The sequence below is a fragment of the Cnephaeus nilssonii genome, assembly GCF_951640355.1.
Source record: "Cnephaeus nilssonii genome assembly, chromosome: 11".
Lineage (NCBI taxonomy): Eukaryota > Metazoa > Chordata > Mammalia > Chiroptera > Vespertilionidae > Cnephaeus > Cnephaeus nilssonii.
The window spans coordinates 36,461,768-36,697,301 of record NC_137082.1 but is presented as its reverse complement, the minus strand read 5'-3'; the positions used below and the strand labels follow the sequence as shown (position 1 = coordinate 36,697,301).

The window sequence follows — 235,534 nt, the reverse complement described above, 5'->3', positions numbered from 1 at the left end:
AAGCAGTTAGTAGACTTTTATAAAAATTTTTTATTGTATGTCATCTTCCTAATTTTTTTCAAACATTTCCCTCTCTCTGTTCCCTTGTTTTTTTTTCCCCCCAGTATTGACCAAAGAACAAGTGGTGAATTTATACTCTTAACTGCCAGGCATTTGGGAGACTTCAGGGGTGAGGAGCCAAGACCCAGGAGTATGGGGGACAGACATTTTGGAAGAAACAATAACACATACACAAGGCAGATCCTCTGCCCAGGGAAACAGATTGTTTTTTGTGTGTTTTTTCCCCCACCTCTTTGCCTTTCTCTACTGCTTCCAAGACGGTTTTGAAGCTGGACAGCTGAGACAGAGAGCCTAGTCCACCAGCTCCCAAAGTCCGGGACATCTAATTTTTATTCTACAGCCCTTCCCTCTCTACCCCTGCACGGTCTCTTCCTGCATTCTCTGTTACGTGGTTTTCACTTCTTCACCCTTGGTGGATAACCTACAGGACTATTTTAGTTTTACACTATCGCCATATGGACTAGGCTGCCTGATGGCGGGCGACCTTGACAGACATCTGGGTGGGAGGTCCAGGGGAGGGTGGGGCGGTTGGCTCTGAGGATAAAACCTTCAGATAGCTGTAAGGAGGCGCCACGAGGAAGTGGCGACAACGGAGTTCCACTCAGCGTTGAGTTTTCTAAAAGATTGACAGTAATTGTACCAACTGCCTTTGCTCTAGCAACTTGCGCGGTCCCGCGAGATATAGACGCTAAACCAGAGGGAGGAGTCAAAGGCGCCTCTCGGAAAGGGGGATGGGACTATCTATGGCGCAATCATTGCGCGAGATTGGGCCATGGTCGCCATTCTTAGATCTCGCGATATTTCGGCCTATGCAGTCTGGAAAGAGTGCAGCTTCTCGCGAGAGCCCGTGCCGAGTGCTCTTGGAGGCCCCGTGTGTTTGTGTGTATATGCGTGTTAGTGAATGTGAGTACGGGGAAGCAGCGGCCGCCATTTCAGAGAGTCTGCGGACGCCGTCGCAGGGTTGAATCCTGAGCTGCCGAAGTCTCCGTCCTGCACTCCCGCGCGGGCTTCTCTAATCCCATTGTTTCTTTTAGATTCGCTCGGGCCTATCCGCCCTCGGAGCCCGAAATTCGGGCTGGGCGTACCGCGGCCCGGGCCTAGAGACTTAACTGTAGCAACAGCGGCGGCGACGGCAGCTGCGGCAGCGCTCCTCTTTCCGGATACGAGCACCACAGGGGCCCAGAAGCCCGCGCAGGTAAGGCGATGTGGTTGGCCAGAGTATTGTCAGGGACTTTTTTGAGGTATGGTTCTTTTCTGAGTTGAGGACACTCCTTTTAGGCGATCTTTAGCGACGGGGGGAGGGCAGGTTTTCGAGAAATGGGCCCCATTTTGACGACCGCGCCCGTCTTTTCCGGTCGGATATGTTTCAGGGTTTTTGGGGGGCACGAACCCCAGAGAGGTCTCGGGCAGATGGTGACCAGTCCCTTGGAGGCCTGGGCCGGCCGCGACCTCCAACATGGCGCCAGCCGAACGCAGCCATGGCTCCCAACCCCTCCCAACCGAGGCAGTTCCCCCTGCTTCTAAAATGGCAGCGCGGGTTTTGCGCGGAAAGAGGCCTTCTCGCTTGAGATTCCCGGGTTCTGTTTTTGGAGTCCATTGCAGACTTTTTAAAGGCGAACATTTACTCGATTTTCATGTGTTCTGTCTTAAGAGGCATTTCAGATTTAATTGCCAAGCCTGGTAAAGTACTTTAATCATGCCTGGGCTTTTGAAAAGGTTGTTCTGAAGCGTTGTAATATTCGAGTAAGAAATTGAGCAGAATTGAAGAATATTTATTCATAGAATTACCTTATTGTTTTCATAGGCGTTTAGAGAAAATGGCAGACGATATTGATATTGAAGCAATGCTTGAGGCTCCTTACAAGAAGGTGAGAAAAAACATGTTGGTGAGGTTTATATATTTCTTAATTTAGCATTATTCACGAAACTACTGCTGAAATGTAAACTAACCTCCCCGGAGCCCTCTTGATTTATCTTATCAGAGATGCATTACGTATAACTTACAAAAGTAAATATATGCTATTGATGTAATAATATTGTGCAGTAGTTTCACTTCAGCGTGATGAATAAATGCCCATCTATCTCTCTTTGTAGACTTGCCTAACGATATCTCACCTCTACTCCCATGAATTCACCTTTGATTCCAGTGTGAACTGTCAATCATAAGGTAGTAATTGAGTGACTTATCGCTGTACCGTGGTCCCCTAGGTAAAATGACTCAACTAAGAATTACCAGCTCCAGTTTGGTATAGCAAAAAAGGTGAATGTAGTGGTTTGGGAAAATAGCAGGGGTCCAAGAATCACAAAGTATAACCAGTCTGTGGCAAGCAAATCTTTAAGTCTTACAAGAAGAAATGGGTGAGATTTAAAATTTTTTCTATATATACATATAAAAGACTGGTGATATTAAAAATTAAAACAGGCAACTGATGATCTGCTGCTCAATTAAATTTACTAAAATTCTTGGATCCCTGAATAGAAAAAAAAAAAAATTAAAGCAAAAGAGGCAGTATCACAACTTAAGAGTCACTTGATGACTGTTTTACTGTTCATCATATTGTTTTATTTTTAATTAGTCCCTGCCATATTTCACACTAAAAACTACAAAGGAAGTATTTTGGCTAATAATAATAGTCTTTGACCCATTTCAGTATCACAGTAAAAATAAAGTGTCTTTTCATTCTTTCACCAGTTGGTGGTGAAAATAGCAGTGTGCATGCATTATCACTGGTGTCACAAACTGTAAGCTTTGTAAGTTAGCAGTTATACTCCATTAACTCATGTAATCAAACTTTAAAATAAACATTGCGCTAAACCTTTTTAAAATAATACATTTGTTTTGGATTGTGTAGCACGACCATGTGGATGAATTCTTTATCGCTTTAAATAGTGTACATAGTTTGTAATGCTTAAGACTCTTGAAGAGTTTTATATTTTAATGTTAAGATTCTTGTGTCTTAGTTTAACATGGATGAAATTCCATGTAAACAGGTATGGAAGTAGGAAATGTTTAGGTTGGACTGGTGGATTATTAATTGACTTTCTTGGGTTCTTGAGAGTCAACATTACTAAAGCAGTGTGAATCCCTGTTTGCTTCAGGGCGAGATGTGTGACAGAGGTGGCATCAAGCTCTTACAGTCCCAACCCTCCAACGGAAATGGGCGAAGATCTCAGGAATGGCATCGGTCACAGGAAATCGATAGTGGCTGGCTGCTAGCATGGCCACTTGGGGCTTAGGCAGAAATAGAGCCATGGTACTGACCAAAGGGACCATAGAACATGGAATAAAACTCAAAACAGGACTTCATTCATGTCTTAAAGAAATTCTGTTTAACTACTTCAACACTGTAAATCTGGATAACTTAATATCTACATAAGAAAGTAAAATTTAACATGTTAATATGTATTTTTTATTTTTGTGTCTTGATGACTTAATTGTAAGCAACAAAGTGGTTAAACACATACCCATCTAAATTTTTTTATAGCCTTCCATGTTAAAATATGAATAAGTAATTAGTTTTAAAATTGTTTTGTATTTTCTTATTCCTATTCCCTTTACCCTTTGACAACTTGAAATGTTACCACTTCGTCCTCATGATGTTCTTCTATCAACCCTGCTTAGGATGAGAACAAGTTGAGCAGCGCTAATGGCCATGAAGAACGTAGCAAAAAGTAAGTTTTAAGAAGGGACCTGGGGTGGGGGAACTTTATGTGTTTGGGATCTTACTAAAGTTTTGTTCCTCTGGATGAAGCATCAAACTAAGATTCTCTTCAGAAGCTTTTCTTTTCCTCTTTTAGAAAAGTGGTTCTTTATCTTTTGGGATGAGAAACTATTTGAGGATATAAAACTATGGACTCTTTCCCTAGATTTTAGGATATGGTTTCAGGGACATTTGGACACCTTCCCCTCCAAGTACATCCATGACAGTTTGGATGAGAGTTTTATCTTTTGTCTTAATGTTTGTTGTTACCAATTATACTAAAATATCCACTGAAGATGGGTTAGGAAGAAGAAAAAGTAATAATCAGGCCAGGGAAAGGATTGTTTGTTCTAAATTATTGAAGGATTCAGAGCTATGAATTATTTAAGATCCTTGCTGATTAAAGGTCCTTTTTGTCCTAATGCTGTAGCATACTTAAGTACTTATATTCCTCTTACATAGCTGTTGTTGTAAACTTTCTAAACTCAATTGGACTTTATTAGTAAGATTGGGGAGTTTTTAAAAATCGAGTGATATAATTTATTTGAATTAATGAGTAACCCAAAATAGTAACTCAGTGCTACAGAATAAACAGTAGACAAAATTCTAAGTAACAGTATAAATTAAATCTACTTTATAAGGTTGGATACTATTCTTGGAGTTTCCTTTCAGTTCTAAGATTAGTGATGTTACAAGCATTAAGTTGTTTTGTTAACCTATATTTGTAATGTATTAAACTATTTTGTCATGTTCCTGAGCTTTTAATACATAATGAAAAATGATAGTAAATACTCACTCCTAGGTTATTTTTTGGCTCTTTTCCCCTAAGAGTTGAAAGTGCTTTTTATAATACACTATTTCAACTTCTTCACAACAACTTTGTTAGGTAGGTTGATATAATTTCATAAAAAGATTTAAAAAATTGTCAGATGGGATTATTCTGGCTTTGTTGCCCACATTTTTAAAAAATTATAATCTCCTCAAGGTAATGTAGTAGTAATGGTTTAAAAGTGATGTAAAATGTAGTGAATGTCCTACATTTTTTTCTTGTGGGAGTGTTAGTTCTTCACTAGCCACAATTGATTATGGGTTTAGTCTTGAATTGTTATATGTGAGACAATCAACCAATCATGGCATGATTTAATGTCATCTGGTTTTGGACCTTTAAACAGAGTAACTGTTTCCTAATTAGTGGTTCTAATTTGCAATTCTGTAATCCAAGAAAACTTAGGAAGGGGGTGATATTCATATAAAATGACTGAAATGATCCAATCTAGGTATCAGGCCTGGTGGGTGAGTAAAACAAAGTTAAGTATGGAAAGAAAGAGGATATACACTGTGGGGTACAGACCTTTGTTGTATCATTCTCAGATGTCACTCCTTGCTGCTAATACCATCTCCAGTTTTACTTGTTTTCATCCTGCATCTAAGCTCATTAAGGCCACCAGACTTTTACAAGGATTCAGTGACTGATGCTTAGTGGCCTTTTTATCTAATGTAAAAAGTCTTATGAGACTAAATAGAATGGACCGTTTTCTGTAATATACCATAGGGATTTCCCTTGTTTAAGGGTAAAACTTTTCAAAACACTCAAAATTTTCCAAACTACTATCTGATACCTTTTTAAGAGTACAGATTATTTCTCTGTCAGTCTTCTCAGCCTCAATTATGTATAGCTGCTTAAATAAATGGCTCTCTTATTCAGTCAAGAACTTTCACCCACTTTTTGAATGGAATTGTCTTTTCAAATTAATTTCAAAGTTATCTAAAAGAAATTTTTGTTTAGTGGTGGATATAATATAAAACAAGTAAATGTTCTGTGATTAATTTTTAGTGTAAGTTAAGTCAACCAAAGGAAGGTGCCACCTCGCATTTTTCATTCTAAAACTTCATTGTCTTAAAAGTAATTGAGTGTTGAAATAGTTTTTTAAAAATATTTTTATTGATTTCAGAGAGGAATGGAGAGGGAGAGGGAGACAGAAACATCAACGATGAGAGAGAATCATTGATCAGCCGCCTCCTGCACACCCCCTACTGGGGATTGAGCCCACAACCCAGACGTGTGCCCTGGACTGGAATCAACCCGGAACCCTTCAATCCACAGTCCGACACTCTATCCACTGAGCCAAACCAGCTAGGGCAGGGTAGTTTTAAGGTAGTAAGAAAATACACATTCTGAGAATTGAGAGACTAGTAAATGTTTTCTTTTAAAAAAATACTAATTCTAAAAAAAAAAAAACAACACGAAAAAACTAAAATTATTTCTGATTCTCAATGCATACACTCATTTGTATTCCAATAGTAAAAGGAACTAAGTTTAATATAACACAAATTGGTTCTAAATTGACCTACTTTGAAAAGAGCTATATACCCCTGAGTTTGGCAAGACATCAGGTACTGGAGCTTGCCTTCATGGGAATGTTAATTGTTAGTGTAACCAGTTTTGCAAAGTCTAAATCAGCATTCATTCAGTTAAGCTCTTTAGGAATTAGTAAAAAAAAAAAGGGGATAACAATAAAATGACACAGTTGAAATATATTGGCTACTGTGGTGTGGATTATCTATAAATTTTGGAATAAATGACTTTTCTATTTTTTTCTTATTTTCCAGAGTACTTTGCATTTAAAATTTAGATCTTCTTACATGGAAGAGGTCAAATCCAGTTATAGCAAAACACCTTTACAGCAGAGGCCATATAACCAAAAAGTCCAAAGGCCCAGCCCAGTGGACCATTTACTTCAATGATGTTCAGTACAAAATTCCACTGCCACTAAAGACTTTGGAAAGTCCCATTAAGTTGTAACAGGATTTGACTATTACTATTTTTATAACCCTTCTTTAGTAAACTTAATGTTCTTTGAAGCTGCAGTTCATTATAGAGAAGTATACTGCTTTCTTGCACCCTTAAATTTTTGTCTTGGTTTTTATGCAGAGAATTGTATATTCTGAATGTCTTAATCAGGTTGCTGTCTTTTTACCTGTCTGGGGTTGCCTTCAGATGTGGGTGGGGACTCATTAAAAGTTCTAGGAAGACCTTAAGTTGAAATTAGCTCTCTAGTATTTGAGTGTTTCCTTTGGTAAAATAAGTTTTGGGTCTAAAAAGAGGTAAATAGGTTTGCTGCCTCTACTATGGGCTATATATGAGCAGAGCAAAACTTTGTTTTATTTGTGGAAGATTGAGTTACTTTTTACTTTGTTCTCTAATTGATTATATTTAGGACTTATATAGCTATTGCACAGACTTATTAAAAGATAGCGTCAGGTTTTTCAGGCAACAAAGTTCGAATGTTATCTGTTGCCCTTCTGGGCATTGCTTTGATGACTTCTATATAAATAATGAGTGTAGCCTAATTTTCTGTCATGTGCTACCTAGCATATACATTTCTGACAGTCAGGTGGATTATCTTGAAATTTTAGACAAAAGTTTCTGCCTCCTTGGAAAGCTCTACATCTCCTTGTGATTGGAGTGTGGGTTTCAAGATTCCAGAAGGTGGGTGTCTTCATTTTCTATTTTCAATGCACTCTAAGATGACCTGCTTACAGGTTCTCAGATGACCTGCTTACAGGTTCTCTCTGAGGCAGACTTCAATGCTCTTGTGCTAATTTTGCTTTGATAACGACTAAAGAGTTACATTTCCAAATGATGTAGACTTGTCAAAATGTTCCATCTTTTAGCCACGACAAATTGACATTTTAGTGGAATAAGTTTATTTTGAAATGTCTTTCAATTTATACTAAAATATCTGAAGGCACCTCTAAAATTTGGGTGATGGCACACTGAAGAATACAGAACTCAACAGAAAGATATGACTGACTGGCTTTTTACCTTTCAGAGTTTATAATTTTATAAAGAGAGATATATATATAGAGAGAGAGATGATGTTTTTTGTTGCACCCCACAGGCTTGTATAAACTGGCATAAAAATGGCATACTCCATATTCCGGTATACTCATAACTTTCAAAAGAAAGTATCTGAAATGGTTACAATAAAGTCTAGGAGTGTCAAAATACATTTTACTGCAATAGTTTGACTGTCCTTTGTCATACCTATAATTTTGTTCATAAAAACCAAAATATTGATGTTTGCATGGCTGTTGAAAGCATTTAAAGTATAAGTTGGGTCAAAAATGGCTTAAGGAAAATTAATGTGCTTAATGAAATATATATATATTTTAATATATTTTATTGATTTTTTACAGAGAGGAAGGGAGAGGGAGAGAGAGTTGGAAACATCGATGAGAGAGAAACATCGATCAGCTGCCTCCTGCACACCTCCTACTAGGGATGTGCCCGCAACCAAGGTACATGCCCTTGACCGGAATCGAACCTGGGGACCCTTGAGTCCACAGGCCGATGCTCTATCCACTGAGCCAAACTGGTCAGGGCTGCTTAATGAAATATTTTATATGTGGTCCATCATTAATACTTAACTGTTAATATATTCTATTATAACTGTATTCTGTGGATTACAGTAATATGTGCTGGCCAGTTATAAGATGAACTTTTTATTTAAAAGTTCAAGTTTTGATCTCTATCTGTTGATAAGACCTTTTTCTTGTTAGAGCTGTAGCTGACTCTCAGGAATGGTCCCTGCTCTCTCAAATGATTCTTTGTCAACTGACTGCTGATTTTCAATAGTAGAAAGCAAAGGGTGGGTGTTTATCTTACCTAGGAATTATTTTTCCATAAGTATGATTATATATCATTGTATGATAGTAAAAAAGCAAAATATATTTACAAAAAGATTTTAAAATTCTGACCATAAAAGGCAGTATATTTTGGCAGATTCTTAAACCAGCAATATAATGGTGACTTTTTTTTTTCTTAGGAGGAAAAAAAGCAAGAGCAGAAGTCGTAGTCATGAACGAAAAAGAAGCAAAAGTAAGGAACGGAAGCGAAGCAGAGATAGAGAAAGGAAAAAGAGCAAAAGCCGTGAAAGGAAGCGAAGTAGAAGCAAAGAAAGGAGACGGAGCCGCTCAAGAAGTCGAGATCGCAGATTCAGAGGCCGCTACCGAAGTCCTTAGTATGTAACTATAATTATGATGGTTTTGGTTTGAGAGTCATTTGCTGGGTATCCAGATAGCAATTTAACCTGAGTGATTTGAACTGTGAAATTTTACTTTTCAATGTGTTTCATTAAATAAGGATATTGGCATAGAAGGACTAGTAAAGTGGAAAACTGTGGACAAATACATCTGTTCTAATCTAGGCATACAGATTATTATTTTGTTATTCTATATTAAAATATTTTAAAACTGTATGCCAGTCCAAACTAAAGCATTAGAATGCTTTAAGAAATATTTTTTGATATGTAATGCCAAATACTTGGTATGTGAACATTAACTGAACATAAATTTATTTAAAAGTTTAAAGCTCAGATGGATGTAAGTTACAATAGTCAAGTATATAATTCGTTAACAGTGATCTTATCTGTGTGGCTGTTTACAGCTGAAATGACAGACCCTTTGTGAATTTGGTGTATGCTCCTGGATAATGATGATTTTGGGGGCTCATCACATTGTTTGTATTTAAGGTTCTTTTTTTTTTTTTTTAATAAAGCACTAAATGTGCTTTGAAGATTAAATAGCTAAGAAAAGTTGGATGTGGCTATTTAAGGTGCAAAATTTCAATATAGTCATTAAAAACACCTCAACTGTAAATAACTGGTAAGAGTCTGTGTACATATAACTTTTAAGCAAGGATTGAATCTAACAGTCCTTAGTGCTTTCCCCTTAATAAACATACTATTATAAACTGGGGTATGTTAAAATTAACACCTCTAACTTTAAAAATTGAAATGTTGAAAGTAGAAATCAAAGACAAACAGCTAAATCAGAACCTTGGCTCTGCCACTTGGGCAAGTTAACACTAAGCTTTAGTTTTCCCAACTTTAAGAAAGAGATAATAATTGTCAGAAAAACTATTAATGAACATTGAAGAGAATGTAAATAAAGCACCCATCATACTGCTGTTCATGAAATGTTTTGGTGTTTGAAGCCATTAAAGTTAGTATCACTTTTTAGTTCTGATTCTGGTTCTTAAATCTTTAAAATAAAAATAATTGAACTCTTTGTTTTTTAAGTTCCTCCTAGCTGCTTATTTCATAAACTTTATAAAGTGCTTAAAGGGTCCATCATGTTTTTTAATTCTAAATGCTCTATTAGAAAATATTTTGCTTTTTGTCCAACTTCTCAGTCTCCTGCATTCTCTTTTTTTTTGTTTTTTTGTTTTTTTAACCAAAATGAACTAAATAGGAGGAAAAAGGATTACCTTAAATTCTGAGTACTATTTTCTCTGTTCAATGATAAATGCTCGAAGTCAGCCTGTGATATCCTGGTCTGACTTAAAATGATTTAGTTCTTACATTTGGCTTCAGGTGATTTTTAACTATGGAGGCAAAAATTGGGACTTTTATAATTAAGGGAAAAGAAAGTATTTATACATTCTTCTTTGAACTTTTAATTTATTCAGTAAATATATATTATCAGTATTAGCTTGAATTGCAAAGGTTTAATACAAAATAATTTATTTGGAATTGCTTGGGTGTTGTTAAGTGCATGTGTAGCTCATGAAAACGAATTCAAATGGTGGGTCACAGACCACTAGATATTCATTTTGCTACCTTTCTGGAAAAGAATAACAGGATGAGCACTAAGGGACATCTGATTGTCTCTTAAATTTAGTTTATTTTGGTCTTTCAAAATAAAAGGCCCCTAAACTGCTGGACCTTTTTAGAGTTATTTAGAATATAGAATAAATCTGTATTTTAGAATAGTTGCCTTTTTGATTTTTTTTTTAAACCCTTAATATGTCAAGTCCTCAAAAAAGATTTTTTTTTGAAGAATCAAACTTCCTTCACATCTTTACTATGGAATATTTTGCCACAGGGAAGTGAAGTATGTGCTAGATGTGTTTTTATGCAATCCCTGAGACTTGTTGTAAAATGGAATCTTGGAGTTTCATGATTATGTATAAGTAGTCGTCTTATTTTTTAAAGGAAGTCTCTTAAGAATACATGAATTATATGTATGTTCCTGAGGAAGGATGTGCAAAAATGCACGCCAAATTGTTAACTATAGTTATTTCTGGTGTGAGAGAAGTAAGGATTTCTATGTTTTTCTTAAACCTCAGGAATGTATTCATAAATGTGTCATCTTATAAGAGCATTTTCAGAATTTAAAAATTTTGAGGCTGTAACCTTTGGTCTTGGCACCTCTCAGTGGTCCAGGATGGATAGCTGTAAGAGCAGTTTGCTTGGGATAGAATTAAAAAGTCTATTTCCTCTTCATAATTGAGGTGGAAAAGAAGCAGCCTAAACAATGTTAAGCTTGCTGGAGAGCACATGAACGTGATCTTAGCAAGACCCTAAACCTGTAACTAGTGTAATTTTGTGTTTCCTTTTTAGCTCCGGACCAAAATTTAACAGTGCCATCCGAGGAAAGATTGGGTTGCCTCATAGCGTCAAATTAAGGTTTTTAAACATACTTCTGAATTGTTTAAATTGTTTTTCAAGGAACTAATGTGGTGTATTTGTTTGGGTAACTTCTGAAACTTTTTAACTTTGCAGCAGACGACGTTCCCGAAGCAAAAGTCCATTCAGAAAAGACAAGAGCCCCGTGAGGTAGCTGTTGTCACTATTTATTTCCTTTAGAACTTTTAGCTTTTATACACCTTTTGTAATTTATACTATTGCTAAAGTTAGTGACATGAAGTAAATTGGACCATATTAAATGTCCTTTTATAGTATTAGTACTATCAATGTATTTCTAAATTTTCAACAGCTTTCCTTCTAATTTCATATAAATAAATCTTAACCAAGTTGACTGTTTTTTAAGTAGTAGTCTTTGGTTCTTGAATGTTTCTATAGGTTATTTTCCTTTTAAATAAACATAAGGCTTACCTGTCCACTTTACCATTTTGTTCAAGCAATGTTTTATTATATCGGCAGCATTATATTGATAGCATTGTTCTTTACTGGTGTTCTGACTTCCCTTAAAGGGAACCTTTATTTATTTTTTTAATTTGATTTCAGAAAGGGAGAGATAGAAACATCAGTGATGAGAGAATCATTAATTGTCTGCCTCCTGCATACCCCATGCTGGGGATCATGTCTGCAACCTGTGCATGTTCCCTGACTGGAATTGAACCGGGACTTCCTGGTTCATAGGTCAATGCTCAACCACTGAGCCACGCCGACCAGGCTTAGAGGAAACTTTTTTTTTTTAATGTATTTTATTGATTTTTTACAGAGGGGGGGGAGAGTTATAAACATTGTTGAGAGAGAAACATCCATCAGCTGTCTTCTGCACATCCCCCACAGGGGATGTTCCTGCAACCAAGGTACATGCCCTTGACCGGAATCGAACCTGGGACCCTTGAGTCCGCAGGCCGACGCTCTATCCACTGAGCCAAACCAGTTAGGGCAGAGGAAACTTTTTAACTTTGAGTTTATCCTGTTACTTGGTATATTCCGATTATTCCAGATTTTGGTAAAAACCTCAATTTTAAAAGCTCTTGCAGATATTGACGTTTTTAACTCTTTAATATTTAACTTTCTAAAAATTCCCTTTTAGTCAGCTTTCTCTGGATCTAGTCCAGCTTTGTATCTCTGTTTTACAGTAATATTTTTTTAAATCACTTGTTGATTTCTCGATGGGATGTACCAGAATTTTGTATAGAATATTTCAAAAGTATTCCTGAGAATGTTCAAGACATGGATATGCTTGTATCATGAAGGATTTGCTTAGAACCTTAACCATATAGTGATATTTCATAATTGATAATGCTAATAGATACTTTTATTTTCCTTAAAATTTATAAAAGTAAATTTCCTTTATTGTGCTCTTATTATTTTCTCCCTTATTTGGGCACTTTAGTTTTTTTCGTTACATTTAGAAGTGTAAGGCTATTTGTATTAATGAATAAATTATAGACCACTACTATAATTTCATGCTTTTAAAAAATGTTTTTATTGATTTTAGAGAGAGGGCTAGAGAGATAGAAACATTGATGTGAACCTGACTGGTTTGGCTCAGTGGATAGAGCGTTGGCCTGGGGACTGAAGGGTACCAGGTTCGATTCTGATCAAGGGCATGTACCTTGGTTGCGGGCACATCCCCAATAGGGGGTGTGTGCAGGAGGCAACTGATCGATGTTTCTCTCTCATTGATGTTTCTAACTCTCTATCCCTCTCACTTCCTCTCTGTAAAAAATCAATAAAATATATTTTTAAAAAGAAAAAAATATTGATGAGGGAGAAACATTGATCAGCTGCCTCCTCCATGCCCCCTTACCGGAGATCAAGCCCACAAACCAAGCACGTGCCCTGACTGGGAATTGAACCCGTGACCTCTTAGTTCATGAGTCGATGCTCAGCCACTGAGTCACACGGGCCTGGTTGCTTTTGATTTTTTATTTGCTATAGTTACTGTGTCTGTATTCTGTATTTATTGAGAAACATTTCTTTGCATACTAATTTGCAATCTCAGTAAAGCCATTCTAATTCTAATACAACGACCTCACTATTCCATATATCCATCTCAATTTGTTAGATAAAATTCTTAGAATTAAACAGTTTTTGCCATTTCGGCTTCTACTTTCAAATTTATCTTTTGTGATTATCAAATTTAATTTCGCTTAATGATTTTATGGTTTTGTTGTGAGAAATCATCCTTTCTACTAACATACGACCAGTCCGATATGTGGCTGATTGGGGTTATATACTGTTACTGTTTGTTTCTAAACGTTCAGTGGTCTGTTGACCCTTTATTATCCTGGAGAAATTACCATTTTTAAGATTGGGAGGCCAGTGGACTTTTGTTCTAATACTGTGTAAAATATGAGGAGAAACATATAGTAAGCTGTTATCCTGTTGAATTGTGTCACATTGAATTACTTCATGGACATTTTATATAAATCAGGCTTGGGAATAGTGGCAAACTAGTTCCATTAAGTTTATTCTGTTTACGGAAAATGTACTTCAACAAGAATAAGTTATAAATTGCTGTATTTCTTACTCCTGTTAGGGAACCTATTGATAATCTAACTCCTGAGGAAAGAGATGCAAGGACGGTTTTCTGCATGCAGCTGGCAGCAAGAATTCGGCCAAGGGATCTGGAAGAGTTTTTTTCTACAGTAGGAAAGGTAATCTTGGCCTATTTAGGGTGGTCATATAAGTGGAAATTGCAAACATTTCAATAATTGTCAGTATGACAGATAAAATAGAAGACATCTAAACACCAAACCTTTTGATTTAGTAGAATTTAATTATAGAATTTGTTTTTTGTGACATTTCTATTTTAACCTCACATGGGAGTTAATAAATGTTGGAGATGATAAATGTTACCACATTTATCAAAAAATAGAAGATAGAAGTGGGACCACAAATGTACTTATCTTTAAAATTTTTTAATTGCTTACACCTTTGCTTTATCAATAATATGCCTCTTCTTTTGAAATTATTATTTATAATGGCTTATACTGGATGGTTCCACAAACAACCTTGTGTTTAAGTGTGTGTTTTCTTTTTAGGTTCGAGATGTGAGGATGATTTCTGATAGAAATTCAAGACGGTCCAAGGGAATTGCTTATGTGGAGTTTGTTGATGTTAGCTCAGTGCCTCTAGCAATAGGATTAACTGGCCAACGTGTTTTAGGAGTGCCAATCATAGTACAGGCGTCACAGGTAATTTTTTTTTCTTGCTTTAGATTTTGATCATTGATAGTAATGGAAGCCTGCTGTTGGCTTAGTGTTGTGCAGTAGTGTTTTGTGCCTTAAGGTGTAAATACTATTTCATGAAAAAGACTTGAGAACTTGATCTAGAATTTTATTGATTTGTAATAGTTTCTTCGTTGTTTATTAAGCATCCATGAACATGTTTTTCCCTTGCAATTTGTCAAATTGAACAATTTTGACCTTTTTTTTTTAGTACATTTATTAAAGTTGGGGACAATGAAACAAGTTAGGGGTTAGAATAGAAGAAGCAACAGGAGAGAGCCTAGGCAGAGCTGCTTTGGCTCACTAAATAGAGAAAAGGGGGCCTTAGAGACAGGTTTATGGCTTTAGACCAGGAGAGCTGTGGCTGCTCATTGCTCCCCTGGTTGCAAGAGTTTAGGACATGCACGCCTATGAGGTATGAAGAGGTGAGGAGGAAAAGACATGGCAAGCTCCCAGGAGGGAGCACGCTAATTTTGACACTTAAAACATTTTCTGTCTTGGCTGGTAAGCTCAGTGGTTAGTGTTAGCCAGTGAACCACAGAGAATTAAAAACAATTCTTGCTGAGAATAACACAAAAAAATTAAGATTTTCAGAAGATTTTACTTTGGCCCTGGCCGGCAAGCTCATTTGGTTAAAAGCATCATCCCGATAATGCCAAGGTTGCAGGTTTGATCAGGACACATACAACAATCAACCAATGTCCTAGCCAGTTTGCTGAGTGGATAGAGCATTGGCCCATGGACTGAAGGATCTTGGGTGTGATTCTGGTCAAGGTCACGTACCTTGTACCTCGGTTGCAGGTTCAATCCCCCAACGAGGTGCCGCATGCAGGAGGCAACCAATTGATATTTCTCACATCAATGCTTCTCTTTCTGTCCCCCTCCCTTCCACTCTCTTAAGGCAAAAACATAATAACCAAATGAATGCATAAATAAATGGAACAGTGAATTGTTTCTCTTTTACCCTTCCCTTATTCCCTCTCTCTAAAATCAATAAATTTTGAAAAAGTAGTTTTTGAATAGCCATCATTTCTAGTATTTCTTTAAAATAAGGTATTTCAGCCCTGACCAGGTTAGCTCAGTGGATAGAGTGTCGACCTGCGGATTTAAGGGTCCCAGGTTTGATTCCGGTCAGGGGCATGTACCTTGGTAGCTGGCACATACTCAGTAGGGAGTGTGCAGGAGGCAGCTGATCGATGTTTCTCTCTCATCGATGTTTCTAATGCTCTATCCCTCTCCCTTCCTCACTGTAAAAAAATCAATAAAATATATTTTAAAATAAAATGAAATAAAATAAGGTATTTCAAACTAATTTAAGAATATCTTGTAGCCCTAGCTGGTTTGGCTTAATGGATAGAGGCCTTTGGACTGAAGGGTCCCTGGTTCTATTGCTGTCAAGGGCACATGCCTGTGGTTGCAGTCTCGATCCCCAGGGTGGGATATGAAGGAGGCAGCCAATCAGTGATTCTCATCATTGATGTTTCTATCTCTCCCTCTCCCTCTCCCTCTCTGAAATCAGTAAAAATATTTATTAAAAAAAGAATATCTTCTAAAATAGTCCAAATTAATTTAAGAATATCTTTTAAGATAATCCAAACTGTAATATAATTCCTCTATGCTGGTTCTTTACAAAATTGGCAAAAAATGTTTTAGTTCATTTAGATGTGGAAAAATTGGGATGTATCAATATCTACACTAATAAAAGAGTAAGATGCAAATTGATGTGCCTTTGTGACTCCCACCAGCCAATCGGGAGCGAGTATGCAAATTAACCCAACAAAGATGGCGGGTTAATTTGCACACACAGGTGCTGAGAGGCTGTGGCGGGATGCTTGTGTCTCAGGTGTTCTACACTGCCCCAGATGCTCAGGGCCTCTGGGCAGTGTGGGAAGGCAGAAAGGCAACTCTGGCAGCCAGGGGAAGGAAGGCCCATTCTTGCACGAATCTTTGTGCGTCGGGCCTCTATATAATAGGAAAGTATGTATTAGGATTCATCATCAGTACCAAAATAGACATGTTGGTAGGCTTTCAAATCACTGATCTAATACGCCATAACTCCTAAATTATTTGGTTCCTTCATCAGACTCGTAAGTTATAAATAAACTTTATAACCAAATCAGACTTGAAATTCCAGTTTCACTGCTTAACAAGTTTATGCAATGATAATCAAATTACTTGCTTTATGACCTGTAAAAGGTGATAATGTCCTAGTTAATATTTTGGGAGTACTTAATGTTGGGTATTTTATCACTTGATTGTATGTAAACAATAGAAAAGTAATTGGTCTGTTCTCTTCCTATGATGGAGGAGTATAAACCTAATAGTTTATAGATTCACCTGACAACCAGGACTCAGAAGCATCAAATTAAATGAGGTTTGAATTTATTTAACTTTAACCTTCTTTTCTCCTGTACTACTCAAGGTACACCATTTTTCTATGATAGGTACTTGGAAAAAAATGATATTTGACTGAATGGTTTGATTTGATTTATAATGTGCATTTTTACTTAATCTAACTTGTAGGCAGAAAAAAACAGAGCTGCAGCAATGGCAAACAATCTACAAAAGGGAAGTGCTGGACCTATGAGGCTTTATGTGGGCTCGTTACACTTTAACATAACTGAAGATATGCTGCGGGGGATCTTCGAGCCTTTTGGAAGGGTAAGTTCCAATTTCTTGAACCAATAAATTTCAATAGGCTCTTGATCCAAATGTAACTAATAATTTTTGTATATCTACTTTGTTGTTATATTCTATAAAAATTAAGATGGGGAGGGTGATTCTGCAAGGTTTTTGTGATAATTTCAATTTATCTTCAGTATTGTGACAACTCTCAATATCTTTTTTCTCCTGAAAAAAGATACCATTTGAAGTTAGACATTCTATTAATATGTTGTTATTCATAATGCTACAGTAAAATGCATAGTATTAGAATCATTTAAAAAATCAACATCTTACATAATAAAAAGGTAATATTTAAATTACCATCACTCCGCTACGCCCACGATTGGGCCAGCGGGTGACACAGGGGGCGGGACTCGGGGTGGCTGGGGTGGTGATTGGGCCGGCAGGACGCTGAGCTCCAGTTGCGTTTTGGAGGTTTGGAGGGGGGGGGGCGCGGGCGGCGTGGCTCCCCGGGGAGGAGTCTGGCGGCAGGCCCCAGCCTTCCTGGGCTGGAGGCAAAGGACCACGCCCCCGCCCCGCCTCGCCCTAGGGGCCCAGGGAATTCGGAGCTGCCGACCAGCGGACAGACAGCTTACACGTGCATGATTAAATCGTGCACTGGGCTTCTAGTAAATGATAAAAATGTACTGTATGCATTTGGAGAAAGAGTCTTTTTTCCCCTTGGTTTGTTCTTTTGGATGCTTTTCTTACTGAAAATTTAGGGGTATGTAGAGAAGTTTCTCTACTAAATTAAAGTATAATTAGATTTTCTGTTTATGTCCAGTGGGTCCTCATTTTGGAAAAGATATTTTATTGCAGAATAAATATTAACAGTAGATTGTTCTTTGGTTTAAAAGATTCATCTTGTGCCCGTGAATAAAAATCTTGGTTCCTGCTGAACCTTATCCACTAGCAATGTTCATTGCTCTTGAATGTATAATTTTATTGCTTTCTTTCATTACCCCACTTTACCCCTTTGTTAAACTGTTTTAAGTCAATAGTGGTAAACATTAGGGTGTTGAGATTGTGAGTGCTTTGTGTATTGGAAATATACACAAGTCATAAATGCATGGGTTGATCAATCATAAAATGAATTTCCTGAATCCACTAGAACATGAGTAAATACGATATGCATGCTGTATCTTAATTTTTCATGCTTTGTTTGTGTGGACAGCTTTATTTTGGGGTATGATAAAATTCACAAACCGCACAATACACCCATTTAAAGTAAACAGTTAATTGCTTTTTATTCTATTTACAGAGTTGCACAATCATCACTAAATCCAGCGTTCTTTTTAAATAATTCCAACACTTTGGGCAATTTATCATGCCTGGTATTGAGAATTATTTTTTGATGGTTTCAGCATAATGGAAAGGAAACAAAAATTTTTCATTTCTAACATCTGACTGTATTTTACAAAGAACTTTTTATTTTTTGTTATTTGTTTTTGAGGCAAAAGATTAATATTCTTGAAATATTTTTTAGCTCGCCAGTACATGACTTCTTGCTTGGGAAGTTGCTAGCCTTTCAGAAGATTTTACGGGTGGGGTAATTCGGGTTGTGGTATGTTTTCATTTATTATTTAGGGGAGAGAGGGAGATTATTCAGTCATGTTTCAAGGAAAAACATTTTACCCCCCTACTTTTTACTTAGTAATAATTATGTTTTTTATTTCTAGATTGAAAGTATCCAGCTCATGATGGATAGTGAAACAGGTCGATCAAAGGGATATGGATTTATTACGGTAAACAATTATCATTACGTCTTAAATGTTTTTGGTTTAAGCAGCATAGTAAAACTTCATTAGGTTATTGATAGTGGAGAATTGGAGCATGGCTATTATTTTCAGGTGGTTTAAATTAGCATGATGTTATAGCCATTTTTTAGTAGCAGTATGTATCTACCAAATGTGAAAGTTTAACCAGTTTACTATTATCCTGTATTTGGTCAGTTTGCTTAGCCAACTATTCTTATAATTAAAGTCTTCGACTCCTTTAATTTTTTACTCTTGTTTGACACATTTTTGTCTGTTGAATGAGGTCTGTTGGGATTCCATTTTACTTAAAATCCTTTTTATATTTATGCATCTTATCACCATGATGAGGAATGCCTGGTGTTTCTGACTAACCATTACAGCCCAGTCCATGATTTTAAAAGAACCAGATATCCTTGGCTAAGGATTAAAAAATAAAAAATCAACCAATGAATGCATAAATAGGTGAAACAACAAATTATGTATCTCTGTGCCTCTTGTACCCCCAATCTTTTCTCCTTCACTCTAAAACAGATCAATAAAAACAAGTATTTAAAATACAGATAGGTCCCAGTTTTAATCAAGAAATTATAATTGTCTTATATTCAAATTTTCATAAACTTTAAACCTGTTGTAGGAGAGAATGTATTTTGTATGGTCATAGGGATTTTATTTCATCCCTATGGTGCTGGTGAAAGGAGAAAACTTGTTTATAAAACTCTTAAACCACCATTTTATTTTGTTTCTATAACATTAATGTGGTTATCTTCCTTCCCCCAATATAAATATTGGTGTGTTTTTTTTAAACGGGCGATTTTAAATGTAACATAATGATTATCTGTAAGTTTTCCCATCTCAGTAAAATATTATATTTTGAGCGAAAGAGAGGAAAGGGGGGTTGGTGAGACATCAATTTGTCGTTCCGCTCACTTATGCTTTTTTATGATTCATTGATTGCTTTTATATGTGCCTTGACCAGAAATTGAACCCAAAACCTTGACATATGAGAATGACGCTCTAACCAACTGAGTTACCTGGCCAGGGCCAGAAATTATTTTAAACAATAAACATTCTGATAAAAGATTGAACTAGGGAATTCATGGGAATATGTTCCTTTCTCCCTTTAAATAAAACCAGAGGGTATGAATTAGTTTTTCTGCATTTGCAACCTGGAATTAAGAATATTCATGATTTAATTGGCAAGAAAATTTGACCCAGCATTTTGTATTAAAAATAATATCAGGCCCTACCAGGCTCAATGGTTGGAGTGTCTGCCCATGGACTAAAGGGTACTGGGTTCGATTCTGGGGTGGGGGTGTTTGAGGCACCAATTGATGTGTCATGGAAGAAATGGGCTCAGGAAACAAGTTAGAGCAAAAGAGAGGTCCTTGGAGCATAGGGGAAAGAGGGAGTAATGAGGACGAGGGGTTTGGAAAGGTGCTGGCATGCTTTCAAAAGGGAGTCCCTATCTTGTCATTTTATTTTTTTTAAGCTTCCTTTCAGGAGCTTATCATTCTCTATTTTTTAATATATTTTTATCGATTTCAGAGAGCAAGGGAGAGGGGGAGAGAGAAACATTAATGATGAAAAAGAATCATTGATTGGCTGCCTCCAATCACGCCCCCCACTGGGGATCAAGCTTGCAACCCTGGCATTGCCCTGACCAGTAATCAAATCATGACCTCCTGGGTCAGAGGTTGATGCTCAACCATTGTGCCACACCAGCCTGACCCTATCTAGTCATTTTAAATCAGGTCAGTAATATAGTCTGATTATGTTCGTTATATTATAGCTTAAAATTACTTAATCATCTGCCCAGTTATAATTATTGAATATGGTCGTATGTAATTTCCTATATAATAAGACTAATATGCACATTGACCGAATTGCAGAACGACAAGTCTCTATTACGCACACTGACCACCAGGGGGCAGATGCTCAACGCAGGAGCTGCCTCCTGGTGGTCAGTGCACTCCCACAGAGGGAGCTCAGCTCATCCAGAAGCCCGGAGCCAAGGCTGGCAAGCGCAGTGGCAGTGGTGGGAGCCTCTCCTGCCTCCACGGCAGTCAGACATCCCCCGAGGGCTCCCGGACTGCAAGAGGGTGCAGGTTGGGCTAAGGGACCCCCTTGAGTGCACCAATTTCATGTACCAGGACTCTAGTAAACTAATAAGCATTTCCTTACCTATGTAAACTAATCTACTGGCCTTTTTTCCTCTCTCTCGATTAGTTTTCTGATTCAGAATGTGCCAAGAAGGCTTTGGAACAACTTAATGGATTTGAGCTAGCAGGAAGGCCAATGAAAGTTGGTCATGTTACTGAACGAACTGATGCTTCCAGCGCTAGCTCCTTTTTGGACAGCGATGAACTGGAAAGGACTGGAATTGATTTGGGAACAACTGGTCGTCTTCAATTAATGGCAAGACTTGCAGAAGGTAAATTTTTTTTTAGTGTTAATGATTTAATATGACTATGATAATGAGAAAGGTATCTAGACTAATAAATGGAAAGTGGTTTATTTTGGAATTGATGTTCTCCTTGGGCAGCACATGTATGTAATTTCATAGATTAAGTTCCTCACCTTAAAAGTTCTAATGGAATCTACTTTATGGTGGTGCATTTTTGAATACCACATTGCATGCTACAGGATTCCTTGTGCTATCTATAAAAATAACATTCTCAAACTTCAGAATAAATTTAGTTGTAGTTCTTACACTATATGCTGCTTATGTTTATTATTGGAGTGACTTTTGTAGTAAACACTCAGAAAACTGGATTTTTCTGCTCTTAACATATTAAGGACTTTAAGACCTATTCTTTTCCAGGTACAGGTTTGCAGATCCCACCAGCAGCACAGCAAGCTCTACAAATGAGTGGCTCCTTGGCATTTGGTGCTGTGGCAGGTAGGAATTGAATCTTTTCTAATTTGAAATCATTGTTTTTTCACCTAATTCGAAAATTTGCCAAATTTTTGCATTTAAAAGGACTTAACTGAGAATTCAATTCATCAAGTACTTATAGCCAATAAATTTCAAATGTCCCTATAAGAAAATGGAGATATAGGACAGAATTATTTACTAATCATAATAAGCTGTCAGGGTATTATATTGAATCTTTCACACCAATTTTAGTTTAAATTGCTGTACGCCATAGAGACTAAAACGTTTATATTGCTTTACAGAACAAAATGTTTCTTTGTAATATTTAAGTTCAGAAAACTACCAGAGGGCTTTACTGAAGTGATTGCAGTATCAAGAGTACTCAGTAAATTGCCCAGTAAAGTTCTTTCCTAAACAGTACACATTATTTTGAGATGTTGAGTTAGGGAATTAAGTTCTTGGAGAGGACAGGAAGGGAGGAGAGCATTGGCAGTTTATTACAATCCTCCTATATAATAAAAGGCTAATATGCAAATCGACTTAGCAGAAGGACCAGTTACTATGATGCGCACTGATCACCCACAGGGGTAGTGCTGCTCAGCCAGAAGCCGGGCTCAGCTGGTGAGTGCAGCAGCAGTGGCGGAACTTCTCCCGTCTCTGTGGCAGCTCTAAGGATGTCTGACTGCTGGCTTAGGCCCAGTCGGACATCCCCTGAGGGCTCCCGGACTGCGAGAGGTGCAGGCTGGGCTGTGGGACACCTCCCTCTTTCCCCTCTTCCCCTGCTTCCCCCGCATGAAACACATGGTCTTCCTCTCTTTTATGGCTTAATTTAATTATGTGGATTTGTCTTTATATACCTTGATATTAGTGCATATCTACAAGCTAGGATAACGTTTCATTTTGAAATGTTGACAACTTGTTTTTTTTTTGTACTTATCAAAACTATTTGTATTGTGAACCCTGCATGACAGGAAATACTTTATCCCAAGAAAGTAAGCAATTTATATTATAAATTGGTCCTTTTACCATATCTACAAAGTGAGGCAGCAATATATAAAAAATGAGATATGTACACCTGAAACTAATATAACATTGGATGTCAATTGTAATTGAAAAATAAAGAATTTTAAAAAGTAAAGAAATAATGATGATGGTACTGAATCTATATAAAAAAGTTCATGTGGTTGCTTCATTGATTGATTTTCTTGTAAATGCAAGTTTATTAGCTGATTAATAGAGTATAATTTTCTACTTTTATATTGCTCTTTGTTAGAAGGGGGCTTTTCTTTCATTTTCTTCTTTGTTGCTAATTCTCCCCCAAGGATATTTTTTCCCCCGTTGATTTTTAGAGAGAGTGGAAAGGAGGGAGGGAGCCAGAGAGAGAGCAGAGAGAGAAATATTGATGATTGATGTGAGAGAGAGACATCACTTGGTTGTCGCCCACCTCAGCTAGGACTAGGTAAGGTTGGAACTGCAACTCAGGTACTTTCCCTTGACCTGGAAAATAACAGGGGACATGCTCTAACCATTGAGCACACTTGCCAGGGCAGTGTTTTCTTTTTAAATGGATATCCAAAAGTTGTAAGAGTACCTTTAGAAACCTGTCTTTAGTTTTCTGTGCCTCCTGTCAAATTGAGTGATTTGTTTTGAAATCTGATAGTTATTCTGTAAAATGTCTGACAAAACCATGCCAAGTGTAACCTTATAAGATTTTTAAAAAAGATTAAAAATCACAACAATTACTCTTAATTTATTTTTACTTTTAAAATATATTTTTATTGATTTCAGAGAGGAAGGGAGAGGGAGAAACATCAGTGATGAGAATCACTGATTGGCTTCCTCTTGCACGCCCTTACTGGGGATCAAGCCCGAAACCCAGGCATGTGCCCTTGACCGGAATCAAAACTGGGACCCTTCAGTCCGCAGGCTGACACTCTATCCACTGAACCAAACCAGCTAGAGCTATTTTGACATTTTAAAAAAGCATTAGTCATATAATTTTCAGTGAACAAGTAGTTCTAGAAATCATTTGCTATAAATAATTCCTAGTCTGTGATTTGAAAATTATTTAATCTGAAGGCCATTCTTGTATTGCTTCCCATTGTTCAGGTCATTCTTTCAGTAATTTAGGAAATGTTTGATTGTTCAACATATTCTAGATATTCTCACTGAAGGCTAGTGACTTACTTAGATTTGTTCCCTACCTTTGGGGATTTGATGCAGTGACATGATTGATATCTTAACATTTTAGGTTTATTCTGGATGGTAAATCAAAATACATTGATTTAATCTTCTTCAAAAACAGTATCTTTACCTATTGAAGATTTTTCAGTCAGCTGCCTTCTTTCATCCCTTGCTGGGGGTTGAGCCCATAACCCAGGCATGGGCCCTGACTGGGAATCAATGGGCCACCTTTTGGTGCATGGGATCATGCTCAACCAACTGAGCCACTCTGGCCAGACTCCACATGCTTATATTCTGGAAATTTAATAGGTTCTAAAATAGAGTTCTTACCTTTATGAAACCCATGCTTTATTTTCTAACTTGTCATAACAAATGACATGAAAAATAATTGGAAATTTTTTTATGAAAAGAAAACATGATTTTAAATACTCATATCTTATTTGTTTCCAAGTGTCAGAGTTCTTGGTCAGACTTAAAAACACTAAGTTCTTGGCAACCTCCAAATTAGTTTTGGTGACTTCATATTCCTCTGGCCATAATCTTGGGATCAGAAAGTCATGTAAAAAAAAAGTTTTTATTTTTGAAATTTTTATAGGGATTTATTAACACTTAAAATAGTATGGATTTCTGATATCTATACATTTTTTCCCATTTTAGGAGAAAAAAAAAGACAAATTGTGTTTTAATTTAAAGTTTATTGACAGTGTTCCGTTCCTATGATCATACCTTCAAGTTCCTTCAGTATACACCAGTTATATTTCTTCAACACCTTGAGATGCCAATTTTGAGCACCTAGGACCCAGGTATACTTATATCCCAATATAACTTGGGCTGCGGATCCTGTTAGTTTTTGCCCATGTTTTATGATCATGTACTCAGCAAGGAACCCGAATGGCAAAGTGTTGCAGTTGAATCTCACGTTAATGAAAATTGGGTATTAAAGCTAAACAATTTCTATACTGTATATTTCTGAAACTTTTGAACTTAAAGATAGCTTTTTAACACTGGCATTTTCTTGACTGCTGCTGTTTTCACTTGCTAGCAGCTTTCTCTTGCCTTTTAGTGTAGAAGTATTAACAATTATATGGGAAATATATTGGTAAAAATTCCCGTTTTCTTTATTTTTAATGCTGACTAGATGCTTAGATTTTTCTGTATTGCATAAATTATGGTAAACCCAATTAGATTTCATTCCTGCCTTAATAAATTTCCAGACGAGGTTATAAAACCAGATTTTAAAAAAATTCATCTTCTTTGCTGGACTTGACTCTTTTTAATACTAAAAGCACTTTAAAAAAGTATAAAGTTAGAATGATGTATTTTCCACTGGTGTTGCTCTTACTACTTCAGTTGGTACATTAGTGAAAGTGTTTACAGCTGTTTGATACTACTATTGCAGAGATTACTATTTTTTTTTAAAGTTTAAAATGCTTATTCCCACTGTTAGAACAATAAATAGTTGACTATCCCAAGTACTTGGAATTGAATTCTCAAGATCAGGGTTTTCATGTATTTTCTGACCGGTGTGCTTCCCTTTCCCCATTTCCCATTATTCCCATGTGCAGACTAGTGTAGTGGAATGTATTTTAGATGTGGAAGAGTACTTAACTAGGAATAAGAAAAGGGAGGCCTAAGTTTCCTAGGACAGGAGGAAAGAAGGCCCCCAAAGCCTTGCCAATGAGGAATGGGGAAGGGGGTTTGGCTGCCAGGTTTTACTATAAGTTCATTTTCACAAACCCTGCTACAGTAGTCCTCTTTTATTAATGCTCTCCTGACATTTACCCTGTTAGTTGAGGCTCTTCATTGTTCCTGCACTGAGCTGTAGAATTCTCTTTTGTTATAGATTTGCAAACAAGACTTTCTCAACAGACTGAAGGTGAGTTGAGCTTTTTATTTGTCTTTGAAATAAATGTAAATATAGCAAGACAATTCTTTATATTTATCATTGTCTTTTATTTTGGATCCAGTTTTGTCAGAATGACAGTCATAAAGCTATTTTGCTAATATATGTGTTTTGGAAGGCCCAAACTATTAACAATTGCATGGATAAAAAATGAAAGTGTTTTGCTTTTTTAGCTTTAGCTTGCTTAGAAGTATTTTAAGCCTTTTATGCTTATTTTTGTGTAGTGATTGTTAGTTTTACATAGAAGTCAGAAAGTGATATTTTTCTTTTTTTTTAATATATTTTATTGATTTTTTACAGAGAGGAAGAGAGAGGGATAGAGAGTTAGAAACATCGATCAGCTGCCTCTTGCACACCCCCTACTGGGAATGTGCCTGCAACCAAGGTACATGCCCTTGACCGGAATCGAACCTGGGACCCTTGAGTCCGCAGGCCGACGCTCTATCCACTGAGCCAAACCGGTTTCGGCAGAAAGTGATATTTTTCATTTAGATAGACAGATCTTTCAGAACATAGTTTGTCAACTTAATATAAGATTAGGAAAAACTGGCTCTAACTCCAGTGATTTGTATATGCAGTACCAAGCAATGAGACTATTATCCAGAACAAAATTGCATGCAGATTTCAGAGATTGAAATGATTTATAAAGTGGGCTATTTTTTTTCTTATTTTTAATGTCCATGTTAATATCTGCCATTTGATAGAGCCATTTGATATTGAGCAAATTCAGTATCCATCTTTTTTAGGCTATAGTTAAAGTTGTTTAGGGAAATTATTCTATATGAGAAATATCTACCATGTTCTTTGGTAGGAATTAAATGTATAATTTTTCTAGTAAGTGGGGCAGCTATATTCAATCCTTTTATTTCTAGCAGATTTTAAAAAGGTGAACTAGTAGATTTTTCTATTAACTATATTTCTCTGCTGAATTTATTGTGTTCTGCATTCTTCTAGGTTGAGCTGGAATATTTCTATCATACATTTTCTAAATATTTTTCAGTATTCATAGTATATTGTCAAAATTAATTGGAGGAAGTGGAAAAATTAAGTTCTCAATTATTTTGTAATGACCTAATTTTTCTTCCCAAGCATACTTCCATTTATTTATGATGAGGGTACACAGGCTTTTTGTTTTTAAGATATATGTTCACCTATCTTTTTTTGTTCGGTTGGTTTTCAAATATTTTTATTGATTTCAGAGAGAAAGGGGGGGGGGAGATAGAAACATCAATAACGAGAGAAGAATCATTGATTGGCCACCTCCTGCCACGACCCTTAGTGGGATCGAGCCCACAACCTGGGCGTGTTCCCTGATTGGGAGTCAAACGGTGACCTCCTGGTTCATGGGTTGATACTTAGTAATTGAGTGATACCAGCTGGGCTGGCTTTATTTTTTTAACTGTAATATAAACATGGTTGCATCTTTAACTTTTTTTCCCCAATAGAGTTTGACATCTGTTAAGTCATTTTAATATGTAGCCTAATTCTATCAGAAAAAAAATTTATTTAATGATGTATTTCATGTGCAACCGTAATTTTTATTAAATGGAACATTTCTGATACTTCCTCAGGTGAATGTTTAATTATAATTTCTAATGCACTGTTTTATCCTTAGCTTTGTTGTTATGTATTGGAATGAAATTTGGTCAAATGTTTTGATTACGGTGAGTTGTGTAACAGCTACTGTTAATGTTTTATAAATCACATGTAGACAATGGAGCGGCTGTCTTGGCCAGTGCTCTCACTTCAAACTTAAAACCAATAGGGTTTTAAATGCTGAGCTTAAATATCCGTGTTCAGTATTTTTTTATTTTTTAATATAGTGAATATTTTAGTCTTATTTTTTAGTGCTAGTCTATTAATTCTTATGCTAAAGCAGACATAATCATTTTTAAAAGATTAATCTGGTTTTGTAATAGAATTTATAATTTGAGGATATTAAATCTTAGATGCTTGGGTAGTTTTATGCATCTTATTTTTAAGACTTAATCCTTTTATAATGTTTGTGTTTTTTAGAAATATATAACTATATATTCATTGGTAGAATCCTAAGAAATACAATAGGGTCGGTCATACAGTTATTTGGCATTTTACTTATTTATTCATGTTAGAGGTGCAGGGGTGGAGAGAAACATCCATTTGTTGTTCCACTTTTTTATGCATTCCTTGGTTGCTTCTTTGCCCTGAATGGTGATCAAACCCACAACCTTGGCATATTGGGACTGAGCTACCTTCCAAGGCCTTATTTTGGAATTTTAAAGATCATATTTCTTAGTGTTTTTATGGATTTTCAGAGAGAGAGAGATGAAGAGAGAGGGATAGAGATAGAAACATTGATGAGAGAGAAATATCTTCAATCAGCTGCCCACTACTGGGAATCGAGCTCCCAACCCAGGCATGTGCCCCTGCTGGTTATCTGAACCGGTGACGCTCTTGGTCCTAGGTTGACGCTCAACTGCTGATTGACCCTGGCTGGGCCAAAAGATATATTCTTATTACCCCCTGCTTCTCAGGGTATAAACTCAAGCAATTTTACAAAGTCTGTGTTCAGTTTAATCCTTTGTCTTTCTGGATTGATTTGTGTTATGTGTATCATTTAAGTTTTATTACACATAAAGTTTTAATTTCCCTTGTGAAAAATAAAACTCCCAACTTTCTCAAGATTGGCCACTTCAAATGTTGACGCAGTTTTCTGGCAACTAAAATGGAGTTCTGTTACATACTTTGATAGCCTTGTTAAGTAAGGTAAATTAGTTAAGTGGCTGGCTTGACTCTATACCCTATTTTCATACTTTGGGTTTAGTGGGTTTTTTGTTTTGTTTTGTTTTAATGCATTTTCCATGGAACTAATTGCCCTTTTTTTTTTTTTAGCTTCAGCTTTAGCTGCAGCTGCCTCTGTTCAACCTCTTGCAACACAGTGTTTTCAACTCTCTAACATGTTTAACCCTCAAACGTAAGTAATGGTCAAGTTCAAACACTTAGGATGTTTCCATATATTTCATAGTTCAAATAGTGCAACACTTTTTTTTTTTAATATTTATTGATCTTACAGAGAGGAAGGGAGAGAGATAGAGAGTTAGAAACATCGATCAGCTGCCTCCTGCACACCCCCATTGGGGATGTGCCTATAACCAAGGCACATGCCCTAGACCGGAATCGAACCCGGGACCCTTCAGCCTGCAGGCCGACGCTCCATCCACTGAGCCAAACCAGTTAGGGCAGTGCAACACTTTTTATCCTTGTAGCACAATTATTAAGCACATTGTTGGTTATTTTCTTTGGATGTGTTTGTAAGATTGGAATTGAAAGCTATGCAGATTTTATATTTCCCATTTATATCTAACTTTACTAAAGTTTGTGTCAGTATTTATTTTGATCACCAGCTTATACCAATTATGGGCTTTGAGATTTTAAGCTTATTTCAGTCTAATAGCAGAAAAGTATTTTTTTAAACTTTCTTTTGATTAGTGCATGCTGTTAATTAGAAATATTTTCTACTTCCTAGCCAGTGATTAGAATGCCATTTATTAATGAGTCCACATCTTGGTTTTTTGTTGTTGTTGTTTGGTAAATTTTTAAATCAGTCACTATTTTTGAGGAAATACGTTTCATACAACTTTAATAATTTATAACATGCTGTTGCATTAATAATAGTTCAGAGTTTACCATAGAGCCTTGGAGTCTTGTATTCTTCTGTTAGCTTTGTCTATGAAATGGTGATAAACTGTTGGTATAAGAATCATTTGAAAAATGTCAATAAACCATTTAAGTGACTTAAAAATCTCCAGTGCCCTATACCTGATTTTTTAAATTAAAAAAATGCATATTTTAAAATGTTTATACAGTGTCTAATAAAGCTTAATACTTTCTTACAGAGAAGAAGAAGTTGGATGGGATACAGAGATTAAGGATGATGTGATTGAAGAATGTAATAAACATGGAGGAGTTATTCATATTTATGTAGACAAAAATTCAGCTCAGGTATTTGCTCTTTTTATTTTATTTTAATATATTTTTATTGATTTCAGAGAGGGAGAGGGAGATATAGAAATCTCAATGATGAGAATCACTGATCGGCTGCCTCCTGCACGCCCCCTACTGGGGATCGAGCCCGCAACCCAGGCATGTGCCCTTGACCAGAATCGAACCCGGGACTCTTCAGTCTGCAGGCTGATGCTGTATCCACTGAGCCAACCCAGCTAGGGCTATTTGCTCTTTCTAATAAGCAAAAATGTTGCTCTCTTTGCCTTAAACTTTACAGATACTTGGGTCATATTATGATTAAACAATTACATAGTTATAGAGCACTGAGTCTATATAGGCCGCTTGAATTAACCTGTTCAAAAATGCGCACTGTTTAGGGTAATAATTCTTTTGGTTGTATTTTAGGGCAATGTGTATGTGAAGTGCCCATCAATTGCTGCAGCCATTGCTGCTGTAAATGCATTGCATGGCAGATGGTTTGCTGGTGAGTTTAATCTTTCTTTTTCTGAGTGATTATTAAGGCTCTAATTAATCTAAGTGAAGATATTAAACTACCAATATCTGTTTTTTTTCCCAACAGGTAAAATGATAACAGCAGCATATGTACCTCTTCCAACTTATCACAACCTCTTTCCTGATTCTATGACAGCAACACAACTACTGGTCCCAAGTAGACGATGAAGGAAGATATATAGTCTCTTATGTACATAGCTCTTTTTCTTTTGAGAATTCATCTTGAGTTATCTTTTATTTAGATAAAAATAAAGAGGCAAGGGTCTACTGTCATTTGTATACAATTCCTGTTACCGTGAAAAAATAAAAATGTTAACAGGAATGCAGTGTGCTCGTTCTCCCTATATAGCAAATCCCACTGTATACAAAACTGTTCTCTTGTTCTGCCTTTTAAATGTACATGTAGAAAATTACATTAAGGATCTATAGAAATAGCTCTAGGGGAACAAATGTGCTTAATGTATAAAGGCAAACAGGGATGTAATGTTTTTAATGTTTCATTTCAGAAGTCTAACTTTTTACACAACAGTTACATTTCACATTTTCACTAATGTTGATATTGGCTAATGGTTTAGCAAGACAGGTTTCTGAAATACACATTTAGTGTATGGAAATTCAAGACAGCTAAAGGGCTGTTTGATTAACATCTCATCTTGCACTCGGATCAATTGACAACAAAAGATTTCAAAATTACATTTCTGAATGGTATCTTTTCAATTAATGTATCTGTAAAAGTTTCTGTAAATATGTGTTCTAGTGTGTCTAAGATTCCAAACAAAATGATCCCTGCATTTCCTCAAGATGTTTAGTGAGTCTGGTAAGCAAAACAGTCTGAGCAAGAAATGGGAAATGCAGAAATAGGTTTTGTCTGGTTGCATATAATCTTTGCTCTTTTTAAGCTCTGTGAGCTCTGAAATATATTTTTGGGTTACTTCAGTGTGTTTGACAAGACAGCTTGATATTTCTATCAAACAAATGACTTTCATATTGCAACAATCTTTGTAAGAACCACTCAAATAAAATTCTCTTAAAAAGGCCACAAGAAATCTTCATTTTTGAAATGTTTTGAAGTCATAGAAACATGAAAATAGAATATTAGTTTCTTTGACTTTTCGTAGTTATTAGGTATTTGCCTCTGGAACAATTATTAGCAGTCTGGATAAATTCTGGCCCTCGAGTTGTCTCTGTACATTCCTGTATATTATTATCTCTTGGCATTATACTTACTTAGGGTAATGTATTAAAACTGATTTACAAAAAAGGAAACAAAACAAATTCATCCAGGCTTTAAACTTGGGCATTAAGTTTCCTTGTGTTTAGACATCCTTGTGAAAAAATGCTTTACTATTTAAAGTAAATACTGAACAAAAATGGAGTAAGTTTAAACTGATTTCCCAAATTGATTCAAGGCATTTACTTTATTATGGAATTTTGAGCTTTAACTTGGGTAGTGAGCCATCACCATTTATACTCTGAACTCTGCTTCAAGTTGTGTATAGGTTGCACCTTTGGATAGGTAATGTTGATCCTAATGGGAGATTATCATCTAATACTGATTTTCTTACCTCATTTCTGTTTCTGCTGCATTGATTTGTTAGTGTTGAGGCACAGGTTTTACACTACTTAGATATCAAGTTATCTAATCAATTTTAAGTATGGAGCCATCACAATTTTCTACCAACCCTTTTGGATGAGTTAGTCCAAAATTGCTTCAGTTATTCAACATGAAGTTTCAAGATTAAAGTTAAGTTTTAATTAAAATTAAGTTTTTTTTTAAACACTGGGCAGCAGTGTTTCTTGGGACTAACTTATATGGGTTTTTTTTTCCTCCAAATTAGTCATAATTTTTAAATTCAAGTCCTGGTTCTGTCAGGTTTCCTCATTCCAGCAAAGATGGCCATGGTTTAATAAAGGCAGGAAATTTAGTTCTACCACAGAACGAAATTTGGGTTGTAAGTGATGTTCAAAGCAAATGTCTTGAATAGTGTGATACATAGAAAGTAATGCAAATTGCTATTTTGAGTGAAATCCTTTAGGTAGACATCTCACCTACTCTGGAAAATCTGTAACTGCTATTTGTATTCTGGTAGTAACCCTGATTTTGGCTGAATCTGAGAGGATGTCCACAAAATATTTTAAGTCTAGTTTCTTGTAAACATTCCCATTTACTACGAACCTACTTATTAAGGCAATTACAGCTGAACAGCGGTTCTCCAACTTAATTCGTTCTGGAAGACTTAGAAAACCAAAGCATTTTTTCCCCATTAGAAATAAACAGAATTTATTCCAGACTCTCAAATGATGCCGTTTTAAACTTTTAACAAAAAAAATCTTTTTATTGGTTTTTAGAAGGGGTGGGAGACATCCATGTGAGAGAATGGAAACATCAATTGGCTGCCTTACATTGGACTGGTGATCAAACAAAACCTGGGTATATGCCCTGACAAATAGAACCTGCATACTCCATCTGAGCTACACCAGCCAGCGCATAACTTTTCTTATATACAGTACATGTCTATAATGCACTGATGAGACACTTTAAAAACAAAGACATAGCCGAAACCGGTTTGGCTCAGTGGATAGAGCGTCGGCCTGCGGACTCAAGGGTCCCAGGTTCGATTCCGGTCAAGGGCATGTACCTTGGTTGCGGGCACATCCCCAGTAGGGGGTGTGCAAGAGGCAGCTGATGGATGTTCCTCTCTCATCGATGTTTCTAACTCTATCCCTCTCTCTTCCTCTCTGTAAAAAATCAATAAAATATATTTTAAAAAAAAAAAGACATAAAATTTAAGTTTACAAAAAGGACATGTACAGTAAAAATAAAAATTTAATAAGCAACAAAAGGAAAATATTCACAGCACAATTCCCTGAGATGTTAACAGAAGTAAACAGACTCATACTCCTGTATTTTCTTTTTCACCTCAGATACATGACTGAATCATACAGACAGGTATCAGCATGAAAGGGTTGTTGGATTGAGAAGCAAATTGTTCAAGTGAGATGGGAGATGTTTGAGAACTGAGGTTTGACCAATATAATTTTGTGGGGGGATGAGGATCAGTCTATACAATTTACATCCTCATTGATGACTGGTAAGATAATCATCATCTGGGATTGATTTAGTTGAAAAGCTACAAAAGTGCCTGATAGTTTGATTTTGTGTCACCATGGATAACTGGTTCTTTTTGTCATCAAGCCAGCAGGTATATCTGGACAACTTTTGAATGAACAAAGTATTGAAAATAAAACACCCTTGCCTGGCTGGTGTTGCTAAACATGCTAAAAAAAACCCCACCCTTTTGCATTGTGACCTTGAGGAAATGAAATCTACCTGTATCTTGTTTTTTACCTTTAAAACACTGATAGAGGGGACATATGCAATGCTTTCAACAAAGATTTATGTAAAAAATTAAAACGGTGATAAATCAACAAAAGGTTGAGTAATAAGGGTTTATTAGAATCTATGAAAGGTTCCAGCCATGGAAAAATTTTTTAGCTTGTAGTTAATATGCAGGTCTAGTGAAAAAGACAAACCTCAGCCCACCTCATAAAATCTCTAAGCAAGCTGTATAATAGTCTGGAGTGAGAAGAAAAAAACAATGCCTCTAACACAGACTACTCAAAGTGTTTTTATTATAGTACATGGGCTGGGACTGATGGGATAGGGTAGATGTGGGCAACCACTGCCCTGATTAGCATCGGATGCCCATCCCGATAGCCATGAATGTGCCAAAGGTGCCGCCACTCTGCATCATGGTTTTCCCGATGCCGCCCATCAGCTCCCGACCCCGCATTCCAATCCTGAGAGGAGGAAACCAAGATGGGGCCAATTGGGAACAAAAATATTACATGTGGAGAAATATTAACTGCCCTTTTCCAACGTGTGCTGCTAACGATGAACCATGCACTCCAGAAGTCTAATAGGACATTAGCCCCTCCCACCCAGGATCAGTAATGACAAGTTGAAAAGGATCTATCAGAGACTGCCTTTAGTTTCTGAGAGGCTGCAAATGCAGTGTCAAGTACATGGAAACCATTTTTTTCTGCTGGTTTTACCTTTCAAGTATGTATATATGATCCAATAACAACAGCTGTCTTTTAGGCGGTTTCCTAGTGTTAAAAGTGATTGTGGAGTCATTTTACGGACTGTGTCAAGTATAAAAGAATTGTGATAACAGCATCTAGCACAGTGATTGACACAGAAAGTGCACAGTAAGTAGTAACTTTCAGTCTGAAAAAATGAGAATAGTCATACATGTGAAAATGACATTTACGGTGTAGAATTTATCTGCTTCATTCCTACATCCTGTTGCCTGTACAGTAAAACTGCTCAAGTTTCATGATGTGCAATTGGGAATAACGGCAACGACAGTAATAACCATTTACTGAGCACTTAATATATGCTAGATTCTGTGCTAAGTTTTCTCTGACTTGATCCTTACAACTCTATGAGGTAGATGTTACTGACTTCATTCTACACTTGAGGAAACCCAGGCTCAACTTGCCTACGGTTACGGAACTAGTAAGCGCTGGAGAGGAGGGATTCCAACCCGTCCTTCCAGACTGAAGGTGGTTAGGAAACTGGTCTCGCTCAGAGGTCAGCGAGATTGGAACGCGTTAGGCTCCATTCAGGCAGCAGGCCAAGTGGAGTGGGCGGGAAGGTCCGGTAGTCCCACCCCAGGTCACCACCGCGCCCCTCACCTGAGACAGGAAAACGTGCCGAAGAGCGCCCCGGCCGCCATGCCCACGGCGCAACCCATCACAAAGCCCATCTTCACACGGTCGAAGCAGCTTGGCTGAGACTGTCCATAGGGACCCACGGCCACCGGCATCTGTGGGGTTCGAGGATCAGGGAAATGCAGGCCTGACCGCCAGCCCGAGAGTCGGGCGGGGTCAGAGAAAAAGGGGTGGGGGAGCGGACCTAAGGGTTCGAGGAAGCTCGGGAAGGAAAACCAGCGTGTAACTCGATTCCATCACCCTCTTTGGGTTCTGACCCTCGAGCCCCCACCTCACCTCGCTCGCGGCCTCGGTCTTTCAGCTCTACGTCTCACACGGAACACAAGGCGGGGCGCGCTGGTGGCCCGGGGAATCGCTTCCGGAGCGCAGAACAGTACTTCCGGGAGTCCGTGGCTAAGTACTGCAGCCGCTGGGGGCGAGGGGCTGTGCCTCCGGGACCATGTTGCTGCGGACAGCTTGGAGGCGGGTGGCTGCGGCCCTGCCAGCAGCTCAGGGGCCGAGGCCCGAGGCGCCCACCCGGGGTCTGCGCCTGCGCGGTACGCTCTGGGTCCCGCTTGCTGCCCCCTCCCAGGAGGCGCGCCTTCTTTCTCCTCCGCGCGGCGACGCACCTGAATATTCCGCAGCCTCCCTCTTCCGCCCCTACCCAGACCCTCTGACCCTTTCCCTCGGCTTCATCCCTCCAATTTTCTCTAGCTGGCCTTCTTAGTGACTTCGCCGCGACCCACTCTGATCTTATCCCACTGGCCTGCCGAGCATGAGGCCCGGCCTTCATTCTTCTAACCAACCTTTAGAGATGCTAGCCGTCAGCAAGTGACCTTCAAAGGAGATCTTACCTACTATGTCTCCACATTCTTTCTAAATGGCTTTGCCATTTCAGAGCCTTCCCAACTCCCAACGATGCAACTTTAATGTTGTCCCAACATCCCTCTTCAAGAACCCTGCCTCTGTCCCTTATCTCCTTTTACAGTTTGCTCAAATCCTGATGTTTTCTTTCGTTTTTCATTAAGATTCAACCCCAGTATTCCTTAAACTTTACCTTCTGATGTCTTGGATACCCTGTGTCCATAGTCACTTGGCCACTCTGTTCCATATTTTTGGCAGTTGCAGACCATGCTCCCCAGTCTGCTGTTCCCTCAGATACAGCCACTGCTCCAGAGATGGAGTCAGGGCTGCGACCTCTGTATATGGATGTGCAAGCTACAACTCCTCTGGTAAGAATGGAGGGGCAGCTTTTCCCATGCTGTTTATAGGAATTATATTGTAGAAGTGACAATGTACAGAAGTGGTTGGATTCTTGTAGAGCTAAGAGCCATTGAAGAGTGTGTGCAGGAAAAAGCAGGGAGCTAGGAGTTAGGAGGCTTAACTTGTCCACTTGAAATGACTCAACTACTTACAAGCTATTGATCTTGGTCAAATCACTTCAGTGCGGCACTATAGTAGTAATTAAAATCATGGGCTCTGGAATTAGCAGCACTGCTATTTAGTAACTATGAATGTGGGCAAGTAGTAAATGGATTAAATTAAAAGACATAAAGCAGCCCTTAACAGTGTGGCACATGATGAGCACTTGAATATTAATACAAGATTTCACCAATATGTGGACTCTGTCATGTCCTGGCCCCTTGCAGATCACATTTCCTGGGAGGAATGTAAATATCTGCAGAAATGGCTGTTAGGAAATGACAGTGTTTATAGATTACCCAGGGAGATGGTAGAATAGCCTGATTTAAGATGCATTGGGAGTGGGAGTGTATTAAGTTGATATTGGGTTAGTACCTGAGGGACTGGAAGAATGTTTGAGGCCTAATCTGGGCATTGTCTGAAGGGTTGGGAGTTTGTTGAGGCAGGTCTGAGGAGATGGAGTGGGGCCTAAGTTAACTATGGGGCTCAGGAAGACTGATCTGTTCTTTTGTGCTCAGGACCCTCGGGTACTTGATGCCATGCTCCCTTACCTAGTCAACTTCTATGGGAACCCACACTCCCGGACACATGCTTATGGCTGGGAGAGTGAGGCAGCCATGGAACGTGCTCGCCAGGTTAGTACAGAGGAATCTAGGAGGTACTGATGTCATGGATTTAGTGGCCTGTGGGAGGCATTTCCTTGGTAGGTATGGGTGGAGGTAGAAATGGTTTGAGACTCTTTAAGAGATTCAGAGAGCAGGCCTTGGAGTCCCTCTAAAGACATTTGATTAGTTCCCACATTCCCTAACTAAATGACCTTTGGCAAGTTATTTAATTTCTCTAAGCCTTAGTTTCCTCACATTGCAAATGAGATTGTAATAGTTCCTACTCCCTAGGGTTATTGGGTGAATTAAATGAGACCATGCTAGTGACGTGTTTATTAATCCAATGCATATATATATATGTGACGAGTACAATAATGCTTTTTCTTTTAATACAAATTTTAAAAATTGATATTAGAGGAAGGGAAAGAAAGAGACGATTGGTTGCCTCCCACATGTGCCCCTACTGGGGATCAAACCCACCACCTTTTCGTGTACAGGACGATGCTCCTACCAACTGAGCCACACGGGCCAGGGCTGAAATAGTGCTTTTTTATTATTATTATTATTTTTTTTATTGATTTTAGAGAGAGGAAGGGAGAGGGAAAGAGGGATAGAAACATCAGTGACAGAGAAACATGGATTGGCTGCCTCTCGCATGCCCTCTACTGGGGATCAAGCCCACAACCAGTGCATGTGCCCTGAACTGGAATCAAACTGTGACCTCCTAGTTTATAGGTTGACCACTGAGCGACACCAGCCAGGCACTAGTACTTTCTTTTTTTTGTTAATCCTCACTTGAGTATATTTTTCCATTGATTTTTAGGGAGAGTGGAAGAAAGAGGAAAAGACAAAGCAAAACATCAATGTGAGAGAAACACATCGATTGGTTGCCTCCTGCATGCGCCCCAACCAGGGCCCCGGGTCTGGGAGGAACCTGCAATCAAGGTACATGCCCTTGACCGGAATCAAACCCAGGGTCCTTTGGTCTGTAGGCCAACGCTCTATCCACTAAGCCAAACTGGCCAGGGTGAACTAGTACTTTCTTAAAAATAGCATTATTGTCCTGGCAGGTGTGGCTCTGTTTGTTGAGCATCATCCCATGCACCAAAAGATCACCAGTTCAATTTCTGGTCAGGGTACCTACTCAGGTTTTGGGTTCGATTCCCCCCCCCCCCCCCCCAGTGTCTGTCTGTCTGTCTGTCTGTCTCTCTCTCTCTCTCTCTCTCTCTCTCTTTCTCTTTCTAAAATCAATAAAATCAGCCCTGGCTGGTTTGGCTCAGTGGATGGAGTATTGGCCTTCGGACTGAAGGGTCCCAGGTTTGATTCCAGTCAAGGGCACATGCCCGGATTGCAGACTCAATCCCCATTCCGGGGGCGTGCAGGAGGCAGCCAATCAATGATTATCTCTCATTATTGATGTTTCTATCTCCCTTCCTCTCTGAAATCAAAATAAAAATATATTTTTTAAATAAAAAATAAAATCATATTTTAAAAAATACATTATTATTATTATTATTATTATTATTATTATTATTATTTTGTTTTGGGCTGGGAAAGAGCCTGGGATCTGGGATGTAAGTGAATTTATCCTTGTCTGACCCTAGTAGGTACAGAGCTTGTTCCTGGGCAGTTGATAGAACACAGTGGAGCTCTTCTTGATCTAGAGCTCTGTCCTAGCTGTGTCCTGGGGTCAAGTACTTTCCTGGGGAACTGATGGTACTTATCTCTGTTTCTTGGCTTGCAGCAAGTAGCATCTCTCATTGGGGCCGATCCTCGTGAGATCATTTTCACTAGTGGAGCTACTGAATCCAATAACATAGCAATTAAGGTAAGAGGGCATATTGGGGCTTTCTTGACTTGGGATATGGTATCTTTCTATCATCTGGGCTCATACATGTATTTCCCAGCCACCCACTCCCACCCTATTGTGAAGAGAAGACACATATACTCTTTCTAATTTGTTGCTTCCTTCAATCCTTTGCCATCTAAAATCTTTGTTCCTATTGAACTGAGTTCCATAAGGTAGTTTGATAGGAAAGGATGTGGCTCTTGGACCACTTGATTTTTTTGGACAGCAGCTACTTCACAGAGTGGATAATGGTGACTTAACACTTTTCCCTGTCCTTTTGATCTAGTCACAGTGAAGTCCAGAATGCACTTATAATTGGGCATGTTTCTCAGTTTCATCTTTGTATTATGTTTTCACAGCTGCCTTCCTCTCAGCCTTCCTTTTCTTTCTGATCAGATCTGTTTGCAACAAGTACCTCCATTTCTTTAGATGTCCCCATTTTTTAAAAGTCCTGATTACTCTGGTACCCTCTGCAGGCATTCACTTGGTCACTCATTCTAGGATCAGCAACTCTATCCTTGGGACATACAGATATTTGGTACTTATAAAAGTAAAATTCCACTTTCAATAGTCATAGAACAGTTGGTATTTCATAGAACATACTCACCTCTGATTGAGCCTGGTTACCAGGATCACTTGTGTAAATACCCTGGTTCTGATAACTTGTGGGCTACTATTAAGTTCAACTCTGGCTTTACCCCCTCTCACCATTGTCTCTCAACTGTACGTCCAATATTTTATTTTATTTTAATTTTATTTTATGACCTGTCCTGAGTGTAAGAGGCCAGGGACAGGCTCCAGAATCATACTGCCTGATTCTGTTAGCAGGAAAACGTCCTTTCTTTGGACTATAGAGACCACAGAGCCAGATTCCTCCAAAGATGGGAATGGTTTCAAAACTTTGAAAATGTTTGCTTTGAAAGGTCCCACAGATCCCAAACCCAGAGGTTAAGGATCGCTAAGAATAGTTGTGACATTGTTCCCCTTAGTCTCCTGGATGGGTAGAGTAAATATCTACGTGCTATTAGAGCCTTCTACACTGTGGGTAAGTGAGATAGGTGACAGGGCAACTTTTAAATGTTTTCCTTTGATGTTTCTTATCCTTGAGAACATACAGTTATAATGTTGTTTTAAATTTGGCCTAATTAGTTTATATTCTTTTATAGTAGTGCTCTATGATAAGCTCTGGAGGAATGGAGTTGTACATTTTATTTCTTTAATTTTTAGAAAGTAATTCATATATTTGTAGTATGATTTTTAACTCTATAGAAAAGTTTAAAATAAAATATGGCTTCCTCCCCTATTCTGCTCCGAATTCTGTTACTAAACTAATTCTGTTTATTGTTTCCAAAAAAACACACACCACATATATATGAATATACTTTTAATATTTTCACAAATTGTAGCATGTCATTTCATTCTTTTGTAGCCATTAATAACATATCCTATGTTCTTCCATTTCAAACTCCATTTTTTTTTTCCCCAAACTTCATTATTTTTACTATAAATACATTCTTGTTTATGGAGTTGTGTTATCACAACTTAGTATTCATTTTACTATTCATTCACTTGGATGTGTTTAACCTTCCCATTTTTCTTGAGGATTGTAAATATAACTAAAGCATATTTTGTCTCCATAGCTTCTCTATTTTTTGAAATATTTTCCTAAGGTAAACTCCCAAAAGAGGAATCACAGTTAAAGAATGTGAATACAGCTTTTTTTTTTTTTTTTAATTGATTTTTTACAGAGAGGAAGGGAGAGGGATAGAGAGCTAGAAACATCGATGAGAGAGAATCATCGACCAGCTGCCTCCTGCACACCCCCTACCAGGGATGTGCCCGCAGCCAATGTACATGCCCTTGACCGGAATCGAACCTGGGACCTTTCAGTCCGCAGACCGACGCTCTATCCATTGAGCCAAACCGGTTTTGGCATGAATACAGCTTTTAAGACAACTTTCTACACAATTATCTGAAGACTTAGAGCATAAATACTGCCATTAGCAAGGAATAAGTGTATGAGTTTCACTTCTATACTGCCAGCTTTGGGTATCAGTATCCCTATATTTGCATGTTTTGCTATTTAAATAGAAATAAATGAGAGAGGCTTTTGCTTGTGGTGTAAGGATAGGCATGTTCCTTATTTTCCACCTGTGAATATATTTGGTCTTCATTCTCTGTTCCTGGTACAGAGCTTCAAAAATCCTTGGAGTTTTCTGAATGACAGGATTGTCATTCCTTATTCAAAACAAACTTCTTTGTACCATTTCTGAGTTTATGGTAATGGGGTAATTCATGTGGGCCCTTAGTTTCAAGGGACAGGCTGCCTACTCCAGAAAGATCAAGCATGTGATTAAAGGGTTGGAACTTCCAGCTCTCCTGTCCTCTGGAGAGGAGAGTGGGTCTGGAGATTGGATTCAGTTCAATGGCCAAAGATTTAATCAATCATGCCTATGTAATGAAACCCCCATAAAAACTCTGGACAGCGAGGCTTGCAGGAGCTTCCAGGTTAGTGGACTCATGGGTGTGTGGAGAAGGTGGTGGCATGCCTAGATTCCAGGAGGAAAGAGCATGGAAGTTCTGTGCCTCTCCCCACTCTAGACCTCGCCCTATGCATCTCTTCCATTTGGCTGTCCCTGAGATGTATTCTTTATAATAAAACCCTAGTCATAAGTACACCACTTTTAATGAGTTCCGTGAGTCACTCTAGTGAGTTATTGAACTTCAGAGGGCTGTGGAGGCCTTGGATTTGTGACCAGCTGGGCAGAGGTACGGGGGCGGTTGTGACATCCGGGACTTGCAGTTGGCGTTGGAAGTGGAAGCAGTCTTCTGGGACTGAGCCCCTTAACCCGCACTAACTCTGGGTAGTTAGTGTCAGAATTAAACGGATTTGTAGGACAACCAGTGGGTGTTAGAGAATTGATCTTGAAGCTTACCATCCTTGCCCACTTTCCCTTTACAAATGGAATGTAAGTCATTGCTGTCTTTTTTAGTATATTCTCCTTTCTCCCACCACCACCCATTTACAGGGGGTGGCCAGGTTTTATAGGTCACGGAAAAAGCACTTGATCACCTCCCAGACAGAACACAAATGTGTCTTGGACTCTTGCCGTTCACTGGAAGCTGAGGGCTTTCGGGTCACCTACCTCCCAGTGAAGAAGAGTGGGATCATTGACCTGAAGGTAGGAGTGGCACTTGGCAGGAGGGGAAAACTTGGAGGAGCATGGCTTCTGCCTGTGTATCTATATCTATCTCCAGCCTTAGCTCAGGCTTGAAGGACTAGATCTAACGATGAGGGTGGGGCTTAGAGAAATAGGCCTAGCAGAGAAACAAAGAGCATGTTCCCTTTGAGTGTGTACCATCTTCCTTTTCTCTAGAGGATGTATTTCTCAGCTTTGTTGCTGCTTCCTGGTTTGTGTGGGAGTCACTGGATGTGTGTGCAGGATGCCAGGGGCTGATACCATGGTGAAGCTCTGGCCTCCTCCTCCCCTACTCTAAAAAGGAGGTATAGTTTTTTAGAAGAGTATTTCCCTTTTTGTCTTATGTCCTTATGTGTCCATTTTGGGTAGTGAGTCCAAGCATTTTGTCCACCAGAGTTTGGATACTAGCATCCCTAGACAAATCCTAAAATATAGTATGTAGACAGAACCCTGTCATGTACATTTGGAATTAAGGAGGGAACACAAGATTACATGAAGGTAGGAGGTGGAGAAATCTCTATGATTGGTTTACAGGATAGTTAACAGGATTATGTGCTCCTTTGAGGTGTGGAAAAGAGGATTATTCTGGCATTTCAAAGGTGTATTAACCTAGATGCCCAAGAACAAAGGACAGGGCTTGCAAGATAAACCTTTCACTAAAGAAGTTAGAGGTCTAGGGCATGTGTACCCACCATACCTGCCCAGTTAAGATTTTTTTTTAGGAATTTTTTTTTTAAATCTTCACCTGAGGATATTTTTCCCCTTGCTTTTCAGACAGAGACACATCAACTGGTTGCCTCCCACATGTGCCCCCAACCAGGGCCAGAGAGCGAACCTGCAACCCGGGTATGTGCCCTTGATACAGAACCAAATCTGAGACCCTTAGGTGCTCAGGCTGATGCTCTAACCATTGATCCCACCGGTCAGGGCCAGTTAGTAATTTTTTATCAGATCACCCTGTGAGATTATTTTTGGTCACTGATTTATTACAGCACCCCTTTTTGTTCACAAGTTTTATAAAGAACAAACACTGCCAAAGTGTTTGGTTTTTATGTCAAAGTGTTTTTCAGTTTGGCTGTACCATTTTACATTTCCATGAGTAGTATATGAATGATAGTTTCTTTGCATTCTCCCCAGCAATTTTGTATTATCAGTATTCTGATAGGTGTATAGCAAAAGGTTTCCTTTTCAAGACTAAGCTTGCCCACATTCTAAGTTAGGGAGTACCTGGTGGTGCTATATAGCCTTCTTATTCCTGATATTCTTAGGAACTAGAGGCTGCTATCCAGCCCGATACCAGCCTGGTCTCAGTCATGTCTGTGAACAATGAGATTGGGGTGAAGCAGCCCATTTCGGAAATAGGTGAGTATTGTGGTGAACCCTGATGCTTGCCCACCAAGCATCTGAGTAGCGGGAGGGAGCTGGGAGCTGTAACACTTTATGGAATACAGTAAGGAAATCTGGGGAAAGACACATTGTAAGTGGTATAGCCGGTATTTGAATCCAGGTCTTGTACCTTTTATGTTCTTTTCATTTTACTGCAGTTGGTGTAGTAAAAAAAAAAATCCCCAAAAACCTCTACTCTTTTTTTTTCCTTCCTCTGACTGTTTTCACTTTTGAACATCTCTTTATTATGCTAATTTAGAGCCAGACTCAACCTCCTAGTCACATTAGCAAATTCATCTGTTAATCTTTACCTCTTTTAAATAAAAAGGGTTATACAAGTTGATCTGATATGTTGAAAGACCAGTGTTGAAGAGAGAGAAAGAGAAATGACTTGTTCTATGGTTAGAGGCGAATGCCAGATGCAGTTTTGCCTTAGAACAAACATTGTGGGATCACTGCCAGGTGACTTCCCAACAGGATGCTATGGTTTTTCCCTCTGTTGTTTCCTCAGGGCGGATTTGCAGTTCCAGAAAGGTCTATTTCCATACCGATGCAGCCCAGGCTGTTGGGAAAATCCCACTTGATGTCAACGACATGAAAATTGATCTCATGAGCATCAGTGGTCACAAAATCTATGGTCCCAAAGGTACCAGCCCCTCCTAGAGTTCCTCTGCTCTGTACCTCCCAGTAAACCCTTTGATAGGTGTTCCTTGTGTTGTAGGCGACACAGCACCAAGTGTCTAACTGGTGGGGTCAGACCAGAGCTGGGTTCAGCAACTTCAGTATTTGAGTTTTGGCTAGGAAAGAATTTAGAGCCAAGACCCAAACTATAAGAGAAATATATTTAGTAAAGCACAGAGGTAGAAAAAGTAATTCCTAGGAGAAAAGGGCTTAGGAAACAAGTTATAGAGGTAAAGGAAGAACCCTTGAAGGTAGGGAGTGAGGAAGGTAATGTAACATGCCTTGGGGGAGGGTAGAGAGGGGTAGAGAAAGGGAAAGGCATGGTCATGCTCTGGGGAGGGAGAGCACTGGGTGGAGATTTTATTTAATTAATTTATTATTATTTTTTAAAACACATTTGCGAGAGAGAGAACATCGATTTGTTGTTCCACTTATTTATTGGTTGATTCTTTTTTTTAATCTTTTTTTTTAAATAAATATATATTTCAGAGAGGAAGGGATAGGAAGAGAGAGATAGAAACATCAGTGATGAGAGGGAATCATTGATTGGCTGCCTCCCGCACGTTGAACTGAGCCTGCAACCCAGGCATGTGCCCTTGACCAGAATCGAACCTGGGACCTTTCAGTTCGCAGGCTGACACTCTATCCACTGAGCCAAACTGGCTTGGGCTGGTTGATTCTTTTCTTTTTTTCCCCAAAATATATTTTATTGATTTTTTACAGAGAGGAAAGGAGAGGGAGAGAGAGTTAGAAACATCCATGAGAGAGAAACATCGCTCAGCTGCCTCCTGCACACCTCCTACTGGAGATGTGCCCGCAACCAAGGTACATGCCCTTGACCGGAATTGAACCTGGGACCTTTCAGTCTGCAGGCTGACGCTCTATCAACCGAGCCAAACCGGCTCGGCTGGTTGATTCTTTTTTAAAAATATTTATTGATTTCAGAGAGGAAATCACACCCCCTACTGGGGACCGAGCCCTTGTGCCCGGGCATTTGCCCTTGACCGAAGTCAAACCCAGGACCCTTGAGTCCACAGGCTGATGCTCTATCCACTGAACCAAACCGGCCAGGGCTATTATTTTTTTAAAATATTTTTTTATTGATTTCAGAGAGAAAGGTAGAGGTAGAGACAGAAACATCAATGATGAGAGAGAATCGTTGGAGCCCGCAACCCAGGCATATGCCCCTGACCAGAATCTAACCCGGGACCCTTCAGTCCATAGGCCGAAACTCTAACTCTATCCACTTATCCAAACCAGCTAGGGCTGGATGGAGATTTTAGGGGAGGTCCCACAGGAAGATCTTATTAGAATATTCAGCCCAGCTGGCATGCTCAGTGGTTGAGCATTGACCTATGAACCAGGAGGTCATGGTTATATTCCCACTCAGGGCATATGCCTATGAGTTGCAGGCTCGATCCCAGTGTGGGGTGTGCAGGAGACAGCTGATCAATAATTATCTCTCATCACCTTAATAAAAAAAATGGGAAAAAAATAATTATCTCTCATCATTGATGTTTCTAGGTCTTTCTCCCTCTCCCTTCCTCTCTAAATCAATAAAATCAACAAAAATATATTAAAAAAAAATTCAGCAGCTTTCCAGATGTGTCCTTTCAGCGTCTTAAGTCTCAACTGCAGAGGGTCTTTAAGTCAATGCAGCTGGTCCTGAGGTCAGCCATGGGGTCACTGGTCTGGTTTTGCTGCTTTTCTGGGTCGGGAGCTGAAATACAACTGATGTTATCTCTAGGGAGGAAAGGTCAGGGGGTCTAAACTGCATGACCAGCAATATGCTAGGGGAAGAACAGTCACGCTGGGGGCGAGGTCCAACCCTACAATTGTCCTTTGCTGGGCACCCAGGACTTTCTGCCCTGGTGACCTTCTGTACTTGGCCCATCGTCCTTGCTCTGCTCATGTCTATCTAACTGCCTATCACACTTGGGAATCATTTGGGACTATTGTGTTCTCAGAAGTTGTAAATTCAGAGTGCCTTGCAGAATTCAAGTGTCATTTATTTATTTTTTATTTTTATATTATGAGAGAAAGTAATACAGAGGTAGTAGAAGTAAGCCAGCTGGGCTGCATAGGCTCAGGAAACAAGTTACAGCAGCAAAAGAAGGGCCTTTGGAGCTTAGGAGAGGGAAAGGCAAAGGTGAGATGCCTGGGCAGAATAAATGGACAGGAAAGGGCTGGGCGTGCTCCTGAGAGGGAGAGCATATTGCAGGTGTCATTTAGCAATAGCCAAGAACACTTGCCTATTTGTAGATCCTCACAGTTACTATATAGCAGACCATTCTTCCCTGTTCCCTTTAGAAAATCCTTAGAAAGCATGTAGACATTAATTTGGTTGAGGAACAGGGAATAAGTCCAGCTAGCTTGTCTGACACTTATGTTATGCAGAGCAATGTTTTTGAGTCCTTTATTCCCCTGTTTTTTTTGCTTTAGTCTAGAGGATGATTGTGTGGGCTTATACATACATCTCTTGGTGTTTGTTCTTAGTCTTAGTCATCTGTGTCCCTGTTAGTCTTTCAAGAATATTTGTCTATTCCATATGGTCCTTTTGATTTAGGAATGTTTTCTAGCTAGAATTCTGCTTATTCACCCCAACTTTGTGAAGATACTGTTGTCCTCTATTTTATTTTTTTTATATTATTTTTAAAAATATATATTTTACTGATTTTTTACAGAGAGGAAGGGAAAGGGATAGAGAGCTAGAAACATCGACCAGCTGCCTCCTGCACACCCCCTACCGGGGATGTGCCCGCAACCAATGTACATGCCCTTGACCGGAATCGAACCTGGGACCTTTCAGTCCGCAGACCGACGCTCTATCCACCGAGCCAAACCGGTTTCGGCTGTTGTCCTCTATTTTATGGAGGTGGCCATAAAAAACAATTCCTCTTCTATCTCTGGGGTGAGGTCCTGTGGCGGTTGGTAATGCAGTACACTTTCGGTGTCTGCAGGTTTTATCATCTGAGTGTACATCCTGTGGGAAAGGTGTGATAGCTCCTGGAAGTATGTAATATGACTTCTTCTAAAGGTTTCCAGAGAATGCAAAGAGTGTTTTTGTGAGCTATTATTTTAAAAAGCCCAACTGCCATTCTATCTTTACCTAAAGTGTTGCCTTTATTAGCTTTAGTTGAAGATACATCTATTTTGATAAAACCAGTTAACTCATTGAGCAGAAGCTCTGCTCTGCACTTAAAGGTATTGTTCACTATCCAAGGTCCTGCTTTCTGAACTCAGGATCTAAGTAGGTTTAGATAACATGGTTTCCTTCACTATTCAGACATGGAATCTGAGCATTTTCTCTCTGAACTTGGCAACTGCAGAGATTCAGATAATATAAGATGCTTGAATTTGATGAAAAATGAAATATTTCTTAATACATGTAGTTTGGTACATAAGTTATTTTAAAACAGGTTTCTTGCCCTAGCCGGTTTTGCTCAGTGGATAGAGCGTTGGCCTGCAGACTGAAGGGTCCTGGGTTCAATTCTGGTCAAGGGCATATGCAGGCTCAATTTCCAGTAGGGGGCATGCAGGAGGCAGCCAATCAATGATTCTCTCTCATCATTGATGTTTCTCTCTTTCTCCCTCTCCCTTCCTCTCTGAAATCAATAAAAATATATTTTAAAAAAAACACTGGGGTTTCTTCATGATAACTTTTTACAGTACCCACAATCTCTGCCTATAAACTTGTTCTGTGTGAGAGATGAACTTCATCAAGTACCCACTCTATTAAAAAATTCTTGCCTGGCTGGTGTCGCTCAGTGGTTGAGTGTCGACCCCTGAATCAAGAGGTCCCCGGTTCGATTTCTATTCAAGGCACATGCCCTGGTTTCAGGGTTGACCCCCAGCAGGGGGCCTGCAGGAGGCAGCTGATCAATGATTCTCTCTCATCGATGTTTTTATCTATCCCTTTCTCTTCCTCTCTCTCTAAAATCAATAAAAACATCTTTTAAAAAATTATTGACTACTTAGTGAATATCTTTGCACATTCGTGCTCATATTTTTGTATGAAATACCTGTAAGTGGGTTTGCTAAGTCATGAGTCAAACATATTTCTAAGTTTTGATAGACCCTGGGAGATTATGGTATTTTTTTTTAACTTCCATTTTGATTTCCTCCTGTTTTTTCTTCAAAGGATTTTTTAAAGCTTCTTAAAAAAAAGTTTTTTATTGATTTCAGAGAGAGGAAGGGAGAGGGAGAGATAGAAGAAAACATCAATGACAAGGTAACATTGATGGGCTGCTTCCTGCACGCCTCCTATTGGGGATCAGGCTGAAACCCAGGCATGTGCCCTGACTGCGAATCAAATCAGTGACCTCTTGGTACATGGGCCAATACTCAGCCATTGAGCCACTCTGGTCAGGCTCCTCAAAGGATTTTTGTTGTTGTTAATCCTCATCTGAGGATATTTTGGCATTGTTTTTTTTTTTTCTCGTTTTTTTTTTAGAGAGAGTGGAAGGGAGGGGGAAAGACCAAGAGAAACATTGATGTGAGACAGACACATCAATTGGTTGCCTCCCACAGAAGCTCCTACCCTGTTAATCTTATCACCTGAGGATATTTTATTTCCCACTGAGTTTTAGAGGCAGTGGGAGAGACTGAGAGAAACATTAATTGGTTTCCTTCCCCATGCACCCTGATCGGGGGTGGGGATCAAGCCTGCAACCAATGTATGTTCCTTTGACTGGGAATCGAACCTAAGACCCTTCAGTTTTCAGGCCAACACTCTAACCATTGAGCAAAATTGGCCAGAGCTCCCCCTCTGTTTTTTTTTAACTCACAAGATAGCATACTATACTCATTGTTCTGCATTTTGCTTTTTCCACCTAACCATACATCTTTTTTAAAAAATTTATGTTTTTAGAGATTTTTTATTTTAGAGAGGAAGGGAGAGGGAGAAAAGAGTGAGAAATAGAAACATCGATGGATCAGCTGCCTATTGCACGCCCCCTACTGGCATGTGCCCTAACCAGGAATTAACTGGCAACCTCTTGGTGCTTGGGTCGATGCTCAACAACTGAATCACACAGGCTGGGTATATCTTTTTAAAAATAATTAAAGTGCACTCCTTAACCAGTTTGGCTCAGTGGATAGAGTGTCAGCCTGCGGACTGAAGGGTCCTGGGTTTGATTCTGGTCAAGGGCCTGTACCTTGGTTGCGGGCTCGATCCCCAGTAGGGGGTGTGCAGGAGGCAGCTGATTGATATTTCTCATCGATGTTTCTAAGTCTCTATCCCTCTCCCTTCTTCTCTGTAAAAATCAACAAAATACATTAAAAAAAATTATAGACTTAAAATTTTAATAGTTTTCTAACAGTGTATCTTGGAGATTTTACAGCGGCAGTACAAAAGGAGCTTTCTCATTCTTTTATACACCTGCTTTGTATTTCATGTGTCATAATTTATTTGCCCATACCCCTGATGAAAGACATCTAAGTTGTTTCCAATTTTTTTTTGCTATTGTGAGTAATGCTGCATTGGGTGATGCCATTTTACACATGCATAAGGAGCTACTTCAAACTTAAAAATGAGTCTTGACTCCTGGTAGTTACCCTCCTGATGTTAAATAATTTTGATATAGCTCTGGCTGGTTTGGCTTGGTGGATAGAGCGTTGGCCTGCAGACTGAAGGGTCCCAGGTTCGATACCGGTCAAGGGCACATGCCCGGGTTGCAGGCTGGATCCCCAGTGGGGGGCGTGCAGTAGGCAGCCGATCAATTATTCTCTCTCATCATTGATGTTTCTATCTCTTCCTTCCTCTCTGAAATCAATAAAAATATATTTAAAAATAATTTTGATATGTATTATGCTTTTACTGCTATTTATTTTTTTCCTCAACCTTTTATATTTTGAAAAATTTCAAGCTTACAGAAAAGTTGAAAGACTATTTTGACCCCTTTGGAAAGTTATATTTTATTTCACCTGCATTTTTCTTTTTCTCTTTTATGTAACTAACTTTGTTTCCCAGGGGTTGGTGCCATCTACATTCGCCGCCGGCCCCGTGTGCGTGTGGAGGCCCTGCAGAGTGGAGGGGGGCAGGAGCGGGGTATGCGGTCTGGGACAGTGCCCACACCCTTGGTGGTGGGCCTGGGGGCTGCGTGTGAAGTGGCACAGCAAGAGATGGAGGTATGGAGAGAGCAGTTTCCTCTCACAACCTTTTCCCCTGTGCTGGGTCTCCTGTTAGAAGCTTCTCAGCATAAATAAGTCAGATCTCTGCCAGAAGAGGAGGTTTAAGAAAACTGTCTTTGTCCCAGTGCTGCTGGCATCTTGTTTTGGAGGGAGGTGTTATCGCTCCAAAATCCAGGTCCTTTCAGTAGTTATCAGCTCATTTATTTCTGGGTATTGGAACCCATGTGTCCAATTATTTAGCACCTTTGCATACTAGGTGCTGTGCTCCGTGCTGGGGATACAGTGGTCTCCAAGAGTAACATAGGACAATAGGTAGGTCTAATGCACAGTCACTTCTGGACACAGGAGGAGGGCTCCTTGTTCTCTGTGTTTCTATGCTGTTGATGGTCACTATGCCTAGTTCTCTCTTGCCTGTTCCTTAGTACGACCACAAGCGAATTTCAAAGTTAGCAGAGCGACTGATACAGAAGCTAATGAAGAGCCTTCCGGATGTGGTGATGAATGGGGACCCTGATCACCATTACCCAGGTATGGACATGCCTTTTCTATTCCCATTCTGGAAGAGCCTGAAACTAAGACTCCTCTCATAGTGGTTCTCTTTTCCAGGTTGTATCAACCTCTCCTTTGCCTATGTGGAAGGGGAGAGTCTACTGATGGCACTCAAGGATGTTGCCTTATCTTCAGGGAGGTAAGTTGGATCAGATAGAAAGGACTATGACAGGACCGATTAGCCTGGCTTCTAAGTGTTATAACAGATTATTGAGCTTTCCAGTATAGAAATAACAGGGACAAGAGCTCTTGGTTAAGAATAAAAGTCATTTTGTAAGCATCTATTAACTTACTTATTTTTATATTTTGTTAACCCTCATCCAAGCATATTTTTTCATTGATTTTTAGGGAGAGTGGGAGAGAGAGGAAAAGACAGAGAGAAACATCAATGTAAGAGAAACACACCGATTGGTTGCCTCTTTCACATGCCCCAACTAGGCCCCGGGCAGAGAGGAGCCTGCAACCAGGGTACATGCACTTGACCAGAATCGAACCCAGGATCCTTTGGTACACAGGCCGATGCTCTATCCACTGAACCAACCTGGCTAGGGCGTAAGCATCTATTTTTTTTAGCTAGCTGGGCACAGGCTGAAGTTGCTATTCTAGGAGGGCTTCTTGGGGTATAATTTTATTTTGTAGTCCCAGGAGATGCAAGTATCTGTTCTAGTATTGTATTAGCAGTTCTGTTGTAGGCCTTAGAACTGAAGTATACTTTAAAGGCCACCACGGGTTTAGCTGCCATCTATGCTGGTACAATATGGTGTATTCAGTCACAGGAGAGTGAAAACATGTTCTGCTGCCTCTTGTGGTCAGACCAGCTCTTATTGTGTTGTCATTCTGTGGCAATATCCTTGTTCAAGGAGTTTAACCTCCATATGGCCCAGAGGAGCTAGATTTATATCCCAGAAAGTGCCAGTAGCATCTGGCCCTTTAGCTCTGACAGATGAGAATGTCTCTTTTGTCTCCATGTTGTGACTCTAGGGACCTGGGAGATGGGAGCAAGTCTGGGGTTTGGGGCTAAAATCAGATGTTGATGAACTGAGCAAGGCTCTGCATCTTTCTCCTCAGTGCGTGCACTTCTGCATCCCTGGAGCCCTCTTATGTCCTTCGAGCAATTGGCACCGATGAGGATTTAGCTCACTCTTCTATCAGGTCAGTCAGTTGAGCTGAACATTTATGAAAGGCATCTTTTTTTGTGTGTGTATTTCATCTCCTGTTATCGTCTCCTCAATCTAGTTTTTCTTATTCCTTCTTAATTCTTCATGAAAGTTTCTAGACCAGTGATTCTCAGACTTCATTGACTATCATCTGGGAAGTTTGTGTAAGATGAAGATTTCTGAATCCTACACTCTGAGAATATGATTCACTAGGTCTGGAGGAGTAGGAAACTTCTCAGGAGATTCTGATGTGGCTGGTCCACAAACCACAGAAACTGAGACCTAGAGGGGAAGGACCATGTTCTCTCCATGTTCTGTGTGGAGTAAATCCTCACTATTTGCTGAATGAATTTACCTCAGTGCTAGAGTTCTGATGCAGAACTCTTCTTCTATGCCCTTTTCAGGTTTGGCATTGGCCGTTTCACTACAGAGGAGGAAGTGGACTACACAGTAGAGAAGTGCATTTACCATGTGAAGCGTCTTCGTGAAATGAGGTATGCACTGTTGTACCAGAGACCCTTTGGAAGAAATTGCAGTGCTCATGCTGTGTTCACATAGCCGGAAACCAGAGTTTGCAAATAATTGGATTTTAGGATTTAGAGGTTCCACAAAGCAAGAAAGTGAATATCTTTGGCTACTTATTTTCAGGATATGAAAAAATGTTTTTAAAAACTAAAGAAGCGCATAAATTCAGGTGTTTTTTGGAATATTAATAGTTGTCATTGCAGCAATATCAATACAAAATTTGTAATTTGTAGTTTAAGTATAGGAAAACTCCCTTTAATAAAGGATTCTTGGCTGCTTCTTCTCTAAGCCCTCCCTCATCCAATATCTCTTCTCTTTGACAGCCCTCTCTGGGAGATGGTGCAGGATGGCATTGACCTTAAGAGCATCAAGTGGACCCAACACTAGACGAGTGGGCCTTGGACTTTGCGCTGTCCTGGTTGCTCCTGCGTCATCACTGCACGGCACCTCGTTACACCCAGTGGGTGTTTTATGGTCAAATCAGAATTGGTATAGCCCAGTTGACTTCAGCATCAGCTCACCTCCAAGACAGAAACACAGGATCTTTCCTGGGTCTCAGCTTTTTTTTGGTGGGAAACACTCCCCATTTATCTCCAGGAGTCCTTCTCTGTTCTTATCGTCAGTGGATGTCTCACCCTGAAACAGAAGGAACATTTGTTATGATCTTGCTCTATATCCTTGGTGGAGAGAGCCAGAAGAACTAAAAGAAGGCTCTTTGTTCAGGGAACCTGATGCTATACATGGACGTTTGAATTGTTGCTTACTGCTACTAGCAAGACTGATTCCTTCAGGAACAACATAATCAACTATGATTTAATCTTTTTTGTGGCCTCAAAGGCCACCTCTTCATATTGACTGTAGATGGAACAGAAAGTTTTTTAGAAAGTTTGTCTTTCTGTTCTTATCTCCTTTTCTTTTGACCTAGTGGAGTGAGAAATATCTATATGATACTACCCATTATTCTGATAATTTGTTTCTTTTTAAAAAATTGTTAATTTGCAGATTAGAGAAATAAAATTGCCTTCCTCTATTTACTCTGTGACTTTATGAGAGGCCCAGGGAGAATTCCAAGCTGTGATTCGGAATTGTAGAGCAGACTACTACTCCACTTGATTTCCATAGATGACTCAGTCTGCTTGCATATCTCTTCTTTCAACAATTATTTGAGTGCTTATCAGGAGCTTGATATTATTCTGGGTATTAGGGATACATTGGTTAACAGGACCGAAAAGGACCTTGCCCTCATTGCTGAGAGTCAGAAAATAATGAGTAAATAAATAAGCCTACGGAAGAAATAGAGTAGTAAAGGAGATAATGGGGAGAACCTACTATGTTGGACGTACTTTGAAATCTTTTTTGAGGAGGTGTTGGTTAAGCAGAAATGTGATTTCCAGTCATGGAAAGAGCTAGGGATGAGTGAGGGATGAGAAGGAGCAACAAAAGCAAAAGGGCCTGAGCTATGAAAAAGCATGGTGTGTTTGAGAAACCAATAGAAGGCAATGCAGCTAGAGGAGAGTTTTTTCCATTTGTGTGTCTGAAGACATAGGATAGTTACCAGAACACAATCAAATGAGAGAAAAATCAATTAGACTACATCACACATATTTTTAAATTATTTATTTGCATGTGTATACCAAGTTGCAAATGTATTTCTTATGCTGGTGATGATCAAAAAAGTTTGAAAGCCACTAGTCTAAAGTATGGTGAATGCAGATGGACAAGAGAAGGAGATGAAATATGTTTTTTAAATAAAATTTTTTATTTTGAATAATTTTAGATTTAGCAAAATGATGTAAAGATAGTACAGTTATATATTAGTCACCCAAATTCCTCTAATTTAACTTGGTACATTTGTCAAAACTAAGACTAACATCTGTACATTAATATGAACTAAACTTCAGATTTTATTCAGATTTCAACAGTTTTCCCACTAATGCCCATTTCCTGTTTCAGGATCCAATCCTGGACACAACATTGAATTTAATAAGTTTTTTCTTCTTTTTTTTCTTTTGACTCGGTGCAGGAAAGTTTCCACAAAATGAATCCAGGTGATTTTGAGATTATATTTATTAAAGCTGAGGACAGTGAAACCAGAAAGAGTTTAGGATAAAGGAAGCATCAGGAGGGAGACTAGTGGGGCTGCTTTGGTTCTCTAGAAACCTTATAGGAAAGAAATGAGCCTAGGCAGGCCTACTGTGGTTCACTGGAAAGTCAGAGAAAAGGGGCCTTGGAGACAGAGACAGGTTCGGGGGGTTATCTTGGGATGAGCTGCAGCTGCCCATTGCTCCCCGGGCTGTAGGTCTCCTGGCAACCCTTATAGTTTAGGAGGCACATATCTGAGAGGGAAGAAAGGCGTGGGCATGCTCCCTGGAGAGGTGCCTAGTAGGTTTTGTTTTTAATGCACTATACTATACCTACAAAGTATATTTAATAAAGTATAGATTTCGTTTAAGTGTGGCCTGGTCCTGGCCAGGTAGCTCAGTTGGTTAGAGCATCACCTCAATACACCAAGGTTATGGGTTCCATCCCGCAGTCAGGGCACATGTAAGAATCAACCAATGAATGCATAAATGAGTGGAACAACAAATCGATGTTTCTCTCTCAAGTCAATTTAAAAAAATGTGACCTTTTTCTTTTCTTCCTTTGAAATTTTAAGAGAAAGTTTATTTAGAAAGTTACAGAGGCAGTAGAAGTGAGCCAGAGGGGCTGCATAGGCTCAGGAAAAAAATACACAGGCAAAAGGGCCCTTGGAGCTTAGGTGAGAGAAAGGCAAAGGTGACCTGCCTGGAGGGAAGAAGATATTTTATATCCACAAAATACCACGTGCGGGCGCGCATACAGTGCGATTGAAACTTAGTGGCCCATGCGCAGAAGTCGGCTTTGGGCCTAGGCGAGTCTATTTTGAAGAAGCGGTTCTAATGCCGAGCCACACTCAAGGGGCCAAAGAGCCGCATGTGGCTCGCGAGCCGCGGTTTGCCGACCACTGGGATAGGGTATAGGCAGGGGCAGTGGAGTCTAGGAGGCCTGGACCAAAGCAGCATCAGAATAATTTTTCTATAATAAAATAATACTGACGTGCAGCTGTGGATGGGTTAATGAAGACTGGTGGGTAAGGCTCCCCTGATGGAAAATTTTTAATGGAAAAAGAATCAGGTTTTGGTTCTTCTATCAGGGAATCATCACAAGGCACCATTTTATGGTCCTTTTAATTCTCAAAACAATCACCCCAAGCAGGTATTTACGTCCTTCCGCAAAGGCTTAAAAAAGTGAAGCAATTTGCACAAAGCCCCGCAGTAAGGGGCTGACCCAGATACCGTACTCACCCCACCACTAGCGTCACTCTCCTAAGGTGGGGCTAGTGCGCAAGCGTCGCTCGCAGGGACTCACCGCTCTTTTTATCACAAACCGGGACAACTTCCGGGAGATAGCCCGGAAACGTCAGTGCGCTTGCGCCGTCTCGCCCGTGACGTCAACTACCCAATCCCGCCCCTTCTGGAACGCGGACCTGCGGAGCAGGCCGGCGGCCATTTTGTGAAGCGGCGAAGGAGGTGGTGGCTGCTGTAGGCTCCGGAAAGCCGTTCGCGTAGGGGCAGTCGGCCGTGGGCGGAGGCACTCTCTTGGGGAGTAACTCGGCTCTGGGTTCGGGTGCCGCGCAGTTCTCCCCGGTAAGACTCCCGCAAGCCCCGGAACTGGCGGGGCTGTGCGGGGCTCGAGCCGCCCCTTGGTGGCCCGGGGCGGGGCCTTCGGAGGCCTCGGAGCCCGCCGCAGCGGGCGCCCCACACAAAAGGGTCGGGTATGACTGCTGGCCGCCACTTGCACCTCTGAATCCTGAGAGTATTCCAGAAGGATGCCAGAGACGAGGAGTCTGCTTCCTGAAGGGGAGACGAGGCTGTAGGGAGGACGCCCTGTGGTCTGAGAGGGGGGCCCGAGTTGGGTGGCCCAGCGGCAGAGAAAGCATACCTACATCCTGCGTGAGCAAGGTTTTCCATGCCCCCAAAGCGGGCAGAGATAACTACATTTCTGGGCTCCGGAGTGAGGAGCTAATCATGCTGAGGACACTCCCTCCACCCGAAGTGGAAAGGAGGCCCGGTGGCTTATCCGAAAAAGGGCCTATAATTAGGACACACCTGTGGGGAGGAAGCTGTAGTCGGTCCTTTCCTAGGAGTCCAGGAAAGAAGTTTCAGAACCGGCCGTTTTCGTGGCCTGGAGGTGGAGGGGGTTGCAGTTGAAATGCTTCCAAAGCCCAACGCTGGGGCGGGGCTTACCCTTGTGGGTATCCCTTTGGAGAGCCTCCTGCACTGAAGGTCCAGTGGGATCTGGGAAGAGGGTGCTTTTGATGGAGAGTGAATTTTCTTTGGTGGAGGCTGGCCGGGCTGCTTTGCAGCCACGTGAAATGGGTGGGAGGAGCATTCAGATCTACGGGTTAGTGACGGAGATGGACGCTAGTGCAGACGCTTAACGGCTAGATTGTAATTGTTTGGGCTTTATGTGTGCCACCAAAGTGTGCTTTAGCGTGAAAAATCTGAGGGTTATTCTGGGTTCTTCGGCGCTAAGCCGTATGCCGGGGGTGGTTGTATACTGAGAGTTGCAGGCTCTGTAGGAGAGATTTTTGGACTCTAAAATCCTCCTTTGGTCCAGGATTCCCAGAGATGACCTGATGTAAATTGGGGTAGTTGGCAGGAACCATTCTGTATTATTCAAGATTAGGGTGATGCTGTTCAGTATAACTGGAAAAAAAAATTGCAATTGAAGTTTTGTTGGGGAGACATGTGACGGAAGTATTTCTCTTAGAGCTCCTTGCTTAACTGGTTTAAAGTGGTGCCGTTTTTGGCAAATGCAGTATTAGGAACATGAATTGCCTTGGACTTTGGTGTATAGTTTATATTAATGCGTTTCAGAGAATTTTCAGTTGAGAAAAATTCTACAAGTCTGGACATATAGGTCGATCTTACTTTGTTTTAATTATAGGAATATAATACAATACTGGTTGTACTTGATTTTGAAATTTGGTAGCTTTGATAGAATGGAGAATTACTGGACGTTGTGGAAAGTAATTATGTTAAGGTATTTTCCAAGAATATTAAAAAGAAGTTGGGAAGAACTGTTACAGGTGGTTAAAATAATTTTATGGTAATTTTTGAAGAAAATGAAATGTTTAGTGTGTTTATATAAAAGTAGAGGATGTGCTTATATTGCTGGAATTTTGAACAAAACGGAATGCGTTTTTATATCACCTTTATATGCTCGATCAAATATTTGATAATGTTGTTTATGGGTTGTAATGCATAATTTAAATTTTTCTTACGTTCATATCTGTTAGGTGAAAATGTGAAACTTGAGAAACCATTGTGGTAGTTACTTGGAACATATTGTTATGTGCTAATTGCAGTATACTTCAGGCTTTCACTTTATTTGACATGCCAAATGTTTTGATTGTTGCATATTGAGAATTTGGGGGCTCTTGGTACAATTTTTAGATATGAAACTTGATTTTGTGGGCCAGTGTTTTCTAGGAGTTGAAATCCAGTGACAATTTCATACTGTCTTTATTCCATTTTGTAAAGACCCACTCCATCATTCAGTTTAGATGAATATTTTTTGTGGATGTTAGAGGAAGAACTTCTAAGTGTCAGTAGTGGTTGCACAAAAGATGATTTTATTTATTTTTAATTGTTTTTTATATATTTTATTGATTTTTTACAGAAAGGAAGGGAGAGGGATAGAGAGTTAGAAACATCGATCAGCTGCCTCCTGCACACCCCCCACTGGGGACGTGCCCACAACCAAGGTACATGCCCTTGACCGGAATCGAACCTGGGACCCTTCAGTCCGCAGGCCAACGCTCTATCCACTGAACCAAACCGGCTAGGGCACAAAAGATCATTTTAGATATCCCTCCCCAAAACGTACTTAATAAATGTCCATGGGATAAATGAATATTGCTAAATGTTTTAGGTCAGCTGCAGAAAAATAACTTGATCTAATTTATAGTTATCTGATTTTACTATCACCACCCCTATACCTTTTGGTTTGCAGAGTTTAGTTAATTAAATTTAAAGGCAGCTTTTAACATCTTAATACCAATAGTGAGGGTGAATGAGGTCTGCTAGGTTAGAAATAATATTGTTACTTTAAATTTTAAATCTAGTAAGATAATGAACATTTTTGTTGGCATTTGGGGGGGTATTGAAAAATTCAATATTATAGTCTTTCAGGAGCAATAAATATCTTATTTAGAAATGTCTTGATTTGCTGCCTTTGAATACTGACTGAAGGCTAATGGGAAAGTGTGCTATCAAAGGGGGGGTATATCCCTCAGTATCAGAATTGTTTCATTAAGACTGATCCCAGAATCTGAAATGTGATCCATTTGAGGATGGGAACAAAATCAAGTGGATGAAGCTGTATTTATTTGTTTGGTTGGGTTTGTTTTCTTTTTTGGTAATGACTATCATAATTTGATTATGCTGCTTATAGTGTTATGCCCATTATAATTGGTTCTCTGTTGCTTATCTCTGAGGTGAATATTTGAGCGGTACTGGTTTTTGTTTCTTTTAAATCTGAAGAATTTAGCTCTGCTATACTCTGGTTCTTGTTGTTTAAAGATTGTTGAAGAAAGTTAAAATTCACTTTTAGATGTTTATTACCAGATGAAGAGTGGAAATGGTTAAGTTTGTGCTTTGGCTTCCTGATAAAAGAGGATTGTTGTCAGACATTTTATTCTGAAATTCCAAGTGATTGGAATGACTAGTAAATAAGAAAATCTGCCCTGTCATAATAATTTCTGTAGCAGATATTTGTAATTTGCGCATTTATGTATGTGGTATTTGTAAAACTGAAGCAAGACCACTGTTAAGACTAATTCCTTAACATAAAGTGGAAAAATTTACTAAAGCTTCTTTCTTTATTTAAAAATAAATAAATAAATAAAATCAATATTATTGATTTCAGAGAGAAAGGGAGAGGGAGAGAGGGATAGCTACATCAATGATGAGAATCACTGATCAGCTGCCTCCTGCATGTTCCCCACTGGAGATTGAGCCTGTAACCTGGTATATGCCCTGACTGGGAATTGAACTGTGACCTCCTGGTTCATAGGCCGATGCTCACCCACTGAGCCACACAGGCCTGACCTAAAATAAGCTTTAGATCTGAAATGTAACAGTGGGCTTAATGGTAGATCAGGCCCATTTTCTCCTTCCCTACACTTATGCTCTAGGCATAGGTAAAAAATGTATTTGCATAGAATTGTTTCAGTCTTATCCTGCTAAAATTAACTAAAGTTTAAGGTGATTGGAGTGGATTTTTCATTTTGATATCCTGCATTCAGTTGCTGGCTGACATTTAGAACACAGGAATGAGTAGGTTTCCTGGAAAACAGTGATGCCTTTATTAAATTATTGTGTTCTTTGCAAATGAGGTGTAGAAAGCAAAAGTACTTTAGTTCTCAGTTTATATACCTTGCCTATTTGAAGGTGGATGTGTAACAGCAAGAATAGTGAAATTCTGGCTTCTGGCCTGAACTTTTTGTGTACTTTTCTTTGGTATGGGATGAGATGGACTTTCCCCTTTGCAAATTTCTGTCTAGATTGATTTTGTTTTTTATTTTTGTTTTGTCCTTTTTTTAAAAAAAAAGATTGATTTTGCACTTTATATTGAACACATAAATCTTGAACTAGGCGTTTGACAAGTTCAGCTGAGCCTTGGAACTTTTCCTTGTGGAATGAGATATTTTCTCCTTTTTACAGTTATTTCTGGCAATTCTGTAAATATTTCTGGGAATAAACCTGGTATGTTCCTTTCCAGATGGACATAGGTGCTTTCTTAGGTCTGGAAAGGAAGAGACAAAAGAATCTGTTTCCCTTACCCATAGGGCACATGTCCTGGGCCCACACATCTTTTTAATTATAATCTCCAGTAGTGAGTGGATCATTTGTTTATCACAAGTGCTTATCTAGAAAATTACCCTGGTTCTTTGGCTCATAGCCTTCATGTAAAGCAAGCTTTTTTCTGTTTCACATTTCCCTTTGTGGCTTGTTTAAATGAAGAGTTTGAAAACTTTAGACTTCATTAGGATCAATTTCTACAATATAAAAGATTAATACAATGCTCTGGCTTTTGAAGGCATTGTTTATAAGATATTTGCATAGCTTTTGGTGGCAAAACGATCTCAATCTCACTGTTCTTGAGTAATTTGCGTAGTTACTTAGAAGATGTTTAGCTTGCCCTTTAGAAAAGTTGGGAGTAACACTAAAATTTTTAAATGTTTTGCTTTTTGTGATATTAAGTTCACTGATGGTATCTTGATCTTGAAAGATAGTAGTTTAAAATGAGCATCATTGTAATAGTAATCTTAATACCCGACATGACAATTTTCTTGTACTTTATTTATTTGAATTAAAAATGACCTTTTGAGTCTAGTTGTCGAATCATTTGGTCATTTATATTGCTTGTGAATTGTTCATTCACCCGTTTGGGAAAAATTCCAGTGAAAGATGAGTGATCTGTTTTTACTTTGGGAAGTACTCTTAATATGCCAGGTGTTTTTAGGGATTTTAAAAAATAAGTTTCTTGGGACTGTTACGGTGTTAAAAGAAAAAGCATTTTCCTTAATATTTTGAACCCCAGTGGTTTTAACTAGAAATTAGTTCTTATAGCCAGATCTGTCTCTATATTTTTGATGTTTGATGCTATTTTGGTGCAAAAGAAAATACACTGAAAGAGTTATTGCAATAATTTTCATCGGTACCCTTGAATTGATTGTCCTGGAACTGTTACTGTACAAACTTGTTTTTGTGCTTTTTCATAAAAAATTTGGTGAGAACCTGAGAAAATAGTTTGTAGTTGGACTTGTGTTAAGGAATTTTCTGGACTGCTTTAACATCAGGTGATAAAAGCACTTACCTGCTGTGATGCTGAGAGTTTTATGACTGCTTTAGTTTTTAATTCTTGGGCTAATGAGTGACACATTCTTGATGTATATAAATATATGATGTTTTGAGACATACTCTAATTTGAAAGCAATACTGAGTAATAAGCACATATAGAATTTTGGTATATATCTTCTTCTTCCTCTCCTCCTCCTCCTTTTTATATACATTCTAATGAAGTACTCTGGTTTCAGATTTACCTTGGTAATGTACAGTTCAGTGTGGCCTGTGCGTGTTTTGTGTTTCCTGCATTGATTTTTGCCTCCGTTTATTCTCTATTGCAGTCTAAAAGTTGGTTTTAATTGGTTGCCCACAGGATTGACATGGCCTCTACTTCTTGTTAAGAAAATACATCTCTTGTTTTATCAGGTAAGAGATTTTGAATAGAGGGTTTGCTTTTATACAAAATAAAATGAGATAGCTTATTAAGTAACAAGAAAATATGTGTAGTAAATTGTGGGGTGTTTTTTTTTGTTGTTTGTTTTTTTAAACAAGCTTATCTAAAAGATAAAACAAGATAGGGATGGGGTGGGATGGATTGGGTACCAAGATGGAGGAACAGTTATTTCTTCCTTTGGGAGTCAGTTTTATAGGGATGCATTTCTCCTGCTGAATTCCTAATTAGGCAGTAAGTAGCTGCTTTTTCCCCCCTCAGTAGCATGTAGACTAATTACAAATACAGGTGCTTGTTATTGGTATGGTTTTTAAAATATTTCTTAGAAGTATAGGCATAGATAATGTGTCATATGTTTTAGAATACAAATTTTTACTTTAATGGAACCTCAGTAATTGGAATCTAACCCTCTTATTAAATAACCAAGATAGGCTCCAGATAGTTTGAAATGATACTAGTATATCTGTCAAATAGGTACTTAGTAGCAGAATAGCACATCTTATTTCATATTTTTCAGACCTAAAAATGTTTCCTACATGGCTTTATGAAAAAATCTTGTGTTCTACTTTGATTTAGTCCTCAGCCCTTTTCTAGCTGGTAATCTGGGTAGATGTTGAATATCATGTTTTCATGTGTACCTTGTACAGAATTTAACTAAATCCCTTGACTTAGCAGCAAATGGTTTGAAGACTTTCTGTGTATGTCATTTAACCCTGTGTTCAATTCTTAAGTCCTTGGGACCATATCAAGTCCCCATTTTTATTGCCCCAATGCAAACTAACATCTCTCTCTCAAGTTGTTTTGGATACATAGGATACTGATGATGCTTCCTCCGTAGATAGTGATTAAATGATTAAGCATTTTTTGAAGTTGGACAGGAATGCTGTCCCAGTTTTGCTTGCATATAGCCAATATTGTAGAGTTAGGAATGTAATGACTTGGAAGCTTCTTAATGAACTTCCTGTTAGAGACAGCTAAGTAGTAAATAAGGAGAAAAGAATCTGTTGGTGTGATTGTTTTTTAGTATATTTCTTGTCGATTCTTGCAGACCAGTTATAAAAACTTCCCCCTCCGCCAGTTTCTGGTGTTTTATAATGGTCTCACAAGAGGATTTTCTGTTTGCTAGTCCACCTTTCAGGATTAAATTTGAAGATGGTGTGTGTGTGTGTGTGTGTGTGTGTGTGTGTGTGTGTGTGTGTGAAAACTGTCAGAGCCAAACAATATGTTTCTCCTTTCTGTATAGCAGTCGTAATATTGAGCTATAATTACAGAATTTTTTTGCATTGAGTTAATACTCATATAATATTTAACATTGAAAAACTGCTTTCATAGAGTTGTGGAGTTTTTTTTATTTTTTAAATATATTTTTATTGATTTCAGTGAGGAAGGGAGAGGGGAGAGAGAGATAGAAACATCAATGATGAGAGAGAATCATTGATTGGCTGCCTCTTGCACTGCATGCCCCACACTGGGGATGGAGTCCGCAACCTGGGCATGTGCCCTTGCCTGGAATCCAATCCAGGACCCTTCAGTCCACAGGCCAGTGATTTATCCACTGAGCCAAAACAGCTAGGGCGAGTTGTCGAGTTTTTAGAGTTTGCAACAGGAAACTTTGCTCTTCTAATGCTCTCATTTGAGAAGACAAAACCAAACTTCAAATATTTTATGATTTCCCTGAGGTCAGAGCCTGTTTAATTGGTGTGTGTGTGTGTGTGTGTGTGTGTGTGTGTGTGTGTGTGTGTATTATATATATATATTTGTTGTTGTTTATCCTCACCCAAGGATATTTTTCCATTGATCTTTTTAGAGAGAGGGAAAGACAGAGAGAAACATTGATGTGAGAAAAACACATCTGGTTGCCTCCTACACATGCCCAACCAAGGCCTGGGCTGGGGAGGAGCCCGCAACCAAGGTACATGCCTTTGACCAGAATCAAGTCCGGGACCCTTTGGTCCACAGGTCGACCCTCTATCTACTGAGTCAGGTTTATATTTAAAGGTTGATTTTTAAGATGGCTTTGGCAACACCCTATGTTGTTGAGGACATAAAGTTCAAATTAATATTTTTCCAGTGCCAATAATTTGTTTTGTGTCACTTTACAAAGACCTGCCATTGGCATTTATTCTTATAAGCCATAAGAACTGACATACTGAAATTTTACTTGAATCTAGGAGAAAGTTTGTTTTAAAAAAATATATTTTATTGTTTTTTTACAGAGAGGAAGAGAGAGGGATAGAGTTAGAAACATTGATGAGAGAAAAACATCGATCAGCTGCCTCCTGCACACCCCCCACTAGGGATGTGCCTGCAACCAAGGTACATGCCCTTGACTGGAATCAAACCCGGGACCCTTCAGTCCGGAGGCTAACGCTCTATCCACTGAGCCAAACCGGTCAGGGCTAGGAGAAAGTTTTTGAAAAAAATATTTTAAATTGATTTTTAGAGAAGAAGCGAGAGAAAAACATCGATGTGTGAGAGAGAAACATCCATCATCTGCCTCCTGCATGCCCCCTACTGGGGTATGGAACCCGAAAGCTGGCATGTGCCCTGACTCTGGGAATCAAACAGGCATCCTTTTGGTGTATGGGTCAATGCCCAACCAATTGAGCCATACCTGACAGGGTGAGAATTAGATCAAACTTTGTTTTATTAGACATCTAAGGAGATCAGTGAGAACCCAGAAATTTCATAGGAGTTATGTTGGGCCAGAGACTAAGCAATCACTGACTAAAGTTCATACCCTAGTTGTTCTAAAACAAAAAATACCTCTTTTTGCCCTAACTGGTTTGGCTCAGTGGATAGAGCGTCAACCTGTGGACTGAAGGCTCCCAGGTTCGATTCCGGTCAAGGGCAATGTGCCTTGGTTGTGGGCACATCCCCAGTAGGGGGTGTGCAGGAGGCAGCTAATTGATGTTTCTAACTCTCTATCCCTCTCCCTTCCTCTCTGTAAAAAATCAATTTAAAAATATATTTTAAAAAATACCTCTTTTCCATTATCAGCTCTTCCTTATGAGAAAAAACATTTTTTTTTAACGGAAGGTTTGGGAATGAGTCATTGGACCTGAATTTTAATTAAAATAGCTATGATGAATGGTACTGTAACCAGGTTCTACTTTTTGAAGTGAATATAGTTAACTAAGATTTTGGCTGTTTTATTCAGTATTTCTTTAGGATTCTTAGCATGTATTAGCCTTGTTTGTAATAAATAATTTTATATGTAGTCTTCTTTAATAAATAAAGCTGCAAGGGAGATTGAAGAGTTGTAGGGGTGAAAAATGGAGTCTGTTCTCATTTGAGATTTGAAATTAATGTTGAATATTATTGTTAATTAGTTTTCTCTTTTTGTTGGATTTTAGATTGAGCTACATAAAAGGACACAGATAATTCTGTGAAGTTGTCAGGTTTATAAGGAAGATGCTAAGCCAATTTTAAATATTAACTTTGATAGATCCTTTGGATATTTTTCCCCTATAGATTATTGAATTTGTTTCCTGATTTGACATACACATTTCTTTTAAATCTTAAGTCTTATTTAATCATGGTCTGAATGATGTAATTGGTGATTTACTGTTCTGTGGTTGTTTTTTTCCTGAAATTTTGAGTCTTGGGGCTGAACTTCTAATTGTTTCCAGAATTACTTTTGGAAGTTGAAATTGTCTAGGTTTTACATTGTAAATGGTACATGAAACTCAGTTTTTAGAATATTCAAATTTTAAAAAACAATATTGCTTGTGATAGTTTGAGGGATTATTTGAGGGCCTAATGTGGTAGCTGGTCATTCTTGTAGCTAAAAACTTGGTGTGATAAACAGGAGTCTGACCTGGCCGTTGCCTTTTCTCATCTGCAGGTGTGTGTGGTTTCAGCGCAGCATGGCTGTGGTCATCCGTTTGCAAGGTCTCCCAATTGTGGCGGGGACCATGGACATTCGCCACTTCTTCTCTGGATTGACCATTCCTGATGGGGGCGTGCATATTGTAGGGGGTGAACTGGGTGAGGCTTTCATCGTTTTTGCCACTGATGAAGATGCAAGGCTTGGTATGATGCGCACAGGTGGTACAATTAAAGGGTCAAAAGTAACACTGTTGTTGAGTAGTAAAACGGAAATGCAGAATATGATTGAACTGAGTCGTAGGCGTTTTGAAACTGCCAACTTAGATATACCACCAGCAAATGCTAGTAGATCAGGACCACCACCTAGCTCAGGAATGAGTGGCAGGGTTAACTTGCCTACAACAGTACCCAACTTCAATAACCCTTCACCCAGTGTAGTTACTGCCACCACTTCTGTTCATGAAAGCAACAAAAATATACAGACATTTTCCACAGCCAGCATAGGAACGGCTCCTCCAAATATGGGGACTTCATTTGGGAGCCCAACGTTTAGCTCAACCATTTCGAGCACAGCCTCTCCAATGAACACAGTCCCACCACCACCAATTCCTCCAATCCCAGCGATGCCATCTTTGCCACCAATGCCATCCATTCCCCCAATACCAGTTCCTCCTCCAGTACCTACATTGCCTCCTGTGCCTCCAGTGCCCCCAATTCCCCCAGTCCCTTCTGTGCCACCCCTGACTCCACTGCCACCCATGTCGGGCATGCCGCCCTTGAACCCACCACCTGTGGCACCTCTGCCTGCTGGAATGAATGGCTCTGGAGCACCTATGAATCTGAACAATAACCTGAACCCTGTGTTTCTGGGTCCATTGAATCCTGTTAACCCTATCCAGATGAATTCTCAAAGCAGTGTGAAACCACTTCCCATCAACCCTGATGATCTGTATGTCAGTGTGCATGGAATGCCCTTTTCTGCAATGGAAAATGATGTCAGAGATTTTTTTCATGGGCTTCGTGTTGATGCAGTGCATTTGTTGAAAGATCATGTAGGTCGAAATAATGGGAATGGATTGGTTAAGTTTCTCTCCCCTCAAGATACATTTGAAGCCTTGAAACGAAACAGGATGCTGATGATACAACGTTATGTGGAAGTTAGTCCTGCAACAGAGAGACAGTGGGTAGCTGCTGGAGGCCATATCACTTTTAAGCAAAGTATAGGACCCTCTGGACAAACCCATCCCCCTCCTCAGACACTTCCCAGGTCAAAATCGCCCAGTGGGCAGAAAAGGTCAAGGTCAAGATCACCACATGAGGCTGGTTTTTGTGTTTACTTGAAAGGGCTACCATTTGAAGCTGAAAACAAACATGTCATTGATTTTTTTAAAAAGTTGGATATTGTGGAAGATAGTATTTATATTGCTTATGGACCCAATGGGAAAGCAACTGGTGAAGGCTTTGTGGAGTTCAGGAATGAGGCTGACTATAAGGCTGCTCTCTGTCGTCATAAACAATACATGGGCAATCGCTTTATTCAGGTTCATCCAATTACTAAGAAAGGTATGCTAGAAAAGATAGATATGATTAGAAAAAGACTACAGAACTTCAATTATGACCAGAGAGAAATGATGTTAAATCCGGAGGGGGATGTCAGCTCTACCAAAGTCTGTGCTCACATAACAAATATTCCATTCAGCATTACCAAGATGGATGTTCTTCAGTTCCTAGAAGGAATCCCAGTGGATGAAAATGCTGTCCATGTTCTTGTTGATAGCAATGGGCAAGGTCTAGGACAGGCATTGGTTCAGTTTAAAAATGAAGATGACGCACGTAAGTCTGAACGCTTGCACCGTAAAAAACTTAATGGGCGAGAAGCTTTTGTTCATGTAGTTACTCTAGAAGATATGAGAGAGATTGAGAAAAACCCCCCTGCTCAAGGAAAAAAGGGGTTAAAGATGCCTGTGCCAGGTAATCCTGCAGTTCCAGGAATCCCCAGTGCTGGAGTGCCTAGTGCCGGAATGCCTAATGCAGGAATGCCCAATGCAGGAATGCCCAATGCCGGAATGCCCAGTGCCGGAATGCCCAGTGCCGGAATGCCTAGTGCCGGAATGCCCAATGTGGGAATGCCCAATGCGGGGATGCCCAATGTGGGAATGCCCAATGTGGGGATGCCCAATGCGGGGATGCCCAATGCGGGGATGCCCAATGCGGGGATGCCTAGTGCAGGAGGTGAAGAGCATGCCTTCCTGACTGTAGGATCTAAGGAGGCCAGTAATGGGCCTCCATTTAATTTTCCTGGTAATTTCGGTGGGCCAAATGCCTTTGGGCCACCATTGCCTCCTCCAGGATTAGGAGGAGCCTTTGGTGATGTTAGGCCTGGTATGCCTTCAGTTGGAAATAGTGGTTTGCCTGGTCTGGGACTGGATGTTCCAGGTTTTGGAGGTGGACCAAATAATTTAAGTGGGCCAGGATTTGGAGGGGGTCCTCAGAATTTTGGAAATGGCCCTGGTAGCTTAGGTGGTCCCCCAGGCTTTGGAAGTGGCCCTCCGGGTCTTGGAAATGCCCCTGGCCATTTGAGTGGGCCACCAGCCTTTGGGCCTGGGCCCGGGCCTGGGCCTGGTCCAATCCATATTGGTGGTCCCCCTGGCTTTGGATCTAGTTCTGGAAAACCAGGACCTACAGTAATTAAAGTGCAGAACATGCCCTTTACTGTGTCTATTGATGAGATTTTAGATTTCTTTTATGGCTATCAAGTGATCCCAGGCTCAGTTTGTTTAAAATACAATGAAAAAGGTATGCCCACAGGAGAAGCCATGGTGGCCTTTGAATCTCGGGATGAAGCCACAGCTGCTGTCATTGATTTGAATGACAGACCTATAGGCTCAAGGAAAGTAAAACTTGTATTAGGATAGCTGTTCAAATCAATTCTTTGTAGGGTAGATATTCATAGTGTTGTGATTAATGCATCCAGATTGTTTTCCTAGTATTTCCAGGTTAGAACCTGTGGATTGTTTCTATTGCATATAGATTGGTTTTCATAACATAGAGCATTGGTTGACTGTTTACAGAAGACTCACAACCAGGATAAACATTGCTGTATGTTATGGTAAAACTGTCTGGAGAGAACACAAAAATGATTTTGGCATACCATTAGAGAAACGATTTGTAAAACTCAAATGACGACATAAAGCTTATCAAGGAGTCTAGATTGGTTTTGTTTTGTACCATATGGGATGAAGAAAATAGAATTGTCAATAGAGCTCATTAAGGGTGCTTGTGCCAGCTGCTGAAAAATAGAAGTTGGTTACTCTTGGAATTTGGTTTAAAGCTGGACAGATATGCTTTGTTATAGGATCAAAGCTTTGTCTAAAGTCTTTATTTTCTTTTAAAATTAAATAAAATCTCTGTATACAGATTCACTGTATGTACCTTTATTGCTTTTTGAGGGTTCTTGCTGTATAGACAGTCCTGCTTCTGAAGTTGCTGCTTTGTTTGCCTAACCGACTCATTTGTAAATGAGCAGAACTGTTTTGTTATATATTTTTTTTAAATATAAAACTCCACACTTGGTTTGTGCTATAACCTTGAATTTTGATTTCTGATGTCACACTTAAAACTGTGGAATAAGACTTTGCCACAAAAATAAAATACGGAGTTCTCCACCTACCAGAGCCTTTTTGGTTTGACTGCCAACTTTTAGTTCAGTCAGTTTAAAAATTATTCATGTTGCTTGGATGGCTTCAAAAACCAGAAACTGCTTTTATAATCATTGTTTAAGATTCCTGATTTGAAGTCCAGTCTGTGATGGACTAATGTTCTGGCAATTTCTGTCCCAAATTTATTAAATTTTGGCCTATAACTAAACACAGAGAGTCCATTCATAAGAAGGAAAATTATTATATCTAGGTTTTTTAAATTGAAGTTGAAATTGTTAGCTGTGTTAGCAATAGTGTTATAGAAGAAAAAAATCTATAAGCTGGTTTGTAGATTCATATACATTTAATCCTATTACTTTTAGAGGCTTTTGGTCTAGTAGTTGGATCAGGAGCCTGTTTACAAAAATTCTTCATACAGAATATAAATACAGCTGCCAGAGGGGAGAGAATTGAGACTTCTTGCCCTTTCATATTGTTTTCTTTGGCATTCAGGATACCAAGGCAGGATGACCACATGGGTTCTGGTCGATAAGTGTCCTTGTCATGAAAAACATTTGCCTTACAATGTCTTACTCACTGCGACAAAGGCTCTACTTATGGTTACTTTCCTTCTTAGTTAAAATATTCTAAAGAACTGCCACGTAATAAACACGGTTGGAATGGGAGATTGGGGAGATAGCATGAAAAACAAATTTTGTCTTTTACATGGGCCTCTGTCTTGGTTTAAAACAGCATCAACATTTCCTAACAAATCAATGTACTTACAAGGGTCAGCCTTTTAAAAGAAGTATTTCTGGGGGTGGGGGTGGGATGCCTTTTTTGTGTTGCAAGTCAGTGGAACACTGAAATACACGCGTCGTATAATTTAGAGTTAAGAGTGGCAACAATTGCATTTGTGTGGTAAGATTTGGAAAGCCTGTCATCACTACAATCTTAGAGGATTGACAGTACAGGATTTTTGTTTAGAGAAAGGATTGGTTAGACTTTTAAAAAAGACATGGCTGTGTTGTGGGTCTTGATAATTCACGAATACAAATTTGCTTTGACAGATAACTAGATATTGCCTCCTCAATTTAAAAAAAAGCAATATGATGTTTGTATATGCTGTTCAATTTAAGTTTTCTGTTAAGTAATCATTTCTCATTCCAAGGACAGAGTACAAAAAACTTCAGCACTGTTTATAGGAGTTTGATTTCAACTGCAGATTATTTTCCCCACTGGAAAGCTGACAATTTTTATTTTAGAAAAATGGGTTTTTTGAAGATGAAAGTCTTTTATCTTTTTTCACAATTTATTTTGGTTATATGTTCATACATTCTTATTAAATATTTCACATACTTTATTGCAACCATTTTGTTATTTCTACATCTCAGATAAATGCTGAAAAGGAAAACTTGATTTTGTTGTTCATCAAATTAAATAAATTAAGAAAATAGTGGTTGTGTAGAAATTGGAGAGAACTGTTTCATACTTGGTTGAATCACAACAGTGCTTTTCTTGTTGTGAAATGTAATTAAATGCTTTGCCCTTTGGAACTTGATTTTTGTGTATCTGAGACTTATTACGTATTACATAGTGGTAACTGCTAAGCATACTGTTCATCTTGTGCTGGGCATTGGAGTTTTGAGTTTTAAAAAAATACTTGAAAATATGTTTTATGAAACTATTCATACCTCTTTTTTGCACATTTTCTTATACAGACTAGGTTTTGGGTGATAATTTACATTTTCTTATTTGCTTTGTATGATACGAAGGATTTGTAAAGCTTTGCTCAAAGTTGTGTGCATTTGTAAACATCGTATTTATAATTTTATGTGTAAATTTTATTGTCTGTTTTGGTGACTGACATTAATGGAAGAGAATCTTTTCCATTAGGTTTAATATTTTTCTACCACCCCCCCCCCCAGCTGATGGTGTGTGTGTATGTGTGTGTGTGGTGATGGTTTTAAATAGTTTAAAGGATTAGAGAAGTCTACAAAATGTATTTTATAAGTAAACAAATTTGTAAACTTTTTCTGAACTTAAGTGAAACATTTAGTTCACAAGCAAAATTTGGAGGCTTGTTTTGGATATACACTGTAGTTTGGATATGCAATTATTAGCGACTTTTTAAAAAATGCAACACTATTGAGTGGAATGTAGTTTCTAGCTTTGTGCTCCAAGTTACCAAAGCAATGCAATGACAGTGAAATTGCTTTATATTTCCACTGAGAAACTTTATTTAAAACTTAAGAGAGTAATATTTAGCATAATCATGTCAGTTTTAAGCCACTGGATAAAAATCTAGTGCTGTGTATGAAAGTAAGCACACACATTCTGGGTGGAAATACCTTGGATAAAAATAAGGATGCATGAAATCCTTAATCAAACTCAGAGTCCCTTTTATTGAATTCTGTCATTGTGTACAGGTGTGGGTCAACATTTAAAAATAAATCCGCTCATTAGTTTCAAGAACATTTAAAAAGCAAGTAAAGAAAATGTGAAAATTGTTGTTAGTCAAATCTTCTGGAATTTCTGGCAGTGATCACTTTTAAAATTACCACTCTTGCTCAAACTACTACACTTAAATAGTTTTACTGGCAGTTCTATAGTGGTTCATACTTCAGAAACCAAACACAATAAAATGACTCATTGCCAATATGGCCAAAAATTGCCAACAAATATGGCCTTGGCATCATTCAGCAGGGGTTTTTGTTTATAAAGATGAAGTCTTGGATACTGTTCAATAAACTTGTCACAAAATAAAACAGGCTGATGCTTTCAATGCTTTAATTGTACAAGATACTCTAATGAGCTATACCATCAGGTTTTCGTGTTGTGTTTTTAACACCTGAAAATATTTTGTGCCTTTGGAAAGGTGGATATGGTGATCTTGGAGGTAGCAGTTGTTGCTTATCCTTGTCCACTAATGCAGAAGTATGGGAAGAAGAGGATACCTGGAACGGCAGGGAGGAAACTTGATTCTAGGTTGAATCTGTGGTATTAACCCTCTAAGACTTTTATTATATGTGTTTTGCTAGCAAGCCCAGTTCATTATGTGGACTCAACAAGAAACCAGATGCTCCTTTTCCCAAGAGTCTTAAAGCGGGCTGTGAATTGTCTTTTTAAAAAACTGATTAGGAAATGGGAAAAGAAATCTTCAGAATACATTGCCAATCGCACATACCTTAAAAGCTTTGTTTTTCTTTCTTGTTTACTTGTTTTTTGCATTAGTGTATTTGAGGTGGGAAAGAGGAGAAAGAAATCAAAAATCTTGCTGCTCTCTGACATTGATGCTCTGGTTTTGTCCCTTCCACGTTTATTCAACTTCTACTGAAATAAAGAAACATGAAAAGTTTTCATAAGCTTCACAAGGTCCTTTAAAGGGGAAAAAAAAAAATCTGCTTTGGAGTTGCAGAGAAATTTGTGAGCTATTTCTTTTAACCAAAGCTCTTGAAAAATATAACTTTTACTTTTATCATGAAAGAATTTTAGCCTGTATTTGAGTTTGAATATCCAGATTGTATTAGAAGGGTATAGACTGGACAACTCTGGGTAGTTGGTGAGCTGTTTTAAAATTATGAAGGTTCAACTAAGCATTTGAAAAATCACAGAGTGAAATCAGCTGACTACAGAGATCCAGAATGGCCTTTATGATCTTAAAGAGGTGAATTGTGTGCTAATAATAAGTCCTTTTCTTGTTCAGGTGAGATCATTCACTTCTATCACTCACTGTCCATTTTTCAACATTTTGTAGCAAGAAATAGTTTATCAGTTATGTGCATCCCCACCATTCTCCTTATTTCCAAAAAGTAGAGCTTTTATGGGATATGATTCAGTGGGAACTTAAGGCTATCCTTTTTTATTAAAAATTGTTTGATTCCAGTGTCATCTTTTATAACAAAATCTGATCAATTCACTTACTGTAAAATGTTCTGGAAAGAGTACTCGTGGTGGTACAGTTCTCTGATGCTGTAGGACTTTTCGGGGAAAACCCTTCTGTTCAACAACATAAGCAAGTTCAACTCATTGGTGCCTGCTCACGTAAAGGTTAATTCTTTGCTGTTCTTGGATTTATTCTTGTTGCCTTGAGCGACTTTGTGCCAGAGGACTCATAAGCATCCTAGACTTACTTGGCTTCTTTCTGGATCTACATAACTAGCAACAAAAAACTAAGGTGGCACTGCTGTTCTGCAAATTGTTCTACTAAAGAGTTCAGAAGGCAAAAAGCCCCCTGCTGCTGCAAGCATTCTAGACAGAGGGCAGCACTCTAAAAAATCTGAGGGTAGGAAATAGTGCTGGGGAAAATCTCATTAACTGTGTTCCTTGAGTTTTGTCATGAGGTCCTTGGGCCTTCTCCTAATAAAAATGATAGGTCATAAGACTAAACAATTACCAGTTGTAGAGAAGTGGTTAAGTGGCACAGCAGAACACTGGAGTTGCTGCCCCAGCTGTTCCAGATATCTGGACTCTGAAATTTAATAGTTTCAAGTCTTTTCCTGATTAGTAACTGAAGCTTGCTGTTTAATGTTAAGACAAGGAGAGGTGACTATTTGGGGGAAAATAGAGCTATGACCAGCAGAGAACATAATTCAATATGGACAGAGTCAAAGATGTTGAATAAGCATAACACATCCCAGGAGTGAGCTGTCCTGTATTAAAACAGGCCCTTTCATTCTCAATTCTAGTTGCCAGTTTCCCCCTTATATCGTAAGTCTGCTGGAACCAGGACTATGAGTTTTACTTAAATTGAAGACCCCTCACTGCTATCTCTGTAGCCCTAGCTTCTTAATTGGAGTGAAGGAGGCATGAGTTTCACACAGGACTCCTGATTAATGAATAAGATTACCCAGTTAGTCATTTGTGCTGTATATCAAATGTAACAACCACATTTGTGCTACAAGTCACTTGTTAGTCCTCACAGATGGGAAAACTTAAAGAAATTCAGCTACTTAAAGGAGTCTTAAGTCATACCAACTGGTGCTATTGCTGATTTTCTTTTTCCTTTTCCACTTGGAAGTGAATTAATGCCACTACACTCCCACACACATTGGGTTGCAATACAGAGGGTTATGTCCTTTATACATAACTCCCTTCTGTGGTGTGGATCTGTGGGACCAAAAGGTTCTCTGCTATGGATCTGGCTAAAGTGGGAAAACTAATGTTCCTCTTCCTAATGAAGTAGATACTGCCAATTACCTCTGCTTCTATGACTATTGAATTGACAGGTTGGAATTGGGAACATCTATTGCCTCCCAGCTTTTAAGACAATTTCACATGGATATATACTCAGCCATAGCTGTAAACCTTACTAATTAAGTTTTGAGCAGTGTTGTGCACTTAGCACTTCGATGCTGTGGTATAAAAGGAAGCAAAATTACATGCCTGTTTTTAAAGACTTAAGTTACACAAATAAATGTGTGGTTGCACTAGGCATGTATGAGATACACATGTCTCACAGGAACTGTATAAAGTTTTTCCTGGCCAATTGCTAAATGGTCAGACAGAAACAAGTATAAAGGGAGTCTTGTTTGTAACTTGAGGGAAGGCATGATGTCTAACCAAGGTTTTTGAGGGTGTGGGGTGCAATATGTTAACTTAGTAAAAGGAAATGATGAAAAGTTGGAGGGAACATAGTGGCACTCTCTAAGATAGTGTTTGTCCTGGAACAGCCCGAGTAGTCTCAGCAGGGTAGGCAGGTAGGAAGGGGTTGGTTCTAGTGTCCTGGCCTAGCAGAGGGATAGAACCTTTAGTCTTTTTAATAACCTTTTGAATAGCTGTCAAAAATCATTTTTTATAAATGCTCTAAGACATTCATAAATACTTCAGAATTTCCCCATCAATTTAACTACTTATATGCAGTTGACTACCTGAAGTTTATTTCTAGTGTTGGATCAGTTTGATACAGAATTTTTAGCTTTTTTTGTATGAAATGTCAATCTTGTGGTCCTTGTTCTAGATCAGCACTGTCCAACAGAATTTTCTCCAATGGAAATGTCCTTATATGCACTAATATGGTAATTATTGGCCACAATAACTACTATTAAATTTAAATAGCCACAAGTAGCTAGTGCCTACTGTATAGAATAACAACAGAAAAATTTCCATGTCTGATCTTGGGAGTTTTCTGTTAGGCAACACTGTTCAATAGAAATGAGTCACTTGATGTCAGTTAAATTTTTCTAGTAGCCACATTTAAAATGTCAAAAGAGCCCTGGCTGGTGTGGCTCAGTTGGTTGAGCATTGTCCCGTGCACAAAAAGGTTTCTGGTTTGATTCCTGATCAGGACACATGCCTAGTTGCAGCTTGATCCCCAGAATGGGGCATGCAGGAGGCAGATGATTGATGTTTCACTCTCACATCAATGTTTCCATGTCCATCTCTCTCCCTCTTCCTTTCTGTATCTCTCAAAACCAATAAATATTTTTTAAATGACAAGTTAAATTAATAATATATTTAGTCCAGTAGATCTTAAATGTTACCTTTTCAACATATAAAATTGAGATAGTATATAACCTTTTTTGTACTAAGTTTTCAAAATACAACGTGTATTTAATACCACATAATGGTTTGAACTAAAGCAAATTTCAAGTACTCTATAGCCAGATGTGGCTAGGAGATATTCTAGCACATACTTATATTTAAAAAGTTATTCCCTGTCATTTCTCTTTTATTTCTGTTGCCTCTTTTAGCTATTGCTTTCGTTTGAGTATTTGAATTTTGTTCCTCCTAGAATGTTTCTCCCTCCTGCTATGTTTGCAGTGTTTTTGGAGAACTTGTCTCAGTTACCTTTTTCATGGACCACACTGGAGGTTAACTAGGTGACAGTTTTACATGATAAAATTATTAATCCTGCACCAGAAGCAGCAGAACTAGACTCTTCCCCACCTCACACCCCATCCACAATGGCAAGTGAGCAAATAAGTATGTCTATTTATTGTCAAAATCCTCCCTTTTTTGTTACTCAGCTTCCCTAACATACAAATTCTGAAGAGCAGCCCATCTTAAGATCTTCCATGTATCCCAAGTGAATTCTAGTGAAGAGGGCTAGTATGAACAGTAGAGAGGTTTATTTTCAAAGGGCTCTGATCTGCTGCTTTTGTTCATTCACTCAGTTCTGTGCCATAGGTCACATTGCACACTGGAGATACATAAATTCTCATTAATGCCCTTGCCCTAGAGATAGATGCTCAGGAAGGTGGTTTAGTACTGTTGTCTTAGACACTGCAGGCAACAGAGAGGCAGCGGTCTCATTAAAAGAAAAATTGGCTGCCCTGTAGACATTCTTTGAAATTTTTGGTATAAATTACATTTTCCTGAGGTGAATACTATTATTTGCTGTATTCATGCTTTTTAAAATTTATTCCTTTGATCAAGTCCTATAAATGTGGAGTTCAGCAATTCCTCCATTCATGCCCTGGCGGTCAAATGTGTGGTATTTTCCATCTGTATGCAAGGCTATTTAGTATCGGTCATTGGAAGAGGCCACATGAGCCTTACTGCTCTTTAGTGACCAGGTGGATTTCAGAATGGATGGATTACAAGGTGTGAGCTGTTGCTAAAACGAGTCAATATAGAAATCACATTCTCATGGAATCTGGTTGTGGTTCATCAGTTACTGTTTTTCCAGGACTAGTCATTTCCTTTGGCCTCTGTGTTCAACAAAATGGGATTAAGCTGGATAATCTCATTATATTGTTTTAAGGTCTATGACAGTGATGGGCAACCTTTTGAGCTTGGTATGTCAAACTTCGCCAAAAAACTGAGCATAACTCGAGTAGTGTGTCACTTTGAGGAAAAAAACATTATTTCGTAAATGTTTCATCCTCAGGAGCAGCAAATGTTTCATCCTCGGCATGCGGCCGCGTGTCATCAGAAATGGCTACGCGTGTCAGTGCTGACACGCGTGTCATAGGTTCGCCATCACTGGTCTATGAACTTAGCCATTCTATTTCTTACTTATTTATTTTTAGTATATTTTTATTAATTTCAGAGAGGAAGGTAAAGGGAGAGACGGACAACATCAATAATGAGAGAGAATCATTGACCAGCTGCCTCCTGCACACACCCCTACTGGGGATTGAGCCCACAATCCAGGCATGTGCCCTTGACTAGAATTGAACCTGGGACCCTTTAGTCCACAGGCCGACACTCTATCCACTGAGCCAAAATGACTACGGCTATTTGTTTTTCATCAGTTACGTCTTTATTGTTGAAGGTATTACATATGTCCCCTGTCCCCCCCTACTAACCCCTTCTAGTCCCCACCCCCCAGGCCTTCACCACCCTATTGTCTGTGTCCATGGGCTATGCATATAAGTTCTTTGATTAATCTCTTCCCCCCGCCCCCTGGGAAATCTAGTGATTTGAACCTTACTTAAACTAAAGAGAGAGAGGTTAGTGGAACTCAAAATTTTGGTCTTGCTACTTGCTCTACTGCTTTTTCTGAGTGATAGCTGTCCTACACTGCAGTTTGAGAATTTCACTAGAAGAGAGAAAAGGAGGAAGGGTCTTCATTTCCTCTTTTGGAGAAAGAGGGTCTTCATTTCTTCAGTTAGGTTCTCTAGAGCAGGTAGACCACAAAAGGATCTGTACATATAAAAGCCTAAGCAACTGTTACAAACAAATGACCGGAACGACTGGTCGACTAGTCACTATGAGAGGGAAGGAGGAAAGGGGGAGGCAGGAAACCGCACAGTGGCAGGGCACCGATGCAGCTCAGCATCCAGTGTCTGTTCCTTCCATGCCTGGCCTGGCGACTGTCGCCTCCTCTCCTGACCCCGCTGGGGCCTTCAGGCCCCGGGCTGGGACAGGAAAGCGGGGGGGGGGGGGGGGGGGGGGGGGGCGGGGAGGGAGCGGCAGACGCAGCCCCTTTCCCAGGGGGGCCAAGGGCCGGCTCCCTCCTTGGGGGCTGGTGACCAACCTCCTATGGTCCCTCGCCCCGGCCAGCAGGCCCCAATTGGCCCTGATCTCCAATCAAACCTAGGGACCTCACCCGTGCATGAATTCGTGCACTGGGCCTCTAGTCCATTGATAAGCACCAAAAGTGTAGCAGTTAGCACACATTGGGCACTTAACTGTTTCAGACAGGGCCACTTTTCAAGGTTGACCTCGTTTAATCCTCACAACAACCTGGTAAAGTTGGCATTATTATCTCCACTTACAGATGGGGAAATCCAGGCACAAGAGGAGCTAAGTAACTTGCCAAAGGTCTTATTGGTAGTAAGGTGTGAAGAGAGATCATTCAGTCAGTCATAGGCTGCCTGCATTACTCTAGGCTGGACCTCCCTCAACTGTGCCCTGCCTCTCCCTGGCTCTTGTGGGACAATGTGGAAGGCCACTGACAGCACTTTCCTGTCATGGGTCTTGAACCTGCTCGTGCTCCAGTGTTTATTTTGAAGTAGTCAGGTGGAGGCTTTGTGTAAGCACATTCAGAGTCATAGGGCAGAGAGAAACTCCCACTCCAGTACAGTCCTATCGCTTGAAGCCGAGGGTTCGTCCTCAGTTTGCTTCCTTCCATGTGTCCAGTTCTCTACTCAAGCTAGGTTCTCTTTGAAAAGTTGTACACAGATTGGATTTGTTCAACTTTGGGTTAAGTGTTGTGGGGACATTGGAGTTGGATCAGTGGTTTCCAAGCCTTTTGACCATCACAGAATATAACAGGATGGGAAACAGTTAATCATATTTCCCACTTTTCACTTTTTGTGTGAAGGTGCAAATTTTAAGCTTTATGCTATTGCCAAATACTGCATGGCTGATATTAAATGGATCTAAACCAAATTAATGCTTAAAGTTTTTATTTATAAACACAATTTTTAAAAATTTATCTTTATTGTTGAAAGTATTACAGACGACCCCTTGATACTCTATAAACCAATTTTTGTAGCTGTTAGTCATATGTATGGATAAAGAATGTGTTGGGGGTTTTAAAAATATTTCTTTGATTTCAGAGAGGAAGGGAGAGGGAGAGAGAGAGAGAAACAGCAATGATGAGAGAATCATTGATCGGCTGTCTCCCACACGCCCCATACTAGGGACCGAGACCACAACCTGGGCATGTGTCCTTGACTGTAATTGAACCCAGGACCCTTCAGTCTGCAGGCTGACACTCTATCCACTGAGCCAAACCAGCTAGGGCAAGAATGTGTTGTTTTATAGTACGGATTTGCATATTTGGTTCAGTTTGTGACTTATGGGGACTGTCAGTTTGTGATGACCTATGAGGTCTATGGATTTAAATCTGGGGAATTCCTGAGTTATAGAGGGAAAAGAAGGAATGAAAAAAATTTGTCTACCCTCTCCATGTCCTTTTATTTTTATTTTTTTAAAAATATATTTTATTGATTTTTTTTTTTTTTTTTTTTTTTTTACAGAGAGGAAGGGAGAGGAATAGAGAGTTAGAAACATCGATGAGAGAGAAACATCGATCAGCTGCCTCCTGCACACCCCCTACTGGGGATGTGCCCGCAACCAAGGTACATGCCCTTGACCGGAATCGAACCTGGAACCCTTCAGTCCAAGGCCGATGCTCTATCCACTGAGCCAAACCGGTTAGGACTCCATGTCCTTTTAGTAGGCAGAGAAGGAAAGGAAGAATGGTGGTGGTAGGCATAGTTTGTCTTTTCAATCTTATAGGAAGAGAGTACAGTAAACTCGGGATAAAACAGACTGATTTGGGTAACGGGGTTTCCATTTTAAAGTCCATTATATAATAAAGTAGGTTTTCTGAATTCATATGTTAAAAAAATTGACACATTAGTTTATCTATTAAGTATGTATGAAAAGCTTAATTTCACAGAAATGTTTTCTGTATATGTATTACTATAATTTTAAATTTATACTGAATAGGTCTAGTAAATGGGTGCATTCACCAGTCATTGAGAGTAAACAAATCCACATGGCGGGGGCATGGCTTATCAGATGTTAGAACACTGCAGAACACCATGGCAGGAATTAAAACTACTGCAGAAAGTCATTCCAGGCAACAACAAAATCAATTTACCTTGTGCTATGCAGTGTGATCACATGCTAATCATTTACAGAACATTGTTTACAAGTGGTGTTCTTGGATTTAAATATGTAGACTATGGTTGTAGATATGTAATATTTATGTCAGAAAAATTACTACAGTGTTTTTTTCAATCTATGGCCTATTTGCTAAAATGTATTCAAGACAGTGAATTAATAACATCTGTTTATCTAATTATAAGCAAATCTTGGCTTAAAGTGTTTTAATACAACATACAGACTAGAAATTTTGTCCATTAAATCAAGGTCTGCAAAGTCGATGGTTTACTGTATTCCATGGGTGCTCTTCCACCCATTGTGAACCTATGGAGAATTTCCTGATTGTCTTTCAAGACTTGATCCAGCATCTGAGCTGCGCCAGCCTGGCAAGGTAGGCAACAGGAGTGCGATGTGGCGTTGGTTTGTTGAAGGAGCACTCCTGCCACCCAGACACTGGCACTCTATTCTTCGTCCTCACAGTCTGGAAATGGGATTGGAGGCTGGTGCATCTTTCCTTGGTAGGCTTTTGGGAATAGAGGCAGTGTGACTCCTAAGCATAAAGTACTGATGAGTTTCAGCTCAACTGGCACGGAATTGGATCTAGGAGAAAAGATCTATTTTTGGGTTTATGAAGAGCAGAGTTAGACTCTCCCAAGGCGGGGGAGAATATGAAGGGCAGATTACTCCTTATTGGCAGAGAGTGGGATTCCCTATCAACAGTGGTATGCCTGGTTCAACAGGCTAGCTAGAGGAAGAGAAGTCCTCATTTTTATCATTGTCCAATTTCTGTGGTTTAAAACTTACCTAAGCCATTTGCTTATAAAATTTCTTAATATTTAACAGTTATCTCTTGCAAACCATACATGCCTGCTGTGGCACACTGCTGCAAGCCTCCCTCAGGCATTTTGAATTCCCATTATGTGCAGTTTTGTGCTGTGTGACATAGGAGATGCTGAAGCATCATCTAAGTTTATTTCTTTGACATGCAGAGGATTGGAAACATTAACACTACAATTGTAGCATGGATTGAGTATAGTAGTCCAGAGTGAGACATTGAGTACTGGTGGGATCATGAAAAGGAGAGCATGTGAGAACTAGGCTTGAAGGATAATAATAGTTAACGCTCATTGGTAATAATAGTGCCAGACTCTACTAACCATCTTTCATACAGTATTTGTACAAATCTTCAGAAATAGGTAATATTGCCCACTTTACACCTGAGGATCTTGAGGCTAGAAAATATTTTGCCCACGTTACATAGGTAAGATATCATTCTCATAGGTGAGTGGTAGTTTCTAACTGTGGCCAGGAAGGAGTGAGGCCAGTATTTGGAGCCTGGTCACTTCACTGCAGAACCCATACCCTTGCCCACTACATCAGATTGCTATCTATATTATAAAAGGCCAGTGGCCGTAATGACCAAACGACCAGTCACCAGGAGGTGCATTGATGGGTCTCGCGGCCCGGTGGGTCTGTGGTCTCGTGTGATTTCACACGCTGGGCCTCTAGTTGAATATAAGAAGAAAGCTTCTTTTAGGAGAGAAAATGGGTATAGCTACAGTCCAAAGTTCTAGACTAGGTGGGAGTCAGAATATTTGAATTGTAGTCCCCATTTTAACCATTTCTATGACCTTAGCCAAATAACATCTTTCCTCTCTTCCTTAAATTGAAGGACTTGGGTTAGATGGTCACTCGGTTCCTTTTTATTTTTGACATTTTTGTGAATTTAAGTTATAAAAATGAGAATGAGCCCCATTGGGTGGCTCTGGAGTGTTGTCCTATACACCAAAAAGGTTGTGGGTTTGTTTCCTGGTCAAGGGACATACCTAGGTTGCGGGTTCGATCGTGGGTCGGGCACATACTTAAGACAACTGATAGGTGTTCTCTCCCCCCACTCCTCCCTCTCTGTCTAAAATCAATAAACACCTTCAGGTGAGGATTAAAGAACTTTTCTTTTTTTCCCCCTGGCCAGTGTGGCTCAGTTGGTTGAGTGCACTGAGAGGTCCCAGTTTGATTCCCTGTCAGGGCCCGTTCCTGGTTGGGGCACATGCCTGGGTTGCGGGCTCCATTCCCTGTAGGGCAGTGATGGGCAACCTTTTGAGCTTGGTGTGTCAAACTTCGCCAAAAAACAGCATAACTTGGGTAGTGTGTCACTTTGAGGAAAAAACTAACTCCAAGACTCTAGTCGCAAATGTTTCATCCTCAGGAGCAGCAAATGTTTCATCCTCGACATGCAGCCGCGTGTCATCAGAAATGGCTACGCGTGTCAGTGCTGACACACATGTCATAGGTTCGCCATCACTGCTGTAGGGGATGTGCAGGAGGCAGCAGATTGATGTTTCTCTCATCGATGTTTCTCTCTTCCTCTCTAAAATCAATAAAAACATTAAAAAAAATTTTTTTTTAAATGAGAATGAGTATGGCTTTAAGAAATAGTGGGGGAGCCCTAGCCAGTTTGGCTCAGTGGATAGAGCGTTGGCCTTCAGACTGACGTTTGATTCCGGTCTAGGGCACATGCCCAGGTTGTGGGCTCGATCCCCAGTAGGGGGCATGCAGGAGGCAGCTAGCTGATCAATGATTCTCTCTCATCATTGATGTTTCTCTCTCTCTCCCTCTCCCTTCCTCTCTGAAAGCAAGAAAAGTATCTTTAAAAAGGAAGAAAGAGTGGGGGGAAGTGCCCTGTCAGGGTATGGGGCTTGGAAAGCATTAAGGTTGGTGATGGGGATAAGCAGAGGAAAGCAACCTACAAGGGGGAGTGAAAAGCAATGAGACTCCAAGTGGAAGTAAAGGCAGAAAAGGTTGATGCTATATATTTAGATGTTTCCATGTGCAATTCTTGACTAGCACAAAATGGAAAGGTGGGTGTTGGGGAAACAGATAAGCTAGTCTTTTGTGTTGGGTTTTCCTAGAAAGTTCACTTCTCCATTGATGGCTTCAACAGCAAGTAGGCCAGTGCTAGATTTGGCTTATTTCTGAGGATCCTTGGATTATCACTCCTTTCCTAGCATTAATTCAGCAGTTATTTATAAAGCACCTGCTCTGTGCAAATGGGAACAAGATTTGGTCTCTCCTGTTGAATTTATAGTCTAATAGGGAAATCGATAATAAGCAAGTAAATAAATGACACATTTTGAAAGATTTATGAGAAGCTGGGTTTTATTGGGTTGGAGTCAGGGAAGGTCTCTTCAACATAGAGAACAGATCAGAGGGGACAGAGGAAATGGGGAGACCAGTTAGGAGACATAGATATCCAGGCAAGACCTGGTGAGTATTAGCCAGATCTCTTACAAAAACAAATGAGAAAATTTCTGAGACCTCTCTTATTGATTCACTTAAATGTGACATTTAATATGGTTTTGTCAAGTTCCAGTTCTATAAAGGAGGCTGAAAGTCCCTTACAATTAATTATACTGGGGCTAGATGAAAGTAAGCAAGTCTGGTTTAAAGTATATAGCTGTTTAGCTGTTTCCCTAGCAGGTTTGGCTCAGTAGATAGAGCGTCGGCCTGCGGACTGAAAGGTCCCAGGTTTGATTCCAGTCAAGGGCATGTACCGTGGTTCCGGGCATGTATCTTGGTTCCGGGCACATACCCAGTGGGGAGTGTGTAGGAGCCGGCTGATTGATGTTTCTCTCTCATTGATGTTTCTGGCTCTCTATCCCTCTCCCTTCCTCTCTGTAAAAAAAATCAATGAAATATATTTTAAAAAATAAATAAAGTATATAGCTGTTCAAGAGATACAGGATAGAAGAGTGACATGGAACTAGGAATTTTAATTATAGAAGATTTCCAAACAGAGGTAGACTTGCATGTAGATTATAAAGGAGATAAATAGGATTTGGAAGAGATTAATCTATGTATTAGATAGTTTAAAGGGAATATTACTTAAAGACTAGGAAACTGCACATTATAGCCCTGGCCGAAGTGGTTCAGTTGGTTGGGTGTCATCCTGTGCACCTAAGGGCTGCAGGTTTGATTCCTGGTCAAGGCACATGCCTGGGTTGCAGGCTCCATCCCCAGTTGGGGGCGTGCTAGAAGCAGCCGATTGATATCTTGCTCTCACATTGATGTTTTTCTCTCTCCATTTCCTTTCCTCTCTAAAAATAGATAAAAATATTTTTTTAAAGAAAACTTCATGTTATAAAGAGTTGCTGATTCCAATGAGAAAGCAAAGGAGGCAGATCTTGAAAAAACAACACTGTGGTTGTACAGGTAGCTCTAATCTCTCGGAATGGAATTGAGCTCCATGTGCTACTGCACATGTGGGCCCACAGCATTCTGGTTGTGGTTCTAGTGTGGACAGAGAAGAAACTGGAAAAGAATAGAATAGGACTAGCTGTGGAGAAAGTGGTGGAAATGGTAATGGGATACAAATGGCAATAGAAAAGAATGCTCTGGTCTATCAGAAATTGAGGCCTAGCACAGGAAAAGACTCCTGGCCCACTGCATGTGTTTGGCCCAGACCAGAAGCCTCTCTGGGATCTTTGAGAAAAATCATGGAAGAGGCAGCAGCTCCAGTTGCTGCCTGTAATCTCACCACCACAGATAATACTGCTCATGTTTTTGTAGTTCACTACAAAAGTCTATCAGGGATAAACCTGCAGTCCTCCATTTAAATTTTTCTCACAACACTTCATTATAAAAACTTGGAACATACAAGTTGAAAAAATTGTACAGTGAATACCCATATATCCACTCTTTAGGTTTTACAATGAAATTTTTTCCTATATTTGTTTTACCACACATCCATTCAACAAACCATTTTATTTTTTGGTACATTTCAAAGAAGTGCAACCATCAGCATACCTCACCCATAAACATTTCAACATGCCTTAACTTGAGTTTAGAATTTGTCAGTGTTTTTTGGGGGGGAGGGTGGTAAATGTTACATACAATAAGATGTATACACGTTAAGAATACCATTAGGTAAAAATGACAGGTGCACCCTGCCGGTGTGTCTCAGTTGGCTGGAGCTTCGTCCGGTACACCGAAAGGTTGCGGGTTCAATCTCTGGGGCATTTACAGGAGGCAACTGATGGATGTTTCTCTCTCTTCCCCTCTCTCTAAAAAAATACACATAAAAAACAAGTGCATCTGTGACTTACATTCCTGCCTAGATAAAGAACTTGTCGATTCCCCATAGAGTTCTCTCCTCCTCTTCTCAGTTAAAACCTGCCCCTCCCTTGTGGGACAAGGGAAGAACAACCAGTATTCCAAAATTTTTTCGCCATAGACTTCGTTCTGCCTGTTCTAAAACTTTCTAAGTACAATCTGTATATTTATGCTTCAAATTCATGTTGCAGATATTAATAGTTTCTTTTTGTTGCCGAGTGGTTTTTTATTGCCTATACAAACATTACGGTTTGTCCATTCTTATGTTGATGGACACCTGAGCTGTTTCAAATTTGGGGCTATTACGAATAAAACTGTTATGAACATTCTTGTACAAATCCTTTTGTGGACATAGATAGTATTTTCATTTCTTTTGAGTAAAAATTTAGGAGTGGAATTGTTTTGGACTAGGTGTATGTTTGGTTTTCTAACCACACTTGTATATTGAATGCTTTCACTAACAGCAAATGAGAGTTCCATGTCCCTTGCCAGCATTTGGCATTCTTGGTGTTTTTACTTTTTAGCCATTGTGGTGGGTATGTAATAATCTCTCATTGTGGTTTTAATTTTCATTTTCCTGATGACTAAGTGCTGTTGATTACTTCCTTTGCTTATTTCCAATTCATATATTTTCCTTTAAGAAGTATCTGATATTTTTTGCCCATTTTAAAATTGACTGTCATTTAATATTGAGTTCTAGGAGTCCTGCATTTAAATTATATAAGATCATGGTAGGGAAGATTTATTGCAGGACATTCCTTTAAATGGAAAAAGCCTGAAGGTTTGAGTTGAACAAAAGTACATTTATCATTTCAGTTGTTTTAGCAAATGGTTGTTAATACTAGCCATGTACTGAGCACTAGTATTAGAGATATAATACCCAGTCCTCATTCCAAGAAGCCCGAAGATTATAAGGGTCGATGTAATCTATGGGTAGATGTAAAGTAAAAAAAAAAAAAATTTAATATATATTTTATTGATTTTTTACAGAGAGGAAGGGAGAGGGATAGAGAGTTAGAAACATCGATGAGAGAGAAACATCGGTCAGCTGCCTCCGGCACACACCGGTCAGCTGCCTCCTGCACACCCCCCACCGGGGATGTGCCCGAAACCAAGGTACATGCCCTTGACCGGAATCGAACCTGGGACCTTTCAGTCCACAGACCTACGCTCTATCCACTGAGCCAAACCGGTTAGGGCAAAAAAAAAAAAATTTTTTTTGATGTAGTGGTTTCAATGATACTTTTAAAAAATATATTTTAAAAATATTTACTGAGTACCTACTATAGGGTAGGTACTGTTTATTGTAGGTATTGTAGAATAGAGGTAGACAAACCAGATATGGTTCCTACTCTAATACAGTTTATTTTCTGGAGGCCATGAGATTGATATTGTGTGTGTGTGTGTGCATCAGAAGTGAAACCTGGCTGGAACATACTTGTGTGACAAGATAATTAGTTAGGCAAGGGTCAGAGTTAGGCAAGGGTCACATCTCGCAGGGCCTTGTAGACCATAGAACGCACTTTGGATTTTATTTTTGAGTGTTAGGAAGGCATTGCAGAGTTCTAAGCAGAGAAACCGAGAAATGGCATGGTCTGGTCTCTGTTTGGCTAATAAACACAGAGGAGAGAAGAGAGAGAGAGAGAGATTGATTGCAGAAAGACTAATGAGCAAACCATTGCAACCATCCCGAGGAGAGAGAATAAATCCTACATGGGGAAGGTCTGTAAGGCATCATAAAGGAATAAAATTATAGCAGAACCTTGGATGACAAGGCATTTGCTAGGCAGGAAAATCAGAGGTATCAGCATGTATGTTGTTTGAGGAACCAGAAATTGCTTTGCATGACTAGTTGTGTGGGTGGTGGAATAGCAGGAGATAGAACAGACTGGGAAAGACTTTGAAGGTTAAATTGGGGACACAGAATTACCACATTATACAACTACTAATTCTATGTAGATGTGTCCTCTGGGGTTGTGCCACAGGTGGCCCAGCTAGGGAGTTTGGCTCTGAATCTAAGGGCCATAAGCAGCTGTAAGAGCTTCTAGTTAGGGTAGAGATTCTCTGAAAGCTGGCATCAAGTATGACTAGGTGAGGCAGTGCTAAGGAGGAAAAATCAGGGAAGAGGCAAGAGACAAAGAAGCCTAAAAGTTAGGTAGGGGTTGTTGCACTGGGGGCAGAGGCTTTAGGCTTAGAATGAATATTCAATTGAACTTCAGATGTGGATTGAGAGAAAATGCTAATGAGGCCCTTTAACAAATACAAAATAAGTAGTATAAAATCTTGAAACAGTAAAGAAATGTATAGAGTGTATAGAAGTCTCACCTTCATTCCAGTCCTCTGAGGTGTACATAAAAGTTGCATTTATTTGGTGTCTCTTCCATTTTTCCTAGTGTGAGTATTTTATGTATATATTCAATTCTATTGTATATACACACAATTGAAGTTTAAAATGGAGTCATACTCTTCTTACCATTTAATACCAATGTGGGTATTTTATGTATATATTTCCATGTGGGTATTTTATGTATATATTCAATTCTATTGTATATACACAAAATTGAAGTTTAAAATGGAGTCATACTCTTCTTACCGTTTAATACCAGTATTATAGTTCTGCCTTAGTCATTTGTATCTGCTACTCAGAATCTATTTGAATGTTCCATAACTAGTCACTATCCAATACGCTGTCTCAAGTTTTTCACTGTTCTCAGCAATAGTGAAATGAGTATTCTTCTTCATTTGTTTCTATACTGTGCAAACATTACTTCAGAGAATATGTGAGATAAGAAGCAGGAGTCAGATTGTGACTTGGGGGAATATTGTGCTCCCTCGGTTTATGAGTTCTGCTCTGGATCTGTCCTTTGGGAACCTTCATAGGGATGATCAGGCTGGCCAGAAGTCTATAAGCCACATTCTAGGGGCAATATTCAAAAGAGCAGGGGCTGTTTCTCCAGATTTTAGCAGGGGGTTTCACTGCTTCCAGGTATCATGGTTTCTCAGAGTGAGATGGAATAAGGCTTTTCTGTGGAATTTTAGACTGGGGAGGAAATAGGACTAATGTGTAGAAGTGAGAATTCAACAGACTTGGCTTGGCTTGGTTTGGGTAGGACTTTATGGAGCAGGACTTTCTGATGAATGGATTGTAAGAAGTGGGTTTTTCATCATTGGATGCATCCAAATAGAGGCTGAGGTGCTGTGGAGAGGCAGTATGTGAAGCAAGTTGAACTCTTAAGAATTATTCCAACTTTGGTTGATGGCATTCAAGATGGAGATCATGAAGTACCAAGATGGGGACAGCACTAACTGTGCTGGGTTGGGGGAAGGATTGACTGAGGGAGTTTAAAGGAGGCTGAGACGGGAGGCATCCTGGGGTATGGTGCTGAGAAACCTGGAATGCTGAATGTTAAGCTGAAAGAGAGATCTGACCTTATTTGCACCTCTGGTGGTCTGCAGGTGTGTGGGTCAGGGGGAACACAAGGATAGTGAGGGGTCTGAGGATAATTGTTATGGTGACTGTAGGAGAAGGGGGTTACATGGGAATCATGGTGGCTCATGCAAGAAGATAATGTTTCCAGCTCTAATCGGTTTGGCTCAGTGAATAGAGCGTCGGCCTGCGGACTGAAGGGTCCCAGGTTCGATTCCGGTCAAGGGCATGTATCTTGGTTGCGGGCACATCCCCAGTAGGAGGTGTGCAGGAGGCAGCTGATCGATGTTTCTCTCTCATCGATGTTTCTAACTCTCTATCCCTCTCCCTTCCTCTCTGTAAAAAAATCAATAAGCCGGGACCGGTTTGGCTCAGTGGATAGAGCGTTGGTCTGCGGACTGAGGGGTCCCAGGTTCGATTCCGGTCAAGGGCATGTGCATTGGTTGCGGGCGCATCCCTGGTGGGGGGTGTGCAGGAGGCAGCTGGTCGATGTTTCTGTCTCGTCGATGTTTCTGTCTCTCTATCCCTCTCCCTTCCTCTCTGTAAAAAATCAATAAAGTATATTGGGGGGAAAAATCAATAAAATATATTTTTAAAAAAAAAGAAGAAGAAGATAGTGTTTCCAGAAGAGGAAGTGGATGAATTGGAGAAGTTTGGTGGTATTTGATTGCCGTTTTGGAGATGGCTGGGCTGGGAGTTGAGGCTGGAGGTGACCTATTGGATTTCATTCAATAAATATTTATTGTCTAGGTGTTTGGGATAGAGCAATGAACAGAAGAGACAAATATCCCTTCCTTCATGGAGTTTTCATTCTAGGGGGGGAAACAAATTATATAAGTCTAGATAGCTATTACAGAGTGATAAATACTAAAGAGTAAACACAAGAAAGAGCTTTGGGATGTGCCAGTGACAGTGGGGTTAAAATTTTAATATGTCTATTAAAAAGAGCCTTTTCCTCCATAAGATGATTTTGAATAAAAAACCTGGAGAGATGAGGGAACAGCAAGCCATGTGGATATGAGGTTCAGAACATTCCATGCTTAAGGTTTAGAAATAAGCTTCTTTGAGAAGTGGCAAACAAGCAAGACGGCCAGAATGTAGTGAGCAAGAGATAAGGTAGTAGGAGATCAGGTTAGAAAAATCCAAATCGTTTAAGACCTTGTAGGCTATGGTAGAGTTGGATTTTTCCTAAGCAGTAGGAAATCATTAGCGGGTTTGGGCTAATGACATGACCCGACTTACGTGTTAACAGGACACCTTGGTTGCTGTATTAAGAATGGCTTATTGGTGTGAGGGTGTCTTGTGGGTGGACACGGCTCTGCCCTGCCTGGCTGTAGTCTTCTTGCCTTCCCAAGCTGAGACATACAGCCAGGGAAGGGTGGAGAGCACCCTTGGTGTTTGACTCGGGTCCTTTTTCCCTAGATGGCCCACTGTGTGACCTTGGTCCAGCTGTCCATTTCCTGTGACCACCTCATTGACAAGGACATTGGCTCCAAGTCTGACCCACTCTGTGTCCTTTTACAGGATGTGGGAGGCGGCAACTGGGCTGAGGTGAGAAGGACCATGCGGGCTAGGGTTGTGGAGGGCACCTAGGATTGTTTCCGGGTGGAAGGTATGTGACTGTGATGCTTATTGGCCTCTCTGCCCCAGCTTGGCCGGACTGAGCGAGTACGGAACTGCTCGAGCCCCGAGTTCTCCAAAACTCTGCAGCTTGAGTACCACTTTGAAACAGTCCAGAAGCTCCGGTTTGGCATCTATGACATAGACAACAAGACACCTGAGCTGGGGGATGATGACTTCCTAGGAGGGGCTGAGTGTTCCCTAGGACAGGTACGTAGAGCCAGGGATGGCACAGGTTTGGTAAGAGCCCTGTCAGACAACCCAGACTGCTTGGGACATGGAGGGTGGGGGTCAATCAAGCAGGACTTAACTCAGCCTGAGATTTTTTTTTTTCTTGCTGCCTGAGATCTTGACCACTTCCTCCTCCCTACTGTGCTCCAGATTGTGTCCAGCCAGATACTAACTCTACCCTTGATGCTGAAGCCTGGAAAACCTGCTGGGCAGGGGACCATCACTGTAAGAAAGAACTCTGTAAGGGTGGAGTCGGGGATTTGACGTTAATGAGGAATTCATGAAGTGATACCATCTCCCTCCCCCCCTCACCTAGGTCTCAGCTCAGGAGCTGAAGGATAGTCGTGTAGTGACCATGGAGGTGGAGGCCAGAAACCTGGATAAGAAGGTGTGTGTGGAAGGGGTCCTGGGGGCTCTCTCCTACCCCAAGAATTAAGAAGACTGGCGTGGTGTGACGGAGGCCGAGGCGGGGACAGAGGTCTGGCATAGTGGTGGTTTCTCCCTTAATCTTACAACAGGTCTCTGTGGCATTGACAGGACTTCCTGGGGAAATCAGATCCATTCTTGGAGTTCTTCCGCCAGGGTGACGGGAAATGGCACCTGACATACAGATCTGAGGTGGGAGAACCCTGGGATTGGGTGGGGTGGGTAAGAGAGAATCTCCTGGGGCTTATGACCTCCAAGGTTTAGAACACAGGGAGAAAGAGATACGACGTTTGGGTGGAGAAAGGATGGCAGCTCCCCACACACAGTCCCACAGTTCCCTGGAGGCCTGGCCCTTTCTTCACCTTCAGGTAATCAAGAACAACCTGAACCCTACGTGGAAGCGCTTCTCTGTTCCCCTTCAGCATTTCTGTGGGGGAGACCCCAGCACACAAATTCAGGTGAGGAGCTGGCCTCTTGAGTTACTGAATGGGGGCAGAGAGTCCAGGGAGGATTTATTCTTACCTGGCACCTACCTCCTGTTCTTTATATACATACACACTCCCCCCCCCCCCCCCAGGTGCGATGCTCAGACTACGACAGTGATGGTTCACATGATCTCATTGGTGCCTTCCACACCAGCTTGGCCCAGCTGCAAGCAGCCCCGGTGAGTGCTGGCCCTGCTCCGGGAGAAGAGGGCAGGGCAGCTTTACTTCCGTTTTGGCTGATGCTCTGAGTTTCCTACCCTAATTTTTCCTTCCTCACCAGGTTGAGTTTGAATGCATCCACCCTGAGAAACAGCAGAAAAAGAAAAGCTACAAGAACTCTGGAACTATCCGTGTCAAGATTTGCCAAGTGAGACTAATAACCCATGAGACCCAGGCTCTGCCCCCTGAGTTCCATGGCCCCAACCCCTTTACCTCAGTCATGACCCTGGTTTCATCTGCAGGTAGAAACAGAGTATTCATTCCTGGACTATGTGATGGGAGGCTGTCAAATCAACTTTACTGTAAGTTGCTTTACTAGGAGCAAGAGAACCCATCTGGGGCTCAAGGTGGCCTTCAGCTTCCCTCCTCTTATCCTCCTAGGTGGGCGTGGACTTTACAGGCTCCAATGGAGACCCCTCTTCACCTGACTCCCTGCACTACCTGAGCCCAACAGGGGTCAATGAGTATTTGACAGCACTGTGGAGTGTGGGCTGCGTGGTTCAGGACTATGACTCGTGAGTAGCTGCTCCTCTTGCCCATCCTCACTCCCTGCAGATGCCTCAGTCTCCGGGCTGACAGTGTCCTCACTGCCTCTTCCCCAATTCACTGTCCTTCTACAGGGACAAGATGTTCCCTGCATTTGGATTTGGGGCCCAGGTGCCTCCGGACTGGCAGGTGAGTACTCTCTTCCCCTATCATACTTGTGTTTTCCATTTCAGAGTCATGATTTTTGGGGATGCAGTGCACTTGCTGTCTGGCACCCAGCTTTATGCATGATTACAACCCTACAGGCATGTGTACAGCAAGTGCTCAGGACTAAATAGCTCCTATTTGATGCTTGTACATACCATGATGCCCTTTTGCTGAGTAAAAAGGTGATCATAGGGGCAAGAGCTCATTTTAATTCTTGCCCTCAGGTCTCCCATGAATTTGCCTTGAACTTCAACCCCAGTAACCCCTACTGTACAGGTAAGTCCCCATTTCTCTTTGTTAATGAATAAGGCAGATCTGTTCACACCTAGAGGGCCAAGCCTGTGGTGGCAAGAGAGAGTGGACTCCATTGTTCCGAAGAATGGATTTTAGAGATAGACCTCTGGAGTCAAACCTTCATCCTGCCACTTACTAACCATGTGTTTTGGGGCCATTTGCTTAGCATCTGTGTGCTGTAGGATTACAATATTGTAGGATATTGAATATTTAAGGAGAGGATGTGTGTAAAGTTTGAAGCAATAAGCCTGGTACATAAGAATTGCTCTCTAAAAAAAATGGTGGCTGTTATAGTATACTCTTTGCCTAGAAAAAAAGGCATCAGCTCTTTTCAGGGTGCTTTATCCCCTGAGCTCTTTTGTCTAAAAAGGGCCAAACCTTGTGGCTCTCCAGCTGCTCTTTTTTTAAAAATACATATTTTTATTGACTTCAGAGAGGAAGGGAGAGGGAGAGTTAGAAATATCCATGAGAGAGAACTATTGATTGGCTGCCTCCTACATGCCCTCCCACTGGGGATTGAGCCCGCAACTCAGGCATGGGCCCTTGACCAGAATTGAACCTGGGACCCTTCAGTCCGAAGGCTGACGCTCTATCCACTGAGCCAAACTGGCTAGGGCCTCAGCTACACTTTATGGGCAACAAGCCAAAGTGAAAAACTTTACCTAATCTGCCTTTTTTTTTTTTTTTTTTTTACATGAGTTCAGACTTATAGAAAAGTTATAAGAATATTTATAGGGGGTTCACGTCATTGGAGCTCAGGGGTCAGGGCCTGGGTCACAGGGACTGTTGTTTACCTTTACCCAGATTACCCAAAACATGAACATTTCACCACACTTCTTTGTTATTCTCTCACTCAAGTTCTCTCTCTCTCTCTCTTTCTCGAAATATATATATATATATACTACATATACACACACACACACACACACACACTTTTTTTTCTGAAATGTTTGAGAATTGTAGTAAATGGGTAAAAAATCATGCACATGGACCTTTATTTCAGTATGTGTTTCCTAAAATCAAAGACACTCTTATATAACCACAGTACAATTCTCAAAATCAGAAAATTAACTTCAATACTATTATCCAATCTATAGAATTTATTCAAACTTAGCCAATTTTCCTGTCTTTTTTCTCTTTTTTTTTCTCTCTCTCTTCAATTGTCCTTGTCTTTTACAGTAAAAGAAAATCTTAGGTCACATGTTGCATTCAATTGTTTTGTGTTCTTCAGTTCATGCCTTTCATGATATTCACATTGTTTAAGATTACAGGCTAGATAATTTGTAGAATGCCCCTCAGTTTGGGTTTACCTGATATTTTTTCATTATTAGATTCAGATTATGCGTTTTTGGTGGGAATACTGCAGAAGTGATGCTGTGCTTTCTTCTTGGTGCACCACATCAGGAGGCACATGATGTTGATTTATCCTATTACCAGACATGTTAATTTTGATCGCTTGGTTACGGTAGAGTCTACCAGGTTTCCCTGCTGTGCAAGTACTGTTTTTCTCTTTGTAATGAATAAGTATCTTTTTATACAAATATCTAATTACTCATCTTTTACCCCTTCTAGTTGTAGCATCCATTGATGATCCTTACCTGAATCAATTATCTCTGATTGTCAAATTATTTTGTAATCCTTCTACTTTTATTAAGGAAGAGCTTTCCCTTATCTCTCATTATTTAATATTTTATTAAATGGATTGTAATTCATTATCTTATTGAATTTTAATTTGATGCTCAACTGTCTTGGATTTTTCAGGGTATTCCCCTAATCTGGGTTTTAATTCAAGCTCTGATATAGGGCAAGTGTCCCCCTGTCTTTGGCCTTACTTTCCTCATCTGTAGGATAAGATTAAGTACCCTGGGTTACCAGGGTGATTGAATGAAATGCACCAGGTTCCCAAATCTCCTCACCCAGGATGGGGTGATGTCAGGACTGGCTCAGTCCCGAGTGGACCAGTATTTTATAGTGTTTTTTGCCCTTCTTCTCTAGGTATCCAGGGTATTGTGGATGCCTACCGTCAAGCCCTGCCCCAAGTTCGCCTCTATGGCCCCACCAATTTTGCACCCATCATCAACCATGTAGCCAGGTTTGCAGCTCAGGCTGCACAACAGAGGACTGCCTCGGTGAGAGTTGTGGGAGTTGGTGGTGGTGTTGGGATGGTCTCAGTCAGTGGCTCCCTTTAGGGCTCTTGTCAGTGTGGGAATGTGTGGCTGGGGTGTTTAAAAGGTCTTACTCAGAATATGAATCCATTTGTCCCCAGCAATACTTCGTGCTGTTGCTGCTAACTGACGGTGCTGTGACTGATGTGGAGGCCACACGTGAGGCTGTAGTTCGTGCCTCTCACCTGCCCATGTCAGTGATCATTGTGGGTGTGGGTGGTGCTGACTTCGAGGCCATGGAGCAGCTGGATGCTGATGGTGGACCCCTGCGCACACGTTCCGGGGAGGGAGCTGCCCGTGACATAGTGCAGTTTGTGCCCTACCGCCGCTTTCAGAATGTGAGTGGGGGCAAGCTGGGGGACAGGCCAGATCTGGGAGTGTACCCTTCTACCTTTCCCTGATGTAAGAGGTTAGAGATACCCTTTCATCTAAGTCTGGGGCAGGGTTGGGTGTTGGGTTTTCTATCCCTTTGTGGGTATAATATGTGGGCCTTGGGAAGCTGTTATGGGTACAGCTGACCTTGCCCCTCTCTCTGGGCAGGCTCCTCGGGAGGCATTGGCACAGACTGTGCTTGCAGAAGTACCTGGACAGCTGGTCTCCTACTTCAAGGCCCAAGGTTGGGCCCCATGCAAGCCGCTTCTACTCCCAGCCAAGGGCCCTGCACAGGCCCCTCAGCCCTAGATTCTCCTGGAGGATAGGTTATGGCTCATCCTCAGCCCTGTGTCCCCAAGGTCCATATGCACCAGTGCCCACCCCTGCACACACTCCTCAGTGCTAGCACTTTATATTTTATACTTTTATATTTGCTCCTGCTATTGCTGCTCCTGATTGTACCTTTTTGCCCCTGGAGCCCCTCATTCAATAAAGACCAATGATGACCACTGCTTTGTCAACCACTCCGTGTGTTTTTGGGTGGGAATCTGCTATTAGCCATGTTTGCTTCTCTCTGAGCCTGTTTGTTGACTTTAGAGATTGAATGAAGGATGCCTCTTACCTAATAGCCTCACTCAAAGAAATAGGGTATTCCTAGCTAGATATCTAGGGACATTGACTCTATTTTTGAAAATACAAAGATTGAATGTAAACCAAATACCCAGCCTGCCCTGTCTCAGAGCGGAACTGAGCTGGAGACGCAGGACAAGGTGGAAAGTATTAGGGAAGGGATGGGCTTTAAGATGGAGCAAGGGCTATGCTAGATCTCCTGGGGAGGGAGCAGTGGAAGTTCTAGTCCTAAAATAGGCCACAAGCCTGAATTTTTTTAACAGCATTTACAGGGGTGTTTCTGAAGGATTTGTTCCTTGAAATGGAAATGTTAAGTCAGTATATTTAAAAGTTGAATATTGTGCCTGGCCAGTGTGGCTCAGCAGTTGAGCATCAACTCAGGAACCAAGAGGCCACAGGTTCAATTCCCAGACAGGGCACATGCCTGGATTGCGGGCTCAATCCCCTATGGAGGGCATGCAGGAGGCAGCCCATTGGTGATGTTTCTCTCTCATCAATGTTTCTGTCTCCCTCTCCCCTCTCTAAAATACCAATAAAAACATTTCTTTAAATTTTTAATATTGTAAATTGCCCTCGATAGCAAGTGTTTTACCCCTTCTGTTAATCTGACAGGCAATAATAATAATATAAAATAAAGTAATTTAGTTTGAATTTAGTTATGAACGTTATTTCATATGTTTTTATGAATTTTATTTTCTTTAAATGCATTGATTTGAGAGAGAGAGAAGGAGAAAGAGAAACAGAGAAACATCGATTTGTACCTTGGTGTACGGGGATGACACTCTAACCCCGTGGTTGGCAAACTGCGGCTCGTGAGCCACATGCAGCTCTTTGGCCCCTTGAGTGTGGCTCTTCACAAAATACCACGGCCTGGGCGAGTCTATTTTGAAGAAGTGGCGTTAGAAGAAGTTTAAGTTTAAAAAATTTGGCTCTCAAAAGAAATTTCAATCGTTGTACTGTTGATATTTGGCTCTGTTGACTCATGAGTTTGCCAACCACTGCTCTAACCAACTGAGCTATTCAGCCACGGCCTTGAATTTTATTTCTTATGGATAGCCTATTTATATGTTTGTATTTTTAGTCTTTTAATATATTTTTATTGATTTTTTTTTAGAGAGAGAGGGAGAGAAAAAGATCAATGAGAGAGAACCACCAATCTGTTGCCTCCTGCATGCCCCCTATTGGGGATCAAGCCTACAATCTGGGCATGTGCCCTGACCAGCAACAAACCAGCAACCTCTTGGTACACTGGACCACACTCAACCAACTAAGCCATGTATTTATAGGTTTTTATAGCCTTTATTTTATAATTATTCAGTTCTTTCTTTACATGTTGAAAATATTTCTTCCCAGGACACTCTTTTTTTTTTTGTTTATTGTATAGTATCTTTTGGTCTATAGAACTCTTTTCATATAGAAGTTTAAATTTTTTTATGTATACCAGTCTAGCTTGCCTCTTTTTTTTTTTTTTTTTTTAAATCCTCATCCAAGGATATGCTTGATTTATTTATTTTAGGGGAGGAAGAAAGGAGAGAGGAAGGGAGGGAGGGAAACATTGATGTGAGAGAAATATTACTTGGTTGCCTCCCACCTTCACCCTGACCAGGGATTGAACTGCAACCTTTTGGTGCATGGGATGATGGCCAGGACAGTCTAGTTTGCTTTTAAAGAAATTAGTCATATATCATTAATTACTTTCTATAACATTACCTTATATTACCATTTCCATTGGCTACATATAATTTTTGTAGCATGATTTATCTTCTTAGATACTATTTTGATTTTTTTTCTTTACAAACAGTGTGATGAACATTCTTAAAAGTATTTTCTTCGGCCCTGGCTAATGTGACTCAATTGGCTGGGCATCATCCTGTTCTCTGAGAGGTTGCTGGTTCTCTATTTCTGGTCAGGGCACATGCCCAAGTTGTGGGTTTGGTCCCGGTCAGGGTGCATACAGCAGGCAACTGATGTTTCTCTTTCTCCCTCTCCCTTCCTCTCTCTATAAATCAATAAAAATAATTTTCAAGTATTTTCTTTGATTACATCTGTGTATCCTTTGGATCCATAAAGATGGAATTGCAGTGATTAAGAGTATACAGATTTTAAGGCTTTTGGTTCCTATTGTGAAATTGCCCTCCAGAAAAGCTGTATTAGAGTTCATATTTCTAACTTTAGGCTTAAGGCCGTTTGAGAACCCTTTTCCTTTGTCTTCATATTACAAAGTACCCCCCAAATTAACAGATGGATATGTGCTCCATTCCACTTCCTAGAGGGTTACCACTGTTAATAGTGTGTATGTTCTTCCAAAACATGAATACACGGAGAAGGATTTTTTAAAGTGATTTGTAGAGCTGAAGTTTCACTTTCAATTTTTTTAATTTTTAAATATATTTTGTTGATTTTTTTTTTTTAGAGGGGAAGGGAGAGGGATACAGTTAGAAACATTGATGGGAGAGAAACAACTATCAGCTGCCTCCTGCACACCTCCTACTGGGGATGTGCCTGCAACCAAGGTACATGCCCTTGACTGGAATAGAACCCGGGACCTTTCAGTTCGCAGGCCAGTGCTCTAGCCACTGAGCCAAACCAGTTAGGGCACGGGGAAGGATTTTAACAGCCAAGATGCTGTCTGTGTCTTTGCTGATACTGTCACCCTTTTCTGCTCTGCCCAGGTAGAACTCCTTAATCCTTTGATGACTGTCTCCATCTTTTATTCCTCTAATTCTACTTTTTTAATGAATTCTTGGATCAGTGAATGAATTGCCGTTTCTGGAGCATCCTCTCTTTCCTATCAGGCTTCTTGAGGGCAGAGACTGGTGAACACTAGACCATCTGTACTCTGCCTAGTATTGAGTTGGGCATTGAGGTCTCAGTGAAGATAACCTGAATAGGGGCTGCCTGGCCTGCATCAACTCTGACTTAGATGCTTCCTCGAGGTTCTCAAGTCTCAGTTTTTGAGTGTTTACCTGAGGAAAAGAGGCTTTCCCAGAGGCTGGGAGTGGGAACAGGCTCACAAGCATGGCTTCAGGCTGCCTGGCAGCTCCGCAGGTAAAAGGGTGGCCTCTGGAGGAAGGTGGGCTTGGTGGGCTTGGGTGCCTCTGTGATGCTGTTCTTCCCTAGGTATATGACCTTGAGTGGTTTTCCCCTTTGCGGTTGTGAGGGTTAGTTAGATAATGTGTGCAATGTCCAAAGTACCATCTCTCTTACATGGAAACACACCCATAAACGTGAGCTGCTGCTACTGTATCGACCTGGACTTCTCCAAGAAGAGAGGGGGTGCATTGGGAAGGAGACCCCTTATCATATATCTATACCAAAGGCAACCAGAGCTCCCAGCAGACCCTCCAGCACTGCTCCAGCTTCTTTCAGCACAGACCTCCACTCTGTTTTAACAATCAGCATGTTTAATTGGGCCCCCCTGTGGCACTGTCCCCTGCTTCCTCCGAGGTTCTCATGCCATGGGCTCGCACTCGATACAAGCATGTGAAATGGGGGTGACCCCAGTTGCTTAGAATCTGTATCTTCACCTTGGGAAAGGCAGTTGGGGGGTCATTCTGGGAAGACAAATGGATTGTGCCAAGGACTGCCTTCCTCCCCAACCTTCCCTCCCTGGCCCACTCCCTGGGCACCCTCATCCTCAGAGACAAACACACCTGTAGGCGGAAAGTCTGAATCTCAGATTTCTCCACGTCGAAGGTGAATTTCCCCAGGAAGACTTCCGTCTCATCATCAACCTGGAGGCCCTGGTAGGTGAAGAGTGAAATGAAGGAACAGTGAGGCACAGGTGGAGGAGGGAGAAAGCAACTGTTGGGGACCTACTATGTATGTGTTAGTAGCTGTATGCATGCTCTTATTTATGTTTTGGTGTTGGGATAGTGTAGTGTGGAATGTGGGCTGCAATTTGTAGTCTGGCCAATTGTTAACTGTGACTTTGGGCAAGTAAGGCCCCCTTTCTAAGCATTACTTTTCTCATCTGTACAAGGGATATAGTAAGTTGTGTAACTGCAAGGTGATAAAGCACAGAGTTAGCGCCCATTAAACCACAATTAGTATTTGGATATGGCTGTAATTACTTATAACCTATGGCAGCCCTGACAGGCAAATGGTATTTCCATTTTATAGATGCGCAAGCGAAGACTCGCTGGCACCAGTTTTCATGAGTGCCTGGTGCTTTCTAAGCAAAATCCCCCACCTCCTTGGCCTCAGTCCCACTCACGTAGACTGCGAAATCGCGGGGGGCGCTGTTGGCCCCGCCGGTGTGTGCCACACTGGGAGGAGGATGCTGCAGGGTAATGTCGCTCAGCTGCACACGACCCGGCAGCCGGATCACCACCTGGCCCTGGTCGCCCTCAAAAGCCCAGCAATTCCCAGGGAACACATCCGGCTGCAATCGGACAGGACAGTCGGTCGGTCGATCAGAATCCGCAGACCGAGCGACTTTGCCCTTCTCCAGCCTGACCATGGGGTCACAGTGGCAGCGCTCTCAGCTCGACTTCGTCTTCCGCCTGGCTCAGTCCTCCACCTCCAGCCCGAGCACCTGCTTAGACAGATCCTTCCCCCTACCTCTGGCCAGTTTTCTCAGCGGAAGGAGCTTCCGCCACGCCGGGCCCGGCCTCCAGCCCGGCCCATTGGCCCCGCAGGGCCCCGCCCCGGCCCCGCCCCCATCCCGGCTCAGCTGGGCCCCACCTCCAGAGAGCTATCGGGTTCTTTCCCCAGCGTCCCGCCCCCAGTCCCGGGGCGGGATCCGGGTTCCAGGCCCACCTCCAGGATAACCATGGGCGGCCGCGCAAAGTTCCAGAAGCTGAAGCGATTCCAGAAGTAGGCGCTGTTTGCGTCCTCGTAGTCACGCGATGTCTTCTCTAGGTCGATGGAGGCTCCTGGAACAGGGGAGAAGCAGCCACTCAGACGCCCAGGCCGGACCAACAGCTGGGTCAGGGTCTGTCGGAGGTCGGACTCCTAGGGTCCGTCCTGTGTATAGGTCTCTGTCCATGTCTGCGTCTCTTTCCGTGTCTCTGTCTCCGTTTCTCGGTGTCTGTGGGTCTTACCCACAGAGCTCAGCGCATAGTCGGGTTTTCGAACAAAGTCCTCATTCAGCCTCTGGAATACGAGCTTGGCCACTCTCTGAAAAGAGGGGGGAGGACGGGGCTTGCGGGCTGATTTTAGAGTTGTCTGGTATGGACTGTGTGGCCCCGAGAGAAATCACGAAGTTGGGGCTCTGGGGCAGGGAGGGCTTTAAGGTTCAGGGCCCAGCGAACGGGGCTGTGCAGCAGGCGGAGCTCTTGGGCACCCCTAGGTCCTGGCGGTAAGAGCGGCTGGCGGCAGGGCTCACCTCGCTGTTGGCTGCGCGGACGCTGGACACCTCCTTGTGGAGCTGATCCAGCTCGGCCTGCAGCTGCTGCAGCTGCTGCCCCTGGGTGCGCACGCGCTCGTGGTACTCGCTGCAGGCGGGAGGTTGGCACAGTGTGGTTGGCTCCCTGTTCCCGGGACACTTCCCGTAAGCCCCTCCACAGGAGCAACTGTGAGTCCCCCAATTCCACACCCCAGGTGCCATCTTTCACCTTATCGTCAGCAGCTCAGGTTCCTGTTGGAGGGAGGGACAAAACACAGCGCTGCTCAGTTCCCACCCACCCCCTTGTCTCACTTCAGTCTGAGAGCAGCCAGACTCAAAGGGCCTTCCTTTTGAGGACTGCCACGCCCTCCCCTGACCTTCCAGGACCCCCCAGAGACCCTCAAGCAGCTCTGGGCACAATCTCAGAAATCTCCTATTTATATCCAGCTCTTCCAGCACTGCCCCCTCCTCCCAGCAGCCCAAGGGACACCCCCACAATCTCCAGTTTCAAAGCCTGCCACCCGCCCACCCCGGGACACAGTTTCCCGGACTCACACTCTCCAAAGGAGGGACCAGGTACAGGACACCCCACCCGAGTGCTGGAGAAAGAGGGGGGTGGTCTCAGGGGAAGGAAGGGGGACAGGGTTTCTCTGGCATAAAGGACAATGAAGAAGAGGCTGAGGGGTTTGAGTCTGATGGGGGACTACAGGGCTCTGGAGGAGACTGTGGAGAGCTGGAGGGGCAGAGGGATATAGGAGCAAAGGCGCCTGGTTTGGCGCCAAAGCCTCCAGGGCTGGGGCCCCAGGGAATTCACCACCTCACCTGTCAGAAAGAGGCTCAGCAGGGACACAGCCGTGAGCAGGAAGCGAATGGAACAGACTTCCCTGAAGAACCGGAGGGAGGCTGAGGCCCCTGGACCCTAGTGAACCCCACAGCCCCCCACCCCAGGCTCTTAGATCCAGCAAACTCCTATGGACACGACGCAACCAGGTCTGAACTGGCTCAGAGCTCAGCCGTGTGGAGCCCGCTCCCCACCTCCTCCAAAGAGCAGCCCCCGGGGGCTCCCCCTTTCCTCCCTCTGACCTGTACACACTGACCAGCACGTCTCCTAGCAGGGATACAAACACGCTCAGCACCTGGCAAAGTGGGCCTGGGGAGAGGAGAAGGGGCTCAGAGACGGCGGGGCCGCAGCTCAGAGAAGGGTAGCGGTGAAGAGGGTTGGGGCAGGAGAACTAGATGGGAGCGAAGAGAGTGAATCTGGGCTCAGAGGAGGGGCTGTCGACTCAGGCCTGGGCTGCGGACTGAGAACGGGAGAACGGGGGTCCCCGCGACAGGAACTGGAATTCGGGGCGGGGAGCTGGAGGGTTAGAGGGCATCCGGGCTAGCCGGGCACCTACTCAGGAAGCTCTTGACAACTCGCGGGGACTGCATCTCCTGCCTCAGATCCAGGGTGGAGAGAAGGTTGAACTGCTCCTCAGAGACCACGGGAGAGCCAGCCGGTTCTGCGGGAGCCCAAGGGCTCCATTGGGCCTTGCGCACTGCAGGCTCGCTCTTTCCCCGAGACCCAGACGCAGGCTCCCCAGCCCAGAGGCCCGGCCGTCTCCCAGGCTCCGGTCCCACCGCCTCCCGGTCCCAGCGGCCCGCCCCGCAGGGCACGCCCTCCACGTGTTGGTCCCGCCCCCAGCTTTGGGTCTGGGTGCGGGGCCCCGGCTAACAGAGGCCCCGCCTCCGCGGTACCCAATCGCAGGACTTCCTCCTCTCTCCCCTGGGCCGTCCATCACAGCATGAGGGTCTCCCCTCGGCACCCTAGGAGCCCCGCCCGTTAGCCGGCGCCCAGATCTAGTTTTGTCCCGGTTCCGTGCCCAGCCCTGCCCGGCCTGCCCCCCGTCCCCTCCCGCGGCTTACCCGGGTTCGACCCCGCCCGCACCCGAGGCCCCGCCCCTCACGGTTGCCGCGCCATCGGCGGTCGGCGCACTGTGGCTCCGCAGCGCCGGCTTCTGCCGAGAGCTTCCGGCCCGTGCGGTTCCTCCGGGCACTCCTGAGCTCAAGGCGGGCTCACCGCAGCTCGAGCCCTGGGCTCTCCTGCCCTCGGGCTCCCCGGGCCCCGGCCCAGCTGACCGATGGCCGCTGCTGTCCCCCGAGGTGGTGCTCACTGAGCTGTTGCTGTTGTCGCTATAGAAGTTGGGCGTGTGCTTGTGCGGGGACGCGGCCGAGCCCGGGCGAGGGCTCCGCCGCATCCTGGCTCCGCGCCGCCGCCGCACGGACGCCAAAGTCGCCGCCGCAACGCCAAGCCCTCGGCCCTCCCTCAGCGGGTGCGCGCCGCCGGGACCCCGCGGAGCCTGCGTGCCGCCGGCGGGCCCCGCAGCCAGACCAGCCCCGTCCCGCGTTTCTGAGCCGGCCCGCTGACCTCACAGAGGGCCCCGCGCTCTCCGCGGAACGCCGGGGCCCCGCGTCACAGAGCTCATCGTGACGTCGCCGGGAGCCGCGGCAGTCGGCGGCCTGCTTCTTGCCCGGGTCAGAGCCGTGACATCACAGCACTCCCCAGAGCACCCCGCTGAAACTGCGCTCGGCTTAAAAGAATTTCTGTTTTTCTACATCCCCTGGCACCTTCCACAGGCGTCATAGGTTCTCAAATAGTTACGAATGAATGAGTGTTAAGCAGGGGCAAGGGGTCACCCGGGGGACTTCTTTTTTTTTATTTTATTGATTTTTTACAGAGAGGAAAGGAGAGAGAGAGCTAGAAACATCATGAGAGAGAAACAATCAGCTGCCTCCTGCACACCACCCACTGGGGATGTGCCCGCAACCAATGTACATGCCCTTGACCGGAATCGAACCTGGGACCTTGCAGTCCGCAGGCCGACGCTCTATCCACTGAGCCAAACCGGTTTCGGCCCAGGGGGCTTCTGAATAATCTGGTCTCTTTTGCTTTGCAAACCCTTCAGGCCCCTCCTCTCATCCTAGTCACGAGGCCTTGAGAACTCTGACATCAGCGGGATCTGTGGGTCTCTCCCCGCCCCCCCCCCCCCCGACCTATATTCCCTAGGGGTCTGTGGGGTGAGAATTCAGTACCCACCCACCAGTCATCATACCCACGGGCAAACCAACCACCTGAGTCGCGGAGAAGGGAATGGGGAAATCACAGTTGGCCGCAGCCAAGAGACCCGAGGTTCACAGACTCCTGTGCAGCAGCACATAGAGATTCAGGTTCCCAGGTACACCTTGAGATTCTACTTCAGCATCTCTAGAGTGGGTGCAGGAATGTGCATTTTTATTTTTAAAATATGTTTTATTGAGCCCTAGCTGGTTTGGCTCAGTGGATAGAGCGTCCGCCTGTGGACTCAAGGGTCCCAGGTTCTATTCCCATCAAGGGCACATGCCCGGGTTGCGGGCTCGGTCCCCAGTAGGGGGCGTGCAGGAGGCAGCCGATCAATGATTCCCTCTCATCATTGATGTTTCTATCTCTCTCTTCCTTTCCCTTCCTCTCTGAACTCAATAAAAATATATTTTAAAAAAATAAAATATTTTTTATTGAGTTCAGAGAGGAAGGGAGAGGGAGAGAGAGGTAGAAACATCAATGATGAGAGGGAATCATTGATCAGCCACTGAGCCATGCTGGCTGGGCAGGAATATGCATTTTTAATGACCACATGTGTGGTCCTGATTAAGGAACATGCTTTGCAAGCAATACAGTGAGTCCTGTGCACGTTGCACAGCTAGGCACACAGGTCCAGAGAGGGGAAAGGCGTTCCTAAAACCACACAGTGGGTGATAGAGATTAGAATTCCAAAACCCAGTACTCTTTCCACTACATCCCATCTTCTTTGGAATAGTAGAAAGTGGAAGTGGCAGTTCGTAGAGGGGTTGAGGCCGGGAGAAAACCTGCCAGGCTGTGTTCCAGCCCAGAAGGGAGGGCTAGGTTCCAGAGGAATGGCATCAACACCTGCTTGACCAGATGCCACGGAGCTCAGGGGAAGAAGAAAGGGGAAGGCCAAGGCACTGCAAGCTAAGAATTCTGGTCCCCCCTCTGGGGGTCACAGTGTCCCCACCTGTCAAATGGGGAGATGAAGCCCTCCCGCCACATCTGGGGGCCTGAGGTCTAACCTGGATCTTGCTTAGAAACAGAACAACCCATGCCTGTTGCCTGGTGTTCATATTTGATACCTAACACTTGGGAAATGGGTAGCACAGGACTTCCGAGCCCCAGTATTGAAGCAGAGAAGCTGAAGCACAAGAAGGGACCATATCTGGCTCAAAGCCACACAACAAGGCCCAGATCCTGACGGTCTAATCTTATCTGCTGCGGCTGGCCAGCACATACCTTACACGAAGGCCAAACTGAACCAATCACAGATCCAGGAACACACCCTGCATTCCTCCGCGCTGCCTGGGTATCCATCTCTGCTCAGCTCCTGTCCTCAACGCCCGCTTTAAATGCTCCCTGGCCTCCCTCCTCCAAGCAACCCAGACTGACTTGTTTCTGTTCTGATGGGGACTGCAGTCTTTCTGGGCTATGTTTGATGTTGGAGTCCACAAAGCCACTGGAAGACAGAGAACATGCCCAATTCACCTCTGGCTGCAAACCCTTTTTCTCGGGGTGTCATAACACAAGTCCTGCACATAGGAGGTGCCATTGAGTAGAATGATTAATTGGATGAACGTAGTTCTTGTCACCCACTGGTTCAGTCTACAAGATACATTAATTCCTTCATACATTTAATAAAAGCACTACACATCTGTTTAAGGGTTATTATCCTAAGCTAGGAGTTATGTGTCCAGAAAAATGCACACGTGCTCAATATTCTACAGATAATTTTAAGTTTGTTGACTCCCTGAAGTTCATCTATAGTCCCACTAGTAAACCTCAAGGACCTCTGGCTTCTGGTTAAGAAGTGCTTTTGAACACCTGTTATGTGCAAGCAAAGGACATATTCAATCACTCGTTAATTCAATAAATGTGTTGAGTGCCTACAGTACTAATGCTGGGGGCTACGGAGTGCATCTATTAACCTACCCATTTAGTCAGCCAGTGTTTTAAAAAATATATTTGTAATGATTTTTAGAGAGGAGGAAACGGGAGAGAGAGAGAGAGAGAGAGAGAGAGAGAGAGAGAGAGAGAGAGAGAGAAAGAGAGAGAGAGACATCAATGAGGGAGAAATATTGATTGGCTGCCTCCTGCACACCCCTGACTGCGGATCGAGCCCACAACCCGGGCATATGCCCTGACCAGGAATCAAATTAGTGACCTCTTGGTGCGTGGGTCAATGCTCAATCACTGAGCCACACCAGCCAGGCTCAGTCAGTGTTTTGAGGGTCTACAATGTAACCAGAGCATGAGCTTGGCATTGAGGACAAAGAGGTGAATGAGGAACTAACTACATGAGGTCCCATGCCCTGAAAGCCACATAGGCTAGCTGGACCAAACTAGGGTCCTATCTTCTCCTCTTGCCTCCATCTCCACCGGGTCCCAGCTCCCACCACACAAGAATGCAGGATGGAGGCTAAAGTTGGTGCAGGGAGGGAGGACTGAGCTGACCAGAGGGACCTTACACCCATCTCGCAGTCCTCCCACTCCTTCCCCACCTATGACCCCCAAGCCTGCTGTCTGTGTGTTTGACTAAAGGGCAGGGATTGCTGAAACCTGCTGGGTGAGTCCAGTGACTCAGAGGCGATTCAGGTGTGTGGGAAGGTGGGCAGGAGGGTAGAGGTAGAGCCAGTGGCACTGGGACGATGGCTCTGACTGTGTGTGTGCGGCGACTGACCGGGCTGCCGGGAACTCATGACCGACAAGTGAGGCTCAGCTTTCGGGGTGAGACTTGCAGGGTGTGCTAAGAATTTTTGGAATGGGGAAGCCCCCAGACCCATGGCCCCCAGACCCATCCCTAGGTATCTCTATAGCCTGTTCCCTGTCTCCCCTAGCCCAATATCCAACTCTGTGCCTCCTTCCCTCTCTATCTTCTACCTTTCTTTAAAAGTGAGTCCAGGGGGACTGGACTCTGGGCCAAGGATTGTGTGTGTGTGTGTGTGTGTGTGATTTTTTCATGGGGAGGGGGTGGTAAATGACTAGATTCAATTCTGAGCAGGTTTTACCCAGAAAACAAGGATTATTCACTGTGGCCAAGAAGCAGATATCGGTGAGGTCGGTGAGGTTGAGTCCTGGATGGGGAAAAGCTGGTCTGTGCCCCATCTAAGTCCATCCCGGGGTTGGAGGGTTCATTCCTGGGTTTTGAGAGGTGTAGTCTCAGGAGGTGGGGGTCAGTCTCAAGCTTGAGAGGTCAGACCCAGCTTGAGACAAATCAGAATTAAGATGCAGGGTTTTGATTGATAGTTTTCCCAGATCAGCCTAGTTTGGAGTCAACCCCATGTTGCGGGGGCGGGGAGGGGGGGTCCGGCGAGGGCGGGGGGGTGGTGGGGAAGGAGATTCCAAGTTTGAAAGATCAGTCATAGCTTGGCTCCAAGTTTGGAGGGTTGGCTCCTGTTTCAATGTTGGGTATAGGCTCTGGACTGGGGGTGAGGGTCAGCCCAGCTTTGGGTGTCATAAGGTTCCTCCTATCCCCAGCTGTTCCGTTGGCCACACTACGGGGCTCCGCTGGCTGGGGAGTGTCTGTCTGTGCAGGTGGTCAACTGCAGCCGTGTGTTCAGCTCCAGGTGAGCAGGTCTCGGGAAGTCAAGGATGCAGGTGGGGCTGGGGGCTGGGGGCCATTCTCCCGGTCACTCTTCTGCTCCATGCCACACCCACAGGTCTCTGGGGACCCTGGTGATTTCCTTACAGCAGCTACAGAGTGCTGGGCATTTGGTGCTGCAGGAGGCCCTAGTGGATAAGAATCTGCAAGTGTCCCCGGTGAGTCCCACCAGCCCCTAGCCAGCCACCCCCAAGCCTCAGAGTCCCTCTGAATAGATTACATTTCTCAGAGGGGAAAAACTAGACCCAGAGAGGAGTGGTAAACCCCTTCCCCTCCGCATTCTCTCCCCCCTCCGCCCCCCCCCGCCGCCCCGGGGGCCAGGGCTCCTTTCATTGCAGCCCCTGCTGAAGTCCCACATGGGCTCTGAGGGCAGGGATGTGACAGTGGGGAAAGGTAAGACGTCCTGTGCTGCTCCCTGCCCCAGGCGCAATTCTTGCGGGAGACAAAGATAAAGTTGGCTAGATTTTCCTGGTGTGTCATGGGGGTCAGTAGAGCCTGGTAGAAACGGACCTGGGTTCAAATACCAGATCTACCATTCCCCAGCTGAGAACTTGAACAAGTTATTTAATTTCCTTAGGCTGTTTCCTCATTTACATTCTGTGGAATCATACAGAATGAGCTTTTCATTCAGTCTGTCATCATTTGTTGAACTGTCATCATAAGCCAAGTGCTGAGCTGACCAATGAGGATTGAGTGGTGAGCAAAGCCAGATAACAGTTTGCTCTCTTAGAGCGCTGTAGCTAAAAGAGAGGCAAATATTAAACAAATACCCACACAAATAAGTGTAAAATTGCCACTGGCCAGTCTTACAAAAGAGCTGGTAGGGGGCTTGGAGAGTGTATAACAGAGGGATGTGGTCTATTTGGGAGTCAGAATAGGTTCCCCGAGGAAGCAGTGCTTGAGCTTGGGAATGAAGGATGGCAGGAGTTAACTAAGAGGAGAGATTGTTCCAGGCAGAAGAACTGGCAAGGGCAAAAGCCCAGTGCCCTGACGGTACATAACTGGAGGGCAGGGCAGGAGCAGATCCTAAGAGATGGGGCTGAAAAGGTTTGCAGGGGCCAGACCATGCTCAGCTGTGAAGGCCACAGTAATGGATTTCCCAGGGTAATGAGAGAATTTTGGAGTCCTGTTTGGCCCCTTCAAGAGATAACTTGCACATGGTAAGTTCTTAATAGGTTGTGAGTAGTCCATATTAGTAATGGTCAGAGAGGAATCACAGGTCACCACAGATGCAGGCCAGGAGGGTCTTTGTTTATAGGTGGGGTAAAAGGCATTGTCCTTGGGCTTCTCTTAGCCCCGTGGCAGTTTGAGGGGCCCTGGGGCACACTGTGTATCTGGTTGCAGATCCAGGTGGAGCTTGACCTGAAGTACCAGCCCCCAGAGGGTGCAACTGGAGCCTGGGCAGAGGAAGGCTTTGGGGCACCCACTCGGGACAGGTAAATCATTACCCTCCAAACCTAAGCAAGGCCTGGTCGTCCCCACCCAGGTAGGCCTTGGGAAGGGAGAAGTGGTGCCCAGTTCCACTCTGGGTCTGCTGGATATGGTGACCTTGGCCCTCATGCTGCCCAGCGTGCAGCTCTGTACTCAGGCCTGGCCCTTTCATTTCCTTCATTTGTTTTCTTCCCAGCTCGGAGCTGGTCATCCCCAACGTGGGTTTCCGGGAGCTAGAGTAAGCATGTGGGGATGACCTTGGGTCACCAGGTCACTCTTCAGATTAAGAACCAGCGATGTGGGTCAGTTCCGGGGTCTGGGATGAGTACTGGATCAATTCCAGGGTTAGAAGTCAGTCCCAGGATCAGGAGTCAATTCTGGAACTAGAAATGCCTCAGGTTAGGGGTCAGTCCTGGGATCAGTGGGGTTAGTCTCAGGATCAGAGGTCAGTTCTAGGGTCAGGGAAGTTAAGGGGTACCCAGAGATAGGTCCCAGACATGTCCCTTGAGGGCTCTTCCTATCAGGCCTGGGGAGGCCCGGCTGGAGCGGCGGGCTGTGGCATTGGGCTGCAGGCTAGCTCAAGGCCTAGCTCAGCAGGACGATGAGGACAATGAGCTGGAGCTGGAGCTGGAGCTGGAAGATGAGCCTGATGTGGAGCTTTCTGGCGTCGTGTTCAGTCCCCTCAAGAGGTAACTTGTACACTTGTACATCCTGCACACCTGCTCCCACACCCTACCAGTGTGTCAACCACACTTGCTCATACAAGCAGGCCTAGTGTCCATCCATTCTCACAAATTCTTGGTTCCAGGATATGGGTGAGGAATGGGTATCCTGGGGTTAATGGTCACTTACTCCTAGGCATAGACATGGCCACATAGATACACAGTTATACTGACTTACATACTGCTTATGGAACCCAGGTAGGTGATGAAAACTTGATGAGGGCAAGAAATGTGTCTTTTTGTCACTGCAGTGTCCCAGTGCCTAGAAGAGTGTTGGCACATAGGAGGTCCTCAATAAATCTTTGTTGAATGAATGAATGGCTTTAGGGCCCCAGGAATGAATCAAATTATGGGTGTTGAGATGGGGGCAAGATGAGACCAGAAGGATTCAAAATCCTAAAGTTCAGAGGAAGAGGAGATCTATTTCAAGCATTGAACAAGACTGTAGGTGTGGTGGTGGGCGGAAATGAAGTCATACCTGATCATGTCCCTTCCCTCAGCCGAACCCGGGGCCTATCCCGAAGGGATCCCTTCCAGGTGTCCAGGGCCCAGGACTTCCAGGTACTACTCTCCTTGCCGGCCTTAACCCTTTGGAAACCACCTGCCCTCCACCGCGGGAGGTTATCCCCCCTCCCCACCCTCCCACCCCTTGGTAGGCTTGACTTCCTTGTCTCCTCCTCTGCACCCTTCAGGTGGGGGTCACCGTGCTGGAGGCCCAGAAGCTGGTGGGAGTCAACATTAACCCCTATGTGGCTGTGCGTGTTGGGGAGCAGCGCCGAGTGACCACTACACAGCGCGGGACAAATTGCCCTTTCTACAATGAGGTGGGTGTGACCTAGATGGAGGGAGGCCTAGGAGAACAGATGGGACCCAAACAAATAACTGTCTGCAGTGGGAGCATGGCCTAGGTCCGTGGTCGGCAAACCGCGGCTCGCGAGCCACATGCGGCTCTTGGGCCCCTTGAGTGTAGCTCTTCCACAAAATACCACGGCCTGGGTGAGTCTATTTTGAAGAAGTGGCGTTAGAAGAAGTTTAAGTTAAAAAAATTTGGCTCTCAAAATTTCAGCCCTAACTGGTTTGGCTCAGTGGATAGAGTGTCGGCCTGCGGACTGAAGGGTCCCAGGTTCGATTCCGGTCAAGGGCATGTACCTGGGTTGCAGGCACATCCCCAGTGGGAGATGTGCAGGAGGCAGCTGATCAATGATTCTCTCTCACCGATGTTTCTAACTCTCTATCCCTCTCCCTTCCTCTCTGTAAAAAATCAATAAAATATATTTTTTAAAAAAAGAAATTTCAATCGTTGTACTGTTGATATTTGGCTCTGTTGACTAATGAGTTTGCCGACCACTGGCCTAGGTGGACTTGAGTCAAGTGCTAGGCCTAAAGTTCAATGGGAAGGGTGCAAAGGGGAGCCGTGGGGTGGGGGTGTAGGTGTAAGTAGAGCATTTCCTTGCAAGAGGCAGAGCCCAGCTGGTGTGGACCTTTCACATATAACCTTCTCTCATCTTTCTTGTTTCCCCACTTCAACCCAGTATTTCTTGTTCGAATTTCACGAGACCCGACTTCACCTCCAAGATTTGCTGCTGGAGATCACGGTGAGGGGGTTGGGGTGAGAGGTTTCTGTTAGACAAGGGAGGGGATGCCGGACCTCCAGGACTAACGCCCCTTTCCCCAGGCTTTCCATTCGCAGACCCTCCCCTTCATGGCCACCCGAATCGGCACCTTCAGGATGGACTTGGGCATTATCTTTGATCAGCCAGGTACTGATCCGGTCCCTCGTTGAAGCTTATCTGCAAGGCCCAGAGAAACCGACCTTGTCTGGGCACGGATCCTTGTCAGACAGCAATCGCTTCCGAGCGCTGACTTCCCCACACTCCTGTTCCCCCCCCACTGAGCTGGACAGGAACCCCAGCCATTGTCTAAGCGCCCCTCGTACCCGCGTTTCTCCTTTGACCCCCGGCCCGCCCCTCCGCCCCCAGAGGGCCACTTCTACCAGAAATGGGCTCCGCTGTACGACCCCCGGGACACTCGCGCCGGGACCAAAGGCTTCGTCAAGGTCACGTTGTCCCTGAGGGCGCGCGGCGATTTGCCTCCTCCGCTGCCACCCCTGGGCCCGGGGCACAGCTCAGACATCGAGAAGTGAGCGGGGTGATGTGGGAAGGGAAGGGTCGGAGGGGGGCACGGCCTGCGGGACGTAAAGGGGCGGAGACTCTGGCTTCTCAGCGGCCCCGCCCCTAGGAACCTGCTCCTGCCGCGCCGGGTGCCGGCCGAGAGGCCGTGGGCGCGGCTGCGCGTGCGGGTGTACCGCGCCGAGGGGCTCCCCGCGCTGCGCCCCGGGCTGCTGGGCAGCCTGGCCCGCGCCCTGCACGACCAGCGCGTCCTCGTGGACCCCTACGTGCGAGTGTCTTTCCTGGGCCAGCAGGTAAGTCCCTCCTGTCCCCACGCGGCCGAGGCTCAGCCCCTAACCCCACGCCGACCCCTCTCCACCTGTCCTCGCCTCCGCGCTCAGGGCGAGACGTCGGTGCGCGGGGAGGCGGCGGCGCCCGAGTGGAACGAGCAGCTGAGCTTCGTGGAGCTTTTCCCGCCGCTGACGCGCGGCCTTCGTTTGCAGCTGAGGGACGACGCGCCCCTGGTCGATGTGGCCCTGGCCACGCACGTGCTGGACCTGAAGCAGATCTCACACCCGGGCCGCGCGGGTGAGCGCAGCCGGTGGACGCCTGACGCTTCCACCTGGGCCCTGTCTGCCCTGGGTCCCGCCCTCCCCCCCCACGGCCACCCCCATCCTTCGCTCAGAAAGCCGGGCCCGCCCCACAGGACTAACTGTGCTCCGCGAGGGCTCCTCCCTGCGGAGACTCACCTGTCGCCCCCAGGCTACAAACCCCAACCTTGGCTGGCTCCGTGGACAGAATCCTAACTAAAGCTGCGTCTCCAGGAACCACTCCAGCCCTGTGCTCCCTACAGATTTACTCGGACAAGCAAATCCACATTATCCATTCATTCACCCTAGCCCCTAACGGGATCACCTGTGGCTCGGCCCCAATCCGGACTCCACCTCTCCGCCCCTGGCCCCGCCCCTAGGGCCTGGACGCCAACTGTAGGCAGCACCTTCGAACCCAGCTGGGTTAGAAGTTCTCCCAGGTGGTGGCCCATGGCTGTCCGTCCGCAGCTGTACGCAGACTTCCCTCCCAGAGGCCCAAACGGACACCCCGCTCCCTCGAACCTGCAGGAAATAAGGGTGTAGAGCGTAGACTGACTTAGTACCCACCCGCCCCATGTTCCTCTCCAAAACACGGCTCTTGTCGCCCACAGCGGGGTTTAACCCCACCTTCGGTCCAGCCTGGGTGCCTCTGTATGGCTCGCCCCCGGCTGGGGGAATCCGGGACGGTCTTCAGAATCTCAACGAAGGCCGTGGCCAAGGCGTTTGGTTCCGTGGCCGCCTGCTGGTGGCTGTGTCCATGGAGGTGTTGGAAGGGAGGACTGAACCTGAGCCTCTCCAGGCCCCGCAGGGGTCCAGGTTGTCCAAGCTCATGGGAAAGAAGAAGAAAGCCAGGCGGGGCCAGACCCCAACGAGGATGCACCAGCACCTGGATGCCAGCTCCAGCGCTGGCGGGCCTGAGGTTCCCGGTGCGATGGAGGTGGAAGTGGAGGAATTGCTGCCGCTGCCGGAGGTGGGGGCCGGAGTTTAGCCAAGGAGCGGGATCACCCTCAGCTCTGGAGCGTGCCTGGCTCCAAGGCATTAAGTACAGAAGTGTGTGTGTGTGTGTGTGTGTGTGTGTGTGTATGGTGGGGGGGGGGGGTGTCTCAACTGCGGGACCTGGGTGAAGACTGCAGTTTGTGTAGCTCTTGTAAATATACACTGTGGGGAAGCCGGACTGATCAGTTGGAGGTGGGCCAGGGAGAACTAAGCCCCGGGTCCAGTGGGTTAGGGCTGCAAGGGGCGGAGAGGGGGGGAGGACGCCTGCAGGGATTCTTCCCGGCCTTGGTGACAATATCTTCCCGTGGGCATTTCCGCCAAGCATAGTCTGGGCTGTAACCGGGGAGGGGGGGCCGACCCCAGCCTGACTGTCTTCCCCAGAACGCCCTGGCGCCCTGTGATGATTTCCTACTTTTTGGCGTGCTCTTCGAGGCCACCATGATTGACCCTGCCTTGGCCGCCCAGCCCGTCATCTTCGAGATCTCCATTGGTGTGTGGCCCCGCCGAAACCTCCGAGGGTCGTGGGTTTGAGGGTGGTCACCCTTGTTCCAGACTTCAGGCTCCTGGAAGGGGCAGTTAACCTTCAGTAAGGGATAGATGCTGACTTCTATTGAAGCAGAGGAGGCTGAGGGAGGGGTCAGCCCCTCAGCCAGGTGCCTCCCGACCCTCGCTGTTCTGTCTGGGCAGGTCCCGCAGGCCGGGAGGAGCCATTGGGCCGAGGGCCCAGGACCCGGGAGGGCATGGAGGACGGGGAGGAGGCGGCGCAGCCTTTGCTGGAGTCGGAGGTGGGAGTCAGGCTGGTGCAGGAGGAGGAGCTGGGGACCCCCGCTCAGCGGCCTGAACCCATGGATGGCAGCGGGTGAGTATTCCTGGTGGCTAGGAGGAGGGCACTGGGGGTCCCCACGGCCCAGGACTGCCCCGCACAGCCTCTGCTCCTCTTCGCCCGGCCCAGGCCATACCTGTGCCTGCCCCTGCGTCACCGCAAACCGTGCGTGCGTGTGTGGAGCCGCTGGGAGAATCACACGTGGCGCCTGCAGAGCAGTAACTGTGTGCGGAAAGTGGCAGAGAGGCTGGTGAGTGAGGCGGGCGCCCACCGGCAGAGGTCGGGCCTTAGGGGCATCCGGGAGCCCAGGGTCTTTGAAGGGAGCTCTGGAGCTGGGCTCATGGGCAGAGCGGCAGGGAGCCAGGACCGGTGTGACTGGTGCAAGGCCAGAGGGTCAAAGGGCACAGCTCGTGCCTGCACTGAGGAGACCAGAATTGTGGGAGCTCAGGGATCCAGAATTGTTGGACCCAGGAAGGGGCCAGCGAAGGCATGGGTAAAACGACTGGGGGATCCCGCCCAGTAGGGGTGCTAGAAAAAACAGATCCACCAACCCCTTAAAGACAAAAAGGGGCGGGGCGAAGCGGTGCCCTGTGAATGGGCGGGGTCCTGGGGTGGGGGTTGGTCTAAAGAAGGTCCCAGTCTGGGACTCAGGACTCTGACCCTCTCGCTCGGTTGTGCAGGACCAGGGGCTCCAGGAGGTTGAGAGTCTGCAGCGCAGGCCAGGCTCTGGCGCCTGCACACGACTCAAGCAGGCGTTGGAAGAGCTGGTGGCCGGGAGCAGGTGAGCTGAGAGCCTGTCTCTGTGCCCGCTCCAGGGTGGCGGCTGTTTGGACTCAGGGCAGATGGAAGCTGCGTTTGCTTAGCTTTACAGAAGACTGAGAAGGAGATGATTGTCCCCATGGAGGAAGTTTGAGGGAAATTATTGGGGATTAGATCAGTCTCCTCCAATAAACTTCCGTTCCCATGCTCCTAGAATCTTATGCTTTTACTCCTCCTCTCCTCAAATGTCCCCTGCTCCTTTCCTCCACACTCGTTCCAGCTAATAACCTCTCCTGTGTCACAGATAAAACAGAAGCCTCACCTTCCTCCAACCTGCCTACCACCTTTGCCAGTTTCTGTATCCATCTACTCTCCTTCCTCACTGCTACATCGCAGGAAGTATCCTTGTTCTCATAGCCACAGCTGTGATCTTGATTTTTAATATATATATATATATATATATATATATATATATATATATATATATATATATTGATTGATTGATTTCAGCGAGGAAGGGAGAGGTGGAGAGAGATAAAAACATCAATGATGACAGAGAATCATTGATCAGCTGCCTTCTGCACGCCCCCTACTGGGGATTGAGCCCGCAACCCAGGCGTGTGCCCTTGACCTGAATCAAACCTGGGACCCTCAGTCCTTAGGCTGATGCTCTAGCCACTGAGCCAAACCAGCTAGGGCTGTGATCTTGATTTTATCTCCTCTCCCTTACTGGAAGGATTAGTCAAGTGGTCCTTAGTTACCAGGTCATTATGTAACCACATAAACTTGTCCCAGTAACTTCCATCTTTGACCTTCACTGATCTGGAATGAATTCTATAAGCTGCTCGCTCCAGGTATGTCAGTGTTTTTCGGATCCTCTTCTCAAAAGAGGTAGTAATCCATGTATTCAATAAGTATTCATGACACTTACTATGTCGGACACTGTTTTGGGCATAGGAATAGCAGTGAAAAAACATTCTTGCCCACTAAAATTCCTGAAACTTATGTTTTGGTGGTGGTGATGGGGTGGAGGCTGGAAAAATGTAAACAAAAAGGTAGAAATTTAAGAAGTATGATAAGGATAAGTGTTAGGGAGAAAATAAAGGAAGGAAGTATTAGAGAGAGGTGTTTCGATTTTAAAAGGGGGGAACAGTATGACACTGAAGTTGACATGAAGAAGATGAACGAGCAAACCATGTCTGTGAGGCTGTTCCAGGCATAAGGGACAGCATGTGGAAAGGCCCTGAGATGAAGCATGCCTGGGGTGATTGAGGAGGAACAAGGGGAGCAGTGTGATTGCAGCAGAGTGAGCGGAATAGATAAGGCTGGAGGGTGTCGGGGGAAAGGGGGATGATGGTTAGAGAGGAGCGTGGGAGCCTCGTAGACCATTGTAATGACCTTGGCTTCTTCTCCGAGTGTGATGGAGAGCCACTACTAGTAAAGGTTCTGAAAAGAGAAGGATGTGCTCTAACTTATCTTGAAAAGAATCAATGGGGGAGGGATGACATAAGAGAGGAAGCAGAGAGATTATTAAAGAGGGCATTGTAAAAATCCAAGTGACTGATGATGAATTGAATCTAGGGTGGTTGCAGTGGACATAAAGTGACATGAATGGATTCAAGAGCAATTTTGGACTTTGGAGATGGTATCTTAGGACTTGCTAATGGATATATGTAGAGGATGAGGCAATGTGCAAAGAAGAGTATTGAACAACTCCCAAGATGTTGGCTAGCACAGTTATGTAGATGATGCTATTTACTGAGCTATGGAAAACAAGAGAAGAAGGTCTGATAGAATCGAATATCAGAAGCTAATTTTTGGATATGTTTAATTTGACATAAATGTCTATTAGACTTATGAGTGGACATGTCTGCTAGGCAGCTAGCTATATGAGCTGAGTTCTGTGGAGAGTTCTAGGCTGGAAATAAAAATTTGGAGCTGTAAGTACATAGATGGAACTGGATAAGGTCATCCAGGAAGCAGAGAAAAGAAAAATTTGAGGACCTGAGAGCTCCAGCATTTAGAGGTAGTGTGGAAGAGGAATACTCAGCCAAGGGCCTGGTCGTAGGTGGTCACTTTTCTGTCCTCACCTTACTCAATCTTTCAGTAGGTCAGTGGAACAGTTGACCCACCCTCCTTATTGAAAATCTCTGCTGTTAACTCTCATGACTCTGGTTTTCTTTCTGCATTCCTGACCATTTCTCCTCATCAATTTTGCTGGCTCCCTCTCTTCTTAACCTCTAAATGTTCCAAATGCTTCATTGTATAGCTCTCTTCTTTGTCTCCATTCTCTATACCTCCAAAAGAGCAACCACATTTAATTCAATTTAATTCCTTGCTTGATTTTCTATACAGTAAAACTAAACTATTTCCACTTTTATTTAAATGAAATTATTTTATTACAAAAATTATCCTTGGGCAGGGACATTTCAGTGAAAGATTTGCCCATATCATATTTCACTATTTATAGCTTTAACCAATGTGGCTTTCTTTTGTGGCTATTATTTCTACTAGATCCAATTTCCCTGAATCCAATTTTGTGGATCTGAATCTTGCCAAGAAGATTTGATTCTTCTGTCAATTTTCAATCAATAGCAAATGTTCCTAGGTTCCTAGATTCCTTTTTGCTTTTGGAACAAAGAACAGTAATAAGCTAAAAGTGTAAGCTTTTGGATTAGTATTAAGTGAAAAATTTTCAGAGTCCAGAGTGCTAACCATTACACAATGGAACCACCACTAAGTGAAAAATTTTCAGAGTCACATATATTTTTGAAAATTTCCATAATAAAAACTTAAATCAGTGGGGGTAAAAACATTTCCAAAATATGTTTCATAAAGTATTTTACTTTACCCAACAAACATTTTTTGAGCATCTATTAGGTGGCAGGACCTAAGGATACAATGGTCATCAAAATGAAGTCCCTGCCCTGCCTTACTTTCTATTTAAAGAGACAGATAAGGCAGAATATGAGGACAGAGAGAGTGGCAGGGCTTTTTTAGACTAGATGACCAGGGGAGGCCTGTGAGGAGGTAACATTTGAGCAGAGACCTGAATGAAGAAGGGGAGTGAGCCATGCAAAGATCTAAGGCAGAACCTTCTAGCAGAGGGAGCTGCAATTACAAAGCCCTTAAGGTGGTAATGGGTTTGGTGTATTCACAGAGGAACAAAAAGGTCCATGTGACTGTAGGGTTTTGCATGAGAGGAGAGTAATGTTTAGTGCAAGGAGATAAAGTGAGCCACATGTGTAAGGCCTTTTAAGCCATTTAAAAAAACTTTGTTTTTTCTTCTGAGATGAGAAATCTCTGGAGAGGAGTGAAATGGTACGGAAAGCATTGAAAAGATCACGGTGGTTGCTGTATTGAGGAAGTGCTGTAGGAGCGGGGTGGGGGTGGGGTGGGGTGGGGGTGGGGTAAGAGTGGAAGTAGTGAGAGCAGGTCGGAGGTTGTTGCAATCATCCTAGGTGAGGAAGGATGGTGACTTGGACCAGAGTGGTCCTGAAAAAGGAGAAAGTGGTCAGAGTCCAGACATATTTTGAAGGTAGAGCTTAAATAGAGTGTTAATAGGTGGATGTGGAATGTAAGAGGAAGAAAGAGCAGTGAAGAATGACTCTGAAACTTGGGAGTAAAGCAGGATGTTTTGGGGGTGGGGGTGGAGTGCGGATAGCCATTGGAAATCATGCGCTTGATTTGGGCAGGCAATGTGTGAACTATGTTTGGTCAGTTTGTTGGAAATGTCGGGCACAACTCCTCTGAGCCGTTAATATGCTTATGAATCCCCCGGGGTGTAAACACGCAGATTGTGGCAGCAGGTGTGCTGGGGGCTGACCGTCTGCATCTCTAACTAGGTGACACCTTTGGGTTGGTCCTGAGCCACACTTCGAGTAGCCAGGGTAGTAGAGAGTTAAATGCTAATGAGTTCTGGGGCTCAAAGGTGAGGTAGGCCTCAATGAATTTGGGAGTGGCCCACGTTCAGAGCCCTCCCTGGCTGGGGAAGAGCCCCTCTGTGAGAACAAGACTGGGAGGGGCTGTGTGGGAATCTGGGTGTGGGAGGCCTGCTCTGAGGGAGGTGGCCGTAAGGGTCAGTGTTCCCTCCTTTGACCCCCACCTGCACACTTGCTCCTACTCACTGCAGACAGTTCTGCCACAGTGCTGAGCGCAGGACAATGACCCGGCCCAACGCCCTGGATAGATGCCGAGGAAAACTACTGGTGCACAGCCTGGTATGGGCCACTGGGAAGGGGGATCTTGGGCACACGGCAGGGGCTCTCCACTCATGTTCTTTTCCTACCCTTCCAGAACCTGTTAGCCAAGCAAGGACTGCGCCTTCTACGGGGCCTGAGACAGGGCAACGTACAAGAGAAGGTGACATTGTCCAAGAAACTCCTGGCAAAACTGCGCTTCCTGGCCCAAGAGGTAAGGCCTTGCCCACCTGTTTCCCCACCCTGAATACCCTTCCCCTTAAGCTTTCCAGATGTCTGTTTGGCTCCAGTTTTCATGTGTTTGCTGAAATTACCCATCTTTTAACTCTGTGTACTTTCCCCATTAAATCCTTTAGAATTTGTATCACAATTCTTTTAATGTCCTTGTCTAATAATTCCAACATTTGGGTTCTACTTCTACCCTATGGGGTCTACTTCTTCTTTTTTTTAAGTTTTTGTTTTAAAATATTTTTATTGATTTCAGAGAGGAAGGGAAAGGAAGAGAGAGCTAGAAACATCAATGATGAGATAGAATCATGGATCGGCTGCCTCCTGCATGCACCCCACTGGGGATCGAGCCTGCAACCCGGGCATATGCCCTTGACCGGAATAGAACCTGGGACCTCTGAGTCTGCAGGCTGACGCTCTATCCACTGAGCCAAACTGGCCAGGGCTGGGGTCTACTTCTTTAAAATACACACACACACACACACACACACACACACACACACACACATTCATATTCCAGAGAGGAAGGGAAAGGGAGAGATAGAAACATTGATGACGAGAGAGAGAAAACCATTGATCTGCTGCCTCCTGCACGCTCCTACTGGGGATTGGACCCGTAACCCGAGCATGTGCCCTGACTGGGAATCAAATCGGTGACCTCTTGGTTCCTGGATGGATGCTCAACCACGGAACCACACCTGCCAGGCAATAATTTTTCTTTTATGTTTATTGCTTTCTGTTGCCTGTGTAAAAAAACTTTGCTACCTCCAAGCCACAAAAGTACACGGAGTTAAAAGATGGGTAATTTCAGCCTGGCCAGTGTTGCTCAGTGGTTGAGCATCGAGTTATGAACCAGGAGGTCACTGTTCGATTCTTGGTCAGGGCACATGCCTGGGTTGCAGACTTGATTCCCAGTAGGGGGTGTGCCGAAGGCAGCCAATTCCTCTCTCTCTCTCTCTCCCTCTCCCTTCCTCTCTGAAATCAGGTATTTATATATGATGGGTAATTTCAGCCTGGAGATGGATATTTGGCCTGTCCATCCTGTGGAAGCTGTGGGAACACGTGGTCTCAGCTCCAAATCTACCTTGGTGACCCAGTTCTCTGCCCACAGCCCCAGCCACCCCTCCCTGACGTGCTGGTCTGGATGCTCAGTGGGCGGCGCCGTGTGGCCTGCGCCCGGATCCCAGCCCAGGATGTGCTGTTCTCTGTGGTGGAGGAGGAACGAGGCCAGGACTGTGGGAAGATCCAGAGTTTGCTGCTCACAGTGAGTGGGTCCTGGGGGTGAGGGTGCTGGAGACTGGAATGGGGAAAGGCTCATAAAGCAAGAGATCATGAGGTAAAGGCCTGTGGTTCCCAATTAGAGGGGGGGGGGGTCCCCAAACTACTTTTATTTATTTTAAAAATATTTTTAAATTAAACAATTAAAAAATAATTTTTTGGTTAATCCTCACCTGAGGATATTTTTTTCCCATTGACTTTTTTTTTTTTTTAATATATTTTATTGATTTTTACAGAGAGGGATAGAGAGTTGGAAACATCGATGAGAGAGAAACATCGATCAGCTGCCCCCCGCACACCCCCCACCGGGGATGCGCCCGCAACCAAGGCGCATGCCCTTGACCGGCATCGAACCCGGGACCCCTGAGTCCGCAGGCCGACGCTCCATCCACTGAGCCAAACCGGCCTCGGCTTCCCATTGACTTTTAAAGACAGTGGAGGGAGGGAGGGAGGGGGGGGGAGAGAGAGAGAGAGAGAAACATCAATGTGAGAGAGACACATCAATTGGTTGCTTTCCACACGCACCCCAACCCAGGGCTAGGGATTGAACCTGCAACTCAGGTACGTGCTCTTGACTGGGAATCAAACCCGTGACTGTTCCTTGTGCAGGCCTACACTCTAACCACTGAGCAACACCAACCGGAGCAAATTTATTTTAATTTTTTACAATTTTTACAAGTATACCAAAACTCTTTTCACTTATTCAAAAGCCAAAAGGAGGTTGTGCCTTTACCCAGGCCAGCTTTGATGTGAGATAAACAAATTTTGTCAGCTCTGGACCTGCAGGGGCCCTTGTGCTGACTAGGCTCTGACAGATGGACATGGTGATGAAAATGGGAGCGTGATTAATTAGTTCCTTGTAAGTACAGTTGGATTGGGGGCAAAATATTTCTAAAGGAGGTGTCCCTGGAAAAGATGCCCACAGGGATCCCGATGGTGAGAAGCTGTGACCATTGGGATAAGGGTCAGGGAATCCAAATGTGTTTGGGGTGTGGGGACAGAGGGAGTGCGTGTGGGGATGGGAGTGTGGAGCTCAGAGTGTAGTTTTGGGGTTTGGGATATAGGAGGAACATGGAGTATCAGGGTAATGGGTATTGATTGGGTAGAGGGCATGAAGTGGGTGTAAGGGTGAGGTACAGGGAATGCTCTTTGGATCAGGGAGCTGGGCTTTAGTTTGGCAGTAAGGAGAGTAGGGGTACTCCCGGGGGAGCAGGGCTGTTGGTGTAGCCGGGATAATAAGAGCTGGGCCCTGACAGGTGCCTCTTCCCCACAACAGGCACCTGGGGCAGCCCCTGGTGAGGTGTGTGCCAAGCTGGAGCTCTTCCTGTGGCTGGGGCTGGGCAAGCAAGCCAAGGCCTGCACCTCAGCGCTCCCCCAGGACCTGCTGCCTGAGCCCTCATCAGGGCTGCCTCAGAGCCTGCACCGGGATGGTGAGTGCTGGGGGCGGGGCGGGGGAGGGCACCAGTAGGCCCAAAGTGTGGTGCTGTGCTCAGCTTGGGGGTCAGTGGGGTCTAGGTCATGGACTCCTGTGATCCCTTGAGCAAACATAGCCCCTTCTTTTCCCCAACCCCAGACTTCAGCTACTTCCAGCTCCGGGCTCACCTGTACCAGGCCCGAGGTGTGCTGGCAGCAGATGACAGTGGGCTCTCGGACCCCTTTGCTCGAGTCCTCATTTCTACACAGTGCCAGACCACACGGGTGAGGGCTGGGCTGGGGTGTGTGGGTGGCGGAGGCTTTGGGAGACAAAGTCAGGTGGGCATTGAGCTTTTTCCCCCCAGGCCCTAAGTCTCTCTTCCTGCCCTGGGTTTTCAGGACAGGGTGTTGGATCAGGAAGCTCTGATTTAGAGGGTGGTGCAGCATTGGTTGTCTTTGGAGTGAGGAGTTGTTTTCTGGGCTTGACTTTAAGACAAGCTCTGAGGGTGACAGATTGCAGTAAGCAGAGACCAGGGCTGGGCGGCAGGCGCCAACACCAGTCTGAAGGGTGCTTTCCTCTTCATCACATTCTCACTCCTTTTGTGATGAGCAGTCATTTAAAGTGTTACTTTAGGGCTGCCGTGCTCAGCTGGGACGTGTGTTGGGAGCCTTCTTCTGATGCCTACCATCGCCTCCTTCCCCGCATGGCCCCCCAGGTCCTGGAGCAGACGCTGAGCCCCCTGTGGGATGAGCTTCTGGTGTTTGATCAGCTGATCGTGGACGGGAGGAGGGAGCACCTGCGGCAGGAGCCTCCATTGGTGATCATCAATGTCTTTGACCACAATAAGTTTGTGAGTGTGGCTTGGGCCTCACCTGGCTCTCTCCCCCAAGCACCTCCACTTGTCTTGATGCCCCCTCCCCTGGCTCCTGAGCCTCTTCCAATTTTGTCTTCACTGGCCCGCTCCCTGCAGGGCCCCCCTGTGTTCCTGGGCAGGGCACTGGCTGCCCCGAGGGTAAAGCTGATGGAGGACCCTTACCAACGCCCTGAGCTGCAGTTCTTCCCCCTGAGGAAGGGGCCCCGGGCAGCCGGAGAGCTCATCGCCACCTTTGAACTCATTGAACTGGACTATAGCGGCCGGCTTGAGGTCAGAGTGCCATGGCCTAGCTGCCAGGAGCTGTGGATTCCTCTTGTTATTCTATCAGCTTGTCCAGCCCCAGGGAATATATAACATGGGCATGTTCCAGGGTCACCCCAAATCTCTTGTCCCAAGAGAATGCAGGCTGCAAATCTGTCCTGGGGTTACCTCATTAGACCTCCAGACTCCAGGGAACAGTAGAAGTAGACATACCCTAGGTTTATCTTGCCGGGGCTCCAACCCCAGAGAACCCAGGCTGTGGGTTGATCCTCAGACCTCAGACACACACCCATTGTTCCTAAACATGGGGTTGTTTCCTAGACATCGTCCTCTCAACAATCCAGCCTTGCCTTGACCCTTTTGATTTATATTTCACTAGCAAATCTTCATTTTTCTTTCTTGAGTCCAGGATTTCCCTCGTTTGGCCTGATTCCTCTTTGACTTCTGACCTCTTGCCCGCTGCAGCCCTCAGTGCCCAGTGATGTGGAGCCACAGGACCTGACGCCCCTGGTTGAGCCCCTCTCCGGGCGCCTGTCCCTGCCACCCAATGTGCGCCCAGTGCTCAGGGAGTTCCGCGTCGAGGTAGCACAAGGCACTCACATCCCCGTTTTCCCCCCGACACCTGGGTGTCCCTCTGTCAGGTGCAGGCCCCTGAATCTCCCACTTCCCGACCCTAGGTGCTGTTCTGGGGTCTAAGGGGCCTCGGCCGTGTGCATCTGTTCGAGGTGGAGCAGCCCCAGGTTGTGCTGGAGGTGGCTGGGCGACGTGTGGAGTCTGAGGTCCTGGCCAGTTACCGTGGGAACCCCAATTTCACTGAGCTCGTCAGGCATCTGACAGTGGTGAGGGCATGAGCTGGGGCAAGAAGCACTGGGCTGAGAAGTAAGAGAGGACAGTGGGATGGTGAATTCTAGGCTGATTATCTTAGATTAATCGAAGGGTCACCAAACTTTCTATAAAGGGTCAGTCAGATAGTAAATGTTTTAGGCTCTGTGACACATATAGTTTTATAGTTTGTAATTACTCAACTCTGTCATTGTATCATTGTATCATGCAGATATCCATAGACAAGTAAATGAATGAATATGACTGTGTTCCAATAACACTTTATTTACAAAAACCGGGCCAGATTTGGCTTACAGGCTATAGTTTGCTGATCCCTGGATATCCATGAGCTGGTGATGCTCTCTAGGCTCTGTTGAATGGGAGGATTAGCCAAGTGTCATGAGTCTTAAGGACTCTAGTCTCTGAGATACCAGGGGCTGAGAAGAAAAAGGCATTCTTTGTGTAATTTGTAATTATCATAGTTTGGGCTTTGGAGTCCAATTCTTGCAATGCCACTTAGGAGCTTGTCAAAACGCTTGTCTTATTTGAACTTCAAAGAAAAAAATTTTAATCCTTACCCAAGGACATGCTTAGAGAGAGTAAGGGGGAGAGAGAGAAACACTGATTGGTTAGCTTCTATAAGCTCTCCTATCAGGGATCCAACCCACAACCCAGGTATGTGTCCTGACCGGGAATTGAACTGGCAACCTTTCAGTGCATGGGAACAGACTCAACCCACTGAGCCACTCTGGCTGGGCAAGTGTTTTGTTTATTTGTAAAAGGGAGTAACAGGTATGGAAAAAAAAAAGGAAAGAAAATAAAACAAATGCCTCCTTTTCAGGAGTGCTGTGAGGAGCCAATGAGAGACGGGATCTGGGTGAAAGGCTTTGTAAACTGGAAGTATGAGGGTGACTGTCACTGTGAGGGGGTGACTAGGACAAAGCACAGTAGTACCAGACTACAAGAAGGCAAACAACAACAACAAACCCAACCCTGCTTCATGATTCTGTTCCACAAGCAGGAGTTTTCAGTTTGAAAGTTTTATTGCCCTATAAGGTGGTGAAACTGAAAAGCGTTTGCTCATTTAACTTCCAGGGGCCGGGCTCTCTCATTTTCCTTTTTTTTTTTTTTTTTAATTTCTTTATTGATTAAGGTATCACATATTTGTCCTCGTCCCCCCATTCCCATCCCACACCCCTCCCCACACATGCCCCCACCCCCCTGTTGTCCTTAACTACCGGTTAGGCTCATATGCCTGCACACAAGTCCTTTGGTTGATCTCCCCCTTTACCCCCACCCTTCCCTACCCTCCCCCCGAGGCCCGAAAGTCTGATCCATGCCTCCTTGTTTCTGGGTCTGTTCTTGTTCATCAGTCTATGTTGTTCATTATTTCCCCTAGATGAGTGAGATCATGTGCTATTAGAAATACACTTATAAGAACCGAAAATGAGACAAGCAATAATGGTTATGGTGACAGGCAAATGAATCAGTGTGTAGTGAGTTTCTTTCTGGGCCAACAGTTCTTTTGAGACCCAATTTCAATGTCCAACAGTTCCTTATGTGTACATGTCAGCACTGACATTTCAGTTCTGGATGGTTGACAAATGGTGGTAATGCAGGTCCGACTCTGTCTGGTTTGGTCCTGGGCAATCTGCAGTGATGCACAGCTGCTAACTCCTAGTATGGGAAGGCCACATCAGCGTCTTCCGTCTCTGGAGTGCTTCTCTTCTGTTCTCATTTTCCATTTCATAGTGCATCCCTTTCTCCATTATGTACTTGATATGGTTGGGTTTACATCTGCCATTTTGCAATTTGTTTTCTATGTCTCATATTTTTGTTCTTCCTTTACTACATTCTTTTGCATTAAATAGATAGTTATTAGTCTACTACTTTAATTCCTTTGTTGATTTTTACTTAGTTGTTGCTCTGGGGATTATGATACACATACTGATTTTTTTAAAAAAAGATTTTGTATTGATTTTTAGAGAAAGAGGAAGGGAGGGGGAGAGAGAGAAACACTGATGCGAGAGCATAACATTGATCGCCTGCCTCCTGAATGCCCCCTTCTGGGGATTGAGCCTGCAACCTGGGCATGTGCCCTGACCAGGAATAGAACCAGCAACCTTTTGGTGCATGGGACAATGCCCAACCAACTGAACCACATGGGCCAAGATGCATACTGATTTTGTACAATGTAATTTAGCTATAGTAGAATATAGAAACTTTTCTCCATTATAGCTCCATTCCTTCCTCCCTACTTCATGCTATAATTGTCACATACATGTAAAATAAGCCCAGAAATACAGTATTATGATTATTGTTCCTCCCACTTAGGATCTATTGATAGATATGGAATTTATGGGCATACATATTTTTAGGATTCTAAATTTATATAAATAAATTGAGCATTGGTCCTTTACGTAATAATAATAACAAGCACCTCACATTTTTTATTTTATTATTATTTTTAAAAATATATTTTATTGATTTTTTACAGAGAGGAAGGGAGAGGGATAGAGTTAGAAACATCAATCAGCTGCCTCCTGCACACCCCCTACTGGGGATGTGTCCGAAACCATGGTACATGCCCTTGACCGGAATCGAACCTGGGACCCTTCAGTCCACAGGCCGACGCTCTATCCACTGAGCCAAACCAGTCAGGGTGCACCTCACATTTTTTATAGCACTTTGTAGGTTCCAAAGTATTTTTGTATCTATTATGTCATTTGATATTTACAAATCTTTCAAATCCAGGATTGTGTCTCTTTTTTAGCTGGGAAACAGGCTTAGAAGGCAGCGACTTACCAGAGGACACCATGAGGTTGTGGCAGAGCTGGGCTAAGAATGCAGATTTAAATCTATGGTTTTCCATGTGTCTCTGCCGCTGCCTCTCCCTCCTCCCCAGGTCTTCAGAAACACAGGTCCTTTCTCCCCACCCCTAGGACTTGCCAGAGAGGCCTTACCTGCAGCCTCCCCTCAGCATCCTAGTAATTGAACGCCGGGCCTTTGGCCGTACAGTGCTCGTGGGTTCCCACATTGTTTCCCACATGATGCGATTCATACTCCGGGGTCATGAGGATCCCCCAGAGGAGGAAGGAGACGAGGAGACAGGGGTCTTGGTGCCCAAGGAACATGAAGGTAAGAGGTTTTCTCTTAGGGACCACCAGATCGAAGCCCTTGGTTCCAGGCCGAGATGGCTCCAGGAACCTTCTGCTAGGGCATGGAGTCTGACTGCTCCTCGCCTGACCTCCTGATCTCATTCCCCCTCTCCCAGGAAAGATGTCCCTGGATCCCTTATTGGTTGAAGCCGGGATACCCAGGCGGCTCCTGAAGGTGATGGCGTATGGGAGATGTGTGGAGGAGGAGATGGCAGGACTGGGGGTGGTACTGGGTTAGGTCTGCTGAATTCTCTCTTCCTCAGGATCCTCTGAAGAAGCTCCCCCTGAGTGGCCTTCTGAATCAAGGCCCAGAGCTGGAGGAGGACATCCCAGATCCTGAAGAGCTCGACTGGTGGTCCAAGTACTACGCTTCTCTGCGGGAGCTCCAGGGGCAGGTGGAGGCAGAGGAGGGCCCCCGGGCAGGGGCTGGAGGTAGAGGAGGGTAAATGGCAAGAGGAAGAATCTCTTTGAACGTGGAGCTCAGATCTCTTCATTATAGTCATCTTTTCTCATCTCCACAACAATTCTAGAAACTGAGGGTTATTTAACTCCATTATCTAGAGCTGTTATCCAATAAAAATATCATGTTAGCCACTAGCGTAATTTTAACTTTTGTAGGAGCCACCTTTAAAAAAATAAAAGAAAGCAGGTGAAATTAATTTTAATAACATTTATTTAACCTAATCCATCTAAAAATAATTTTAACAAGTAATTATTATAAAAATTAGTGGTGAGATTGATGAGATATTTTACATCATTCTTCTACACAAAGTCTTTAAGATGTGGTGTGTATTTTACACTTACAGTTATCTCAGTTTGGACTAGCCACATTTCAAGGGTTCAACAGACACAAGCAGCCGGGAGTTACTGTCTTGGACAGCACAGGACTAGATGATAAACTGAAGCTTTGAAATTGCAAGGGGCTTACCCAGCTGGAACTTGAAGTTTCTCAACTTCCTAGCCCAGAAAAAGGGTAGATTAAGGAGGTGAGGGGTGGGGCAGAATCTCTGACCTGACCCTTGATTTCAGCCCAACTTTGATGAAGATGAAATGGATGATCCTGGGGATTCAGGTAAGATATTTAGCCCTCTTGCTCTTGCTCTCTGTCTCCCCTCCGCCCCCGACACCAGTATTTCTAATTGGGCATTCTGCTGTTCTCAGACGGGGTCAACTTCACTTCCATGGATGGGGAAGCCCAAGACCAGGGCGAGGCTGAAGTCAAAGACTCCATGTCCCGGAAAAAAGCAATCGCCACTCTGAAGGTGACTGTGTTGGGCAGAGGGGATTCTATTTGGATTCTGGACATCGGGCTGTCACTGAGGCCCCTGCCTTTCAGATCTACAACAGGTCCCTGGAGGAAGAGTTTAACCACTTTGAAGACTGGCTGAATGTGTTTCCCCTGTACCGAGGGCAAGGGGGTCAGGACGGAGATGGAGAGGAAGAAGGGTCTGGGCACCTTGTGGGCAAGTTTAAGGTGTGCTTGGAGAAGGAATGAAGCGGGGACCAGGAAGCACAGGCGGGGATGCGGGAGGAAGACTCTTACCAGGGCCTTGTCTGTCCACCCTCCACTCCAGGGCTCCTTCCTCATTTATCCTGAATCAGAGGCAATGCCATTTTTGGAGCCCAAAATCTCCCGGGGAATCCCACAAAACCGGCCCATCAAGCTCTTGGTCAGAGTATATGTCGTAAAGGTGAGCACCCATCACCCCAGCACGCCTCCAGCAAAGGTAACAATACATGAAACTATAGACTGAAGGATTTGGAGGAGCCTTAGGCATCAGAGTTCACCTTCTTTATTTTCAGGTGGGAAATTTTAGGCACAAAGTTAAGAGACGCCCCAGGGTTACAAAGCTTGCTCATGGCAGCACCAGAATTTAGAGCTGAGGTCTCCTGACTCCTTGTTCATAGTAATATTTAAAATGAAAAGCTCAATGGTGGAGCAAAAGATGTGAACAGTCACTTCACAAAAGAAAATCTACATAAGGCCAATAAGCACATGCTTTGTCATCAGGAAATGTAAATTAAAACCACAATGAGCTACAATGTCACATACACTACAAAGGCTAAATTAAAAAAGATTGACAATACCAAGTGTTGGTAAAAATGTGGAGAATCTGGAATTCCCATACATAGCAGGTAGCAGTGTAAAAACCACTAAAATATATTGCTGTACATAAATTATACTTCAATAATTTATGCATGTTATGCATTTACTAAGTTATATAGCTATCAAAATAGAATAAGTAATTTCCTTTTTTATAAAAATATATTTTTGTTGATTTCAGAGGGGAAGGGAGAGGGAGAGAGAGATAGAAACATCAATGATGACAGAGAATCATTGATCGGCTGCCTCCTGCATGCCCCACACTGGGGATCGATCCCACAACACAGGCATGTATCCTGACCAGGAATCAAACTGTGACCTCCTGGTTCATAGGTTGACGCTCAACCACAGAGCCACTCTGGCTGGCTAGCAGAGTTTTATTAATTAAGCTGGGCACATATGCTCACTGTACTATTTTTAAAAAAATATATTTTATTGATTTTTTACAGAGAGGGATAGAGAGTTAGAAACATCGATGAGAGAGAAACATCAATCAGCAGCCTCTTGCACACCCCCTTCTGGGGATGTGCCCACAACCAAGGTACATGCCCTTGACCGGAATCGAACCTGGGACCCTTGAGTCCGCAGGCCGACACTCTATCCACTGAGCCAAACCGGTTTTGGCTGTACTATTCTTTTATTTAGTTAAAATTATTAATTTTAAAAGAAAATTAAGTGGTTGAGCATCAACCTATGAACCAGGAGGTCATGGTTTGATTCCCGGTCAGGGTACATGCCTGTGTTGTGAGATCGATCCCCAGTGTGGGGCATGCAGGAGGCAGCCGATCAATGATTCTCTCTCATCATTGATGTTTCTATCTCTCTCTCTCTCTCCCTTCCCCTCTGAAATCAATATGCTCATTGTAAAAAATAAGTCAAATAATACGAAAAGTTATAAATTGAATAGAAGCCCTTATGCATATCCCATATATTTTCTGTTTCATTTATGGTATTTTTTGTTATACCTATTTATATGTCTTACGTATTTCACAATTAATTTAAAAGAGAATAAAAGTCATCTTGGACAACCTCTAGTTAACTTCTTGTGGGAGATCTCTCCTTGGTAGCTCCCCGCTCATACTCAATCTGAGATTAGGTTCAGCAAGTCTGGGGTGTGACAATGACACTTCTCTCAGTTTCACTCTACACTGTCCCCCTAGGCTACCAACCTGGCTCCTGCGGACCCCAATGGCAAAGCAGACCCCTATGTGGTGGTGAGCGCTGGCCGGGAGCGGCAGGACACCAAGGAGCGCTACATCCCCAAGCAACTGAACCCCATCTTTGGAGAGTGAGGCTGGGCCCTAGGTTTTGGGGAGTAACTTTGACATAAGTGGTCTGACTCATGCTCAGGCAGCTTATGTACTGATGGTGGGAGAATGGACAGAAGCTTCTGAGACCCCTGAAACTCCTACCCACATAAGACAACTTCCTGGGGCATGGAGGTGTCCTCAGCCATTCTCCCTCCTGGCCAGGGTCCTGGAGCTCAGCATCTCTCTCCCTGCTGAGCCAGAGCTGACTGTGGCTGTGTTCGATCATGACCTCGTGGGTTCTGACGACCTCATCGGGGAGACCCACATTGACCTGGAAAACCGATTCTATAGCCACCACAGGGCGAACTGTGGGCTGGCCTCCCAGTATGACGTGTGAGTCTGACAGGGCCCTCAAGAGCCATTCTTAGTCTTACCAAGCTCACATTTCCATTAGTGTCTGCAGATCCTTTGATTTCATGCAAGGAAACCTCTCCATGACCAAGACATTAAAGCTTAGTGGTCAAGACCTGGGCTTGGGAGTTGGGATCCTGTAACTAATGAGTCACTTTTCTTCTCTAAGCCTCAGTTTTCTCATCTTCAAAATGGAGGTCGTAATATTAGTATCTCCTTCACAGGAGCACCTGGCATACATTTTTTATTTTCATGGTTACCATAAGCAACGACTAAGCTGACTTCCATCAGGATATGGACCTGGATCCCATGTCTTCAAGGGTCCCATCCCTGCCCCTGTGCCCAACTGTGTCCATGGCTGTCCCCAAATGAGGCCTGTCCCTTTTGTGCCTGCAGGGATGGGTACAATGCCTGGCGTGATGCATTCCGGCCTTCACAGATCCTGGCGGGGCTGTGCCAACGCTGTGGCCTCCCCGGCCCTGAATACCGAGCTGGGGCAGTCAAGGTGGGCAGCAAAGTCTTTCCGACACCGCCTGAGACCCTGCCCCCAGGTACAAGTCCCTCTCTGCTGGATAGCCCAAAGTGAGCAAGATGGTAGAACAAGGTATAGGGGACCCCTGGTGTCCAGTCTAGTGTGTCCCCCAAAGAGCCTGCCTCCTTCTGCAAACAGGAGGTGACTTTGGCTAAGTAAGGAGGAGGTTCCTGGATGTGGGGAGAAAATGGTCTTTATTGGTGAGCGTGAGATCTCCAAAGAGCCAAAGTGGACCCCAGAATAGCTAATCTGTTCCCAGAACACAGGTGGTCCCTAGGGGGTCCGCTACAACAGAACGTGCTTGTAGAATTGAGCTCAGGCCTCATAAATGGCTGGTGGTCTGTCTCTAAACAGTGTCTATGCAAAGGCCACCGCCCCTCCTATCCCATTGTCCTCCTGACTGCTGGCTTTTCACTGATAAAAGTTGTTTTAGCAGCATCCTCCCACTTTCTGTGTATTGTGGACTTGCCCTCCCAGCCCATGGACTTTGTCCACCACAGCCGCTGTTTCAGCTTAGAGCTTCGATTGAAGGGTGGGGGAGGAAGGGAGGAGAGTTGGGAGCTGTGTGGAACTAGCCTCACACACCTCTTATTGCAGGTAGACGAGGACCTAACGTGGCAAGTGAGGTCCCTGAGGAGGCCCAGGCATTGTTTGTGCTGCGGTGCTGGCAGGAGATGCCAGGTCTTGGGATCCAGCTGGTACCTGAGCATGTAGAAACACGGCCCCTCTACCATCCCCGCAGCCCGGGGCTGCTGCAGGTGAGGGGGGGCTTAGCACCCAACTCCAGAACCCCAGGACTCCCAGCTGGTCCTGGGCCCCGGGCCCCAGGAAGCCCATTTCCTAAGACCTCCATCTGGGCACTGCACTACCGCTTCTGATTTTGGCTCCTGATCCTGGTCCCCAGCATTCCCACTCTAGTCTTGGATCTCCATCCTGGACCTCATACCCGCTCCCCTGACTCTGGTCCTGAAGGATTCCCACCCCTGGGCCACTAAGCCTCAGACTTGGCACTCCCAACCTGACCAGGTCATTAGGGTCTGGACCTCGAAAATACCAGATCTAACTTTTGCCCTCAACCTTCCACTTCTGGGGCCTCAACCCCTAACCTAACCTCAACCTTGGAACCTCCATTTCAGACTCCACCTTCATCCTCACTACCCAGGATCTGACCAACCATGCCCTCTTTTAAAAAAATATTAATACATATGTTAATATATATTGATTGATTTCAGAGAGGGAGAGGAGGAGAGGGATAGAAACATCAATAATGAGAGAGAATTACTAATCGGCTGCCTCCTGCATGCCCCTTATTGGGGATTGAGTCCGAAACCCAGGCATAGGCATGGGCCCTGACCGAGAATGCAACTGTGACCTCCTGGTTCATAGGTCCATGCTCACCCACTGAGCCACACTGGCTGGGCTCCACCATGCCCTCTTGAGCCCAGCTCTTCTCTCCACCTGGGGCAAGGCACAGCCTGTGGCCACAGGGTTGTTGGGGGAGGGAGGGACCCCAGCAAGATCCTACAGTTTGGTTCCACTTCACATGTACAGCTTGGTCCCACTTCACAGGGATCCCTTCACATGTGGATTGACATCTTCCCCCATAATGTGCCTGCGCCACCCCCAGTTGACATCAAGCCTCGGCAGCCAATCAGGTGAGAGAGAGTCCTGGCCCCTCTTCCCATGGGTGGGCACATCTTGGACTATCTGCAAAAGGGCCTTCCAAAAACCGAGCCCCTGGTGAAGCAGGCAGAGGTTGTTGACACAGGCTTTTTAATTAGGTGAGCCATTAAATCCTTCCCCCCTTTAAAATAGATTTTTATTGATTTCAGAGAGGGAGAAAGAGATACAAACATCAATGATGAGAGAGAATCATCGATTGGCTGCCCCACATGGGCATGTGCCCTGACAGGGAATCAAACTATGACCTCCTGGTTCATAGGTCAACACTCAACCACTGAGCCATGCTGGCAGGGCCTCCCCTACCCCTTTTTAATAAGCTACCGTCACTTCCAATACCAATAAGCCCTCTTCTGCCCTGAGCTAATATGGGTAGAGTTTTGTGTGGTGTGTATGCACTTAAGATATTGTCAGTAACCTGTCACTTTCCACCTTTGGGCTCTGCTTTCCTTGGTGCCACTCTCAGGGAGACTTTCACAGTCTGAGGGCAAGGTGGCTCGTAATGGTGCCAGGTTTACATCTGACCAACTAGACTACTTGAGCAGAAAAATACACACTCTTTTCCAATTGGAGCAAAAGTCTCAGGGCTGACTCTCATCGGGCCAGCTTGGGTCAAATGCTGATCTCTGAACCACTCAATGTGGTCATGGGACTGTAATTGATTGGTCAGTTCTGGGTGATGTCCTAGGTGAGTCTGTCTACCCTAACAGAATCACACAGATTAACTGTAGTGGGGGGGTCACCAACAGAAAATCAGGGTGCTGTCAACAAATGAGGGGAAATGGATATTGGGCAAGAGAAAAGATACCCAGGAAACCCCGTGACAGCCAAGGCCAGGGCTAGTTGGGGTAGGAACAAGAACGTTGCAGCCCCTCCTTTTGTCCCCCAGGGGCTGTATGCTGTCATCGCCATTCTATCCCTTCTTCTCCCACTTCTCTGTGCAGTCTGGCTTTCTCTGCTCACGTGCCCCTCTATTGCACCCCAAAACTTCAGGTTGCATGTCACTTTGGCTTACTGTGGCTCCAACCCTGCATTTGATGCTACATGACTCAACTTTTCAGGATTTAATTCCAAACTTATGGGAGAACCTTGCTGGTTCAGTTGGGTCAGCAAACCATGCTGGGTGTCATCTGCTGTAGCCAGGGTGGTCAGTGATACTTACCCTTCATGGGACCACACACAGCCTGACCACCCAGCCGGCCCACATTGGGTGCTCAATGAGTGTCAGTGACCCTGGCCCAGGTCCTTCCTGCTTCCTGAAGCCCTTCCCAGGACTCCTCTCAAGAATCTGAACGCCCCCGCCCCTCAACACCCCCTAGTTATGAGCTCAGAGTCATCATCTGGAACACGGAGGATGTGGTTCTGGATGATGTGAACCCACTCACTGGAGAGATGTCCAGTGACATCTACGTGAAAAGGTAGGCCTGCCCGCTGGGCTGTGCAAATACCTGCATACTGAGGTGAGATTGCCAGCTGGGGCTTGGGCCCTGGGGCTGAGCCAAGCCCTGCCCCCTAAGCCCTCTAAGATGCCTGGAGCTGGGTGGAGGGCCTGGCATGGTGGGTGAGCAGGGGCAAGCTGGGTTCTGGGCTTGGTCCCAGCTGATGCCCCTCAGACTGCCCCTCGCCTCCCCTGGGCTCCAGCTGGGTGAAGGGGCTGGAGCAGGACAAGCAGGAGACAGACGTGCACTTCAACTCTCTGACTGGGGAGGGGAACTTCAACTGGCGCTTCGTGTTCCGCTTTGACTACTTGCCCACGGAGCGGGAGGTGAGCGTCCGGCGCCGGCCGGGACCCTTCGCCCTGGAAGAGGCTGAGTTCCGGCAGCCCGCAGTGCTGGTCCTGCAGGTCTGGGACTATGACCGCATCTCCGCCAACGACTTCCTCGGTACTGTGGGGCCTTCCTCCACCTGAACCTAGTCCCGATTTCTGCCCTCATTGCCCTGGTTCCCTGTTCTAACCCAGCCCGGATCCTGGGTTTCAGGCCCTCGGTCACTAACTTTGCTCTCCGCCCTAATTACTAAATGTATTCAGCCCTATGCATCACGACCTCCATTCCTTCCCAAAGTCCCTGACTCAGTCCTCGGGTTTGACCCAGCTGGGGTTGCTCTGGACTCCCACTGCATGGCCTTTGGTCCTGTTTTAGCAGTCTGGTCCCGCCCTTGACCCTGTTTCACTGGGGGCTGTGGTGTGTGGTCCGTAGCTGTGCCTAACCACCACATTCTAACTTCTGATGCCCTGACTTACAATCCCGCCGTGCTGCCTCCTGCCCCTGGCCCAGGTAGGCCTTGGTCTCCGCCTAACCCAGGCAGCTCTGGCCTTGCAGGATCCCTGGAGCTGCAGCTGCCAGACATGGTGCGGGGCGCCCGGGGCCCAGAGCTCTGCTCTGTGCGGCTGGCCCGCAATGGGGCCGGGCCCAGGTGCAATCTGTTCCGCTGCCGCCGCTTGCGGGGCTGGTGGCCTGTGGTGAAGCTTCGGGAGCCGGAGGATGAGGAGCGGGAGCAGCGGGAGGCCCAGGCTGGCAGGAAGAGGCGGAGGAGGAAGAGGAAGGGCCAGCTAGAAGACTTAGAGTTTGCAGACCCCCGGAGGCAACGTCTACATCCTCATGGTGGGTGCAGCCAGACCTGGACTGGGCGGGCAGGGAGCCAGGTCTGAGCCACCTGAGCTCAGCCCCTGTCCCTTCTTTTTCTAGGGGAAGGTGGAGGCAGAGTTTGAGCTGCTGACGGTGGAGGAGGCCGAGAAACGACCAGTGGGGATGGGGCGGAAGGAGCCTGAGCCCTTGGAGAAGCCCAAGTGAGTGGGCGGCTGGGAGGTGCCAGAGGGCTAGGGCTTCCTTATCATTCCGAAGTCACCTGTTCACCTGCCCTGTTCCCCAACAGCCGTCCCAAAACCTCCTTCAACTGGTTTGTGAACCCGCTGAAGACCTTCGTCTTCTTCATCTGGCGCCGGTACTGGCGCATCCTGGTGCTACTGGTGCTGCTGGCGTTGATCATCATCTTCCTCCTCCTCGTCTTCTACAGCATGCCCGGCCAGATCAGCCAGGTCATCTTCCAGCCCCTCCACCACTCCCCGGGCCCTAACTGACCTTGGACACATCCCTTCGCACCCACCCCTCCACTCCTACTCCCGGAAGTCCTTCCCACCAATGAGCTACACGAGCTCACCGCTTTCTTTGAATAAACCTTCACTCACATCCACTCTGATGCCTGAGAATGTGCAGAATACAGGGGCAGAGAACAGAGATGTTCTTGGGTGACCTCAGATGCTGGGGACTCACTGGGAACATGAATACACAGGGTGGGAAGTTGACCACATGGCCCCACCACCGGGAACAGGACCTGGCAGGAGGCTCAGGGCTGAGGAGGCCTGCCTGGCCAGGTGTCATACCCTCTGAGAGCCCACCTGTTGCTCCTGCCAATGGCTGGGTCCCTCTTACCTAATCTGCTTATAACAGCTAAGCACTTCACAGACTTCAATGACTGACTTACTCTTTACCAGTTCTGAGGGTAGCCATATCCGTTAAGGACACTTTTGGCTGCAAGTGATAGCAATCCCAACACTAACTGGCTTCGGGTGCAGCTTGTCACAGGGCTCAAAGGATGTCACCAAGACTGGTTCTCTGCCTCTAGGCTCAGCTCTGCTATCCTCTGGGGGCAGCTCATTCACCAATAGGGTCTCCCCTTGGACTGCAGGATGGCTGCAACCACCTCACGTGTCCCCACATTCACATCCGAAGGAAAGCTTTCCTAGTCCTTACAGCCGGGCTCGTACTGTCCCCGTGACCAGGGGGACGGGATGTGCTGATGGAACCCTACCCTGGAGCTCAGGGTGGGAGATCGATCCTCTTCCCAAACCTCTAGCTGAGAGGATGGAGGGGGCTTCCCAGAGGAAATTCAAGATACTGTTAACAAATGGGGATGGTTCCTGGGTGGTCAAAAAACAAGACTCTCTATAGCCATCACGCACAATGTATAGATGAGACCAGTGCCCATAGATAAATAACATGTCCAACATCTCAGGTTATAAGTGATCACATCAGAGCTGGAGCTCAGGTCTGTCTGCCTCCAGGGGTTTTGCTATCACCGCCTTACTTTGCTTTCTGTCCTCTCTTCGCTTCTCCCCCTCTACTGTCTTATACTGAACCCCCTGAGACATGACGGGATGAACTACCAGCTTCAGGTCTCTGGGAGTGGTGAGGTCTCAGGGCCTGGTTCTACGTTGGAAAGCTCTAATGGGAAGCCCTCACTGAGGCCAGGGCTGGGGTCTGCTTCTACCTTCCTTCCCTGTTCTTCAGTTCTGCCTCCACCTAGGAGACTGCATAGGCTCTGGCTGGACACCTCGGCACCAGGAGCCAGCAAGGGCTGGCACAGAGCAGGGTCACAGATCCAGGTGACTGAACCCAGAGTGGGGGTGCCCTAGCTTCAGCTGTCACTGCTCCCAGGGCTCTATTACTGACACTGGACTCAGACACTCATGAACTTGGGAGCCGTGGTGACTCCCGGAAACTCATCCTACAAAGGCCCGTCTCAGCCCTGAGGCTGAAACCAGAAGGCCCAAAGAGCTCAGTGGAGGAGACCGAGGAGAGGGCTGTGTGGCCAGCATCAGTCTAGTTTGAACAAAGCCCTACACACCAGGAAATGTCCACGTGGGGCTCCCAGAGGGCATCTGGCCTGATGTCAGTCCCGATTGCCTTCAACAAGTAGCTGTGATGAGCGGTTGTCCCCAGGTTCTGACCAGACCCAAGAACCACACAGAGACCAGTGAGTACTATCACAACCAATAGATTTATCAACCTGGGGCTGAGCAGGACTCTCCGGGAGGGGAATAGGAAGGGGGGGGGGGGCTGGGAAAATGACCACAAAACCAGAGAACAGGAGAAAGAGGGGACAGCAAGGGGGAAGAGGAAACAGGACAACTATGTTGTCTTCCCTAGATCAATTTTCTTCTGGATGGCTCGTGCTGAGTGGTAGATGAGTGAATCGATGAGTCCAGCCACTGGGGAGAGAGACAAGGGCTGGCACTGGCCCAGTTGGGCCCTTGGCTTGACCGCCAGAGCCTTACTCACCAGGTCAGCATCTCCCCTTGGCCTTGAGGTGCCCCTTCTCCCCCAACCATAATCTGTGGGGAACCCAGACTTTACACTCCCCACCACACCCCAACCCCAAACAGACACCCTAGAGCTACTAACCTGTGAACATGCCCCCGATGATAGCACACACGCCCGTGAGGAAGTGCGTGAAGGACCTGGCAGAGGAGTGGGGGGATCAGCAGGCACCCCCACTGCCACCAGGCCTAGTACCCTCCCTTTCCCCACCCTCACCTGTGCTTCTCTGTCAGCTTCACCATCATGGGCGAGAGCTCATAGAGCACGAAGACTCCGGGAAGCCCCTGGTCGCCCAGCAGCCCATTGGCGACCTTCTCATGTCTGGTCACAGAGAACTGATTTGTCCTCAGCACCTGAGACGGGAGGGGAGCTGAACCAGGGCCAGGTCTACAACCTGACTCCTGACCCCCTCCACCCTACCCCTGTTCCTGCCCTGTGTCTTGTAGCACCTTGAGAGTTGTGGAGGAGAAAACAAGGTGCCATGTTGATAACGAATATGGCAAGGCCTGGGGACCACTCAGCTTAACAATCCCAGCTTCTCCGCTGGTCACCAGCTCTTTAGAGTTTACCAATCCCAGCTACATTTGGTGGATCCTCACAACGGAGGTCCATGGATGAGAAGCAACTCTTCAAGGCCGCACCATGAGCACCTGGCAAGGCTGGGCCTGGCTCTGCAAACTCAGTCCCATGCATTCTACCAGTCTGCCGAGGTGCTGTTCCACAGGCCACAGCAGAAAGGGAAGCCGGGGGCCCAGGAAAGGTTAGCCCCCAGCCCAGGGCAGACCATGGGGCACAGTGAGGCAGACGTGGGCACTGGAGGAACAGATGGATGCAGCCTGAGCAAGTCCTTTCAAGTCTGACAGCCTGGGCCTTGGGGGGCACATCGCTACACTCTCTGAGCCTTGGCTTGTCACCCACCATGGGGGACTAAGAGCAGCACTTCACTTCCCAGGCTGAAGGGGCTCCAGTGCTTGACTCTGAGCGGGCCTCTGCTCTCTGAGCTCCTGCACACTTACCTGCCCATCTAGCTTCATGTATACCGTGGGAACCACCTTCACAAAGTACTGGAACATCATGGAGGCTGCAGGGGGAAGAGAGCACTGGGCATGGGTGTCGGGCAGGGCTTTGGGAGCTGGGGGTTACCTTCCAGGCTGGTACCTTGAAGTGCAGTGACGTTGGTGCGGTCCAGGGGGTTCACAATGCCTGGGTAGTCCTCCCCAAATGACAGGTGCCGGATGTAGTGGGTCATGTTGATCTGTAAACAACACCTGGGACTCAGAGCACTAGAGGCCCCAGCAGACCCCACCCCATCAAAAGCTCTGCAGGACAGAAGCCAGGGACACCTGGGTCTGGGGAGTAGATGTGTGGAGATGGGGGTGGGAGGGAGGGGCCCTGTTAGAGTATCTGAGACAGGCACCCCAGTCCCTACTTAGGAACTCCACAGAGTCTGTGGGCTGCTGGGGTTCCAGAGTTTGAGGTTCCGGTTGAATCCGTACACATTAGGCAAACAGACGGGCAAGGGCCCTTAGTGGCAGGTGCTAGTTTTCCCTGAGGTTTCAAGCCAAGGAAACCTAGACTGGAGGGTCTCCAGCTCCCACTGCTGTCCTGTTCTAGTCTATATCAAACTCAGCCACTAGAGGGATCTTAAAAAATATGCCAATCTGATTATGTCATGACCCTAGTTAAGGCAGGCGAACAGCCTCCCACTGCCTGAGGACAAAGGCCAGACTCTTCAGCACGGCCCCTGAGTCCTGTGGACTGGTGTCCACCAACCTCTCCAGCCTCATCCACCCACATGGCTCTGGTCCTTGTGGTTCATGAGAAGTGCCACGTCCCTTCTGACCTTGACCGGAATGCTCTTGTCCAACCCCAGCCTGCACGGATCTCAGCTCAAAAGTCACTCCCAGTTACTCAACCTTCAGTCTAGATCCCCTATCAGAATGTGGTATATATTTTTTTATCTGCTCCCCCAACCCAGGACGTCCCTACGAGAAATTAAGGCAGCAACCATCTCCCACCCCATCCTCCCTCTATTATTTCCACCAGGTACATACGTTGTCAAGGCCGAAGCTCTGCAAGTCGTGGACTAGAAGAGAAGGGGGAAAGTGTCACCTGGTGGAGCAGGACTGGCCACCTGGCTCCCTCGGAGTCCTCGCTCAGGCCTCCTCGCTCTTCCCTCTGGAGTATGACCCACCCAGCTCTTCTTTGACCCCTCATTCCCCCTTCCCTCCCAGCCTGGCCTTACTTGAGGGCAGCCGGAAAGGGCCTACCTTGGGCCTGTGGGAGAGGCCATGCCCTCCTTGGGGGGTCTTAAGAACACAGATCCCAGCTCTTCCCTGATATATGTAGGGAGCCCTTTATGGGCATCACTCTAGGACTTCACTCCCACCAAGGTCCTGCTTGCATCTCAGGAAACAGGCACCACCAACTTTGGTCTCTCATGATGGCCAATCACTGAATCCCAAAGTGAGGTGGGACCTGAGAATGCTGCCCAAGCTCTTTCCCTGATGCCTCTGCCCTTACCCTCAGAGCTCCCGAAGGAAATCCTATGGTACCCTGTACCGTAAGTTCCAGAATAAGTTCTTCCTTCCCTCTGACCCTGATTCCTCCTGCTGCAAGGAACCCCAACTCAAAAATATATCCCAGTGCTTTTTATAGTCATCCAGCAGCCAGGCCAGACAAGGCCCCAATCCCAGGCCCATCCAAACCTCCCCCCATCCTGGGTGGGTAGGCTACCCCAGATGTGGGGGCTTGGCTTCCCCAGGGTCAGGGCCACTTACTCTCCACAGCATGGACTGCAGCATGGGGGCGAGAAGGGGAGAGAAGGGAGGAAGAGAAAGAAAATTCAGAGCTTTACAATGAGGACTATGGAGCAAGAAGATATGTAGTAGAAGGGAAGACTGGAATGTTTTTGCCTCAGCAGCAGGGTCTGGACTCAGCTAACAAGCCTCCTCCTGGTCCAAAGGAGCCCTTCCCTGGGCAGGAAAGAGTGCAAGGAGGGTTGGGGGCAGAAGTATGGTGGCCTAGGAAAAACAAAAGACCTAGAGCCGAGCCACTTCTCTAGTTGTGTGATGTTGGTCAAATCACTTGCCCTCTCAGGGCCTCAGTAACCTCTGCAAAGGTCTGTCCCGAGGACCAGGTACAATCTAAGATGGAAAAGTACAGGTAAACTTTACAATCTCTCCTCCTCGCCCACCCAAGTCAAAAAGGATGTCAGAACTAGGTCCTTGACCTTCAATTGAGCTAGATTTTTGGCCTTGGGCTACTGTAGCTTCCTGCTTTGAACCTCCTTCTGGGGTACAGAACACCCTTCATCCTGGGCTCCCTGACTCTTGACAACAGCCCAGGCTGAGAAGCAGAGATGCTACTGCCGCCTTCAGCACCATCTCCTACTGCATGTGCTCAGGTCCTCTGCCAACAGCTTGCCGACTTCCCACAATCCCAGTAAGTCCACCCTTCCTCAGCCCCTTCCATAGTAGAGGGGCTCCAGACCCACCTACCTGTCTCTCCCCAACACTTGGCCTCACACCCACAAACTGCCTGAAAAACCAGCAGGGCTATCTCCATTGGGCCCATTACTCCTGCTCACCTTAGTTATGGGCAGCTCAGGACTGACAGGTCATCTCTCACCTACTAGACTCCTGTCACCTAATATGGTCCTGACTCCCATTCCTCCTAGACCTTTTATGGGCCCTGTTACTCATCAGCAAAACCTCTACATCTTCAACCTCCACACATTCCCCAAAGCTTCTTGTTCCAACTACAGCTGGGCACTTCCTTGAAAGTACTATTTCCCTCGCGCCCCTCGCCCCCAAGTGGTGACTATTTCCCACACCCATCCTTCTCCTTGGTCTAGAGAGGTCCTCCTTGCTCCTAAATGCCACTTTTGTTTGGATCACGGTCCCTCAATCTCCCCTAAAAATCCCCAGCTTTGCAGCTCATGGCAAACTATTCCACCAACTAGCCCTACTTGTTTTACTTACTTAGAGCTCCACCCAGAACCCCAGGTCAGTCCTCCCAGGTCCTAGCCACTGGCCATCACAGAGATCTCTCCCACATGACTGTTACAGTTCTTGGTGATTCCATATCACCCAGCTGCCAATCTACCTTTACCTAAGTAGTCTGCCTTTCCCCCTGGTGCCAAGTTTGAGCTTCCTATACTTCAGAGGCACTAGATTCTGTCTTCTTTTTCCTTCTTAAGGTCCTCACTGCAATAACTGTCCCTTTCATCGCTGGAGCATCACTTTGTCTCTCTTTAATCCAACAGCAGATTAACATATCACACATCTTACAAAACCCTCCCTTGACTCCACATTTCCCTCCAGCTGTAGCCTTCTCTCTCCCGTTAGGGCCAACTGCATGAAGGAGTTGCATACACTCACGGCTCCAACTCCTTGCCCATTTCTTCCTCTGGGTGCTCCCTATCACTCCGCCCAAGCTGCTCTGTCAGGGTCGATAACCACGCCATGTATATTCACGGGCAATTATTACTGACGTCCAGAAGCTCTGACCATGATACTGTTCTGGAAACACTTCCACCCCTTGGCTTTCAGGACACCACTCCCTGGGTTTGCATTCTCACCTCAGTGGTGTGTCTGACTAATCTCTGCTGCTTCCTCCTGAGGCCCTTGTCCTCTCATGCTGGAAGCCCGGCACTCAGTTCTTTGAGCTCCCTCTTCTCCATCTGTCCTCCCTGCCAGGGCAATGCCATCCAGTCCCATGGGTTTAAATAGGCTGATGACTCTAACCTTTGTATCCCCAGATCTCTCTGCTGAACTCCAGACTTGAATAGGCAACTGCATACTTGACATCCTGGATGTCTAAATGCCATTGGTCTGAACCTGTCAAAAGCTGAACACCTGCTTTATGTTCCCCAACTCCAACCATCTAACCCTGTTCCTCTGAATCTTCCCCCTCTCACTAAATGGAACTTTATCCTTCTCGCTACTCAGGTATAAAACCTTAACTCCTCTTTCTCTTACCCTTCACATCCTTCAGCAACACCTCTCAGCTCTACCTTCAAGATATATGCAGTCACTTCTCACCATCTTATCACCACTCTGGCCCCGCCCCATCACCTTGTGCCTGGACTGGTCACTGCAAAAACCTCCAAACTGGCCTCTTTGGTTCTGTCCTTCCCCCTACAGTCTTCTCCGCAGAGCAGAGTGCTGCCCACCTTTTCAAAGTTAAGTCAGGTCATATACCACTTCTTCAGAGCCCTGCAAGGGCTTCCCATCTCACAGAGTGAAAGCCCACGGCCGTACAATGCCCCTCCAAGCCCTACATGACATGGCCTCCTCACCTCTCTCACCTTCTTTCTTCCCTTTTATTGATTTTTAGAGAGAGAAACATTGATGTGAACATCGACAGGTAACCTCCTGCATGCCCCCTATTGGGGATTGAGCCCACAACCTGGGCATGTGCCCTGACCGGGAATAAAACCGGCGACCCTTTAGTGCATGGACGATGCTCAACCAACTGAGCCACACCGGCCAGGGCTCTCACTTTTTTTTTTTTTTTTTTAACATTTTTGATTGATTTCAGAGAGGAAGGGAGAGAGAGAGGGAGATAGAAACATCAATGATGAGAGAGAATCATTGATCGGCTGCTTCCTGCACGCCCCTTACTGGGGATCGAGCCCGCAACCCGGGCATGTGCCCTTGACCAGAATCAAATCGGGGACCCTTCAGTCCACAGGCCGACGCTCTATCCACTGAGCCAAACCAGCTAGGGCTCTCACCTTCTTTCTAACTGTGCAGTTCTGCTCACTCTGCTGCAGCCATCCTAACTTTCTTACTGGACCTTGAACTCACCAGCACATTCTTACCTTAGGGATTTGCATCTGCTATGCTCTCTGCTTGAGGCACTTTCCCTAAGACACCCATAGGGTCAGCTCAAATACTGCCCCGTCAGTCTTTCCCTGGTCACCCCATATAAAATAGAACACACATGTCGTCTCACCCAAGCCCCCCATCCCCATCACCGATCTTGCCTTTTTGGTCCATATTACTTAATAGCATCTAATATACTATATATTTCATACTTGTTTATTGTCTGTTTTTTACTAGAATGTTCTAAGGGCAGGGACTTTGTTTTGTTCACTGCTGTATCCTTAGCACTTAGACTAGCATATAGTACATAGTAGGTGATTAATAAATACCTAGTGCATGAATGAATGAATGAATGAGCTTAAGTTTCATTTATTCATACCCGTGAACAACCTTGTGAGGTAAGTACTAGTATCGTCAGCCCCACTCTATAGAAGAATAAACTGAGTAGGGCTCACTACTTCCCAAATATGACATAGCTTGGGAGTGGCAAGACCTGTGTTCCAACCCAACTCTGTTTCCCTCAAAGCCTCACATGCAGGTCATCTGAGACTGGGTGCTACCTTTTAAACAGTGCCTACCATAAGCCAGGCTCTATGCTACAGTTTTTAAGCTTCACACATACCCTAGGAGATAAGTGCTGTCATCACCATTTTGTAAAGTAGGAAATTGTTTAAAACGTTAAGAAACTTTCTCAAAGTGTCATACAGCCAGTAAGGTCTGAAACTAAAATCTGAACCCAGGAGTCTGCTCCTCAGCTGTGCTCTTAACTGTTGTACCAAACTGCCACCCAGATATGAGGATCTTTTCTGGGCCAAAGACAAAAGAACATCGGGCAGGTGAAGGGGCACTCAAACCCGCCAAGGTGTCCAGGGTCTAAGCCTCGCCGGCTGATGGAGGATCACTCACCATGCACATGGGACTGCTGGAAGCTCTTCCCGGGAGCAAAGTGGAAGTTTCCAGCCACCTGTAGGGGATATTCCCTCTCATTCTCCAGCTGTTTCCTCTCTTCCCTTTGTCCCCTGAGGGCCTAAGGAGGCCTGAGATCCACAGTGGAGTGGGCCCAACTGGCCCTGTGTCGCCTCAGTCCCTCCTCTACCTTGTTGACTTCCAGGAAGCCGTACACCTGGCAGCCTTCATTCTTCTGCTCCTGCATCTTCTGGCTGAAGCCCTCTCGCCGGCACTGCTCAATAGTGTCTGGGTTCTTAAAGGCCCAGCCTCTACGGCGATACGCTTCCCGCACATCCTCGCAAGTGTTACAGCACCTGTAGGAGAGGAGGAACAGGTGAGAGTGTCAGAAAAGCACAAAACAGTGCTGGCACCTTGGGAAATAAAGCCTGAGCAGTCCTGCCTGCTAATGGAGCCTCTGTTAGCCTCATCCCTGACCATTAAATGTTCTCATAGCATGTTTCCTCAGTGGCAGCAAAAATGTTAAAAATACATATTCCTGCCCAGTCAGTGTTGCTCAGTGGTTGAGCGTCAACCCATGAACCAGGAGGTCATGCTTTGATTCCCAGTCAGGGTACATGCCTGGGTTGTGGGTTTGATTCTCAGTGGGGGGTGGGGGGGTGCAGGAGGCAACCAATCAATGACTCTCTCCTCAATTATGTTTCTACCTCTTCCTTCCTCTCTCTGAAATCAATAAAAATATATTAAATACACACACAAACACACAAATATATTTCCATTCTGTTTGAGGTGATGAAAGGTTTTGGAACAGATAGTGGTGATGATTGCACAAGGCTATGAATGTAGTTAATGCCACTAAATTGTACATTTGAAAATGGTTAGAATGGTAACATTTATGGCATATATGTTTTATTACAATAAAAATTAAAAAACAAAACAAAAAATATTCCCAGGACCCACTTCTCAGAGGTCAGGAGCTGGGAACATAATAGCAGTTGCTATATTATCAAGGGCTTAATAATCTGAACTAGGCCTTCCGTCTCAGTGCTTTACAAAGAGTATACCCGGTACACATATTTAATCCAGAGGTAACTCTTATGAGAAAGGTGTTATGACCATCCCCATTCACAAGAGAGGTTATGTGGCCAGGCCCAAGGACACATGGGTGGAACCAGGCAGTTGGACTCTGGAGAGCACCTCTGAACCAGAGCAAGGACCATTTCAGCCTCTTCCCCAGGTCTGCAGGCAGGGCCTGGCACTCACACCAGGATCTGTTACTGAGGCACACACTCCATCCCCTCTAAATTCTTGGTCCAATTTCCAAGAGTCAGACGAGGATGAGGAAGGCTGACAAACAGCCCTGCTCCCCACCCCTCCCTTCCCTTCCCACCAGGGTCTGGCTCACTTAATGTCTTCGGTCTCAGCACCATAGCAGCTCTCACAGCGGTGAGGGTCCAGGGAGTCAGGGTCAAACACCTTCATCTCAACCTTCCCAAGTTCTAAGGAGAGAGCAGAGGCAGGCATTAGTTGGGGGCAGATACAGTGAAATCTACTCCCAAGCCCTGCACGGGCCCTTTGGCCTGTGACTTGGGAATAATAAAAGTTATAATAATAGCTAATATTTACATAGTGTATACTAGGTGTCAGGCACTAAGCACTTCTACACATGTATTATTTCTTCTAAAAATAGCAATAGTAATAAAACAATAATGGTAAATACTAAATGTCAGCTCCAGGTCATCGTACTTTATATGTACCATCTCACTTCATCTTCACAATAACTCTATGAAGGTGAGGTTATTATCCCCATCATACTGGAGAAGATGCTGAGGCTGAGATGAGAACTGACTGCAGATTTCAGCTCCAATTCCAAAGTGTATGTCCTTAGCCACTTCACCATGGTGCTTCTCAGACCTCTGTCTCTGCACTGGCTCCGACTCTTTACCCAATCATAATTGGCAATTTCAATATTCAATAACCTGACCACCTGTCCTCCAATACTCTTCTTATTTTGTCATCTCACCTCAGCTATCCATTTCCATGCTTACACCTAGACCTTATCATTAGCAATTACACAAACTTTCAAAAATGCAATGTCAAGTATTCAACTGCTTATCCTTATTTTCCCAGTTAACTACACCTGGCACAGGGGGAAGCCAGTTGCCAAGCTGTGAGGATACTCAGCAGCCCTACTGAGAGGCACATGTGGTGAAGGCACTGAGGCATCTAGTCAACAGCCATTTGTATGGACCCTTTTAGATGCAGAGCCTCTGCCCCAGTCAAGCCTTCAAATGACTGTAGCCCCAGCTAACAGCTTCACTGCAATCTCATAAAACCCTAAGCCAGAATCTCCCAATCACTCTTGAATTCCTGGCCCACAGAACTGAAAACAAATGTTTGTTCTACTAAGCCACTAACTTTTGGGGTAATTTGTTACAGAGTAGTGGATATATAATATTACATCCCCCCCCCCTTCCCCACACACATACAAAAAAAATCCTTTTTCTCCTCTCTGGTTATTCTTTTTTTAAAATATATTTTTATTGATTTCAGAGAGGGAAGGAGAGGGAAAGAGAGATAGAAACATCAATGATGAGAATCATTGATCGACTGCCTGCTGCACTCCTCGCACTGGGGATTGAGCCCGCAACCTGAGCATGAGCCCTGACTGGGAATTGAACCATGACCTCCTGGTTTATAGGTTGACATTCAATCACTGAGCATACTGGCTGGGTACTCTCTGGTCATTCTTATCTCAAATCACTCATTTGCTCAGGCAAAAGCCTTGGAATTAAAGCCCTGAGTGCTCTCTTATACCCACATCCAATCCTACAGCAAATCCTGTTGGATTTTACTGGTGTTCAACATGTATCTATTGAATACATGAATGATAAAGCTCACCAACAGAGCAATCCCTAAGGTATGAAAAATCATAGCTTTGAGTAGGGTTTTGTATGGTGGAAAACTGAGTTAATGGAGGCATTGGGAGGCTGCCTAGAGAGAGAAAGTGAACCACCACTCTGTACTAGGCATTGTACACATATTACTTCATTTGATCCCATAATTCCATGTGGTGGGTTCAATGGTTTATCACCCCTTTATAGCTGAGGTCACAGACCGAAAGAGAAAATAACTCTATCTGAACTCAGGTAATCTAACTCAAGAATGTAAACTCTTAACCTTAAGCCACTCTACATTCCAAAAGGGAAGAGCATTAAGGGCTCTTAGCCAACAGGATGAGAAAGCAAACAGTCAGAGCATCTTGGGTCCATCTAGAGAAAGTTTGCCAAGGCCACAGCAATAGGACCCATCCTCAGACTTCTGTTACTCAAACCATGATATGCAAGAATTGGGGACCTTTGAGAATGGCAGCCAGGTAGTGTACTCTACTCCACATACAGAGGCTTGAAGCCTGGATTTCTGCCCACTCTGATGAATAGCTGGGGAACCCTAGGCAAGCCATTTGACTTCTCTGGGTCACAGCTGCTTCCCTGGTCACTGGGCCAGCCACAGCCCACTTGTCAGAACACAGGGCTTAGGCATGTTGAGCTCTGGGATGGGGGATCGGGCCCCCTCCCCCAGTTACCATGACGCTCAGCCTCTGAGCTCACGGGGATGCCATCCTTGTCTAGCCGTTGCTTGAACAGGTTGTGTTCCACATCCAGCTGCTGTTCGCCAGCTACATCCATGGCATCAATGCTCAGATCTAGAAACAGTAAGTGAAGTAAGGTACTAGGATCCCAGGGGCCAGGGAATCTGGGTTTTGGAGGGTAGGGGGATGCTGGACCTGTCTTGAGGCAGCAGTGGGTTAAGGGAAGGAGGTTGTCCTGGGGTCCAGTTCGAAGTCTAAAGCTGGAGGTGTCAATCTGGAGGCCCACCTGGGAACCCTGGGACTTGCAATCCCCACCAGGGGAAGGTACTTACAGGCACAAGGCATGTGCGGGAAAAACACATCGATGTTGATCTTCAGTTTATCTCCCCGTGACTTGTCCACGTAGAGTTCAGGATGCACCTGGGCGGCACTGCCTCAGTAAGATTTGGCCTCCTGCCTCTTCCCCACCCATCCCCATCCCTCAAGATCCGATTCCTAGAAAGTCCAGACCCGCGCCCGTCCTAGGCCCCGCCCCTTACCTCCGTGGTTAGGTAATACTGCAGCTCGGACAGGAACAGCAGCAGCATGAGAAGGCCACTGACAATGGTCACTGCAGGGCGGGGAGCGAGGGTCAGAACGGCCTCGGTTCAGCTCCCTCAGCCCCTGACAGGCCGACTGAGGGTAGGAGGCCCGGCCAAGCTCCAGGACACCCCTCTCCCCGCGACCCCGGCCCGCCGCCGCCTACCCGTGGCGCCCCCACAGGTCTTGACCCGGAAGTCCTCCAGAGTCTTAGGGTAGGCATCGAACTGCTTCAGCTTCCCCAGCGCCTCCATGGGGACCAGCCGGAAAGGGGAGGCCAGCCGGTCTGCCCCTGCAGCCTCCAGCTTCCGGCCGGAGCCCGAGCCACGCCCCCTCTCCGCACGCAGGCGCAGCAGCGCGCACGCTTGGCCCCACCCCTTCCCCGCGTTTTCACTCGCTCCTCCCCTCCTCCGGCCCGTAGGTGCTGCAGGCCGCTGGGTCTGGACGTCGCCCGCGGGCAAATACTCCCTCAGTCAGGGTGGTGCTCTGTGGACCAGGGTGCCCGGAGGCGGGCTCTGCGGGGTAGAAAGAGCAATAGCAGCATTCGCTTGCCTCGCTTCTGCAAGGAATTGCGACAAGAGTTTCACATCAGACTCTTGGAACGACTTGGAACCTCCTAGAACAGTGGTTTTCTAGGTGTCCCCATCCAGCAGCCTCATTATTATCTGGGAACTGGTTCGAAATGAAAAATGTCGGGTCCAACCACAGACCTTTTGAATCAGAACCTGTAGGTGTGGTTCTCAAGTTACAAGTTTGAGAATCTAGAGGAAGTAGGTGTGCCGTGCGCATTTCCTGGAGGAGAAACTGGCCTGGAGAAGCTAGGTAACTTGCCCTAATCCCAGCTCATTAATGGCAGGACCTGATTCCAACCCATTTCTTCTGGACCTCAAAAGACTCTGGGAGCCAGGGTCTTTGGGCTGATTTTACTGGAACAGCACCAGTGCTTCTCCTGAGCACGTCTCCTGGTGGTGCACAGCTCAAACCATTTCAGTGTGGTGAGACCAGGGCTTTGATGAGAGGTGGCTCAGGGGACTGCGGGAGTCTGTAGGAGAAAGTGACTGCCATGCTAGGTTAGAAAGGCTTCCAGGGACAGGAGGAAGGACACCGGAGCTGGGTGCCTCGTGGCGGTCTGACTCGGGAGAAGCTGAGCAATGCCAGAGTCTCCCTTCTGCTCTCAGACTGCAGCTCGTTAGGGAAGGGGAGAAGGAAAGGACTAACTCATATTACTTGAAAACTGGCCATATGCTAACTGCTCTAGTTCCATTCTACCATTAGAACAACCCTGGGAGGCAGGTGCTATTTCAAACCCCATTTTATGGATGGGGAAGCAAAGAAGTGAATTGATTTTGCTGAAGGTTGCAGGGTTAGTTAATGGGGCAAAGCTAGGATTCAAGGCCTGTTCTTTCTGCCTCTAGAGCTTGGGTCTTTTCCACACATAAGCTGCCACCACCAAATGAGAGAGGCACCTATTCTCAGGTGGATGCCCAGGGATAACCTTCGCAGAAAGTGTCCTCTCCTCTTTGACCTGTGCCCATTCTGTCCCATCCACATTTTACTTCAAAGCCGTCCATCCTCAGTGGGGCTCTAGACTCAATGATTCACTCTGTCACTCCTTCAACAAGTATTTATGGTATCAAGCTCTTCCTATTTCCTAGGTCTCCCCTGGGTTTTGGGAATACCATGGTGAATATGTTTCAGGGAGGGTCTCAGGACCCATTAGGAGAGCTTCTTAGGGACTTCAATAAAATAGGAGTTGGAGAAGGAACCCCAAGTGAGTGACATTAACATGAGACCTGAAGAAAGGGGAGGAACTAGGGAGGTGAAGTGCTGAGGGTGGGAGTGGGAGGGAGTAATATGTTCTAGGAAGAGCAACTACAAGTGCAAAGATCTTGAGGCAAGATGAAACTTGGAAAGTTCTAGAAATAGAAAAAAGCCAGAATGGCTGGAAAATGTGTGAGATGAGTGAGGATTTTTAATATATATATATATATATATATTTTTTTTTTTTAGAGAGAGGTGGGAGAGGGAGAGGGAGAAACATCGATGTGAGAGCGAAACATTAACTAGCTGCCTCCTGCATGACCCCTAATAGATCGGATTGTGCCTGCAATCACGGGCATGTGCCCTGACTGGAATTGAAGTGGCAACTTTTCAATGCACAGGACGACTCCCAACCAAATGAGCTACACTGGCCAGGGCACGATTTTGAATTTTATTCTGAGTGCAATGGGACGCCATTTTAAAGATCCAAGTAGGAAATTAGTTTAAGATCATGCCAGTTACTGGGTGAAGAATGGGTGAGGAATGGATATGATGCCATGGTAATAACCTGGTTTTTATTTAACAGCAAAGGAGGAAAGGGGAGACCAAATAATATAGGTATGCCATTTATACAGCTTTGCCATAAAGCTGCATTTAATATTCTCCAAGTCTGTTCCCTGCTGATTGTTGGGGGAAGGGACTGAACAAAGGTAATTTATTTATTTATTTATTTTTAAAAATATATTTTATTGATTTTTACAGAGAGGAAGGGAGAGGGACAGAGAGTTAGAAACATCGATGAGAGAGAAACTTCGATCAGCTGCCTCCTGCACACCCCCTACTGGGGATGTGCCCGCAACCAAGGTACATGCCCTTGACCGGAATCGGTCCTGGGACCTTTCAGTCCGCAGGCCGACGCTCTATCCACTGAGCCAAACCGGTTTCGGCGAACAAGGTGATTTAGACGCATGCCCAGTAAAGGTCTGAGTTACAAGGGAAGTGCTTGCCTGTCAATCACACCTGGAAACAGGTAATTGGCCAGGATAGGCATGGCTACTGCAAGCTCGAGAAACCTAAATATTTAAACTTCTAAACAAAGAAGTAAGTGCTCTCTCTCTTCTCTCTGCAATAGATAGACTGGAAGCAGATATACCAGTTAGGAAGCTGTTGCAGGTTGTGGAAGAAAAACATTATAAGCCCATCTGTAAAAAAAATATTTTTATTGATTTCAGAGAGAAAGAGAGAGATAGAAACAGCAATGATAAGAGAGAAACATTGATTAGCTGCCTCCTGCGTGTCCCACACTTGAGATTGAGCCACAACCTGGGTATGTGCTCTGACTGGGAATCAAACCGTGACCCCCTGGTTCATAGGTCCATGCTCAACCACTGAGCCACACTGGCCCGGCTCTTCCCTCTTATTTTAGAAAAGATGGAACCAAGACCAAGTAAAGATCAAGTTTTCCTGCCAATGTCACACAGCTCATTGTTGCTGACTGGGGACAACACCTACATCTTCTAACTCCCAGTCCAGTTTCCTTCTCACATGCATGGCCCTGCCTAAAGAGAACTTGGTCTCCTCCAGGATGCCGGAAAGGGTCTATTGTTCCTGTCTCTTGGAGTCTTAAATGGTTACTGTTTACATCCTTTTTTTCCTTTTTCACTGTTTTCATCTTTGAAGGTAAATAGAAAGTTCCAGAACCCCGTTATCCACCTCCAACACTCTACTGTGATTCTTTCCAGTCTGAATTCCACAGGCATCACAACGAGTTCCAAACACTTTCACTAATACTGACGCAGGGTCTTAGAGAGGAATCCACTGACCACACTGATGGATTAAGTGGGCATGCACAGCCAATAGGCTGGCTAACAGGAAGAGGAATGAGAGAAAATATCCTGACAGAAGTTTGCTATTTTTTTCTATTTTGCTCATTTTTCTTTTTTATTGAATTTATTGGGGTGACATTGGCTAATAAAATTATATAGGTTCCAGGTGTACAATTCTACAATACATCACCTGTATATTGGATTGTGTGCTCACTTTGAATTGTACACTTGAAAATGGTTAAAATGATTAAGTTTTTGAGTGTTACAACAGTAAAAAGATTATATCAATTGACATAAATAAAACAGCAATTCAACTTACTATGTATCTTTTTCTAGGTGATTTTAAAAATATTTTTATTTGGAAATAACTATAGGCACATAAGAAATTGCAAAAATAGTAAGAAGAGGTCCCATGTACCCATCAAACAATTTATCTCTTTCTCTCTCTTTTTTTAAACCCTCACCTGAGGATATTTTTCATTGATATTAGAGAGAGGAAGGGGGGAGAGAGAGAGAGAGAGAGAGAGAGAGAGAGAGAGAGAGAGAGAAACATCGATTTAATCGGTTGCCTCTCATATACGCTGTGACTGGGGATTGAACTCACAACCTAGGTATGTGCCCTGACCGAGAATCAAACCCGCAACATTTTTTGGTACTGATGCTGTTTCTCTCAATGGTAGCATCTTACCATATAGTACCAATACTACATTTTTCAAACCAGGAAATTGACATCGGTACAATACAATTAACTGGATGACAGACCTTACTCAGATTTTTTGGTGAATTGTTTTAAAAGCTATACAATGCCTAGGCTAGGCATGAATTAAGGGGTGAGAGTGGAGAGGAAAAGGATGCAGTTTGGAGACAGAAGCAAATGGATTAAAAATGGATTTGACCCCACCAGTGTTGTGCAGTGGCTGAGCATCGACTCATGTACGAGGAGATTACCGGTTCGATTCTGTCCAGGCGCGTGCCTGGGTTGCAGGCTTGAGCCCCAGCAGGGGGTATGTAGGAGGCTGATAATCAATGTTTCTATCTCTCTCTCCCTGTCCCTTCCTCTCTCTGGAATCAATAAATACATTAAAAAATGGATTTGGACGAAACCGGTTTGGCTCAGTGGATGGAGCGTCGGCCTTCGGACTGAAGGGTCCCAGGTTCGATTCCGGTCAAGGGCATGTACCTTGGTTGCAGGCACATCCCCAGTGGGGGGTGTGCAGGAGGCGGCTGATCGATGTTTCTCTCTCATCAATGTTTCTAACTCTCTATCCCTCTCCCTTCCTCTCTGTAAAAAATCAATAAAAAATATATTTAAAAAAATGGATTTGGAAATTATAGGAGAGGGAGAAGTCAAGGATAACACATGGCCTTCTGCCTTCAGCAACCGAGTGAATGGTGGGACCATTTAGAGACAGAGAAATCTTGGGAAAGAATTGGTTTAAAGGGAAAAATCTGAATTCAGTCTCAGGCTTGTTCAGTGTGAGAGGTCTCTGAGACATCTTAGTGGAAGTCCAATAGCTGAAGGAGATAGGGTTTAGAGGAGAGGAGAGGAGAGGAGAGGAGAGGAGAGGAGAGGAGAGGAGAGGAGAGGAGAGGAGAGGAGAGGAGAGGAGAGGAGAGGAGTCTGAGCTGGTTCCACAATTGGAGAGGGGGTATTACACAAGAACAGGATTTAAATTCCCTCTCAACCCTGTTCCTGTATCCCATAAATGTTTATGATATGGTTCTAAGTTTTAGGGATGCAGAAGTAAAGTAGACAAAGTTGGTCCCTGCCTGCATGACTTTCACATTCAGTGTGGGCAGCTGTGTGTTACAGACAGGATAGGGCGGTGGCTTTGCCTGGGCAGGCTAAAGGAGGGAGTCACAATGTGCACTTTGTGATGGGATCTGTGATATAAATGGGTAGCCGATGGACCCCACTGAGAGCCAAGCTTTCCTCCTGCAGAGAGGGTACAGGATACACCATATATTATCTTTCTGCTCTTGCACATTCTATCCCAGGCCCAGTTAGAGTCCTATTTGAGGTGAGCAAATGGGTAAGGATGAGGGTTTGGGAGGAGGTATGGTATGGAGGATTGAGGAGCCACAGAAGCCAAGGGGACAGAGGCTTGTAGGGGACAGAGGCTGTTTGTGATCTCATTCCTTTGCCCCTGACCCAGGTGGAGGAGCCAGTTTACTGCCTGCCAATGGAAGCCATCGCCTAAGCCAGACATGAAGTGCATGTGGCAGATTTGTGTCCTATGGGTCTTCTGGGTGCTCATCTTGTGCCTGATGGTTCCCTGCCTGGATCAGAAACCTGACTCGGCACCCCAGGAAAAAGTGATGTCCTTGGTACCACGGCGTGGCAACTGCCTTTGGTTTAAGTTCAAGAAGTATGGCTGCCCACCTGAGACCCTCAACGACTCCCTCTGCCACCACACAGCCAGAGGACAGAACTGGTTTGATGCATGCTATGAGAAGACGATGGGGTACCTGGTGGGGACAACAGAGTCCATGACCCCTGATGCTGTGCTCTGGTGGTTGGTCAGTGGTTAACACTGGGCCTCACCCTGCCCCTGCCCTTCCCAGGCCTAGCCCATCTCCCACTTTCGGACCCAAACCCCTATCTTGGCCCTGGCTTAGTGCACCTCCCATCTTCAGAGCCTCAGCCCCTGAGCTCTGGATGGCGCTCTCACCCACCTGGGGCTGCTTTCCTTCCACTGGGAGCTGATACCTGGGTCCCAGCCCTCAACCTCCTCCCTCCGGCTGTTTCCAGGGCATGGACTCAGCAAGCGAGCTGGGCAAAATGTGGGAGAAGCTGTTCAAGGTGATCCCCAGACCCTCAGTGAGCCATAACAATCTGTACTGCAGGACATGTGTGCTGGTGGGGAACGCGAAGATCCTGCCGGCTTCTGGCGTCAGCAACGTCACCCAGCATACCCCGGTCTTCGGGTGGGTGCTGAGGAGAGGGCAGGAGCAGGAAGGTCCCGGCCTGCCCCCAGAGTTCTGCCAGCTTCTGTTCTCCTCCTCAGGATGAACCAGGCCCCCATTCAGAGCTTCAAGACGGTAGGGAACCAAACCAGGGGACGCTCCACCTGCCGAAGGAATGTGGGGGACCAGGGCTACTGGAGACAGCTGCTTCTGCTCGTCCTGAAGCTTTCTGGGCTGGCATGGACCTCAGATGCTCTGAGCCAGGAGGTGAAGGTCTGGGAACTCAGGCATTCTTAGCATGGAGGTGAGGGGAGGTGACTGCAGGGTAACCTACTGAGGCAGCTGCAGGCCATGCCCAGGTCTCAGGAGCTGCTGAAACTCCCCCACCTCCTAACTCTTTCTTAGATTTTGGAAGAAGATCTCGTTCCCTAGTGGAATGGAACATAGCACAGACCAGGTAGGGGACGAGAGGGAGTAAGCTATGGCTTGGGCGGCTGCTGTGGGAAGGGCCCCAGGGAGGCAGGCCCGGCCGCCCCGCCTCCCCCCGCTGCCTTCTTCCCCAGGTCCTCGTGATCAGCTCCACCTTCCTCGGATACAACCAGGGCAATAGGCCGGATAACCAGGGCCAGTACCCACCCTTAGGGGCTCATGGCTATTCTGTGCCTTGTCCATCTGTGACCCGGTTAAGTGTCACATCCCTTCCTCACTTAAAACTTCCCTTCCTCGCTTAAAACTTTTTGCCCCTATTACTTCAGCACAGAGCCTTAAATTTTCTGCCTGGCTTTCAAGACCCTGCATGATCTGATTCCTTCCCTCCTCTCTCCCAGGCTCACTCACTGGGCTTCTTGGCATTCCCCAAACACACCAGCTGCCTCGTACCTTCTCACACGCTGCTCCCTCTCCCCGGAATGCCCTTCTCCGGTCTTCCTGGGGAATTCTTTCTCTTCCTCCAATATGAGGAGGAGCAGCTAGTTGAGGCTCTCTTTTCTGGACTCTGGGGTCACCTTGTGTGTTCCTTGGAGAAGGTGAACTCCATTCCCCTCCCAGCTCCAGGAGGCAGCCTGTCGCATTCGATGTTGAATAAGGGGAAGTGGGACAAGGACAGTCTACTAACATATATATTCATCTCATTCACCAGGATGCCCGCTTTGGATTTTTATCAGAGGAGCAAGGAAAACGGGGGAAAGTTAATCAGACTATGCCTAGCACAGAAGCAGAAATGGAAGTCAGCAAGAGTGAGTGGTGGGCAAGCTCACCATCAACAGCTAACGCCGTCAGAATCCACACACGTCCTAGCCCTTTGGTCCTGAAAGCAGGGAATCTTGGGACTGTAGCAGCAACAGTAGGGCTACGAGGACTTCCAGGGGTAAAGGGCAAGAGGAAATTGTGTGGACACCAGTCGGGCACTGAATAAAATCCTGGTCTGATTTTCTTACCTGCGAGGACAGTGTCAGGAGAGGAATGGCCAGACTCGACTCCCGGATCTCAGGGGACTTTCTGTGCCTGAGCCCTGGATCATGCAGATTGTTTGATTTAGACCCAACCTCACACAGAGTGCAAGCCCAGACGGAGTTCTTGGGGGAAGCTCTTTTCCCATGAGATGAAAGAGATGTGCCTCCGTGTTTCATCCTATGCTGGAGGGTGATTTTTTTCTAGCTCAGCTTTTCACTGAAGGTTCAGCTCTTTGAGTTTTGTCCCAATTCTCTGCCTCCCCTGTCCTCAGGGTCCTCTGGAACTCCTACATTCCTAAGCAGCCACTCAGGTAGCTCAAGCACTCCCTAGGCAGTTCTTCATTTCTCTTTTCATTTCTGGCATCTGGGGACTTCCTGTTTTTCTTTCTCTGCTCAGCATTTAAAATGGTTTCTATAAAAAACTCTCTCTCTCTCTCTCTCTCTCTCTCTCTCTCTCTCTCTATATATATATATATATATATATATATATATATATATATATATATATTTTAGGAAGAATAGAAAGACATTAGGAATAGTAAGTAGTTGCCTCTGGCGGGGGGGGGGGGGGGATGGTGGAGAGACTGGGTAGGTAGAGAACTAGGGAGGTATAGATTGTTTCTTTTTTTCTTCTTTTTTTTTTATTAAGGTATTATATGTGTACATATGGATTGTTTCTTTTCATATATTTTTGTACCCTTTGGCCTGTGTGCCATATTATACATATTCAAAAAATAAATACAATTAAAAAAACTTAATACTATGTTTTGACCAGCAGTTCTGAATTTTTGTAGTAGGAGAGTATTTATTTATGTAGTTTGGACTATACTTTTTAAAATTGAATTTATTGGGGTGACATAGGTTAATTACACCACACAGGTTTCAAGTGTACAACTCTACAATACATCATCTGCATACTGTATCTTGCACTCACCACCCAAAGTCAAGTCTTTTTCCGCCACCATTTATCCCTTCTTTGCCCTCTTCCCCCTCCATCCAACCCTTTTCTCTCTGGCTCTCACCATACTGTTGTCTGTGTCAGTTTTTGTGTGTGTATGTTTTTTCTTAATCCTTTCACCTTTTTCACCCAATCCCCCAATGCCCTGCCCTCTGACAGCTGTCAGTCTGTTCTTTGTGTCTATGTGTAATCGGAGAGCTTTTAGATGTCTTTAATTCATTATTTTGCTAGAACTAGAGTCAAAACTAAGTCTTCATAGCTCTCCTGCAGTTCCATGCACTGGGTGAGTACGTGATAAGGCCAGCGAGTTCCATGGATAGCAGATCATTACCTTATTGCTGTGGAAAACAGTTTGGCAATTCCATATGAGCCAGCAATTCCACTCTTAGGTAGATTCCAAAGAGAAATGAAAGCATATGTCTACACAAAAACCTGTACACAAATCTTTATAGCAGCATTATTCACAATAGCCCAAAGGTAGAAACTACACAAATGTCTATCAGTGGATGAATGGGTAAACAAATTATGGTTTATCTATACAATGGGATAGTATTCAGCCATTAAAGGGAGCAGAGTTTTAATACATGCTACAACTTGGAAGAACTTCAAAAACATTATGCTTAGTGAAAGAAGTCAGGCACAAAAAATCAGATAGTATATGATTCTTTTTATATGATCTATCCAGAAAAGGCAAATGTATAGACATAGCAGATTAGTGTTTATCAGAGGTTGGGGCAGGAGAGAAAGGTGATTATTTGATAAGTACAGGGTGCTTTTGAAAAGTCTTGAGTGTAGAGAGATCTGGTAGCCACACAACACATGAGTACACCAAATTGTACACTTAAATGGCTCATTGTATGTTATGCGAATTTCACTTCAATAAAAAAGCAGTTGCACACAAATGCATGTAATGATTACAACTATAACATTAAAAGCATACAAAATTAAATAATACATTGTTTAGATATATATATACACTGAGTGGCCAGATTAGTATGATCTCTGAACGCATAATAATCTGGCCACTCAGTGTATATCCTATATAATAAAAGGCTAATATGCAAATTTTCCCCTCAACCAGAGGCAGGCCGGTCAACCGCCCATTTCCCCTCCCCCTGGCCTGGCTGGCCGGACCCTACCCATGCACGAATTCATGCACCGGGCCTCTGAGTGGCCAGAACGCCCCCTAGTGGGGGTCAGCATGCCACCCGGGCATGTGCCCTTGACTTGAATCAAACCCAGGACCCTTCAGTCCATAGGCTGACACTCTATCCTGAGCCAAAGTAGCTAGGGCTCTATTTAATTTTTAAATCATGTGCATGTAATTGTTTCATTTTAAATAAATGAAAAGAAAATCTACCAAAAAAGTTTGGTTGGGTAGATATTTACAAAGTTTTTGTATAGATTCTTTTCTCAAGAGGGGCCAAAGGCTCTTCCCTTCCCCTCTCTACTTCATGCTTAACAACCATGCATTGGGAATAGATGTCACCCCTCTCAAACCAGCCTTGGTACATATTCTTGCCCTTTTCATTTCTGTCTCCATTACACTTGATTTCCAAGTCCTCCCATACCAGCTGGACCCTGATTAAATGCCAAGGTGTAGGCGGTCTTATCCACAAAGTCTCCATACAGGAACTCAATGTGACTTGTGTGGTGGAGTCCTTGATATAACTGGACTGGCATGAAGGACCCCATTGGGCATCAACCCTTTTTCAAGGGAGGTCACAGGACAAACCAGATGTCATCCCTCCCCTCCTCTCAGCCTCCTCAGAAGAGCACCCTGTATGGCTTAGCAGGTAGCTGTGGAGGCGAGAGGTGACACGTTGGAAGGAGAAGTGATGAAGAGGGTTGAGGAAGTGAGGGAGGGTAGAGGGTGGAGTCTGTGACCATAGCTTCCTACTTTTCCCAGTGCTTGGTGCTTGAGTCAGCCTGCCACCTGCCCTGTGTCTTCTCCTTTGGGACAGGAACAAAGCCTTTATGGTAGTTTTTAGGTTTGTGGGCTGCCTTGATGTTCACTGTGGGCAATGTTTTTGCTCTTTGGTCAGAAAGGTCTAATGGGAACAATGCTAGGTGGTACAATTCCCAGGACCTGTATACCCATTGTATCCAATCAGCTTGACAAACACTTTGGAAGGGCCGTCAGCCCCCTCTTTCTCCAAATGTTCTGTGACACTTCCCCTGACCTCATCCTGAGTGGCCAGTGAGTCTCTTCTGGGCATCCAGGCTCTGTCTCCCCTGGAGATGAGCTGCTCCTTTGAGTGCCTATTGTGGAGCTTTGTGACACACGGGTTTAATGAGTATTTGCCAAATGAATGAAAAGCTGGATTAGGGGCAGGGAGCAGCAACCAGCCCATCCTTTCCATCCACAAGGCTTTGCTATTTGAGGTTGGGCAGACAAGCTGAAGAGGTGGGCCCTTACTCAGGGAAGACAGTTACATCCAAAAGCATGACTTGTTGAGTCCTAAGGCAATAGCAAAAGGTGAGAAAACCAGCCAGCTCAAAAGTGAGACTACTCTTGGCCAGCAACAAGCCTTAAATTCTTGGATCTGACTGATGGGGCTAGAATATTCAGATACAGGAGAGATGATGACAGGAAACAAGAAAGGAGGTGCAGGCATTGAATAAAAGCCTTCCCTGATTCCTTCACCTTAACAATACTAGTAATTAAAGAAGAACCAAATCTGAATACTAATTCTCACCCCCCTCCCTGCCTCACACAAATGGCCATGTGCTGGGAATAGGGAGCATCCAGGCTCAGAGGGACACCTTCCAGCCTTAGCAGACTCCCAGCTCTCCGCGGACCCCTGACCCCTTCAACTTTTCACCTCCAAGCCCTTCCACTGGTGTCAAGCTTCAGGCCTTATGAAGGCATATAAAGAGCTGGTGGCATTGGTAACAAAGGACTAAGAGAAAAGAGGTCATACTGTCTACTCTGTGACAGGCTGCTGATGTCAATGAATTGAGTGAGATCAGCGGGACAAGGGAGCGCAGTCCTTTCTTCTCTGGAGAAGCCTCACTTCCCATCCTCACTTCCTTCAGGGTCTAGGCAAACTAGTTCCAGAAGGATACAGGGAGTAATTTCCAAGGCCCAGGGCACCAGGGCCCTGAGACCCCATGTTCCTGTTCTTCCTCCTCCCTTGCCCACTTTCTAAGTGTGGGGAGCAGAGCTGAGCCTACCCCCTCCCCGCTGTTCCCCAGGGTCACACAGAGGCATCTCATTGCTTGGAGCACACTGACAGCCCCTGCTTCCTCCTCCCTGCCCCTGCCCACCATTACCCCTGCTCCTTAGGACCTGCATTTACATAGAGCTCAGCTACTCCTTTCCTTGGCTCTGGGAGTGAGTAGGTGGTTATTGGGTCCAAAAGGAGGAAGTGAGGTATTGTGGTGGTGGTGGTGGTGGTGAGCGGGAGGCTGGAAGTGTCATCTGTCCTAAGACCAAACTAAACCAATCAGCCGCCTAATAAGGGAACTGTCTCATGGGCTGAGATGAGGTTTGCATACAAAGTCTTAGACTGACAGTTGCCTGGCTGCTTTTGTGGGTGAGGTATCCCCACCTCCACAAGAACTTTTGGAGATTCTGCTGCTGGCCCCCAAGCTATAGAGGCTCTTGGGCTGCTTATGAGGCACCACATCTGCATAACCTGCCTCCACCAGCAGGTTGTCTACCTGGTTTTACCAAAGCTTCCGAATGGGCTCAGAAGCTCCTGATGGAGTTGGAGACCCCCTGTCTCCCGAGGTCCTGGGTTCTGAGTTGCATCCCCTCCCTGGCCCCTTTCTCTACTATAATGTGGCCCAGCCTCCCCTCTGGGCTAGAACATGGGAGTGAAATGAGAAAGTGGTCTGTGCTCCTCTCCATAGGCACCGAAGCAAGGAAATCAAAGTCAACTCCAGCTGACCAAGGAGGAACTATTCCAGCTGATCCCCAGGCCAACCAGCCCTTGAGAACCTCCATGCCAGTCCTTTGCTATACAGTGGGGAACTCAGGGAATCAGAAATTTTTGGAATATGGGATAACTAGTGGTGAGGATGCACTGTGCTCCGGTGGAGGCAGGAGGGGAGGGTGTGATCAGTGCCAGGCGGTGAGCCCCAGTTCCTTCCTGATTTCTTTTCCTATCTCTGCAAAATGAATCAGGCCTCACTTCTAGGCTCTGAGAACATGGGCGACGGAACCTCCCTACGCATAATACACCTGAGAATGCCCGCAACCTGGCAAGAACACCAATATGCTGCTGGTGTTGTTGAAGCCTCCGGATGTAGTGTGGGCTGCCATGGTCCTGAACCAAGATGGAAAAGGACATGTTCAATCAGGTGGTGACTGGAGGAGTCCTCAGACCTGAAGTAGAGCAGGCAGCCCTTGGGCTTTTGGTGTCAGTGTTGATCTTGCCCTCACTCTGCAGCCTGTGACTGTACACTCCCCACTGTCCTCATCCCCAACATATACCACCAGCTTTTTTTTCTCTACTTGCCTGTCCCATGTGGGGAAGCAGATGAGCAAAGGTAATTACGCCGTGATGTGGTGATTGTTATCCTAACACACAAAGCGTGGAGGCTTACTGAGAGAACAGGGTGCTGTGCCCACCAGACCCAGGCACTCTTTGGGAACAAGAACACTTTCCAGACTCTGACTCAACTCTTTTTTTCTGCTCTCAGGACTTTTTGGCCTGTACCAGCCTCTATTAACGCAGACAAGGAGGTTAGAGGGAGGGGGAAAGTTTCCTGAAAGGAAACACTCAGCTCTGGCCTTCTTTGCCCCAGGGTTCTGGTGATCAATCACACCATCCATGAGGTCATCCATCCAGTATATCCATGAGAACTGGCTGGATGGTCAGGGACATGTCCCATCTGCCAGACTCACTGCTCTAGTTATGCCCTGTGGCATGTAACAAGGAAGCTCTGGCTGGCTGGATGCTCTTCGGCAAGGTTGGTCCCTGCCTGGAAGACTTTCCTTTATGCTTCTCCATTTCAGGCCTCTCTGGGTTTGGAGTTGGAGAAGAGCAATTGGCACCATTACTGATAGGACCCTCCTCACAGACAATCTCTCTATATAAAAGCCAAGCGACCAGAATGACTGGAATGACCAGTTGCTATGACGCACACCGTGACGGTGACGGAGGATAAGATCAATGTCCTCATTAAAGCAGCTGGTGTAAATGTTGAACCTTTCTGTCCAGGCTTGTTTGCAAAGGCTCTGACCAGTGTCAACATTGGGAGTCTCATCTGCAATGTAGGGGCTGGTGGACCTGCCCCTGCAGCTAGTGCTGCACCAGCAGGAGGTCCTGCCCCCTCCACCGCTGCTGCCCCAGCTGAGGAGAAGACAGTGGAAGCAAAGAAAGAAGAATCTGGGGAGTCTGATGATGACATGGGCTTTGGTCTTTTTGACTAAACTGGCTCTTTTGTAACACAGTCAATAAAAGCTGACCTCTGTTGCTAAAAAAACACACAAATAAAAAACTCCCCAAAAAACGGTGGTACATCTACACAATGGAATACTATGCTGTGGTAAAAAAGAAGGAATTCTTACCATTTGCAACAGCATGGATGGAATTGGAGACCATTATGCTAAGTGAAACAAGCCAGTCAGAGAAAGAGAAATATCACATGATCGCACTCATTTGTGGAATATAATGAACAACATAAACTGATGAACAAAAATAGAGCCAGAGACAGAGAAGCATCAATCAGACCATCAAACCTCAGAGGGAAGGCAGGGGAGGGTGGGAGTAAGGGGGAGAGATCAACCAAAGGACGTGTATGCATGCATATAAGCCTAACCAATGGACACAGACAACGGCGGGGGGGTGGGGTGGGGTGAGGGCATGAGTGTGTGTGTGTGTGTGTGTGTGGGGGGGGCAATGGGAGGATAAGGACACATATGTAATACCTTAATCAATAAAGAAATTTAAAAAATAAAAATATATTAAAACAAAAACAAAAACAGGTGCCCTGCTGCAATGCCATCTATAGTCACTGAATGAGGTGAGGCTCTGGGAGCCACAAAATGCATGTGCCCATGTCTCTGGAAGGATGAGCCAACTAACACAGCAACTCCTATGAAGAGAAGGAATGTAGCAGGGAATGTACTGCTGCCGGAGAAATGGATTTCTTCATCGCTAGTGAGAGTGGGGTTGAATTTTCTAAGACTCGCATGGGAGAACTAAATGGTTTGTACTGGTGTTGAATTACATTTTTCGGGTTGCAAAGTCCCACAGTCCTTAACCCAGTCCTGGAATAGGTGCAGCTGGGGCTCCAGCAGAGCCTAAAGTAGGGCCAGTGTCCAGAGTTTCCGTTCCATGGTGGAGCAGGGTCTGATGTCGTCTCAGGCTAGATTTAGTCCAGTGGTCCATTGTGTGGGTCCCACAGGGCCGTGAGCCATGTGGGCCAATGCAGGGGAGCACACCCCCTGAAATAGGAGCCCCAGGAGCTCAGGCAAGCAGGAGAGGCAAGAGAGCCAGCAATTTCTTTGTTCAGGAGTTTAGATGTTAAATCTTCCCGTGCTGCAGTGGCCACTGACTTGTTCCCAGGTGTGACTGACAGATGAGCATCTTCCCATGCACCTAGCCAGTGATGGCGAACCTATGACACGCGTGTCAGCACTGACACGCGTAGCCATTTCTGATGACACGCGGCCGCATGCCGAGGATGAAACATTTGCGACTAGAGTCTTGGAGTTAGTTTTTTCCTCAAAGTGACACACTACCCGAGTTATGCTCAGTTTTTTGGCGAAGTTTGACACACCAAGCTCAAAAGGTTGCCCATCATTGACCTAGACCTTGCACCCATTGTCCCGTCCCTTCCCCCAGCGATCTGCGGGGAACAGGCTTGAAGAGTGTTAACTGCAGCTTCCTAGCAAAGCTGTATAAATGGCATGCCAGTATTATCTAGTCTGCCCTTTACTCCTTTCCTGTTATTTAATAACCAGGTTATTATAATGGTATCAATACTATGAGCTTTGATCCTAAAGTTCTTAACCAGAGTCCATTCACAGGCTTTCAGGAATCACTAAACTTCTTGAAATTGTCAATAAAAATGTTTTATGAATACACCTTGCTGGAAAAAAAAAGAAGGAAAAAAAAAAAAGAAAGGAAGAATAAAGAAAGTTGGAGTAGGTCCAGTTGGGGTGGCTCAGTGGTTGAGTGTCATCCTATGAAACAAGAGGTCACTGGTTTGATTCATGGTTGGGACACATGCCTGGGCTGTGGGCTCGATCCCCAGTATGGGGCAAGAGGCAGCCGATCGATAATGTTTCTTTCTCATTGATGTTTCTATCTCTCTATCCCTCTCCCTTCTTCTCTCTCCAAAAATCAATAAACACACACACACACACACACACACACACACACACACAGTTGGAGTAGAAAATTATCCACAAGCTAGAGTGTGAGAGCAAGATCACAGTCTTCACTTGAACTGAAGGCCAACTCTGACCTGAATATCTGGTGGGGAGGGGAGAGACCCTAGTCTAAGGTCTAGAGGGGGTGGAGGGCTCTTGAGGGTTGGATGGGGAGGAAAGAACAAATGATTCGTTTATTACTGAATGAAGGCCTTGATTGGCAGTCTCTAAAATGCCTTTCATCTGCTGGATGCTCCTCCCTTGCTCCCAGTAGGTATGAGGAGCTTAAGGCTTTGGCTCTTGACCTCCAAATAGTACTGAGAAGAAACTCCAAGGTGAAAATCAGAGTCCCTCGGTCAGCCTTTAAGCTACAGAACCAGAGTTGGGGGTTAAAGAAATAAGGAACCAAGAGAAGTCTTGTTTGTCCCTGAGAACTCTTAGTGTAAGAAGGGCAGGTGAGGATTTTTGAGCCACAGAGAATCTGACTAGAGGCAGGGACCAGGCCAGCATCTCTTGGCCTCCAGGTCTAGTTCTGGGAGGTTCTTGAACTATAACTTTTAACTAAGTATCTGCTGCTGAGTCCCATTCACAGGATTTTGGAACAAAGCTCCAGCAGTTGTGAACAGTCCCATTTCCACTCTGCGTGGTGCAACGGGATACAATGGGGCCTAAGCCCCGAGTAAGTAGGTCTGGTGAGTGGGGGCTGCTCTCAAACCCCCACATTCTTAGCTGGGCCTTAGCTCCATCCCCAGGCTTAGGTAAGAGGAATTCCAGGTTATTGTTGGAATGCCAGAGGAATTCTTTAAAGAAAATTGTTCTCTTAGGTTTTGAGGAGGTTGCCAATGAGTCTGAAGGCTGTGAACTGGGTTCAGTCCAGACTGCCTTCAAGGGGGCCAGTCCATAAGTGACAAGACCTGCCATTGTCTATGCTCCATACCAGCTGATGCATGGCTGGACTACAGGGACCAGAGTTGGTTCTAGCTGATATGCCCAGGAAGGGACACCCTAAGGACATTCACCCAGAGCAGAAGGGGAATGAGGCCAGGCTGAGCTTCTGAATTCGGAAGTCAACTCAGTGTTTTTGAAGTCCCAGAATATGTGTTAAGTCAAGAACATATGATGGCTCTTTACTACCCATGAGTTCAAATCTAGATTCCAAGGCCCTCCATAATCTCCCTCCCTACCCATCCAACTTCAGCCCCAACACTCTGCCCAGGGCAGACCAGTCTTCTCACCAGCATGCTCAGCAACCTCTCCCAACACCTCTCCATCCTTCAGGGGCCAGTTCATGCCTTCCTTCTTAGTCCCTGGGATTTTTCAGCACTTCCAGTCAGCACACAGAACTGTCTGACTCCTTGATGTCTGTCTGTTCTTGGCAGTTGGATTCCAGCTCCCTGTGGGTGGGCTTGTCTTTGTATCTTCTGTAATCCTTCTCTATCAGAACGCAGGCAGATGACACATTCATGCCACCTGACAGGAATCTGTAGCAAGTCCTTCCTTAATAGATGCCCTTGGTGCTACTGTAGCCCAGCCACACAAATGGAGACAGCAGCACAGAACAAATGCAAAAATCTAGGGTTTATTATTGAAGGGGAAAGGGAAGAGAAAGGAGAGGGCGAAGGGCTGGGATAATAAATTCTAGAGAGGCAGTACATGCCCCTGGGCCAGGGCAAGGCACGCCTCTGGGGGACTCTGCAGGCTAGCAGGCAAGGTTAACTTGTCTCCTTCCCATGTCAGTTGGGACCTTCCCCCAAGCCTTGAGGTTTCCTTCTCTCTTCCTGGGAATGCCAGCTGACCTGGGGCTCCCAGGTTAGATAACAGCTGGACCTTTCCTTTGGCAAACTTGCAGCTGTGTGGAGGGGCCACGACCCACTCTACAGCCATCTGTCTGTCCGTCTGTGTGCTCCCAGGCTGACCTGAGTCCTGCCCTGGCTGAGGCTGCTACCTGGAGGTGGCTTGGGAAGCACGGGGGCTGGGGCTGGGGCATAGCAGGACTGGCCCTGGGGATGTCAGACTCTGAGTCAGGGACTCGTCCAGTTTGCGGGTCTCAGCCTCCAGGACAGTGGCCTCGGGGGCCTGGGCCACGGCGAGAAGGGAGTGGGAGAGGCTGTGGTGCAGGCCTGCTAGCTCACGGCTGGTCTGGACCGAGCGAGCGATGTAGTCCTGCTTCTGCTTCCGCTCCAAGGCCAGCTGGGCTCGCAGCAGGGCCACCTGGTGGGCAGGAAACCAAGGGGAGAGCAGTTGAGGGTCTTGAGGCTGCTCCAACTCTTCCCACTCTGCTCCTGTGGCTCTTGTCAGACCAGCATTTGAACCAATCGATCGTATCCACGAATCTCAGGATCAGGCTTTACAGTGTTTGGGGAAAGGGCCCTGGGAATCGGAATCCAGTGATGGTCAACCCCGGCTGCACAGGAGAATCAACCAGGGAGCGTGAACAACAGAACTATCCCTCAACTTTACTGAGGGATAACTTACATGTAATAAAATGCCCAGGTTTGAAGTGTACATCTTGATGAATTTGATAATGTATATACCCATGTGGAACACTATCCCAATCAATATACAGAATGCAGGGCATCCCCAAAAAAGGTATACATACTTTAACAGCTGATAGTTCAATTTTGAAAATGAAATGTATTTTAATAAACATTGCCTTTATAATTATTCAAAGTGTGTGTGTACATTTTTTGGGACACCTATATTTTAATCACTGCAGAAAGTTCCATTGTGTTCTTTTGGAAGCTTTTGAAAAATATTCTGACCTAATTATTAGGGTAAGGCCTGGGCACCAGTATTTTTTTAAAGCCCCCCCAGATGGTTCTGATGTGCAGCCAGGGTTGAAAAATCACCAATTAATCACCCATTTCTCAGATGGGTATACTGAGACTACCAGGAGGTGAAGTATTGGGAGCTCAGGGTAGACACAGGACTAGGGTGAGGCAAGAGAGGCTCCATGGTGCAAAATTTAAGGAAGCACTCCAGGACGACTGTGAGGGCTTCCTTAAATTCTACTCGCAAGGTGCCTCTCTTGCCTCATCCTAATCCGGGTCCTGTCTTCGGGATTGTTTTGTATGAATTCAAAGTAATAGCTTAGGTCTAGCTTTATAGTCAGGCCCTGCCAGCAGAGACTGTTGATCTCTAAAACAGGCTCAGAGGTAAAAATTCCAGTTCTTTTTACCCCTGGGCCTGGAAAGACAGGGAGCACCTTTAGTGAGGCCTCGGAGGCAAGAAGGCACTTGACTGTTTCCCTGAGTGTGGCAGCCTGACCCGAGCTCTGAGGGATGGATCCTAGCGGGGCCTGGCGCCATGCTACTCGCCTGGTGTGCTGGCAATAGTCCTGCCTGCAAAGGTGCGTGTGAGGGCAGGGAGGCCAGGGTACTCTGCTGGCTTTAGTCTTTCCTCCTAGGCTCTTCTGCTCCTTCGTCCTTTTCCCTGTCCTTTCCTTTCCTAAGTAGGAACCTGGAGGTCTGGGGCCTGGAGAATGCTTCCTTCCCCACCCCACCCTCACCATGTGGGAGGCTGAGTTAGAATGGGCTCTTCTTACCGCCCACGAGGCTGAAGTTTGCTGAGCCAGGAACTATTTCCCCTCTCCCTATGGGAGGTGCGCAAAGGGCCAAGCACACAGCAGACATTAAAGCCGGTTGCCTGAGTGCAAGTGAGGGAAAGGGGGCTTAGAAAACGGATCCTTCTAGAACATACCTCTTTCTGCAGTTCAACCATGTGCTTGGCCTCTGAAGAGCCCTTCTGTCCTCTTCCATTCTGTGGAAGACAAATGCCATTCCTGTTGGAAGAGGCCTTCCCACCCCAGGGGTTCTGCAGGCATCCTCAGCTCATCACAGTCCCGGGGGCCAGGGCAAGGGCTATGGGTCAGAAGTGTTGGAACTCAGCCTGAATGCTCTAGGGCACCAGGGCAAGGAGAGGCCCAAACCAGTCTAATGGGTGATGCCCACGGAGACCTGACGCTGAGTTTCCAAAAGGCTTGGAAGGCACTGGCTTCACTGAGGCACCTTTTCATTTACAGAAGTACATCATGCACCTGCTTTGTGCTAGTCCTGGCTCTGAGCTAAGGATGCAGAGAGGAGGTAAGACAAGTGTCTGCCGTTCAGAAGCTCTTATTAAAGGAAGGGGGATGGAGAGCTGGGAGATGCTCAGCACACAGAAACAGTCTCCCTGTGAGGGTGCAGGGCTGTCTACCAATGGGCTGAGTTCCTCAGAATGCAGGGCTGCTAGCCCTGACTCCACCCCACCGATGCTGAGCCTCCTTCCTGGGTCAGGGACAGACTGAGCAGTGCTGCCTGGGCCAGAGCCGGGTCAGGAGGGGCTCTCTGGAATGGCGGAAGTGGCTATCTCCCCTTGCCAGGGTAGCCTGGGATATGCACTGAAGAGGGATGATTCTGGTGGCTGGGACTGGGCTCTCCTGAGGCTGTAGTCAATGAAGAGGCAAACCTGTGGTGTGGGGGATGATGCTGTGGCTTCACTGGTCTCCAGGACCCCTGATCGCGATGAGCGCAGGAAATCCCTCTTCAGCTTCCTCCGCTCTCGCTCCACCTGCCAGGAGGCAAGTGAGAAGTCAGGACTCGGCTCGCCTTTTCAAGAGAAGGCCAGTGCATGTGTGGGTGTGAGTGGCAGGGGCAGCAGTCATGGGGAGCTAACCTGCTTGCTGAGGGGAGCACATGCTAGGGCAGCCCTGAGTGCAAGGAAGTGCTCCTGGGGCAGGAAAGGCAGGGAGGCCTCGCAGGCTTTTGGAATAAAGGTTAACAAACATTTTTTGTGGTATTTGGGGCTTGTGAGCCATCTGACCTCTGTTGCAACTATTCAACTCCATTATCGTAGCCAGCAAGTAGCTGTACACAATACATGAATGAAGGGGCTTGGCTGTATCCCCATAAAACTTTATTTTCAGAAACAGGCAGCAGGCCGAACTTGGCCCTTGGGCTATAGTGTACCAGCTCCTGCTCTGAGGGCAGGGCCAGAAGGAGAGATCGTGTCCACTGGAGCCGGAGGAGGGAGCTGAGGATAGCTGTTACCTGCTCCAAGGTGGTCCGCAGCTGGATATTGTGGTGCTGTAGCCTGCTCCGGTCAACCTCCAGCTGTGCCACTGCTTGCTGCAGGTGTTCAAGCCTGTGTTCCCATGGCTGCTTCTCCTCCATCCCAGCACTAGGCTCTGCCTCTACCCCTGAGACCTGTGGGAGAGACCTGTGAATCTCACCTGGCAGTGCCTTGGACAGGTGAACAGGTAGAGGGCAAAGGGACCAATCTGGAAGGTCTGGGATTCAGGATACAATTCCCAAGAGAAGGGGACAGGCCCCTGGACACAAGCTCTCTCTTGGGCCATCTGTTCCCCCAGACCCACAGCTCACCTGGCCCAGCGGTCCACCTGCCTCTCCTCTGGGTCCCTGTTCTGTTCTGCTGGTCGGGCCAGGGCTGAGGAGGCGCTCCTTCTCCAGGGCCTGTCTGGTGAGCTCCAACTCAGCCTGGGGTGTCAGGGTGTGAAACAAATGTCATCACAACCTCAGATCCAGACTCACTCCACCTCTATCCTCAGTTCAATTTTCTCATCTGGGTGCAATCTTGTGTGTCCTGGAGCCTCTGAGCTATTCTAATGCAAAACCCTCACTTCTCAGATGGATAAAACAAGATACGTGGCGGGCTAGGACTGAAACCTGAGTTGTTTTAGATCTCCCAGAGGCTAAGTGATAACTTGGAGCGCTGGGAAGAGCATGGACGCTGAGCCACACAGAGCTGGGTATTAGGTCATCACTTATTGGCTAGGTGACTTTGGTCAGGACAGGCTCTCTCCAAACCCCAATTTCCTCATTTGTAAAATGAATACATGCTCCATGAAGCATAAATCAAACCTTTGGAATTAATCCCTTTAGATAAGTGGGGAACCTAGTGCTTGATATATTCTAGGCACTCTGTTTCATAAGTGATAATGGTCGAGAAGCGAGACAGATGAGTGTGCGTGTGTGGGTGGAGATTGTCTGGGAGGAAGAGCTTTGTAATAAAAGGGCTGCTTGGACCTAATTCTCGTTTTGCCACTTACTAAGCTGTATGTCCTTGGACAAGTTATTCAACCCCCCTAACTGTCACTTCTCATCTATAAAGTGAAAATAATAACAGTTCCTACTTTCTGGGTTTGTTGTGGAAAAAGTGAGAATGACAGTGCCCAGCATATAAAATACCTAAAATAAAAAAATGGTACTACTGTGACGAAGGGTTGCATCTGAAAGATGTTCCTGAGTGGGTGTGGCAGGAGAGACTGACCCGAGCCACAGTAGAGAAAACACTGCTCAGTGACCCAAGAGCATGGTCAGGAAGTGCCCGCCTGCCCAGCTGTCTACCTTACTGTTTCTGTGCCTGTAACCGTGGGCCTGGAAATAGGACAGTCACCCCACTCACTGAATGCTTTCTTCCTGTGCACTTTGGACATACTATCTCTTTTCATACACAAAATGGCCCTATGGGGCTGGTACCATCATTCCCTATTTTATCCACGAGAAAGCCAAGAGCCAGAAAAGTGAAGGCACAGCTAATAAACTGAGGAACTGCATTGCAAACCCAGGAACTTGACTCCAAAGTTCATAAACGTAACCCCTTCTGTGCATGTTGCCCTTTGACCAGAGCAGAGCACTGTGAGCTCCCAGAAGGAAGTCCCCGGAGATGATGAAGGGGGTTCTCTGGGGCTCAGCACAAGGCTGTAGTCAGTCTCCCAGGAAAAATGGGCTTGGTTCCTCTTGGCAAAAGAGACAATGCCTCTCTGTGTCCAATAGTCAACCCTTCTTTCCTGACTGCCTACTCTGTGGAGGCCTTGTGCTCAGTGCTGGGGGTGCAGAGATGACTAAGACATGGCCCCTGACCTTGAGGTTAAATGTTATACCCTAAGGTTCACTTCCTTCCTCACTCACCATTCCACTAAGGAGCCTACTTATTCTTAACTGCTGATACTCCAAAGTCTCCCTAGTCTCAATTTCATCTTTTACCTTCAGATCACTTGACAGATCTGCCTACTGGACATCTCCCCTTGCATGTCCCACAGGTACCTCACTCCATTTCCAAATTAAACTCATTCCACTCCTCTTCCCCAAACCCGCCTTGGTGCATCCTAGGGAGCAGAAACCTGGGGTCTGATTTCTTTCTGTCCTTTCTTTACTCCACAGTCTCTTAGCCAATCAACTGCCTGACGTCCTATGATCATCTAGGTCTGCACTTGTGCCCCCATCTGCACTTACTATCTCAGGTCACCATCTCTTCCCTGACCTCGATTACAGCCTCCTAGTTGGTCTCCTCAGGTCTAGCGTTGCTCCACACAGCAGCCTGAGCGATCTTTCTGGACTGTATATCTGATCATGTCACTCGCCTGCCCTAAACCCTTCATCCACTTCTCCCTGGTCATCCACATCCTTAACAAGACTCATAAGCCCGGAATGATGGGGCCCCTGCTGTCCTCACTTCTCTTGCCATCTCCTCCTCTAGGTTCCAGGAGCCTGAACTCCCTACACAGATACTCCCATGTTCTGTCTTACCCAGAAAGCTCCTCCCCACCTGTGCTTGGCTAATACCTTGCTGGTCCCTTCAGATCTAACCTTAAACACCACTTTTACCAGGAAGCCCTTCGGGACTCACCCCCAGGAAAGGTAGGGTGTTCCTCTAGCATACTCAGAGCACACTAAACTTCCCCCAAAGAAGCACTGAGTATAATAGGCGCTGCATTCTAACTGCTAACCCCCTAGACTGTAAGCTCTATGAGGGTAGGGACTGTGGGTATCTTATTCCCTTTGTATCCCCCCACCCCCCAGACTAGCACAACCACCTGGATTCCACTTACATTGAGATGCTCATGATCTCAGCTTTTTCCACACCTTGAGATACACAAGTGGAGGGTGGCAGGCAGCCCCTGAGTTCAGCCGCCCAGTTCAGCCCCTGAGTTCAGCTGCCCCCTGGTCCTTATGACCCATTGATGACTCACCTGTAGCCTCTGCTGTTCTGAGTCCCGCTCCAGGACAGAGGCTTGGAGGAACATGGCGACCTCCTGCAGACTGCTAACACTGGCCTTGCTCTGGGCCAGGGACAGCGCCAAGTCCTGGGCCTTCTCCCTCCACTCAATCTCCCTGGCCTCCGTCTGCCTCAGGACTGCCTGTAATCGCTCCAGCTCCTGCTGCAGCCTGGGTCCTAAAGAATCAAGTTTTGTAGAGGGCTCCTCCTCTGGGGAGGCTTTGCGGCTGTGGGCTGAGGCCTCCAGATTCTTCCTTTGCTCTCTCAGCTCCAGGATCTCCTCTTCCCTTTGTGCTAGAGTCAGCTGTAGCTCCCTTAGGCTCTCATGAAGGCCCCTCATCTCTTCCTCTCCTCTCTCCTGGCCCAGATTCTGCTTCTCTTGGATCACATCCTCTTGGAGCCTCTGGGCCAGAGACTTCTCCAGCAGCTGCCTCTGTTTCCTCTGATGTCTCAGTTCTCCATCCCTCTGTGCAAGTGCCTGCTGGAGCTCCTGCACGGCCGCCTGGTGTCGGAGATCCCGGTCCTGGATCTCACCTTCCCGCTTCCTTAGGACCTCCTCCAGCTGCCGGGCTTGTGCCTGGCAGGAGTCCAGGGCAGCCTGCAAGGTGGCCGTGCTGGCCTCTAGGCTGCGGCTCAGTTCTGCCTGTCCAAGGAGATGTTGCTCTTTCTCCTGCAGGGCAGCTTGAGCCTTGCTGAGGGCCTCCTGCAAAGCCTCAGCCTGGCCTCGGGCAGCCTCCTCCCGATGCTGGGAGGACTGGCTATCTGCCCGCAGGGCCTCCAGCTCCTGGTCCCGTTGCTTGAGCATGGCCTCTGCCTGCAGCCAGCTATCCTGCAAGGCCTTGGCCTCTGCCTCGTGCTCCTGTGCCTGCTCCGCACACTGTTGCTGGAGGGCCAGCAGAGCCTTCTCCTGCTTCTGAAATTCAGCCCTTAGGTCACCCAACACCTCCTCCAGGGCCTGTGCCCGTTGTCCCTCCACTGTCAGTTCTTCCTTGAGTCTTTGCACATGTTCCCTGTGGTCCTCAAGCTCTCCCTGGCGCTCTCTCAGTGTCACGTGGGCCTGCTCCAGAGCTCTCTGCAGTGTGCCTGCCTTTTCCTTCACAATCTCCTCCTGCCCCTGGGCCTGCTGCTGCTGCTGCTGCAGGGCCTGGAGCTCCTGGTCCCTCTGGGCCAGGGCTCTCTGGGCCTCTTCTAGCTGGCCCTGAAGTGACTGCTCTTTCAGCTCCCCCTGCTCCCTGGCTTCCTGCAGGTTCTGCTGCAGGACCACTATCTCCTGCTCTCGCTGGGTCAGGAGTAGGCTGATCTCTCCCACCTTCCTGTGCAGGCCCTGGAGCTGCTGTTCCAGCTGGCCCTTGTGTTCCTGAAGTTCCTGGATACGCTCCTGCTGGCATTCCACCTCCTTCTCCTTGTCACGCAGGATTAGCTTCATGTGCTCGAGGCTCCCTCGCTGTGCTTTATTCTGGCCCTTCCCTTCCTCTGCCCGCTCCTGCATCAGCTGCCTCTGAGAGGCCAGTTCCCGGCCTCGCTCCCTCAAGGAAAGCTTGATCTGTTCCAGGTCCTCCTCTAGAATCTTGGTCTGCAGTGTCCTCTGATCTTCAAGGACCTGAATCCTCTCTTTCTGCAGCACCATCTCCTGGTCCCTCCTCTGGAGGTCCTGAGTCAGATGCTCTTTCTGCCTCTGCAGCTCCTCGATGTGTTCTCGCTGGGACTTCACCTCCTGCTCCTTCTCCTGGAGCTCTCTTGCCAGAAGGCTGCTGTGGCTCTCCAGCTCGTGGATCTGGCTGCTTTGCACCTGCAGCTCCTGGCTCCTCTCCTCTAGGTCCAGGGTGAGGTGGGTCAGAGCCACCCTCTGCACCTCCCTCTGGCTCTCCAGCTCCTCAATTGCCTTTTGCTGGCACTCCACTTTGCGATGGTTTTCCTCCAGTTCCAGGGCCAGGCACTCCAGAGTAACCAGCTGCTTCTTCAGATCCTGAATCTGTCCTTTCTGGGACTCGATCACTTGGTCCCTCTTCTCGAGTTCTAGAAGCTGATGTTCTACAACATTCCTCTGCGTCTCTTGATCCTTCTCGAGCTCTTTGATCTGCTCCCTCTGCACAGTCAGCTTCTGCTCTCGCTCCTGGACAGCCATGGGCAGATGCTCTAAAACAGACCTGCACCTCTCCAGCTCCTGAATCTGTACCTGTTGCAGATCCACCTCTTGATTCCTCTTCTTTAGGTCCAGAGACAGCAATTCCAAAGCCGCCTTTTGCATTTCCCGCTGCTTCTCCAGTTCCTGGATTTTTTCCTGCAAAGCCTCCACCTCCCCTTCTCTTTCAGATAGGGCCTGGGCCAGGATAGCCAAGTTCTCCTGTAAAGCCTTTCCTTGGGCCACCTTCAGCTCGCCCTGCTCCTGCAGAGCCTGGGCTCTCTCGCGCTCACTCTCCACCTCCTCATTTTTCAATTTCAGGGCAGACCGAGCAGTTCGCAGGTTTTCTTCCAGGACCCCTGCAGCACTCGCCTGAACCCTGGCTTCTGCGACAGATGCTTGCAGATGTTGCACCTGGGCTGTCAGGTTCTCCTTAGCTGCCTGAAGTAACTCTCGCTCATTCTGCAAAACAAGATGCACAGCCACCTTAGACCACACTTCCTTGATACCATCACTCCAACACGGGTCCTTTCTTTCCTTACTTTGAGGCACCAGCATTGTCAAGGACTTGGACCAAAAGAACTGCATTCCACTTAAGCTACCACTGTGAAAGAACAGACCTACCACGTCCCAGGGCTCAGCTATGCCCAGAGGAGAACGCATTGTGCAAATGAGTCATCCCAGATTCTGGTCCTTCAGGGCAAGGGACAAAAGTTTCAAACTTAGTTGAGAAAAATAACTGAATGAGGATTTACTGGATCCTTAATAGTGGCTCAGGGAGTGGAGCCAGCCAGAGAATCAGACACTGCTGAAGGAAGCTGGGCACTACATATGGATGAGATAGGACTATAGACCAAGATGGGTCTGAGAGCTAGAGCTGGGTCCTGAAGGACTACTCCTGAAGCAACCCCCGCCCCACACCAGTACCACCATACCTGGGCTTCCATTCCCTGCAGCTCTGCTCGCCGTAGGCGACTCTGTAAGGATGCCACAGTTTCGTGCAGTTCCATCAGCTCAGACTCTAGGGACTTCTGTTTTTCTTCCCACTTGGATTTCTCTTTGGGAAGAGGAGGGGTAGTGGAGCAAGGCCGATGGTTGGGGGTAGAGGAAAAGTGGGAGGCAGAGGCAGAGGCAGAGGCAGATGGAGGATGGGAAACAGAATCAAAGGGGAAGAAGGCCAAGGAGAAAATTATATCCAGTTTCATAGAGACATCACCCATCTGCCAGCTGCTCCTGTTTGTCTAGCTCCTGGCTGCTTCCAGACTCATGTCTGTGTCTGCTGCCCAGCTCCAGCACTGCCTTATAATCACCCCAACAATTTCTCAGCCTGATCACATTCAGATCCTCGACCCTGGGTTCCAGACAGGGTTGAGCTGGATGACGCTGGAGATCCTTGCGAGTCCCCTACTCTATGATTTTGCTCTGGTTCTTGGAGACCAGGGGTGCTCTGCTGGCTGCCCCCATCCCTACCGTTTCTGCAAAATGCACCTAACCCAGCTCTACGTGTGTGTCTCTCAGGAGACCTCTGGGATACTTTCACGACCCAGACCCACTCCCCAAGTTGTCCTCTTCTCTTCCACAGTAGAGCCTTGAGCCTCAACATCCTCCCCTCTCCTTTCCCTTCCAAGTAGTCGCCACCCTTTTCAGCCCTTGGCTGTGGCTCAGATACGTTCTCCCCATATTCCCCTCCTTGCTATCTCTCAAACAGTCCTCAATCCTGCTGTCAAAGGTTAAATCATTTTGGGGACATAGTTGAAGATGAAAAAAATAAGTAACATGGATAAATGACAGAAGATAAAGAATTTTAAAACGTCCTCACAGTCCTGGCCCTGGGTTGCCGATTGTTAAACTGCAGAGAGAGAAAACAAAAGCCTAGCCAGCAACTTCTCACTTCAGCAAATCTGTTCCTCTTAATCCCTTCTGCCGGGACGGCCCTCAAAGGCCACGGGAAGCAGAAACTCGTTCATGGGGCCTCACCCCTTTGGCGATGCCTCTAGGTACCTCCTCACAGTTGTGGACAAGCAGTAAAGAGGCTGCTAGGCCTGTTCCTGCCCCTGCTGGGCTTCCCGCCTTTCTTCTCTCCTCCCTCCGAATCCCTGTGCCTGCCTTGAGCTTCTCACCTTCCTGGTTCTGGGAGAGTTGTCTCTGCAGATCCTGCAACTCTGTTTGGACCTGGCTCTTCTCAGCCTCTGTATCAGTGAGATGCTGTTTCAGCTTCTGTGCCTGATTCCTCAGATCATCCTGGGAAAGAAAGGGCATGGCTAACCGCACGTTCCTCATCTCCCACAAACCTATCCCAGTCCAGGGCCCAGGCTCTCTTCTCCCCTTCAGCCTCTTTTGGGGTTTGCCAGTGGGACCTACTCTCAAAATCCTGAGCTATTTACCTCTGAACTCGTATGCACTTGGCTTCCTGAAGTGATGACAAGCTCTGCTCCAGCTGACTAGAGCCTAGAGTCCCTTTTGGTCCCATCTGTGTCATTTGAAACAGAACTGTTGCTAAAGTTTTAGCCCAGGGTCACCTCTCCTCCCCCTAAACTCCTCCTTCAAAGCCTAACTCAGAGGTCATTTCTTCCTTCTGACCTTCCTCAAGTCAGAATGAATTGTCCCTCCTATTACCATCATGTGCACCTGTATTGATCCAGTTAATTCTATTGGTTCTGCTTTGTCTTACAATACAGTTTGGCTCCTCAGCCATGTTATAAGCCTTCTTGAGGGAGCAATCAGGTCTTTCTGCATTTTGTGTTCCCAGCTCAGACGAGCTGGCACATGGTGGCACTATATTTTTATTGGCTAATACGTTCACTATGAGATGGAATTTACAGGACATTTAGTTCAGTCTTAGGCTTGGCATGTTCCTATAAATGACAACCTCAAATCTCAGTGGTCTCAATTTGTTGGTTTTTTTCTTGGAGGTCTTGGCACCAAGAATAATTCATGGTTGAGAGGAAAATGATGCAAAATAATGTGACACATTTGTACAGGGTTTTCAGCTTATAGGGCTCACATAAGCCCCTCACTGATCTAACACTCTCAACCCTGTGAGGCAGGCATGATTTGCCCGACTTTACTAGCAAAACCAAGGCCCAGAAAACCAAATTCTTTGTTCATGGTTTCCAGGTAGTAAGTGATAAAGATGGAACTCATCCCAACCTGATCTCAGGAAGAAAACAGGTTAAACTGCTGCATGAATCTTTTCAGGGGAGGTGAAGCGGTCAGGGGAGGAGAGCAGGGGAACATACCCGGGCCTGCTGAGTCTTCCGCAGGTCTTGGTGGAGCTTGTGGAGGGCAGATGCCACCGCCTCAGCCGAGAGAGCTGTCAGGAGGGGCCCTCTCTTAAAGAGGACCCTCGCTCCATTCTGATCTGAACAAATGAGGCAATATCTCCTGACTTGGTTACCGTCTGAAAAAAATAGCTCTACCTCCCCAGACATGGCCTTGGCCTTCCCACTGATCCCTCCTCCCCTCAAAGAAGACTTTCTAAGTAGTTCATTCATCATGCACTGTCTGCATACCTATGTGCCAGGCACTGTGGTGGTCAGTAATGCTAGCTATCATCTAATAAGTGCCAGGACCTGTGTGGGCTATTTTACTTCTGTAACCTCATTAACTCCTTAGAAAAGTCATGAGAGGTAGGTACTTTTAATATCTGCATTTTATAATTGAGAGAATCAAGCTCAGAGAGGACAGGTGACTTGGGCAAGGACATACATCTAGCAAATTGTAGAGCTGGCAGGGGGCGGGTGTTCAAACTCTGGATTAATTCCAGAGTCTGTGGCCTTAGCCTTGTGGCTCGCGAACCACATGCGGCTCGTGAGCCGCGGGTTGCTGCTCTGTTGACTAATGAGTTTGCCGACCACTGGTCTAAGGAACTGCATTCCTCTTCCTTCTCCCCTGGGAGCTAGGCCTGGCTTTGGCCCAAAGGACTGAGTTCTTGGATGGCTGCCTCACCTGGCTCAGGACCCCAGAAGGAGGGAGCAGCGTCTCCCCCGCCGCTCAGCTCAGGCCTGCTCTCACAAACGGACCCCAGGGCATGCTGCAGGACAGAATAGAGGCTGGCTAGCTGGGCCTGGGCATGGTGCCCGGGCTGCTGCTCTGCAGCCAGCGCCTCCAGCTGGTTCTCCATGCTGCGCAGCCGCAGCTGTAGCTGGGCTTCCTTGGCTTCCTGGGCCCACAAGGAAGCTCGCAGCTGCTGCTCTGTTACTCGAGATGCTTCTAGCTCCTCCAGCAGCTGTGCTTCCTGGGCCAGAAAATTGGCTTCTTTTTCCTTTACCTCCTGCTTCAGTAGTTCCACCTACAGGGAGGAAGTAGTCACCCTGAGCAGGGAGTGGATACCTGCTCCTCAGACCCTCCCTGGTCTTACACTACTCAATCCCGCACCAACCTGATCAGGGCAGGAAGGGAGTACTGCAAGGAGTAGTACCCTAGATCTGACCTGCACGCCTACCTACTCACTCCTAACACGTGAATGTAGGCTACGCAAATGGGCTTTGGCCCTGGTCCCCCGGCAACTATGCCAACTCCCTATTAGAATTCTGCCTGAAACCCTGACACTGAACCTAAGACCAGTCACAATAATACTGGCTACCATTTATCCATTGCTTGTGTTCGTGACACTTTATATATAACTATAATGGTTAACAAGTGTCACCCTTGTTTCATGGATGAAGTAACTGATGCTCACACAACCCGGAAGCAGTAGAGCTGGGAATCTAACTCAGGATCTGGGTCCTTATCTGCTGCAGTCTCCTATCTCTCTCTTGCTCTCTTACTCGTCTCCTCCTAGTTCCATCTTCCCTCTGCACCAAGGATTGGGGTGGGTCCTCCTGTGAGCAGACTGAGTCCCCTTGCTGCCTATTTATTCTGGAGTAATACTATGGCCCTGCTGTGTCTTGTCAAACAGACAAAGCACACTAGGGAGTAGCCAAGCTTGAATGAACTAGGCCTGCATGAGCTCTGCCCTTTAGGAACAATGTTCTGGGCCATCTCCACAGGTGGCCGAACTCTGTGTCAGGTTCCAAACCCCACCCTGCCCACTCCTGGCTTCCCCCTCCTGCCAGGGCTGCTGAAGTCCCAGCATGCCCTGTAATAAGAAAAGAGAAAGGTCCTCTTCATGAACCAACTCTGAGCAACCATCTCCCACTCCAGGGGCAGGCTTCCACCAGGGAATAGGGCCCATCACCGGCGGGAAGTACCTGGGCACTGAGCTCTTTCTGCCCTCCCTGGGCCTCCTGCAGATCCTGGCGCAGGGAACTCAGCTCCTGTTGTCGAACAGAGTCAGCTTCTTCTAAAACAAGGAGTCTCTGTTCCTTTTCCTCTAGAGACAGAGTCAGGCTGAAAAGAGAGGGGTCAGAGAGCTAGGGAGCTAGGCCTGGCTTTGGCCCAAAGGACTGAGAATGAAGACTTACCTTCTCATCTGATTGTTCTAAACATTTAATCAAAATGGATATAGTAATGATAATCATTACAGTGTAACAATAAAAACTTCTATTTATTGAGCACTTACTGAGTGCTCCTAGATACTTCTCGCATATGATACCCAATTTCAGCTTCATAGTTTATTCTTCTCTGGGAAATTCCAGAAATATCTATATCATACCTAAAATTCAACATGTCCAATCTGTTCTATCCCCTCTGCACCTCCCCAATCACCCCTATTATGTTCTCTAGCTCAGTGAATGAATGGCACCTCCACCCACCTAGTACCCCAACTTAGAAGCCTTGATCATATCACAGTTCTCCCTTCATCCCACATACACCTAATCTATGACTACATATAACTGATTCCAATTTCCTAAACGTCCTCTAAACCCCTTCAGTCCTCCCCATCCCACTCCCCTATCCTGGTTTGGCTTTAGTATCTCTCATTTAGACAACCGTACTAGTTTCCTAACTTGTCTTCCTGCCTCTAGAGTTGTTCACAAAAGGATTTGTCCCTCCCCAACCTCCGACAGCCCTGAGAATACATGCCGCTTTTCATTCTGGGTGATCTGACCTCATTCCTGATGTTGCGTGTCATCACTATCTCTTCTACTAATCATAAAGTGGATTATGTTGAGTTGCTGGCTTAACGCCCTGCAATGATTTTCTACCAAACCTAAAATAACTACAAACTCCTTCCTGTGGCCTACGATATCCTGAATGACATGGACTTGTCTAGCTCAAGTCACTGTTCTCAGTCACCAGGCTCCAGTCATGCTGCACCTTCAGGTTCCCCAAACACCCCCAGCTTTGACCGGCCCCAGAGCCACCGCGTGTGACTTCTCTCCCTACTGCATAGAACTCTCCCACCCTTTGCATGGTGGCTCCATTTCGTCCTGCAGTGGAGGAAGGCCTTCCCTAACGTCTAAAGTAGATCTCCCTCCCCAGCCTGCCCCACTTCTATTTCCGCATCCTGTTTCTTTCCTCCACACCATGGAACATAATCTGCAATAATTTATTTTGGGGGTTATTGGCTTAATGTCTTCCCTACCAAATTATAAATTCTGTTGAAATGGGGACCATACTATCTTGTTTATCACTGTATCCTGACCCCTGGCATAGTGCCTGGTACATATGCATTTGTCTAAATATTTACTAAGTAAATGAAGTGTAGGCTTTGAAGACAGGGTCTGTGTCCTACCCCCTTGGCTACTTGTACAGCCCACAGCTGGAGACATGAAAGGCTAGATGACCTGAACAAAGAACCGTCAACCTCCCAGTGACCACTGGAGCGAGACAGGCAAAAGCCAACTGCATGGCTTGTCTAGCCTACCTGGCTTTGTCTCTTTCCAATTCTTTCTGAATTTGGCTACATTCCTGGGCCTCTCTCCGCTTCTCCTGAACCTCCTGCTCCACCAGCCTCCAGGAGTCATCCTTGGAAACCAGCTGAGACTTCAAGTCCTCCACCTGGAAAGTTAAGGGCATGAGGACCAAGGGCAGGGGCCCAGAGGGAGGATGCTTCTCGCCTACGGCTTCATGGTCCTTCCAGGTTTACCTCAATCGCCAGCTCATCTCCAGTGCTCTGGAGGTTCCACCAATCAATCCTTACATACTCTTCTTACCTACCCTCCTCCCCAAACACCATTCAGCTTAGTCATCTGTCTCCCAGCCTCACATATGCTGGATAAAGACAGACACAAATAAAAATCTTTGCTGAAAATACACCCAAAGGCAAAGTGATGGGCAAGGGTAGAGTGATTGTATTTTTTAAAATGAACAATCAGAACACCATCTGATATAGGATTTTGAGAAGGAAAAGCAATCAGAATAAAAAAAGTAATCTGGTCTGGCTGGTGTGGCTCAGTGGTTGAGTGTCAACCCATGAACTAGGAGGGAAGACAAAAAAGAACAACCGACAGTGGAGCTGCCTGAGAATATCTAAGTTCTGTAGTCATCGCAGAAAGATTACACCCCAGAGCTCACGGGGCATGCTCAGCTCTGAGCATCCTTCAGTCTTCCACTCAGTACTGGGGCCTACCCTCCTCCTCCCAAGCTCCCAAGGTTCCCCTTGTCCTGCAGGAGGGAGTGGGGCAGCCTGGCTTTGCTGGGGAAGTGCTGGGGGGCTGGGAGAGAGGAGGAGGGACCTGCTTCTGCAGGTCTATCTTATCCTGTAGCAGGGAGCCGCTCTCTCCTCGGAGGGCAGTGAGGTCATCTCTGTGCTGCTGGGCTGCCTGCTCCCGCTCCCGCTGGGCCTCCCGGAGCTGCGTCTGCAGCATTCCAATGGTCTCCTGCAAAGGGAGAAGACAGTTGTGAGAAGAGGAAAACTTTCACAGGGGCCTTGGTCTTGAAATTCATGTTGTAGAAATCAATATCATATAAATACTAATTTTTTAGTTGGGGTAGCAAAAGCTAAGGCAGGACCCAGCAATCCACCTTGTGTCTGTCATGCCCTGCCACCTCAACTCCTCACCTATTCCCTCTCCTCCCGCACAAAGTGCACTGGCTCACCCCGGATTTCTCGGTCGAGGTCCCCGAGTTGGCAGCAGTCCCTTAGTCAGACCATCACAACAACCTCCTGTTGCATAGCCCTATTTCTACTTCATACCTCCCCCTCCCCCCCCGCCCACACACACACACAATTATGTCCTTCTCTGCTTCTCAGGTACCAACATCTTCCCATTGCCCTTGAACAAATCCAGGCTCCTCCCATGGCTGACAAAGGGCTCCTGCCTATCTTTCCGCTCACCCCTGAGCTTATCACGCTGGAGTCACGCCGCCTCCTTTCTGTCCCGGAACTCCCCAAACCCTTTACTGTCAGTCCCAGGGCCCTTATGGTGCCTATTTCCTCTGCCTAAACTACTCTTCAAATCGATGGCTTCTTTGCTTTTTAACAGTTTTACTGAGACATAGTTCAGATGCCACACAATTCACCCATTTAAAGCGTAAAATTCAACGTTTTTCAGTGTATTTACAGAGTTTTGCAACTACCACTACAATCAATTTTAGAACATTTTCATCACCCAGAAGAAACCCTGTACACTCCCATCCCTTATTCTCGCTCCCAACCACTCCTCTACTTTCTCTCTGTAGATTGGCCTATTGTGGACATTTCCTATCAATGGAATCATACGCTGTATGGCCTCTTGTGACTGGTTCTTTCACTCCGCATGTTCCCAAGGTTCATCCCTATTGTTCACGGGGCTTTTAAACCTCATGTCTCAGCTCAAATGTCACTTTCTCAGTGAGGTCCTCCCTGGCCTCCTTGCCCAAAGTGGCCACTTTTGAATCACTCTGAATTATATCACCTTATGCATTTCCTTTACAGCACTTATTACAACCTGCAATTATCTCATTTATTTTGTGTCTGCTCCTCCTTGTCTGTCTCTGCTACTAGAAAGTAAGCTCCTTGAGGGCAGGGACCACATCTGTCATGTTCACTGGGCGCCACACCGTGATGCCTGCCATATGTTACCACCCAGTACAGGGCCTTACCCAAAGTGCCAAAGAACTGGCCAATGCTGCATGAGTGAATCAATGTTCCCCTTTCTTCCCTGCCCAGGACCACCCTCCATACCTGTTCCTTTAACTTCTGAACCTTCATGTCCTGCCTCAGCCGTTCCAGGTGCTGGCTGGCATCTGCCAGTTCCTTCTGGGTCTGCAGCAGCGTCTCCAGGAGGGACACCCTCTCCTTCTCTGTCTCGAGCTGCATCTGTGGCGGGACAGGAGCGCAGGGCTTGTTGGATCTGGTCACCATGCTCAGCCACTAGGCCACCAGCATATTCCAGCTATTCTATTGCTCTTCCGGCAAATGGGGTGGGGGCTGAGGGCAAAGGAAGGTCTGGACCCACTGACTAAGAACCAGGAAGTGCAAAGATTGCCACTCGTTTTCAAGCTGACAGGATGTGGTAAACGTCAGCCCTCCCTCAGGAAGTATGACATACTGCCGGCCCTGCAATTAATGCTGCTTGTCACCCAGCTCACTCGCAGCAAATGGGTAGCTACACTCTCTTCTAGAAGCCCCCGCGGCCCTGCTCTGGGGAGCGGGAAAGGAAGTGTTCAAAGGCAGGGGAGCCGCAGGCTGGACATCCAGACTCCCACCTGGCATAGGGCGCTCTCGGCCTTGGCCCGTTCTTCTTCCTTCTGGGTCCGGAGAGCCTCGGTCTCTGCCTGCTGCTCCCTCAGCCTCATTTCTAGCTCCATTTTCTCCCTCTCTAGGGTCTCCAGAGCCTTACCCAGTTCCTGCTGGTGCCGGGAGCACTCTTTCTCCTGGTCATACAAAGGAAACACTGTTAGAACCAAATGGGTGAGGAGAGGCGGCCGAAAAACTGGATGAGAGTAAGTCCACTGCTCGCCAGCTGTATGACCTTGGTACTGCTCGAAGCCCGTGTCCTCATCTGTAAAGTAAGGCTAATAACCCTGCCTTCCCTATCTCACCACACTTTATGAGAATCAAATGAGATTTATAAAAAAAATCAAATGGTATCACACATGAAAGTGCTTTCTAAAGTGTAGCTGTCCCTAATATAAGTTACGAGTATGCCTTATTTTAAAGCAACCGCATCATGGCTCACGGTTGTAACAATAAACTGAGGTGGCAGACTCGCTCTCTGCTGCCCACTCTCCCCTGCTCAGGGTGGCAGTTAGCCTTCCAAAAAGTCAGGTCGAGCCCAGCAAGGGTGTCTCCTGTATTACACAAGAGCACTAGGACGCGGGATCCGGTCCTCCCAGAAGTCCACCAAAGCCTTCCCTGATCTCCCAGACTAACCCAGCACCCTCTGTTAGGGGTGAAGGGCTCTGGAGCCAGGCTGCCTGGATTAGTCTTTAGTCCAACACTATTAGTGTGACCTCAGTTAAAGTCTATCACATCTCCATGCCTCAGTTTCCTCATCTAGAAAAATGGTGATAACAACAGTGTCCTCCCTTCTAGGATTGTTTAGAGGATTAAGATAAGTCATGTAGCCCTAGCCAGTTTGGCTCAGTGGATAGAGCCTCGGCCTGCGGACTGAGGGGTCCCGGGTTCAATTCCGGCCTAGGGCACATGCCTGGGTTGCAGGCTCGATCCCCAGTAGGGGGCGTGCAGGAGGCAGCCGATCAATGATTCTCTCATATTGATGTTTCTATCTCTCTCTCCCTCTCCTTTCCTCTCTGAAATCAATATATATATATTGCCTGGCCTGCACCCTCTCACAATCCAGGACCCCTCAGGGGATGTTGGACTGCTGGTTTTGGCCCGATTCCTGCAGGCCAGGCTGAGGGACCCCACCAGTGCACGAATCCGTGCACCAGGCCTTTAGTACAAAATAATATTGACTGTAAACTGTACTTTAAAAAAAAAAAAAAGAGCTAGAAGCAGGAGTTGGCACCTTGGTTACCAGGCTAGTCCTATACATATTTCACTCTTATAAGCAGTAATATCTGGACCAAGAGTCAGCAGGTGGAACACTCCCTGAAGGGAGGCCAGGGAGGCCTCTCCCATCCCCTAGCCACATCCACCACCTACCAATTTCTCCTGGAGCTGGTTCACCTCCTCCTCATGGGCTGATTTCAGCTGCTGCAGGGCAGTCTGCCCCTCTTGCTCAGCCTGGGCAAGCTGTCTGGCTGCTGTATCCCGCTCCTGCTCTGCCCGGTTCCGTTCAGTGTCCAGTTCCAGCTTCAAGCACCTTACTTCCCCTAAGATGCAAGGGTCAGGATCTGGTCTCTGAGCCCTCCTTTTAAAACCTCCTCTTTCCGCCCTAGCTGGTTTGGCTCAGTGGATAGAACATTGGCCTGCGGGCTGAAGGGTCCTGGGTTCGATTCCAGTCAAGGGCACATGCCTGAGTTGTGGGCTCAATCCCCAGTAGGGGGCATTCAGGAGGCAGCCGATCAAGGATTCTCTCTCATCATTGATGTTTCTCTCTCTCTGAAATCAATAAAAATTAATTAAATAATTAATTAATTTATTTATATTTTTATTGATTTCAGAGAGGAAGGGAGAGGGAGAGAGAGTAGAACATCAAAGATGAGAGAGAATCACTGATCGGCTGCCTCCTGCACACCCCACACTGGGGATCGAGCCCGCAACCCGTATGTGCCCTTGGCCGGAATCGAACCTGGGACCCTTTAGTCTGCAGGCCGATACTTTATCCACTGAGCCAAACTGGCTAGGGCAATAAAAATATATTTAAAAAAATATATTATAAAAACAACAAAACTCCTCTTCCCACCGGGCCAATGTTGCTCAGTGGTTGAACATAGACCCATGCACCAAGAGGTCGCCAGTTCAATTCCTGGTCAGGGCACATGCCCGAGCTGTGGGCTCAATTTCTGGTGGGCGCTGTGCAGAAGGGGCTGATCAATGTTTCTCTCTCATCGATGCTGCTATCTCTCTCTCTCCCTTCTTATCTTTCTTTTTAAAAAATCAATTAAAACACACTCACAAAACTCCTCTCCTTAGACCTCTGAGCAACTCCCATCCGAGAAGCCCTGAACCGGGCTAGAGAAGGACCTCTACTAGCTTCCCTCTGCCTCCCAGGCTTTCAACATCCCCATGTGTGGCCATTCCATTTGGCTCTCACCTTGGATTACTTCCTTGGCTTGAGTGACAGTTTGAATCTGGACCTCCAGCTGCCCCTTGGCGACCTCTATCAGAGAATTTTGTTGTTGGGCCTCAAACAGACTGCTCTCCAGGAACTCCTTGGCTGAGCTGTCAGGTTCAGGAATCAGGAAGAGTTCTTACCCATCAAGGCCCTTACCCTTCCTTAAGAGGAGTTGGGTTCTAAGTACCGGCTACTTGAAGAAGTTAGGGGGGCAATCACAAATTCGTAACTCACATAGAACCCATACACTTTGGGCAGGGAACTTAGCTTGGCTACCCTTTGCCTTGGAAAGCTCCTTCTGCCCTTGGCTGAACTGGGTCTGGGTCCTACCTGAGCCCCAGTAGTTGATCAGAGAGGTCCTGCCGGTCCCGCTCCCCAGCCTGCAGCCGCACCTCTAGAGCTGCCTTCTCCCGAACTAGGGCCTCCTTCTCCTGAGCTTCCCGGGCCAGCACTTCTTCTTGTCGCTGTGCTTCCTGATGTAGCTGCTCCAGCTGAGCTGAGGCTGCCTCCTGCTGGTGACGTGCCTGAGGGGAAGACATTGGTGAAATTCAGAACACGGACAGGATTCCCCACAGAGTTGCCATCATGGGTTAGGACCATCGGCTCTTCAGAGATTCTGGACCCAGCTCTGTGAGCCCTGGGCATTGCCCACTCATACAAAGTAGCATTAATGTATTTCTCTATCAACCCATTGAGCCTCCAGACAGGAAGCATGCTCTCCTTCGAGCAAGACTCTGTGCTAGGGCTGCAAGAGACCTACCTCTAAGGAACTTTTAGTCTTAAGGAAAAGACACATGCATAATACCAGGAAGAAAGTGATCAGTGCCCTAAGAAAGGGACTCTGAGAAGGGAGATTATGTGCAATTATTATGGCAATGGAAAGTGTGGTGGAGGAGAAAGATGACCTTTGAGGCAGGTCATTGGTTCAGAAAAAACTTACTGAGCCCCTGTTATGTGTTAGACACTGTACTATAAGCTGTAGGAACAAAAACAAATAAGATATAGTCTTGCCTTCAAGGAGCTTGTGCTCTGATGGTGGAGACAGGTAAACAGACAATTATAATATAGTATGAAGGTGTGGTGTTTGAAATGTGCACAAGGTACTCCCAGAACATACAGGAGAGGCATCTAATTCAAACTGGGGGGTGGAGTAGTGGGGGATCACGAAGGATTCCTACAGGAATTCTTTTTAAAAATTGGAAGATATACCCCAAACTAGTAACACTGGTCATTTCTAGGAAGTAAGACTTTATCACTTTCTCAATCATCTCTGTAGTGTTTTGCAGTGAGCATGTATTATACCTTAACGTGACGGTATGCATTTTACTTCTTTTTTTTTTTTTAATATATTTTATTGATTTTTCACAGAGAGAAGAGAGAGGGATAGAGAGCTAGAAACATCGATGAGAGAGATACATCGACCAGCTGCCTCCTGCACACTCCCCACCGGGGATGTGCCCGCAACCAATGTATATGCCCTTGACCGGAATCGAACCTGGGACCTTTCAGTCTGCAGGCCGACGCTCTATCCACTGAGCCAAACCGGTTTCGGCTGCATTTTACTTCTTACCTCGCTTAGTTTCTCTTGAAGTTCTTCCTTCTCTTCTTGGATGCCCCTGAGATCTGCCTGCAGCTGAACCCCGGTCTCCTCCGCTTTCTGCAGCTGGGCCTCCAGGTGAGTGTTCTTTTCCCACAGGGCTTCCCTGCTCCTCTCTACCTCTGCCAGGCCCACCTGCAAAGTGTTTCTCGCCTGCTCTGCGGCCTCCATTCTGCTGCACACAGACTGGTTCTCCTGTTCTAACTACTGACCAACAAGGGAAAGGCATCAAAGACAAGTGGTTAGTTTAGCGATCAAGTGCTGAGACAGAAATCCAAGTGAGATATGACTCTATTCTCCAAAGATGAACACAGGAGTGCTTATAAGAGAGGGGGACAATGCATTCATTTGATCTAGTGCCTATATTCCAGGTATTAGATGGACTGATGCTTGGGATAGAGATAACAAGGCAAAATCTTATTCTCAAAAAATTCAGAATAGGAAAACATCAAAGATTTCTGGGGCTCAAGGGAACAGGTAGTAAAGAGACATGCTAAATTTGTAACCCATAGAGAAGATGCTTTGAGACGTAGGCTCTTCAGCAAGTCCTTTTCTGGTGATTGCTGGTATCTCATGCAACAGGATTAAACACCTAGTCTTCCTAAATGAACAAAATAATCTGATGAACAAAATGGGTCCAAAAGCATGGATTCATGGAACAAACTGACAGACCTGAAGGGAGCAGGGGGAGGGGGAGAGAAGAGATGAACCAAAAACATATATACATGTATGCATAGCCCATGGACACATACAATAATGTAGTGAAGGCCTGGGTGGGGTGGGGTGGGGCTGGGTGGAAGGGTACAGAGCGGGGGGAATTGGGAGACATCTATAATACTATCAGCAATTTTAAGAAACCCTAATCTCCTTGTGTTTGTGATGTTTATTATTTAAGATCCTATATGTGTTGAGATCTAGAGGTGTCATTTCATTTGTTTGCTAATAAATTGTTATGCTAATAAAAATAAATTAAATAAATAAAAACCTAGTCTTCCTTTCTGAGGCCACGGGCCTCTTTCCCAGCCCTGGTGATTTTACCCTAAAGCCCTAACGTGGTTCTGCTGTAGGCGAGGGAAGGGAGTAGTTTAATGGCTAAGCCCAGTCCTTACAGTCTGCTCTCCTCTGCACCATAAATGCTCTGCTCATTTCTGGACTACATTTGGGAGCTGATCTGCCTTGAGCTGATCCATTTAAGGACTCTTCCTTGTCATGGGTATCAGCTGCTTCTGTCACTGGCTTACCCTCAGTCGGACCCAGCCCTACCCCGTTTATCAGGAAAAGCTCCCCTCACCTGGAGAAGCTGCTGGTTCAGCGTGACTTTATCTAAGGCCAAAGCCTCGTTTAAGGCGCTGAGCTTGGCAGCTGCAGCCCGAAGATCAGCTACCTCAGCCTTCAGGCTGTTCTCAGAACTCGACAGCTCTGCAATGGACTGTTCTGCCTAAAAATAAAGAGAGTCAAAGGGTTTCCTACTTCCAGTTTTCCTGCAACAGCTCACAGCTCACATCCCCAACACCTGCTGCTTTCCTTGCAGAGATGAGTTAACACTCCATTCCTTCCCTTACAGTCTGACCAAGTTTTCCACTCACTCATTCATTCATTTCTTCATTCCCTGAGGAGAAAGAGGCGCTCACAGTATAGAGGCACAGACAGCGGGATGTAAACAACTACAACTGGAGTGACACCATAGACAATGTAAGCCAAAGTGCTTTGGGAACTCACAGAAAGCATGGATGCAGTTTGGGAGAATCAAATATGCGTGGAGAAGAGCTGGCCATTAAGGTGGATACTACTGAGATAAGGAGCCGTTTGTGGTTAAAGGGGAGGAAGGAAGCAGTAACACCTGCAAAGATTAGAGTCCTGAAAGAACACAGTGGACCTGAAACTGCAATTCATGCTTTGTGGCAGGAGTACAGGCACATGAGGAGCTAGGACTGGGATCTGGAATGAAGGGGAGGCTAGAAGCAGTTTGAGGCAGATGGCAAAGGGCTCTGAATGCAGCTCCAAGGAGCTAGGAAGCCACCAAATGGTTTTAGAAAAGAGACTGACATATTTATACTTCAGAAAACCATTCTAATTCCGAGATAGAGAGTATATAGGGAGGGAAAGAACACAAAAGCACAGACTAGTGATTGAGGCAAAAAATATAAAGGACCTGGCTTGCAGGGTGAAGAATGAGGTGAGGGGGAGGCCTACGCACCCTCGCCAACGCTGCGGTCACTTCGGTTTGCTCTTGCCTCAGCAGCTCCCCTTCCAGGCGACTTGACTCCAGGTTTTCCCGAAGAGTGATCAGTTCACTGAGTGATTCTGACTGTTTGGCTTCCAGGCCGGCCAGCATCTCCTGACTAAGGTGGGAAGGAGATGGGGCTAGAGGAAGTCTTACAAGTGGCCACACGACAAAAGGTAACAGAAATATAATTACCTTTGCTATGCAAAAAAACTGAAGGTCTCTAATAAACGATAAGATCTCCAAGACATAAAGATATAAAAAGAAAGGTGCAGAACAGTGTATGTAATGTATACAAGATATTGGGGAAAATAAGAAGTATGCATTGTTTGCATAAAGCAGCACTGGAAAGACAACCAAGAAATTAATTTAAATGATTACCTAGAGAAGGAAGGAAAATGGGATGAATGAAGTAGCGGAGAGTAATACTTTCTCTGTGTAAATCTTTTTGTTCATTTATTTTAAAATATATTTTTATTGATTTCAGAGAAGAAGGGAGAGTGAGAGATAGAAACATCAATGATGAGAGAGAATCATTGACTGGCTGCCTCCTGCACGCTCCCTACTGGGGATCGAGCCTGCAACCCAGGCATGTGCCCTGACTGGGAATCAAACCATGACCTTCTAGTTCATAAGTCAACACTCAACCACTGAGCCACACCAGTCAGGCTCTGTGTATATCTTTTAAAATAGTTTTGACTTTTGAATCATACAAATATTGATAAAAGTATTATTGGTTCAAACAAATTAAATTTTAAAATGTGCTTATTTTTATGGCTTGTTAATAATTCTCCTTGGTACAGAAGAACCATTCCTTGCACAAGTCGTGATCCTTATAGTAATTCTTCAAGAATCCACTACTTGTGCTTATTAAGGTGCAAGGAGGTAGGGCACAGGGGAGGAGGGGTTATACTAGAGGTGAAGAAGATACAGTTCCTGGCACCAGTTACACAAAGCCTACCGTATGCAGGGCTCTACACTGGCATTTTCAAAAACTCTAATCTTCCCAACGACGCTTCTGGTTTGGCTCAGTGTCAATCCATGGACTGAAAGGTTGTGGCTGCAGGTTCCCCAGCTCTGGTAGGGCCACGAGCGGGAGGCAACCAAACACCTCATGACTGGTCAAGGTAAATATTATCACCCCCACTTTACAAATAAAGTAAACTGTCCAAGTAGCAGAGCCATAATTTAAACCAAGCTTTTGCTCCGCCTGAAAGGCCTTACTTTTTACAGATTAGCTGGGTCTCTTTACCCTGGAACTACCTTTCTTTTTCTTTTTTAATCCTCATCCAAGGTTATTTTTCCATTGATTTTTAGAGAGTGGAAGAGAGAGGGCGAGACAGAGAGAAACATCAATGTGAGAGAAACACGTCAATTGGTTGCCTCTTGCACACGCCCTGATCAGGGCCCAGGCTGGGGAGGAGCCTGCAACCGAGGTATGTGGCTTTGACCAGAATCGAACCCGGGTCCCTTCAGTCCACAGGACAACACTCTATCCACAGAGCCAAACTGGCTAGGGTGGGAACTCCTTTTCTTGACCAGCTCATTTCCCACTACTTTCCAGGGTAAGTCCTACCCTTTAGCCAGCCCAGGCTACTCTGAACACGCCATAAACCTTCCTGCCTCCTTTTCTTTGCTAACCTACACCTTTAGCCCTTCTTCCACTCTCCACAAATCAAAATATGTCAAGGCCCAACTCAAAGTCTACCCTCAGAGAGGGGAGTGGTGGAGGAGGGTGTGGAATTAAATGGAAGACTACCCGGCCAGCATGGCTCAGTGGTTGAGCATCGACCTATGAATCAGGAGGTTGCGGTTCCATTTCCGGTCAGGGCACATGACCAGGTTGTGGGCACGATCCCTAGTGTGGGACGTGCAGGAGGCAGCAGATCAATAATTCTCTCTCATCATTGATGTTTTTATCTCTCTCTCCCTCCTTTCATCTCTGAAATCAATGAAAACATATTTTTTTTAAAATGAAGGGAAGATCAAGCCCCAGTGAGGAGGGACGGGTCACACTCACAGGCGCTGCCTCTCTCGGACAGCCAGGTGCAGCTCCTCCTGCTGCTCCTCCTTCTCGCCCTGAGCAGAGTCCCCCTGCAGCTGCAGCTCCATGTTTGTCCTGCGCAGGCGCCAGGCCTCCTGCTCCAGCACCGCCAGCTGCTGCTGCAGCTCTCCCCGGGTCTCCTGCAGGAGCGCTCGCTCCCTGGAAGAAGGAACCAGAGATGAGCAGAGACCTTGGAACCTAGAGGCCTTCCTGGAAGCAGACATCACAGAGTTAAAGGACAGAGGCATCTGTTTCCTTTAAATATCTCATCTTCCCTTTTGAGCAGGACACTTTTTTGTCACCACAAGAACCCAAAACCGAGTGAGCAGGAACAAGCAGAGCACAAAGCAAGGCCGCCCTGAGCAGCCCTGGGTTTCAGGGAGAGCAGGGCCAGCCAACCAGAAACACGATGGGAGAGGGTAAGTGGCCAGGCAAGAACTGAGCCCGGGAAGAAAGCGGGGAACGAGCAGCCCCTGCTCACTTGCTGAGCGCGTCCACTTCTCCCCGGAGGTCCACAGTCTGCCCGGCCAGAGAGTCCCGCTCCCCAGTGAGCTTCTGCAACCGCTGCCTCAAGGCCTCGCCTTCTTCCTCCCACTGAGTATGCTGCTGCTGCAAGAAGCTCACAGCTTCCTGACAGCCTGAAAGCTGCTGCCGTAGGTCCTGTGCAGGAAGAGCAGCAGAAGTGAGATGGTGGACAAGAGGGCAGGGAGAGAGGGATGTCGGAAGCCTGAATGGAGAGCTGGGCAAAGGGCTTGGGGCTGCCGCGACACGGGTAAGCTAAGAAGAAATGCGACCAGTCGAGAAGACAGAGGATCAGAGATTATTGAGCTTCTGTGGCTCCTGGAGTCTCAGAGTTCATCACCTTCAAAAATATATAGTGTGTGTGGCGGAGGGGGGGGGGAGGGGTTTAGAATTGGGACACACTCACCCATACTCTCCCAGGGCTCGATCACCAATCTTTGCATTGACTGGCACAGAGAATGTGCCTGTTACCCACCAGTACAACTGGGCAGACACAGAGAGATTCTAATGGGAACTTTGGGGTGTTGACAAAACACTTCATGACTGGTCAACATAGTGAAAGGGGCAGTCCAGGCTAGGAGGGTACCTGGGGCACATATCACTCTAGATACCCACCCCTTTGGTTGAGGAGGAATCTGGGGTTCTTACTTGCACAGCCTGGCGTCTCTGAGTCAGCACTGAACGCACCAGAGTTACAGCCTTGTCTGGGTCCTGGGAGTCAAACTGGGAGGAGAAGTCACTATAGTCCAGCTCCAAGGTGCTCTCATGACCAGAGCCTTGGGACATATCGTCCCCTTCGTCCACCATGACCTAAAACCCAACACGGCCAGAGTCCACACAGGGACTAACACCACAGGCTGGACAAACCTGATGTTTTCCTTCTCGGGTTCTCTCCCTAGGGAGTGGGAAGAGGGTATCTAAGAGCAAAACAGGTGGTTCCTTCAACTCTTCACCTTCGGTCCCCTAAACCTAGGACTAGCAACAAGGCTAGAGCACTCTCTGAGGTAATAAATGACGAAATGAAGAAGAGGCTCTTGAGGTAACATAGACGAGAACCCAGCCACTGGCCTGAGAATTACAGATGGCAATAAGAAAGGGAACCTGGCGCTAGTAGGTCTGGCTCAGTGGTTAGAGTGTCAGTCCATGGACCCAAGAGTCATGATTGCAGGTTCCGCAGCTCTGGTAGGGGCACGTGCGGGAGGCAACCAATCAATGTTTCCCTCTCTCTCTCTCTGTCTCTCCTCCCTCCCTCCCACTCTCTCTAGAAATCAATGGGGGGAAGTAACGGGAGTAGAGGGGGCCTGTTCCAGCAAGCAGAACGAACACACGAATGCTTAGCTACTCCTTAGGTTCCAGTCTTCAAATACACTAAGAGAAATCATCCCACGGGATCCTAAGTCCAAACACCTCTGAGAGTGGAAATCTAGGCATGATGGGAAGCCTGGGGAGGAGTGAGACATAACCTGGTTATCATGAACAGGAGGTCTGCCAGTACCTGGGTTATATCCTTGATCGCTTGCTGTAATGACAGCTTCTCCTCTTGGGCATTCCTACTAAGAGATGCCTCATGCTCCATTAATTCTGCATGATTTGTCTCCTGAATAGGGAACAAAATAGGACCTAAGAGCCAAATTCTCAGAAAAGAATTTATCATTCCAAAGCCCCAAATCAACCAGAGTCTCATTCTGTCTATTCTGTTAACCCACTTTTTTCCTGACCATGCATGAATGCTAACGTTGTCCCGGGAGACTGAAGACAATAGGATGTAGTGATTAAGAGCTCAGTTTGGTGATTAAGAGCTCCAAACTAGATTGCCTAGATCAGAGTTCTTGTTCTATCAGTTACTAACTTGGTAACTTTAGGTAACTGCTCCTTTGAGCTTCCTTCTCTTTAAAACACAAATAACTAACAGTTACTACTTCACAGGTTTTGATGAGAGAGAAACATCGATCAGCTGCCTCCTGCACACCTCCCACTGGGGATGTGCCCACAACCAAGGTACATGCCCTTGACTGGAATCGAACCTGGGACCCTTGAGTCCACAGGCCGACGCTCTATCCGCTGAGCCAAACCAGTTAGGGTCTACTTCACAGGTTTTGATGCTTAAATGGAAACAATACATGTGAATTACTCAACATAATGCCTGGCACAAAGCAAATGCTCAATAAATGTGAGCTGTCATTGGAGGATGGCTACTGTCTCTAAACAGCAAAATGATGCTTAAGACTAAAGCCAGCTTGGCTCAGTGGTTGAGCATCGACCTATGAACTAGGAGATCACAGTTTGATTCCCGGTCAGGGCACATGCCTGGGTTGCGGGCTCAATCCCCAGTAGGGGACCAGAGGCAATCAATGATTGTCTCTCATCATTGATGTTTCTATATCAGGCGTCCTCAAACTACAGCCCGCGGGCCACATGCAGGTGTTTTTGCCGTTTTGTTTTTTTACTTCAAAATAAGATATGTGCAGTGTGCATAGGAATTTGTTCATAGTTTTTTTTTAAACTATAGTCCGGCCCTCCAACGGTCTGAGGGACAGTGAACTGGCCCCTGTTTAAAAAGTTTGAGGACCCCTGTTCTATATCTTTCTCCCTCTCCTTTCCACTCTGAAATCAATAAAAATATAAATTAAAAAAAAGACACTAAGGTTAAACCAAAGAAACCTCTAGCCCCAAAGCTAGCAATAAATTTGAAAGACTCAAGATTTCTTCTCTTCCACCGGGCCGGTGTGGCTCAATGGTTGACGGTCGGCCTATGAACCAGAAGGTCACAATTCGATTGCCGGTCAGGGCACATGTCAGGATTGCATGCTCAATCACCAGTGTGGGGTGTGCAGGAGGCAGCCAATCAATGATTCTCTTTCATCATTGATGTTTCCATCTCTCTCCCTCTCCCTTCCTCTCTGAAATCAATAATAAAAATATAGTTAAAAAAAAGATTTCCTCTCTTCCTATCATATTGTGTTAGTGAAGGCCTAATGACATATACCTGTAGCGATGTTTTGTTGGACCAACATTTACAAAATTGAGAGATTTTATGAATTGAGATCTGAATTTCTGTCTTCTCAAAAACTTAACAAATGGGCCACACCAGCCCTCATTCCTACAGGGCAGTAATTTACTTAAGTGAGTAGTGGGTACCACTTCCAGATGAGACACGTATTCTTCAGGGTCCTGCAGTCCCTGCTACTCCTCACTGTTTTCTTAACACCAAGATCAAGTGCTCTCTGTACTGAAAACTAAATATGACAGCCCTGGAATTCTTACCACTTCACTCACTTTACCTTACCTGGACCCTGCAGACTTTTGAATTTGTAAATTCCTGACAAACAGGAACCAAAAAGGCATAAACATGTCCAGCTCCCATCCTAGGGGTATGCATGTGGGTAAGGGTTCAGGATCTGCCTAAAACCAGAGGTCTGAAAACTCTTGGAGATGAAAGGAAGTGTGGGATCAAGCCAGCAGTTCTAGCGCCCAGCCTGAGAGAATCTATACTAATAAAAGCCTTGGGGGTGATCAGGCCAGCAGGGGAGGGTATTTGGGGGCAATCAGGCCTGCAGAGGAGCAGTTAGGGGGCAATCAGGCCAGCAAGGGAGCAGTTAGGGGGCAATCAGGCAGGTAGGTGAGCGGTTAGGAGCCAGCGGTCCCGGATTGTGAGAGGGATGTCCAACTGCAGGTTTAGGCCCGATTCCACAGGGATCGGGCCTAAACCTGCAGTTGGACATCCTCCAAGGGGTCCCATATTAGAGAGGGTGCAAGCTGGGCTGAGGGACATCCTCCCCAGTGCACGAATTTCATGCACCGGGCCTCTAGTCCCTTTGATAACAGCCTTGGCAGATGTCAAGCCTGTGACACACACCTTGCTCCTTCCCAAGATAGACAATTCAACTACTGAAAAGCTCTAGCTGTCAGCCAAACCCTACCAATCTGTAAATTCTAGCCATTGACATTGCTTGTGCCCATCTGGAAAACACTAAACAAGTCAACTCCTTCCCCCGGTGTCGGTCCTTCAGATATGTGAAGGCAGCCATCACGGCTTCCTCAAGCCTTTCTTCTCTGGGCTAACCTTGCCACACTCCCCAGTTGTTTCCTTTATGACTAGGTTTTGAATCTCTCCACACATCCCCTTCCTAGTTTGCCAGTGTGCCCTTAAAGTGTGTCCCACTCTCTCTGATAAGGACATACTGCATACATATACCACTGTAGTCTCCCCAGGAACAGTAGACAGTTAATATTTCTTGAATGAATAAATGAATGAGTTAATCAATTTTCAGATTCAGCCAATATTTATTTTCTAGCTTTAGGGGGTTTCATCGAGAGAGATTTAACTCTACCCAGTACTACCTGTTCATGAAGGTCAAGGAATCTACAAGCCTACTCCCACCTCCTTCCCAGAACACAGGATCACATACCAGGATCTCCATTGTCTCTCTCAGAGCCTTCACCATCTTTTCATAATCTTCATTTTGCTTCTGAGACTGGGTCAGAAGAGCAGAGAGCTCGGTCACCCTGAAGAGAAGAGCACAGCATTGTCACCTGGGCAGCCCACTGATGTGAACAGAGCTACTATGCAGCACACCCCATGCCCAACACAGACACTCCCACTGTAGCCCCCACAGAGCCCCGGGTGCCCACAGCCCCTGCACTTGCTGAATAACACAGGATGCTATCGTTTTGAACTGGGGGAAGCCAAAAGCCACTCAGACACATGCAGGGATTTACCACATCTCAAGTCTGGAACACGTGTTTGTGGGCCTGAGAGCTGAAGGTAAGCCCTGGCCCAGGCCCTTCCAGGCCCCGCTTGATCTTGAAGTCAAGCACCCTGAAGTCAATAAGAACATCAGAATTGCCACATGGGATAGTCCCAAGGTTCTCTGATAGGAAAAAAGGAGGGACAACTTGGGGGAGATTATGGTTAACCTCCCAGGAAAATCACCATACATCTTTATCACTTTAACACTGTATCCTGGAGCTCAGTACCTGGTGTTATGTGGGTAGCTGAAGAAATATTTCTTGAATTAATGTCATCTAGGAGTCTTACTTTTTTTTCAAAGTCTTAATCATTTATGCTGTACCAACTCTAAGAGCCTTAACTCACTGCATGGTCATTCATTTAATTATTGCATCATTCAATAAACATTTATTGAGTATGTACAATATGGCAGAAAAAGTGCAAAACACTGGGGACACAAAACATACTAATTCAAGGTCTCTGCCATGCTTCCCAGGGCCTTCACAATCAAACCAAACAAACTGCAATTTATGGAAACCACCAATAGGTGGTGATACAACCCTGGCCATGGAGTATAAACTGAACTTTGCCCTGAGATTCAAATAGGCTCTTTGTTTATGTCCCTGTCCTTCTTACCATCATTTTTAAAAAATCTTTTAAAATTATAATCCAAAATAAAAACAAAAAAATCTAATGAAAAAAGGAAACTAAATAATTAATGAGCTACAATGAGATCAATGCTGCAACAAGCAGGTCAAAAGACCAAGATGGGCCTAATTTAACAGGCTGTTGAGGTCAGAGAAGGCTTCACAGAAGAGGTGACATCTGAACTGTCTTAAAGGATAAGGCAGAGAGAAGGGGAAGGAGGCATTGCAGGCTAAGGCCAGCATGTACAACGGCAGTGAAACATGGAAGAGCTCGGCTGGTCTGGGGATGGCAAGTAGTTTGGTGTTGATAGAAGAAAGAGTCATAGCAAGCTCTATACGTCACTGGTGAGAAACTGAGCTGCCAGATAGTCTGAGGGCAGAGGGCAGTGACCTGGCCCCAGCTGTGGCATTGCATTTCAAACCCGACTCCCTCTGGCACATCTCCTTCCCCTTTCATGGGAGGAATGCTCTTCACATCTCCTCCACTATCTCTCACACCCTATGGGAGTCAACTCCCCCGCAGTGACCCCTTTCTGGACCCCAGCCCATCTCACCGATCCTGAAGCTCGGCCTTCTCCAGATCCCCTTGACTCTTCAGCTGTATTAACTCCTGGCTCCTTTCATGGGCTTCCTTCTCCAGCTCCTGGGTCTTGGCTAGTAGCAGCAGCAGCTGGGTTGGCGCACTCCCATCTAGTCGCCCAGATCCATCAGGTTCCCGAGACTGTGTTCCCACAGTCAAGCGCAGACAACAGGTCAACAGGGATCCTGAAAGCTTCACATGCTCAGCCTTGAGCTCCGTCAGGTCTCTGAGTACAAGCAAGGAAAGAGCAGACTCCAATAGGGACCAGGGAAGGGAGCATGGAGATCAGACCATTAAAGCCTGAGGAGCAGGTCTAGGAGAAATCATCTGAATGCAGTAACACCAGCCCTCCCCACCAACATTTCCACTCACCTATCCCCCACCCCTGCCCTCTGTCATCTGATCCCCTCCAACAGCAGCCCACCATCCTAAGTCCAGAATGGTAGAGGCAAACCACCTCCCCACTTAATGCCCCACTAACCTGTCAGTGGCTGACTTCATTTCCAGGAAGTGGCGTCGGAAGGTCACCACCTCCCGCCACAGACTGAGAAGGCGACCATGCTCCCCTTTCAGGTAGCCCTTGAAGAACTGTGTGTCCAGAAACCCAGGTCATACCAAAGGGCAGAGGGCTATCTTTTGCCAAACCAGGAGTCTTGGATTCCTCCTAACTACTGAGGGGGAGGGAAGGAGGGACTTATAGCTTATAAATGGGTGTCTATACTCAAGTTGTGCTGAAGAGCTTAATCAAGTCAGTAGAGGGATTCAAGAGATCAAAGGGCCTGGGATATATGACCTGCATTTCTGGCCTTCCTTTGAGCTAGATTAGAAAAGGATAAATAGTAGCTGCTCAACAAATGGGATCTACTGTATTACCATTGTTATTAGACTTATAATAAGGATTGAATGATGCATCATATCTTAAATCACCTATCATAATATATAATACCTGGCACAGAGTGAAGACTCAGAAGACATTAGTGTCCTTTAACTGGGATCTGAAAATTCCTTAGGGTCCATATCTGGTACTTTTTCCCCATTCAATTTCAATAGCTACCTCCTTAGCATCTACATCTGCAGACCTCCAGATGAGGGAGTCAGTAACTTCAGATCCATCTATAAAGCTAGTCTACTTACACAGGGACAGAGTTGCTTTGAGTGTCATGTCATCTGCCAGCAAAAGCTCAACTAAGCAAGTAAGGGCAGAACTAAGCTGAAGGCCCAAGCAGGGTCAGCTGCCAGCATGAGTGGTGAGGATGGTCAGAGACATTAACGACAGCCCAGTTTCCATCCAAGTCCTCAAGTAAACCCCTTCCAACACTGACCAGGGTGGTGCCCAGAGTACAAGCCCTCCTCTCACAGTCCCAGCCCCTGTCCCTCCTACCTCCTGCTCCATCCGCCACTGGCTCTCCTTCCTTATCAGCTCATCCCGGGCCCGGCTCCAATCTACTGTCAATTTTTCCACATCTTCCCGAAGTGCTTTATTGACCACCTCAGCTTTCTCCATGTGTAGCCGAAGCTGAGTGTTCACCTCTGCTAGACTCTCACACCTGCACTGGGGGAGGGTAAGAGCAAGTGCAAAATAAAGGTCTGGTCCAACCGCTGGACTTCCTGGAGTAAGATGACAACCACTGGAATTTTCCAGTGCCAAGACTTGAGGGCTACGGCTGAAAGTCCATGATTTTAATCTGTGCTAGCCCCCAGAACAGAAGTTCCCCATCAGCCTTTTCTACCCACTAACCAAGCACCCAGGACAGAGAATTTGGGGTCCATCACCTCTGTTGTTCCTCCTCCAATCGCATTAGCAGCTGTTCCAAGTTTGGCTCCTTCACACTGTCCCACATCTGAGGGATCGGTCCCTTAGCCAGACAGAGAGAAGCCTTATTTACCTCCAAAGAGGACAGCACTCAGACCAATTCCCTGATGCCCCCTTCTACAGCAGCCACTTTCTTTTTATTCTTTCTTCCCTTTGTTTGCAGCATGCCTCTTTTCTCAATCACTGCATCCTGAAAGTAAGTCCACTGCATCCCTCTCTCCAAAAGGGAACTGTGACTTTCCCTGAAAGACGAATCTGGTAGTGAAAAGAACTTTCAACCTAAGAAGCGTAAGCTATGTCTTTCACTGATGGCCTTGACTTCTACCACACGAATTTTTGGACCTTGGGAAATTACTTAACTTCTCTGAACCACAAAATCTTTAGCTACAAAATGAAGGTAATATAATCCCCCTCAGAAAGTTGTTTTGCAGATTAAGTGATATAATTACATAACAATGCCTAATGGTGCCAGGCCTACATAGACTTAGTACTCAATAAATTTTGGTTCTTTCTTTCCTCTGAGAGAATTTTCCAAGGGGAATGTGAGATGGTACTGAGAGGGAGGTGGAGCAAAGGCAAATGAGTTGTTGAAAGCCAGTTCTACCCAGCCAAAAGCACAAACAAATCCCTCTGCCGCAAACATGGTATTTAGGCTGCAAAAGGCACATTTCTCTATGACAGAGAAACACTGACACCTTCTGGAGGAAAAATGCATTTCTTCCCTCTGATTCCACAAAACTTCCAATCTGATTAAATCTCCTGATGCTGCATTTTGTCCTTAGAGAGCCAAAGGTTGAAGTCTGACAGGCCAGAAGTAGCTAGGTCCAGTAAGGTATCTGCATGACAAAGCTCTCAGGGGCTGAAGAAAGAGGCTTCGGTCAAACACCGCCTTATCACACCCACCCCCTCTCAGCAAGGGGAGCCTGACAAGCATATTCACTGAGGGCTCAGGGGGAGCACAGAACAGCCTCACTCACCCCAGTGGCTTCCAGCTGCTTCTCCAGCTCTTGGCACCAGCTCCGGTACTGCAACACCTGAAGCAAACAGAGCAAGATTTGAGCAATGGGCACAGCTGGTACAAACGGCCCAAACCAAAGGCCCCAAGAATCATGGGCAAATCTGCTGTGAACAGGGGACTCGGTGATGACATTGAAGTAAGGCTATAACATTTTATAGTTTCTTTTTTTTCCTTTTCCCCTTCCCCCCCATTGACCTCTTCCAGCCCCCCGCCACCCCTCCAAAATAACATTTTATAGTTTCTATGTGGGCATCTAAATAATACTTTCTTGCCCAGCCAGTGTGGTTGAACATCAACCTTTGAACCTGGAGATCACAGTTCAATTCCCAGTCAGGGCACATGCCCAGGTTGCGGGCTCGATCCTCTGTGTGGGGTGTGCAAGAGGCAGCCAATCAATGATTCTCTCGCATCATTGATGTTTCTCTCTCTCTCTCTCTCTCTCTGAAATCAATAAAAATATATTTAAAAAATATTTTCTCTACATCTCTTGTATTAAAAGCAAGATCATGGACTTTGAAACCAGAAAACCTATGGTAGGTCCTAGGTTTAGACTAGGGAAGCAACCCTAGACAACTAATTTAACCCTCATGAACGCCATCTTTAAAAGGGAGATAAGATAGCCCTGAGAGAAGGTTTGGCTCAGTGGTTAGAACGTCAGCCCATGGACCGAAGGGTTGTGGGTTCAATTCCCAATCAAGGGCCCGCATCTCGGTTGCAGGTTTGATCCCCGGCCCCAGTCAGGGCGTGTGCGGGAGGCAACTAGTCAACTTGTCTCTCTCACATCAATGTTTCTCTCTCTCTCTCTCTTTCCCCCCCTCTTCTCTCCCTTCTACTCTCTCTCTCTGAAGATCAATAGAAAAAAACATCCTCAGGTCAGGATTAAATATAATAATAAAAAGATAAAAGGGAGACAATATATATCTCATGGAGTAATTGTGAGCATCAAAGGAGAGGCTGTTTGGGACATTCCTACCAGATGGTTCTGCCACCTGCAACCCTTATCCCACCTCAGCACCCAGCTCTAGGTGTTCTTCTCTTTTCCCCTCCCTGAAAAGGCAGCTGCCTCACCTTGGCCTGAAGCTTCCTCACAAGGACTGCTTGCCTCTGCTGGGCCTCCTGGGAGCTCTTCAGCTTCCGCCAGGAGGCTGCCTGGTTCTCTGCCATCTGCTGCTGTAGCGCCAGCACCTGATCCTCCAGCACCAGCTGCAGTGACTGGGGCTTCATATTGTTCAATCCAGGGCCTCCTGTCTCCATGGAGGCACCAGACGATAAGCCCACCGGCCCCTATGCAGCTAGAGGCTGTTCGCTCCCAGCAGGGTCTCTAATCATTGCTGTGCCACTTGGACCTTCTCTTGAGCTGGGAACCAAAGCACACAGTGTAATTAAAAGGACTGTCTGCAAGACTCAAATTCATTCAGCAAATACTCATTCAGTCCCACAAAGCTGGGTTGGGCAAAGTAAATAGGTTCCTTTACTACAGGACCCCTCAGAGCCTTTATAATACTAAGATGGACCCCAATCTCTAAGGAGAGCTTTGATGAGCATTATTTCCTAAATTTATTTGACCATGACCAAGTTCACAGGACTAGTGTTGCCTGGCATGCCTCTTCAAACTCTGCATTAGACCAAGAGCTCCTGGCTTACCATTGCATCCCTAGTGCCTGGCACAGTGCCTAACAAACACCTGATGAATGAATCACTAAAGGTGATGTTAATCTATCAAGGGAGAGAGACACAATTACAATACAGTAAGTCCTCATTTAATGCCGCTCATAGGTTCTATGACTTTAAGTAAAACGACGTATAACAAAATCAATTTTAACACAGGCTAATTGATATAAACAAGAGTTAAGTTCCTATGGCATTGCATCAACATTATAACCAAACAACGCTGAACAAAATATGTTATTTGAGGACCTGTACAATGTAGTATATGCAATAATAGAGGCAATGCAGGACAGTCTGGGAAAACAAAGGAAGGGCATTTAACCAACCTGATGGCTGTGAACGGTGTGAATCATCATATTTAATACTTGCTAAGTGCTTCTAGGGTTCAGTCACTTCATAGGTTCTTTACAAACACTATGCCATTTCGTCATTGTAAGAATCTAAAAGCCTTCCAATGCCTCCCTATCACACTTCTGCATAGGTGCGATTATAATTCTATGTATGAATAAGGAAACTGAGGCTTAGAAAAAAACTAAGCAATTTGTCTTAGTTCATACAGTTGGCATTTGATTGGTTAGGGATTTGAATACACACAGTCTGACCCTCTGACAAAGAAATGGAGTAGCAGGCATTTCAGGTGGGAGATCCAACAGACAGGGAAGAAGGAACCAGCTTCAGCAGGATGGCAAACCCTCCTCACCCACAGGAGCTGGGCCAAAACAGGGCAATGGGCTACCTGCAGGCAATGAGCTTTAGATATACCCAGGAGAGGTGGAGGCATGGTGGTCAAGAAGAGTTCTAGGTGCTAGTCCAAGCTTTGCCTCTAATGGGCTCTGTGACCTTGGGCATGTCACTTCCTCTTCATTCTCCTTGTCCAAAAATGAGGGTACCTAGCTACATGACCTCTGTGTTTCTTATGCCTCTAAACACATCCAATAACCTCCTGCATCCTGGCTCAAATGTCACTTCCTATCATGTCCTCCCAGATGTAGATATATAATATATATGCATACACACACCTATAGTATTCTATCAAATATATATTATATAATAAAAATATTTTATATAATACATATAGAGAGAATATAATGTCTATATTACATTTTATCATTATTTGCCTATCTCTCCTACTAATCTATGAGTGCCTCAAAGACAAGAGTAATTCATCTTACTCATTAATAGGTTATCAGCAATGCATAATGAAGAAATGCATGGGGGCCTTACTCCTGGCAGATTTAAACCCTTGGCCAGAGGTTATAAATGTGGCCCAATGGCTCTTTTCATCCACTGTGTGGCCCATACAAAGAATTTTTAAGAATTCAAATTAGGTGCCAATATTTACCATTGGGAAAATGCATATAACGATTCATATTCTGGAAAATAGGAATAGCTAGTGACCCTTGACCCACAGTCCCATGAGGCACAGCCACCTGCAGTTGAACAGTGTCTATCCCCGTTAGAGCATATGCTCTCTAGTCCACCAGTCTCTGCCCCCACCCCCACCCCAGCCTATTCTCTCCCTCACACTGATAGCAGATTTCAGTTGTCATTTACCATTATACTTGTGCTGGTGCTTTTCTTATGACAGAGTTATAGAGGAAAACCCAGTTTGCTCATTTACATTACCTCCTGGGCAACTGCAGAGCTTGTGCTAGACAGGAAGGAAAGTGCATCAGGTAGGAAGAACTGAGTGGCACCAATAAAGGCTTAGTGGTACCAATACCCCAGGCAGCCTCTTCCTAGCCTATAAACTGGGTTAATACAGCCTTCCCCTACTCCATACACCTTCCTTTCCACCAAGGCAGTGTCAACCAACTTACCATGCTCTGTAAGTGGCTAGTTCAATCTCTCTGCTAGTTGGAGGCACACACCTGTTGGGAAACAGCTCTTAGTGCCAACAACACCAACGTGAGTAGCTCCAAGGGAAGCCCTCTCTCTCCTAATACCGTGAGGGCTGGGCCAGGCTTTTGCACACAGTGGGAGTCTCAGAGGCCCCAAAGGCTCCCTACTCTTCTTTGAATCCTCACTTCCCAGATATCGGGCTGAACCTAATGAAATTGCCAATGCTTGCCCATGTTTTGAACCTGTAAGAATGCTAATTTCATGTAGTTCAATCTAATGTGTATAAGAAGCCATGCCAGTTAGCAGAATTCTCATATTAAATCCTCTTTTAAGATCAGACTGCTGTTGACATGTAAACATTATTTGAGAAGGTAACAGTAATACTTCAGTAATGAAATGGAATTATATAATTATTTTACCTTAGCAGATAATTAAGTATTTTTAGAGCTATTTAAAAATTTAGTCCAAACCTCTAATTTGACAATAAGGAACCTGAGGCCTACAGAGTTGAAGTAACTTCATTTTATTCACATTTTATTTATATGCCCTCTTTACCTCAGAAAATGATTTGAAATTGCAGCAAATGTACCATACTAATAATGTAAGATGCTACTAATAGGGAAAACTGGGTGCTGGGTATATGGGAACTCTCTGTACTATGATATTTTTCTATAAATCTAAAATTGTTCCTAAAAAAATTAAGTTTATTTTAAAAACGATTTGAAGTATTTTATGACTAAAACAAACAAACAAAAAAATCCCTATAAAACTGCAATTCCCTAAAACAAGAAAAAGAGGGAGGTAGCATAGTAAATTACAACAATTCTGAAATTGAGATTTAGTTCTGAGCTTCAAGACACAGTTCAGCACCCTTTTATTAACACACTGTCAGATCAGCCAGAAAATAAACTAGCACAGCTCCAAAAGAAGGTAGGTTTCGATGTCCCTCAGAAAAGGAAAAGGTTGGAAGTTGGCAAATGGTAACAGACTGGACGGCATTCAAACGGGATAATGGATGTCACTGTGCTTTGTAAACTGTAAACCACTGAAGAGACATTATCATTACTGTAGGAAAAGGAAAAAGAATCACTTCTTTTATACATTAATTTACCCCATAAACACTCATGAATTCCAGCTCAGTATCAGGTAGCCTGTCTACCAGTGATACAGAAATGAACAAGACCAACTTCCCACTTTTGCTAGAAACCAGACTGGGAAGGGCAGGAGCCTCTGAACCTGGGTGGACAGCGAGAGAAGAGTGACATAGATTATGCATTTGGTCTTCATTCAAAATACTCAAAAAGGAGTATTTAAATAAAGTTTCAAATAGAAGCACCACCACCTAAACTTGGAATAGAGGTGTACTAGTAAATGCTGCAAGGACTAAGATGTGGACTACTATTATTAAATAGAATTTGTCACTTAAAGCAAAAAAGGAAAAGCAATTGAGGGCATAAACGTTTTATTTTCTGAGCAAAGAAACTATATATAATAGTCTGCAGAGACAATTAGTTTCTTACTGCAGAAAAAAAATTAACATGCAGCTCCTTTTATAAATCTCATACTTGGGGCCTCTCTCTCTCTCTCTCTCTCTCTCTCTCTCTCTCTCTCTCTCTCTCTCGGATTTCCTCCCACCTCTCTGGCCTCTCCCTTCCGTCCCTTTTGTTGGCTCTCCTCATCTCCCCAAAAGTTGGAGGCCCCAGAACTCAGGCTTCAGACCTTTTCTCCACCAACCTTTATTTCCTAGGTAACCTCATCCAGTTTCAGGGCTTAACTTTCTCCCCTTAAACGTGAGCTGGAATAAAGTTAATGAAGCTAATAAAGCGGAAATGACTTCCAGAGCGAGGTCATAAAAGGCACTCCAGCTCTCCCCACTGTGTCCTGAGGAGACTCAGGCCGCTCCGTGGTAAGGAACCATCTTGGAAGCAGAGCAACCGTCAACTTGACTACCATCTCCCGGGAGATCCTAAGCTAGAAACATGCAGCTAAGCTAACTCTGGAATTTCCAACCCACAAACATATAAGATAATAAATGATTGTTTCAAGCTACTAAATTTTGGGCTAATTACTTGCACAAAAAAATAGGTAATACACCTGGGTTACTGCGAAAGCTACCTAGATGGTAGCGATGCTCCAACCTTGCTTCCAGTATGTGCTTTTCCTCAAAAGAGTTGTCAAAGTGATCCTTTTAAAATAGTGACAGATTATGCCACCCAGAGTACTAGTCAGAGTAAAACCCATGATCATTATAATGGCCAACAGGGTCCTAATTATTTGATCCCAGTCTCCCATTGTTTTCATTCCCATTCTTACTCCTATCCCCTTTGCTCACAACCCTCCAGCCGCCAGCCCTCCTTGCTGTACATGCTTGGAGCACACCAAGCCACACTCTCATCTCAGGGCCTCTTCCTCCATTTATCTTCATGATTCACTCCCTCACCACCTTCAGGCCTCCGTTCAAATGGCACCTTCTCATTAAGTTGTTCCCTAACCACCCAAAATAAAATTCCACCACCCTTCACACAAATTTCTATTTACCTTACCATGCCTTATCTGTCCCGTCCTGATTATTATGTGTAATACAGCTATTAGAGTCTAAATTTCCCAAATGTAAGAACATTGTTTTGTTGAGTGCTGCATTCCCAGCTCCTAAAACAGTGCCTAAATGAACATCAGGAAATTAGGTAAATTGATTCATATCACCAATGGTCTTGCAAAATGCTGACAGTTCTATAACTTTATAAAAGATAAAAATAAAAAAAAAACCAGATCATGTAGGTTGTATAGCACTTTACTCTCTCACAACAATTATTTGCAGTCTTCATTTAAAAAAAAACACCCCACAAACCTTTGAGAGAAAATTATTGTCCTCATTTTACAGACAAGAAAACTGAGGTTGAAAAAAATGGAAGGGATATAGCTGGTCAGTGTCAAAGATTAAACCGCAACCTGCTTTCAAACTCTGTGCCCTCTCCATTACGTAAGTGCCTCCCAAATCATGAAACATGAAATCACAACTCTGCGAGGGACACTGCCTAAAGGGTGTGAAATGATGAAGTCTGCAGCTCTCTGATGGAAAAGGAGTGTGGCTGAAGGAAGAGCAGCAAGTTGTAGCCTTGGTTTTGTCATGAACTCCCTGCATGATTAGGAACATCAACTCTCCTTTCTAAGCCTTCTCCATACAATACCATGTGTATCATAGTCCTGGCCTCCATAACTGGAGGGGCTCATGTAGACCAACTAAACAGAAACTTAACAAACCCAAAGGCTCTCTAGTGAAATTATCCCATGCTCCTGGGACCAACCGCCTTCAATTCGTTTCCCAGCTCCACTCACTAGTTGTAGGACTCTAGGCAAATTGATGTATGAGTACCTCAACTTTTTTCTTGCATACAATGTGAACATCTAAAACCCACCTTATGGAACTGCTTAAAAGATTAAATGGGCCTGTACAGGTCATGCATTAAGTAGCACTTGACATTTTGTGGCTACTCAGTAAATATTGGTTATTATTATTGTCATCCTGTGCTAGACCCGGGATACGGAGATGAAAAAAAGCAAAGCCTAACGCCCCAACCAAGTGCATGGGTGTAGACGAGGGCAGGAAAAGCGACTCGGCGCCGAGAGTGCAAGAGCCGAGCAGCGAGACGAACTGCGCCCGCAGGGGGGTGGGAAAGATTTCCGAGGAAGTGGTGCTATTTGAGTCGGGGGTCTCGAGGAAGGAGCGTTCCAGAGCGGGTCGGGCAGACCACGTGCAAAGCCCCAAAGGCAGAGGGAGCCGGGAGCGAGGTGGGCGGGGAGCTCAGCGCCGGATCCGGACGACCCCGGCCCGCCGGCAGCCGGGAGAGGGGATCGGGAAGATCCCTTTCTGCGCGGACTGCAGCCCAGAGTGGGGGCGGCTGCCGGACGCGGAGGGAAGGGGCCGGGAGCCCTGGGGACAGGTCCCAACCCGCTGTGGGCCTCGGGGTCCTCCCCGGGGACCGTAATTCCCTAAGGCGCCTCAGCCGGGCGGTCTCCGGCCGCGGACCGTTAACCTGGCACCTCCCACCTGCCCGTGAGGCCCCACCTCACCGCGCTCGGTCCGCGGATCCCCAGCCTGTCGCTCCGCGCGGGAGCGGCCGAAGCCGCAGCTAGGGCCTGGCCGGGAACGGGCCCACCGCCCGGCCGGGGCCAGACCCCGCCCCCCAGCTCCCGCCCTTTTGGAGAGCCCCGCCCCTCCGACCCGGGCGCCTGTGAGCGCCGGCGCCGCTCAGGGCCGCCCGCCATGTTGAGTACTGGCAGCGATTTCCGGGAGCAGCCCGGCATGGAAGGAGGGGTTATATTGTATGAAGAACAGGAAGATTTCCTAGCCAGAAACGGGGACAGCCAGGGTTGCTGAATTTGAGCAAGGGGAGTTTCAGTAACAGAAAAAAACTTGCCCTCAACCCACCCACGTTTGGCTTCGGGGTCACGCACTGCGCATGTGTGTGGGCGCCTGGTTGCCGGCGCACCGCTCCCACCACAAACCCGAGGGCGATTAGCAGCTGCAGGAGCAATCCGAGAACCCGCTCCTGGGTCGCGGTCGCACCGGCGGGGCAACCGGTTTTCGGTTTTTCTCACCTTCAGACCCGCAGCTCCCAGCAGCCTCAGGCCACACAAACACTCAGAGCTAATGAGTGCCGTTTGAACACACAGCACTGTTTTCGTCCTGTCTTTGCACAGGGTGTTCTCTTTGCCTGAATGTCCTACATCCGTCCCGAAAATTGACATCTAATTTTCTGCGTAAACCTGACTTATTTCTTCTCTCCATGACCCTGGCGTTATTCCCATAGCTTTTTTTTTTTTTTTTTTGCATAAATTATCATTGCACTTTCTTAAAAGAGTTGTGAATTGCATCTAACTTCCACTAAGAGGTTGTAAGGTTTTAGTTGGGATTTAGAAAAAACAATTACTCCCCCCCCCTCGCCCCCATGCAGATGCTCAGATTCCACCCCTAGAGAGTCAGTAAACAAGGGTGGAGCCCAGGAATCTGCATTTCAGCAAATACCCTGCGGGAACACATTTTGAGAAGCCCTGCATAAGATGGTGCATCTCTAGCACCCAACATAAGGCTTGGTACAAAACAGGTGCTCAGTAAGTGCTAAGTGAGTAAATGGATGGATGAATGGATAACAGGAGTCAAACAGGCAATTCATAGCCACTTTGATAACTTATATTATCTTTTCTCCTGTAAGAACAAAAAAAAAAATTTCTTAATAGTTACTTTGAGAAAAAGATAAAGGAGGTTAAAAGGAGGAAGGAGGGATACTGATTCTGAAAGGCAAACAATTTAGAGAGGGAAGCTACATCCCAGAAACCGGACAGATAAAGAGATGCCAGGAATCCATCCCAAGGAAATACTCATGCAGCAGGTACTGTGTAATGTTCGCTACAGCAATATAGGGAATGGAGAAATGAAAGCAACCCTGAAGGTTACACACACCAACTTCTTTTCTGCTTCGGGGCCTTTACACATATTTTGTCCTCTACCTAGACCACTTTCCCCCCAGCTCTTGGCTTAGCTGATACCTCCCCCACTTCAGATCTCATCTTAAATGATACTTCCTTAGCTAGATCTTCCCTGATCATGCTATCTAAAGTAATACCCTGCCCTAGCTGGTTTGGCTCAGTGGATAGAGCATTGGCCTGCAGACTGAAGGATCCTGGGTTTGATTCCGGAATGGAGAGGGAGAGAGAGATAGAAATATCAATGATGGGGGAGAAGTATTGACTGGCTGCCTCCTGTACTCCCTCTACTGGGGATCGAGCCTGCAACCCGGGCATGTGCCCTTGACTGGAATCAAATCTGGGACTCTTCAGGTCACAGGCCGACACTCTATCCACTGAGCCAAACCGGCCTGGGCCCACTCTAAAATTTGAGCTTCATGAGGATAGAAGACTATGTATGACTTAGCATTTAGCACAGAGCCTGACATGTGGTGTTAATGAATAAGTATCCATTGAATGAATTAATCAAGTCAGCCTCAGTGTTACAAAGGTTAATGACATAAAATCCATCAGCAAGCTGCACAATACATTTTTAAGATCATGAGGAGTAAACAGAGGTTTGGGACTACAAAGACATACCAATAAAAGGTAAATGGAGTAGAAAGGGGTTAAAGCCAAACAGTAATCTTTTGTCTTTGTAAAGGGAGATGAATTCACTCATTCCCTTATTCATTTATTTATTCACCCATCAAACATTTATTGTGGCCCGGCCAATGTGTCAACCCATTAGCCAAGAAGTCCCCGGTTCTATTCCCGGTCAGGGCACATGCCCAGGTTTCAGGCTCCATACCCAATGGGGAGGGGGTGGGGTGAAATGTGTGCAGGAGGCAGCCAATGATCGATGTCTCTCTCTCATCGATGTTTCTATCTCTTTATCCTTCTCCCTTTCTCTCTCTCTAAAATTAGCAAAAACATATTTTTTTTAAAAAATGATATGTGTGAAATTTCAAAGTGAGGTACTAAAATGTCATATATATTTTTTCTAATAGCCTAAAATCGATTTTAAAGTCCTTAAATCCCTACCTATAGGGTCAAGAGAGTGGAGGATAGAGAATTTATGTGGAGATACTTCTGGCTGTGAGTCCCCACCCTTCTTGGGAAGATCAGGTGATTGGGGGAAGGAACTTCCATGATTGTTTGAGGTCCCCATTGCAGTTGGGGAGCATAGTGACTGGATCTACCTCCTGTCTGGGAAATCTATCAACAAGAGACAAGCATGCCAACTGCTTTGATGGCAGAACCCAGGAGACTGCTGCTATGTTGAGGTTGGCCTGCTCTCCCAGAAATTGTCAGGGAATGTTTTCTGTAGACCAGATGTGGACTAAGTGAGGGGAAAAGAGCCTGCATAGGCCCACCCTGGGCCCTCTTCAGTAGGGCCTCCTAGTGGTGTACAGGGACCCCAGAAGTAAGAGGAAAAGTGACCACTGGTAATAGAGAGGTCTTTACTAAGGGAAAAGAGCCCAGCACAGCCTCTAAAAGCACCCCAGGATGCTTTGATGATGCACAGAAACAGCTATAAACATCTTCCAGGCCCAGAAAGCACATAGTCAGCTACAATACTAGTTCAAAGGAGACGTTTCCCACTCCTTCCTCCACGTTCCTCTCCATGTCAACACCCCGAGTGACTGAAGTGAGCGGAGGATGACAGAGGGGGAAAATTATTCTTCTCTTTCTTACTGCAAGCTAACTGTCTTAAGCAGAGTCATGGGCACCAAAAGGATGCACTCTCTTGTAGCGAACAACTTGCTGCTGTCTACCTGAGTTCATGCATTCATCATTAAACAGATATTGAGCCGAAACCGGTTTGGCTCAGTGGATAGAGCGTCGGTCTGCGGACTGAAAGGTCCCAGGTTCGATTCCGGTCGGGGGCATGTACCTTGGTTGCGGGCACATCCCCGGTGGGGGGTGTGCAGGAGGCAGCTGGTCGATGTTTCTCTCTCATCGATGTTTCTGACTCTCTATCCCTCTCCCTTCCTCTCTGTAAAAAAATCAATGAAATATATTAAAAAAAAAAAAAAGAGATAAACAGATATTGATTGAATACCTGCCATGTGCCAAATCCTGAGTTAGACGCTGGGAGAGAAGCATAGAACAAAACCACATGAACCCTGCCCAGAGCTTCAGTTCACAGATTCACATGGGAGGCAGGTGAGTAAACAAATATTTCACACACACACACACACACACACACACACACACACACACACTGTGGTAAATTCTATAAAGAGGGAGTGGCTGGTTTCATAGAGGCTGATGGTGAAGGATAAATCTGCTGAGCAGACAAAGGCAGGAAGGGCATGCCAAGAGTGTGCAGGTATGTGGTGTGCTAGAGCATGGGATGTTAGGGGAATGCCAGGAATTTCCTTGGGGTACTCTTCTTTTTTAAAAATAAATTTTTTATTTTCAATTACAGTTGACATACAATATTATATTAGTTTCAGGTGTACAACCTAGTGATTAGACATTTATATAACTTGCGAAGTGATCACCCTGATAAAAATAGTATTCATCTGACACCATACGTAATTATTACAATATTATTGATTATGTTCCCGGTGCTGCACTTTACATCCTCATGACAATGCTGTAAACACCAATTTGTACTTCTTAATCCCGTCACCTTTTTCACCCATCCCCCAACTTCCCTCCCATCTGGCAACTGTCAAAATGTTCTCTGTATCTGTGAGTCTGTTTCTATTCTGCTTGTTCATTTATTTGTTTTTTAGATTCCACATATAAGTGAAATCATATGGAACTTATCTTTCTATGTCTGACATTTCACTCAGTACAATACCCTCTAGGTCCATCCATATTGTTGCAGATGTCAATATTTCATTCTTTTTTTTTTATGGCTGAATTATATTCCATTGCATAAATATATCACTTTTTTATCCATTCATCTATTGATGGACTTAGGTTACTGCCATATCTTGGCTACTGCAAATAATACTGCAATGAACATATGGATGCATATATCTTTTTAATTTAGTGTTTTGTGTTTATTCAGATGAATATCCAGAAGTGGAATTTCTGGGTCCTTCTTTGTTTCTTGTTATAGCTTTTGTTTTAAAGTGTATTTTGTCTGGTAAAGTATTGCTACCCCAGCTTTTAATTTATTTGTTTGTTTCCATTTTAATGAAATATATTTTGCCATCCCTTTACTTTCAAGTCTCTGTGTATGTGTCTCTTGATCTGAAATGAGTCTCTTGTAGACAACGTATGTAAGGGTCTGTTTCTTATCCATTCAGCCACCCTATGTATTTTTTTTTTCTTAATCCTCACCCGAGTATATTTTTTCCATTGGTTTTTAGAGAAAGTGGAAGGGAGGGAGAGAAGGTGAGGGGGGGGGGGAGAGAGAGAAATATCGATGTGAGAGAGACACATCGATTGATTGCTTCCCGCACGTGCCCCAACTGAGTCAGGGAAACCTGCTACCCAGGTACCTGCCCTTGACTGGGAATTGAACCTGTGACCCTTCAGTCTGCAGGCTAATGCTCTAACCACGGAGCTAAACTTGCCAGGGTCACCCTATGTCTTTTGATTGGAACATTTAATCCATTTGCATTTAATGTATTTGTTGATAACTATTTATTTATTGTCATTTTATTATTCACATTTTAAACTTTTTTTCTTCTTAAAGACCCTTTAATATTCCTTATAATATTGATTTGGTGGTGATGAACTCCTTTAGCTTTTTATTGTCTGAGAAGTTCTTTATCTGTTTCTATGAGCCTAAATGATAGCTTTGCTTGGTAGAATAATCTTGGTTGTAGGTCCTTGGTTTTCATCACTTTGAGTATTTTGTGCCAATCCCTTCTGTCCTGCAGATTTTCTGTTGAGAAATCAGCTGACAGTCTTGTGGGAGCTCCCATGTCGTAACTGTCTTTCTATTGCTGCTTTTAAGATTCTCACTTTGTCTTTAGTCTTTGGCATGTTAATTATGATGTGCCTTGGTGTGAGCCTCTTTGGGTTCATGTTGTTTGGGATTCTCTATACTTCCTGGACTTGTGTGTCTTTTTCCTTCACTTGGTTAGGAAAGTTTTCAGTCATTATTTCTTCTAATAGATTCTCAATCCCTTGTGTTCTCTTTTCTCCTTTTGGTACCCCTATGATGTGAATGTTGTTATACTTTTTTAAAAATTTTTTATTTCAGAGAGGAAGGGAGAGAGAGAGACAGAAACATCAATGATTAGAGCACCCCCACTGGGGATCGAGAGCCCGCAAACAAGGCATGTGCCCTGACCGGGAATCAAACCAGTGACCTCTTGGTTCCTGGGTTGATGCTCAACCGCTGAGCCACACCGGCTGGGCTTTCTGGTGTATTCTTCAATCAGTTATCGTATTCTTCATTTCTGATTGATTTCTTTTTATGGTTTCTATGTCCTTTTTTATGCTGTTGAAATTCTCACTAAATTTCTTGGGCATCCTTATAATTATTGTTTTGAACACTGTATCTGGTAATTTGCTTGCCTTCATTTCATTTAGTTCTTTTTCTTGAGATTTCTCCTGTTCTTTCATTTGGGATATGTTAGTTGTTGTTGTTGTTGTTGTTGTTGTCTTCCCATGTGGGATGCCTCTCTGTGTTTACTTCTATGTATTGGATATATCTGCTATGTCTCCCAGGCTTGTCAGGGTGGTCTTATGTAGTAAGTGTCCTGTAGGCACAGCTTCCTTGATCACCCAGGCTGAGTGTTCCAGGTGAACCCCCATGTGGGTCTGTGTGCACTCTCCTGTTGTAGTTGAGCCTTGATTGCTGTTGCCACATCAAATGTGCCAGGCCAATCGGCTATGAGAATCTGAATGACTATAGTGGAGGAGCTGCTGTGCAGTAGCCAACCCCACAGAGCAGAACTTGCTTCAGCAGGCCTCTGGTGCCCGCGGAGTCTGCCCCTTGAGTGTATCACTCATGGAGATGATTGGATGGTGCTCTGGCGTGATCTGAAGCTGGCTACTGGGTGTGCTGGCTCTGGGGCCTCCTAGGGATACAGGCCAAGGTCAGCTGCCCTGGGGCCACCCGACATGAGTTACAAAGAGATCTACAGATGGCTATTACTTGTGCTGGGTTTGGAGTGCCTGCGAGAGGCCAAGTTGCAAACTGAGCGGGGCTGCCAGTAGTACAGGCTTGGGGCCACTAGCCAGAGGCACACGGCATGCCAAGGCCAGATGCTGCTTGTTTGGGGCTTGTGAACCTTTGAGAGAATTTAGAAAAATCTGCAGCATGAGCCAAGACAGGCCGTTTGTACGGGAAAGCCACGGGAGCCAGGCCAGTGTGGCTCAGTAGTTGAGCGTCAACCCAAATACCAAGAGGTCACCAGTTCGGTTCCCAGTCAGGGCACATGCTCAGGTTTCGAGCTCGATCCCCAGTAGGGGGTGTGCAAGAGGCAGCCAATCCATGTTTCTATCTCTCTCTCCCTCTCCCTGCCTTTCTCATAAAAATCAATGGGGGGTGAGGGGGAGGTGTCAAGTGGGGAAAAAGGAGACATATGTAAAACTTTAGACAATAAATAAATTAAAAAATATATATATATATATATATATATTTACATTCAAAAAGCCAAACAGTTTTTATTTTCAAAAACAACTTTATTCATGACACATATTTAAAAAAAACTCCCATCCCTTGGAAATGAGCTAGAAAAATAAAATCCACCTCCCACCTTTCTGTGCCCACTTCCTCCCATTCCCTCCAAATAAAAAAGGGGAGGGGGAAGCAAAGAAAAAAAACAAACCAAAACTGAAAAACAAAAAAAGTCCCCACACACCCCCAAAACAAGGTAGTGCATTTCCCCAGGGGGGAGGGGAATTCACACTAGAGCAGAATCATATATTCGGCTACAGAAACCTCAAAACAGAAAAAGAAACACAAAAGGAAACAAAATACATCACCAGGCAATCTGAAGGAACAGGGAGCCAGAAAGGGGGTGGCGTGGGTGTTGACCTGGCAGGACAGGAGCAGGCAGGAGGGTACTGTGAAAGTGAGGAAGAGATGGAGGGAAGGTGACAAGCAGAACAGTTTGGTGTCTTTCCTGAGCCCTGGGTTTAAAAAAAAAAAATCCCTCCTTCCATCCATGCCCACCTACCCTTGAGCAGCCCCCAAAGGGGTGAAGTGGGACAAGGAAACAGTGGGAGCAGCTTGCACAGTTGAGGCGAGTGCATGGTGAATCCCCAGAGTGAATAAGCAGCCCCCTGACCCACTCCCGGGGCCTCCCCCTACCCCCCAAAGCAGGTCCCTCCTCAGCAGTTAGTTATGGGATTCTCCCCCCTTCCACAGTATATCTTTTTGTGTTGTTGTTTTTTTTCCCATCAAGGTCATCTTCTGTTGTTGTTGTTTTATTTTTTTATTCCCCCCTTTCTTTCCTCTTTTTTTCCCTTTCTCTCCACCTAATACAAACGTGTGTGTGTTTTTTTAAATTTTTTTATTGATTTCAGAGAGGAAGGAAGAGGGAGAGAGAGAGAGATAGAAACATCAATGATGAGAGAGAATCATTGATTGTCTGCCTCCTGCACGCCCCCCTACTGGGGATCAAGCCCGAAACCTGGGCATGTGCCCTTGACTGGAATCGAACCCGGGACCCTTCAGTCTGCAGGCCATTGCTGTATCCACTGAGTCAAACTGGCCAGGGCCACACTTTTTCTTGAGGAAGGGGAATACCATGAAGTCGCTCTAGCCCTGCACCTGTAGACAAGACCCGTGCTGTTAAAACCACTGTAGAATAGAGATGGGGAAGAGATGGGAAACTGTTGTAGTTGGTGGCATGGAGGTCATGGGAATGCCCGGTCTGTTGTGCTGATACCTGGTCTGTTGGTTCGTTTTGGGATCACCTTGATGTGTCTTCCTCTAAAGAGGGACTCATCTAAGGCCAGGGAAGTCCTCACTGACTCTGTCTGAGAACTCTATATATGCAAACCCTCTGGGATGGCCACTAAATTTGTCACGGAGTGTGGTAACATGGTTGACTGAACCACAGCCATGAGAATGTGCGTCCAGCTCTTCTGCTGTTGCACCGTAGTCCACATTGCCAACAGATGGAACGGGCGTCAGCCTCCATCTTCTCCTCCATAGACGTGATCACTGCACCAGCATTGCCTGGAGGTGGACTCGTATTCATCTGCTTCTCTACCTCGTTCTGTATTGTAGATTCTCAGCTTCTTCCTCCATCTCCCTGACTCGAGCTTTAATCACTTCCAGCTCCGGGTCTTCAATGGCACCGTCCCCCAGGTTCCCCTGACCAGTCCCGGCTCCTCCTCCTCCTCCTGGTGCGGGGACTCCTGAGCCAGGCCCAGGGCCTGGGGCGCCTGGTGGGGCACGGCCCGACTGGCTCCTCTTCAGGCTCAGGCTCTGGCTCCAGCAGCAGCTCCTCAGGCTCCTGTTCCTCAGACTCCAGGCCATTCCATAGTCGCCTGTCGCACCCCCCCCCCCCCCCCTCCGCCGCCGGGTTGTCCCTAACCCTAACCCACAGCCAGGCACAAGATGACATCGCCGCCCGCACCTACAGGCCCTGCTGCCTCTGCCAATAAATATTTTTTAAAAAGCAACTGGAAGCAGCTTGGGAGGTTCTGGGCACTCTTCTTTTTTAAAAGAAAACACATAACTTTTTTTTTTTTTTTTAAATTTGAGAGAAAGAGGAAAACATCGATCAGCTGCCTCCCATACGTGCCCCAACAAGGGATGGAACTTGCAACTTGGGTATGTATATGCCCTGACAGGGAATTGAACCTACCACCTTTTGGGGTACAAAAGATGCTCCAACTGAGCCACAGTGGCCAGGGTGGAAAAAATATTTTAAATAAAGAATAAAAGTGAACAATATATAGCTACTTTGTTCACACCCCATACCCTCAAGAGACAGAAACACACATACACCCACACATAATTTTCAGATTGGTTTTCTGTGGCAAGTGAGATATGTTGACCAGGACAAAAGGCCCACGCTTGGACAAGGTGCAGTTTCCAAGAAGCTCAGCTGGGGGAGCCATTGAGAGCTTACTGGAGGAGAACTGTGGCAATTCCTGGGGAATGTAAATACCACAAACCAGAAGGATGGCTGGGGGAGGACTGGTTTCTCTGGATCAGGACAGCCCAGCCCCCTCCGATTAGAAGAAAAACAGATAGAGGGTCAGGGATTCCAGGCCTTCCTTCCAGCCGATCCCTAACATGTAGGGTGATAGCAAGAAAGGTCAGTTCTTCCTTGATGTGGGAAGAGCATTGATTCAGAGTCAGGGGTCTGGGCTTAGTTTTACTTCCATCCTTTATAGCTATAAACAAACAAACAAACAATTCAAACTTTTGTTAGTCACGTAACTTCTCTGAGACTCAATTTCCTTATTTGTGAAACAGGAACAATATTAACAACTGAATCTTTAAAAAAAAACTATAATTTATCAAGCACCTACTATCTGCTGAAAGAAAGAGAAAAAAAAAGGAAGAAAGGCACTTGAGATATATAAATACATTTAGCTCTTATAACAAGTCTGTGAAGCAGATATTTTTATCCTCATTTTATAGGAAAAGAAGCAGGTTCAGGAAGTGTTTTTTTTAATATATATATATTTTATTGATTTTTCACAGAGAGAAAGGGAGAGGGATAGAGAGCTAGAAACATCGATGAGAGAGATACATCGACCAGCTGCCTCCTGCACATCCCTCACCGGGGATGTGCCCGCAACCAATGTACATGCCTTTGACCGGAATTGAACCTGGGACCTTTCAGTCCGCAGACCGATGCTCTATCCACTGAGCCAAACCGGTTTCGGCAGTTTTTTGTTGTTGTTGTTGTTTTTTTTTTTTTTAATGTAAACAATAGCCAACATTTATGTAGTGTTTACTATGCATGGAGCCACTGTTCTAAGAACTTGACTCACAACAACTTAATTCACAACAACTTTATGAAGTAGGTATATTATTATTATCCTCATCCTATAAATAAAAGGCTAATATGCAAATTGTCCCTTTGGGAGTTCAACCGATCGGGAGTTCGACAGCTTGCTATGGTGTGCACTGACCACCAGGGGGCAGTGCTGAATGAAGGAAGGCCCCCGGCCAGCTGCTGCTGGAAGGAAAGCCCCAATCGGCCCTGATCGCCCGCCAGGCCTAGGGACCCTACCCGTGCATGAATTTCATGCACTGGGCCTCTAGTTTTATACATAAGGAAACTGAGGCACAGAAAGATTAAATAACTAGCCTGAAATTACATGGCTGGTGAATTGGGGAGCCAGGATTTGAAGGCAGATAGCCCAACTCTTAAACATTATGTTACAGATCAGAGAACTCTCCTATTTAGAACCCTTCATTGTGTTTCCCACTGCACTAAAAATAAAATCCAACTTCCTTCTCTGGTGTGTGAGGCCATACTTGACGTGGTTCTGGCATGATCTGACCTATCTATCACTCTCCCCTCACTCTGCTTCAGATGTACCAACTCCTCATGGTCCGGCAGATATGCCAAGCACATTCCTGCCTCAGGGCCTTTGCATTTGCTGTTTCCTCCACCTGGAATGATTATCCCCCAGACCCTTGTATGGCTCATTCCCTCACTACATCCACCTCTCTGCTCAAATGTCATCTATCAAAGAGACATTCCTATCTAAAATAGACATCCCTTTGATACGGCTTAATTTTTCTTCACAGTACTCAGAATTCCCTGAAACTATGCATTTGTTTTCTTCGTTATCTGTCTCTTTCACAAAATGGGAGCATAGACTTGGTGGTCTTGTCCACTGTTAGATAGCCAGTGGTCAGGCCCAGGACCTACCATATGTTAGGCACCCAATATATAGTTGCTGGATAATTAAGTACACAAATGAATGAATACCCAAGGTCACCCAATTGGTTCGTGGCAGAGCCAGGACACAGACTGAGTTGTCTGATCCCAGAGCCTATGCTCTTAGTCACTGTGCTGTGCTGGGCCGATTCCAAGAGATCTCGGGAGGTTCTGACAGCATAATGAATGTAAAACCACTTCGAAAATTGCTACTAGCAAATTTTTGAAAACAATGGATTATTATTATTATATTATTATTATTCATTTTACTTTTTGCTCATCTGTGAAATGGGGATAATAATATTCTTGCCTACCGGCCTTAAGAGAATGTTTTGTGGAGTGCCAATGAGATAATGGATGGGTAAACATGTACAAGAGTTAAAGGCTCTACATGGTAGAAGGGACTGTAAAGATTACTTCCATGCCAGTGGCTTCCCAAGGCTCCCATCCTCTACCTCAAGTTTGACATTAATATTGCTGACAGGAGAGGGGGAGGTAAGGGGACATGGGGGACTGAGGGGCTCTACGTCCCAGTAATTAAACATGTTAGGACTGAAGCGCTGCCAGCGGCAGCATCTGGTTGCAATTACCAGAGGGGACCGAAGTGATTAGTCACCTTTATAGTGAGAGCCAGGCTGGTCTCCTGGGCTCCTCCCTGGAGAGGGCCTTCTAAGTAAGCTCCGAGTCCCCTTTCCCTGCTCCCACCCCACTCTGGGGTCCCCTGGTCTTCAAACAATAGCCCCTGATCGGAATCATCCATGTCCCAAAGTTCCAGCTCATTGGATGAGACCTTGACTGAAAGCCAAGAATACCGTAATTGCCCCACTACCCTTTTACTTCTTGTGTTTCTAGAGGCCAGGTTGGGATTCCTTGGTAAAAATAAATGTGTCAAGGCAGGAATTAGGCTCAAAAAGTAATTTAACCTTTCTGAACTTCAATTTCTTTATCTGCAAAATGTGGGACTAACAATACCTTCATCATAAGGTGAAAATGCTGTGGGATACCAGGGCCTAAGTCTAGTTTACTGGAGTGCTCAGTAAATAGTAGCTGTTATTAATGTTTTCCAGGTGCTAGGCTAATCACTTTTTATGATTCATTTCATTGAATCCCCATAAAAACCCTGTGAGTAGGTACTGTCATGATCCCTGTTCAGAGTTTCAGAGACGTTTAGAGGTTTCCAAAGATCACACAATGCACTAAACCATACAGCAGAAGTGGAATTCACAACCAGGTCTGCTTGCTCCCGAGTCCTTGCTCTTTATCAAACCAGGCGCATGGGGCATATTGATGTTTGATTCATTCATCCCTTCATTTATTCACTCACTCGACCTTACAAAGTTCCTAGTAAGTGGCAAGACAGAATCCCTCTCTTTAAGGAACTCAGAGTCCAGCAGGGAAGGCATGGTGTGTCTACAAATAACTACATATTAAAGCAGAAAATGATGGCTTTCATATATAAGGCCAGTTAGAGATTTATTCATCCATACAACACATACTGAGAATATGCTATGTGCTGGGCCCTGTGCCCAGCGCTGGGAATAATTGAAAGATAAATATACTACAGTCTAGTCATAATCTAATGAGGGAGACAGATATGTAAATAAATTATTACAGTTATGAGGAATTAAGTTATGATTTTAAAAAAATATGGCCCTCGCTGGCTTGGCTCAGTGGCTAGAGTGTCGGCCTACGGACTGAAGGGTCCTGGGTTCGACTCCGGTCAAGGGTACATGCCCCGGGTTGCGGTAGGGGGTGTGCAGGAGGCAGCCGATCAATGATTCTCCCTCATCATTGATGTTTCTATCTCTCTCTCCCTCTCCCTTCCTCTCTGAAATCAATAAAAACGTATTTAAAATATGAAAAGAGTACAGAGTGGAAGAAATGAACTGTGTTTGAGACAAAGGGCTGGGGCAGAACTGGATATCTTTGAGCTACCGAAGTGGAAAGGAGCACAGAAAATGTGTGAAGGCAAATCTGCAGTGTGTGTTTTCTGGTGGACGAGGGAAGGCTTGTAGGAGAGGGCTCATGAGTTGGCACTTTTCACTGGGTATGTTTTAGAGGGAGGGAGGGTTGGAACAGAGATATCCTCAAGGCATGGAAGCCAGTCATAAGGGAATTATAGTAGGACAGGCCGTGAGGAGGATGAAGACGGTGAAGCAGTGGGAATGGAGAGGAGGGAGGAATGCCAGAGATGACTGCTTACGTGGGGACAAGTCAAAAGGGAAGCCAACTGTTGGGAATCTGGGAAACAGGAGGGAGAGTCTTCCTCAAAGCTTCCCCGAAGAGTGCCTGGTGTGCACTGGTCCTTTGAGTTGGGGTGGTGGAGCTCTACTGGGTTTCTCACCTAGAAGCACCAAATGAAGCTTGAAATGGCCAAGTTCTACTGCTGCGCTCTGAAGACCAGCAAGGACCCAGGAGCATCACAACGAAAGGGCTGGTCAGGCACCTGCATATCCCAGCTGTGAGTTTCATCTTTCGTCCATCAAACACTGCGCTGCTTCCGCTGTGTGACAGCTTGTGCTGGAAAACCAGTCTGGTGACCTTGGAGTGTGAACAGATCTCTGGTAGGCAGGCTCCAAGAATCTCAGATTAAGAAGGAAGCTTGCCTGACGACTGCTTCTACCCCTGTTATACCTCTTACATTGTGACAAGTGTTGTAGCGAAATGTACAAGAAGAGGTCATTGGCTTTGTCTGGGGATCAGGGAAGGCTTCCGAGAGGAGGTGAATTTTCAGGATGAATTTCTCAGGAGGAGGAGGATGTCCTCCAGTGGTGGAAGTTAAAGGAGGATATTCCAGGTGAAGGGAACAGCTTTCCCACAGGAGTCCAGCTGGACTTCAGACTTCTTCCAGAGCTACCAGAAACCCATCTTGTGGGAAGTCATGTTTCCAGCCTCCTGCAGGGGCCGCTGCTGCCCCAGGCTGGGTCTGCAGCCTCTGGACTCGACCAGTCCTTTCCAACAAAACTCCGGGTCCGTCTTCCCTGGGGTGGTAGTGAGGTACACCCTGGACATACCTCTATCCAAGCAGTGGGCTCCCGGGCGGCAGTGCCCTCCAATGCCTGAAGAGATCATCTGAATTCAGTCAATGGCGTTTGGGGGAGGGGTGTGGTGGGTACTGATGTTTTTCTGTCTCTAGGTCACCACAAGTTTATTAAAATAAAAGAAACTGTGGGTAAATGCTGCCATCTGTGCTGCCCCCCCAACAACAAATCAGGCCCCAGACTAGACGCAGGAGTTGAAACTGCTTTAAAAACACCCCAAGGACTTAGCTGAAAACCCACACTCCCCATGTTTGGGAGCTTAAGATCCTTGAGCTCGTTCCTCAGCATCGCTCCTCAGGAGGGTGGGGTGAGCTGCCCGGTAAGGTGGAGGTGAAGACCCCTGAGTCTGTTCCATGGACTGAGGGGCCCCCTAAGCCTAGAGTCACGCTTCGGGGCTCTGTGCCAAGAGCCCCCGTGAGCCATGGCCTCGAAAGGGCAGCGGTGATTTTTTTCACATAAATATATCGCACTTAAATGAGTTTAGACAGCATGACATCAGAGAGTAATTAAATTGGTTTGGGTTGAAATTCCGTTTCCAATTCCTGAGTTCAGGTTTGTAAAAGGTTTTTCTGAGCACCTGCAGGCGTGTGTGTGTGTGTGTGTGTGTGTGTGTGTGTGTGTGTGAAGTATTTTCACTGGAAAGGATTCAAAACTTAAAAAAAAAAAAAACTGGAGCACACAGGCAGCATTACGCCATTCTTCCTTCTTGGAAAAATCCCTCAGCCTTATACAAGCCTCCTTCAAGCCCTCAGTCAGTTGTGCAGGAGAAAGGGGGCGGTCGGCTTTCTCCTTTCAAGAACGAGTTATTTTCAGCTGCTGACTGGAGACGGTGCACGTCTGGATACGAGAGCATTTCCACTATGGGACTGGATACAAACACACACCCGGCAGACTTAAAGAGTCTCAGACTGAGGAGAAAGCCTTTCCTTCTGCTGCTACTGCTGCTGCCGCTGCTTTTGAGGGTCCACTCCTTTCATGGTGTTTCCTGCCAAACCAGAGGCACCTTCGCTGCTGCCGCCGTTCTCTTTGGTGTCATTCAGCGGCTGGCCAGAGGATGAGACTCTCCAAACCCCTCACTTTTTTGCTTTGGCACCTGGCTTGGCTGGACCTGGAATTTATCTGCACTGTTGTGGGGGCCCCTGACTTGGGCCAGAGACCCCAGGGGACCAGGCCAGGATTGGCCAAAGCAGAAGCCAAAGAGAGGCCCCCTCTGGCCCGGAATATATTCAGGCCAGGGGGTCACAGCTATGGTGGGGGAGCCACCAATGCCAGGGCAAAGGGGGGCACCGGGCAGGCAGGAGGCCTGACACAGCCCAAGAAGGATGAACCCAAAAAGCTGGCCCCCAGAGCGGGTGGCCCTGAACCCAAGCCAGGACACCCTTCCCAGGCAAGGCAGGCTGCAACGCGGACTGTGACCCCAAAAGGACAGCTTCCTGGGGGTAAGGTATCCCCAAAGGCAGGAGCTGTCCCCAGCCCCTTCCTGCTGAAGAAGGCCAGGGAGCCTGGGGCCCCTCGAGAGCCCAAGGAGCCGTTCCGCCCGCCCCCCATCACGCCCCACGAGTACATGCTCTCGCTGTACAGGACGCTGTCCGATGCTGACAGAAAGGGAAGCAACAGCAGCGTGAAGTTGGAGGCTGGCCTGGCCAACACCATCACCAGCTTTATTGACAAAGGGCAAGGTGAGGGGGCGGGGTGGCAGGGGCACGGCTCAGAGGGAGGGGCACCTGCATGCATGGAGGGGCCTTTCAGAGCCCTGGCACTGCCCTGGTGGGAGACGGAGTGTGCACCTGGCCTGGGCTGGTCTCTGGGACTATCTCACACATACCAGGTTCTGGGTTGCTGGCATGTCAGAGTTGGAGGCACCTGGGGATCACCAAGACCAGTTCCTGCAAGGTGCAGAGGGGATGACTAAAGTCCAGAGAGGAGACAAGACCTGCCAGTTGGTGGCAGAGTTGGGGACCAGACTCTAAGACTCTTGATCACCAGGCCATGCTCTGTTCCTATGTGGATTGGCCAAACTTTGTAGGCTCTAGGGGTTTGTAGGTTTTCTCAGAAGGCAGAGAAATTAATCTCTAGCCACGCATGGTTCTGCAACTTTGCCCTCAGATTAGAGGGCAGAGGAGGCAGGATAGGTGAAGACAGTAACTGAGGCATCTTGGAGTCATGGAATGACATTCAGATATACGGGGTTTGGGAGTGGACAACAGACCTAGGGTTTAACAATGTGACCTTGGGAAAGCTCCTTCTCCCTTCCGGGTCAGTTTCCCCGTCTGTATAACTATATGGAGGCTGGACTGGGTGATTTCTGAGAGCCCTTCAAATATGACACTTATGTCCTGTCCTAAACAGGTAATTTGTATCATTAACCCAGGAGAATAACTGCTCTCCTCATCTCTCCCTCTGCCCACCTGGCATTACTGTCTTGGCTTTTCCTCTCAACTTGCTGTGTGATCTCAGCAAGTCTCTTCCCCTCTCAGGGCCTCAGTTTCTCCCTAAGTGTGATTGCAGCTCATACGCTCTGGTTCTGAGTCTTAGGACTTTGGCTGGCAGGGTGGGGGAGGGGTCAGCGAGTGGGAGAGGCTCCTCATTAGAGCTGGCCTGTGGGGGAATGACAGAGGGCGGGGGAGCCACAGAGGCAGCAGGTCTGGCTGAGGTGGGGGAGGTGACCTGGCTGCCTGCCCAGTCAGGGAAAGCTGTGACCCCTTGGGGGCTCATAAAGTAAGTCATTGTGCCCCCCAGCACTAAGGGAGCTCAGAGAGGGGGAGATGGGGAGTTTAAAGGCCTAATTAGTCACCTTCTAGAGCAATATATGAATGCTTCCCAATGGCAAATTGGTATTTAGGAAAGAGGGCATGCTGATTCGGACATACTACTGAGTTTCTTATACATACACACAGCCTTATATTTGTACATACATGCTGAATTACATATATGTATTTAGGTGTGCACACACCTTCTTACACATATGTATACATGGAATCTTCTTACATACACACACATATGCCCTTTACATTTTGACACAAGCCCAATCATACATACGCCTGACATGTCACTTTTTTACTCACATATGAACCCAGTCATACACACAAACTTCCACACACACACACACTCATACATCCAATAGGGTGAGACACATACACAACAAAATCATTAGACTGGGAAGCAGGGCAATTGGATTGTAGACCACTTTTGTTATTAACTCACTGTGTGACTATAGTCAAGTCACTCCCCCTCTCTGTGCCACATCTGTAAAAAGAGAACAGGAAGATCTTCTTTAAGGTGTAGTGGAAGCAGCTTCAGATTGAGTATAAAAAGTTCTTGGCTAGTGTTTCAACTATGCTTTTTCCTAGCTGGTGACTCTGAGCAAGACCTAACGTCTCTGAGCCTGAGGGAAAACAGGCTTAATTACAATGCCGCCCAACCTATTTCACCAGTGAGATATCATATAAGATAACAGATAGGAGAGAGGTGGGTAGAAGGCAATCCTGAAGCTGGTGGATTTCTGATATGAACGGTGATTGACACAAATACCCAGAACCACTCAAATCACCCCAGCCACATCTACAGATAAACAACCCTTGGTAGGCTGTGTAGGACGCTCCTTATTCTGAAAAAGGCTCTCCGTGGTTGGGTCTTGGCCTCTCTCAGAGTGGGGAAGAGGTTAAAGAAAGCTCTCTAGAGGGGAGAGGGCTTGGCCCTCCCCTGAGGCGGAGGTGACTGGCTTTCTTGATGAGGTTGCAGGGAATGACTTCTGGGTGTTCTCTCTAGATGACCGAGGTCCTGTGGTCAGGAAGCAGAGGTACGTGTTCGACATCAGTGCCCTGGAGAAGGATGGGCTGCTAGGGGCCGAGCTGCGGATAATGCGGAAGAAGCCCTCAGACACAGCCAAGCCAGTGGCCCCCAGTAGCGGGCGGGCTGCCCAGCTGAAGCTGTCCAGCTGCCCCAGCGGCCGGCAGCCGGCAGCCTTGCTGGATGTGCGCTCAGTGCCAGGCCTGGACGGATCTGGCTGGGAGGTGTTCGACATCTGGAAGCTCTTCCGAAATTTTAAGAACTCGGCCCAGCTGTGCCTGGAGCTGGAGGCCTGGGAACGGGGCCGGGCTGTGGACCTCCGTGGCCTGGGCTTTGACCGGGCTGCCCGTCAGGTTCACGAGAAGGCCCTGTTCCTGGTGTTTGGCCGCACCAAGAAACGGGATCTGTTCTTCAATGAGATTAAGGCCCGCTCCGGCCAGGATGATAAGACTGTGTATGAGTACCTGTTCAGCCAGCGGCGAAAGCGGAGGGCTCCCCTGGCCACACGCCAGGGCAAGCGGCCCAGCAAGAACCCCAAGGCCCGCTGCAGTCGGAAGGCGCTGCATGTCAATTTCAAGGACATGGGCTGGGATGACTGGATCATCGCACCGCTTGAGTATGAGGCCTTCCACTGTGAGGGGCTATGTGAGTTCCCCTTGCGCTCCCACCTGGAGCCCACGAACCATGCCGTCATCCAGACCCTGATGAACTCTATGGACCCCGAGTCCACGCCACCTACCTGCTGTGTGCCCACGCGGCTGAGTCCCATCAGCATCCTCTTCATCGACTCCGCCAACAACGTGGTCTACAAGCAGTATGAGGACATGGTGGTGGAGTCTTGTGGTTGCAGGTAGCAGCACGGGCCCTCTGTCTTCCTTGGTGGCACAACCCCAAGATGCTGGTCACAAGAGCCCCTCCTCGCCCTTGTGGGATCACAGAGCAGTCAGGAAGCTGCAGCCAGGAGCATCTCCGCAGCCTGCCGGAAAGGGGATTCCAACAGCCTTGCTCACCCTCAGAGGGGGACTTGGGCTACAGGCCCCTTTCTACCCACAGGTCCCTCGGTCTGGGATTTCTGCTCTTCTGCTGCTCTGACTGGCAGGGACATGCCCAGGGAGACAGATTCTGAATGGGACAGAGACCCAGCAGACCTGGTTTTCCAGTGAGACTCAACCCACGAACCTCTCCTTTCCTGGGCCTCCTTGGACTCTGGACACTCCAGGGAGTGCTCCCCTTGGGACAGCCACGGGTGCTGCATCCTCCTGGAATCACATGGTGCCTGGTGACTTTCTGCCCCTGATGTAGATGCGATGCTGATTGGGCAGGGGTGGGAAAGAGGGGGAGAGGGCTTGGGCAGGGGTGAGGAATGTGGGGCTGTTAGACTGTTAGATTAAAATGTACATTGATGAGATAAAAAGCAAAGCTGTGCCTAAAACTGTGGAAAACTTCTTATTTACTCCAGGGGACCCAATGACCCCTCAAAGGATGACTGGCCCAGGGAGGGGAGATGGGTTGCCTCATGTATAAACCTGGTGTCCAGGGCCCAGTCCTTGCTTCCAGTCCTGGAAACTGAAGCAGAATGGGGCAGAGAGTACAGGCTGAGCGGGGCCAGTGCTACCTCTAACCCCATTCCTGTTCCTTCCAAAGGCCCGTTGGTCTGGAGCTCTAGCTGCTCTGCTGTGGCCTGCCAACAGCGTTAGTTAGGTTTTCTTTCCGGCACTTCTTAGTCAAACTGATTGTCTCTTAAATGGATCCCTAAATGTGAGGGAAATTCCCTAAATGTGAGGAAAATTGGGGATTTCATTCCCTCTAAATCAGCTGCCTGCTCCCCCCTCCTCCCCCCACATACTCACAGAATGAACTGACCACCATTTAAAGGGGCCTCTGTTTTTCTCTGGGGAACCCGGGCTGCTAGAGATCCCTCCTCTCCTATTGAGACATCTCCTTTTTGCCACTGATCACTGTTCCTCACGTGATCTTGTCTATGGCCCTGCTACCCTCCTGCTTGGCACCTTCAGTACACCTCACTGCTCACCTATCACCTCCGACCTCTTCACCCCATCTCCAGAAACAGAGCTAGAGCCCCTCCCCTTAACATTATACATGATATAAATGCATAATTACATATTAGATAAATAACCTCCCCACTAATCTCAGACAGTCCAGTGCCAGACACATCCTGACAATGTTTCCTACTTGGGGCTTTGCCCAGACTAAAAGCCCACTTCCCCTTCTCTACTAGAATCTTTGGGGAGGGGCATGAGACCTGAACTCTTGGGAGGGGAGCACAGCGCTCTGGCAGGGCAACGTGGGCACCCAAGTCCTCGTTCTAAGGGCTCAGGACCAGAATCTGCCTGGCTGAAGAGAGGGAGAACCAGGCCTCTGTTTCCCACCCAAGGGGCCTCAACTTTTTCCCTGCCTCTCTCCAGCTGAGTCTTTGATTCCCAGGGCTCCTAGCCAAAGCTGTTTCAACAGTGGGGATTCCTGCCCAGCTATGGGCAGATCTTGTGTCCCTTCTCTCTAGACCTGAAACCTGGGTTGTTAGGACCTAAAGCAAGCGCCCTGTGCAGGGGGCAGCCTGAGCTTGGAGCCTCGCCCTCCCTGGCTGGGCTTCGTTGTGTTTGGCTAGTGGCAGGCCCGCTAACTCTGGAAGTAAACAAAGAAGCTGCCACGGCAGACAGAGTTCTGGTGTGTGGGAGAGAGAATGAGCCTGGAAGGGAGGTGCCAGGGAAGCCAGGCAGCGGGCTGTGCATACAGAGTGAGCAGTGTAGAAACTGGGTGGCTGAAGCCCCAAGGGTAGAGAGGCAGGGGACGAAGGGGTCACAGGTGGGGCTGGCTCCTGCATACACTTGTTTTCTGGGCTGCGTGTCCCTAGTTTCCTGGAAAGTCTGACAGAACTGGAGCTGCTCCCTGCCTTCGAGCCGTCAGAGAGTTTCATATCACCTCAGCCACAATGCTCTTGTGCGTTGAATTGACTATTGACTGTTGTGGCTCTGGCTTGATACACAAGGAACCTCCTCTCCCATCTCAACCTGCCCTAGGACTCTCTTTCACAAAAGAGCCACTCAGACTGTGTACTGTCCCCCTTTTCCCACCCAGAAAATTGTAGGGTGGGTAGGAACAGCCCTTCCATCCTAACCATCTGATCTATTCAACTGCCTCCTTGGAAAATTATCTCCACCAGGCACCCTCCTCCAGTCTCAGTCTTAACAAGCTGCATATTTATACAGTGCATTCTTGTACAAAAAAGGTACAAGGCTTATATCATTCCTTAGAGTTCACAAACATTCTCCGGGCCGTGGTCTTGCAGTACTGAAGGGCTCAAAGGCAGCCCAGTTTCAAATTTCAGATCTGTCACTTAGAGTTAGAGCACTTGGGCAAGTAATTTAATTCCATGAATCTTGGTTTCCTAATTTGTGGGGGGAAACAGGTGGGGAAGAGGTAAACAGTCTACCTATTTCATAGGACTAACTGTGAGGGTATGAAAGGCACTCAACACAGTACCTGGCACAGAGGTGGCACTCAATAATGTTAGCTGTTATTGTTAATGTGCCTCAAACAGTCCCATGAAGCAGGCAGGGCAAGGACTATCACTCTTCCCCCCCACCCCACCCCATTTTTACAGAAAAGGAAATTGACAGCCAGGGAGGTAACTACAGGTGTCCTACAGGTCTCAGTGTTCTTTATACCGTTTTTGGTTCTTTTCTGGGCCCTAGACTCCACTGACCCCAGTCCTGGCAAGCAGTGGAATTACTCACCTGGGGTTTGGCTCCTTGTGTTAAAAGTATCCCCTTGGGGACACACGGCATTGTTAGTTCCTTGGGAGAAACAGCTAAGCAGAGAGCTTAAGGCAGAGAAAGTGGGAGGCCCATAGGAAAGGCAAGAGGTGGGGCTCCCAGTGCTATGATGCCCATCTCTTGGCCTCTTCCACAATCCCACGTTCCAGGGCCATAAGCAGGAGAATCAGCTTTCCTAAGGCTTGGAATACAGAACCTTGGGAAGCCTCTCAGCCTTCACTCTGACTCCACAACTTAGTTGTTATATCCAATCTGAGAATAGATATGAGAAAGCAGAGTAGAGAAGGATTGGTCACATAGGCCTGGAAGTCAGTCAGAACTAGGTTCCAGTCTTGGTTCCACCACTTTCCAGCTGAGTGACTTTGGGCAAGTTATCTAACCTCTCTGAGCCTCAGTTTCCCTATCTGCAGAAGAGGGATAATAATATCGAGTTTACTGCGCTTGAGATGTATTCATTCTATCAATATTTGATTTATTGACTGATTCATTCATTCACTAACCAATAAGTATTTATTAAAGGTCTACTCTGATCTAGACTCTGTGCTGAGTATTGAAATAATAACAATAACCACAATTGTTAATGTTTATTAAAGGGCTTATTATGTGCCAGGTACTATGCCTAGCATTTTCCATGAATTCTCTTATCTTGCAATGATCATATCCTCAAGTTTCATGCATGACTGAAAGAGAAAATAAAGATTCCCCAAGGATGCTAGGATGATAAGTCTATGATAGGTCCAATCAAAGGAGATGAAAAAACAACAACAACAACAACACAGGAGAAAAAGTCAAATTATACATCTGAATGCATGAAATCAACCCTAAAATTACAGGATGTGGAAAAAAATTTGATTTCATAACATCAGATGGGAAAGAGTGTTGTAGGTGGCTATGAAATCAATTGAATATTATTTGGGTGCTTAAATGTGAATACAAGTGTGGGCTTCATTAATAGACATGTAGTGTTAAGTCCTAAGGAAACTGTTTCTGCTTAGTTAAGCAGGACTTGGAGAGTGTTGGGATGGAGAGAGTAAAGGAGAGAAGCAAAGTCAAGGGTGAATCCTGTGGTTTTTCGCTTGGGTAACTGGGTAAACGGTGTGCCATTCAACAATAAAAAAAGAGAACACAGAAGAGAAATAGATTTTGAGAGGAAGATGATGAGGTCAGCTTTGGACATCAAGTTTGAAAAGTTCTTTTATTTATTGACTAGAGGCCCAGTGCATGATTGAATCATGCACGTGTAGGGTCCCCTACACGCTTTCGCTTTTCGTGGTGGAGCTGGGTGCCTGTCGGCTGGTGCCGGAGCAGACAGGCACCCAGCTCCGCCACTTTTGATGGTCCGCGGCCGCTGAGGGGGGCTACCCTGCCGTTGAGAGGCACAGCTGGGTGTCCGCGGCAGGCCGCGGATCTGGCCGTTGAGAGGCACCTCAGCAGCAGGGTAGCCCCCCTCAGTGGCAGTGGATCCGTGCCTCTCAATGGCCGGATAGGCCACCCCGAGTCCCGCCCCCCAGCCTCCCGCCGCCCAATCGTGGGCGTAGCGGAGTGATGGTAATTTACATGTTACTCTATTATTAGATAGGATTGATTTTAGAGAGAATGGGGATGGGAGAGAGAAAGAAATATCGACTTGTTGCTCTACCCACCCATGCATTCATTGGTTGCGTCTTATTTGTGACCTGACCAGAAAAACTCTTTTTTAAAAAAATATATATTTTATTGATTCCTCCACAGAGAGGAAGGAGAGGGATAGAGAGCCAGAAACATCGATGAGAGAGAAACACTGATCAGCTGCCTCCTGCACACCCCCCACTGGGGATGCCATGCGCCTGCAAACAAGGCACATGCCCCCTACCGGAATCGAACCTGGGACCCCCCAGTCCGCAGGCCGAGGTTCCATCCACTGAGCCAAACCGGCCAGGGCCAGAAAAACTCTTTAGCAATTAGCTTTAAGTAGGAAAAGCAGCAATTCTTCCATGAAATGAAAAAAGAAGAAAGAATGCATGCATACAATAAAATCAGGTACTTGGTTTAGTTGTTGGAAGTTGAGTTTCCTTCTGATGGCTTATAACTTCTATTTTCTCTGTGAAGTAAGAGGTGAGGTAATCTGTCCAGAGACAGTAGAAAGGGTCTCTGCAGATGTAATCAAGTTAATATAAAGTCATTAGTGGGCCTAATCCAGTATGACTGGAATCCTTATAAGAGGACAAGAGACACAGAGACAGGCACACAGGGAGAAGGCCGTGTGATGAGAGAGGCAGAGAATAGAATGATACAGCTGTAAAGCAAGAAACAGCTGGCAACTGTCAGAAGCTAGAAAGAGGCAAGAAATGATCCTCCTCTAGAGCCTTCGATAGAGCATGGTCCTGCCAACCCCTTGATTTTGGGCTTTTAGCCTCCAGAACTTCAAAACAATACATTTTAATGGTTTTAAGCCACTTGATTTTTTTGTTTGTTTGTTTTGTTATGTCAGCCCTAGGAATCTAATACAGTTACAAATAGTAGTATTGGATAAGGGGGGGCGGGTGGCAGGGTTGAGCATAACAGAAGTTGGTAGTCATATTTGGGGGTTACCAATAGGCCTTTGCATGATTTTCTCCAATAGTACTCAATAATCTAGGTGTAGGGGTAGGTTAAAGGGACAATTACAAGGTTGGGGTCTTTCCAGGTGGACAGGATAGAAAGACATTTGAGCAAAAGACTTAATACTGGCAAGAAAATAATTAAAATGACAGACCACATGGTCTGAGCTAGATAGGAGAAGTAGTAAAGAGAGGCGAGGGTTGTCAGACGATAAAGAGGAATTTAAAAGCCTGGAGGTCTCAACAAGGTAGAGTAACAGGTGTAGTAGGAGTAATGAATAAAAGCTGAAATAACAGGATGATGAGA

The 235,534-nt window shown here is 45.6% G+C and overlaps 12 protein-coding genes and 1 pseudogene across 30 annotated transcripts; 8 read left to right on the top strand and 5 right to left on the bottom strand.

Annotated features, from left to right (window-relative positions):
• The first annotated feature begins 945 nt into the window (after positions 1-945).
• On the top strand, positions 946-30,680 carry RBM39 (RNA binding motif protein 39). 6 transcript variants are annotated; one of them, XM_079784430.1, is made up of 17 exons: positions 946-1,255; positions 1,865-1,928; positions 3,683-3,732; positions 8,591-8,785; positions 11,168-11,233; positions 11,333-11,383; positions 13,788-13,905; positions 14,293-14,445; positions 17,002-17,139; positions 18,822-18,887; positions 21,126-21,330; positions 21,721-21,798; positions 25,802-25,834; positions 28,733-28,814; positions 29,737-29,842; positions 30,251-30,329; positions 30,426-30,680. In XM_079784430.1, exons 2-17 carry the CDS (start codon positions 1,878-1,880, stop codon positions 30,524-30,526), a joined length of 1,572 nt encoding a protein of 523 aa, XP_079640556.1. In that variant the 5' UTR covers positions 946-1,255; positions 1,865-1,877; the 3' UTR covers positions 30,527-30,680. The 6 variants fall into 6 exon arrangements, with proteins under 6 accessions (XP_079640556.1, XP_079640554.1, XP_079640558.1 ...); XM_079784428.1 differs by having other exon boundaries at positions 25,784-25,834; XM_079784429.1 differs by having other exon boundaries at positions 947-1,255; positions 11,330-11,383.
• A 3,284-nt stretch (positions 30,681-33,964) lies between these two features.
• On the bottom strand, positions 33,965-35,470 carry ROMO1 (reactive oxygen species modulator 1). The gene is made up of 3 exons (XM_079784335.1): positions 35,372-35,470; positions 35,060-35,190; positions 33,965-34,159 (listed from the first exon to the last, which is right to left on the bottom strand). The coding sequence occupies exons 2-3, from the start codon at positions 35,188-35,190 to the stop codon at positions 34,051-34,053; spliced, it is 240 nt and encodes a 79-aa protein (XP_079640461.1). The 5' UTR covers positions 35,372-35,470; the 3' UTR covers positions 33,965-34,050.
• Positions 35,397-53,603, top strand: NFS1 (NFS1 cysteine desulfurase). Its single transcript, XM_079784334.1, has 13 exons — positions 35,397-35,631; positions 36,197-36,306; positions 37,015-37,131; positions 38,846-38,929; positions 41,980-42,132; positions 43,419-43,512; positions 44,048-44,182; positions 50,189-50,346; positions 50,772-50,877; positions 50,956-51,037; positions 51,967-52,050; positions 52,460-52,549; positions 52,904-53,603. Exons 1-13 carry the CDS (start codon positions 35,535-35,537, stop codon positions 52,965-52,967), a joined length of 1,374 nt encoding a protein of 457 aa, XP_079640460.1. The 5' UTR covers positions 35,397-35,534; the 3' UTR covers positions 52,968-53,603.
• A 2,502-nt stretch (positions 53,604-56,105) lies between these two features.
• On the top strand, positions 56,106-95,930 carry CPNE1 (copine 1). 4 transcript variants are annotated; one of them, XM_079783769.1, is made up of 17 exons: positions 56,163-56,245; positions 61,827-61,879; positions 90,339-90,467; positions 90,567-90,746; positions 90,918-90,992; positions 91,084-91,155; positions 91,305-91,385; positions 91,562-91,651; positions 91,771-91,857; positions 91,959-92,045; positions 92,140-92,199; positions 92,279-92,412; positions 92,518-92,572; positions 92,815-92,866; positions 94,880-95,013; positions 95,151-95,387; positions 95,590-95,930. In XM_079783769.1, exons 3-17 carry the CDS (start codon positions 90,339-90,341, stop codon positions 95,728-95,730), a joined length of 1,614 nt encoding a protein of 537 aa, XP_079639895.1. In that variant the 5' UTR covers positions 56,163-56,245; positions 61,827-61,879; the 3' UTR covers positions 95,731-95,930. The 4 variants fall into 4 exon arrangements, with proteins under 4 accessions (XP_079639894.1, XP_079639895.1, XP_079639893.1 ...); XM_079783767.1 differs by having other exon boundaries at positions 56,196-56,245; positions 61,795-61,879; XM_079783768.1 differs by lacking the exon at positions 61,827-61,879 and having other exon boundaries at positions 56,106-56,245.
• On the top strand, positions 65,774-69,153 carry RBM12 (RNA binding motif protein 12; the record flags this gene model as incomplete). The annotated part of the gene is made up of 1 exon (XM_079783766.1): positions 65,774-69,153. One exon carries the CDS (start codon positions 65,774-65,776, stop codon positions 68,648-68,650), a length of 2,877 nt encoding a protein of 958 aa, XP_079639892.1. The 3' UTR covers positions 68,651-69,153.
• A 2,156-nt stretch (positions 95,931-98,086) lies between the features above and the next one.
• Positions 98,087-103,802, bottom strand: SPAG4 (sperm associated antigen 4). 3 transcript variants are annotated; one of them, XM_079784642.1, is made up of 12 exons: positions 103,440-103,802; positions 102,778-102,882; positions 102,464-102,530; positions 102,203-102,264; positions 101,936-101,979; positions 101,610-101,632; positions 101,381-101,525; positions 101,097-101,172; positions 100,813-100,928; positions 100,268-100,435; positions 99,705-99,794; positions 98,087-99,605 (listed from the first exon to the last, which is right to left on the bottom strand). In XM_079784642.1, the coding sequence occupies exons 1-12, from the start codon at positions 103,615-103,617 to the stop codon at positions 99,456-99,458; spliced, it is 1,224 nt and encodes a 407-aa protein (XP_079640768.1). In that variant the 5' UTR covers positions 103,618-103,802; the 3' UTR covers positions 98,087-99,455. The 3 variants fall into 3 exon arrangements, with proteins under 3 accessions (XP_079640768.1, XP_079640769.1, XP_079640770.1); XM_079784643.1 differs by having other exon boundaries at positions 101,381-101,489; XM_079784644.1 differs by lacking the exons at positions 101,936-101,979; positions 102,203-102,264 and having other exon boundaries at positions 101,381-101,489; positions 102,478-102,530.
• Positions 103,803-107,110: 3,308 nt separating this feature from the next.
• On the top strand, positions 107,111-136,847 carry LOC307107488 (fer-1-like protein 4; the record flags this gene model as incomplete). The annotated part of the gene is given in 48 exon segments (XM_079784724.1): positions 107,111-107,189; positions 107,464-107,519; positions 107,940-108,028; positions 108,122-108,221; positions 109,408-109,499; positions 109,691-109,732; positions 110,019-110,183; positions 110,717-110,777; positions 110,909-111,040; positions 111,749-111,811; positions 111,892-111,976; positions 112,196-112,355; positions 112,455-112,638; positions 112,726-112,912; positions 113,526-113,884; positions 114,292-114,400; positions 114,598-114,769; positions 114,863-114,983; positions 115,414-115,514; positions 119,625-119,712; positions 119,789-119,905; positions 121,031-121,183; positions 122,474-122,627; positions 122,771-122,895; positions 123,327-123,461; positions 123,582-123,755; positions 124,212-124,328; positions 124,424-124,585; positions 127,511-127,706; positions 127,843-127,901; positions 127,990-128,121; positions 128,756-128,798; positions 128,888-128,988; positions 129,063-129,200; positions 129,301-129,417; positions 130,991-131,118; positions 131,303-131,473; positions 131,888-132,042; positions 132,621-132,781; positions 133,593-133,678; positions 135,023-135,121; positions 135,345-135,586; positions 136,025-136,278; positions 136,280-136,306; positions 136,391-136,491; positions 136,578-136,764; positions 136,766-136,791; positions 136,793-136,847. Coding segments are annotated over 48 exon segments (6,060 nt in total).
• Positions 136,848-138,463: 1,616 nt separating this feature from the next.
• On the bottom strand, positions 138,464-150,036 carry ERGIC3 (ERGIC and golgi 3). Its single transcript, XM_079784528.1, has 13 exons — positions 149,877-150,036; positions 149,671-149,741; positions 149,464-149,551; positions 149,126-149,245; positions 146,945-147,038; positions 145,730-145,895; positions 145,540-145,597; positions 140,857-140,888; positions 139,961-140,057; positions 139,819-139,883; positions 139,019-139,155; positions 138,887-138,942; positions 138,464-138,693 (listed from the first exon to the last, which is right to left on the bottom strand). The coding sequence occupies exons 1-13, from the start codon at positions 149,962-149,964 to the stop codon at positions 138,614-138,616; spliced, it is 1,152 nt and encodes a 383-aa protein (XP_079640654.1). The 5' UTR covers positions 149,965-150,036; the 3' UTR covers positions 138,464-138,613.
• A 6,006-nt stretch (positions 150,037-156,042) lies between these two features.
• Positions 156,043-158,034, top strand: LOC307107787 (uncharacterized protein C20orf173). Its single transcript, XM_079785297.1, has 4 exons — positions 156,043-156,225; positions 156,306-156,471; positions 156,610-156,661; positions 157,343-158,034. The coding sequence occupies exons 1-3, from the start codon at positions 156,053-156,055 to the stop codon at positions 156,634-156,636; spliced, it is 366 nt and encodes a 121-aa protein (XP_079641423.1). The 5' UTR covers positions 156,043-156,052; the 3' UTR covers positions 156,637-156,661; positions 157,343-158,034.
• Positions 158,035-163,699: 5,665 nt separating this feature from the next.
• LOC307107487 (large ribosomal subunit protein P1-like) lies at positions 163,700-163,996 on the top strand (the record flags this gene model as incomplete). The annotated part of the gene is made up of 1 exon (XM_079784723.1): positions 163,700-163,996. One exon carries the CDS (start codon positions 163,700-163,702, stop codon positions 163,994-163,996), a length of 297 nt encoding a protein of 98 aa, XP_079640849.1.
• Positions 163,997-167,521: 3,525 nt separating this feature from the next.
• CEP250 (centrosomal protein 250) lies at positions 167,522-210,916 on the bottom strand. Of its 8 annotated transcripts, XM_079783632.1 has the most exons (34): positions 210,809-210,882; positions 206,716-206,766; positions 204,296-204,584; positions 203,187-203,243; positions 202,170-202,252; positions 201,778-201,943; positions 200,878-200,984; positions 200,371-200,622; positions 198,850-198,946; positions 195,936-196,037; positions 195,089-195,250; positions 194,400-194,578; positions 193,895-194,077; positions 191,848-191,992; positions 190,942-191,088; positions 189,624-189,854; positions 188,384-188,577; positions 188,033-188,160; positions 186,979-187,148; positions 185,577-185,744; positions 185,053-185,187; positions 183,623-183,766; positions 182,812-182,945; positions 181,253-181,391; positions 180,009-180,351; positions 179,300-179,421; positions 178,181-178,301; positions 176,996-177,117; positions 173,913-176,522; positions 171,304-171,417; positions 170,971-171,126; positions 170,390-170,491; positions 169,643-169,702; positions 167,522-168,154 (listed from the first exon to the last, which is right to left on the bottom strand). In XM_079783632.1, exons 3-34 carry the CDS (start codon positions 204,479-204,481, stop codon positions 167,885-167,887), a joined length of 7,329 nt encoding a protein of 2,442 aa, XP_079639758.1. In that variant the 5' UTR covers positions 204,482-204,584; positions 206,716-206,766; positions 210,809-210,882; the 3' UTR covers positions 167,522-167,884. The 8 variants fall into 8 exon arrangements, with proteins under 8 accessions (XP_079639758.1, XP_079639755.1, XP_079639760.1 ...); XM_079783629.1 differs by lacking the exon at positions 206,716-206,766 and having other exon boundaries at positions 210,804-210,916; XM_079783634.1 differs by lacking the exon at positions 206,716-206,766 and having other exon boundaries at positions 179,300-179,373; positions 210,804-210,916.
• Positions 210,917-219,025: 8,109 nt separating this feature from the next.
• On the bottom strand, positions 219,026-221,715 carry LOC307107486 (polyadenylate-binding protein 2-like; annotated as a pseudogene). Its single transcript has 2 exons — positions 221,616-221,715; positions 219,026-219,664 (listed from the first exon to the last, which is right to left on the bottom strand). The product of its transcript is annotated as a polyadenylate-binding protein 2-like (transcript).
• A 4,404-nt stretch (positions 221,716-226,119) lies between these two features.
• On the top strand, positions 226,120-229,708 carry GDF5 (growth differentiation factor 5; the record flags this gene model as incomplete). Its single annotated transcript, XM_079783455.1, has 2 exons — positions 226,120-226,744; positions 228,834-229,708. The coding sequence occupies 2 exons, from the start codon at positions 226,120-226,122 to the stop codon at positions 229,706-229,708; spliced, it is 1,500 nt and encodes a 499-aa protein (XP_079639581.1).
• Positions 229,709-235,534: the final 5,826 nt, after the last annotated feature.

Excerpts from the sequence above, each read along its gene's own strand:
- RBM39 (XM_079784427.1), top strand. The coding sequence starts at position 1,878 with ATGGCAGACGATATTGATATTGAAGCAATGCTTGAGGCTCCTTACAAG. Across the intron at positions 21,331-21,720 it reads AATGGCAAGACTTGCAGAAG|GTACAGGTTTGCAGATCCCA; the intron begins GTAAATTTTTTT and ends ATTCTTTTCCAG. Across the intron at positions 21,799-25,783 it reads GGCATTTGGTGCTGTGGCAG|AATTCTCTTTTGTTATAGAT; the intron begins GTAGGAATTGAA and ends ACTGAGCTGTAG.
- ROMO1 (XM_079784335.1), bottom strand. The coding sequence starts at position 35,190 with ATGCCGGTGGCCGTGGGTCCCTATGGACAGTCTCAGCCAAGCTGCTTC. Across the intron at positions 34,160-35,059 it reads GGCACGTTTTCCTGTCTCAG|GATTGGAATGCGGGGTCGGG; the intron begins GTGAGGGGCGCG and ends TCCTCCTCTCAG.
- NFS1 (XM_079784334.1), top strand. The coding sequence starts at position 35,535 with ATGTTGCTGCGGACAGCTTGGAGGCGGGTGGCTGCGGCCCTGCCAGCA. Across the intron at positions 44,183-50,188 it reads CAAAATCTATGGTCCCAAAG|GGGTTGGTGCCATCTACATT; the intron begins GTACCAGCCCCT and ends TTTGTTTCCCAG. Across the intron at positions 52,550-52,903 it reads AAGCGTCTTCGTGAAATGAG|CCCTCTCTGGGAGATGGTGC; the intron begins GTATGCACTGTT and ends TCTCTTTGACAG.
- CPNE1 (XM_079783768.1), top strand. The coding sequence starts at position 90,339 with ATGGCCCACTGTGTGACCTTGGTCCAGCTGTCCATTTCCTGTGACCAC. Across the intron at positions 91,156-91,304 it reads CCAGAAACCTGGATAAGAAG|GACTTCCTGGGGAAATCAGA; the intron begins GTGTGTGTGGAA and ends TGGCATTGACAG. Across the intron at positions 95,014-95,150 it reads CACAACAGAGGACTGCCTCG|CAATACTTCGTGCTGTTGCT; the intron begins GTGAGAGTTGTG and ends ATTTGTCCCCAG.
- SPAG4 (XM_079784642.1), bottom strand. The coding sequence starts at position 103,617 with ATGCGGCGGAGCCCTCGCCCGGGCTCGGCCGCGTCCCCGCACAAGCAC. Across the intron at positions 102,265-102,463 it reads GTGCTGGTCAGTGTGTACAG|GGAAGTCTGTTCCATTCGCT; the intron begins GTCAGAGGGAGG and ends CCGGTTCTTCAG. Across the intron at positions 100,929-101,096 it reads CTATGCGCTGAGCTCTGTGG|GAGCCTCCATCGACCTAGAG; the intron begins GTAAGACCCACA and ends CCCCTGTTCCAG.
- ERGIC3 (XM_079784528.1), bottom strand. The coding sequence starts at position 149,964 with ATGGAGGCGCTGGGGAAGCTGAAGCAGTTCGATGCCTACCCTAAGACT. Across the intron at positions 149,552-149,670 it reads AGTATTACCTAACCACGGAG|GTGCATCCTGAACTCTACGT; the intron begins GTAAGGGGCGGG and ends AGTGCCGCCCAG. Across the intron at positions 147,039-149,125 it reads CTCAGAGGCTGAGCGTCATG|AACTTGGGAAGGTTGAGATG; the intron begins GTAACTGGGGGA and ends CTCTCTCCTTAG.
- LOC307107787 (XM_079785297.1), top strand. The coding sequence starts at position 156,053 with ATGGACTCAGCAAGCGAGCTGGGCAAAATGTGGGAGAAGCTGTTCAAG. Across the intron at positions 156,226-156,305 it reads CAGCATACCCCGGTCTTCGG|GATGAACCAGGCCCCCATTC; the intron begins GTGGGTGCTGAG and ends TCTCCTCCTCAG. Across the intron at positions 156,472-156,609 it reads CAGATGCTCTGAGCCAGGAG|ATTTTGGAAGAAGATCTCGT; the intron begins GTGAAGGTCTGG and ends ACTCTTTCTTAG.
- CEP250 (XM_079783629.1), bottom strand. The coding sequence starts at position 204,481 with ATGGAGACAGGAGGCCCTGGATTGAACAATATGAAGCCCCAGTCACTG. Across the intron at positions 194,579-195,088 it reads AGAGACGCCAGGCTGTGCAA|GACCTACGGCAGCAGCTTTC; the intron begins GTAAGAACCCCA and ends CTTCCTGCACAG. Across the intron at positions 182,946-183,622 it reads AGATAGACCTGCAGAAGCAG|GTGGAGGACTTGAAGTCTCA; the intron begins GTCCCTCCTCCT and ends TTAACTTTCCAG.